Genomic DNA, 288,358 nt, shown 5'->3' with positions numbered 1-288,358 from the left:
GTTACTGCCAAATGATTGCCTGATTAGATACTTGCACTAATGAGCAGGTGTACAGGTGTACCTAATACAGTGTCCACTGAGTGTACATGTCTAGAGTATTCCGTAGTGCATTCGGTTGCAATAAGTGATCCCACATGCTTTTCCTCCATTCATTTTGAATCACTGTCATCAAATTCCATTTGTGGTATTCCCAGGCTGTGTTTATTTAAGCAGGTTATCTCCACTCTCCTATAGAGATTCTCTTACAATAAAGGCCAGTGTACATTTGCCTTTCCAACTGAATGCTGAACCTGCAAGTGAACTGTCTGTGATTTGTTTAGATGTAAGCCAAGACTCCTGAAATAACAACTTTCAATCTCCCACTATTGACAAAATACTTTTCCATTTTTCTGCCAAATTAGATGACTTCATAGTTTTCCACGTCTGCGGGTTACGTTCTTATCTATTTGTTTAGTCTGTCCATGTTTCCCTGTAGCTTCCAAGTTTCCCTATTATAATCAAACTGCCACCTAGCTCAGTAAACTTGAATAGATTACCTGATCCCTTCAGCCAGTCACTGGTACGGATTGTGAACAGTTGGGTCCCAGTGCCAGCCTCTGTGGTATTTGCAGGTCACTGCCTCACAACTGGAAAATAACTCATTTATTCCTACATCCAGTGTTTTATCTATTCCTATGTCTATGCCAGCACACTACCTCTTCAATAAGGTGCCACACAAGAGGTTATGAACAAGACTGTGCTATAATCTTGTTTTATTACCTCTTTAGTGGCATCTTATTGAAGGTCTTTTGAAAATCCAAATGCACCAATTAATTAGTATGTCACAAGATATTCTGCGAATTACAGCTGCAAAAATTTCCAAAAATCTCTTTCATAAGTCCAGGTTGACTCTGTCCAATCTTATTGCTATTTTCCAAATGTCCAGCTGCCACTTTCCAACAAGCACAGTTGTGTTTTCCCTCAAGATGATTTGCATTTTCCAGCATTTTTCCCCAATACTGTTTCCTCCTCCACGTTTGCTACCACCCAATCCACAACTTTAGAATCTGTTGAATTTTGGAAGATCGATGGTGCTTGATGGGGGACAGGTTAAATAATGCTGAATGCCCCGGCCTCCACTTCCTTAAGCAGCAGTACTTGCATCTCTCCAAGCGGAATAAACAAGGACAAATGTTTAAAGTGAAGGGAGATAATTGCTGGCAACAACGTCAGTGGCTGTATGATAACATTGAGATCATTCTGTTCCAGTGAAAAATACAATGTCCTAGAAACATAGAAACATAGAAAATAGGTGCAGGAGTAGGCCATTCGGCCCTTTGAGCCTGCACCGCCATTCAGTATGATCATGGCTGATCATCCAACTCAGAACCCTGTACCAGCCTTCGCTCCATACCCCCTGATCCCTTGAACCACAAGGGCCATATCTAACTCCCTCTTAAATATAGCCAATGAACTGGCCTCAACTGTTTCCTGTGGCAGAGAATTCCACAGATTCCCCACTCTCTGTGTGAAGAAGTTTTTCCTCATCTCGGTCCTAAAAGGCTTCCCCTTTATCCTCAAACTGTGACCCCTCGTTCTGGACTTCCCCAACATCGTGAACAATCTTCCTGCATCTAGCCTGTCCAATCCCTTTAGGATTTTATACGTTTCAATACGAACCCCCATCAATCTTCTAAATTCCAACGAGTATAAGCCTAGTTCATCCAGTCTTTCATCATATGAAAGTCCTGCCATCCCAGGAATCAATCTGGTGAACCTTCTTTGTACTGCCTCTATGGCAAGGATGTCTTTCCTCAGATTAGGGGACCAAAACTGCACACAGTACTCCAGGTGTGGTCTCACCAAGGCTTTGTACAACTGCAGTAGTACCTCCCTGCTCCTGTACTCGAATCCTCTTGCTATGAATGCCAGCATACCATTCGCCTTTTTCACCGCCTGCTGTACCTGCATGCCCACTTTCAATGACTGGTGTATAATGACACCCAGGTCTCGTTGCACCTCCCCTTTTCCTAATCGGCCACCATTCAGATAATAATCTGTTTTCCTGTTTTTGCCACCAAAGTGGATAACCTCACATTTAACCACATTAAATTGCATCTGCCATGTATTTGCCCACTCACCTAACCTATCCAAGTCACCCTGCATCCTCTTAGCATCCTTCTCACAGCTAACACTGCCGCCCAGCTTCGTGTCATCCGCAAACTTGGAGATGCTGCATTTAATTCCCTCATCCAAGTCATTAATATATATTGTAAATAACTGGGGTCCCAGCACTGAGCCTTGTGGTATCCCACTGGTCATTGCCTGCCATTCTGAAAAGGTCCCGTTTATTCCCACTCTTTGCTTCCTGTCTGCCAACCAATTCTCTATCCACGTCAAAACCTTACCCCCAATACCGTGTGCTTTAAGTTTGCACACTAATCTGCTGTGTGGGACCTTGTCAAAAGCCTTTCGAAAATCCAAATATACCACATCCACTGGTTCTCCCCTATCCACTCTACTAGTTACATTCTCAAAAAATTCTATGAGATTCGTGAGACATGATTTTCCTTTCACAAATCCATGCTGACTTTGTCCGATGATTTCACCGCTTTCCAAATGTGCTGTTATCACATCTTTGATAACGGACTCTAGCATTTTCCCCACCACCGATGTTAGGCTAACCGGTCTATAATTCCCCGGTTTCTCTCTCCCTCCTTTTTTAAAAAGTGGGGTTACATTAGCCACCCTCCAATCCTCAGGAACTAGTCCTGAATCTAACGAGTTTTGAAAAATTATCACTAATGCATCCACTATTTCTTGGGCTACTTCCTTAAGCACTCTGGGATGCAGACCATCTGGCCCTGGGGATTTATCTGCCTTTAATCCCTTCAATTCACCTAACACCACTTCCCTACTAACATGTATTTCCCTCAGTTCCTCCATCTCACTGGACCCTCTGTCCCCTACTATTTCCGGAAGATTATTTATGTCCTCCTTAGTGAAGACAGAACCAAAGTAATTATTCAATTGGTCCGCCATGTCCTTGCTCCCCATAATCAATTCACCTGTTTCTGTCTGTAGGGGACCTACATTTGTCTTAACCAATCTTTTTTCTTTTCACATATCTATAAAAGCTTTTACAGCCAGTTTTTATGTTCCCTGCCAGTTTTCTCTCATAATCTTTTTTCCCCTTCCTAATTAAGCCCTTTGTCCTCCTCTGCTGAACTCTGAATTTCTCCCAGTCCTCAGGTGAGCCACTTTTTCTGGCTAATCTGTATGCTTCTTCTTTGGAATTGATATTATCCCTAATTTCCCTTGTCAGCCATGGGTGCACTACCTTCCTTGATTTATTCTTTTGCCAAACTGGGATGAACAATTGTTGTAGTTCATCCATGCGATCTTTAAATGCTTGCCATTGCATATCCACCGTCAACCCTTTAAGTGTCATTTGCCAGTCTATCTTAGCTAATTCACGTCTCATACCTTCAAAGTTACCCTTCTTTAAGTTCAGAACCTTTGTTTCTGAATTAACTATGTCACTCTCCATCTTAATGAAGAATTCCACCATATTATGGTCACTCTTACCCAAGGGGCCTCTCATGACAAGATTGCTAATTAACCCTTCCTCATTGCTCAATACCCAGTCTAGAATAGTCTGCTCTCTAGTTGGTTCCTCGACATGTTGGTTCAAAAAACCATCCCGCATACATTCCAAGAAATCCTCTTCCTCAGCACCCTTACCAATTTGGTTTGCCCAATCTATATGTAGATTGAATTCACCCATTATAACTGTTGTTCCTTTATTGCACGCATTTCTAATTTCCTGTTTAATACCATCCCCAACCTCACTACTACTGTTAGGTGGCCTGTACACAACTCCCACCAGCGTTTTCTGCCCCTTAGTGTTATGCAGCTCTACCCATATCGATTCCACATCCTCCCGGCTAATGTCCTTCCTTTCTATTGCGTTAATCTCCTCTCTAACCAGCAATGCTACCCCACCTCCTTTTCTTTCATGTCTATACCTCCTGAATATTGAATATCCCTGAATGTTGAACTCCCATCCTTGGTCACCCTGGAGCCATGTCTCTGTGATTCCAACTATAACATATTCATTAATAACCATCTGCACTTTTAATTCATCCACCTTGTTAGGAATGCTCCTTGCATTAACACACAAAGCCTTCAGGCTCGCTTTTACAACTCTCTTAGCCCTTATACAATTATGTTGAAAAGTGGCCCTTTTTGATTTTTGCCCTGGATTTGCCGGCCTGCCACTTTTACTTTTCACCTTACTACTTTTTGCTTCTACCCTCATTTTACACCCCTCTGTCTCTCTGCACTGGTTCCCATACCCCTGTTGTGAACTAACTTCCTCTCTCCTTGTCTCTTTAATTTGATTCCCACCCCCCAACCATTCTAGTTTAAAGTCACCTCAGTAGCCCTCGCAAATCTCCCCACCAGGATATTGGTCCCCCTAGGACTCAAGTGTAACCCATCCTTTTTGTACAGGTCACGCCTGTGCCAAAAGAGGTCCCACTGATCCAAAAACTTGAATCCCTGCCCCCTGCTCCAATCCCTCAGCCACACATTTATCCTCCACCTCATTGCATTCCTTCTCTCACTGTCGCGTGACACAGGCAGTAATCCCGAGATTACTACCTTTGCAGTCCTTTTTCTCAACTTCCTTCCTAACTCCCTATATTCTCCTTTCAGAATCAGGGCCCAAAGTGCAGTATCAAAGAACATGAGTGGGCAAGTAGCAGGTCTAGCAGCCAATTACTTGTTCTGCAGTCAGAATACACCCTCTCTTTAATTGTATTCATCCCTACTTCGAGCAAATAAAATAGTGCAGGTTTGCCCAGCTGCATCATGCAAGTTGTATTTTGAACCCGAAGTCATGGAAATGATCTGAATTATAATCTAAAGGAATTGTTCTAGTTCCATTTTGTTACATGACAATAAAAATAAATTGTGTATATGGCAATAAATGTAATCTCTAAATCCAGATCAAATATTTTTCACCAGCAAGTAAGTACAGCATAGTGCATTCCTTGATAAATTCAGAAAATTGGTCTTTAATTGTCGCTTGTACTGAGGTGCAGTGAAAAACTTGCCCTGCCTACTGTTCACACAGAGCAATTCATTATAATAGTTCATTGAGGTAGTACATGGTAAAACGGTAAGTGGTTGTGGAATACAATGTTACAGAGTTATAGAGTCATACAGCACAGAAACAGCCCCTTTGCCCAATTGGTCCATACCAATCATGCCAGTCCCAGATGCCTGCATTCAGCCCATAACCCTGCAAGCCCTTCCCCTCCAAGTACCTATCCAAATTCTTCTTAAATGTTGCAGATGTACCCACCTCACACACTTCCTCTGGCAGTTCAAGCCAGGTACTCGTAACCCTCATGGAAAGAAGTTACCTTTAAGGTCTCTCTTAAATCTCTCCCCTCTTATCTTGTAACTATGCCCACAAGTTTTGGACTCCCCAAGACTATGACCATCCTCACCCCCCATCATTTTATAAACTTCTCTAAAGCCACCTTTAATCGTTCATGCTCCAAGGAATAAATAGTAAGAAATTTTACAGAGGAAGTACAGTGTAGGTAGACAATAAGGTGCAAGGCTATAACGAGATAGGTTGTGAAGTTGAGAGTCTATTGCATCTTATTGGGGGAACCTTTGGATAGAGTCTATCCTTGAGCCTGGTAGTAGGTGCTTTCAGGCAGATGTATCTTCGGCCCAGTGGAAGGGGAGAGAAGAGAGAATGTCCAGGTTGAGTGGGGTCTTTGATTGTGCCATTGGCTTCATTAAGGCAACAAGAACTGTAAACAGAGTCCATGGAAGAGAGGCTGCTTTCAGTGATGTACTGAACTGTGTCCTCAGCTCTCTGCAGTTTCTTGTGGTCACTTGCAGAGCTGTTGTTACACCAAGCCACGATGCATTAATAAAAATTATGTGAGGGTGAAATTTCTTCAGCTTCCTGAGGAGGTAGAGGCACTGGTGAACTTTCTTGGCTGTGGCATCTACTTGGTTCAGGATAGGCTATTGGTAATGTTCACCTCCAGCAAACGGAAGCTCGTAACCCCCTCAACCTTATCACCATTGATGCAAACAGGATCAGATGCACAGCCCCCCTTCCTGAAGTCAATGACCAGCTCTTTTGTTTTGCTGACAGTGAGTTTGTCATGGCACCATGTCACTTAGCTTTTTCTCTTCTTCCTGTACTCTGACTTATTGTTATTGGGTTACAGCCCACTATGGTGGCGATATCTTCAAACTTGTAGCTGAAGTTAGAGCAGAACCTGCCCATGCAGTCATGAGTATGTAAAGAGTTAGATATAGAGCTGAGAACACAATCAGGAAGAATAAGAAGCTATACCTTGGGGCAGAGGTGTTGCCACTTATCCTTGCCGATTGCAGTCAAGGATCCATTTGCAAAGACACGTGTTCAAAAGTTCAAAGGTCAAAGTAAATTTATTATCAAAGTAGATATACATATCCATATACAACCCTGAGATTTGGTGTCTTGCAGGCATACTCAATAAATCCAATAACGATAACAGAATCAATGAAAGAGCCACACCCAACAGGGTGGACAGCCAGTGTGCAAAAGACGACAAAATGTGGAACTACAAAAAGGAAAAATAATAACAAATAAATAAGCAATAAATATCAAGAATATGAGATGAAGAAAGTGGTCCATAGGATGTGTGAAGAGCTCAGAGATGGGGCAGGTGACATTGACTGAAGTTATCCCCACTGGTTCAAGAGCCTGATGGTTGAGAGGTAATTTCTGTTTCTGAACTTGGTGAGGTGAGTCCTGAGGCTCCTGAACCATCTTCCTGATGGCAGTAGCGAGAAGAGAGGATGACCTGGGGGGCAGGGGTCCCTAATGATGGATACTCTTTCTCTTTCCCTGCAACTACGCTTCATGTTGATGTGCTCAGTGGTGGGTAGGGCTTTACCAATGATGGAATGGGCTACAGGATTTTCCATTCAAGGACATTGGTGTTTCCATGCCAGGCTGTGATGCAGCCAGCCAATATATTCTCAACCACACATCTGTAGAAGTTTGACACGGTTTTAGATGTCATGCCAAATCTTCACAAACTTTTCAGGAAGTAGAGAAGCTGACATACTTTCTTTGTAGTAGTAGTAATAATAATAATAATAATAATAATAAGTACTTTATTGATCCCAGTGGGAAATTCTTTCACTACAGTAACAACATTTAAAAACGCACTTAGCAGTGTGCAGACTTTAACTAATAATAAAGTACAGGATAATAATATACAGAATAATAATGTAACAATGTGCAATAATAATGTAGAAAATAATAAAGCTGAGTATATTGTACTATGATGTGTGTTCTTCTGTTCCATAGAGATGAACTGTTGTGTATGCTTATTGCATTTGGTGGAAATATTTTCTGTAACGATCCTTGCGATAGCGGAGCTGAATGAATCTGTTTGAAAGCGTGCTCCGCTGATTTTTCAGTAGGTCATGGAGAGGATGTGCCAGATTGTCCATAATGGATAACAGTTCGTTTAGTGACCTCCTCTCCACCACCAACTCAAAAGAGTCTGGGTTGTAGCCAAGGACAGATCCAGCCTTTTTGATGAGTTTATTTAGTCTTTTTGCATTACCAGCACCGATGCTGCTCCCCCCTCACCATAAAGTAGCAAAGTAGACTGCACGTAATTGTATTCACATGATGGGCCCAGGTCTAAAAGTTTGGAAATGAGTTTCCTTGGAATTAAGGTCATAAAGAATTGGCCTTCATAAATCGAAGTATTGAGTACAGGAGATCTGATGTTATGTTGAAGTTGTATAAGACATTGGTGAAGCCAAATTTGGAGTACTGTGTGCAGTTTTGGTCACCTGCATACAGGAAAGATGTAAATAAGTTTGAAAGAGGACAGTGAAAACTTACAAGGATGTTGCTGGGTCTAGAGGTCCTGAGTTATAAGGAAAGATTGAATAGGTTAGGACTTCATTCCTTTGAATGTAGGAGATTGAGAGCAGATTTGATAGAGGTACACAGACTAAGGGGTATAGATAGGGTAAATGCAAACAGGCTTTTTGCACTGAGGTAGAGTGGGACTACAACCAGAGGTCATGGGATAAGGGTGAAAAGGGGAACATGAGGGTAAATATCTTCACTCAGAGGGTTGTGAGAGTGTAGAACGAGCTGACAACACAGGTGCTGCAAGCAAGCTTGATTTCAACATTTAAGAGAAATATGGATGGTAGGGGTATGGAGGGCTATGGTGTCAGTGCAGGTCGATGAGACTAAACAATTTAAATAGTTCAGCACTGACTTGATGGGCTGTGCTTGTCTCTACTGTACTTCACTATGTCTCTAATAACAGTATGGAAGGTGGATCTGTAGTTAATAAACAACAGTCTCACATAGGAGTGAGACTTTAGTGTCCAGATACTCTAGAAATGAGTGCAGGGACAGGGAGATGCAACCCATCATAGACCTGTTTCTGTGGTGGGTGAATTGCAGTGGGTCAGGGTTGTCTACGAGGATAGAATTAGTGCATGCTATGAGCAGCCTCTCAAAGCAGTTCATGATAGTAGATAGTCATTAGAGCATGTTACTTTGTTTTTCTTAAGAACCAGGATGATATTGGTCTTCTTAAAGCAGAGGATATCCTCAGACTGAAGTAGGGAGAGGTAAAAAATATCTCTAAATACCCGTGATGGATGACTTACACAGGATCATAAGACCATAACACATAGCAGCAGAATTAGGCCTTCTGGACCAACAAGTCTGCTCTGCCATTCAATCATGGCTGATCCTTTTTTCTTCTCCTCCTCAACCCCAGTTTCTGGGTCTCCCCCCGTAACCTTTGATGCCATGTTCAACCAAGAACCTATCAATCTCTGCCTTAAATACGCCCAACAACCTGGCCTCCACAGCTGCATGTGGCAACAAATTCCACAAATTTACCACTCTTTGGCTAAAGAAATTTCCTCTGTATCTCTGTTTTGAATGGACGCCCCTCTATCCTGAGGCTGTGCCCTCTTGCCCTAGACTGTCCCACCATGGGAAACATCCTTTCCACATCTACTCTGTCTAGGCCTTTCAACATTTGAAAGGTTTCAATGAGATTTCCCCTCATCCTTCTGAATTCCAGTGAGTACAGACACAGAACCATCAAGCATTCCTCATATGATAACCCTTTTATTCCTGAAATCATCCTTGAGAACCTCCTCTGGACCCTCTTCAATGCCAGCACATCTTTTCTAAGATGAGGGGCCCAAAACTGTCCACTATACTCAGAATGAGTGCCTTATAAAGCCTCAGCATGACATCCTTGCTCTTGTATTCTAGACCTCTTGAAATGAATGCTAACATGGCATTTGCCTTCCTCACCACCGACTCAACCTGCAAGTTAACCTTCAAGGTGTTCTGCACAAGGACTCCCAAGTCCCTCTGCATCTCAGATTCCTGGATTTTCTCCCCATTTAGAAAATACCCCACACATTTATTTCTACTACCAAAGTGCATGACCATGCATTTTCCAACATTGTATTTCATTTGCCACTTTCTTGCCTATTCTCCTAATGTGTCTAAGACATCCTGCATCCTACCTGTTTCCTCAACACTACCTGCCCCTCCACCATTCTTTGTATCATCTGCAAACTTGGCAACAAAGCCATCTATTCCAGCATCTAAATCATTTATATACAGTACAGTATAAGAAGAAGTGGTCCCAACACTGACTACTAGTCACTGACAGCCAACCAGAAAAGGATCCTTTTATTCCCACCCGCTGCCTCCTACCAATCAGCCAATGCTCTAACCATGTTAGTAACTTTCCAGTAATATTATAGACTCTTAAATTGGTAAGCTGCCTATTGTGGTACCTTGTCAAAGGCCTTCTGAAAGTCCAAATATACAACATCCACTGCATCCCCTTTATCCGTCCTATTTGTATTCTCCTCAAAGAATTCCAACAGGTTCGTCAGGCAGGATTTTCCCTGAAGGAAACCACGCTGACTTTGTACTATCTCGTCCTGTGTCACCAAGTACTCCATCACCTCATCCTAAACAATTGACTCCAACATCTTCCCAAACGCTGAGTTCAGGCTAGCTTTGACTTCCCTTGTCAGCCATGGTTGTATTATTTTACCATTTGAGTATTTCTTCATTTTTGGAATACATATGTCCTGCACCTTCTTCATTTTTCCCAGAAACACACGCCATTGCTGCTCTGCTGTCATCCCTGCCAGCAGCCCCTTCCAATTTACTTTGTCCAGCTCCTGTTTCATACCACTATAATTTCCCTTACTCCACTGAAATACTGCTACATCAGACTTTACTTTCTCCTTATCAAATTTCAAGTTGAACTCAATCATGTTGTGATCACTGGTTCCTAAGGGTTCTTTTACCTTAAGCTCCCTACCTGCCTCCAGTTCATTACATAACACCCAATCCAGTATAGCTGATCCCCTCGTAGGCTCAACAACAAACAGCTCTAAAAAGCCATCTCTTAGGCATTCAACAAACTCACTCTCTTAAGATCTATTACCAACCTGATTTTCCTAATCGACCTGCATGTTAAAATCTCCCATGACTACCATAACATTGCCCTTTTGATACGCCTTTTCTATTTCCTGTTGTAATCTGTGGTCCACCTCCCAGCCACTGTTGGGAGACGTGTATATAGCTGCCATCAATGTCTTTTTACCCTTGCAGTTTCTTAACTCAACCCACAAGGATTCAACATCTTCTGATCCTATGTCACATCTTTCTACTGATCTGATGCCATTCTTTACCAGTAGAGCCACACCACCCTCTCTGCCTACCTTCCTATCCTAACTACAACCATCCTTCAGCCACGATTCAGTCATGGCTACAACATCGCACCTGGCAATCTGTAATAGTGCAACAAGATCACCCACTTCATTTCTTATACTACGCACATTTAGATACAACACATTGAGCACCGTATTTGCTACCTTTCTGATTCTGCATTCCTAATGTTTGATTCCCAGCCTGATGCCTGCACCTAAGTCCCATCACCTGCCTGCCCTTCCTGACAGTCTGACTGCACGCAATCTTTACTTTTTTACCATCCGTCCTATCCTGAGTCCCTTCTCTCTGGTTCCCACCCCCCTGCCAAGTTAGTTTAAACCCTCCCCAACAGCTCTAACAAACCTGCCTGTGAGAATATTGGTCCCCCTTGGGTTCAGGTGCAACAAGTCACTTTTGAGCAGGTCATACCCCCCCCAGAAGAGATCCCAAATATCCAAGAACCTGAAGCCCTGCCCCCTGCACTAGCTTCTCAGCCATGCATTCATCTGCCAAATCATCCTGTTTCTACCCACACTGGCGCGTGGCACAGACAGCAATCCAGAAATTACTAGCCGGGAGGTCCTGCTTCTCAGCTTTCTACCTAGCTCTCTAAATTCTCTTTTCAGGACCTCTTTGCTCTTCCTTCCTATGTAATTGGTACCAATAAGTACCAAGACATCTGGCTGCTCTTCCTCCCTCTCTAAAATGTTGTGGACATGATCCGAGACATCCCTGACCCTGGAACCTGGGAGGCAACATACCATTCAGGTGTCCCGTTTGTGTCCACAGAATCTCCTGTCTGTTCCCCTCACTCTTGAGAGTCCCCTATCACTACCGCTGCCTTCTTCTCTCTCTTTCCCTTCTGCACCACGGACCCATGCTCAGTGCCTGTAACCCAGTCGCCATGGCATTCTCCTGGGGGGTTATCCCCCACAAAAGTATCCAAAGCGGCATACTTATTTTTGAGGGGAATGGCTACAGGTGTGCTCTGCTCGAACTGCCTATTTCCTTTCTCCTGATAGTCACCCAGCTACTTGCCTCCTACAACTTCCGGGTGACTACTTCCCTGTAGCTTTGATCAATTATCTCCTCACTCTCCAGTAAAAGCCGAAGGTCATCCGGTTGCTGCTCCAGATCCCTAACATGGTTTTCAAGGAGCTGCAGCCGGATGCACTTCACACCGATGTAGTTCCCCAGAAGACTCTGAGTCTCCCAGTTCTCCAACATCCGGCATGAAGAACACATCACAGTCATTTAAATGGTACAGTAAGAGAGAGAAAAAAACCAAAAAACAAAAAGGAAACCTTAGCAGACACTTCACACAGAGCTGACGCCTCTTCCACGCCGAAGCCTTTTTTGAGCTAAAGCCTGTCGCTTCTACTCTCGCCACTGGTCTACACCCGACAACCGCTAATCTCTTTTGTACTTTAATTTAGTTCGCAGAGCTCTGTTGACGCCACTGATAGGCCCCGTACAAGGATACCATCCAGGTCAGATGCTTTCCATGGGGTCAGGTGTGCGTGGCTACATTGCAACCTGCTTCTATTCGTCAAATCATGTCTGACAAATCCTATAGAATTTTTTGAGGATGTAACTAGTAGAGTGGATAGGGGAGAACCAGTGGATGTGGTATATTTGGATTTTCAAAAGGCTTTTGACAAGGTCCCACACAGGAGATTAGTGTGCAAACTTAAAGCACACGGTATTGGGGATAAGGTATTGATGTGGATAGAGAATTAGTTGGCAGACAGGAAGCAAAGAGTGGGAATAAATGGGACCTTTTCAGAATGGCAGGCAGTGACTAGTGGGGTACTGCAAGGCTCAGTTCTGGGACCCCGGTTGTTTACAATATATATAAATGATTTAGACGAGGGAATTAAATGCAGCATCTCCAAGTTTGCGGATGACACGAAGCTGGGCGGCAGTGTTAGCTGTGAGGAGGATGCTAAGAGGATGCAGGGTGACTTGGATAGGTTAGGTGAGTGGGCAAATTCATGGCAGATGCAATGTAATGTGGATAAATGTGAGGTTATCCACTTTGGTGGCAGGAACAGGAAAACAGATTATTATCTGAATGGTGGCCGATTAGGAAAAGGGGAGGTGCAACGAGACCTGGGTGTCATTGTACACCAGCCATTGAAAGTGGGCATGCAGGTACAGTAGGCGGTGAAAAAGGTGAATGGTATGTTAGCATTCATAGCAAGAGGATTCGAGTACAGGAGCAGGCAGGTTCTACTGCAGTTGTATAAGGCCTTGGTGAGACCACACCTGGAGTATTGTATGCAGTTTTGGTCCCCTAATCTGAGGAAAGACATTCTTGCCATAGAGGGAGTACAAAGAAGGTTCACCAGATTGATTCCTGGGATGGCAGGACTTTCATATGATGAAAGACTGGATCGACTAGGTTTATACTCGCCGGAATTTAGAAGATTGAGGGGGGAACTTATTGAAACGTATAAAATTCTAAAGGGATCAGACAGGCTAGATGCAGGAAGATTGTTCCCGATGTTGGGGACGTCCAGAACGAGGGGTCACAGTTTAAGGATAAAGGGGAAGCCTTTTAGGATCGAGATGAGGAAAAACTTTTTCACACAGAGAGTGGTGAATCTGTGGAATTCTCTGCCACAGGAAACAGTTGAGGCCAGTTCATTAGCTATATTTAAGAGGGAGTTAGATATGGCCCTTGTGGCTAAAGGGATCGGGGGTATGGAGGGAAGGCAGGTACAGGGTTCTGAGTTGGATGATCAGCCATGATCATACTGAATGGCGGTGCAGACTCGAAGGGCCGAATGGCCTACTCCTGCACCTATTTTCTATGTTTCTATGTTTCTATTCAGAATGTGCATGGAATGCATTCGGCTCATAGGGAAGGCATATGCTGTTGTTACTAATGCTGAGCGACTGTGTTTTGTAGCCTGTGATAGTATGTGATCCCAGCCCCAACTGACAGCTAGTCCGGGACTTGTGTCTTGGCATCTCTGATGGCTGTAGAGAAGTTGTATCTCATTCTTTTTGTATTGGTCAGGGTCACCTAGACTTTTGTAGGTGGTGTAACTCCCAGTTCATCTGCAGTTTGCAGTTTGGGAACAACCAAATTGTCCTCCTTTGTATGTTGTTCATTACACACTTGCTGATAAAATCTGAGGCAGTAGTGACATACTCATCTAGGCTTCCTGCTAAGTCTTTAAACGTGAGTTCAAAGCAGTAAAGGAGAAGCTCGTCTGTTTCCTCAGACCACCACTGAACAGCTTTGTACTGGACCCTCACATTTCAGCTTCTGTTTGTATGTAGGAATAAGGAGAACAACCTGATGGTCCGATTTACCAAAGTATCGGTAGGGATGGCTCTGTAGGTAGCTTTCAGAGCTGTGTAGCAATGGTCCTTAATTGGTTCCTTAAGGTGGTTATAGCCAGGGGTGGTAATGGAGACAGGCTCCCACTACCTATAAAATGCTCCTAATGATGTGCACCTCAAATGGCGGGAGGAGAGAGAACAGCGCGCCACGTGTGCGCAGCCCTCCGGTGAAAATAATACCCTATCCGTTAAATAGGGGCCGTGGACAATTCTGATTTGATGGAGACATACGGGAAAGCACAGAGGAACATCTGAAGAAATTTCTGAAACGCAGGGTTTCGCTGCTGTTGTTACTGCGCGATCGAGAAATCTTCCGAGGGAAGACCTCAAAATCCCCAGCTTTGCCTGCTGTTGGTGACCGAGATTGAGGTCGAATCATTCGGATAGAGATGGTGCTCGGTACTCGGTATTGGAGAGCTGATCAGAGGCTTGACGTTTTTCGGACGACTCAGAGTCGGATTGTGGTCGGTATGGCAGGGAGTGTTTTTCTTCCTTCTCCCGTCTGCATGAGATGTGGGACATTTCAGAGACTTTGAACTTTTTACTGTGCTCATGGACTGTTATTCATCAAGTGATGGTATTATTGCACTGTTGTAACTGTATGTTATAATTATGTGGTTTTGTTAGTTTTTTCAGTCTTGGTCTGTCCTGTGTTTTGTGATATCACACCGGAGGAAATATTGTATCATTTCTTAATGCATGCATTATTAAATGACAATAAAAGAGGACTACGTGTCTTCATAATCTAAATAGCCTCTGACAACCAGGTCCAGCTCCTGGCCTTCATGTGTGGCTTAGGTACTACGTCTGGTGGAACTGAGAGGAGAAGGGGCAAATGCGTATTACTGGCACCTAAAACCAGTCACTTTAGGCAGATGGAGCTCATCAGACATGGTTGGCAGCTCATCTAGGAGAAGGAAAACTCTGATCTCAAACCTCCACTGCCTTGCAGCTATACGCATTCATGGGGAAGGGTTTGGAAGTAAACCCCAAGGGAAACGTCTGGAGCTGGAGTCTCTAAGGCAGTCCTATGTTGAGTTCTACACTGACTGGCAGCTCCTGCAAAGTTGCTGCTGCCAAACTGTATTGGTCTCTGCCATTTCTTTGGGTTCATCAGATGCACAGAGAGAAGGAGCTTGCAACATGGGCAACAGCTTACTGTCCAGGCTTGAGTATCTAGACAGCAAGGATGCAACATCCATGTTTGACCCTTACCGACGGAGGCCTCACTCACTCAGTAGTGGTCAAGACTGCTTGGGTCCCTGCAGGGACAGGAGACAAGCTGGCAGTAATGTGTTACAATACTTTCAAAGATGGCCTGGCTGAAGTCACTGGCAATGATGAAGAGGGCCTCTGGGTAACCCGTTTCAAGGCTGTAGCTCATGGAGTATCACTGATTGAGTGCAGGCTTCACATCCACCTGGGGTGAGATATAGATTGCCGTCAAGCAAGCTGAAGTGAAATCTTGTGGCAGATAACACGCGCACAAAATGCAGGAGGATCTCAGCAGGCCAGGCAGCATCTATGGAAAAGAATAAACAGTCGACATTTTGAGCCGAGACCCTTCATCAGGACTGGGGAAAAAAAGATGAAAAGTTAGAGCAAGAAGGTGGGGGGAAGGGGAGGAAGAAGTACAAGATGGTAGGTGATGGGTGAAACCAGGAGAGGAGGAGGGGTGAAGTAAAGAGCTGGGGAAGTTGATTGGTGAAAGAGATAAAGGGCTGAGGAAGGGGTTATCTGATAGGAGACCATGGAAGAAAGGGAAGGGGGAGGAGTACCAGGGAGAGGTGATGGACAGGTAAGACAAGGTGAGAGAGGAAAAACAGGAATGGGGAATGGTGAAGGTGGGGGTGGGGCATTTACTGGAAGTTTGAGAGATTGGTGTTCATGCCATCAGGTTGGAACGATTACCAGCATCCGCAGGTAGTATGGGCAATACTTCACTATGAGATATGCCAAGCTGGGTGACTATCACTTCTCTGCCCAGGAACCTGAAGGTGCTCACCCATTCCACTACCGATCCCTCAAGGAGGATGGGTGTGTGTTCTCTTGACTTCTCCTTCCTGAAGTCCACTATCAATTCCCTGGTCCTGCTGACGTTGAGTGTGAGGTGGCTGCTGTAACACCACTCATCCAGATGAACTATCTAATTTCCGTATGCCTCTTCATTGCCATCTGAGACTCTGCCAACAACAGCAGTAATTTTCTCAATGGCCTGAACATTAGGTATAGCACTATGCTTAGGAGGGTTGACCTGAACTCAGGCTATTTCAGAATTACCTGCAGCCCAGGACTCGTACCAAACCTCTGAGGTGGTTCCTGGGAGTCCTGGAGTGGAGCCACCTGGAATGGAAGTGGCTGCTTAAGGACAAACCTGGAAGACCTAGAATGGATTTCTTTGGACTGGGAAGTTAAATGGGTGAATAGTTACTTTCACAGAGACTGAAAGGGTTCATTAATGTAGAGCCAACAAAGATAATACTAAGTAGCTACTGATCATTCGCCGCTCCCACCATACCCCCTACCTTGACCCCTCACTCAGCAGGGGGAACAGCAGCAAAACCCAAAAGAGCTGACCGACAAACTGCTGTTTTACTCCTAGATTTCTCATAGTACTGAATGCAGTCAAGTAGTTAGCTTTTATGGTCGGGGAGGGTGGCTTGTGGAGAGATGGTTTGTAAGATCAGTTGAATACAGAACTAGAAAGTATTCCAGTCCTTTGAGATTTGCAAATGTTTCACTCAAGTTCTATATTCATGCAAAAAAAGGAACAGATTTATTTTAATAAGCAAACTAATTTCCCGTCAAATTGCAAGAAGAAATTATAAAGCAAAGTATATTAATGGGATTTGTCCTCCTATTGGGTAGTTAGCAAGTAAGGGGGCCATACACTGCAAATCAGTAAAACAAAGCCACCATTAATTGTCACATGATAAAGTCACTGAGTGTGGGAGGAGTTTCGGTCAGGAACCGGAGCTTATCGTCAGTCAGTTGGATGTATGTGGTTCTTCCCTTCCCAGAGCAGACTCATACCTTTTATGTGCTTGAGTAATTTTAACAGCGAAGGGGATTTTATAGAACGCAGGTTATAGCCCATCAGATCCCAGTTTACATCTTCTTTATCTGTTCCGAAGTTTTCAACGTCACTGAAATGGAATTTAACAATAGGCAATCCATAGTATACTGAAAAGGATACTGGGAGGGGGGGGAGGGATTGGGGAATGGATACGGTTGAGTCTTGGTGAGTCAGAATCTTCACTCCCTGCTAGTTTATGTGAAAATTAAATGAGGTATTCCTTCATTCTCTCAACCAGTGCAGTCCTCCCCAATATGTTGGGGCAGAATTTTTCAAGTGCATAATCAGGTTTAAAGCCTTGCTTGTTGAGAATGTATTTATTTTCATGGCAGAGAAGTACAGTATTCCATCACACTATCTACCAGGGACTGAAGGTGACATTCCAGCATAAAATGAAAATCATCACCTTTCTTTGAGAGTATTCAAAAGGCTATGCATCCGAATCCAAGAAAAATACTCATCGAGCCTTGTGGGAATCAGAGACGTTGGGGGAATTCCCAGTTCTGGACCCCGTGGGCCTGCGGAGCGAAGTTTCTTCTTTCTCTGAGGATTATGAAACATTATGGAAGAGCATGAATGCTAAATCTTTACTGGATATTATGTCAGTGATACTGTCAGGATTTCTTGTCTGTGCATCACCGAGTGGTGATATCACAGTCCAAATATGGCCTCACCAAAACCATCAGATCTCAACATGTTACAACACAGCCAGCAAGAGGCTGCACTTAATATTCTACTTAGGTAACTTACAACCCAATGGTATGAATAATTAAATTAACAATTATAGCCATATGGTGCAGCCTCTTGTGTTCCCATTTCTCTTGCAAAAGATCACAGATATGACATTTTAACTTTTACTCTTTCCACAGATGCTGCCTGAACTGCTAAATGTTTTCAGCATTTTCCATTCAAGTTTATTTGATTCCCAGCCTCAGCATTTTTTTTTGATTTTCATTACAATCATGCCCACATTATCTTTCCTATCTTGAATCTGGATGATTATTGTTATAGAGATGGACACAGGATTGGTAGGCGGAAGGGAAGTTACGCACATTGAACTACGCACAGATATTAACATGATTATTATCTCTCTCACTGTGACGCCTTGCTTCTCTTGTTTGTGCTTTCCTGTTAAAGACTTATAGCTATGTTGCTGCATTATGTCACACGTTGACTGAGTTTATAATTATAACCATTTAGCCCTATCCTCTCTCTGCTGTGTAATATCACTTTAAAGCGTACTAGGGAAGCTTAACATATTAAATACCTCCCTTTAAGAACACAGAATTTATCTTAAGAAAAACCAGCAAGATTATGGACTAAAGACACAGAAAGTTTCAGGCAACTGTACTGAGATTACATATAAATGGATAAACACTTCATATTAGAAAACATGTCAAAACCAATGGATGTTGATTTGCCTTTGTGAATAGCAAAATCCAAAACATACTTCTTCCAGAGCAACACACACAAAATGCCAGAGGAACCTGGAGTCACATGTCTCCACACTGCTTTGAATCCCTGTAGGCCACACCCATAAGTTAACTCTCATGAAAGCAGATTCAGAATCAATTATTACATTACATCGCAACATACAGTGAAACGTGTGTCAATAACCAACACACCTAAGGATGTGCTCAGGGCAGCCTACAAGTGTCGCCACACATTCAGTGCTGTCCTGGTCCTGTCTGTCTGCACTTCAACAGACAGCCTTTTGTTGCAGATTTGATGATTATGTAGCTCCCCTGCCCAGCCTCAGGGTCGCTCAGCTCGCTGTTATCTAGGGAAACAGCCCTTGGCCCCGCCAAACTGGGTAATAGTTTCTGTGGACGCTGTGTAATGTACCCCACCCCACCCAAATAACAGACAATACACCAGATACGATTAAATGATTTACAGTTTATAGGTATTATTGGAACTATATAATTAATAGAGAATAAAATATAAAAGGAAAATAAAAGGCGCCACACTTACCAAAGTTCAATCTCTTCGTGCACAAACAGTTGGAGCTCAGGACCCTCCTTCTTCACCCTGCGACCCCTTGGACCACCTCAACCTGCCGCCTGGGACCAACAACGGTGGTCGACCATATGCTCCACACGAGTCCGTCTCCGTCTCCTCTCCTCACCGAACAACCTGGACCTCAGACTCCTGCTCAGGGTCTGACCCCGTTAGCGGACTCACAGCACCTGGGCCATCCTCTGTCTCTCTCTCTCTCCCGCCTTCTGCCCAAAAACCCGCGCATCACAATATCTTACAGACACACAGAAAGCACAACATCTATCCCAATTGGTTCATAACATCCTCTTATCAGTAACATAATCCAAACAAACTGCTAGCGGGAGGACTTTCTCAGCAGTTAACATAACAAAGAAGCCATTTCAATTATAACTTAACAAAGAAGCCATTTTAATTAGACTACGCAGTAACATAAAAGAAGAAACCCCTTACAATTAAATTTGTGGATATTTGGAGACAATGTTTTCACAGTTGAGGGGAGGATAATAGAGAAAGAGATTGTCAATGTTGTCAGGAATAATTCGTCAAACATCTGTGAATCAACACAAGAAAGTCAGCAGATGCTGGAAATCCAAAGCAACACACAAAAAATTCTGGAGGAACTCAGCAGGTCAGGCAGCATCTATAGAAATTAATAAACCTAGACCCTTCTTCAGGACTGGAAAAGAAGGGGGAAGAGTCCAGAATAAAAAGGTGGGGTGAAAGGAAGGAGGACAGACAGAAGGTATCTGGTGTCTTCCCCTTCCTTTCCTGTCCTGAAAAGTTAGTTCATTTCCATAGACGCTGCCTAATCTGCTGAGTTCCTCCAGCATTTTTCTGACTATAAAGTGACTCTGCATTCAGAACTTTGAACATAGAACTGAAAAGCACAGTACAGACCCTTCAGCCCACAATTCTGTGTCAATCTTTTAACCAACTCCAAGATCAATGAACCATTCTGTCCCATGTAGCCCTCCACTTTTATTTCATCCATATGCCTATTTAAGATTCTCTTAAATGGTCCTATGGCACCCATACAGATGTCAAATTCTGTTTAATTCTGTTACATCAATAAAGAAAATTATTTGTAGCTGCCTGAAATTTTCTGTGTCTATGGTCTGTGTCCTTGCTGATTTTGTAACTGACCCTGTCTAGAAGTAATTTTGCTTTACCAATGCACACCAGCGGCTGACTTGCTAAATGCTATTTTACTGACCAGTACTACCAGCAAAAGGTAAATGTTGTTATTGACTAAAGCAAACCAGAGGAAGAGGAGGAGTAAAGGGTCAGACAAAAAGCAATATCGGTAATGTGTACAGGTTGAATGCTCACCAAATGTGTGTTTCTGTTTTGTTTAAAATGTTAAAAAATAAAAACTTACCATTACAGATGAGCCAACAAACTATAACAATAAAAATAATGGTGAATAAAAATAAAATATATATAACTATTGAAAGCTCATTTTTACTTAGCACTGAAAATAACTTGCAAAAAGCACACAGATTGAAATTGGGTCGATTTACTTCAAGTGCTCGAGTTGACTCTTAGTTCCAGTCCTTCACTAAAATCCAGCAAGGCTCCAGGTTAATGATGTCAGAAAATGATGGAAGTACACAGCAAGTTACTCAGCCATCAGCGAGGAGAGAAACAGTTAACCATGCTGACTACAGCCTATTTTATCATGTACTTCCAAGTACCCCAAAGCGACATCCTTAACACTGGACTCCAACATCTTCCCAACCACAGAAGTCAGACTAACAGGCCTATAATTTCATTTCTTCTGCCTCTCTCTCTTCTTGAAGAGTGGAGTGACATTTGCAATTTTCTAGTCTTCCGGAACCATACCAGAATTCATTGATTCTTGAAAGATCTTTACTAATGTCTCTACAATCTTTTCAGCTCCCTCTTTCAGAACCCTGGAGGGTAGACCATCTGGTCCAGGTGACATATCTACCTTCAGACCTTTCAGTTTCCCAAGCACCTTCTCCCTAGTAATGGCAACTTCACATACTTTTACCCCCTGACATTCTCAAACTTCCAGCATACTGCTAGTGTCTTTCACAGTGAAGACAAATGCAAAATACTTAATCAGTTTGTCTGCCATTTCCTTGTCCCCTATTACTGCCTCTCCAGCATCTTTTTCCAGCGGTCCAATATCTACTTTTGCCTCTCTTTTACACTTTATGTATCTGAAGAAACATTTTGTATCCTCTTTAATGTTATCGCCTAGCTTACCTACATAGTCCATCTTTTCCTTTTTTGTGACTTTTTTAGTTGCCTTCTGTAGGTTTTTATAAGCTTCCCAATACTGTAACTTCCCACTAATTTTTTTCCTTTGGCTTTGACTTCTGTCAGGGACAATTGCATCATCCTGCCTTTAAAACATTTCTTCTTTGGGATATACCTATCCCGTGCCTTTTGAATTGCACCCGGAAATTCCATCCTTTGCTGCTGTGCCACCATAGCTGCTAACGTCCCCTTCCACAAACAGGAGAAAGTCTGCAAATGCTGGAAATCCAAGCAACACACACAAAATGCTGGAGGTACTTAGCAGGCCGGGTAGCATCTAGCGAAAGAGTACAGTCGACATTTTGGGTCAGGACGTCGACAGTGCTCTTTTGCTAGATGCTGCCTGGCCTGCTGGGTTCCTCCAGCATTTTGTGTTGAATGTCCCTTTCCAATCAATTTGGCCATCTCCTTTCTCATGCCTCTGTAATTCCCTTTACTCCACTGTAATACTGATACATTTGACTTTAGCTTCTCCTTCTCAACTTGCAGGGTGAATTCTATCATATCATGATCGCAAACACGAGGAATTCTGCAGATGCTGGAAATTCAAGCAACATATATCAAAGTTGCTGGTGAATGCAGCAGGCCGAGCAGCATCTCTAGGAAGAGGTACAGTCGACGTTTCGGGCCGAGACCCTTTGTCAGGACTAATTGAAGGAAGAGTTAGTAAGAGATTTGAAAGTGGGAGGGGGAGTGGGACATCCAAAATGATAGGAGAAGACAGGAGGGGGAGGGATGGAGCCAAGAGCTGGACAGGTGATTGGCAAAAGGGATATGAGGGGATCATGGGACAGGAGGCCCAGGGAGAAGGAAAAGGGGGAGGGGGGAAAAACCCAGAGGATGGGCAAGGGGTATAGTCAGAGGGCAGAGGGAGAAAAAGGAGAGAGAGAGAAAGAATGTGTGTATATAAATAAATAACGGATGGGGTACGAGGGGGAGGTGGGGCATTAGCGGAAGTTTGTGAAATCAATGTTCATGCCATCAGGTTGGAGGCTACCCAGACGGAATATAAGGTGCTGTTCCTCCAACCTGAGTGTGGCTTCATCTTTACAGTAGAGGAGGCTGTGGATAGACATATCAGAATGGGAATGGGACGTGGAATTAAAATGTGTGGCCATTGGGAGATCCTGCTTTCTCTGGCGGACAGAGCATAGGTGTTCAGCAAAACGATCTCCCAGTTTGCGTCGGGTCTCGCCAATATATAGAAGGCCACATCGGGAGCACCGGACGCAGTATATCACCCCAGCCGACTCACAGGTGAAGTGTCTCCTCACCTGGAAGGACTAAGGGAGGAAGTGTAAGGGCATGTGTAGCACTTGTTCCGCTTACAAGGATAAGTGCCAGGAGGGAGATCAGTGGGGAGGGATGGGGGGGACGAATGGACAAGGGAGTCGTATAGGGAGCGATCCCTGCGGAAAGAGAGAGAGGGGGGAGGGAAAGATGTGCTTAGTGGTAGGATCCCGTTGGAGGTGGCGGAAGTTACGGAGAATAATATGTTGGACCCGGAGGCTGGTGGGGTGGTAGGTGAGGACCAGGGGAACCCTATTCCTAGTGGGGTGGCGGGAGGATGGAGTGAGAGGAGATGTGTGTGAAATGGGGGAGATGCGTTTGAGAGCAGAGTTGATGGTGGAGGAAGGGAAGCCCCTTTCTTTAAAAATGGAGGACATCTCCCTCGTCCTGGAATGAAAAGCCTCATCCTGAGAGCAGATGCGGCGGAGACGGAGGAATTGCGAGAAGGGGATGGCATTTTTGCAAGAGACAGGGCGAGAAGAGGAATAGTCCAGATAGCTGTGAGAGTCAGTAGGCTTATAGTAGACATCAGTAGATAAGCTGTCTCCAGAGATAGAGACAGAAAGATCTAGAAAGGGGAGGGAGGTGTCGGAAATGGATTGAACAAGGGGGGATAAAACCGTGTCGAGGTATGCAGAAATGTGTTCAGTGGGGAAGGAGCAAGCTGAGACAATAGGTCTGCCAGGACAGGCAGGTTTGTGGATCTTGGTAGGAGGTAGAAACGGGAAGTGCGAGGTGTGGGAACTATAAAGTTGGTAGCAGTGGATGGGAGATCCCCTGAGTGGATAAACCCCGCTTTATATTATGATAACTGTTTCCTAAGGGTTCCTTTACCTTAGGCTTTCTAATCAATTGTGGTTCATTGCACAAAACCCAATCCAGTATAGCTGATCCCCTAATGGGCTGAACCACAAGCTGCTCTAAAAAGCCAAATTGCAGGCATTCTACAAATCCCCCTCTTGGAATCCTGCACCAATCTGATTTTCCCCATCTACCTACATATTGAAGACCCCCATGACTATTGTAACATTGTCTTTATGACATGCATTTTTCTGTATCCTGTTGTGGCTTGTGGACTATTAGGGGGTCTGTATATAACTCCTATCAGGATCTTTTTACCCTTGCAGTTTCTTAGCTCTATCCACAACTATTCTACACCTTCTGATCCTATGTCACCTCTTTCTAATGATTTTATTTTATTTTTAACCAAGAGCAATGCTATCCCCTCTGCCTACTTGCCTGTCCTTTCGATACATTGTGTATCCTTGGGCATGAAACTCCCAGCTATCACTTTCTTTCAGCCCTGATTTAGTGATGCCCATAACATCATACATTCCAATCTGTAACTGTGCTACAAGTTCATCTTCTTTATTCCATATACTGCATGTATTCAAATAGAATCCCTTCGGTCTTGTATTCACCCTTTTCGATTTTGTTCCCCTTTTACGTTGCAACTCATCCTATTGACTGTAATTTTGCCCTATCGTCAGCCTCCCCTTGCGAGCAGTCTCACTACACACTGCCTCTGTTTGTAAACCAACTACCTCATCCTCAGCATTATCATTCCGGTTTCCATCCACCTGCCAAATTAGTTTAAACTCTCCCGAACAACTCTAGCCAACCTGCCCACAAGGATGTTGGTCCCCATCGGGTTCAGGTGTAACCCCTCTCTTCTGAGCAGGCTGTACTTTCCTCCAAAGAGATCCTAATGATCCTGAAGTTTGAAGGCCTGCTTCCTGCAACAGTTCCTCAGCCATATATTCGTCTGCTTAATCATCCTATTCTTACCCACACTGTCATGTGGCATAGGCAGCAATCCAAAGATTGCTACCCTGGGGGTCCTGCATTTCAGTTTTCTACCTAGCTCCTTAAAACCTCTCTTCAGGGACTTCTCACCTTTCCTGCCTATGTCATTGGTGCCAACATGTTACCAATACTTCTGGCTGCTCTCCCACCCCCTTTAGAATGCTGTGGACACAATCCGAGACATCCCTGACCCTGGATGTAGCGGCTGAGTTTGTGGGTGGAAGTGTTGATCAGCCTTACTGCTTGGGGAAAGTAACTGTTTTTGAGTCTGGTTGTCCTGGCCTCCTCCCTAATGGGAGTGGAGCAAACAGTCCACGAGCAGGGTGGGTGAAATCTTTCATGATGTTACTGGCCCTTTGCTAACACCTTTCTGTATACACATCCTTGACGGTGGGTAGGCTGGTGCTGGTGAGGCGTTGGACAATCTGACTACCCATTGTAGACCCTTCCTCTCCACTGCAGCGCATTTTCTGTATCAAGCAGTGATACAGCTTGTCCAGATGCTCTCTACTGCACATGTGCAGATTGAGGTGAGCTAGGATGTACAAAGTCCAGCTCTCCTCTGACTCCTCAGAAAGTAGAGGCATTGGTGAACTTTCTTTGCTGTGTAGGTGTGCTCAGGGACCTTGTGTGTGATGTGCACTCCCAGGAGTTTGAAACCACTTGCCATTCCTATTGCTGTGCCACCAAAGTTATTTGCCTGGCACCAGGCGTCGAGCTATTCCACCTCCTCTCCATAGGCCGCCTCATCATTATTGGTGATGAGCCCCACCACTGTGGTGTCATGTGATTACTCGGGTGTTTGGCCGTGCAGCCATGTGTGAGCAGAGTGTACAGCAGTGGGCTCACCGCACAGCCCTGGGGTGCCTGCGTTGAGGTTGATGGGGAGAGAGGAGCAGTTGTGCATCCTGACTGTCTGAGGTCTGTTGGTCAGGAAGTCCAACACGCAGATGCACAGTGGTGTACTTAGACTGAGGAGTAGGAGTTTGTTCACCACGTCTGTGGGACAACAGTGTTGAATGCTGGATCAGCATTCTGATATAAGTGTCCTTGTTTCTGAAGTGATCAAGGCCAGGAGCAAGTCAGATGCTCTGCCTTCTGGTTTAGAACAGTTCTGTTGGTTAGCATATCAACGGGTGTCCAATATGGCAGGAATGGAGTTTTGATAGGTGCCATTATCAGCCATTTAAAGCACTTCATGATGATTGGAGTCAGTGCCATCGTCAGTAATTGTTTAATTGTGAAGGTGTAGAGTTCTTAGGTGCAGGGATGATGGTGGCTGATTTGAACCATGTGCAGACAGCAGCCTGAATGAGTGAAGCTTTGAAGATTTCCATGAAGATGTCAGTGAACTAGTGTGCACACTCCCTGAGTACTTGACCTGGGATGTTGTCTGGCCTGGCTACCTTACAGGGTGGGAGGGGGGTGTTGACCATCTGCAGAGACCTTCTCACATCTGCTGCTGTTACAGACAGTGTCTGCTCACCTGGGAGAGGGGTAACTTTCATGGCCGGTATTGTGTTGTATGCCTCAAAGCGTGCATAAAAGTTGTTTAGAGTGCCAGGGAGGGAGGCATCACTGGTACAGTCGATGGTACTTTTCCTGGTGTAGTTGATAATGCCTTTGATGTCCAGCTACTACGATGGGGATCGTTATCGGACAAGTGTTCTGAATATTTTGCGTGTAGGTGGCTTTTGCCCTTTTGATGCCTAGGATGAGGTTTCTTCTGGCTGCCCTGAGAATTGTTCTGTCTCTGGACTTAAGGGCAGTGTTTTGGCCTCTTAGCAGGGAACGCACCTCTGCATTCAGCTGAGGCTTTTGATTGGGCTGTGAAATAACCATTCTTGAAGCACCAACTTTGTCTACGCACTTAGTGATATAGTCGATGATAAATGAGGCATATTCCTCAAGTTGTGTGTCTACTCCTTTTGTGGCCGTCTCCTTTCAAAGCAGTCCTGAGGCATATAGATCGCCTCATTAGGCTATACAGGCTATATATCCTCTTGACTGGTTTCTCTATTTTCAGCAGTGGTCTGTTTGCTGGGATTAACATTACGGATATGCAGTCAGAGAGGCAAAGAAAGGTAAGGGTGTGGGATGGCTTTTCAAGTACCGTGTCTGTTTGTATAAATATGGTCCAGACTGTTTGTTCCTCTAGTGGCCATGGCGATGTGTTGGTGGAGTTTGGGTAAAACTTCTGCAGGTTAACATGATTGAAGTCTCCTGTAATTATGAAGAGACTGTCTGGATGCTTGCTTTCAGGGGGGGATGACAATCAGTGGTGACAAGCACAACAGTAAACTCCCTGAGCAGGTAATGTGGCCAGCATTTAATTGTAAGATGCTAAATTTCCCCAGAACAGTGACTGCTAACTACAAATGAGTTTGGGGCACCGACCCTTGTTAATGTACACACAGATCCCACCTCCTCTGGAATTCTTTGATAGGGAGGTCCCGTTTGCACGGAACAGAGTCATCCCATCAAGTTGAAATGCCAAAACGGTCACTTTGTTGTTTAGCCACGTTTTGGTGAAAACCAGGATGCAGCAGTTTCTCGTCTCTTTCTGAGTGTTCATTCTCAGTCTCAGTAAGTCCATTTTATCATCCAGCAAGTGGACATTGGCCAGAAAAAGTGATGGTACCACTGGTCTAGTCAGGTTAGCTCTCCTCCTAGCTAGCGCCCTAGCTCTCTTGCCACATTTCTGCTTCCTCTCACACTGCCTGCGCCTGCCGCTTCCTCGGCTGGGTCACTTTGGCCAGGTCGCTGTCACTGGGTCTGGTGTCCATGGAATCCCCAGTCTGTTGACCACCGCTATTAACTCCGCTGCCGGCAGACTAAATATAATTTTGTCCAAGAACTCAGCGCCACTGTATTCGCAGAGTTTTGGGTCAATTAAAATCTCTGACTAAAAAATTTGAAGCATTGTCTAAGAATTGAAAGCTGGCACCATTTTTGGAAGCCGCTGTGTCTCTGTGCACCGCCATCTTAATGAGATGAAGGTCAGAATGGGAGTGGGACATCTAACAATAACACCTTCACCACCAATGAGAAGTCGAGAGCAATGTTCAGAGCTGAGTTCTCTGCGCTGAAATTCTGAAAAAAGTTGACAAATCTAGTGAAGTTCTTAAGAGTTCAATCTCTATTGAATCTCTCCCCTCAATTACTCTGATCTCAATCATACTATTGCCACGACCAGCCTTGCATCACTCCCCTCTCTACCACCACTACATGACATCCCACTTCATCTCTTTACTCTGTTCTCATACACACAGGAGCCTCTAGAATCCACGCTAGGTAAGCAGTTAGGTTTTAACAGTATTTCAGTGGCTTTGTAATCACAATTACTGATGATTGGTTTTCATCCCAATGTGGATTTGGTTAATTGAATTTAACCGCTCCTGTTGGACTACCTATTTAGGCCACTAGATTGGTAGTTCAAAGGTTCAATTTGCTATCAAAGTACGTACATAGAATACAACTCTGAGATTCGTCTTCTCCAGATAGCCACAAAATATGAAATACAGAAAAACCATGGATGTTGTTGATAAAAAGGATATCAACACCCTCCTCACATGAAAAAGAAAAATAAATAAATCTTGTAAACCCCAACAAACAGATTGTCCACTCAGAAAACGGCAGTTAGAACATCATTCCCCTAATCCCCAACCCCCTTCTACACAAAAAAAGACAGCGATAACATCAAACCCCAAACCCCTCGTCCCGCAAACAAAAAACTAACAGATCGTCCACACGGAAAAACACCACCAAGAGCAACAGACTCCAAATCCCCAAGCCCTCCCTCGCACAAAACGCAACATATTGTTCACCTGGAAAACAGCAACAAGAAAGAAAACACAGAAAACTGAAAGAGACCACATAGACTACAGTCCACACCAATAATCACATCAGGCTCAGACTTTTGAGAACATCCTCCGTCAGCATTGAGGAGGGTGTCAGCTCAAACTCAACTCTTCCATGGAGAGTGACCGCTGACATGTGGCTTCCAACCACTGGCCTGATGCGGCCTCCCGACCTCTGGCCAACACGACTACTCTAGTAACATCCATATTGCTCCCAATCTCATATGGTTGTAGAGGAACTGCTGTGTTGGAACCACACCCCTCCCTATTTCTACATCGCGCAGCAAGCAGCAGCTGCATCTTGAGCTCTGTAATTGTGCCAGCGCAGGAAGAAGAGCTCTGTCTTCCTAACACTACAGTGTTCGTCTAACCCTAGGCCACACAGCTCAAAAACAGCATTAAAGGTTGTCAGCTAGAGGAGGTACTGTACTTCAAGTGTAGATCAACAGGCAAGTGTATAAACCCCAACCATCAGTTTGCTAAAATTACATAATCTCAGAATGTCCCAAAAAATGACCCACCCGTCCCCAAAGTACCCTAACTGGGTTTGACAATGACATTTAAAAACTATTATAATTGCAATAAATAATTAAAGAAGATCAATCTCTTAAAATAGAATTAACTAAAATAATGAGTAGTCTTATAATAAGTAAAAAGTAAATAATTTATTTAACCTTTTCCCTTCTAATCTCCAGGACAGATGCCCCTTGTCCTACTCCAAGTCTTACAGGCATTGGAGAAAAAGATGGAGTTGCCATCCCAGGGCGAGGGAATCCCTCTTTGTCTAGACTCATCTGTTGGAACGACACCTGGAGACCACTGGCAGAGAGAAAAACAAATGTAAGACCAGAAGACCATAAGGTATAGGAGCAGAATTAGGCCATTTGGCCCATCGAGTCTGCTCTGCCATTCCACCATGGCTGTTTGGTTGTCCCTGTCAACCCATTCTCTTGCCTTCACCCCGTAACTTTGTCTGCATACCATCAGTTGCTTAGCTTGTCCTGGTTTTATTGCATATTTACAATATTTCTTGGACATATTTGTGATATCTGAACACAGGCAGTTCCCTTCACAGCTGCTGGTCACAGACGGAAGGATCAGGTGAATGAAAGCACAACAAAACAATTCTAAAGTTGAATGCTATGAAAGAACTCATTCCATTATTGAACTGAGAAAAGTTGAGACGGGCTGTTCTGAATTGCTTCCTTCTGTGCCATCACAATCCTCTAATTGCTTTTGTTGATGCATAAAATACGGCATGGTCAAGAAAGGGTTAAAAGAGCTCAATGTAAAATGAAATGAACATTCTGCCCTACCCCACTGCCAAACACTGGCTTGCTGAAATGGTTGCTATGGACTACACCCTAACAACCATGATTTATTAATGTAGATGTAATTCCAAAACAGGTATGTCCAGTCTCACAACTTTTCTCAGCCCAGTCTCCCGCTAAGTCAGGTAAATAACAAAGTACAATTCTGAGTACGTGTGGCTGGTAAAAGTTCTCGGTGTACCTCTCAGTCAACATTCTTTCAACATCCCTTGAAGTCATAGGAGACAAATTACACCACTTTTTGAGTGTCACAATGGCCTGTAGGATTTCAAAATGCTACCCGTATAACTGCTCGCACACTTTCAGAGCACCACCAGCTAGGTGCCGTTGTCGCAAAGCAGTGAGCAATCTTGGACCAAAAGCCTGCAGAAAAGGCAAATCCAAAAGTCAGACAACATAATCTCCTCTTTCATTGCTACTCTGGAGGTCAAATCCCTCTCAGCCTCTGAGAGTCAATCAATGCTTGTCACCTGTGATTCAGTGGGCAATCTTCCTGTGTCATCACAGTTCTAGCCGCAGCCCAGATGGCTGACCAGAGAAACCTGAGCTGGCAGTACCGGGGAGGGGGTGGTGCTGCATTGCTTGAGATGCCACTTTTCAAGCATTATATTAAACATGCAAAAATCTGCAGAAGCTGGAGATCCAAAGCAGCACACACAACATGCTGGAGGAACTCAGCAGGCCAGGCAGCATCTACGGAAAAGTGTAAACAGTCGACGTTTCAGGTTGAGACCCAGAAGACTCTGGCCTGCTGAGCTGCTCCAGCATTTTGCATGCGTTGCATTACATTAAATGTATCTCCTGTCCCCCTCCTTGGGCTGACTCATGGCCAAACTGGTCATCTGACAGTTCTGGCAAAAGTCAGAGGAGTTGGTTCACTCAAGGGCCAGCGGACCAAAGTTAAATGAAACATGAATGTAATCAGCATCATGATAACAGCACTGGACCCTTGTTTTCATTTATTTTTACTGTATTCCTTCTAATATGCATGCATTATTTATGCTATGCTTTTATATCTTTCAACAAGATTTTCCCCATGTTTCTTATTGGATAGCATAAATGATGGGAAAACCTGAGTAAACCATTACTGGAAAACTCTGATCACACTACTATAAATATGGAAATAAACTGAAGAAGGACCTCAGCCGGAAATGTCAACTGTTTGGTCATTTCCATAAATGCTGCCTGACCTGCCGAGATTCTCCAGCATTTTGTGTGTGTTACTTTGGAAATAAACTGCACAGAAAATGAAAAGGGGTTGTTGAGAAATTCAGAGAAAATTAACAATATGCTTGCAAAAACAAAGCAGCTGCATATGCAAAAATAACTGAGTCAAAATAAGCCTTTTCCTTGGCCTAAAAAGAGAACAGATCCACTGAAGGAAAAGGCTCCAAAACACCAATTTTATGTAGGAATGAATAATAAAGAAGCCCAAACAAGAGGGGGAAAGAAATTTGGAAATTTTTGGATTAGGAAAAATAATGTATGCAAATTGAGCTCTGTTAAATTATTTTAATTGTTTGAAGTATAGAATGAGGAAAATGTATTATACAGAAGCCTATGTACTACAACATCATTAAAACAGTTGGATGAAAGTAAAGATTGTTAAACTATCCAGTTTTTTAAAAATTCAGCACATACGACATACAAGATAAATAGAGCATAGAAAAATAATTTGGCATGGAACTGATTAGTTGAATTTGGGTTGTTGTGTTTTAAAAGACAGGGCTGATGTTCAATCCCAGCCAGTTTAATGGGTGTACTGGAAAGATGCCTTGGCACAATTTAGAATGAAAAGAGTGAAAATAGTGGACTCTTGGACAAAAATTGTCCCTCAGTTACCATTTCTAAAACAAATAATGTCGTCATTATCATGTTGGTGAGAACCTGCTCAAACTGGCTACCTCCTTTCCTACATTATAACACCAAACATCCTACAGAAGTACCAAAGTGCTTTGACTTTCTGAAAATGGAATGAAAATATCATTAAAATGAATTCATTTCCTGGCAGCTGTCTGTTTACATTTTTTCAGGTTATCCGAGTCCCTTCCACTCCCTTCTTTCTCCTCCACATACTGCCAACAAGACCTTGGGTCCAATGTTACGAAAAGTTTGATGTTGCTCAGTTTCACCGTCCGCTATTGGTTGTGTGGCATAGTGAAACTCTGAATGATCTTCAGCAGTCACAATTACACCTTTGCTTTAGGTCGTGCTAACTGGCTTTAGGTGGCTTAGCTTTGTAATGATCAACACACACAAAATGCTGGAGGAACTCAGCAGCCCAGGCAGCATCTATGGAAAAGAGTACAATCGACGTCTTGGGCTGAGACCCTTCACCAGAACTGGAGGAAAAAAGATGAGGAGTAGATTTAAAAGGTGAGGGGATGGGAAGGAGAAACAACAGGTGATAGGTGAAATAGGGCAGAAGTAGAGTAAAGAGCTGGGAAGTTGATTGGTGAGAGAAATACAGGGCTGGGGAAGGGGGAATCTAATAGGAGAGGACAGAAGGTCATAGAAGAAAGAAAAAGGGGTGGGAGAGTAACAATGCTGTTAACTTTCCACCGTTTATCTTTCTATTGACAAATATTGCATTGCACACAATGACTACAGAAGAACAAAATATTAAATAAACATCACTTACTAATTTTACTATTTGCTTAAGCAATTATTTCAACAACAATTGATTCATTCCCTGGGATAGATTACAGGAATATTTACTGTTTTGGGAAACAGAAATATCACATTGGGAAATTGATTCCCCAATCTGGGATGAGAGCACACAAGCTACTTGTAGCAGCCATTGTCCGTGACAGCTCCGTCCAGAGCAATCCCATCTGTCTCATCCCCTTTCTTCTTATCCCCCAATTGCTCTGCAGCTTATTCTTGCTTACATCTCCATCAACTCTCCTTTGATTTTTTTACCACATACTTATACCAGGGCCAATTAGCAGGAGCAAATTAACCCACCAGCGTCCCTTTTGGCTCTCCTGACTCTGCAACTGGTGCAGTTGTGAAAATAACAAACCTTATAGGATGTGTTATGACCAGCAAGGGGGCCATATTGAAGGACAGTGTTGCTCTCCAATCCAAAATGAAGCTATGCCATTCCTCAATTTATCAAAGATATCCTGGAAAACATTTCATTAAGTGAATTTTCTACATCTAAAATGCTAGGTGAAGGGCATCATCAGTATTTTGAAATTCTACGTAGAAAGTGAAAACTCATTAACAGAATGTTCAATAGTTAAAGAACACCTGAATGTAATCGGTGCTGTTCAATATATCAGAGGGATTGGCACAACTTTATGCATCATTGTTGATACAGACAGTCAATGATCTGTGCATTTGTTCCCCAGAAGATGCAGCGAACATGAGAATGAACAAGCAGCCTGAGGCTCACATGCTGCTCATGTTACGTTGAAGGCAATGCCAATGTCCTCACTCATTTTTGATGGTTATCCTATATAGGTCCATTGGTCAGTAATGAAAATGAAATTAAGAGTGAGAAAACAGCACGTAATATCAAAAGAAATGGCAAAGACTTCTATGAATATATAAAAGATGGCTACAGTAATTGTGGGACACTGGTAAACACGACTTATTAATGGAAAACAAGGAAAAGACTGATCAGATAAATCAACACTTTATATCAGTCTTCATGGTGATAACCATTGCAGATTATTCAAGAGATATCTCATGGGCCAGTTCCAAATAATAGAAAGGAATTTGTAATAATTATTATGACAAGACACAATCTATTAGAAAAGCTAAGGAGACTAATGGCAGATAAGTCACTAGATCCCATTGGCTTGCACCCAAAGGTTTTAAAGGAAGTACTGTTTTATAATAAGCAGTATGTCCCAATGATCAGCTATTAGCCTGAAATTATTTACACTTAATAGTACTAAATTGGAGGAAGGGACAATGCAGAAGTTTGCAAATAACACAAAATTAAGTAGGAGTGCATGTGGAAATGACAATATTTGGACTCTGCAATAGAATCTGGATAGATTGAGTGAGTTAGTGAAAACTTGGCAAATGGAATTTAATATGGGAAGTGTGAGGTCATGCTCTTAGGTAAGAAAAATAAAAAGGCAGACTATTATCTGAACAGAAAAAGATAACAGATGAGTGAGGAGTGAGTGAAATACACAGGAATTCTCGCCCGTGAGGGAATAGAGGGAGTCAGAGTAGGAAGGCTTTGGCTCAACGCGGCCTCGCTGATAACGGGTCAAGGCAAGGTAAGTTGCTTGTGTAGAATACAGACTGGAAGAACATGTGTGAGGCTGGTGTTCTGTGCTTGGTGTCAGATGTGAGAAGTCCTGGAGACTCCCAGCCTCCTGGACGGCCACATCTGCGCCAGGTGCATCGAGCTGCACCTCCTTAGGGACCGTGTTAGGGACCTTCATCAGGTCAGGGAAAGTGAGGAGGTGATAGGCAGGTAGTCAACTAGGGCCTCGGGAGACAGATAAGTGGGTAACAGTCAGGAGAGGGAAGGGCAGGAGTCAGAGGCTAGAGAGTACCCCTGTGGCTGTACCCCTTAACAATAAGTACTCCTGCTTGAGTACTGTTGGGGTGGACAGCCTACCTGGGGAAACAACAAAAAGGTAGCGAAAGGAAGAGGAAGGCAGTAGTGATAGGAGACTCTATAGTTAGGGGGTCAGACAGCCGATTCTGTGGACGCAGGAAAGAAACGCGGAAGGTAGTTTGCCTCCCAGGTACCAGGGTGTGGGATATTTCTGATCGCGTCCATGATATCCTGAAGTAGGAAGGAGAACATCCAGAGGTTGTGGTACGTATAAGTACCAACAACATAGGCAGGAAAAGGGAGGAGGTCCTGAAAGCAGACTACAGGGAGTTAGGACGGAAGTTGAGAAGCAGGACCTCAAAGGTAGTAATCTCAGGATTACTGCCTGTGCCACGAGACAGTGAGGAATAGAGTGAGGTGGAGGATAAATGCGTGGCTGAGGGATTGGAGCAGGGGGCAGGGATACAGATTTCTTGATCATTGGGACCTCTTTTGGGGCAGGATTGACCTGTACGAAAAGGACAGGTTGCACTTGAATCCCAAGGGGCCTAATATCCTAGCGGGGAAGTTTGCTAAGGCTATTGGGGAGAGTTTAAACTAGGATTGCTGGGGGGTGGAAACCAAACTGAAGAGACGGAGGAAGAGGTGGTTGGCTCACAAACAGAGAAAGCTTGGAGACAGTGCGACAGGGAGGATAGGCAAGTGATAGAGAAGGGACACATTCAGACCGATGGTTTGAGATGCGTCTATTTAAATGCAAGGAGTATTATGAACAAAGCAGATGAGCTTAGAGCGTGGATCAGTACTTGGAGCTATGATGTTACAGAGACTTGAATGGCTCAGGGGCAGGAATGGTTACTTCGAGTGCCAGGCTTTAGATGTTTCAGAAAGGACAGGGAGGGAGGCAAAAAAGGTGGGGGTGTGGCACTGTTGATCAGAGATAGTGTCACAGCTGCAGAAAAGGTGGAAGACATGGAGGGATTGTCTATGGAGTCTCTGTGGGTGGAAGTTAGGAACAGGAAGGGGTCAATAATTCCACTGGGTGTTTTTTATAGACCACCCAATAGTAACAGGGACATCGAGGAGATGGAAAGGTGTAATAATAACAGGGTTGTCGTGGTGGGAGATTTTAATTTCCCAAATATTGATTGGCATCTCCCTAGAGCAAGGGGTTTAGATGGGGTGGAGTTTGTTAGGTGTGTTAGGGAAGGTTTCTTGACACAATATGTAGATAAGCCTACAAGAGGAGAAGCTGTACCTGATCTGGTATTGGGAAATGAACCTGGTCAGGAGTCAGATCTCTCAGTAGCAGAGCATTTTGGAGATAGTGATCACAGCTCTATCTCCTTTACCTTAGCATTGGAGAGGGATAGAAACAGACAAGTTAGGATAGCGTTTAATTGGAGTAACGGGAAATATGTGGCTGTCAGGCAGGAACTCGGAAGCATAAATTGGGAACGGATGGTCTCAGGGAAATGTACGGAAGAAATGTGGCAAATGTTCAGGGGATATTTGCATGGTGTTCTGCATAGGTATGTTCCAATGAGACGGGGAAAGGATGGTAGGGTACAGGAACCCTGGGTGTACAAAGGCTGTTGTAAATCTAGTCAAGAAGAAAAGAAGAGCTTACAGAAGGTTCAAAAATCTAGGTAATGATAGAGATCTAGAAGATAATAAGACTAGCAGGAAGGAGCTTAAGAAAGAAATTAGGAGAGCCAGAAGGGCTTATGAGGAGGCCTTGGCGGACAGGATTAAGGAAAACCCCAAGGCATTCTGCAAGTATGTGAGAGCAAGAGAATAATACGTGAGAGAATAGGGCCAATCAAGTGTGACAGTGGAAAAGTGTGTATGGAACTGGAGGAGATAGCAGAGGTACTTAATGAGTACTCTGCTTCAGTATTCACTACAGAAAAGGATCTTGGCAATCGTAGGGATGACTTACAGCGGACAGAAAAGCTTGAGCATGTAAGTACTAAGAAAGAGGATGTGCTGGAACTTTTGGAAAGCATCAAGTTGGATAAGTCACTGGGACCGGATGAGATGCACCCCAGGATACTGTGGGAGGCGAGGGAGAAGATTGCTGAACCTCTGGCAATGATCTTTGCATCATCAATGAGGACGGGAGAGGTTCCAGAGGATTGGAGGGTTGCGGATGTTGTTCCATTATTCAAGAAAGAGAGTAGAGATAGCCCAGGAAATTATAGGCCAGTGAGTCTTACTTCAGTGGTTGGTAAGTTGATGGAGAAGATCCTGAGAGGCAGGATTTATGAACATTTGGAGAGGCATAGTATGATTTGGAATAGTCAGGGTGGCTTTGTGAAAGGCAGGTCATGCCTTACAAGCCTGATTGAATTTTTTGAGGATGTGACTAAACACATTAATGAAGTTAGAGCAGTAGATGTAGTGTAAATGGATTTCAGCAAGGCATTTGACAAGGTACCCCATGCAAGGCTTATTGAGAAAGTAAGGAGGCATGGGATCCAAGGGGATATTACCTTGTGGAACCAGAACTGGCTTGCCCACAGAAGGCAAAGAGTGGTTGTAGACGGGTCATATTCTGCATGGAGGTTGGTCACCAGTAGTGTGTCTCAGGGATCTGTTCTGGGACCCCTACTCTTCGTGATTTTTATAAATGACCTAGATGAGGAAGTGGAGGGATGGGTTAGTAAATCTGCAGATGACACAAAGGTTGGGGGTGTTGTGGATAATGTGGAGGGCTGTCAGGGGTTACAGCAGGACATCGATAGGATGCAAAACTGGGCTGAGAAGTGGCAGATGGCGTTCAACCCTGATAAATGTGAGGTGGTTCATTTTGGTAGGTCAAATATGGCAGAATATAGTATTAATGGTAAGACTCTTGGCAGTGTGGAGGATCAGAGGGACCTTGGGGTCCGAGTCCATAGGACACTCAAAGCTGCTGTGCAGGTTGATTCTGTGGTTAAGAAGGCATACAGTGTATTGGCATCATCAATCGCGGGATTGAGCTTAGGAGCTGAGAGGTAATGTTGCAGCTATATAGGACTCTGGTCAGACCCCACTTGGAGTACTGTGCTCAGTTCTGGTCGCCTCACTATAGGAAGGATGTGGAAACTATAGAAAGGGTGCAGAGGAGATTTACAAGGATGTAGCCTGGATTGGGGAGCATGCCTTATGAGAATGGGTTGAGTGAACTCGGCCTTTTTTCCTTGGAGTGACGGAGGATGAAAGGTGACCTGATAGAGGTGTATAAGATGATGAGAGGCATTGATCGTGTGGATAGTCAGAGGCTTTTTCCCAGGGCTGAAATGGCTAACACGAAAGGGCACAGTTTTAAGGTGCTTGGAAGGAGATAAAGAGGAGATGTCAGGGGTAAGTTTTTTACGCAGAGAGTGGTGAGTGCGTGGAATGGGCTGCTGGCGCACATTGGTGGAGGCAGAAACGATAGGGTCTTTTAAGAGACTCCTGGGCAGGTACATGGAGCTAAGAAAAATAGAGGGCTATGGGTAACCCGAGGTAATTTCTAAGGTAAGGACATGTTCGGCACAGCTTTGTGGGCCGAAGGGACTGTATTATACTGTAGGTTTTCTATATTTCTATGTTTCTATGAATCTAGATGTTCTACTGCTCAAATCAGAAAAAGATAGCAGATGGGTGCAGCAAGTGCCTAAGAAGATAGTTCAAAATTCAAAGTAAATTTACTATGAAGGTATGTATATGTCACCATATACTACCTTTACAGGAAAATACAATAGTACTTCTGAAAAACTATTCATAAGACCGATGAACAAGCAATGTGCAACAGAAGACAAATCACACAAATAATAAAATAGTAGTTAAATAATGCCGAGAACAAGGGTTGCAGAATCCTTGAACAGCATTTTGCATAATTGCAGGACAGTATAACAAACAGCATATTCATCTTTATTGTGAGAGGCTGGTTTAGAAATTGATTATTCTGTGTTTGTACAAAGTCCTGATGCGTCCACAACTGGAATACTGTACACATTTTTAATCCACTTATTTAAGAAAGGATATACTATGCTGGAATTGTAGGCAGTCCAAAAGAGTCATAGTGCAAAGAAATGAGCCTTTTGGTCCAATTCATCCACGCCAACTGTGATACCTACTCCATTAATCCTATTTTCCTGCATTTGGCCCGTACTCCTCCGTTCCATTCCTATCCAAGAACATTCCAACTTCCTCCGGCAGTTTGTTCCATATAACCATTACCTTCTGGGGAAACAATTGCCCTTCAGATCTTCCTTAGATTTCTCCTCTTTCACCATAAACTGATGTACTCTGGTTCTAGATTTCTCTGCCCTGGGAAAGGATTCTGGCTCTTTCCTACCCAAGCCCTTCATAATTTTATAAACGTCTGAAAGATCACCTATGTTCCAATGAGAGTAAACCCACCCTATCCAATCTGTCCCTATATGTAAAGTTCTCCACTGCAGACAACATCCTCGTGAAGGCCATGTTTTTGCTTGGTCACTTTGAAGGCTCTTTGAATTCTCCTCACAAATCAGGGTCAATTCCAGTTTATTTTGCAAACTTTGAAATATTACATTCTGTTCCCTTATCCAAACCCTTGTGGATAGCTGATCCCTGCCACCCAGAAGAAGTCCGTTTATTCCTATCAGTTCCTACCTGTCAAACAATTGTCAATCCAAGGCAACGTATTGCCCCCAATACCATTGGCTTTAACTTTGCAAACTAACATTTCATGCAGGACTGTAACAGCCAACAGCACTGCTTAGATTTTTGTGTTCGAGTATCAGGAATGGAACTCGATCCCAAATCCCCGTGCCTGGGATTTGATCACAAAAACCCTAAGCAACACATGCAATCACTGAGCAGCAACTGAACTCGAGATAATAAACTCAGACATTTTCTGTTTTTATTTCAAATTTCCAAATAAACAATTCAGATTAAATGTGAGGTAATGCACAGTGTGGTAAACATTAGTCATTTCTTAGCTTAACTCACTTGCCAATTTCAGAATAAAATCAGAAATCAGAATCAGGTTTATTATCACCGGTATATGCCATGATATTTGTCAACTTATGGGGAAGATATACAATGCTATATCTTCATTGCACTTGATCAATTCAATATACATATACTGTAACTTATTTATTTATTTTCTTCTATATTATGTATTGCATTGAACTGCTGCTGCTAAGTTAACAAATTTCACAACACATGCCAGTGATAATAAACCTGATTCTGATTCTGAAAACTGTAAATTTGATGCTTAGTTGTACCAAACATGAAGTGTATAAAAGCTTACACATGCGATTAAGAATGTTTACACAAAAATAAATTAATTATCTAAAGTATGTTTCATTCTGTAACAGCACTGATAAGCAGGTTATAGATTGTATTGTTTGTTCACTAAACTTATCAGCCTAACAATATAAAGATATGCCACTGAGTCTCAATTTTGCTGGCAGTTCTACGATGAGAGGACTCACCATAAAACTACAGTGAACAGTAATACGATGAACTGCAAGGCTTTCGTGCCATTAAATTTTATTAAAAATGTGTAGTAGATGTCTGCTTTACACTTTACACAGTGCATATTTTGACAATGCTTGTTCAAAATTCTATTTTGAATATGAGGGCCTATGACTGAATTGTGCGCCATGGCAGATACAAATTACAGCACTGGTGCTTGCTTCAGTGATAGATAAGAAGTCCTACCTTACCTGCTATACTTCGGTGGAGGCATCTGCCATTTCCATGTGAGGTAAAGACTTATAAAGTCATAGCCAGCAAGTCATACAGCACAGAAGCATGCCGTTCGGCCCGACACATCCATGGTGACCATTTTGAGCACCTACACTAATCTCATATGCCTTATTTAAGTGTCTGTCTAAATGCCTCTTTAACATGATTATTTCTACCACCTCTTCTGACAATCACTCTGTTTAAACGCTTCCTCAGATTCCTTTTAACATTCCATCCAGTCACTTTGAACCCACGCCCTCTTGACATTGATACCCTTACCTTGGGAGAATTACTATGTTTGCTTAACTCTCATTTCCACTTATCTCCACCAGCAAAGCCAGCATCAGCATAATCACATCCAACCAGACACCAACCCTGGATACACATCCAACCTCCAGTCACAGGAGTCCGGAGGGAATGCGCGATTCAATGGAGCTCAAAAGAGAGGGGTTTCTACCAGAGATCTCCACGTTACTTGTAAAAACGCCATCCTCTTCTCTCAGTTCCTCTGTCTCTGCCACGTCTGCTCTCAGGATGAGGCTTTTCATTCCAGAACTAATGAGATGTCCTCCTTCCTCAATGAAAGGGCTTCCCTTCCTTCACCATCACTGCTGCCTCCAACTGCATCTCTTCCATTTTACGCACCACTGACCTAACCCCATTCTCCTGCCACCTCACCAGAGATAGGGTTCCTCTTGTCCTCACGTACCACCTAACTATCCTCTGCATCCAGCACGTAATTCTCTGTAACTTCTGCCATCTCCAATAGATCCCCCCACCAAGCACATCTTTCCCTCCCCTTCCCCCGCAGTTCCCACTTTCCCAGGGATCACTCCCCATGAGACTTCTTTGTCCATTTGTCCTTCCCCACAGATCTCCCTCCTGGTACTCATCCTTGCAAGGGGAACAAGTTCCACACCTGCCTTTACACCTCCCACTTCACTACCATTCAGGGCCCTAAGCAGTCTTTCCAGCTGAGGCAACACTTCACCTTGAGTCTTTTGGGGGCATCTACTGTATCCTGTGCTCCTGGTGTGGCCTCCTGTATATCGGTGAGACCTGACGCAGATTGGGAGACCGCTTCTCCGAGCACCTACTGCCATTGTGGATTCTCCTGATGGCCACTCATTTTAATTCTACTTCCCATTCCCATTTCAATATGTCAGTCCATGGCCTCCTCTGTTGCTGTGATGAGGCCACACTCAGGTTGGAGGAACAACACCTTTCTTTTCCATCTGGGTAGCCTCCAACATGATGGCATGAATATCAATTTCTCCAACTTCCAGTAATTGTCTCCCCTCCTTCACCATTCCCCCATTCCTGTTTCCCTCTCTCACCTTATCTCCTTACTTGCCCATCACGTCCCTCTGGTGCTCTTCGACCTTCTCCTGCCCTTGACCTCTTTCACCATTCAATTTCCCAGATCTCCCCCTCCCCTCGTTTCACCTATCACCTACCACCTTGTTCTTTTTCCTCCCCTTTCCCTACCTTCTTATCCTGTCCTGATGAAGGGTTTCAGCCCGAACGTCGACTGTTTACTCTATTCCATAGATGCTGCCTGGTCTGTTGAGTTCCACTAGCATCTTGAGTGTATTGCTTAGATTTCCAGCATCTGCAAATTTTCTTGTGACTTGATTTTTGGATCAATTTCCCATGTGGAATCCTGTCAAAGGGTTTACTAAAGTCCATTAACCACATCATCCACATATATAAACAACTTAGACAACTCCTCAGAAGGTTCCATGAAATTGGTCAGATAGGAGTTTCCTTTAATGAAGCTCTGCTGACTACAGTAGGCAGCCGCTGATCCCAGGGGATCATGGGTTTGCGCCTCTGGTGGACTGTGTCCTCTCCAGGGCGCAGAGCCTGCGCAGGAAGATTTGAAGAACCGGCTGTTGCCCATGCAGCGGGCTCCCCCTCTCCACGTCACTGATGTAGTCCAAGGGAAGGGCAAGTGCCAATACAGCTTGGCACCAGCGTCATCGCAGAGGCTGCCAGACTGAAATTGTAAACAACATCAAACTGTCTTAGGGACCCTGGCTCCAGATTTCTGCCTCGGGGTTTACTCCCGAAGCCTTTCACATGGGTGGGTATGGCCATGGTGTGTTTAAAGTCAGAGTTTTCCTTTTCCCAGACAGGCTGACAAGCCCCACCTGCCCAAAGCAACTGGTTTTGAGGGGCCAGTGGTCCACCTTTGCCCCTTCTCTTGTCAGTAAATACAGTTCCGCTGGGCCTAGAAACTAAGCTACACATGAAGGCCAAGAGTTAGACTTGGTTGTCAGATGCTGTTAAGAGTCGAACGCCATTTGGAGCACTTTATAGGTAGTGGGAGCTTATCTCCACTACCACCACCCCTGGCTATGACAACCTTACAACACTGAATGACAGAGGATTTAATTCATTCTCTCCACATCCACCCTGTGAGTCTTGCATGAGGACTCCAAAGTCCCTTTGCACCTCCGATATTTGAACCTTCTCCCCATTTAGATAATAGTCCTCACTATTCGATAGTTAGAGGTGCAGATCGGAGGTTCTGCAGTCATGACAGAGAATCCAGGATGGTTTGTTGCCTCCCGGGTGCCAGGGTCAAGGATGTCTCTGATCGATTGTATGACATTCTGAAGTGGGAGGGTGACCAGCCAGATGTCGTGGTGCATATTGGTATCAATGACATAGCAAGGAAGAGTGAGGAGGTCCTGGAGAGTGAGTATAGAGAGCTTGGTAGGAAGTTGAAAAGCAGGACCTCAAGGGTGGTAATCTCAGGATTGCTACCTGTGCTACGTGCCAGTGAGGGTAGGAATAGGATGCTCTGGAGGAGGAACAAGTGGCTAAGGAACTGGTGTAGGGGGCAGGGTTTCAGATTTTAGGATCATTGGGACCTCTTCTGGGGCAGGTGGGACCTGTACAAGAGAGACAGGTTACACTTGAACTACAGGGGGACCAATATCCTTTCAGGGAGGTTTGTTGGTGCTTTTGGGGAGGCTTTAAACTAGATTTGCAGGGGGATGGGAACCAGAGTGCCGGAGCTGACAGTGTGGCTGGGGTGAAAATAAATGATGTTGAAAGTTTAAGCAAATCCGCTGATAGAAAGGTTGTGAGTGGTGGTAAAAATCTTCTGAGGTGTATATATTTCAATGCTAGGAGTATTGCGGGGAAGGTGGATGAGTTGAGGGTGTGGATGGACACGTGGAATTATGATGTTATAGCAATTAGTGAAACTTGGCTACAGGAGGGGCAGGACTGGCAGCTTAATATTTCAGGGTTCTGATGTTTCAGATGTGATCGAGGTAGAGGAATGAAAGGTGGGGGAGTAGCTTTGCTTGTTAGGGAAAATATTACAGCAGTGCTCAGGCAGGACAGATTAGAGGGCTTGTCTACTGAGTCCTTATGGGTGGAGCTGAGAAACAGGAAAGGTATGGTCACATTAGTGGGATTGTATTACAGACCACTCAATAGTCAATGAGAATTGGAAGAGCAAATCTGCAGAGAGATAGTAGGCAACTGCAGGAAACATAAAGTTGTGGTGGTAGGGGATTTTAATTTTCCATACATTGATTGGGACTCCTACACTGTTAGGGGTCTAGATGCTTTAGAGTTTGTAAAATGTGTTCAGGAAAGTTTTCTAAATCAATATATAGAGGGACCAACTAGAGGGGATGCAATATTGGATCTCATGTTAGGAAACGAGTTAGGGCGAGTGACGGAAGTTTGTGTAGGGGAGCACTTTGGTTCCAGTGATCATAACACCATTAGTTTCAATTTGATCATGGACAAGGATAGATCTGGTCCTAGGGTTGAGGTTCTGAACTGGAAGAAGGCCAAATTTGAAGAAATGAGAAAGGATCTAAAAAGTGTGGATTGGGACAGGTTGTTCTCTGGCAAAGATGTGATTGGTAGGTGGGAGGCCTTCAAAGGGGAAATTTTGAGAGTGCAGAGTTTGTATGTTCCTGTCAGGATTAAAGGCAAATTGAATAGGAATAAGGAACCTTGGTTCTCAAGGGATATTGCAACTCTGATAAAGAAGAAGAGGGAGTTGTATGAAATGTATAGGAAACAGGGAGTAAATCAGGTGCTTGAGGAGTATAAGAAGTGCAAGAAAATACTTAAGGAAGAAATCAGGAGGGCTAAAAGAAGACATGAGGTTGCTTTGGCAGTCAAAGTGAAGGATAATCCAAAGAGCTTTTACAAGTATATTAAGAGCAAAAGGATTGTAAGGGATAAAATTGGTCCTCTTGAAGATCAGAGTGGTCGGCTATGTGCGGAACCAAAGGAAATGGGGGAGATCTTAAATAGGTTTTTTGCGTCTGTATTTACTAAGGAAACTGGAATGAAGTCTATGAAATTGAGGGAATCAAGTAGTGAGATCATGGAAACTGTACAGATTGAAAAGAAGGAGGTGCTTGCTGTCTTGAGGAAAATTAAAGTGAATAAATCCCTGGGACCTGACAGAGTGTTCCCTCGGACCTTGAAGGAGACTAGTGTTGAAATTGCGGGGGCCCTGGGAGAAATATTTAAAATGTCACTGTCTACGGGTGAGGTGCCGGAGGATTAGAGAGTGGCTCATGTTGTTCCGTTGTTTAAAAAAGGATCGAAAAGTAATCCGGGAAATTATAGGCCAGTGAGTTTAACGTCGGTAGTAGGTAAGTTATTGGAGGGAGTACTAAGAGACAGAATCTACAAGCATTTGGATAGACAGGGACTTATTAGGGAGAGTCAACATGGCTTTGTGCGTGGTAGGTCATGTTTGACCAATCTATTGGAGTTTTTTGAGGAGGTTACCAGGAAAGTGGATGAAGGGAAGGCAGTGGATATTGTCTACATGGACTTCAGTAAGGCCTTTGACAAGGTCCCGCATGGGAGGTTAGTTAGGAAAATTCAGTCGCTAGGTATACATGGAGAGGTGGTAAATTGGATTAGACATTGGCACAATGGAAGAAGCCAAAGAGTGGTGGTAGAGAATTGCTTCTCTGAGTGGAGCCCTGTGACTAGTGGTGTGCCACAAGGATCAGTGCTGGGTCCATTGTTATTTGTCATCTATATCAATGATCTGGATGATAATGTGGTAAATTGGATCAGCAAATTTGCTGATGATACAAAGATTGGAGGTGTAGTAGACAGTGAGGAAGGTTTTCAGAGCCCGCAGAAGGGGTTGGACCAGCTGGAAAAATGGGCTGAAAAATGGCAAATGGAGTTTAATACAGACAAGTGTGAGGTATTGCACGTTGGGAGGACAAACCAAGGTAGAACATACAGGGTTAATGGTAAGGCACTAAGGAGTGCAGTGGAACAGAGGGATCTGGGAATACAGATACAAAATTCCCTAAAAATGGCGTCACAAGTAGATAGTGTCGTAAAGAGAGCTTTTGGTACATTGGCCTTTTTTAATCAAAGTATTAAATATAAGAGCTGGAATGTTATGATGAGGTTGTATAAGGCATTGGTGAGGCCGAATCTGGAGTATTGTGTTCAGTTTTGGTCACCAAATTACAGGAAGGATATAAATAAGGTTGAAAGAGTGCAGAGAAGGTTTACAAGGATGTTGCCGGGACTTGAGAAACTCAGTTACAGAGAAAGGTTGAATAGGTTAGGACTTTATTCCCTGGTGCATAGAAGAATGAGGGGTGATTTGATAGAGGTATATAAAATTATGATGGGTATAGATAGAGTGAATGCAAGCAGGCTTTTTCCACTGAGGCAAGGGGAGAAAAAAACCAGAGGACATGGGTTAAGGGTGAGGGGGGAAAGGTTTAGAGGGAACATTAGGTGGGGCTTCTTCACACAGAGAGTGGTGGGAGTATGGAATGAGCTGCCAGATGAGGTGGTAAATGCAGGTTCTTTTTTAATATTTAAGAATAAATTGGACAGATACATGGATGGGAGGTGTATGGAGGGATATGGTCCGTGTGCAGGTCAGTGGGACTAGGCAGAAAATGGTTCGGCACAGCCAAGAAGGGCCATAAGGCCTGTTTCTGTGCTGTAGTTTCTATGGTTTCTATTGTTCCTTTTACCAAAATGCATTATCATACATTTCCCAACATTGTATTCCATCTCCCACTTTTTTGCCCAAACTCACCCAACCTCAGTGGAAAAAGCCTGCTTGCATTTACCCTATCAATATCTCTCATAATTTTGTATACCACTAACAAATCTCCCCGCATTCCCCTGCTATCCAGGGAAGAAAGTCGGAACCTATTCAACCTTTCCCTGTAACTCGGGTCCTCAAGTCCCAGCAACATCCTTGTAAATTTTCTCTGTCCTCTTTCTATCTTATTGATATCTTTCCTCTAGATGGGTGACCGGAACGGCACACGGTTTGGCCTCACCAAAGTTTTAAACAACTTCAACATAGCATCCCAGTTCTTGTGCTCAGTACTCTGATTTATGAAGGCCAATGTGCCAAAAGCTATCTTCATGACCATATCTACCTGTGATGCACTTTCAAGGAAATATTGATCAGCATTCCCAGATCCCTTTGTTCTACCACACTCCTCAGTGCCCTACTGTTCACTGTGTAAGTTCTACATTGGTTTGTCTTCCCAGAACGCAACATCATACACTTGTCTGCATTAAATTGTATCCGCTGTTCCTCAGCCCATTTTCCCAGCTTGTCCAAATCCCGCTGCAAGCTTTAAAAGTATTCTTCACTGTCTACTACACCCCAATCTTGGCAAATTTCCTGATCCAGCTTATCAATTATCATTGAGATTATTGAGATAGATGACAAACAACAACAAACCCAGCACTAATCCCTGTGGCACACTACCAACAGACCTCCAGTTGGAGAAGCAACCATCGAGTACCACTGTGCTACTTCATCCTGAATGCCAAGTGACCAAACTTTCTCGACCAACCTCCCATACAGGACTTCGTCAAAGGCCTTCCTAAGTCCATGTAGACAATATCCATTGCCCTTCCTTCATCAACTTTCCAGGCAACCTCCTGGAAAAACTCTATTGACAATCTCCCAGGCAGAAAGCTATGTTCACTATACTAACCAGGCCCTGTCTATCCAAATACTTATATATCCTGTCCCTTAGAATGCCTTTGATTAATTTACTCACCACTGACATCAAGCTTGCTATCCTATAATTTCCCAGTTTAGTCTAAGAGCCACTCTTGAACAACAGAACAACATTAGCTTTCTTCTGGTCACCTCGTTACAGGAAGGATGTGGATACTGTGGAGGGAGTGTAGGTGAGACGTAGAAGGAAGTTGCCTGGATTGGGGAGCATGCCTTAGGAGAATAGGTTGAGTGAACTTGGCCTTTTCTCCTTGGAGCAATGGAGGATGAGAGATGACCTGATAGAGGTGTATAAGATAATGAGAGGCATTGATCATGTGGATAGCCAGAGGCTTTTCTCAGGGCTGAAATGGCTAACATGAGGGGTATAGTTGTAAGGTGCTTGAAAGTATGTACAAGGGGATGTCAGAGGTAAGTTTTCCACACAGAGAGTGATGGGTGTGCGGAATGCACTGCCAGCAACGGTAGTGGAGGTGGATACAATACGGTCTTTTAAGAGACTCTTAGATAAGTACATGGAGCTTAGAAAAATAGAGGGCTATGCGGTAGGGAAATTCTAGGCAGTTTCTAGAGTAGGTTACATGGTCGGCACAACATTGTGGGCCAAAGGGCCTGTAATGTGCTGTAGTTTTTCTATGTTTCTGTTTCCATCTTCCAGCACTCACCTGTGGCTAAGGATATTTTATATACCTCTGCCAGGGTCCTTGCAAAGTCTCTCACTACTGCAGACAGCATCACTTAGTCTACTCTATCTAGCCATCAAACACCCCTCATACATTTACCCTTTCATTGATGCGATCACTCTCATAAACCCCCTTTGGACTGTCTTCAACGTCAGTACATCCTTCCTAGAAATGGAGCCTAAACCTGCTCACAGTACTCCAAATATGGTCTGACTAGAGCCTGATAAAGCCTCAGCATTACATTGTTGTTTTTATACTCTGACCCTCTTGAAATTAATGCTAACTTTGCATTTGCCTTCCTTACTACAGACTCAACCTACAAGTTAACCTTCAATAATCCTGCACTCCTCATTTAGAGAATACTCTAGGCCTTTATTTCTTTTACCAAAGTGCATGATCACACATTTCCCTGTGCTGTATTTTATCAGCCACTTCCTTGCCCATTCTCCTAATCTAAGTCCTTCTGTGGACTCCCTGCTTTCTATACATTACTTATCTTTGTATCATCCACAAAGCTATCAATTCTATCATCCAGATGATTAACATATAATGTGAAGAGTAATGAACCTAGCACCGACCATTGTGGAATATCACTGGTCACCAACAGCCAACCAGAAAATACCTTCTTTATTTCCACTTTTTGCCTTCTGCCAATCAGCCAATCTTTGGTCCACACCAGTACCTTTTCTGTAATAGCCACATAATAATGTGCAGTATCTTGTCAATGGTCCTTAGAAAATCCAAGTAAACAACATTCACTGACTTTCCTTTGTCTATTCTGCCTGTCATTTTTTCAAAGAATTCCAACAGACTTGTCAGGCAAGTTCTTCCCTTAAGGAAACCATGCTGACTTCAGCTTATTTTACCATGTGCCTCCAAGTACCTCAAAATCTCATCCTTAATAGTGGATTCTAACATCTTAACAACCACTGAAGTTAAGCTAACTAACCAATTCAATTAGTAATCAACTGGCCAATGAAACAAATCCCTTCTGCCTACACAATGTCCATATTCTTCCATTTTCCTCACATTCATGTGCCTGTCTGAACATCTGTTCAAAATCTCTAAACATATCTGCCTCTACCAGCACCCCATGCAGCACATTCTAGGCACCCACTACTCTCTGTGTAAAAAACTTGCCCCTCACATCTCCTTCGAACTTCCCTCCTCTCACCTTAAATCATCAGACGTTTCAACCCTGGGGAAAAGATACTGTCTTTTGCTCTGTCTATGCCTCTTATAAAACCAGCTGTTGGCGTAGTGGCATCAGCGAGTTTGAATCCAGCTGGCCCCCTTGCATGCTTTCCATCCGTGCTGGATTGAGCGTTGAGCTAGCAACTCGGCCTTGTAAAAATAAGAAAGCCTGCTAAAAAAACGCCGTCATGACAGCGTCCCGATGACTCCACTTGGAGTTAAGGGCTTTCTTCTTCTTCCTCTACTTATGCCTCTTATAGTCTTATAAACCTCTATCAGATCTCCACTCAACCTCCAGAGAAGGCAATCCAAGTTTGTCCAACCTCTTGTTATAGCATATGCTCTCTAATCCAGATATACATCACAAAAAGTAGAATAGGTCCCTGCAGAACACCACTAATCACTGACCACCAGCTAGAATGTCTTTTTGACCATTACCCTCTGTCTTCTATGGGCAAACCAGTTCTGAATCCAAACAGCCAATTCACCATGGATCTCATGCATCTTAATTCTCTGGATGAGCCTCCCATGAGGGACTTTGTCAAATGTCTTGCTAAAATGTCTTGGAGACAACATCCACAGCTCTGGTTTCATCAATCACCCTCAAAAAAATTCAGTCAAGTTATTAAGGTATGACTTACCATGCTCAGAGCTGTGCTGGCTCTTCCTAACTTGGTTTTCCAAATGCTCATTATTCCTATCCCTAAGAATTCTCCCTAGTAACCTCCCTACACATGTGAACTTCCCATGATTCAGGACATTTACAAAGTCAGGTATGAGAAAAGGGCCCAAAGGATCATAGGGGGCCTTAGGAGCTTAGGAGGGTTAATGGCACCTAACGGCGACTCCTTTGCTCGCATCCTTGGAAACAGCTCTATTTTCATCTTTAATATCTCTATTTTTCCCTTTCAGGGTTCTTTTGAAGACCCTGACCTGGAGTTGCACGCTGACTATGGTTCCTTGCAGGAATGGGACCGGCTCTCGGGGTTTCACAACTGGCCATTGTTGTTCGACACACCGGACTCGGCCTAAGAGTCGGGCTCAGATTCGAAAGCCTAGGATCTCGGGACTCCGGAGAAGAGCAGATTGAGTGTCGGTGTCATGACAGGAGACCCGTGTGCCATCGGGGAAGTCAGGATATCCGCGGCTGTGTGCCTAGTTTTTTGGGCTCACAGCGCAAAAAAAGTGACTTGATGGACTTTTAACATCGTAAACCAGTGAGTTGTTTGTTATTTCTCCCCGCTTGCTGGGAAAATGGAGACACCCCTTTCTCCCTTATTAGAGAGAGAGAGAACCTGTGGTATGTCGAATACCAGGTGAAACGCGAAGTATTTGGGGTAACTGCAAGTCTGTGTCTTTGCTGTTGCTTTGCTCATGCTTGGGTGCTCGATGGCGGTGCCGATGCACTTTTTGCCGGTGGGGGGAGGGGGGATTGTTGCTGGCTGCTGCTTACGTATGGGACAGGGGAGCTGGGGGGGAGTTTGGGATTCCTACATTTAACTGTCATTCAATCTTTGGGGCACCCTTCTGTTTTTGTGAATGGTTGCGAAGAAAAAGCATTTCAGAATGTATATTGTATACATTTCTCTGACATTAAATTGTACCTTTCAACCTTTGAGTCACCTCAATCACAATCTATTCCAGCTGCTACCAGCCAGGAAACGGTACCGCAACATAAAAGCCAGGACTAACAGGCTCCAGGACAGCTTCTTCCACCAGGCCATCAGACTGATTAACTCATGCTGATTTGAGTGTATTTCTATGTTACGTTGACTGTTCTATTTATTATAAATTACTATGATTACACATTGCACATTTAGACAGAGATGTAACATAAAGATTTTTACTCGTCATGTATGTGAAGGATGTAAAAAATAAAGCCAATTCAAACCACTGATATGAGACTTAGCGGTCTACAGTTTCCAGGATTATCCCTAGTTCCCTTCTTAAAGAGTGATTTTCCAGTCCTCTGAAACTATTCCTGACTCTAGTTATTTTTTAAAAAGTAATTATTAATGTCTCCATAATCTCTTTTGCTATCTTTTAGAACCCTGGGGTGCAGTCCAAGTAATATATCCTGACGAAGGGCCTTGGCCCGAAACGGCGACATAGATGCTGCCTGGCCTGCTGAGTTCTTCCATCATTTTGTGCATGTTGCTTAGATGTCCAGCATCTACAGATTTTCTCATGTTTGGAAATAATTTATCCACCTTCAGACCTTCAAGCTTCGCAAGGACCTTCTCCTTAGCAGTAGTGACTAAACTCACTCCTTCTCCCTGACTCTCACAAATTTCTGGCACGTTGTTGATATCTTCCATAGTGTGGACTGGCGAAAAATACCTATTCACTTCATCCACCATTTCTTCTATTTCTCCAACATCATTTTCCAACGATCCAATGCCACACAAGCTTTTCTTTTCTTTTACTCTTTGTATATCTGAAAAAAAACTTTAACTATCCTCTTTCACATTTCATATTTTTTCTCCATGTGGCTTTTTAAGTTACCTTCTGTGTTTTTTTAAGCTTCTCTGTTCTCTGGCTTCCTACTAACTTCTGCAATGTTGTACACCCAATCTTTTGTTTTTTTGCTCTCTGAATTCCCTTGACAGTCACCGTTGCCTCTTCCTCCCTAGAATGCTTCTTTGGGATGAAATGATCCTACATCTTTGAATTACCCTCAGGAACTCCAGCCACTGCTGCTCTTCCTATCAAGTTCAGCCAGCTCCTCTCTCTGCCTCTGTAGTTACCTGTACTCAATATAATACTGATACAATTGATTTTAGCTTTTCCCTCTCAGAATGCAGGGCAAATTCTATCATATTATGATCACTGCCCGGCTCAAGGGTTCCTTTATAAATCTGGTTCAATTATTTATTGTATAAATTATCAATAAAGCATATCTTTGAAATATGACAATTACGAGGCCTATAGTCTCTAGAACCCTTGCTTCTAACCCTTCATTTGATTATTCGTTAGTCCCTCCTCTTCGCCTTTGTACTTAAAAACCTTTCATTTTTGGCCGGACGTTTGACCGAAGGTCATCCGTCCGTCTGACCTGTAATTGTTTTGTAGAGAGAGAGAGAGAGAGAGAGAGAGAGAGGGAGAGGGAGAGGGAGAGGAAAAAAAAATCAAAGACGATCTGCTAAAGATTCCCAGCAATTTCTGATTTTATTTATTAATTAAAATTGTTGCCCCTCTATTTGTTTACAAAGTAATAACGAAAATCAATAAAAGCATAATATTACTGAATTGAAGTAAGTCTGTGCACCTAGTTAGTAAACATAATGTAATTCGAACACAGATCGTGTTTTGAGCCCCAAGGTGCTGAAATCTTGGTGATTCGGTATCATGTGCTTATCGACGTTTTCCACTTTCTGGGTGGGTTACGAGGGAAATTTAACATGTTCTTTGTTGTTGTTGTAAGCAGTCGCGGGTGATCACGCCCTGATCTTTCCAAAGAGGAAGAGACAAATATGGTGTGGACAGGCAGTGACTTGACGACCAATTGGTATCACCTAACAGAGAAAAAAACTCTTCCCAGTTTCACCAGGTAATAACCTGACGTCAGCTTCCCAAAGGTATAAATGCCGAGAGGAAGAGGAAATTGGTAGTCCAGGTTGGAACAAAGAAGGTAGAGTGAGTTCTGGTTGGGCTGGAATTGGAGCGCTGTTGATATCCTTTAAGATTTGAAAATCCGATTGGAGCCGTGACCTGCGAGCCGAGTGTTCAGTCTCTGTTAAAAAGGACCTGGTCTGAAGCGGGATTTGTTTGTGAGCGGGCGAGATGCGTGTGTTGGGCTTCTTGGTGTTGGCCTTGTGTTCGTTGGCCGCCTGGGCGCTGAATGACGGAGAGAAAGGTTCGTTCAGTAAAGATCTGCGCTTTGGTTACTTATTAACTCTTACAAATGTCGACTTTCGTTGTTGGAATTGGCTTGCTGTCTTTGACCCTTTCTCCTCGATCACTGATGTAACATAGAAAACTTGGAGAAAAGCGGCGTCCACGAGGGTGCGCTGGGGCGTTGGGTGCACGGGCAATTCCCACGGTCGACGCTGGGGGACGCTTGCGGGGTTGCGGGGCCGCCCGGTGTCCGCAAGGTGTGGCTGGCTTTGTCCTTTTCGGCACCCTGTGGCGCCAGGGCCGGAGGGTGGGCTTCGATTTGTGTATGAGTTCTCAATTATTTTTCCTCTACAGTCACGAATCTCTTTGGGTTTAAATTTTAATGTTTTTGATCCAGTGGATTGTTAGGCGGAGTTGTCAGATCTCCCAATTTTTAAGCTAGTTAAAATCCACTTTTTTAATAACAAACAAACACTAACCTGGTCAACATTTGCATATAAATGAGGGGCGGGTAGCATTTTGTAAATTCTACTAATATTCTGCAAGGATATGCTTGGCTTGGAGCTAGGGGTTCCCAACCCTTTCGGACCCCTACCATTAACCGAGGGGTCTGTGGAACCCCTGGTGGACATGATGTTAAAGCATGTAGTCATTTTTCTTTTTTTAAAAAAAACTACAACGTGAGAGCTTCGTTTTTGAAGGGAAATGGAAGTTTGAGCGGCTTACCCTGAAATTAGTGGTGTGAATGAATTTTCTTTGAAAATCCCCTCACTAAAACAGTTTGTTAAATCTCAAAGTTGCTGGTGAACGCAGCAGGCCAGGCAGCATCTCTAGGAAGGGGTACAGTACGTCCGTCCTGACAAAGGGTCTCTGCCTGAAATGTCGACTGTACCTCTTCCTAGAGATGCTGCCTGGCCTGCTGCGTTCACCAGCAACTTTGATGTGTGTTGCTTGAATTTCCAGCATCTGCAGAATTCCTTGTGTTTGAGTTTGATAAATCTATTCATTTAGCTTCCATTCTCTAGCCTCAGTGTTTAAATATGATGTTCTGTTTGTATTAATACTTTGTATATTTTTTCAGATTGTGAAATGTGCTTAACAAACCAATTTGCCAAATGCAGTGGATCTGAATGTAAATGTACATTGAAATTAGATCAGGATGTGACTCAACCAGTAGATTGCAAAAAACGTAAGTTTTGAATGGAAAGATCTATGTCGTGTGCAGCAAAGTAATGCACATACTTTTTATGAAAAGTTCTTTTGACAACTTTCTATTATCCCTTTATCATTATTTTGCTGCTCAAGTTATTACCAGGATGTTAGGCAATTATTGGGATGGAATTTAAAAGAATTGATAACATTGTTTATTTTGAAAGAAATGGGTGAGTTTTCCATTATTTAGACACCTGATTGAGGTATGAGTGCCTATCATAAAGGCCAATTAACCTTGTTCATGGGCAACACTTTGGGTAAAAAGTTCAATAGTTCCATTTAGTATCTGAATGAAAAATATATATTATAAAAATACAACCTGAAATTCTTACTGTTTCTTAATCCTTGAAACAGAAGAAAACTCCAAAGAATGAATGACAAAAACACAGGATCTCCAAAGCCCCCTGCCCCCTCCCACACAAGCAGCAACAAAAGCATTAACCCTCCCCCTCCCCCTCCCTCACTTATTCTAGCATAAAGCATCAGCATTCCCACCACCTTCCATGCAAGCAACAGTAAAGCCCCAAAGAGAGACCATGGTCTCCAGTACATCAAAAACTTAACTGTTCACTCCCACATTTCAACATTCCACAGGCTCTCTAATGAGGGGAAGACAGCTATTTCAAAGTTGGTCAGTATGAAGTGTTTTTTATTTTGAGTTCCCCAACTTGACAGCTGGCAACAAACTCTTTCCCCCCCACCATAGATTGATCCTGAGTGCAGAGCCCTCTGATGGCCACTCTCGCTGTCTTTGATGTTCCTGCTCCTGCTAAGCTTCAGTTCATGACATGGGTGAGAATTTGTGTCCACAGGACCATGCAAGGCCCCAAATTTACCTGCCTTCAGGCCGCACCTGATGTAATGAAATACTGCCGATCGACAAGTTCCAAGAATGGGAACGCACCAACGTGCAGAATGCAGTTTTGAGTGTCGCTCTAGATCAAAGATCGTGATAGGACCCCAGCCACCCTGTAAAGGAAAAGAGACATTACATAGAAAGAGTGTAACACTTTCACTGAGCTGAGAGAAGCCATCCTCTGGAGCTATCTTTGGCTCTGTCCATCAGTGACCTTGTGTTTCAAAACTGTTTCCTGTTTTTTAACTTGATCTGAAATATCTTGGGTTTGAGTTTGACAGCATTGTTCAATCTATAGTAATTTTAAATTTTGGTGTTATGTGAAATACTAGGAGCCAGAATGTAATAATAAAATGTCAAATAGAAAGACTTGCATTGAGTAAACCAGGATGTCCTTTAGTGTGTCTGGATATAACTGAACTATTTGAGTTTCTGTGGATGTTGCTTCCACTATTTGAGGGAGATGATAGAGGGGTATCAGGAACTATTTATGAACAAGAAAAAGGCTGCATTTCCTTTTGACATTGCTAATGAAATGTGGATCATTAGCCAATGTAAGATGGGAATTGAATCCTAGCATACTTGAGTAATTAATTGGTAGTCATTTGTTTGTCTGTCTTGACTGTTTTTCATGTGCAGGAACAGAAATGATGAATATTTGGCCACCATACCTTTTCAAATGTAACAAGGTTAAGACCATAGACCCAGGAGCAGAATTAGGCCATTTGGCCAATCAAGTCTGCTTTGCTGTTCTATCATGGCTGACTTGTTATCCCTCTCAACCCAATTCTTCTGCCTTCCCATAATTTGACTCCCTGATTAATCAAGAACCTATCAACCTTGGCCTTGAATGTACCCAATCACTTGGCCTGCACAGATTGACCACCCTTTGACTGAAGGAATTCTGTTCTAAATGATGTCACTCAATTCTAAGGCTATGCCCTCTGGTCCTAGACTCCCCCACTCTGTCCAGACCTTTCCATATTTGAATTTCAATAAGTCTTCCCATTCTCACCTCCCTCATCCTTCTGTACTCTGGCAAGTACAGGCCCAAAGCCATCAAATGCTCCTCATAAGTTAAGTCTATTTTAGACCAGGGGTAATTCTCATGAACCTCCTCTGGACTCTCTCCAGTGTCAGCACATAATTTTCTTTTAAATATTCTGAACATTTTTAGGCTTGTTGATCCCAAATGTGGTCTGACCAATGTCTTGCAAAGCCTCAGCATTGCATCCTCGCTTTTGCATGATAGTCCTCTGAAATTAATGTTAACATTGCATTTGCTTTCCTTGCCACTAACTCAACCTCCAAGTTGACCTTTAAGGAATCCTGCTGGAAGACTCTCAGTTAGTCCAACCAATGAAGTTGGACTAACTGGCCTGAAATTTCCTTCCTTCAGTCTCCCTCAAAGGATAGTGATTCTTGAAAGATCATTATTAATGTCTCCACAATCTCTTCAACTATCTCTTAAAGAACCCTGGGGTGTAGTCCATCTGGTCCAAGTGACTTGTGTACCTTCAGATCCTTCAGCTTCCTAAGCAACTCCTACGAAATGGCAACTACACTCATTACTGCCGCTGACACTCCTGAATTTCTGGCATACTGCTAATGTCTTCCACAGTGAAGACTGAAGCAAAATACTTGTTGGTTGTCCACCATTTCTTTATCCTCATTACTACCTCCCCAGTGATCAGATATCCATCCTTTATTTTTTTAACTTTTTGTATTATTGGCTTGCTTACCTTCATAATTAATCTTTTTTTAGTTGCCTTCTGTTGGTTTCAAAAGCTTCCCAATCTTCTACCTTCCCACTAGTTTTTGCTATATTATGTGCTTTTTTTTTCTTTTGTGTGCCTTTGACTACCCTTATCGGCCATGGTTACCTCATTCTCCCTTGTAGAATACTTTATCTTTGGGCTGTATTTTGCACTTCTTGAATTTCCCCCAAAAATACAGGCCATTCCTGTTCTGCTGTTATCCATACTAATGTCCCCTTCCAATCAACTTTGGCCAGCTTCCCCCTCGTGCCTTTGTAATTCCCTTTACTCCTTTGTAAATCTGACACATCTGAGTAACTTTTCAAATTGCAGGGTGAATTCTATCATTATGATTGTCTCCTAATGGTTCCTTTATCTTGAGCTTCCTAAGCAAATCTGGCTCATTACATCACCCAATCCAGAATTGCCATTCCCCTAGTGGGCTCAATCACATCCTACTCTAAAAAGCCATCTCATAGGCTCTCTTGGGATCCAGCAAATTGAGTGAAATGATTTTAAGGATTTCTAACAGACTATTAAGACTATGGTAACTATTTGCTGAATTGGTCACTATATTCCAACATTGATTTGGATAAACCAAACTTTACTCTTCACTCACTGCATTCTAGTGTTTAAATATTTCTGACCTGAGAATTGATCAAAGATGAATAATGCAACTAAAATGGTGCATGTGATCTTGGGGATAGAAGGCAACATTTGTGGGTATAAAATTTTTGAACTTGAATTAACACACCATTTGGCTCATTTTCTTTAGTAAAGAAAAGTGGGGAAAATTTGCCCTATATACACTTTGCTTTGGACATACTAGGTAGAAATTGATTTTGTGCATGTGACATGGAGTTGCTGTTTCTGGTTCAGTGTAACTCCTATTCAACTGGAGTTAGGATAATTTGTGGTGAAAATCATTCAATTTAATGAGCAAGTGTATTTCTGCCCTGCACCCATCCACTTGGAAGGACCAAACATTTGCTCAGTAGAATTAAATCATAAATCAAAAGTTTACTTTTCAAAGTAGAGCTGGCAAAACCTAATGATCTTCAAACATTTTAGTGACCCCCAAGTGTTGGATGATGAAGAATGAAATGTACAGAAAGAAGAATAATATTGGAACCCGCAGAAAGCCCACTGAGCATGCGATGTTGGATAATGATGGCATTTATGATCCTGACTGCGAGAATGATGGAAAATTCCATGCCAAGCAGTGCAATGGGACTGACACATGCTGGTGTGTTAACACGGCTGGTGTTCGGAGAACTGACAAAGGAGATAAAAATATTCAGTGCTCTGAGCTTGTGCACACTTTGTAAGTACTGTACACTGAAGTTTGAACTTGGGCTTGGTAGCAGGGAGGAAAAGTGTAAAAGGTCAATGCAAGTGGACCCATTTCTGGTCATAAAGACTGCAGACTAGTTTTATTTGGCGTAACTGGGGAGTAGGGTGGGTGGTAGGCAGAGGAACATGCTTGTGATGAACACAAGTGTCAACACTGACTTACTGACAATCAGTTGGGGGTGGGGGGGAGAGAAAAGAGTTCAATCCTTTTGTGGATTTCATATTGACCCAATGAAAAGGATCAGTAAGAGTTGTTTTTAAGGCTTCTTCTAAAAATATATTTAAGGACCAATTTGTATTAACCTATTTCTTCCCTTGCTTTACTCTTCATAGTTGGTTTCAAGTTCAGCTGAGACATAAACCCATGGATAAAGCAATCGATGAAGATAAACTTAAAGAGTAAGCACTCCCAAGTTTAATTAGTCAATATAATCTGTGCCCAGTAGTGTGCTCCCAATTCATGGATGTGTGCATGTAATTGTTTTGTTTGGTTCATTATGCTGCTGGCACTGTGCAGCTTTAAAACAGTGGATCTATGTTTATGATCCCCTTGTCTTAACCACTGCTGTACTGGATGCCAGAATAGTATGCTGTTCTAATATATTATCAGGTTTAATTGTACAAAGTTTTACTTCTGCATCGCTGTTATACAATGTATTTTCAGAAGCTGCTGGCTATGAAGCACTTTAGAAAGTCTAGGAAGGTGCTGTTCCAAGTGCAGATTTGTGGAACTTTGTTCTGGGCACTGGTCTTTGTATCACTGGCATTGATTTTAATATAAAACTGTTTTGCTAGATATGTCAGCCACTGAATGTAAATTACAATAGCTCAATGGCTAATGCTTGTGGCTTTTCTCTCAACAGTGCAATCAAAAAAATGTTTTCAGGCTACATGGTGGACTCGGGCTACATTGAGAAGGTTGAGGTAGGCAGATAATTGTTTCAGCATCCTGTCTAGAAAATTGGCTTTTGTTTGTGGAATGCTACTTGTATCAAAGCCATGTGAATGTTGAACATTAGGAATTTTCTCATTGAAAATGGTCAAACCAAGCGCCATATTTATAATCTATGTTAAAGTAATTGCAATGATGGTGAAATCATTTTATTTTCCCTTTACTGTTTTGAAGATCTTTGACTTGGCCTTTGTGTTGCCTATCTCTGCAAACTGATTCTTCCAAGTTTGCAGTTCCAATTTTTACGGCTTTAAACATTGTTTCATCTGTAAATCTTAGCAAGCTTCTTGAGCTTCCTTTCCGAAACAAAAGTTGCAGGGAATATTTTAATAAGTAGTCTGGAGCTTCCAGGTCCTGACAAATTTACCAAAATCTGGGGTTAATGGAGACAGAGATTTTCTCACATTCTGTATCTAAGCTATTAAAAGAAAATGGGTATTATAGGCACAGAAGTTGTATTTCTTACATGCCAACATTTTTATTTCAGTATTTTGAGGATGACCGTTATATCATAGTGGACCTGAAGCAAAATCTTACTGTGAGTTCGCCAACTGATCTTGCTACAGCAACATATTATCTAGAAAAGGATGTAAGTAGCATTCAATATCCTGATAAATAGCAATTAATAGCTGAACTTGCCTTGGTTCAGATGGATAGCAATTAATGGATTTGAGATGGTACTCATTAATTGCTGTCAACTAAAGCAACTGAGCGGGAGACTTTGGAAATCCTGGTTAATGGAAAGAGGACTTTGTTTGCAAATGCATTTTAATCTTTCATAGAACTTAAATGACTAGTCTGTGTACAATTCTGACCACAATATTAAAACTAAGTTTTTCCCTTCCATGCTAGATCAAGGGTAAGTCGTTGTTCTCCAACACGTATAATCGATCAGTTCAAGATGATGGTATGCCATATGATGGGACTAAACTTACTTTTGAACAAGCTTATGTATACTACATTGATTCAAAGAATCCAGAGTTCTCCATGAAGGGAATGACCCCTGGCATTATTGCAGTTGTCGTCGTAGTGTGTCTCGCAGTTGTGGCTGGACTCATTGTGCTTGTAAGTATTAAACATAACAGCTTTTATTGAAGCGTTTTTTTATAGGTTTAGTTTGGAATTCAGTTCTAAAGTCACAAATTTTCTTTAACTCAAATGAATTTATAGTCACTTTTGTTGCTTGACTAGTTGGAGATCTGCAGATTAGTTTGTCTTCAAACTTGTCTCCAGTAAATCATTCTGTAAAATATCAGATGCTGGTTTATTGGTGTATAAATTTGAATGGTGCAGGTAGTAAGCAGCTCCAACTCTGGTTCAGTCCTGATCTTGGGTCCTACTTGGGCTTACAAATGTTTTCCCCATCAGTTTCCTTGCATGGTTCATTTTTCTTCCATATAATGTTGTGGGTTAATTAGTCATTAAATGAAATCTCTTTCATGAAGGGAATGTGAGACTGGTCAGCGTAGTGACTGTTGAAGGATCTGTTTGGCTGAGTATATGAAGGGCAACAAATGCTAGAGCAGGGGTTCTTAACCTGGAGTCCATGGACCCCTTGCTTAATGGTATTGGTCTGTGGCATTTAATAAAAATAATATTGGGATCCTCTGCTAGAGGAACTTGGCAGGTCAGGCAGCATCTTTGGAAGGAAATGATGCTGCCTGATCTAAATTGGTTTACAATTCTAACACTTGGCAAGATGGTGAAAAGCTAGCATACTGTTTAAATCGATCAAATCATTGTTCAGTGCATTAAGGTATAGAACAGATTAAAAATGCAGAATAAAGTGCAGCAGTTATAGAGAAGGTGCAGTGCAGATGAAGATCATAATGAGGTGGATTGTCAGGTCAAGGTCATATTAAATTGTCCCTAATCCAATGGGGAACAATTTAATAGTGGGATAGAAGCTGTCCTTGGATAGAAGTGGTAAATACTTGCAGGCTTTTGTATCTTCGCCAATGGAAAGGAGGGGTGTGAAAGAATGCTTTGCGGATGAGATTATTGATTATACTAGCTGCTTTTGAGGGAGTGAAGATCCATAGGGGAAGGTTGGTTTTGGTCATTTGTTCAACTATCCACAATTTCCAGCAGTTTCTGAGCAGTGCCATGATATATCCAGATAGAATGCTTAGTGTGCATTGGGGTTGATGGGGACATGCCAAATTTCTTTAACCTTGAAGTCGAGGCATTGCTGAGACATGGCATCTGGATGGTTGGCTCAGGAGAGGTTAGTGATGTTCACTCCTAGGAGCTCAACATTCAGTAGAGCATTTATGCATCACCTCACTTCCTGAAGTCAATGACCAGCTCTTTTGATTTGCTGACAAAAATTGTCATGACAGTGTTACCAAGCTTTCTCATTCCTGTACTGACTCTGTAAGATGTACAAATCTCAATACACATTTGTCCTACTGTAGTGGTATCACCTGCAAATTCCCAGAGGAGTCGGTCACAAGCATATAGGCAGTAGAGTGAATGGTTAAGGACATGGCCAGTGTTTAGAATAATTGTGGTGGAGCTGTTGCTACCTATCCTTGCTGATTCAGATCTGCTTAAAGTAAAGGATCTAGTTGACAAGGGAAGCATTGACTCCTGGCATTGTGTTGCTCAATGGTTCCAGCATCTGCAGAATATCTTGCATCCAAGTATTGAAGTGTATAGTTTTAATACTGATTAGTTAAGTTCTACTAGACTAGAGCAACCTCTAGATCTTGCTTGATCAGCACTTCCCAATCCCCAAAAATGTCACCTAGAAGTTCAGACAACATACAACCTGAAAAACCAATTCCATTCACCTGCACCAACAGACTGCAGCAGCTTGGTCAGTGGTTCATCAGTAACTGAGGATGACCAATAGTGGCTTGTCAATAGTATGCCCATAAATTTAAAGCCAGAGGAAAAATGTTTTGTGGGCAGAATGACAATCTTGATAGAAAATTACTACTGATCAATAGATTCTTGATTTGTTTGCAACCCTATATTATGAAATTGCCATTGAAAATAAACTCAAACTACAGAATTGGCTTTCTAGACAGAACTTAATGTCTTGTTTGGTTCCTTTTTCCAGTTCTTTGCCCGAAGGAAGGCAGCCAAGTCACACATATATCAAAAAGCTGAGGTAAGTTTTTTTTCACCATTTGTAAACTAGTTTCTTAACTAAAAATGCTTCTAGTTTAATGTGTACATTTGTCTCTTTACAGGGAAGAGAACTGGATGAAATTCAGAAACAGCAGCTGACTACCTAATCCTAAAATGATGTGTTTGGGACCAATTGATGTCCTACAACCTGGGAATATTGAACCATTGAGCCAAAGCAAGTGGATAGTCATCTAACTTTGGATTATTTACAAGGTTGCTGTGCAGCTCTAACTTCCATTCCTTTAAGTGATTCCATCCTTTCTACTTGCATTTGGGAGATTTGCTTAATACAAAATGGTAAATGTTACTGGACTTTGCTCCCAAGGCTTTAGTTGCAAGTTCTCAAATGGTCTTATTGGATTGTAGTTTGTTTATAATTGTTTTTCATGAGTAATATTGGCATTTTAAACTAGCATTGCATATATTGGGATAATATTGAAAGAACTTTGAAAATAGTTAACTTTTTAACTGTTGTATAGTTGAAAGCTTGTTTTGGGTCAAGTTTAAACTTTAGCAATTCATTGGAGCTTGTGTACAAAATACTTTAAATTGTAATATGAGTTTTTTAATAAAGACTACAAATTTGTTGACTTGGTTAATGTAAATCTCAACTTTGTGGTTTGGCACTTCAACTCCTACTTTATCAACTGGCATGGAAGAAGGATTAAGCTTCCTATCCAGCTTCAATGCTGAAATATCTTAAAATAAATTGTCTGTTAAAATGGCATTCATTTGTTCTGACTGGGATTAGTAGAGAAGATGGTTTTCTTCCTCACCAGCCGTTAGCCAAGGAAGGTGGAACTGAGTAAGGGGATGAGAATTTGATCCAACTCCTACAGCTGGTGTGTACTGACAACTTGTTTGAAACAATTGTACACTCCATGTTTAGGATATGGGCCATAAAAGCAGTTAACTTGACAGTAACTTCAACACTGTAGTTTCACTACTATTATAGCCCAGAAACCATGGTTGGAACTGATTGTCTCAAAGGACAGATACTGGAAATGCAAGGAAGTTAATTGCAAAAAGTGATCTAGTCTAGCCTACCACCTGTGGGTCATTCTTGGATAAACCTAATATTTGTCTGTCTGTCTTGTTCCTTAGAATAAGTGAATGATCTTAAGATTGGGTTGTAGTGGACAATGACACCAAGATTGGGGAGTGTGCTAGAAAGCAGAGTTTATCAAAGCTTGCAGCTGGATCTGGACCAGCTGAAAAACAGCAGATGGAACTTAATGCTGTGAGGTGTTGCAGTTTAGGAGGACAAACTAGGGTGGGATTTAAATAGTGGGGGCGGGGGGGGGTCTTAGAATACTCTTATGTAAGACTAAAGAACTTTTGGCTCATTTGCTTTCACATATGAGAATAGAATATAGGAGTTGGTATGTTGAAATTATGAAACCATTTTGGGGCCAAGTTTGGAGTAATATATGCAGTGCTGGTCACCTACCTAACAGGAGGTAGGTTATTAGTAAGATTGAAAGATCAGATTAAATTTACAAGGCTGTTACTGGGACTTGGACTTGAGTTTTGGGAAAGATTAAATAGGTTAGCACTCCATTCTCTGGAGTAAAGAATGGAGGGATTTTTGATTAAGATGAGGACAAAATTGAGGGGTATAGATGAGGGCTTTTCACACTGAGGTTGGGTGAGACTAGAACTAGAGGTCTTGGGTTAGGGGAGAAGGGTGAAATATTTTGAGGGAAACCTGACAGGTAACTTCACTCAGGGTGGTGAGTAGAATGAACTGCTAGCAGAAGTGGTTAATACAGGTTTGATTTTAACATTTATTGAGACTGAGTGTGGAATAGAACCTACAAGCTGTGCCACACAGCTGCCTCTGATTTAACCTTAGCCTAATCATGGGACAATTTACAGTGACGAATAAACCTACTAACCAATATCTCTCCAGACTAGAGCACCTGCAGAAAACCCATGCATTCCACTGGGAGGGTGTACAGATGATGTCAGAATTGAATGGCAAACTCCAACATCCCAAGCTTTTAATGGCATCACACTAACTGCTGTGCTACTGTGACATGTTGTATAAGTACAGGGATGGCAAGGATATGATCCAGTTGCAGGTTGATGCAATAAGGCAGAATAACAGTTCAGCACAGACTAGATGGGCTTAAGGGCCTGTTTCTGTGTGTAGTGTTCTGACTCTAGATAGTTCTTCTTACCATGATTTTGACTTTGGCGGGGGTGGGAGGAGAGAGATCTGAAGTCCTTAGAGCAGCACAACTTTGAACTCCTAAATGATTATTAAAATGTGAATCAATATTCAAGTATAATCATGAAGATGACAAAATATAATACTTCACTAATCTTGTGTTACATAATTTTAAAAGATTACAATACTGTAGAACTTCAATGTTCTACCCTGCTTTAACCTTTGAATGGAGCTGCTGGTCTCTTACAAGATATTGTAAGAGCAGAAATGTACTGGTGAGGCCTCACCCTGAGTACTGTGAACAGTTTTGGGCCCCTCATCTTAGAAGAGATGTGCTGGCATTGGAGAGGGTCCAGAGGAGGTTCACAAGGGACGTATTCCAGGAATGAAAGGGTTATCATATGAGGAATGTTTGATGGCTCTGGCTCTGTACTCACTGGAATTTAGAAGGATGAGGGGGGGATCACATTGAAACCTTTCGAATGTTGGCTGGCCTAGACAGAGGTGATGTGGAAAGGATGTTTCCTGTGGTGGGAGAGTCTAGAACAAGACGGTACAGCCACAGGATAGAGGGGCATCCATTCAAAAGAGAGGCGGAGAAATTTCTTTAGACAGAGGGTGGTGAATTTGTTGCTACATACAGCTGTGGAGGCTAGGTCATTGGGTGTATTTAAGGCAGAAATTGATAGGTTTTTGATTGGACATGGCGTGAAAGGTTATGGGGAGAAGGCTGGGAAAAGGTGTTGAGGAGGAGGAGGAAAAAAAAGGATCAGCCATGATTGAATGGTGGAGCAGACTTGATGGGCCAAATGGCCTGATTTGCTCCTACATCTTATGGTCTTATATTTGTTCTCTAACTCTAGTTGATATTGGATGGAGCTGGTTGACACTGGTTACTTGGTTTATTCTGCCTCTGACTTCTTGCAAGATGTCCCTTACAAGGCTTCATCCTTTAACTACAACTGCTTGTCCAAGGACATTGTAATCCAAAGAATCACTGGGATTAGCAACATCTTGGCTGTACCATTTCTGTAGTTCTGTGTAGGACTATTTGATGCCTAACACAAGGTTTCCACTAATATTCACTCTTGTTGAGAACAGAGCCAGTTGTACTGCAGGCGTCTTGATCTGTTCTCATGATTTATTCCAGCCTGGTCTGTTGAAAGGTTCAGCTCTGCTCTTAGGTTCCACAACAATGGAGTAGGAAATGTAGTGAATCAAAAATTGACCCAAGACCAACAGCCAAAAACTGCCTTGGGCTTGTCCTTGACTCTATTTTATACCACACTATCTGTCACAGCCCCAGAATTACCCAAACCTGACAAGAGTTCAAAAAGAACATTCAAAAAATGGAGGAAGAAACTCCAGAGAGATATTAAAACTGGTGATGTATTGCCACCTCACCTACTGTTTAGGAAGCCAAAAGCATAGCGGAGAATTTATGAAGATCCCATCGTCATGACCAGCTTCAGGGAAAGAGATGAGTCCAGTTTACAAACGCAAAAAAAAACAGTTGTAACAACATTTAACTTGTCAACTAGAGTGAGTGTATTTAGCTTTCTCTCTTCAAAAGGTTGCTATCATCCTCCTATCTGCTGAGTGGGATTATTCCCTACATCTCAATAATCATTTCATTGAAGCTTCTTTACATTGCCCACAAGAGAAATATACCTAAACTTGAGTAAGAGAAAACAAATCGCAATACTCCTGGTGCCACCTCACCAAAGTCCTGTGCAGTTGTACTCTATCCCTGTCATTAAAGGACAACATTGCATGTGGCTGCATGTTGCTTGTCTACACCATTTAAGTATGATTCTTTTCCATTCTTGAAGTTCCAGGTTATAATCCATTTGTCATATTGTTTCCAACTCAGTCAATTTATTAACTAATTCTTTTGTAAGGTGTTAATTGGTTAAAAATACTGGGGCTAAACTGTTTAATTGGTTCCAGGTATACTCCTGACCCATCATCTTAGCTCCAATTTATTCAAGATTTGATTGCCATTAGCCTGTAGTAATTGACCATCAACAGCTTCCTGTCATTTGAAAGATTAAATCCAGATTTTCATCTATCTTCATCTAAAAATCACTCCATGATTTCACCATACCCTATCTCTGCATCCCTATTAGCTTTATCCTTATACTTCTAAAGCATTCTTCCTTTTGAGAGTGTCCCCAGTGCTGATTAGTCTTGGTCTTTAATGCTTCCCAAAACCTTGATTACATTTCTAACCAACTTCTGAAACTTAACCTGTATTGTGTCATAAACACAAGAGATTCTGTAGATGCTGGAAATCTTGAGCAACACACACAAAGTGCTGGAGGAACTCAACAAGTCAGGCAGCATCTATGAAGAGGAATAAATAGTCAACACTTCAGACCGAGACCCTTCCTGAGTTCTGATAAAAGATTTTAGCCCAAAACATCAACTGTTTATTCCCCGGCATATGTGCTGCCTGACTTACTGAATTCCTGCAATATTTTGTGTGTTGCTCTGTACCATGTCAGCCCACACTCACTGTCCAGAATCTGTTTGTAGCCCCCATTTTTGGGTGAGCCACGTATGGAGGGTCACCCTTACCAGCCTACCACACTGTCTAGGGTTGTGGCATAGTCCAGATAGTGAGTGGACATCAGGCAGTGTTAATGTACAGGCCCTATCCTGTAGAGTCCTGAGAGAAAGCAAAGTTGCACCTGCAGCTCTGACAGCATTTTCATTAATATTAAACATCTTTGACATTGAACCATTTAAGAACATCAACACCGAAGTTAATAAGTTAAATAATAATTAGATTCAATAAGAAACACCCAAAGTATTTTAAGTAAAGAAATACATTAGAGCAAAATAATAAAAAAAATTGCACGAAGATGGGAAAGTCTGCAGATGCTGCAAATCCAAGCAACGCACACAAAATGCTGGAGGAACTCAGGAGGCCAGGCAGTGTCTATGGAAATTGACGTTTCAGGCCAAGACCCTTCATCAAGACTGAAAAAATCTTGCCTTTCCCTAAATCCACAGGCTAAGAATCCCAACTGAAATCAGTTGGGTCCAATCCTACGGGATTTTCCCAACGTAATGTTGATACATCCCAACAAGACTGACCCAGTGAATGAGTTGGAGCAAACAGACATGTGGCACCATCTATAAGGATGGAGGTTGGAACTAGCCATGACGTTTGGTTAGCTGACCGTGCCATTACCATATGTGTTTTCTCAATATGCATGCAGTGTTTTACTCAATACATATGATGTGTTTTACTCTATATGTGTGCTGTGTTTCACTCTATAGATATGTTGTGTTTTACTCTATACATGTGCTGTATTTTAATCTATATGTGTGCTGTGTTTTAGTCTATACATCTGCTGTGTTTTACTCTACACGTGTGCTGTGTTTTACTCTACACGTGTGCTGTGTTTTACTCTATATGTATGCTGTGTTTTACTCTACATGTGTGTTGTATTTTACTCTATACATCTGCGGTGTTTTACTCAATACGTCTGCTGTGTTTCACTCTATACATATGTTGTGTTTTTCTCTATACATATGTTGTGTTTATTCAATACATTTGCCATGTTTTACTCTATATGTCTGCTGTTTTACTCAATACGTCTGCTGTGTTTTACTCTATACATATGTTGTTTATTTGGTACATATGCTGTGTTTTACTCTGTACATGTGCTGTTTTATTCTGTACGTGCCGTGTTTTACTCTATACATCTGCTGTTTTACTCTGTACATCTGCTGTTTTACTCTATATGTATGCTGTGTTTTACTCTATACGTATGCTGTGTTTTCACACTCCGATCTAGAGATCTGATCATACAAATCCAGATTGAAGATCTAGTAAAATAATGAGAATATATTTGCTTTCCCTCATAGAAGCTCTTGCGAGCTGGTGAAAAATACTATGGCAGCATTTTGAAACAGTGCAGGATAATTTTCCCTCGTATCCTATCCCTCAATCGACATCTTGAAAAGAAATTACTTGTTCATTGTCACATTGATGTTTGGGGAAAGCTGTTCGGCTCAAATTAGGTGCTGCACATTCAACACGAGTACAAAATGTTATTGACCATAAAGTGCTTCAAGATGTCCCAGTGAGGTAATAAAACATGAATACTGCCTGATTCCAGTGTTCTTATGTATGGTCCTACATAAATGCCCACACACGTACATCTGATTGGGTTGAAGGGCTTGCCAACGTATCTGCAGAACTTTTGTAACACAAAGTCAGCTAGGGTCAAAGTTCAAAGTAAATTTGTACTACTTTGAGATTCATTTCCTTGCAGACATTCACAGTAGAACAAAAAAAAAGTAATTGGCTAATGAAAACCTTCACACAAGCAAGTTAACCTTTAACTGCAGTACCAAGTGCAGTTCTGGCCACCACTACACCTGGCAGGCACTTGACACTTGCTAATAGTTAGGGAAAGTTGTCTTCAAATTGGCATGCAAATTGAACTATAAATTTACAAAATTGTCTTTTAAAAAAAAATGATTCTAGAATGATCTGAGTTATAGTGAAATTAAACTGAAGGTGTGTAGGATTTATATTGATGTGCTTAATATTTTCTGTTCTCAATGAAGCTAATGAAAAGTTGCTTATCGATGTTCTGTGCATGAAGACAGCATGCATTAAGAAGACACAGCTTCCTGACTGAAGTTGAAAATTAATTTGCAATAAAGTTAATAATTATTCTTACATTTTACCCTACTGATTAAATAGGATGTTCTGAGTGGTTTGAAGATTAATTCGTCTGGTGTGTGGAATAATTCTTGATAGTTTGCATTTAAACAGATAAGCTCTTGATCATTAACTCAAGAAAGGAATTTACAGGACACTGCATCTGAAAAGTTGACTTAAATATTGTGTGGTGAACATTCACCTCCACAGGAAACTGGAAGGCCAATTAAATCCTTAAAACGGCAGTACAATCATAAGTGAGGAGGATGGATAAAAGGGGTTGGGGGAATAAAGGGAGTGAACAAAAGATCCGAAGTCAGGAATGTTGACGTTGTTCACACAGGAGAATTAACTATGCTGCAGGTTGTTTTTTTTTTAGAAAAGTTGGAATGAAATTAAAACTGAATTTGAAATTTTTAGCTGACTGAAATAATGAAAATAAGGTAAATTAAATAAAGCAGGATTGAGTATAGGAAGCGTAAGCTTGCCGTAAGAAAATGAGAGGAATAAAAGCTATAAAAATCATTTAAAAAATCAAGAAATATGGCATCTAGGCTCTTGATCTGCCATTTCCCTTTCATAATGTGTTAGCTTCTCTCTTGTGAGTTTCTAATATTTGCTGCTCTTATTTTAGTTTCCCTTCCCTTGCTAACACCCCTCCACATTTTAAACTTACTCATTTAATTTGTTGGTATCACAGGAAGTAGGAGAAGGACATTTATGGCTTGACACTGTGTGAGAGACTCGACACCACATATGATCTCAGAAAAAAGATTCTAGTTCAATTGCTATGAGAAGCTGAGAATGGTCCAGATATTCTAACATGGAGCGAAAAAGACTGCTGCGTGTGGTGATGAAAAAGAGTAGGAACTTCTTCTCATTGAATCTCCAGAATTTTCTACCTCGGAGGGTTGTGGAGATTAGATCACTGGAGAGAAAGTAGATAAATGTTTCAAAAATCAGAGAAGTGAAAGCTCTGGGGAACTGGCAGAGATGAGGAGACAATACCTGGGGCAAGTCAGCCATAGTCATATTGAATGGTAGAGCCACCTTGAGGGGGCAAGTAGCTAATTCCTTCTTCTACTTTCTTATGAGGAATTGAAAAAGTGAGTGGTTTTGTAAAATGATTACATTTCTTGTAATAATTTATCACTGTGCTGTACTGTTCTATGTTCTGCACACATCAACATTTTACAACTGCTGTTCATTGTTGCATCTGGAGAGATTCCACTTTTCAAACAGGCCAAGTAGGAGTTCCCAGCTAAGTAGAAATGAAATGAAATAAATGTTCATAGAGGAACTTTCTGAAACTCACTACAACCTTTGTGCTGTGTGCAAATGATTTCTGGTTATGCTGTGTACCTCACCTCATCAACTTCCTCATGTTGATACAATAACTTTGTGGTTCCCATCAGGAACTTTCCTTTGGAGTTAGTCACCTCAAAGGGGAACAGTTCTGTTCTTTTCCTGTCACAGTCCCAACCCCTTAGCAATACTTGCTTTTATTCACAAACTGTTTTCATAACAGAAATACACACATTCCTTTTTAATGGAAACCTAATCGTTTTTTGAAACTTTTTTTTGGAAACTATTTTATTAGATGTAGTTGCCATTGGAATCCTGAATCTCTGTTCTTCCTGGACACCTCTATTCAGCAGTGCTATGGATACTTCATCTTCTTTAACTATTGATAAGGGAGATTCAGAACTTAGACCCACAAATGAAGGAATAGCAATCCTAAGTTAGAATAGCATGTGACTGGAAGAGGAATTTGGAAGTTTACCATTTTTGTGCACTTGCAACACTTGTCCTCATTGGCAGGAGTCACAGATCAGAGAGGTGTTGTTAGAGAAGCCTTGATACAATCTGTAGTGCATTTTGTAAAAAGTTCTACTCTAGCCTCAAGGAACTTCTAGTGGTAGATATGGTCCTTACCAGTTATTAGTCCATCCCCCTGTTGTTTAAATCTTGCTGCATGCAGACAAGGTGGCTTCCTTTTCAGTGGAATTAGAGTTGCCGCAAAGATATAGGCGCTCTGCTCCACTGTATCAGAGCCAACCAGTTTTTTGCCCATCTACATTAATCCCATTGCCCTGCCTCCAGACCACGAGTTGTGAATGAAATTGAAGGTCAACAGTAATCCTAATTTTGACTTTATGACAAAATAAATAAAGGTCATTAATACAGCAAGAGAAGATGATTAGGCCCTGATCGCTGCCCTGAGCAACTTGTTCGATGATGTCCTTGGGCTGGGATCATTAATCACAAAACACAATAAAACATGTTTCCCCATTACCTTCAGTTTTTTCAGGGTTTATTTGTCCTGCCAAGTGTGGCTAAGCATAAAGTAGAGGAACAGCACCTCATATTCTGCATGGGTAGTCTACAACCTGGTGCCATGAACACTGCATTCTCCAACTTCTAGTAAACTGCTGCCTTACTGTCCCTTTTCTACCTGATGCACCCAGAACCCTGTCTCTTGCTCTTTCCCTTTCTCCATCCTCTCCATCTGCCCATCCTCCCACTGGTTTCCCTCTCCCACTACTCCTACCTGGCCTCCCCGCTTCCTTGTTCCATTCTCCACCTTCCTCTCCTATCAGATTCAATCATCATCTTCAGCTTTGTTACTTCCACGTTATCACCTCCACGTTCAGGGCACTATCCCTCCTCAACCCGTTTCCCATCTGCCCCGATCACCCTGCCCCCCTTACACTATTGCTTTGCCTTTAACATTTGGCATCTTTGCTCATATTCAGAACAAGGTTGTAATGAGGTCTGCAGTCTAGTGGTCTTGGAAAGAAACCAATGTGTTTTACAATTGAGTCAAACTAACCATGAACACCCCAGTTCAATCCATGTTGAATAAATTACTTACAGCAAAATTCCAAGAATAGAGTACAGCAGTGGATAGACCAGTTGGCCCACTCTGTTGAACCAATCTTAATGCCAATTTATACCAAATGTCCTTCACCTTATTATCATTTTCTTCCATTCCCCATGCATCTATGTGTCTACTTCAAAGCCTCTTAAACTCTACCAGACTGCCAGCTACCACTACTGGTAACCTATTCCTGGCATCTACAATTCTCCCTGTAAAAAAAAACTTACCCCTCATGTCACCTTAAAATTCCCCACAAACTTGCTAATTCACCCATTTACACTTTCATCATATTCACTGACATATAACATACTTGTGGGACATCACTGGCCATAGACCTCCAGTCAGAACAACAGCCTTCCACTCCTTCTGTCTGTCTTCTATGGGCAAGGGAGTTCTCAATCCAAACTGGCAATTCACCCCTGGATCCCACACATCCTCATCTTCTGCATAAGAATCATAACATGAGAGATCATAACAAATCAAAATCAAAGTACATATATAGTCATAGTCATACTTTATTGATCCCGGGGGAAATTGGTTTTTGTTACAGTTGCACCATAAATAATAAATAGTAATAAAACCATAAATAGTTAAATAGTAATATGTAAATTATGCCAGGAAATAAGTCCAGAACCAGCCTATTGGCTCAGGGTGTCTGACCCTCCAGGGGAGCAGTTGTAAAGTTTGATGGCCACAGGCAGGAATGACTTCCTATGACGCTCTGTGTTGCATCTCGGTGGAATAAGTCTCTGGCTGAATGTACTCCTGTGCCCACCCAGTACATTATGTAGTGGATGGGAGACATTGTCCAAGATGGCATGCAACTTGGACAGCATCCTCTTTTCAGACACTACCGTGAGAGAGTCCAGTTCCATCCCCACAACATCACTAGTCTTACGAATGAGTTTGTTGATTCTGTTGGTGTCTGCTACCCTCAGCCTGCTGCCCCAGCACACAACAGAAAACATGATAGTACTGGCCACCACAGACTCGTAGAACATCCTCAGCATCGTCCGGCTACTGGCTACCTTATATGTCACCAAATGCTACCTTGAGATTCATTTTCTTGCAAGCAGTTACAGAAAAATAAAGAAATTCAATAGAATTGTGAAAAACTACTTAAATCAAAGACTGACAAACAACCCATGTGCAAAAGACAAACTGTGTAAATTAAATAATAATAATAATAATGAGAACAATGCTTGTAGAATCCTTGAAAGTGAGTCTGTATGTTGTGGACTCAGTTCAGAGTTTGTGATGAGTGGAGCCTGATGGTTGAGGAGTAATAACTGTTCCTGAAACTGATGGAGTGGGACCTAAAGTTCCTGTACCTCTTGCCCAATGGTAGTAGCAAGAAGAGAGAATGGCCTGGATGATGGCATCCTTGATGATAGATGCAGCTTTCTTGTGGCAGCCATCTTTCTAAATGTGCTGAATGGTGGAATAATTGCTTTAAGGTCCACGTAGATAATGTTCATCGCCTTACTCTCACCAAGCTTCCTTGTCACCTCCTTAAAAAACTGGATTAGGTTTGTAAGCCATTATCTGCCCCACACAAGGCCATGTTGCCTGTCTCTAAGCAAGCCATACTTTTCAGAATGTGTATAAATCCTATCCCTTAGTATCCTCTCCAATAGCTTCCCTACACTGACGTGAGGCTTACTGGCCTAAACACCTAGAAAATCCCCACTTTCTTTCTTGAACAAAAGGACTACATTTGCTAATCTCCAGTTCACTGGGACGTTGCCTGTTGCTGGTGAGGACAAAATGTTGTTTGTCAAAGTACTCACTTGCTACTTTCAATATTCTGGAACATATGCCATCAGTCCCTGGAAATTTATCCACCTAAATGCTTCTCAGAAGGCCAAGCACTACCTCTTCCTTAATGTCAAAATCTCCCAGCATATTGGCATACCCCATTCTGCCTTCACTATCATTCAAAACCTTTTCCTCAATAAATATCAACATAAATTACTAATTTAGAACCTCAGTCACTTGCTCTGACACTAAGCACAAATTCTCTCATCTATTCTATGGGTTATGGGTAACCCTAGGTAATTTCTAAAGTAAGGACATGTTCGGCACAGCATTATGAGCTGAAGAGCCTGTATTGTGCTGTAGTTTTTCTATGTTTCTTGAGTGGCCCTACCTTCTACTTACTTAATTCAAGTATAAAATGTCCTGAGATTCTCTTTGATCCTGCTCCATGATCCCTTTTGGCCTTCCTAATCACCTGCTTGAGCACTTACCTGTAATCATTATATTCCACAACCCCTTCTAATTTAAGCTTCTTAAAACTTACATATGACTCTCTTTTCTTCCTGACTCAATGTAGGATATCTCAGGTTTTCCAAGGTTCCCTTACCTTACCATTCTTGCTGGTCTTTAATTCTCCCAATCAATGCACCTGGCGCCTATTCTATCCTGTTGTAATTTGCCCTCCCCTAATTCAGTATGTTCCCAACAAAATCCAATTTTATCCTTACTCATAACTATCTTAAAATATAATGAATTCTGGTCCCTGTTCCCAAAATGTTCACCCACTAACAAGTCATTTCCAAAACCCAGGTCCAGTATGTTTTCTAGTTGGACTCTCCACATACTGTTTCAAGAACCACTCTTGGATGCACTGAAGAATTCTTGCCACATCTATGCTTCTTGTATTAAGGAAGTTCCAATCGATATTAGGGTAATTAAAGTCACCCGCTATAACTTTTGTTTCTGCACCTTTCCAAAATCTGTTACTATATCTGTTCCTCCACCTCTTGGTGGGTATACTATAATCCCATCAGCATAAATGCACCTGTTTTGTACTGGAGCTGCACCCAAATTGCCTTCTGTAAACAAACTCTTATCGTCACTGAGTTCTGCTGTCACATTCTCCCTTGTCAGTAGTGCAACCCTTCTACCTCTCACTCTCTCTTATCACATCTAAAGCAACAAAATCCAGGGGCATTGAGCTGCTAGTCCTCTCACTCATGCAACCAGGTTTCTGACGATAATTACCAGCCTGTCTCTTGTTGTCCTTTCTCTCGGTCTTATAGAAACATAGAAAATAGGTGCAGGAGTAGGCCATTCGGCCCTTCGAGCCTGCACCGCCATTTATTATGATCATGGCTGATCATCCAACTCAGAACCCCACCCCAGCCTTCCCTCCATACCCCCTGACCCAAATCAATGAGATCCCCCTCATTCTTCTGAATTCCAGTGAGTGCAGGCCCAGAGCCATCAAATAACTTCTCATGTGACAAGCCTTTCAATCCCAGTATCTTTCTCATGAACCTCCTTTGAACCCTCTCCAATGTAAGCAAATCCTTTTTTAGAAAAGGGGTCTAAAACGGCTTCCAGTATTCCAAGTGAGGCCTCACTAGTGCTTTATAATCCTTAACATTGCATTTGCCTTTGTCACTACCAACTCAACCTGCATATTAACATTCAGGGAATCCTGCATGAGGATTCCCAAGACCCTTTGCACTTCAGATTTTTGAAATTCCTCTCCATTTAGAAAATAGTCTATGCTTTTATTTCTTCTACCAAGCTGCATGACCATACACTTCCCAGCACTGTTTTCCATCTACCACTTCTTTGCCCATTCTCCGAATGTGTCTTAAGTCCTAACAGAGCCTTGCTGCTTCCTCAACACAACCTGTCTTCCACCCATCATCGTATCATCTGCAAGCCTGGCAATTCCTTCATCCAAATCATTGACGTATAATGTAAGAAGACTTTGTCCCAACACAGACCCCTGTGGAAAGTCACCAGTCACTGGCAGCTAACCGGAAAGGGTTCCCTTTATTCCAGCTCTTTGCCTCCAGCCAATCAGCCACTGCTTTATACATGCTAGAATCTTCCCTGTAATACCATGTGCTCTTAACTTAAGCATCCTCATGTATATCACCTTGTCAAAGACCTTTTGAAAGTCCAAGTATACAATGCTCACCGATTATCTTTTGTCTATCCTGCTTGTTATTTCTTCAAAGAATTCTAACAGATTTGTCATGCAAGATTTTCACTTAAGGAAACCATGCTGGCTTTGGCCTATTTTATCATGTGCCTAAATTCCCTGAAACCACATCTTTAGCAATTGATGCCAACATCTTTCTAGCCACTGTCAGACCAAGGTAATTACCTTTCTTCTGCCTCTCTCCCTTCTTGAAAAGTAGAGTGACATTTGCAATTTCCCCAGACCTCCGGAACCATGCCAGACTCAATTGATTCTTGAAAGATCATTATTAATACCTCCACAGTCTCTTCATCCACCTCTTTCAGAACTGTCTATCCACGACAGTCCCATTTGAGTGGATTTGGTTCATATTCCTCTAAACCCTTCTTGTCCATCTATAGGATAGGCCGAAGATAAGTGTTCCCCTGTACCTGCTACCTAGAGTATTGTTCTGGGTGCAGAAGGTAGGGTTTTGGGAGATGCTGTGAAAAAAGCCTTGAAGGTTTGTGTTCAGCTCATCTTCTGCCTACTGAAGCTATGTGGTGATGGAAAGAGTGAAGGTGTTGTCCAGTCCACTGCCTTGTCCTGGGTGTTACTACTACTAGACAGGTATACGGAGGAATTTAAAGTGGGAGGTTATATGGGAGGCAGGGTTGAAGGGTTGGCACAACATTGTGGGCCAAAGGGCCTGTACTGTACTATGTTCTACGTTCTATGTTGCCAAGGTTCTGGGCTGCACCTTACAGGTTGTGTAAAGGTTGTACAGAGTTAGATTCACTTGCCACTTACCCATGGTGGCTAAGTTATCAGAGAATATATGAGATGTTTTTGAATGAACTCATAAAGTTCCATCAAAATCATCTCGTACTTAGGACCACTTCGTTGAGCACCTGAGCTCTGTCCACCACAAAAGGTGGACTTTCCCAGTGGCCACCCATTTTAATTCCCACGTCCCGTTTCCATTCTGATATGTCAATCCATGGCCTCCTCTACTGCCATAATGCAGCCACTCTCAAATTGGAGAAGCAACACCTCAAATTCCATCTGGGTAGCCTCCAACCTGATGGCACGAACATTGATTTCTCTAGCTTCCGGTAATTTCTCCCTTCACCCCCCCCCCCCACTTTTGCTCTTTTACCATTCCCCATCCTAGCTTCACTCTTAACCCCTTCTCTTCTCCTCACCTGCCCATCGCCTCCCTCTGGTGCCCCTGCTCCTTCCCTTACCCCATGGTCCACTCTCTTGTCCTATCAGTTTCCTTCTTCTTCAGCCTTTGCCTCTCCCACCTATCACCTCCCAGCTTCTTAGTTCATTCCCCTTTCCCTGCCTACCTTCCTCATCACCTGATTTCACCTATCAGTTGCCAGTTTTTCTTTCTCCTCCCCCAACCTTCTTATTTTGTCTTCTGCCCTCTTCCTTTACAGTCCCAATGTCAACTGTTCATTCCTCCCCATTGAAGCTGCCTGACCTGTTGAATTCCTCCAGCATTTTGTCTTTGTTCCTCATGAGATCCAGTTATGAGAGGAAATTTACTTATTTATTTTACCTATACAGCACAGTCATACAATCTTTCTTGTCCTCCAACCTACCACCTATTGCCATGCTGCAATGCTAGTTTAAACCCATGCAAGTGATTTCTTTAGTTAAGAAGAAAGAACTTTCACTTATGTAGCACCTTTCCCAACCTCAGAACATTCAAGATTCTTTACAATCAATGAAACAAAGTTACATTGGTAATGTAGGAAATGCTCTGCTAATTCTTGCATAGACTTTCTGCACTCAGCAATGTGACAGTGATAAAATAATCTGTCTTTGTGACACCTGGCCCATACTGTTTTCAGGGATGATTATCCGATGTCAAGAGGCATAATAAGTTAACGTGCTTGTTGACTGGTGGCAAATAAACTATTGCTAAAAATACAGCCTTTTAATATTAAATACAAAAGAATCTGCAGTTGCTGGAAATCCAGTGTAAGATACACAAAATGTTGGAGGAACTCAGCAGGTTGGACAGCATCTATGGAAAGGAAAAAAAAGAGTCAGACCATGGGCCTAGACTGAGTACAGACCCACAGACATCAAAAGCCCTCATATGTTAATCCTTTCATTCCCAGAATATTCATGTGAACCTCCTCTATACCCTTTCCAATGCCAGCAAATCTTTTCTTAGATAAGAGGCCCAAAACTATTCACAATACTCCAAGTGCAGTCTGACCAATGCCTTATAAAGCTTCAGCATTACATCCTTGCATTACCGTCCTCTTGACACATTAGGATGCAGACTCAGTGCAGCATCTCCATTACAGGCTGGTAAATCAAAGCAAAAGTAAGTTTATTATCAGAGTATGTATATGTCACCATATGCTACAATGAGATTCATTTTCTTGCAGGCATTTACAGAAAAATAAAGAAATGCAATAGAATTTATTTTTTAAAAAACTATACATAAAGACAAATATACAATGTACAAAGGAAAACAGATTATGCAAAAATAAAATTAATAAATAAAACTGAGAATATGAGTAGCAGAGTCCTTGAAAGTGAGTCTACAAGTTGTGGAATAAATTCAGAGTTTGTGGTGACTGAAGTTATCCTCACTGGTTCAGAAGCCTGATGGTTAATGTAGGGTAATAACTATTCCTGAACCTGGTCGTGTTGTACCTAAGGCTCCAGTACCTCCTGCCCGATGGCAGTAGTGAGAGGAGAGCATGGCCTGGATGATGAGGATCTTCGATGATGAATGCTGCTTTCTTGTGGCAGCACTTATTGCTCAACGGCGAGGAAGACTTCGCCTGTTATGGATTGGGCTGTATCCACCTCTTTCTGTAGACTTTTCTGTTCCTGGGCATTGGTGTTTCCATACCAGGCCATTATGCAACCAGTCAGGATACTCTCCTCTATAGGCTGCCAAAACATTTCAGACACCATATACAAGCTCAGGAACAATTAATTGGTGTTGTAAAGTTTTTGGTGGTATGGAAAATGAAGTTCCATAAAATTAATTGGCTCAGATAATGGGAAGTTGATAAAGTTTAATGGAATGGGGGATCTCAGATTCCCGTAAACAATGGATTAAGTACTGACTATGTCTATGACTGCAGTGTGTTGGAATAATGTCTCACAGCTGCCTTCTTTGGAGCAAGATAAGGGTTAAAGTTTGCCCAGATCCACATAAGATGTCTCTGGGCTTTTCACACCTTTTGATTTTGACAAAAAGCAGTACCTGATGGAAATTAGACAGAATATTCCTTTCTTAATTAAAGCATAAATTTGATGGATGTTCTTATCTTTGTAATTAAGTTGTGGCTCCAGCAAACCATGTAGGACATTCCTTTCTTTAATTAAGGTGGCTGGCGTGTCTAACAAATTGATTGTACCTTTCTATCAATAGTCCATTGACTTGGCCGGAAAGATTATCAAACTGATTGTTCTTTTGTATCGGTGCCCTTATAACTTTTGACCATTCTGACATCAGGCAGTGAACTTGTAGAACTGCCGGGGAGATGAGAAAGGTTCTCTTCCTGATGTCGGTACAAGTTCACTCACCGGCTGAGCTCAAAGAAATAAACGGCTGAAAAGACAAGTAATGATCTTTTTGTGCTGTCGTTATTTGATCCATCAAAGTTACGTTTACAAAGGTCTTTCAGAAATGGCAGCCAAGACTGGAAGTAGCCTGTGATTTTAATGCAGAGTGTTGACGTGCTCTTCTTCCTTGGGACATCAAGACAATTCAACCACTCTCTTAGGTGGTACATTCCAGATACTTATCACAATCTCAATGAAGAAGATCCCCCCCCCCCATATCCACTCTAAATCTTTTCTCCTTTACTCTAAACTTATAAACCTTAAGCTTTATTTATCTATCTACAGTGCCTATAAAAAGTGTTCACCCCCTTGGACTTCTCATGTTTTATTGTTTTACAACATTGAAATACAGTGGATTTAATCTGGCTTTTTTGGAACTGATCAACAGAAAAGACATGTCAAAGTGAAAACAGATTTCTACAAGTTGGTCTAAATTTATTACAATCATTATACAGAAAATAATTAATTGCATAATTACTCATCCCTTTAATATGAAACACCACATCATCACTGGTGCGGCCAATTGGTTTTAGAAGTCACATATTTAGTTAAATGGAGATCAATGCAGTCAAGGTGTTTCAATTGATTGTAGTAAAAATACACTTGTATCTGAAAGGTCGATTTGCTGGTGAGTCAGTATCCTGGCAAAAACTACACTATGAAGACAAAAGAACACTCCAAGCAATTCCACAAAAAGGTTACTGAAAAGCCTAAGTCAGGAGATGGATACAAGTGCTTCACCAGTTGTACTGTAATTCAATGTTGGAAAACAATAAAACATGAAAACTTCGGGGGGTGGGGGTGAATACTTTTTATAGGCACTGAATACCCCTCTACGCTACCTGTGACACTAATAATTTTATATACCTCAATCATGTCCCCTCCACTTCAGGGAGAGAAGCATCTCCAATTTCTCTTCATAACTGAAATGCTTCATCCAAGGCAATACCTGGTGAATCTCCTCTACACCCTCCCCATTGCTATCACTTCCTTCATATACCTTGGTGAACAGAACTGTATGCAGAACGATAGCTGTGATCTGGCCAAGGTTTTATAAAGCTGAAATATAACTTCCCTCCTTCTATAATCAATGCACCAACTAATGGTAGCCAGTAGCCCATTTGCCTTCCTCTCAACGTTGTCTACTTATGTTCCCACCTTCAAGGATCGTCAGATTTGCACACCAAATCCCTCGGAGTGTAACATCAATCTTCAGCTTATATCAGAATCAGAATTAATATCGGTGGTATGTCTTGAAATTTGTTGTTATGCAGCAGTAGCATCGTTGCAATGTATAATGATAAAAATATTACTCATGGTAAGTATATATAAAAAAGAAAATTAAATAAGTAGTGCATTAAGAAAGAAAATATTACTGTGGTGGTATTCATGGGTTTATCTTCTATTTGTAAATCTGATGGCAGAGGGGAAGAAGTTGTTCCTGAAATGCTGAGTGTGCCTTCAGGTTCTCTACCTCCTCCTTGATGGTAGCAATCAGAAGCGAGTATGTCCTGGGTGATGGCATCCTTAACACACCCAACCTCACTGAGGGATCAGAAGTGGAGAGAATGAACAATTTCAAGCTCCTGGGTGTCAATATCTCAGAGAACCTAACATGGAGCCAACATATTGATGCAGCTATAAAGAAGGCAAGACAAAGCTTTCTGTCATTAGGAGTCTGAGGAGTTTCAGTATCTCGCCAAAAACACTCGTGAAGTTCTACTGATGCTCTGTGGAGAGCATTCTAACTGGTTACATCAATGTCTGGTATGGTGGCGGGGGGTGCAATTGCACAGGATCGAAGTAAGCTGCAAAATTGTGAAATTAGTCAGCTCCATCACGAGTACTAGGCTCCGTAGTATCCAGGGCATCTTCAAGCAGCAGTGACTCTAAAAGGTGGCATCCATCAGTAAGGATCCCCATCACCCAGGACATGCCCTCTTCTTATTGTTACCATCAGGAAGGAAGTTCAGAAGGCTGAAGGCTCACTCTCAAAAATCAGGAATAACTTCTTCCTGTGTGTGTGTCTCTCTCTCACACACATACATACACTCACTTACTGTACTTCAGTTTTTTTCTCTGTATTGTTATGTATTGCATTGTACTGTTGCTGGAAAGACAACAAATTTTACAATATATGCCAGTGATATTAAACCCAGTTCTGATTGTTGCCACCTTTTTGAGGCATCACCTTTTGAAGCTGTCCTGGATGCTGGGGGAGAATAGTGCGCATCATGGAGGTGGTAGAGTTTACAACTTTCTGCAGTTTTTTCCAGTCCTTTGCAGTGGCCTCTTCACACCAAATGGTGATGCAACCAGTTAGAATGCTCTTCATGACACATCTGTAGAAATTTGCGAGTGTCTTTGGTGACAGACTAATTCTTCTCATACTCCTACTGAAATAGAGCTGCTGTTGTGCCTTCTTTGTCATTGCATCAATATGTTGGGGCCAGGACAGATCCTCACAGATGTTGAGACCCAGGAACTTGAAACTGCTCACTCTTCCACTTCTGATTCCTCGATGAGGACTGGGTGCATGTTCCCACAACTTCCCCTTCTTCCCCGAGGAAGTCCATAATTCCTTGGTTTTACTAATGTTAAGTGTAAATTTGTTCCTGTGACACCACTCAACTACTGTCTATTTCACTCCTGTATGCCTCCTCATCACCATCTGAAATTATACCAACAGTTGTGTTGTCAGAAGATTTATAGATGATGTTTGAGCTCTGCCTAGAAACACAATAATAGCCGTAGAAAGAGAAGAGCAGTGGGCTAAGCACGTGGTCTGGGGATGCACCAGTATTGATTGTCAGAGGATGAGATGTTATTTCCAACTTGCAATTGACTGTGGTCTCCCAATAAGGAAGTTAAGAATCCATTTGCAGAGGTAGGTACAGAGGCCCAGGTTTTGGAGCTTGTTGATTAAAATTGAGGGTGTGATTGTGTTGAATGCTGAGCTGTAGTCTTCCACACTGGCAACAACTCTGCCAATCTTCATGGACATGGAGTCTCATGGGATGGTAAGGACAAGAGGAACACTTATCACCATTAAGACAGTGGGAAGACAAGGTGCGTCTGCAAGTCCAGAAAATGGAGGAGACGTGGGTGAGGGTGGCATCAATAGTGGAGGATGGGAAACCCTGTTCTTTAAACACTGGTTCTTTGATTCCTTCCTCTCCAGCCCTTCACCTTTCCTACCCACCCTCTAGCTATCCTCTTTCCCCTCCCCCCATTTTCTTATTCTGACTTCTTCCCTCTTCCTTTCCAATCTTGATACATGATATTATTAGCCTGAAACATCGATTGTTTATTCACTTTCACAGATGCTGCTTGACTTGCTGAGTTCCTCCAGCACCTGTTGCTGTGGATTTCCACCACACGCAGAATTTCTTGTTTATTACACTGGTATCCTTTGCGATCCTGCTTCCTCTTTTTTTTGCCAGCTTCTGTCAGTTGCCCAGCCGACTCTGCCTCTCAACTCCTGTCCTGCCCCTCCCCTACCTGGTGCAACCCTAAATGGTAGGGCTGCTTCTCTTCCCACATGCAGCCTAATCTACCAAGAACCTGCAAAACTGAGATCAACAGATTATCAGACACAACAGCAGTCAAAAGATGCACCGTGAAGTTTGAAAAAACGATCAAAACTACAGCACCGGCCATAATGGTTCTATTTTTAGTGCTCTGATAGATATCGAGTTCGCAACACATTAAATGAAAACCTCACGACAAACTTGCCAGTATAGTGTTTTGATCTCCAAATTAGCAATTTCAAGTAGCAGAAAAGGAAATTATACGAGAGGGAAATATTGTAAAGTGAGAACCAAATTGGGGGAAATGATTCTGTCACTAACATTTTCAGGATATTCAGCAGACAGTATTTCAGACAGCAATGCTTCAGGCCAGTGAAATGCTAACGTTTCGTGTTCTTTCTTCAGTCCTGGCAAAATAATAAGCGTCTTTAGCTTTAATCCAAATTTAACCTGACGGTTTTCAAAAGAAAATAATTCTACAGAATCTCTGCATAAAATTACTCGCAGCCTCACATGCAAGCACAATATTGGTTAACACTTGACTTCTATTCTTGTTCATGTCACTAAGTAGATGGAATGAGCAATAAATGATTTGAACTCCTGTGAATATGGATTTTTGGATAACTTACATGCAGAGAAGAAAGCGGAGTTTATTGAAGAAAGTCGTTTCTGCACAGCGCGAAGGCACCCCCCCCCCCCGCTTCCCAAAGCGAACACTCGCTCACTCTACCCTCAACCAGACGCTCCACCCACATTGATTATTCCCGCGCTGCAGCACCTCAGCCGTGTTCCATCTGCCCCCTTGCTGAATGGAGGGGCCGGTGCTGCTACGCCAACCACGCAGGTACGAGGCCCACTCCCTCCCGACTCGCACGTAAATCGAAACTCAGACCTCACCTCAAATCCCTCACTCCGAGGTCCCTTCCTAAACTGTCATTCCCATTGGCTGGCATGCTGAGGTTTCTTCTACTCTGATTGGTTGGTCGGAATTTCCTCCCGCCCCTCTATTCGGCTGTGTCGAGGCCCTTGACTCCTACTGGTTGACCGATCCAGGGACCTTCTCCTTCTGATTGGCTATCGAATCCAATTGGATGCCCTTCTCTTGGTTCCCTGTAGTTCCCCTCAGGGTCAGCAATTTAAGGCATTTGATGTCGATATTCACCTATTCCCATAAACTAGATATATTACAATTGTTTCCTCTGTACAGACCGCCTAACCCACCAAATATTTTCCGCATTTTCTCCGTTTAGCTATCACTTCCAGGGTCTCCCTTGGCTTTCCTCCCTTCCACCGGCCCCTCGGCCACGCCTCTGTCGGGTGACGTCGAATTGGCGCCTTCGGCGGCCTCCCCTCGCGCCTCATCTCCCGCGCTCGATCGCCTCGCGAGCTGCAACGGGTAAGATGGCTGTGCAGCCGCGCGACCGACTGAGCGGCGCTGACGGCGGGCAGGATGGCGGCGCCTTCGTGGCCTTTTACAGGGCCATGCCCGAGCAGCCTCCCACCACCTTCCGCGTCTTTGACCGGAGCGACTACTACACGGTGCACGGGAAAGACGCATTGTTCGCCGCCAAGGAGGTCTTCAAAACCAACGGTGTCATCAAGTCCCTGGGATCAGGTGAGCCTGAAGCTGAGGCTTCCTGGAGCTTACAGCTCGGCCGGGAGCAGTGTTGCTCGGGCTGCATCTCATTCGCTGCGGGAACCCTTGCGAGCTGGGCTGGTGGGTTCTGGCCTGATCTCAATCACTGTTCTACATGCACACAGGTATTTGCATTCCCTTCTCGAAGGGCAACAACTTTCAATCTGCGGCCGTTGCGATTGAATCGAGAATTATCCTTATGCAATCACTACTTTTGTATGGAAGTTAATCTGGAATCAGTTTATAATGCCCTGCTTTTCCCAATATAACCTGATAACAATTACAGCACGTAAACAGGCCATCTCGGCCCTTCTAGTCCGTGCCGAACTCTTAGTCTCACCTAGTCCTACCGACCTGCACTCGGCCCATAACCCCCAGTACATATAGTGACTGTATGTAGCTACTGTACTGTACAGCACTAAAATATGCAAGCCGGCCATGAGTATTTATCAGCGCTGATTTTCCCCCCGGCTCCGCCTTTACGTCATCATGTTTCAAATGCTCCTCTAAATACTCCTTAAACATCACCTCCACGCCGAGAGTTAGCGTTTTGCAGATTTCAACTGCCATATCGGTGAAAATAACAATTCTTATATTCTCTGTCCCCTTGAATCTACTGCTTTCTGATCAAAGGCAGCCTGGCTGATTATTCCCTGCTGTAAATAAACCAAATCCAGCTTCCTGTCTTGAATAAAGCACTATATCCCTGTGAATCTCCTTAACATTCCATCCTTCCTATACTGTGGTCAGCAGTATTAAAAGAGTTTTTGCTGTAGCCTAATATTTTATGTTAGTTATGCGAACCTGTGAACACTACCTCACTTTTTTACACATACTAGTCCTGTTTTGCACAAATTTTAATATATTCAATATTCATATACTGTAATTGATTTACTTATTTTTCTTCTATATTATGTATTGCATTGAACTGCTGCTGCTAAGTTGACAGATTTCATAACATGCTTGTAATAATAAACCTGAGCAACACACTCAAAATGCTGGTAGAACACAGCAGGCCAGGCAGCATCTATAGGAAGAAGTACAGTTGACGTTTCGGGCCAAGACCCTTCAGGGTCAGGACGAAGGGTCTTGGCCCGAAACATTGACTGTACTTCTTCCTATAGATGCTGCCTGGCCTGCTGCGGTCCACCAGCATTTTGTGTATGTTGCTTGAATTTCCAGCATCTGCAGATTTTCTCGTGTTTGTAATAATAAACCTGATTCTGGTTTGGTATATCACTATTGTCACACTTGATTATGGACTCATCCCCCATCCTTTCCAGTCCTGAAGAACGATTTTGGCCTAAAACGTCAATTATTTACTCATTTCCATAGATGCTGCCAAACCTATTTAGTTCCTTAAACATTTTGTGTGTGTTGCTTTGAATAATTACCTTTCCTCTTTGCAGGAAACAATAAGATTGAAAGTGTTGTGCTGAGCAAAATGAATTTTGAATCTGTGGTCAGGGATCTTCTATTGGTCCGACAATATCGTGTCGAGGTTTATAGAAACAAAGCAGCAGGTAAATCCTCAAAGGAGAATGATTGGTACTTGGCCTGTAAGGTAAGTGTTGGTAATTAATATAACCATCAGATTATGCTCCAAATCGGGCTAGAGATTTTAATATGTAATGTTAACTTGAGTAGTGGGTTGGAAAAATATATTGCAGATTGCATGGCAAGCTTTTTTGTACATCATTTTTTAAAGTAAGCAAGCATTTGTCCTGAAGTTAGGAAAACTCAATGTGTTAGGAGTTTACCTATGTAAAATTCAGAGATTGTCAATGGAAGAATAATGAGAAAGTTACATGTCAAAGTTGTGGGCATGATATTCGTGTTAGTAATGGAGGTAAAGAGCAGATTTTCAACAAGAAGGTGAATGTGAGCCAGGTGCTTTTGACCATAAGAATTAGGCCATTTGGCCCATCGAGTCTGCTCTGTCATTTCATCATGGCTGATCCAATTTTCCTCTCGGCTCCAATCTCCGGTCTTCTCCCTGTATTTCTTCATGCCCTGACAAATTGAGACTCTTCCTACCTCTGCCTTAAATATACTTTAAGACTTAGCCTCCACAGCTGTCTGTAGCAAAGAATTCCAGATTCAGCACTCAGGCTAAAGAAATTCCTCCTCATCTCTGTTCTACAAGGATGTCCCTCTATTCTGAGATTGTGTTCTTTAAGATGCATATCACAAATGTATGCAGTCCTCTTCTGAAAACGCTATTGTAATGAAACATACCTATTGAAAGTATTGTTCCCTGAACAAAGGAATAATTGTAATGCATCTGTAATTTGGAAATGTCTAAAAGTGTTGTTTGCTTAGTAAAAATCCAGTTCTCTTTCTTCTCTTCAGGCTTCTCCGGGTAACCTGACACAATTTGAAGAGATTCTGTTTGGCAACAATGATATGTCCACTGCAGCTGGTGTAGTGGGTGTTAAATTAGGCACTGGAGATGGGCAGAGGTTAGTTGGCGTTGGCTATGTTGATTCCACACTCCGGAAGATGGGTGTATGCGAGTTCCCGGACAACGATCAGTTTTCTAATCTGGAAGCTTTGCTGGTGCAAATTGGACCCAAGGAATGTGTGCTTTCAGGTGGTGAGAGTGCAGGAGATATCACTAAACTCAGACAGGTGAATCTATAGCTTTGGATTTTTTTGTATCTTGAATGCTAACTTTGTTCATTATTCAGATTTAGTAAACGTGGGCTGGATTGTGCTGGATCAGTCAGTCGTACTTGTCAAAAAAGGTCAAGTAAATTTATTATCAATGTATATGTTACCATATGCTATCTTAAGGTGTTTTCATGCATTTACAAGAAAATAAAGAAACACAATCAAATTTATGAAAAACTACACATAAAGACTCAGAAACAACCAGTGTGCAAAAGAAAATTTGTGCAAATTTCAAAAAATTAATAATACTGAGATCATGAGTTGTCCTTAAAAGTGAGTCATTAGGTTGTGGAATCAGTTCAGATATGAGATAAGTGAAGTTCAGGAGCATAATGGTTGTAGGGTTAACAGTTTTTGAAGCTGGTGGTGTGGGACCTAAAGGCTTCTGTTTCTCCTTCCTGAAGCTAGTAGTAAGAAAGTACAGCCAGGATGGTGGGCTGTCTTGATGATGGATGCTACTTTCTTGAGGCGGCAGTCATTGTGAGTATGTTCAATAGTGAAGGGTTTTGCCTGATGGACTGTGCTATACCTGCCACCTTCTGTAGACTTTTTCTTTCCTGGACATTTGGTGTTTTCATACTAGGCTATGATGCAACCAGTTAGGGTACCTCTGTAGAAGTTTTTCAAAGTTTTAGGTGACTTGCTGAATCTGCGTAAACTTCTAAGAAAGTAGAGGAGCTGTGGTGCCTTCTTTGTGATGATCCCAGGACAGATCCTCTGATATATTAATACCAAGAAATTTAAAGTTACTGACTCTCTCCACCTCTGATCCTCAAATGAAAACTGGCCCATGGAGCTTCAGTTTCTTCCTCTGTTCTTTGGTTTTGCCGACATTTAGTGAGAGGTTGTGACCCTGTTCAACCAGAATTTCAATCTCCCTTCTACATGTTGATCTGTGACTACCTTTGACTCAGCCAACAAATGTGGTGTCATCAGCAAAATTAAATGTGTGATTGGAGTTGCAGTTAACCACACAATCAGTAGAGCAAGGGGTTAAGCACACAGCTTTGTGGTGCACCTGTGCTGAAGGTGTTTGTGGAGGAGATGTTGCCAACTTTTATTGACTGCAGTTTGCAAGTGAAGAAATTGAGGATCTAGAGTTGCCCTGTTTTGTGCGTCAGATGGCATCCTGATCATTGCTGCGAATGTTCCATGTGGCAGAATGACTCTCACAGCTGCGGTGTCCTCAAGACCTGCTTGATGGTCTTTTAACGCCTTGTGCTGTCAGAAAGCCTTTTAGAATTTCTGCATGTTTTTAATCATTGTTCTATTTAGAAAGTGTGGGAAAACTGTGAATAATTAAAATTTGGTTATTAAAATTATGTAAATTAGGAGAATTAATGTTAGTTGCAATTTAAAAAAAATGTACTTATTGAATGTTGCCGACCCTGTTCATATATGTATCTCCTAGTGACTACCCATTTCAGATTGACTTCCCATTCCCATTCTGGCGTGTTGTCTATGATGAGGCCAGACTTGGGTTGGAGGAGCAACACTTCATTCAGTCTGTATATGAACATTAATTTCTCCATATTCCATTAATTTTTCCCTCCTCCCTTCTCCCTCCACTTTTTCTGGTTACCTTCTCACCTGCCAATCATCTCCCTCTGGCTCCCCTCTTCCTTTATTCCATGGTCCACTGTCCTTTCCTATCAGATTCCTCCGGTGCTTTATCTCTTCCACATATCTCCTCCCCCACCCACCCTCCTTTCTTCTCACCTGCCATCTTGTATTCCTTCCCCACCTTCTCATTCTAGCTTTTGTCCCCTTCCTTTCCTGTCCTGATGAAGGGTCAAAGCTCAGGCCATCAACTGCTTATTCCTCTCTCTAGATGCTGCCTGACCTGCTAAATTCCTCCAACATTTTGTGTGTGTTGCTTGTTCTCACAAGACTTGCTGTGTTGCTTCGTCCCTTTTGCAATACAAAGACACAATTGCACTCCTCAGCAGAACTTCTTCCCTGGCACTGCTTTTGTAAAGAACCATGAGCTCCTTCCTGAAAGCTGCATAGACCCAAGATAACAACACATTTTTTTTTCTGTTCTTACTCTCTTTACACAAATACATCCTTTAGCTGAGGATAAATTTGTAATCTGTGTCAAAAATGCTTTATCAAGGGCTTGGTATGTTGGATTTCTGCTACACATATGCGAATTATTACTGTTTTGGTTGAGAAGATTGAGTCATTTCATATTTGCATAGAATAGCAAAAAATAGTGATTGTGAGGAATGAATGCCACATTTGCATTACCGTGTATTAATAGACATAGAGATTGTTTGAAATAGCCTGTTCTTGTCTGAGCTAGTCTTTTTCTATTAATGTATGATACAGGTAGTACAACGAGGAGGCATTTTAATTACAGATAGGAAAAAAAGTGAATTTACAAATAAAGACATTGTACAGGACTTGAACCGACTGCTGAAAGGAAAAAAAGGAGAACAAGTATCAAGTGCTGCTCTGCCAGAGATGGAAAAGCAAGTAAGTTAGGAATCTCTCTTTGATTCTCACAAATTATGGGTCTTGTATTCTGGCTCCTCCTCTTACACACCTAAGGGAGACATCTGGATTTTGTGTTGCATTATTCTTGTGCTAATCATTCAAGTGCTAGAGAATGGAACACATTGATTACTCTGAAGTTAAGCGTGTCACTTCTCTACTCATCACATTTAATTTTAAGTTTTTGGGCAGTTTGTTTGCAGGCATCTTCTATTATTAAGCCTTTCTTATAGTCATCCCAAAAAGGGCTAGAAAGAAATGTGGCAGTGAAAAGTTGACTGTCTTTAGTCTTCTGGAAGGAGTTTCTTCTCCCCTGCCTTCCCTAGCACCCAATAGTAATAATGGGTTAGACCTTATGAGCACAAGTATCATCATCACATTTCTCTTCTGATGTTTCTAAGGACAGACCCACTTTGAATTCAATTGAAAAATCCCTGCAACAGTGCCCCAGGTTTAAGGCCATCCTGACTGAACAGACCTGTTTGAACTTTATCGGTTGTGTTTTCTGGGATGTATAAGGGGAGAATCCTCTCAATGTCAGACAAACATAAATTCTAACTGTATATAACTTGCGAGCTTGGAGACATGCATGGCTATGGCTATCTGTATATCAGATACCAAGTTGGCTTAATAGAAGGTGTAAGCCATTCAGCCCCTGGGATCTGATTCTCATTTCAATAAGATCAATCCTTTTACCTCAGTGCTACTTTCCCTGCACTAACCCCATAATGCTTGATTCCCTCACACAAAGATCTGTTATTCATTGATTAAAAATCTGAAAATCGTTGTTAGCACTGGGCTTTATTATTGTGGAAAAAGGCTCCAACTTGCACGCTGTTGTTAAGGTGCAAATAAAATACTCAAGAAATGATCTTGTAGATGTACGTTATTTTAATCTGGTCATCTGTAGAGCAAAAATGAACAGACAACAATTTCAGAATTCTTTATTTTTTTTTCCCTGAAGGTTGCCATGTCTTCTGTTTCTGCGGTCATTAAATATTTGGATCTCCTGTCAGACAGCACTAATTTTGGTCAATACGAGCTGACGGCCTTTGATCTGAACGAATACATGAGGCTGGACAATGCAGCAGTCAGTGCACTGAATCTTTTCCAGGTAAGATATGCAGCCTGACCCTGTCTGAAGACATCAGTGTCAGATTCAGGTTTATTATCACCAGCATGTGATGTGAAATTTGTTAACTTAGCAGCAGCAGTTCAATGCAATATATAATCTAACAGAGAGAGAAAAATAAATAAAACAAAACATAAATAAACAAGTAAATCAATTACATATATTGAATAGATTATTTTAAAAATTGTGCAAAAACAGAAATACTGTATATTAAAAAAAGTGAGGTAGTGTCCAAAGCTTCAAAGTCCATTTAGGAATCGGATGGCAGAGGGGAAGAAGCTGTTCCTGAATCGCTGAGTGTGTGCCTTCAGGCTTCTGTATTCTTATTTAGAGAGAGCAGAGAAGATCTCAGTCTGTAGTTGCTGTGGATCATGTCCCAAGTGCTGTAACAGCTTGAAATATGAGAGAAAGTTCTCTTCATAGTTCATGCTGTAGTGATTTAGTGAATAGTTCTAATCTTGCGGCGTGTGTGAGAATTAATGCATAGTGCTTTGTGCAATAAAGTATTTGAAAAGGGAAAGAAAGAATCCCAAACTGATTCAAAAAAATTCCTGGATGACCACTTGATGTGCTGTAACTTAGAAGTTATTATTAAGAACTGGCATACAAGGCTAGATTTTAATTTCAATTGATAAGCTCTTTTTGGCTTACCTATTGTCATATTTTGTCTGATATTCACCAAATCATGTTCTTTGAGTAAGATTTGCTGCAGTTAATTCAGAAATCTAATATGAGGCGTTTGGTCTTAAAGTTGCAATTGTTGAGAAATTTAATACAAGGTCAAAGAACATAATAAAACAATATCAATTTAGTTTTAAATGAATTTGCGTTGGAGCAAATTGCTCATGTCTACTTCAGCAATACGTCTATACATTGAAATGCAGATATGTTACCTTTTGGAACAAAAGGGACAGATATTGGAGTTAAATTCCAAAGAAAGTTGGGCAAAGACACTATTTTGTTTCTTTTTTTTATTTTACCTGTTCATCATATTGCATCTGATCCACATTTTTTAAAATGTTATACCGTTGCTGTTATTCAATTTGTATTCATATGACTGGCATATTTTTTAACCCAAGGGCTCATCAGAAGATTCTAGCAATACTCAGTCACTAGCTGGTTTATTGAACAAGTGCAAGACCTCTCAGGGACAACGCCTTGTCAATCAGTGGATCAAACAGCCACTGATGGACAAGAACAGGATTGAAGAGAGGTAAGCTCATTTTTATTTGATCCACACTTTTTTAAACTGTGGGTGCCTTTTGTTCTGTGTCAAGTCAGGTCAGCCAGTCAAGGCCCTAGAGAAACCTCATCGTTTTCTTAAGAAATGTTAAGTGCAGTTGCAGTGTGTGTTATCCTTGCAGAAAATTAACATGGTCATCAGTGAGCTCTACTCCAGCAAGGCTAGCTCATTAAAGTGTGTATACCCATAACCTATTACCCACAAAAGCACAATAGTAGATATTGTAAATACTGCAGTTTAGAAGAAAAATTAGGAAGAATGAATATCACAAAACATGGGATAATTGTTCTTATTCAGAGACTGGCTGTGTATTTGTTGTTTTGAAGTAAGCTTTTATTGCTGCTCCCATATTCTGTTGTTGCAGAGACTTGTAAGGGTTTTTGGAAATTTAATGGTCTACAATGAAAAATTGTTCCTGAACAAACTGCTGTTTACCAAATAAGCCTCCATTAAAACAAACTGCATCCTTGAAAGAACATATATTTTAATGCATCCATTATTACATTCATTCAGATATTTTTAGTATCTATCCAATTCATTTGGACACTCTGTTTCATCCATATAATATCTGTTCTTAATTTAAAAAAAAATTTGCAAATATATCGACTGGCTAAATATATTCTTGCAGGAAGTGCAATGACAGATAGAACATGTAAAATATGGAAAACTTGAGATGTTTTGTTTCAGTTGCTGAAGATTTACTGTGATCAAACAGTATGATGTATTTTATTTTGTGTGTGTTTAAATTCATTTCACTGAGTTAGTTTACCAGTGAGAAGGTTCCTGTAATCGTTTTGCTAAAAGCAGCATTGGCCTAAGGATCTCAGAGCACTGGATCTGAGAGGATAGAAGCATTCCAATTTAATCTGTCTGGCAGGCTTTAGCAGGAGAAATAGAGAGCACTTTCAAATTTGTGCAAGTAGGTTAGCAACTAGTTGACAAACTGGCAAGCTCCAGCACATTTTTGTTTTTAAGCATTCAGCTTGAGTTGGACTGGTTTATTATCAACCTGAAAATACAGTGTAAAAGCTTTGGTTACCTGCCATGCAGACAGGTTACATCATATGCAGGTACGTCAGGGTAGTATAAAGTAAAAGATAACAGAGAATATAGTGTTATAGCTGCAGAAAAAGTTCAGATTGCATAAAATGCAAGGGCAGTGACAAGGTGGATTAGCAGATCAAGAAATTATCTTTGACTATTTGCAGAATGCCTGCAAGATGGCTTTAGAAAAGAAGTTGTGGTTAAGCCCACTAGAGGATCAGCTATTTTGAATTGGGTGTTATATAATGAACCAGATTTGATTAGGGAGCTTCAGGTGAAGGAACCCTTCGAAGGCAGTGATCATAATATGATATAACAACCCTGCAATTTGAGAGGGAGAAGCTAAAGTCAAATGTGTCAATATTTATAGTGAAGGAAAGGGAATTAGAGAGGAGCTGACCAAACTTGATTGGTAGGGGACGCTACCAGGGGTGACGGCAGAGCAACAATGGCTGAAATTTCAGAAGGTGCATGATAGGTATATCCCACAGAAGTAGTAGTATTTTAAAGGTTCAAAGGTTTATTTTATTATCAAAGTATGCATATATAATACAACTCTGATATTTGTCTACTCCAGATAGTCATTAGATAGAGAAAGACCATAGGTGTTGATGAAAGGAAAGCCATCAACTCCGACCCCCCCAAAAAAAACCCAGGATAAAAAAAAAGAAACAAAGCTTGCTGACTCCAGAATCCACCCCCCCCGCCCACAACAAAAATCAGCTGCAATCAACGATCCTCCAAGCATAACAATCCCCAACCCCCTCATTCGCAGAAAAGACGAGCGACAGTAGCACCAAATCCCCAACTCCCCCTCTTAGGCCCGGAAGAATTAACAGATCTCTCATCTGTGGATCGACCACAAGGCATGTTGATCACTGAACACTAGGCCTCAAACTCTGGTCTCACTGATTCGCGAACCCGGCGGTCATTGGAGCTTGTTCCTTCTGCCTGCATGAATCACTGAGTCTGGAATCTACCAACAGCTCGCTGATCTGGGTGGCCCTCTGCAGTTCCAACATCCAACAACGGATGACTCACGTCCACATCACTGGTCTACAAGTGCAAAATGGAGACTTAGCCTCTGGCATGACCTCTAATTTCCCCACATCCCTGTTCCTAAACTGTAACCTGACCCCTAGCTCCTGTCTTATCACCAGAGCCATCCTTATGAACCTAAAAAATATTAAAAATAAAACAATTGAACAATTTTAAAAAAACAACTATTAAATCTCTGATCTGCAACTCAATAGAGGTCACAGCTTGGTACCGTCGTGAGTATTCTTGGACCAGGACAAACTTACACTTAAGAACTTGAAGTTCTCAACCATCCCCACCTCAGTACCATAGATATACATGGGGATGAATTCCATTTTGCCTTTTGAAGTCAGTGATCAGTTCCTTCATTTTGCTTATTGGCAGGTTGTTGTCTTGACACCATCCCACTATAGGCTTTTTATCTCATTGTATTCCATATCAAGGTAACTGCTGGATTTCAACTAGATGCTAATGTATCCATATTGTTTGAACCCCTCAGGATCTTGTTTTAAACAAATCTCCGTCTCCCTCCTCAATGACAGTAGATACAGGCATAGTCTACTTGACTTTATTCCAGTTATCACGTTAGTAAACCTTCACTGAACCATATTTGCATCTCTGAAGTAAGAGCACCAAGACTGGGCACAGGGCATTAGATATGGTCTCACCAATGCCTTACACAACTGGAGCACAATCTCACTAATTTTCTATTCAGTTCCCCAGCAATAAACATTAACATTCTGTTAATCTACATAGTGACTTGCACACTATTAGGTTGCCATTCACTATAACACCCTGATTCTTTTGTATCTTCAGAACTCTTCAATCACCCATTATTTAGAGACAGTAATATGTTTCCTTAGTTTTCCTATGAAAATGGGCATTTTTAATGTTTTTCCACATTATATTCCATTTACCAAATCTTTTTCTGTTATATTCCTTTGTAGCCTCCTTGGGTCAGCTTCACAACATGCTTCCTTTGTGTCATCAACAAATTTAGAATCATCCTTCATCTTTCATTTATAAAAAGTGTACAAAGTTGAGCCCCAACATTTTGCCAACCAGACAGATATATCTCTCATAGGGCACCAAAACAAGCCCTTTGGTCCATGCTGAGCAAGGTGCCCATCTAAGCTAGTTGAACCTGCTAACATTTAGCCCGTGTCCCCTTAAAACTTCCCTTTCCATATACCTGCTCCAAGAGCCTTTTAAATATTTTAATGTACAATACCTATCTCACCACTTCCTCTGGCAGCTCAGGGACATAACAGATCCTGTTAACAGGTTTCCCCCGCTATCCGGAAGTAGAGCGTTCCTATGAAACGTTTCGTAAGCCGAAATGGCGTAAAGCGAAGAAGCAATTACCATTCATTTATATGGGAAAATTTTTTGACCGTTCCCAGACCCAAGAAAATATCCTACCAAATCATGCCAAATAGCACATAAAACCTAAAATAACACTAACATATAGTAAAAGCAGGAATGACATGATAAATACACAGCCTATATAAAGTAGAAATAATGTAATACAGTGTAGTTTCACTTATCAGAATTGGGAAGATTGAGCCAAAACTGATTTGTAGAAAAAAAAAATCGGCATGTACACGCATGCGCACACACCTGCCTGCGCAAGGCTTCATCGTTGTGGTAGTCTTTCTTGGGGTAAACAGAAGTTTAAAGCGGGTGTCTTTTTTCGTAAAAGCGAAAATCCCCTTTCAGTTGGTGAAAACAGGTACTAAAAGCGAAATGTCGTAAAGCGAACACTGGGAAAGCAGGGGACACCTGTACTAGAATTCTTGAGCAACGTGCCCAAAAATACTGGCAGAACTCAGCAGGTCAGCCAGCATCTGTGGGAATTGGATAGTTGACATTTCAGAATGAGACATCAGGATACATCAGGAAAATGCTTGCCATAAAGTTAAATGAACACCTTTAGGTTTAAAACCAAAACAGGTTGTTCAATGAAAAGGAAACTCTAGAGTTGCTGAAGAAGGAGGAAAATCTTTGAAGAGGAGAGCTATTCAAAGGAAATTCAAGAGTCTAGAGCCCATTCAGCAAAGACTTGTACAGGTAACACTGTCTTTAGGCAAACTTAAACTAGGACATCACACCTGCATTTCCAGATGCCAAAAGTTTAGGCATGAAAGCTTCCTTCATGTATTGACAGTTTAATGGTTAAACAATAACTGTTTTAAACTAAAGTGCACTTCAGATCTGCTGTGGCTACTGTTTAATCTTGGAAGCTAGTTTGAATTGCCCACTTTCATTTTTTTTAAGACGTGAAAAATCTATGTGCATCAGAATTATTGGCCAGAAATGGCAAGATATCGCCAAAGTAATTTTCAAAGCTATTTTCAAAGATGCGCTGGAGCTAAGATGGTTTTACAAGCCTTAGGTGACTAAACCACCAATAGTGATTTGGGTTTGTGAAAGTCTTGCTGTTATGAAAATTATGCAGTCTGTGTAGAGTTCATGTATGTAGTTAACTGTAATCCAGTGAAGATAATGGTCAGTTCTTTTCTAAATTACTATATATTGTATTACCATGCCTCGCAAATCCATCTATTTTCTCTTTTTTCCCCATTGCACCCCTTTTGTGGGAACAGTAGTGCTTTGACTTAAATACTCAGAGGCTATAGGAATGCCTGCATTGTTTCAGATAGTTGCTTCTGTCATTTACACTTAGTATTGCCCTGCCTGACCTTTCTACTTATAAATTATCCATTTTTATGTTCTATACTATAGCAGTCTTTAGTTTATATCTAGATTATGTTTCTTGTGGCCAGCAGAATGGTTGTGGCTTACTGTGGAGAAATTGTTTCTTTATTTTGATAGAAACAGCACATATTTATCATTGTCTTTCCATAACACTTTCTTTGACATGGTAGCCAGTTTCACCTCTTGTCTCGTAAAATACTTTTTTTCTTCTGTAAAGGTAAATGTATTATATAAATGTTATGCATTAGTTCCTCACTCAGTTCTTTTGAAATGGAGAATACAGTAGCAAGAGTTTAATGTGGGTTTGGCTACCCCCTGCTGGCCTTTAAGGTAAATAACAGTCTCAGCTGAGTTCCTGGCATCTGTAATCTCTCCTGTCTCCTGATTAGGGAGTGTTGATAGCACAGCCATAGGTTCAAAAGCTATTTGTTTTGGCCAGAAAAATATAGACTATAATTATGTGAATCTTTGTATACTTTTGCTGATCTTATTAAATTTTCATATGCAGATTATGCTTTATCTGGGGAAGTAATGATATAAGTGTGGCATGTGCAAAAGGCAGGAAAATGTTATGCTAAAAATAATTGGGAGTTTAAGATACCTTTGTCAGAAATGCTGTTGTGCAGATCTTAATTGTGTTTCCTACAAAGTTCAATTGTCATTAGGCCAATTATGGAAAAAGAACAATCAGGCTATTGTGCTGAATAAAAATGGAGCAACTCAGTCGAATCCCATTTTACAGCATTATTCAGTATTTTACAAGTTATGGCTTTTCAAGTACACATTTTAAACAAGAGTTTCTCCCTCTTATCACTTTTTCAGGCAGTGGGTTCTTATTCATACCAACCTGTGGACGAAAAGTACTTTTCCAGTTCCCCTTTAGCACTTTTGCTTTAAGATGACACAACCTCAGAAAAGAGGGGTGTCCTTTCATAATGGAGTTGAGGAGGAATTTCTTTAGCCAGAAAGAGTCGAATCTGTGAAATTAGTTGCTACAGGTGGCTGTGGAAGCCAAGTTTATATGCATATTTAAGGCAGAGGTTAATAGATTCTGGATTGGTCAGGGCATGAAGGGTTATGGGGGGAAGACAGGAGATTACGGCTGAGGGAAAATGGATTAACTATAATAAAATAGCGGAGCATTCTCAGTGGGCTAAATGGCCTAATTCTGCTCCTATATCTTATAGTCTCAATCCATATACCAGATTTTTGACTCCTGCTGAAGGAAAATAATTATTTTCTATTTACTTGTTCCTAGTCTTCAAAATTTTATATACCTTAATTAATTCTCTTCTCATGTACCCCTGTTTTAAAGCAAACGACTTGAGCCTATCCATTCCTTCCTTGTGACTACAATTTTCCAGTCCTGACAAGTCTTTAATCTCTTCCACAGCCTCTCCATTACGATTACTTTTTCCTGTCATGTGAAGACCAAAACTATACATAAGCTATCTTGACTGTAGTAGTATCATATTGAAATATGTAGAGTTATACAGCATGGAAGCAGGTCTGTCAGTCCAATTCATCCATGCCAACTGAGATGTCTGTCTCAGCTGTCTTTTTCTGCCTACTTTGGGCCTATATCCCTCTTAAACCTTTTCTACACATGTACCCGTGTAAAAGTTTTTCAAACATTATAAATGTTGTAACCATTTGTAGAGGCAGATGCATTAGGGGCATTTAAGAAACTCTTAGAAAGGCACATGGAGGATAGAAAAATAGAGAGCTATGAAGGAGAGAAGGGTTAGATTGATCTTACAGCAGGTTAAAAGGTCGTCACGATATCATGGGCCAAAGGGCCTGTACTGTTGTGTTCTAAATGTACAAGCCTCCACTGCTTCTTCTGGCAGTTCGTTCCATATACACCACCTCAGTGTGGAAAAGATTTCCTATTACGTCCCTTTTAAATCCTTCCACACTCATCTTAAAACCCATGTCTTCCAGTTTTCGATTCCGCTACCCGGGACAAAGACTGTGAGCATTTACTTTATCTACACTCCTTGTGATTTTATATGTCACTCTAAAGTCAACCCTCCGCTGCCTGTGCTCCAGGAGTGAATATCATCTTGAACCTTTAATACAGGTTTCCCATAGACCTTAAGATATAGCAGAACTATGCCATTTTGCTCATCAAGTCTGTTTTGCCATTCCATCATGGCAGATTTATTATCCCTTTCAACCCATTCTGCTGCCTTCCCCCCCCCATAATCTTTAATGCCCTGACTAATCAACAACCTTTGAACGTCTGCTTTGAATATATCCAATAAATTCCACAGATTCACCACCCTCTGGCTCAAGAAATTCTTCCTCATCTCGGAGCAAGAAGGCTGCGAGTGAACGGCTGCTTTCCAGAGCAAAGGCACTTTTTTACTACTCGGGGTAAAAGAGGGGCAAGACTGCACAGGCGCGTGACGTCAGCCAGTAGAGCGCGAAAGATTTAAAAATACTGCCTTATCCATCTGGCAGCAGAGTGAGAGGCAGCAGAATGATTGACCCAGATAAGTGTGAAGTGGTTCATTTTGATAGGACAAATATGATGGCAGAATATAGTATTAATGGTAAGACCCTTGGCAGTGTGGAGGATCAGAGGGATCTTGGGGTCTGAGTCCATAGGATGCTCAAAGCAGCTGCGCAGATTGACTCTCTAGTTAAGAAGGTGTAGAGTGTTTTGGCCTTCATCAATTGTGGAATTGAATTTAGGAGCCGAGAGGTAATGTTGCAGCTATATAGGATCCTGGTCAGACCCCACTTGGAGTACTGTGCTCGGTTCTGGTCGCCTCACTACAGGAAGGATGTGGAAACCATAGTGTAATGCTAAGTTATATTGGCTCGTATATGTTTAGGGGAAATCCCGCCCAGCACCTATCTGAACGCTTCCCACTGAGTCGGTCGGTACACCACTGCCGCCCGAATCAATCCCAAATATCAATCATCAGCCAGCGCACACAGTACGTTTTACCAAGTACACTTTATAGATATTACTAAGTCTATGAAATTAATATAAATTCGATACAGAAAAGGAAGTAATGGGGGAAAAAAAAGGCGCCAGACTTATCAAAGTCCAAGTTCTTCTTGCACAACCGTTGGAGCTCAATAGATTCCTGACGACCACCCGGATCCTGTCAACTCATGGCTTGGGACCACCCGAAGTGATCGACTGGAGCCTTTCCGCACGTCCACCGTCCTCCCCGTCTCTCCTCCAACTCCCCCCAAAAACCCCCATCCTCCCCGTCTCTCCTCCGACTCCCCGTCAAAAACCCCTGTCCACCGTCTCTCCTCCGACTCCCCGTCAAAACCCCGTCCACCATCCTCCCCGTCTCTCCTCCGACTCCCCGCCAAAAACCCCCGTTCACCGTCCTCCCTGTCTCTCCTCCGACTCCCCGTCAAAAACCCCGTCCACCGTCCTCCCTGTCTCTCCTCTGACTCCCCGTCTGTCCTCCGACTCCCCGCCAAAAACCCTGTTCCCACTCATATGAGACAGCATGGTATCCGAAAACAAAACGATAAATGAACACCCATTGGCTAATAGCACCCTGCTGCCTGTACTAACCCAAGCAAATGTCTAGCTAGAGACTTTCTCAGCATTTCACATAACAAAGAAGCCATTTTAAATTTAACTTACAAAAAAAAAAGACCCCGTACAATAGAAAGGCTGCAGAGGAGATTTACAAGGAAGTTGCCTGGATTGGGGCGCATGCTTTATGAGAATAAGTTGAGTGAACTCGGCCTTTTCTCTTTGGAGCAACAGAGGGTGAGAGGCGACCTGATAGAGGTGTATAAGATGATGAGAAACATTGATCATGTGGATAGTCAGAGGCTTTTTCCCAGGGCTGAAATGGTTACCACAAGAGGACACAGGTTTAAAGTGCTGGGGAGTAGGTTCAAAGGAGATTTCAGGGGTAAGTTTTTTACTCAGAGTGGTGAGTGGGTGGAATTGGCTGCTGGCGGCGGTGGTGGAGGTGGATACAATAGGGTCTTTTAAGAGACTTTTGGATAGGTACATGGAGCTTAGAAAAATAGAGGGCTATAGGTAAACCTAGTAATTTCTAAGGTAGGGACATGTTCGGCATCACTTTGTGGGCCGAAGGGCCTGTATTGTGCTGTAGGTTTTCTATGTTTATATATCTGTTCTAAAGGGACATCCCTCTGTGCTGAGGCCGTGCTCTCTGGTCTAAACCCCCCCTCCCCCCCCAAATATTAGGCCAACCAATTTTCGATAGGTTTCAGTGAGATCCCCTCTCAGGCCCAGAGAGATCAAATAGTGCTCATACATGAACCCTTTCATTCCTGTAAGTTCCTCAAGAAGGCGCCAATAAGCAGTGACTCTTTGCATGCAGCTCGTTAGATATTCTCATTTATGACCACTACAGCTGACATCCACGAGCACTTTAGTCAGCAACATAATTTTAAACTTACTGATCTTCAAAATTGACTGACACAGGATGGCAGACCCAGAATCAGGTTTACTACCACCGGCATGTGACGTGGAATTTGTTAACTTAGCAGCAGCAGTTCAATGCAATACATAATCTAGCAGAGAAAAAAAATTAAATAAACAAGTAAATCAATTACGTATATTGAATAGATTACAAAAAGTGTAAAGGCAGAAATACTGTATATTTTTTAAAAAGAGGTGAGGTAGTGTCCAAAGATTCAATGTCCATTTAGGAATTGAATGGCAGAGGGGAACAAGCTGTTCTTGAATCACGAGTGTGTGCCTTCAGGCTTCCGTACCTCCTACCTGATGGTAACAGTGAGAGAAGGGCATGTCCTGGGTGCTGGAGGTCCTTAATAATGGATGCTGCCTTTTTGAGACACCACTCCCTAAAGATGTCCTGGGTACTTTGTAGGCTTGTATCCAAGATGGAGCTGACTAGATTTACAACCTTCTGCAGCTTCTTTCAGTCCTGTTCAGTAGCCCCTCCGTACCAGACAGTGATGCAGCCTGTTAGAATGCTCTTCACGGTACAACTATAAAAGTTTTTGAGTGTATTTGTTGACATACCAATACTCTTCAAACTCCTAATAAAGTATATAGCTGCTGTCTTGTCTTCTTTATAACTACATCGATATGTTGGGACCAGGTTAGATCCTCAGAGATCTTGACACCCAGATCACTCTCTCTACTTCTGATCCCTCTATGAGGATTGGTATATGTTCCTTCGTCTTACTTTTCCTGAAGTCCACAATCAGTTCTTTCATCTTACTGATGTAGAGTGCGATGTTGTTGCTGCGGTACCACTCCACTAGTTGGCATATCTCACTCCTGTACGCCCTCTTTTCACCACCCAAGATTCTACCAACAATAGTTGTATCGTCAGCAAATTTATAGATGGTATTTGAGCTATGCAGCCACACAGTCAAGTGTACATAGAGAGTAAAGCAGTGGGCTAAGCACACACCCCTGAGGTGCACCAGTGTTGATCATCAGCGAGGAGGATATGTTATCACCAATCCGCACAGATTGTGGTTTTCCGGTTAGGAAGTTGAGGATCCAATTACAGAGGGAGGTACAGAGGCCCAGGTTCTGCAACTTCTCAAAATCAGGATTGTGGGAATGATAGTATTAAATGCTGAGCTATAGTTGATGAACAGCATCCTGACGTAGGTGTCTGTGTTGTCCAGGTGGTCTAAAGCCGTGTGGAGAGCCATTGAGATTGCGTCTGCCGTTGACATATTGTGGCAATAGGCAAATTTCAGTGAGTCCAGGTCCTTGCTGAGGCAGGAGTTCAGTCTAGTCATGACCAACCTCTTAAAGCATTTCATCACTGTCAATGTGAGTGCTACCAGGCGATAATCATTAAGGCAGCCAACATTATTCTTCTTAGGCACCGGTGTAATTGTTGCCTTTTTGAAGCAAGTGGGAACTTCCACCCATAGCAGTGACAGGTTGAAAATGTCCTTGAATACTCCGGCTAGTTCCCTGTTAAGAAAATGGAAGTGGGGGAAGCTTGATGGGCTACAGGTAAGATTGAAACACAGAGGCCTTAGACACCTTCTGCCAACTATCCGGCTGGTGAATTTGCAGCCTCTGGAAAATAAAATTGAAGATCGCAGAGCAAGATTTCAGTACCACAGGGATGTTGGGGACTGCTGTGTATTTTGCTTCACAGAAGCATGGCTAATCCATGCTGTTTTCGATGTAGTGATGCACCAATGGCTTCACTATTCACCATAAAGACAAGTCATTTGAGTCATTTAAAGGTAAAGGAAGGAGAGAATGCTTCATGATTAACTCATCATGATGTACAGACATGACGGTTCTGTCTCACTCCTGCTTGCCTGACCTGGAACATCTAGTGGTCGACTGTCGTCCATTTTATGTGCCAAGGTAGTTTTCCACAATCATCCTGGTAGTGGTGCACATTTCACCTCGGGTTGACATCAGCAGGCACTAGAAGAGCTGAGCACCATAGATCAGCAGTCATGAAGCAGCCCACCCTGCTGCCTTCCTTATCATTGCTGGGGATTTCAATCAGGCCAGCGTTAAGTCTGTGAATAGTTACCACTAACATATCATCTGTGGAACCAGAGGAGACAACACACATGACTACTGTAATACCACCATCAAGAATGCTTACTGTATTGTCACATGCCCGCACTGTGGAAACTCCAATCACCCAGCTGTACTTCTACTCCATTGGTGAGGACCAAGGATGTATGGCGGAGGAGGGCTTAAGGACAGCTTTGAGTCAGTGGACTGGACAGTGTTCAGGAATTCCTCTTTGAATGTGAATGCACCACAGTTGTCACTGACTTCAAGATGTGTGGAGATTGTGTGCCTTTGAAAACATACTGGACATAGCTAAAAGCTATGGATGAACCAGGAGACTTGAAGTCTGCTGAGGACTAGATCTATAGCATTCAAGACTGGTGATCCAGAACTATGCAAGAAGTCCAGGTATGACCTGGAAGGCTTTTTTAAGAGCGAAAAACAAATGCACATCAGCTCTGGCAGTGTTCGCATGCATAAAAGGAGTTTATCTCATCTGGGAGTGAAGCATCACGGCCATTCATGCTTTTATGCAGACTAAGAAAGGGATAATAAAACTACACCTGTCTGAATACCTGCAGTATTAGTTACATTCGGACACGTCTCGTTAGCGTGGCAGCAGGATGGCTGCATTATGTATTCCAGGGACCAATTGATTACACTCATGCCCGCTGATTTAGCGAAAGAGCAGTGGACATACCGGCTAAAATCTGGAGGAAAAGACACAGAGGATGCAGAGGGGGATCAAAAAGACGAGGGAAGAGGACAGGGTCGAGACAACAGAGACTTTTGCAGAAAAGAAGTTATAAGCCGTGTCTCCCCTCTCTTATCATGGGAAATGTGAGATCACTGGGGAATAAAATGGACAAACTGACTGCGCTTGTCAGGAGTCAGAGAACATTTCGGGAGAGCAGTGTCATGTGCTTCACTGAGACGTGACTGCACAAGGACATACCCGATCAAACCGTTTCCATAGAGGGCTTCCAGACGGTTCGAGCTGACTGGAATTGCACTGAGAGCGGTAAGCGTAAAGGAGGGGGGCTGGCGGTTCTGGTAAATAACAGATGGTGCAATCCTGGGCATATTACGATCAAGGAACGGGTCTGTAGCCCAGATATTGAACTTTTTGCTGTTGGACTCCGGCCATATTATCTGCCAAGGGAAATCTCGCATGCAATTGTGGTTAATGTGTACATCCCTCCCTCTGCCAACCCGACATCGGTGTGTAACATCATTTACACCATCATAGCCAGACTACAAACCCAGCACCCGAGTGCCCTCATTACCATCTCGAGTGACTTCAACAAGGTTACCATGGCTAGAACACTGCCCAACTTCACGCAGTATGTGAGCTGTACAACCAGAGGGGAGAGGACTCTGGATTTGATATACACTAACGTTAAGGATGCATACAGCTCCTCTCCCCTCCCCCCACTGGGAAGGTCAGATCGCAACCTGGTGCATCTAAAACCCTGTTACGTGCCTCTGGTGAAGAGTAAACCTGCAACCTCGAGGACAGTGAGGAAATGGTTGGAGGAGGTTTATGAGGCGCTCCAGGGTTGTCTTGAGGTGACAGACTGGCAGGCACTCTGTGAGCCACATGGAGAGGATATTGATGGGCTCACAGAGTGCATCACTGATTACATCAACTTCTGTGTAGACTGCAATGTTCTGACAAGAATTGTCCTTTGTTATTCAAATAACAAGCCATGGGTGACAAAGGACATTAAGGACATCCTGAACACTAAAAAGAGGGTAAATTGGGAGGAGCTGAGGGCAATACAGAGTGACCTGAAAGCCAGGATCAGGCTAAAGACAGGTACAGGAGGAAGCTTGAGTAGAAACTCCAGCAGAACAACATGAGAGAGGTCTTGGGGGGTATGAGGACCATCACTGGGTTCCGGCAAACTAGCAACAGAGGAGCGGAAGGCAGTGTGGACAGGGCCAATGAACTTAACCTGTTCTTTAACAGATTTGACAGCTCTCATGACTATACCCGTTCCCTACACGAAACCACCACGGTGAGCTTCACGGCTGAACAGGTGAGAAGACAGCTGAAACGTCTCAACCCAAGCAAGGCTGCAGGACCGGATGGTGTCAGTACCAGGGTGCTCAAAGCCGGTGCCCCTCAGCTATGTGGAGTACTTCGCCATGTATTCAACCTGAGCCTGAGGCTCCGGAGGGTTCCTGTATTGTAGAAGACGTCCTGCCTCGTCCCTGTGCCGAAGACGCCGCGCCCCAGTGGCCTCAATGACTGCAGACTGGTGGCATTGACCTCCCACATCATGAAGACCCTGGAGAGACTTGTTCTGGAGCTGCTCCGGCCTATGGTCAGGCCACACTTAGATCCCCTCCAGTTCGCCTACCAGCCCCGACTAGGAGTTGAGGATGCCATTGTCTTCCTGCAGAACCGTATCTATGCCCACCTGGACAAGCCAGCGAGCACTGTGAGGGTCATGTTTTTTGACTTCTCCAGTGCGTTCAACACCATCCGCCCTGCTCTGCTGGGGGAGAAGCTGACAGTGATGCAGGTGGATGCTTCCCTGGTGTCATGGATTCTTGATTACCTGACTGGCAGACCACAGTACGTGTGCTTGCCACACTGTGTGTCCGACAGAGTGATCAGCAGCACTGGGGTTCCACAGAGGACTGTCTTGTCTCCCTTTCTCTTCACCAGTTACACCTCAGACTTCAACTACTGCACAGAGTCTTGTCATCTTCAGAAGTTTTCTGATGACTCTGCCATAGTTGGATGCATCAGCAAGGGAGATGAGGCTGAGTACAGGTCTACAGTAGGAAACTTTGTCACTTGGTGTGAGCAGAATTATCTGCAGCTTAATGTGAAAAAGACTAAGGAGCTGGTGGTAGTCCTGAGGAGAGCTAAGGTACCAGTGACCCCTGTTTCCATCCAGGGGGTCAGTGTGGACATGGTGGAGGATTGCAAATACCTGGGGATACGAATTGACAATAAACTGGACTGGTCAAAGAACACTGAGGCTGTCTACAAGAAGGATCAGAGCCGTCTCTATTTCCTGAGGAGACTGAGGTCCTTTAACGTCTGCCGGACGATACTGAAGATGTTCTACGAGTCTGTGGTGGCCAGTGCTATCATGTTTGCTGTTGTGTGTTGGGGCAGCAGGCTGAGGGTGGCAGACACCAACAGAATCAACAAACTCATTCGTAAGGCCAGTGATGTAGGGATGGAACTGGACTCTCTGACGGTGGTGTTTGAAAAGGGGATGCTGCCTAACTTGCATGCCATCTTGGTCAGTGTCTGCCATCCACTACATAATGTACTGGTTGGGCACAGGAGTACATTCAGCCAGAGACTCATTCCACCGAGATGCAGCACTGAGCGTCATAAGAAGTCATTCCTGCCTATGGCCATCAAACTTTACAACTCCTCCCTTGGTGGGTCAGACATCCTGAGCCAATAGGCTGGTCCTGGACTTATTTCATAATTTACTGGCGTAATTTACATATTACTATTTAACTATTTATGGTTCTATTACTATTTATTATTTATGGAGCAACTGTAACAAAAACCAATTTCCCCCAGGATTAATAAAGTATGACTATGGCTATGTATCTGGTGACCACTCTGTAATCTCTGTCTCAGATGCCTACATCAGAATATATTTCATGAGGGTGAACCCTTTCAAGGTGTCAAGATGTACCGATTAAAGCACCGAAAGCCTGTGTCAACCAACTGGCGCGGAGTGTTCAAGGTCAAAGTAGTTGGAGGTTTCAACCTGTTTCAAAAAGGTAACAGTTATACCAGTACCCAGGAAGTGCAGGGTGAGCTGCCTCAATGACTTTCATCTACTGTGATGAAGTGCTTTGAGATGTTGGTCATGGCCAGAATCAACTCCTGCCTTAACAAGGACCTGGATCTGCTGCAATTTTCCTGTCGCCATAGGAGGGCTACAGTGGATGCAATCTTACTGGTTCTCCACTCAGCCTTGGATCACCTGCACAATAGCAATACCTACACTTGGCTGTTCATTGATTACAGCTCAGCATTCAACTCCATCATAACCTCAGTACTTATCAGCAAGCTCCAAAACCTGGGACAATGTACCTGCCTCTACACTGGATCCTTGACTTCATCGGGAGACAACCATCAATGCAGATTGGAAATAACATCTCCAGCTGATAATCAATACAGGCACATCTCAGGGATGCGTGTTTAGCCCACTGCTCTACTTTCTCTACGTGTATACTAATGCTTAGCACACTTGAAAAGCCATCTATATATTTGACGATGACACAAACATTGATGAAATTTCACATGGTGACGAGCGAGTATACGGGAGTGAGACCGATCAGCTGGCTGAGTTGTGTCACAACAACAAACTTGCACTCAACGTCAGTATGACCAAGAAATTGATTGTGGACTTCAAGAAGGGGAAGTTGAGAGAACACACCAGTCCTCATTGAGGGATCAGAAGTGCAAAGGGTGAGCAGTTTCAAGTTTCTGAGTGTCAACATCTCTGAATATCTATCTTGGGACCAACATATTGATGCAATTACAAAGAAGGCACAATAACTGCTATATTTCATTAAGAGTTTGAGGAGATTTGGTATGTCGCCAAAGACCATCGCAAATTTCTACAAATGTACCATGGAGAACATTCTAACTGGTTGCATCACCGTCTGGTATGGAGAGGTCACTGCATAATTTTGGAAAAGCTGCAGAAAGTTGCAAGCTTAGCTCCATTATGGGCACTAATCTCCTTAGTATCAAGGACATCTTCAAAAGGCGATGGCTCAAAAAAGCAGCATCCATCATTAAGAACCACGTGACTCAGGACATGCCCTGTTATTGCTGCCATCAAGGAGGAGATACAGGAGCCTGAAGACATATACTCAATATTTCAGGAACTGCTTCTTCCCCACTGCCATCAGATTTCTGAAAGGACAGTAAACCCATTTACACTACCTTACTTTTATTTTTGCTCTCTTTTTGCGCTACTAAATTTATGTATATCATTACAGTAAGAAATATATATTGTAATTTATTCTTTTAATATGTATTGCAATATACTGCTGCTGCAAAACAACATATTTCACAATATCTGCCAGTGATATTAACCCTGATTCTGATTTTGAACTATTCTCCCCAACTTCCTTCCCAACCTCCTACAATGCCAACATATCTTTTAGATAAGTAGTCCAAAACTGCTGTCAATACTCTCAAGTGTGGTCCGACCAATGCTTTATAAAGCCTCAGTATTACATCATTTTCTATTAAAGTCCTCTCAAAGTGAATGGTAACATTGCATTTACATTCCTTAGCATCAACTCAACCTGCAAATTAACCTTTAGGAAATCCTGCATGCGGACTCCCAAGTCCCTCTGCACATCTTATTTTTGAATTTTTTCTACCTGCTAAGAAAATTATTTCTTCTACCAAAGGGCATGACTATACACTTACCTACACTATATTGCATCTGTTTTTTTTGTCCATTCCCGTAATCTGTCTCAGTCCTTCTGTTGTTCCCTATTTCCTCAACGTTACCTGCCTTTCCATCTATCTTTGACTTGGTCATTGACATATAACGTGAAAAGAAGTGGTCTCAACACCGACCCCTATGCAACATCATTAGTCACTGGCAGCCAACCAGACAAGGCTCCCTTTATTCCCACTTTGCCTCCCGCCAGTTAGCAAATCTTCTATCCATGCTAGTATCTTTCCTAAAATAACATGGGCTCTCAACTGTTAAGCCTCATTTTGCAGCACCATGTTAAAATCCTTTAGAAAATCCAAGTAAACAACATCCACTGACTCTAATTTGTCTAACCTGCTTACTATTTCATCAAAGAATTCCAGCACAGTTGTCAGGCAAGATTTCCCCTTAAGAAAACCATGCTGATTTATGCCTATTTTATCATGCCTGCAAAATCTCATCCTTAGTAATAGTCTCCAACATCTTCCCAATCACTGAAGTCAGGCTAACTCGCCTATAATTTCCTTTTTCTGCCTCTCTCTATTCTTAAAGAGTAGAGTGACATTTGCAATCCAGAACCATTCCAAAATCTAGTAATTCTTGAAAAACCACTACTAATTCCTCCACAATCTCTTCAGCCTCCTCTTTCAGAACTCTGGGGCGTACATCATATGGTTCAGGTGACTTATCTACCTTCAGATCTTTCAGCTTCCCAAGCACTTTCTCATCAATAGTAGCAACTAAACTCACTTCTACCCCTGAATTTCTGGCAAGGAGTCTTCCACAGTGAAGACTGAAGGAAAATTCTTATTAAGTTTGTCCCCTATTGCTATCTCTAGCATCATTTTCCAGTGGTCTGATATTCACCCTCGACTCTCTTTTACTCTTTATATACCTGGAAAAAAAACTTTTTGTATCCTCTTTTATATTACTGGCTAGTTTACCTTCATATTTTGTCTTTTCTGATGTTACTTTTCAGTTGTCTCTGGTTTTTAAAAGCTTCCCAATCCTCCAACTACAAACTAATTTTTGCTATGTTGTATGTCCTCTCTGACTTCCTATGTCAGCCACAGTTGCCTCATCCTCCCTTTAGAATACTACTACTACTTTGGAATGTATCTGTCCTACACCTTCCAAATTGTTTCCAGAAACTGCAGCCATTGTTGCTTTGCTGTCATCTCTGCTAGTGTCCCCTTCCAATCAACTTTGGCCATTCCTCTCTCACATCTCTGTAATTCCCTTTATTCCACTTTAATACTGATACTGATAAAATGTGTGGCCACTGGAAGATCCTGCTTTCTCTAGCGGACAGAGCGTAGGTGCATTCCTCAGGGATCGCTCCCTACGCGACTCCCTTGTCCATTCGTCCCCCCCATCCGTCCCCACTGATCTCCCTCCTGGCACTTATCCGTGTAAGCGGAACAAGTGCTACACATGCCCTTACACTTCCTCCCTTACCACCATTCAGGGCCCCAAACAGTCCTTCCAGGTGAGGCAACACTTCACCTGTGAGTCGGCTGGGGTCCGGTGCTCCCGATGTGGCCTTTTATATATTGGCGAGACCCGACGCAGACTGGGAGACCGCTTTGCCGAACACCTATGCTCTGTCTGCCAGAGAAAGCAGGATCTCCCAGTGGCCACACATTTTAATTCCACATCCCATTCCCATTCTGACATGTCTATCCACGGCCTCCTCTACTGTAAAGATGAAGCCACACTCAGGTTGGAGGAACAACACCTTATATTCCGTCTGGGTAGCCTCCAACCTGATGGCATGAACATCGACTTCTCTAACTTCCGCTAATGCCCCACCTCCCCCTCGTACCCCATCTGTTACTTATTTTTATACACACATTCTTTCTCTCACTCTCCTTTTTCTCCCTCTGTCCCTCTGAATATACCCCTTGCCCATCCTCTGGGTCCTCCCCCCCTTGTCTTTCTTCCCGGACCTCCTGTCCCATGATCCTCTCATATCCCTTTTGCCTATCACCTGTCCAGCTCTTGGCTCCATCCCTCCCCCTCCTGTCTTCTCCTATCATTTTGGATCTCTCCCTCCCCCTTCAACTTTCAAATCCCTTACTCACTCTTCCTTCAGTTAGTCCTGACGAAGGGTCTCGGCCTGAAACGTCGACTGCACCTCGTCCTAGAGATGCTGCCTGGCCTGCTGCGTTCACCAGCAACTTTTATGTGTGTTGCTTGTTATTCATGTGTACAAGGTTGTACATAAGTCAGGTACTCATAAGCTAGGAAAGACCTGTATGTTGAAATATCAGGAGCAGGAACTTTTATAATGTGCAAACACAGATTTAACATCCCTTCCCACTCTGACCTTTCTATCTGTGGTCACCTGCAAAGTTACAACAAACTTGAAGGACAATTTGCAGTCATACAGGCATAGTGCAGCCTACAAATATGCTATAAAATTTATCAACATTAACTCATTTGTTTTCCTTGTCTGTATTAGGGCTGGCAATTCCTGCTGGAAGCCATCCATCTGTGATACTGACTGTTTCTCTCCCCACTATTACAACCGGACTTGCTGTGCATGTTCCACAGCCCTGCTATTAGCAACACATAATGCAAACTGAAATCACACTTTAACTGTCTCATTAACCCATTTGACAGAATCTCACCCTTTGTGCTGTTTGTCCTTTCTACCATCTTCTCTGCAATGTACATGTGCAGTAATACTAAAGACGCTTTATGAATGTGGTGCATCACAAATAATCTTTCTCTTGGGGTAGCACTAGAAAATAATTTGGAGTTAGAATCCTGGTTTCTTGAAAAAGTATGTAGTACTTTCCCGGCATATATGACAAATAAACTCTTCTCTGGCTTCTAGGTATCGGTTATAATTGACATTTCAATGCCATCTTTAGGGATGATGCCTGGGCATGTCTAGTTATATCCCCGCAGTCCGTCCCTCATGATTGGTTAGTCATCCAATCAGTTTCCTGCTCTCCCACCTTGTTTACAATCCAGTTCTTATTTAGAGCGAGACCTTTGTCTTTGTTAAAATTCTTTTCCTCCAGTTTTATTTCAATCCCAACGTAGAGCAGTTCTCTCTGTTTGATTAACTGTGTGAAATCTATTTTGGATCCAGAGAGTCTCCTCAAGAAAATAAGACGATTATGCACAGCATTCCTACAGAATGGCTACAAGGTGAAAGAAATCGATCAGGCCCTTGAAAGGGCTGACAGAAAAACCAGGAAACCTAACAACGAGGAGGAGGCTGTTGCTACCGCCTGTTTCCACAGTTTCTAGAAAGATTGCCAGGATTCTGAAGAAAGGTTGGATTAATACCATCCAAAAACCCGTAAGGAAGCTCAAGCCCCAGTTCATGCGTGTCACAAATGAACTGGGGCTCAGAATGGCTGGTGTTTCCAGGCAGGACACATGGTGGAAACCCACATCAAGCAGCACAGGAAGGTGTATCCATTGAGTTACCTGGCAAAATCGGTGATAGCAGAACCTTACATTCACAATGGCCACAGGATTGACTTCAGCACGAAACTACTGTGCCGCGCTAATGGCTTTTGGGGTCACCTGGTAAAGGAAGCCACTGAAGTAAAATGAGAGGGAAAGCATTTTTTAAAAGACAAAGGTCTCACTGGAATTCGATTGTACACAAGGTGAGAGAGTAGAAACCTGATTGGTTAGTCCTCATCCAATCAAGAGGGACGGACCACAAGGGTGTAAATACCACCAGACTAGACATGCCCAGGCATCATCCCTGGAGAAGCTGGCAGAGTTTGTCATTGAAACATTGGTTATAATTGATAGCTGTACCTGGCTGGAAGCCTGAGAAGAGTTTATCCGTCCTGGTTTCTTGTTTTATCTGTAATCTGGACGTGAAGAAACTTGACATTAATAGGATATATTGCTGAGGTTAATTGTATCTTACGTACAAAGTTAACTTTTGCAGTCTAATAATGACCACATTTAAAAGTTGAGAGCATTGTTTGCACCTACTTCGTCCGGAGGTTGGAAAAATATCCTAGTTTGTGAACAGAAATTCAGAATGAAAGTGGTGCCTTTTTATTTAAATTGACCATCTTCAGGTTGAGGGATGAGGCATTTGTTCATTTTAAGTCTCCATTAATTTTGTCCTTCATCCACCTTTCATTCTTTCTTGGCCAGGAATGAAAGCTGTAAGCAGAGATGATGTGCAACCTATGAGCTCTCAGGTACCTACTGAATTTGATATAGTAAGGGTGATGTGTCAAGAGTTTCAAATCTTTCCAAATCCCACCTGGGTCAGACCTGTTTTCCAGGATTTGCTATTTTTGCATGAAGATGCAGATCAAATTGGAAAAATGGACACTATCTTGAGCTGGGCAGTAGTTCTTCCATGTGTCGCATTGCATGATGAGGATGAAAAGGGTATTTTCATTTTGTATTGTCCCCTCTGTGGGTTTCTGATTTGAAATTAACTTTGAATAATTCAGACTGATCCATTGGGACAAATACCTAATGATTTCCTATCATTTGCTTTGACAAGGCTTAACCTGGTGGAGGCTTTTGTGGAAGATACAGAGCTTCGACAGAATTTACAAGAGGATCTTCTTCGGCGTTTTCCTGACCTCAATCGCTTGGCGAAGAAGTTTCAGCGTCAGGCAGCGGTACTACAGGATTGCTATCGTATTTACCAGGCTGTCAATCATCTCCCAAATATGGTGCAGGTGTTGGAAAGATATCAAGGTAAGAAGTAACACATACAGTACTTGTATGGTCAACATAAAGAAAATGATATTCTGCATAGAACATTAAAAAAAAATTTGCAGATGCTGTAAATCTTCAAATCTTAGAGAAGCATAACAGTATCTATGAAAAGAGAATCTTTGAGTTACTGTTTCAGGTCAAAGATCATTTGTCAGATCTGGGAAAGAAAAAAATTAGTTTTAAGTTGCAGTGAAGGTAGGGGAGATACAAGACCTATGGAATAATTCTGATAGTGTGACACTGGCGGGAATGCACTTTAGATGATGTCACCTGTTGGAGAACAGTTAGGAAAAAGGATGTGAGCAAAGAAATACAAAACAAGGGCAGTTAGTGAAAGGGAGAACACAGACAGACAGACAAAGGTAAAAGCTGCAAAGTGTAGAACTAAGAAATGTTCAGTAGGTTAGCCCATGCTAATAGAGAGGAAAACTGAGTAAATTCTGTTCAATGGATAACTTAAAGCAGAACTAACCAGTTCTGATGCAAACTGGAAGTTATAGAATTTGATAGTGAGTGAAGGTGATCCAGTTGAGTATCCATTTTTATTCCAAGTCACTTGTTCCATTTAGATAAAGATAGTGGCAACATTGGGCTGAGCTTTAACAGTTTAGGAGACTTCAGACGGACAGATCAGAGTGGAACAGAGATTTTAAACTGACAGGCAAGAAGAAGCTTAGAGACATCCTTGCAGACTGACAGCAGTGCTCCGCAAAGCAGTTACCCAGTGCAGACGAAACAATGTTGTGTCCACAGAATGCAGTACACTGGATTGAAAGAAGTGCAAATGAAGTGCGCATTACCTCTAGAGCCTTTTGTCTTACAGTGTTTTAGAGTATTTCCACCAGGTGAACTACAGCAGCTCAAAAGAGCATGTTCTCAAGTACAATTGGGGATGAGCCGTAAATGCTGACCATAACAACGATGCTTGCACTTACAAATGACAAATACATAATAAAGAAGTCACGGTATTTCTTTGGTCCATTAAGTTTCTGGTCAAGCATGATCCCCAGGAAGTTTATGATTAGGTCTAAGTGGTAGTAATGACATTAAATTTCAAGAATAGGTGATTAGATTCTTTGTTGGAAATAGTGACATGAATGTTACCAGTTCTCATTCGGTGCCTATCTATACAGAGTTGAAACGAAAGTTGAACACTATGCCAACATCAGCAAACATTTTCATTTCTAACCTTATTGTTGAAGATAAGACATTACTGAAGCAGCTGAAGCTGTGTGAGTTCAGGGATTGCCTCAGGGAACTCCTGCATTAATGTACTAAGGCTGGCATAATTGATTCTAATGATTACGGAGTTCTGGAGCATGGTGAACAGTTGGAGTGCTTTATGTATTTTTGTAGTTTTTGTAATTGGCATTTACTGACCTGATCCATTGCTGAAGCTGGAAATATCCATGGAGGCTCCTCATTAAATATCCTTCAACAAATTGCATACAATAATAACTACAGAACTTCGATCTCATCCATTTGTTATGGGATTACATGGTCCTGTCTGTTGCATGCTGTTTTTGCTGTTCAGTACATGTGTACTGGTTGCAGCATTGTCAGGTTGACAGCTTGCTTTTAGGTACGCTTGGCCACTGTTTTCAAAGTTCTCCTGCACTCTTCATTGAACCATTGAGTCTTTCTCCTCTGGCTTGATAGTAATATGATGTGCTTTAGCTCCAAGGCTCCATTCTGTTGTACCTTTATACTGATGCCCATTTTAGAGCATCCAAATCTGTTCTATGTCTGTTCCATTCAGCATGATGGTGGTAGCAACAACATAATGAAGGCAGTCCATGGTAAAGTTGGGAGTTTGCATTGCAATCCGTACTTTCCCCTGCCAATACTATAAAGAAAATGAGTATCTGCAACCGAATAGTAAGGATGACATCTGGCAGATTAATTCTCGTGTGGGTTGACTCATCATTTGCTGCAAACCCAGTATGGCACTCTGCCTTTCTGAACTCTCTCAGCTCTGCCAGTTATGAGGCTGCTTTTTACCAACTTTAATGATCTTCATCGAAGTACATGTAATTATGTACAGTATTGTGCAAAATGTCTTGGGGAAATACACAACCCTGGGATTAATTTTCTTGTGGGCATATTCAATAAATCTGTAATAGAATAATAATTGTACGGGGTCTTTCTTTTGTTACATTTAAAATGGTGATTTTGTTGTGTTAATCTGGGGAATGCGGCTTTGTTGTGTTTTAACGCTGCAGAGAGTTTGCGCTAACAGTTTGTTTTACTTTAAAATGAGATAACAAGGTTCTATTAGCCAATGGGTGGTTATGTATCGTTTTGTTTTCGGATGCCATGCTGTATGATTTGACTGTGGACTGAGTTTTGGCGGGGAGTCGGAGGAGAGACGAGGAGGAACGCGGACGTGTGGAGAGGCTCCGGTCGATCACTCAGGGTGGTCCCGAGCCATGAGTCGACGGAATTCGGGTGGTCGTCTGACGTCGAATTGAGCTCCAACGGTAGCGCGCGAAGAACTTGGACTTTGATAAGTGTTGGCGCCTTTTTTTTCCATTACTTTCCTCTCTGTATCAAATGCATATTAATGTCATAGAATTAGTAATATCTATAAAGTGTATTTGTTAAAATTTACTGGGTATGCTGGCTGATGATTTTTTTTAATATAATTTTTATTGAGTTTTCAAAAAGAATACATGAAAAGATAAAATCTACCCTCTTCCCCCCCCCCATATATATATAGTCCTACCTAAAAAGAGAGAAAAAAGAAAAGAACCGCCTGGGTATTGGAAAGTTTCCACATGCTCCATGGGATTCAAAATAAATTTGGTGTAGTTATTCGTTACTTTCCTCAAGGGACCAAGGTCTTTATCGGAGCACTTAAATATGCCATCCTATCTTTTGTAAATAAGGGCGCCAAATATTCAAAAATGTTACATATTTCTCTCTTAAATTATAAGTAATTGTTTTGAGTGGAATAGAACTAGCCATTTCATTATTCCAATGATCCATACTTAAATACGAATCAGATTTCCAAGTAACTGCTATAGTCTTCTTAGCTACTGCCAATGCAATTTTTATAAATTCTTTCTGATATTTATTCAATTTAAGTTTCGGTTTTATCCCTTCAATATCACCTAATAGAAATAATACAGGGTTATGTGGAAGTTGAGTTCCAGTAATTTGTTCCAATAAGACTCTTAAATTTATCCAAAAGGGTTGAATTTTAAAACAAGACCAAGTAGAATGTAAAAAAGTACCAATTTCTTGATTACACCGAAAGCATTTATCAGATAGATTTGAATTTAATCTATTTATTTTTTGTGGTGTAATATATAATTGGTGTAAAAAATTATATTGTACTAATCTGTCGAACATTTGTATTTGTCATACTGTCAAGACAGAGTCTTGCCCAATTTGTTTCATCAATATTAATATTCAAATCTGTTTCCCATTTTTGCTTTGACTTATGGGTTCCTTGTTTAATTGTCTGTTCTTGAATCAAATTATACATACAAGAAATAAATTTTTAAATTTTCCCTTTTTGAATTAAAATTTCAATTTCATTAGGTTTTGGCAAAAACATTGTTTGACCCAGTTTACCTTTTAAGTAAGCCCTTAATTGAAAGTAACAAAAGAAAGTATTATTAGATATTTTATATTTATCCTTTAATTGTTCAAATGACATCAATATACCTTGTTCAAAACAATCTCCTATAAATTTAATCCCTTTTTGGTACCAATTATATAAAAGTTGATTGTCCATTGTAAAAGGAATAAGTCTGTTTTGAAACAAAGGTCTCCTTGCTAATAGAGATTTCTGTGTTTCCTTATCAACATTTATCTTATTCCATAGATCAATCAAGTGTGTTAATATAGGAGATTCTTTCTTTTCCCATATCCATTTAGATTCCCATTTATATATAAAATCTTCAGGTCTATTTTCTCCTATCTTATCTAGTTCTATTTTAATCCATGCTGGTTTTTGATCATCGAAGAAAGATGCAATAAATCTAAGTTGATTTGCTTTATAATAGTTTTTAAAGTTTGGAAGTTGTAACCCTCCTAACCTAAATTTACATGTCAATTTTTCCAATGGTATTCTTGACATTTTATCTTTCCAAAGAAATTTTCTCACACATTTATTTAACTCTTGAAAAAATTTCTGTGGCAATTGTATTGGTAATGTTTGAAACAAATACTGTAATCTAGGAAATATATTCATTTTTACAACATTGACTCTACCTACTAATGTTATTGGTAGTATCATCCATCTGTCAAAATCTTCTTGAATTTTTTTTCAACAGTGGTAAATAATTAAATTTATATAAATTCTTTACATCATTATCAAGTCTTATACCTAAATACTTTATACCATTTACCAGCCATCTAAATTGGGTTACTAATCGACATTGACTATAGTCTCCTTTAGTAAGAGGTAAAATTTCACTTTTATCCCAATTTATTTTGTAACCTGTTACCTTCCCATATTCATCCAATCTAGAAGATAGTTTATGTAACGAATGTTGTGGGTTTGTTAAATAGATCAAAACATCATCGGCAAAAAGATTAATTTTATATTCCTCCTGATTAACTCTAAAACCCATAATATCTGGATCAATTCTGATTAGTTCTGCTAATGGCTCTATCGCCAGTACAAATAAAGCAGGTGATAATGGACAACCTTGTCTAGTTGACCTTTTTAACTGGAATGGTGTTGAAATTTGAGAATTTGTCACTACTTTAGCTTTAGGGTTAGAATTTAAAATTTTAATCCAATTTATAAAAGATGTTCCTAACCCATATTTTTCTAATACTTTAAATAAAAAATCCCATTCTAATCTATCAAATGCTTTTTCTGCATCCAAAGCTACTACTACACTCATCCCTTTTTTGTGCCAAATGAATTATACTCAGTAGCCGGGTTACATTATCTGCCAATTGTCTATTTTTAATAAATCCTGTTTGATCCATATGTATTAATTTTGGTAAATATTTAGATAATCTATTTGATAAAATTTTTGCTATTATTTTATAATCCGTATTCAATAAAGAAGTAGGCCTGTATGATGTTGGTTTCATAGGGTCTCTGTCTTTTTTTGGCAATACTATTACAATCGCTGTTGAAAAAGGTTCTGGAAGTTTATGTATTTTTTCTGCTTGACGTATTAGTTCCATAAAAAGAGGAAATAATAAATCTTTAAATTTTTTATAAAATTCAGGTGAAAAACCATCTTCTGGAGATTTATTACTTTGGAGTGATCCTAAAGCTTCTTCAACTTCTTTTAATGTAAAAGGCATATCTAATCCCTTCTGTTCTTGCAAATTCAATTTTGGAAGAGAAATTTGTGATAAAAACCTTTCTATCTCATTAACATCATTTTGGGTTTCTGATTGATATAATTCAGAATAGAAATTTTTAAAAGTTTCATTTATTTCAAGAGGTTTATAAGATACTTTATTTGCCCTTGTTCTAATTGCATTTATTGTTTTGGAAGCTTGTTCTGTTTTCAACTGCCAGGCAAGAATTTTATGTGCTCTCTCACCTAACTCATAATACCTTTGTTTAGTTCTTATAATTGCTTTTTCCGTTCTATATGTCTGAAGCGTATTATATTGTAACTTCTTATTAACAAGTTGTCTTCGTTTTTCTTCTGACATATATCTTTGAGATTCTTTTTCTATTTTTGTAATCTCTTTTTCCTATTGATCTAGTTCTGCCATATATTCTTTCTTAATTTTAGACGTATAACTTATTATCTGGCCCCTAAGATATGCTTTCATCGCATCCCATAATATAAATTTACCATCCACTGAATGAAAATTTGTATCCAAAAAAAATTGAATCTGCTTTTTCATAAAATCACAGAAATCTTGACGTTTTAATAATGTTGAATTAAATCTCCATCTATAAGCCACTTCTTCCTTATCAGCCATTATTATTGTCATTAATAAAGGGGAATGATCTGATAATATTCTTGCTTTATATTCCATATTTTGCACTCTGTGTTGAATATGCATTAATAATAGAAACAAATCTATCCTTGAGTAAGTTTTATGTCTATGGGAGTAGAACGAATAGTCTCTTTCTTTAGGATTGATTCTTCTCCATATATCAATCAAATTTAAATCCTTCATCAATGATAAAGTTAAATTTACTACCTTCGATTTTATAACAGCCTTAGTTGATCTATCTAAGACTGGGTCTAAGCAAAAATTAAAGTCTCCTCCAATTAATATTTTTTCATGTGCATCCGCCAAATTCAGAAAAGCTTCTTGTATGAATTTTGCATCATTTTCGTTTGGTGCATAAATATTCATAAAAGTCCATAATTCAGAAAAAAGTTGATAATGTATAATCACATAGCTCCCCGCAGAATCAGTTATTACATTTTGTATTCTAATTGGTAACGTTTTATTGATCAAAATTGCTACTCCCCTCGCTTTTGAATTAAATGAAGCCGCAACAACACTTCCCACCCAATCTCTCTTTAGTTTCTGATGTTCTGTTTCTGTTAGGTGCGTTTCCTGTAAAAAAACTAAATCTATCTTCATTTTTTTAATATGTGTTAAGATTCTTTTTCTTTTCACTGGTCCATTAAGCCCATTAACATTAAAACTCAAAAAAATTCAATAAATTAGTCATTATTCTTAACAAAGTTACTCCAATCTAAAACATTACTTATCTTCTCAACTCTCATAGTTCCTTGGGGAATCTCTTTAAACTTCACCATGTTGCTATGTGTTTCTCTCCCAACCTTCCAGGCAAAAAGAAAAGAAAAGAAAAGATAGAAAGAATACAAAAAAAGAAAAAACAAAATACCCCCCCACTAATGTTGTGAATGAAAAGATACACAACACTAGCCCCTCCATTTTACGGGTCGTGGCAAAAGCCACGCTTGCACACATGATTAGCGTAGCAATCGATCAGTGCTTCTTCCAGCTCCCCCGCAACAAAAAAAAATTATATATAGGCAAAATTAATGTTACTATTCCCAACTAATATTCCTCCAGTTTTAACCTTTCTTACCCCCCTCGTATAATTAATGATATATTTATACATTCATCCAGCTTCAAAAATCCAACAAGTCCATTCTTTAACCCAATCTTCATCTTCAATCTATCTCGCTCCCCTGGATTTGTTCTTGTATCTGGTGAATATTCAGAGAATCTCGCACAAACTGCTCTGCTTTCTGGTAGTCATCAAAAAATCTTTTTTCTCCACCAGGCAAAAAAATCTTCAAGGTTGCAGGATAACGCAGTATAATTTGATAACCATGATCCCATAGGGTTTTTCTCACTGGATTAAATTTCTTCCTTCTCTTCAAAAGTTCATAACTTATATCAGGGTAGAAAAAAACTTTGTTCCCTTTAATTATCAATGGCCCTTTTCTATCCTTGGCAGCTTGAGCAGCTGCCTGTAGAATCCTTGCCTTGTCTTGAAATCTTAAGAATTTTATTAAAATCGATCGTGGATATTGGTCATCTTTTGGTTTTGGTCTTAGAGCTCTATGTGCCCGCTCAATTTCAATTGGTCGAACCTCCTCTTCCATTTGCAAAACATCCGGGATCCAGTTTTGAAAAAATTCTATTGGTTTTTCTCCCTCCGTACCTTCTTTAAGACCAACAATTTTAATATTATTACGTCTACTGAAACTTTCCAACATGTCCACTTTCTCCAAGAGTCGATTTCTTTCCGAATTCCAGACAAGCAAATCATTTCCTGTTTTTTCCGCTCTATCATTCATATGCCCCATTGCTCTTTCCATCTTTTGAAGCTTCTTATCCATTTTGTCTTGTCTTTCCATAACTTTATTATAGCACATCTTCGTATCTCTAAGCTCTTCTCTTACTTTTCTTAGTTCAGCCGTTAATTGCAATATAGCCTCTCTTATGTCTCTATCATCTCCTTTACTTCCAATCGCTTCCAATTCTTCCTCCTCTTCTTCATCTGTGTTCTCTGCAGAATCCAATTCTGACTCTGAGTCATTTTCAATTGCAGTGGCTGTCGGTTCTTGTAGTTTGCGTTGTGTCGATTTGCGCATGCGCATTTCCGGTGCCGCCTTCGAAGAAGCCGTTACCACCGCCATTGCTCCCTGTTCTACCGAAGGAGATCCAACCTGAGTCCGAGGCTCCATCGTTGCAGTAGGCCCTTTTTTCTTCCCGTCTCACGGCTGCTTCGCAACAGCAGACTTCTTTTGTTGCGGTTTAGGAGGCATATCGTAAAGTAGTCTTACAAAGTTTATAAATAGTTTTCAGAAAATATTTATTAACTTTGTTTTGTTTAAACGGTACTTTACTGATTTGTTGCGGGACAGCTGGATTCACACGTCTCAATCCCACGTCATCACGTGACGCCCCCGCTGGCTGATGATTGATGTTTGTGATTGATTCGGGCGGCGACTGACCCTGAGGGGAGTGTTGAAGCAGGTGCTGGGCGGGATTTCCCCTAGACATACACGAGCCAATATAACGGAACGTTACATAATCATAATAGAATCAATGAAAGACCACACCAGCGTGGGTGTTCACCCAGTGTGCAAAAGACACCAAACTGCAAGTACAAAAAAATAATAATAATAATAAATAAGTAACGAAAAGATGAGATGAGTCCTTGAAAGTGAGTCCATTGGTTCTGGGAATGATGGGGCAAATGAAGTTGAGTGAAGTTATTCCCTATGGTTCAAGAGCCTGATATTTCCTGAACCTGGTGGTGTGAGTCCTGATGCTCTTGTACTTTCTTCCTGATGGCAGCGACGAGAAGAGAGCATGACCTGGGTGGTGGACTCCCTGTTGATGGATGCTACTTTCTTGTGACACTCTGTGTAGATGTGCTTGATGATGGAGAAGGCTTTACCTTTAATGGACTAGGCTGTGTCCACTGCTTCTTGTAGATTTTTCTGTTCAAGGGCATTGGTGTTTCCATACCAGGCTGTGCTACAGCCAGCCAATATACTCTCCACCACACACCTATAGAAAGTTTGTCAAAATGTTGTATGTTGTGCTGAATCGTCACAAACTCCCAAGGATGTAGGGGAGCTGCTGTGCTTTCTTCATAATTGCACTTGTGTACTGGGTCACAACAGATCTCAGTGATGGGGCAAATGAGTGTAATTATCTCCTTTTATTCAAGAATCTGATGGTTGAGGGGTACTAACTGTTCTTGAACCTGGTGGTGCAGGTTTTGAGGCTCTTGCACCTTCTACATGATGGAAGCAATAAGAAAGGAACATGGCCTGGTTGGTGAGGGTCTCTAATGATGGATGCTGCTCCTATGACAGCATTTCATGTAGATGTGCTCAGCGGTTGAGAGGGCTTCACCCGTGATGTACTGGGCCGAATCCACTACCTTTTTCCCATTCAAAGGCATTGGCGCTTCCATACCAAGCTGTGATGCAGCCAGTCAATACACTCTCCACTAGACATCTATAGAAGTTTGTCAAAGTTTTAGATGTCATGCTGAATGTCGCAGACTCCTAAGGAAGTAGAGGTGCTGTCATGCTTTCTTTGCAATTGCACTTGCTTGCGGGGTCCAGGACACATCCTCTGAAATAGTAACACCCAGGAATTTAAAGTTGCTAATCCTCTTCACCTCTGATCCTCTGATGAGGACTGGCTCATGGACCTCTGGTTTCCCTCTTCTGAAATTGTGGAGGAAATATAGATTTCTGCATTTAGTTTCACATTTGCCTTCACCTGTTTTTGCTGTAGGAACAAGACCTAGATAACTGTGTTAACTGTTAAGAATACATACTGTACAAGTTACCACAGAAAGAATCTCAGGGTTGTATGTGGTAACATGTATGTACTCTGATAATAGCTTTTACTTTGAACTTTGTAATACAGATAACAGTTGTTAATTGTACAATGAATAGTCCATAATGTCATTCAGTGAAATGCTGAACTTAACTATTAGAATTTTCATTAATGTATTGTTAATTAAAATAGATCTTTCTTCTCTATGTTACTGCCTTAGTTTATCTAACGTAATTCCTGCTAATTGTTTCCACAGGAGCACACCAAATGTTACTGAAAGCTGTATTTATCTCCCCGTTGACTGACCTTATCTCTGATTTTGCCAAGTTTCAGGAGTTAATTGAGACCACATTGGATCTAAATCAGGTATGTGACATAGCTGAGGCAGCTGATATATAAAAATCTTACAGATGTAATCAAACTCTGGAAAGTGGAAGTAAGAGTTTAAAGTTCAAAGTAAATTTTATTATCAGGGTACCTACATGTCACCACACACAACCCTGAGATTCTTTTTCTGCAGGCATACCTAGCAAATTTTTAAAACAGTAACTGCAAAAAAAAAACCTGCAAATGCAGATATTAAATAAATAGCAATAAACGAGCATGAAATACAAAGATAAAAGACTCTTTAAATAAATATAGTTATTCCCTTTTGTCAAAAGCCTGATGCTTGAGGGATAGTAACTGTCCTTGAACATGGTGGTGTGAGTCCTCAGGCTCTTATGCCTTCTATCTGATGACAGCAGCAAGAAATCAGTGGGTGATGAGGATCTTTGGATGCTGCTTTTCTACAGCAACGTTTCATGTAGATGTGCTCAATGGTTGGGAGGGTTTTACCCGTGAAATACTGGGCTGAATCCACTACCTTTTGTAGGATTTTCCGCTCAAAGGCATTGATGTTCCCATACTAGGCTGTAATGCATCCAGTCAGCACACTTTCAACCACACATCTATAGAAGTTTGGCAAGGTTTTTGAAGACATGCTGAATCTCTGAAGACTCCTGAGGAAGTAGAGGTGCTGTTGTTCGTTCTTTGCAATTATATGAATATGATGGGTCCAGGACAGGTCCTCTGAGATAGTGCCACCCAGGAATTTAAAGTTACTGACTCTCTCCACCTCTGATCCTCCAATGATTACAGGCTCATGGACCTCTGGTTTTTCTCTCTTGAAGTGTACTATTAGTTCCATGGTCTTAATGATATTGAGTGAGAGTGTGTTGCTATTACTCCAGTCAGCCAAATTTTCAATCTCCCTCCTGGTTGCTGATACAGCCCACAACAGTGCTGTCATCAGTATTCTTGTGTATGGTGTTAGAGCTGTACTTAGCCACACAGTCATAGGTGTAAAGCAAGTAGAGCAGGGGCTAAGAACACATCCCTGTGGTGCTCCTGTGCTGTTGGAGATTGTGGAGGAGATGTTTTTGCCAATCCAAACTGACTGGGGTGAGGAAATCCAGGATCTTATTGTACAAAGGGGTATTCAGGCCAGGTCTTGGGGTTTACTGATTAGTTTAGAGTGGATGATGGTGTTAAATGCTGAGTGGTAATCGATAAAGAGCATCCTGTTGTATGTATCTTTACTGCCCAGATGTTTCAGGGTTGTGTGAAGAGCCAATGAGATAGCAACAGGTCTACAGCAGATGTTTCGTTAGATGAATTGGAGCAGATCCAAGTCGCCACTCAGACAGGAGCTGATATGCATCAAAACCAGCCCCTCAAAACACTTCATCACTGTGGATGTAAGTGCTACTGGGTGATAGTCGTTTTTACAGGTTACCACACTCTTGGGCACCAGTATGATTGAAGACTGCTTGAAGCAGGTGGATAACACATACTGCCGGAGCGAGAGCTTGAAGATGTATTTTGAATACACCAGCCAGTTGGTTGGCACAAGTCCTCAGTACTCGGCCAGGTACTCTGTCCAGACCGGATGCTTTCCTTGGATTCACTCTCTTGAAGGCGCATCATCTTCAGATACTGAGACCAAAGGATCATTGGCAGACCAAAGGATCAGTGAGCGATGGTTCCACCCTTTTCTGGTGATCAAAAAGCAAGCATAGAAGGCTCTGAGCTCACCTGGAAGCGAAGCTCTGCTGTCCACTATGTTGCAAGGTTTAGCTTTATAGGAGGTTGAGCCACAGCTGCTGAGCATCCCTCATTGATCCCAGTCTAGTCCGGAATCTCCACTTCACCTGAGAGATGGCTTTCCAGAGATCATACTTGCACCTCTTGTGGCATTCTAGTAGCGTTCTAAGAGTCTCTGTGTATTCAATAAAATTAGATTTGCTAATTATGCAGTGTCTTTCAATGAGTGTAAATAATTAATCCAGCCATTGTGGAGAGTAAAAAGAAGGAAATAATTCTCTAATAGCCTTTAAAGTGAGTAAATTAATTTATTTCTCAAATGTCTAAATGAAGTTTGGCAAGGCTAATTAAATTCCTCTCATTATATTGTAAAGTTGTATCATGGTTTGAGGGCAAAGCTCTAATATAAACATCAAAATAGTGCTTTGGGTGTGCAGTCAAATCCATATTGCATGCAATTCATGGAAATGCCTGTGATGATCAGAAGTTGCTTTAACTGCACTGCTAATATCTGTCTTGGAGCTGGTTTTATCTTAATGAGACTGTGCCAGCTTCTGAGTGTTTTGTTTTCCCTAAGGTGCTGTTGATTGGACTTGGGGATAGAAGTCTGCCTGGAGAGTGCTTGCTTGAACCTGTTGTGTAGGCGGTGCATTATTGTTGCCTTTTTTTTATTGTATCATGGTTCAGTGAACCCAATTCCCATTTGCAGAGGTGCTGTAGGATGAAGGGAAATGGCCTTCATTAGTCTGTGATAGGACATTGCACAATAATGTGCAAGAGGTGAGCATATGCTTCATTATTGGTGTTCCCAGTAAACTGCATTTGCTTTTCTTTTTCATGTTTGTAGGAAAGAACACTGGAATAATTCCCTGAATGTTGCCATTGTTTTTTTCCTTCTGTCTGAAAAGAGCCTTTTATTTTCATTCATCATCCAAAAACACCTCTCCCAGCTGTGCAATGGTACCTCTGCCTACACCATCTGCCCTTCTGCTACACACTGCTTCCACTGTGCCCCCTCCACCCCCACCCACCCATTTTCATCTGCCCACTCCTCCTCCCTTATTTAGTTCCATCATACTCCTTTTTCTACAGCTTTGTTACTTTCACCTAAATCCTCCCAGCCTTGTGGTTATTTCTATCCTTCCGTTCCATTTATTTCCTCCCCAGATTTAATGCCTGCCTACTCTTCCTCCACCTCTTCCCTTCATTGAATATAACTACTGTGCCTCCACTTCATCTTTCAGTTCAGATGATGTAACTCGACATGAAAAGTTGACTCTGCATTTCCCTTTATGTCTGCTGCCTGGTCTGCTTAGCTCTTCCAGCAGTTCTTTTTTGCTCCAGATTATAGCATCTGCATTTACTTGTGTCTCCAATTTTATTGTCTGTATTAGAGTCCAGTTCTGTTTTTTTATTATCTTGAGGTTATTGAGTTTTGATTCTGTTAATTTGTTTGATTTTCTTAGTTATTGAGTTATTTGTGGTTCTGGAGTCCTTTCATCTTCAATATCTTTCCTGAAAATGTGAAAATCTGCTCTCAAATCTTACTCCTCTAATTGAAAGAAAGAATTGTGATGGGTTACTGTTCTAGTGTATAATGACAAACATCTGAAATATTAATCATTCCATTTAAGATACAGAGAGATTTGTTCTTGCTTTTAGGAGCTTAGAAAAATAGAGGGCTATGGGTAAGCCAGGTAGTTCTAAGATGAGGACATATTCGGCATAGCTTTGTGGGCCAAGGGGCCTGTATTGTGCTGCAGGTTTTCCATGTTTCTACTTCTGCCTCGTAATCCATGTCAAGAGCTTTTTCAAGAAACAGAAAATACTGTAAATGCTTAGCAGATCAGGCATCTGTAGAGAGAGAAACAAAGTTAATATGATCAATTTCCTTTTCATCAGAAAGATCACCAACTTTATCTTCAGAGAAGCTGCTTAATCTGTAATTCCAATATATTTTTTCTCCCCCTTTCTCCCTTCCCAACCTCAGAAATAGTGCAAGAGCTTCTGTGTGCTAAATGTCCTTTGTGATGATAAATCAATTAGATAACTTTGTGATAGTTATCTCAACATTGAACATAATCACTTGATTTTAACAGGTGGAAAATCATGAGTTTCTGGTTAAGCCATCTTTTGATCCAAATCTAACTGAACTGAGGGAGAAGATGGATGACCTGGAGAAAAGTATGCAGTCAGCTCTCAACCAAGCAGCCAGAGAGTTAGGTACAAAATAGATTATTTTTGTTCATACAACAACACCAATGGCAATTTTTCTTTTGTAGCTTTAATAAAGGTTCCTAAGGTGTTTATCAATAGTAAGATAAAATAGACCACAGATGCCAGAATCTGGAGGGTGGGAAGGGGAACATTCCCAGGAGCACATCACCTTTGCCATCAACTTCCAGCCTGCTCTCAAATTCTTATGGACCATTTCTGACAATTCTCTCCATTTTGTAAATCTCACTGGCTCCAACTCAGGAGACAAAATATCCACGAGTACAGTACTTGTTATAAACTCACTGACTCCCCACAGGATGGCACTTTCTCCCATTCTGTCTCCTGGAAGGATGCCATTCCTTTCTCCTATTTTCTCTGTTTGCCACATCTGCTCGCAAGATGAGGTTTTGTGTCACATGATATCTGAAATTTTTTTTTTTGGCAATCATACTTTCCTTCTGCTGTGGTTGGTGGACTCCTACTCTTGTTTCTCATACTCATCTTCTCACCCTGTCTCCTCCCAGATAGACCAGAGTGAGTTCCCATTGTTCCTACTTTTCAGATCATGAGCTTCTGCATCCAACATACCATGAGTTGTCATTTCCACCAGCTACAACAAGATCCCACAATCACCCCTTTCTGCCTTCTGCAGGGTAAGTCCATGACTCCAAGTTCTGCTCATCCCTCCAAGCCCAAATCTCCCTAACCCTGGCACTTTCCAGAGGAGATGTAACCAAAGATTTGCCTCGTCTAGAAGGATTATTTAGGTCCCTTCCCAGCAACCCCTCCCCCTTCTCTTTCTCATCCTCTGGTCCTCCCATTTTTGCCCTCATTCCTCCTGCTGACTCCATCCACTCACTTCACATACCGGTTCCCCGCCACCCCCATCTAGTTCCAGCTGTCACATCTCCCTTCTCTTCACTTTACAGCAAGGTAGATTTAAATGGCTCTCAAGAAAAAACATGTTTCAGAGAAAAGCCACTCAAAGTTTGCCTAGGGTTTATGGGTAGGTTATGGAATGATTTCCATTCTCATCTTCTGTACTTATCTGAATCTATCTGTGACAATGTTTTGTGTTTTTTGCATTTTTGCATCTTAGTCCAGCAGCTGTCTTCCATCTTCACATTTCCCTCCCTCACCATTTTCACCCCCCCTTTTTCTCTCTCTCTGTCTGCCTCATCTATCATTCACATGCTAAAGCCTTCCAACTCTGCTCACCTACCCTACCTAGCTTCACCTGCCTGTAATCTTACATCCTTCCTTAGTGACAGTACTACTGTGAAACATTAGGTATGGAGTTGGGGGGTACTGTTTTACTGCTTTAATCTGCAGGTTGTTAATATTGAAAACTAGGATCTTGTCTGACATTAGTTGTTCCCAATATCATGTGGGGAGATTTGAGAACTGGCAAGGGACTTACTTATTGGTGTGGAAAATTGGGAGAGAAAATGGGCTGCAATTACTCTTATTGTTTCTAATACACTATAGTAGACAATATAAATTATCCCTCTTTTTTGAGATTAATTACATAATATAGTGGAAAGTGGCTTAAGCAAATGACAAAGAATGATATACACTCAGTAGCCACTTAGTTAGGTTTCTACTGTACCTAATAAAGTGACCACCAAGTGTATCATTGTAGTCTTCTGCTGCTGTGGCTCATGCACTTCAAAGTTCATTATGTTGTGCATTCAGAGCTGTTCCTCTGCACACCACTGTTGTAATGTGTGGTTGTTTGAGTTTACTGTTGCCATCCTGTCAGCTTGAACCAGTCTGGCCATTCTTCTCTGACCTCTCATTAACAAAGCATTTTTTGCCTATAGAACTGCCGTACACTGTATGTTTTTTGTTTTTCACACTATTTTCTGTAAACTCTAGAGACTGGTGTGTGTGAAAATCATAAATAATCAGTAGTTTCTGAGCTATTCATACCACCCTGTCTGTCACCAACAATTATTCCACAATCAAAGTCACTTGGATCACATTACTTTCCCATTCGGATGCTTGGTTTGAACAACAACTGAATCTCTTGACCATATTTGTATGTTTTATGCATTGAGTTGCTGCCACATGATCCGCTCTTTATATGTTTGTATTAACAAGGAGGTGTACAGATATACCTAATGAAGTGGTTACTGAGTGTATTCCACGTTGTAAGCAAGTTTATTCAAGGGATCAAAGTTACTGATAGGCATTAGCATTAGAAATGCAGTTGCACAAAGGCAGCGTATGTTATGAAATGAGGAAACCATGTAGTTTTACTGAGCGACTGTTTGTAATTATGGGATTCCCTAACCTAAACCAACCCTGTGAACTTTCACTCCACAGTAAGGCAGATTTAAGTGGCTTTCAAGAAAGAACATGTTTCAGTAAAAAGCCACTCAGTTTGCCTAGGGTTTACATGTAAGTTATGGAAAAAGGCTCAGAACCCTGGTGAAATGTGAGGGGTGAATAATTCCTTATCCTATTGAAGTAGAATACTTTCTGAAAGTAATATATTAAAAATAAAGCTCTTTTAATAATGTTTACCTAATCAATACTGATACTGGAGGAGATTTAGTTTTTAAGGGTTTTCCATGCTTCCTTCTTTGTCTGCTTCTGGATAAGAAATGAACCAGACTTCTTCCACAGTGCATCTTATAGTGGGAAGAGTTAAAATAAACTTGCACTGCATCTTTTCTGTTGCACTTTTTTTCTACACTGGAAGACACTTTATCAAAAGTTTTGTAATAAGCTTGTATAATGTGCTTTGTGGAAGCTAGGAGAGATTTCAATTGTTTTCTTTTTACCTCCCATAACTGGCAACTTGAAATCCAACTGCTTTATCTCTTTCTGCCCTACAAAGCTATTGTGGAGAGTAGATCAACTGAACTGCAAATAACACCAGAATTTTCTGTTGGCAGAACCACCAATCTTTGTAATTGATGTGATTTAGTAAATGAGATTTGTTTACCACAGTTTAAGATTGAGAAAGACTGTGTTGCGAGTGATGAAGAAAATTTAATTTTAAAATGAACATTTTGTAATTGGATACCTGTGGGACAGTTTTCTTTAATTGTCTCCTTAATTTTTATGTAGGTCTCGAAGCTGGAAAGACTGTGAAACTGGAGTCAAACGCTCAATTGGGATATTACTTCCGCGTCACCTGCAAGGAGGAAAAGGTCCTTCGTAACAATAAGAAATTTAATACTATAGATATTCAGAAGAATGGAGTCCGGTTCACGAATAGGTTAGAGTTGTATTTTGTTTGGTCCTTTGCTTTTATCATTGATAATTTGGATGAATTCCCAAAACAACCTTTGTGAATGTTGATTTCTTTGAAAGTTATATTGCATCAAGCTTGTCACTGTAGGCAAGTTGACGTTGAGCTATATGGATAGAATTTGAACTTGCTTCAAAAACATGGGTACACATTCCGGAATTGTGATTAAACATAGCTGGAGTAAACAAGGACTTTTTACTACTAACTTTTCAGTTCACAATGAAGCTGCCCGAGCAAGATAAATTGTTACAGTCACCGAAGTGTGTGATTTCAGTTGAAGAGCTCAGCTGTCCAGACCAGAAAGGTTTTTTTGGTCTGTTCTTTTGTTGGTGCTGCACATGCTGAACTAGGTTATATTGCAGCTTGCATACTGCATTTGATCTTGTCGCTTCTGCTTAATGGCAGTGTGGTTAGCGTGGACCTTGAAAGCAGGGTTAAGGGGAATGCTGGCCGAGCCACCCAGTATGGCATCCTGATTACTTTTCAGAGGGGCATGAATGAGTTCATTAGTTTAAAGGAAATGTAGCTGTGAATTTAAAATGGATTTCCCTCCATTTCTTTGTCTTCTTCTATGCCTTGATCCAATCTGGCAGTATGGTTCCATTGCTTCCTACCAAACTCTATCTGTCTGTGTGCTGTGCTGTACTGACATTCCATGTCTGCACGTAGCATGGGTGAATCTGCTTTGCATTCCTCTGCTTCTCTGACGCCTATGCATGGTGTTTTCATAGCACCTAGCTTCATCAGTTTGTGTTCACCCAAATGCTGCCGTGTAGGTCTGACATCACAGATGAGCCAGTTGCTCCCACCAGATCCTCAGACATAATTATGACATTTGCCCATTTGGTTGGTTTCTTGCATGCACATCATTTCAGTTATATCTTAACCCGCATTAAATCTTGTTTACCTTATCTCCTCTGTCTATGAAATATTCCTTTTAAAGTTATTCCCTTGCTCATCATTCTACCTCGACTGCCTCTTTCAGTCCAGGTTCTACCTATATTTTCGAGCACATAATGGAATTCACTGATATTGTCCCTTCAGCTTTCGTACTGCCTGTACTATTACAATTTTCCTTTTTCCCAAAAACGAATGATTGGTACTATTCGAATAGTATGGGTTGAAAATCCTAATTCAAAGATTCCGAGTACATATAGTACCAGTATGTATACAGAATACAGCCCTGAGATTCGTTTTCCCGCAGGCAGCCATGAAACAAAGAAACACTATGGATGCCGTTCAAAGAAAACATTTAAAACCCACTGCGTGAAAAGAAAGAAGGAATCATGTAAACATTAAAAAGCAAACGAATAACACACAGAATATTAAATATCAAACTGCTGAGTCCCCTATGGTCTAGGAATGTTCAGTTTTGTTTAGTGCTGTGCCATTCGTTGGCTGCAGGCCATAGACCCGTCTACACCAAAGTGCCTCGATCAAATTGCGCAAAGTAGCAATAAAAAAAGGATAACCAGAAACACATATAACATGAACCACAGAGTTCTCTTTTAAAAAGTCTACAGCCACAAGTCACACTGATAAAATCTTGCCTGAGACCCAAGATTCCTGTACCTTCCTCTGGCAGCAATGAATGAGAGGGAGAGGGAGAGGGATACTGGTCAAACGCAGGCAGCGCTGAACGCCTGCTCACCTTCCACTCTTCATCAGTTTCAATTTTGCTCGGCACTTTAATCAGCAAGGAGCAATGGAGCTGATCATGGGTTCCTGCTCTGCCATTAGGCCACACACTCCATTTTTAAGTTCATTGAATTCTCCAGAGACAGCAAAAGTGCCAGATTGCTCAAAATCAGCCCAAAAACACACAACAAAAATGTGAATTACAGGCTCCTGTTGCATGCAGTTTAGTAGTAGTAGAGACATATTTAAAAGAAGGAGAAGTAGCAGCAGTTTTGTGTACTGTCTGCAAGATGTTGCAGTTGGTTGCTGACACCATCTTGATACAGTCAACTTAACTGCTGTGGATGCCATTGTTACATCTGGTACAAGGGGCTGAACATTGGAGTCTGTCTTCAAGTATTGCTTCTTCATTATTAATGCTTCATTGGTCTACACAACAGTTTTAGTTTGGTAATAGATTTTGAGAAACAAATTACCCAGCACTAAGATGAGTTATGGAAAGAGCAAGTAATTTCAAGCAGGATTTCTGATGCAGGGTCTAAGATCAAAATGACAATGTGTTTGACAAAAGCACAATATTGCAAGTAGTGTTTAAATTGAGTAAAAATCTGATTCGAGTCTCCCTGTGCATTGACAGGTGCTGTTTGACCAACTGAGTTCCTTCAGTTGTTTTTTTTTGGTTCCAGATTCCAGTATCTGCTGTCTCTCTTGTGTCTCAGAGTTAACACTGAGGTTCATTTACTTTTCTTTTGAAAAGTCACTGACCTGAAACAACAGTCAGACCAGAATATTTCCAGCGTTTTCTGATTGTGTTCTTCTAACTAGTATCTAGGGCATATGTTTGTGCATTTGAATTTTTATCCAATTCCTTCTGAAGTTACGTACCAACTCTCTTTAAGTTTGATGTAACCAATTCCCACTATTGTCTCTTCCTTCTTTCCCCATGTTCAAATCATTCCAAAGGATCATCTGCTTTCATGTTTTGCTCGTCCAAGTGCAAAGATGCAGTGTCCTTAAAATGTACTGCTTAAGTCATTATAGGAATGTTCATCCCTTAAGTACTGAATTTGTGAAACTTGTTTTATGAACCCTTCTCTAGTAAGCTGAGCTCTTATAATGAGGACTACCTGAAGAGTAGAGAAGAGTATGAAGAAGCCCAGAATGCAATTGTTAAAGAAATCATCAATATCTCTGCAGGTAAGATGTTTTGGAAGAAATTTTACTGCATGTTTTAAAATTTCAAATAAGGCATTGAATGGAAGGCCAGCAGGTCTGTTCACTTGCATATAAGTGATGTGATTCATAATTTGAAAGACAAACCTCTTCTCCAGCTGTCTTGGCCAGAATTAATCTATCAAGAAAATATCTTGTACATTTAGTTCTGCAGCCATAATTTTTTAGATATCCACCAATTGGTTTGTTATACACTGCCTTTCGTGAAAAGTTTAACCAACAAGGGAAAATGCTGCCTCAGATCTGGTCCCGTGAAATGAGACATGTAAAATTAATAACCTTGTAGCTAGGGATCCTCTTGGAAATTGAATTTCCCTTACAAATGGAGGGTGCAGTAGCTAGATTTAAAACCAGTGTGTATCTGCATAAACAAGGGAGACCACAGCAGGAAGTGGGAGGAGCTGGCTAGCTTAAATTGAGTACAGGGTATGTAGTGGGACAGTTGAAGAACAGTGGAAGATTTGGAAAGTGATTTTTTTTATATACAGTGCTCAACAAAAGTATATTCCAGTTAAAAGCATTCCCTTGAGATCTATTACGAACCTGATTTTCCCAGTCTACTTCCATGTTAAAATTTTCCATGTCCATCATAATATTGCCCTTTTGACATGCCTTTTCTATTTCCTGTTGTAATCTGTAGCCTATGTACCAGCTACTGTTTGGAGGCCTGTATATAATTGCCATCAGGGTCCTCTTAACCTTGCAGTGTCTTAACTCAACCCACAGGGATTCAATATCTTCCAATCCTATGTATCATCTTTCTACTAATTTGATGCCAATTTTAAAAGCAGAGCCACGCCACCCCCTCTGCCTACCTTCCTATCCCTCCGATACAATATGTAACCTTAGACATTCAGCTCCCAACCACAGCCATTCTTCAGCCACGATTCAGTGATGGCCACAACATACCTGACAATCTGTAAAAGTGCAACAAGATCATCAACCTTATTTCTTATACTCTGTGCGTTGAGAGATAACACTTTGAGTACTGCATTCGCTACCCTTTTTGATTCTGCATCCCTAATGCATTGATACTCACCCTGCTGGCTGCAATCTTGTCCTATCATCTACCTGCCTTTCCTGACAGTCTGATTGCATACTATCTTCGTTTTTTTACCATCTGTCCTATCCTGAGTCCCTTGAGTCTGGTTCCCATCCCTCTGCCAAACTTAGTTTAAACTCTCCCCAGCGGTTCTAACAAACCTGCCCACAAGAATATTGGTCCCCCTCAGGATCAGGAACCCTCTAAATTTATGCAAAACAAATTCAAACGTTCAAAGGTCAAGTTTAATGTCAGAGAAATGTATACATTATACATCCTGAAATGCTTTTTCTTCGCAAAACATCCACGAAAACAGAGAAGTGCCCCAAAGAATGAACGACAGTTAAACGTGAGAACCCCAAAGTCCCACCCAGTACTCCCCTTCCGCGCGTAAGTGGCAGCGAGCAACGATTCCCCCTCCCCCACCAGCAAAATTCAATGCGCATAGGCACAATTACTGAGCCCAAGCGTGTGCTAAGTGATAGCAAAGACACAGACCTTGCAGTTACCCTAAAAGCTTCACATTTCATCTAAATTTGACAACCCAGAGGTTCTCTCTCTTCCTGACAAGGGAGAGGGAGGTGTCCTCTATTTTCACAGTGAGCAGGAGACGTAACATCCCGTTGGTTTATGATCTTAAAAGTCCATTTCGTCATTTTTTTCGAGCTCTGTCTGAAGATTGTGAAGACCTCGATCTTCGGGCCCACAGCAAAAGACATCGACCCTCGATCCGCCCGTCTCCAGAGCCCTGAGATCTTAGGTTTCCAAACACGATCAAGATTCTCAGGCCAAACCCTTGGCTTGTCGAATAGTGGCCAGTCGTGGAACCCCGAGAACAGGTCCCATTCCCGCAAAGAACCGAAGCCTGTGTGTAACTCCAGGTCAGGGTCTTCAAAAGAACCCTGAAAGGAAAAAATAAAGATATTATGGGTAGAAGTAGAGCTGTTTCCGAAGATGCAAGTAAAGGAGTCGCCGTTAGGCGCCATCATTCCTCCTAATCTCCACCCCCTTTAAACCCCGTAATTATTCTGATCATACAATAATCTCAAACCTCTTTTTTAAAAAAAGAAAATATTGAACTTCTGTTATAAGATCATTGCCATTCTGTAAACAGTTCAAATGTCATCTTATCTACGAATTGTTTAAAAATCATCCTACCAAAATTTTCAATGGCAGGTGCATTTAATCCAGGCAAATGTGATGTGTTGCAATTTGGGAGGTCAAGTGTACTGGCAGGGCACCAAAAAACACTAATGTACAGAGGGATCTTGGAGTCCAAGTTCATAGATTCCTGCAAATGGCAGTGAGTGTATACGGCAGTAAAGAAGGAGTATGGCATGTTTGCCTTAATTGGTTGGGGCATTTAAGTATTAAGAGTAAGGAAGTCGTATTGCCGCTATATAGAACTTGTTAGACTACAATTTAATTATTATGTTCATTCTGGACACCTCAATGCAGGGAGAATATGGAGGCTTTGCAGAGGAGAGATTGTATAGCTTTGAATTGTTTTCTTTTCTGGAGGTGAAGTTTATAAAATTGAAGTATAGATGGGGTAGACATAGTCCTTTTTTCCCCCGTGGTAGAAATGTGAAATGTAGGAGGGCAGGTCTTTAAAGTGTGAAGAGAAATGTTTAAGCGAGATGTACTTGTAAGTTCTGTTACACAGAATGGTCAGTGTCAGGAATAAACTGGCAGGGATGATGGTAGAAGCAGACATGATAGTGGCATTTACTGACACATGAAAGGAACGGAGGGAAATGGGTCCTGTGCAGGCAGATGGGATTAATTTCTTTTGACATCCTGTTTGGCAGAGACATCATGGGCCAAATAGCTATTCCTGTGCTGTCCTATACAATGTTCTGCTGAATTCTTGCTGAGTAACTTGGGTCATGATTCATCTTGGCCTATGTTAAATTGTTTCCCTTTTTGTAAAGAACTGGGGACGCGGTCAGGAGCAGTTGCTTGACTGTGTGTCCATACAGTGCTTGTAAGTCTGATATAATATGGATTAGTTCCAGAGCAAAGTTTCTGGACCAGTAATATACCATTGTCTGCTTTTGGCAGAGCACATCCTATTGGCCATTTAACACTTGCACCTCTTTCATCAAGCATGCTTCATGGTATTTCAAATGTCACAAGTGTTTAAATGGAACATTACCAGTCAAGGGTTATAATGTAACATAACAGCTTTAAGACTGCTGTAGTTTAATTTCACTGACAGTCTTGATACCTGTTGGAGTATACTTTCATGCTTTCAGTTTAGATTGAATTTGCATTGGGGTAAAAGATGTTTGTTAGACCCTCATTTGTTTAAAAACTGGATGTAGTTTCTAAAGAAAAAATGGTAGCCGATGGATTTCCTAACACGCAGATCTTTGTCTATTTTGAGCTATGGGATTTATACAATGATAGCCTTCTAATATGTGGAATAATTTTGTCTACGTTAATTATCCAATACTTTTCTATTCATGAATTTTTTTGTTGGAGATGGGAGTGGAGCGAATGTACACAAGTCCATTAATTTCATAAGGTTTCAATGTGCAATCCCTAAATCCCTCAGTTTTGCTCATTTCCATGATTGCTCAACAGTAATCAAGATTAGCCATTAATATCTCATCCTGGTAGTATATCCCAAAGTTGTGTTTCCAGTGGTAATAAGATTGAGAATTCAGATTCTAACTGTGCTGCTAGTTCTTGCTCAGGTCATATGGATGTAGTAAGTACTCTAAATGAATTCTTTGTGCTTTACTGAAATACGAGTAAACTTGCCTGTTGGATGCTATTAGAAAACTTGGTAACTTCAGTATTAACAGTCCCCACCTGGTTGGAGACAGATAATAGGGCTGGTAGTTTTAGGTGGCAGAGTGTCAGATAGAGCAGAATGGGTCATTAGGTATCAAATAAAGGCACAAAACGTGGGGAAAATCAGTAAGTCGGGAAACATTTTCAGAGACGGAAATAGAATTAAAAATTCAGATTGGTATATCATAAATTGGTTCAAAGTGTATTTTTGTTATGGGGTCAGGGTGCTCTGTCATACCTCACACAGGCCTCTTTTGCACTCCTCCCCATTATGGTAAGGCACTGGCTTTGCCTGTGGGCGGGGAGAGGTTGCTAGGCTTTCATGTTCTCAAAGTTTTAACATGTTCTGCATCTTTCTCCAGTTCCCCATATGATGTATGTTTCCATACCCTGATAAAGCAGTAAAACTGGAAATCTGAGGAAAAAGAAAATGCTGATAATACATAGTTGGTCTGGTAGCACCTGTGAAAGTGAAGCAATGTTTTGAGTCTATAATATCTCATGAGAACGAACGAAACTTTATTGACGTAAAACTTAACTGAATTTTTCTCTGCATATACACTATTTGACCTGTGGAATATTTACTGCATTTTTTTTTTAGTTTTATTCCAAATATCCACTGCATCTGTCCAGTAGTTATCCAAAATCGTTGCAAACCATGTATGTGTTTTACAATAAATCAAAAGATTAATGTACCCCTATTTTTTTTTCCAGGGTATGTAGAACCTCAGCAGACGCTAAATGATGTAATTGCACAACTGGATGCTGTGGTCAGCTTTGCGCATGTAGCTAACGGAGCACCCGTGCCTTATGTGCGGCCCGTGATCCTTCCAAAGGGTCAAGGTCGGATCATCCTGAAGGCTTCCAGGCATCCTTGCATTGAGGTCCAGGATGATGTGGCCTTTATACCCAACGATGTTACATTTGAGAAAGATAAACAGATGTTTCATATAATAACAGGTAATTGATGATTTTGTTAGATAAAATACTTGAGTGAAATGAAGTTAACTGTAGGCAACATAATTGGAACATTGTTCCCGTTATTCCTGCTCTGGTCACTGCACATGGCTTTTACTGGGTTCTATTGTGTGACTCATGGACACCCCCTGCAAACTAATGAGCTTCCATAATATGAAGTTCAAAGATTTGACATCCATACATGCATTCATTCCTACAAACAGAAATAGTTTCTTCTTCGCTTTTAGTAATTGTTCTTTCTTATCAGTCTATGTGCTCTCGATCCCATTCTTACATTACTGTGGTCACCATATCAAATGATTTTTGTATACTTACTAACTTATGGACAAAATCAACTTGTGGATACCCGTATAAACGGAACGCATTCATTACACAGACACTGCCCTTTCTGATCTTTATTGAGGAGTGATGGTTTATAAACTATGTTTATTGTATCTGAAGAATTGGCTGACCTAAATTACCATGTACGAAAACAGTCAATATAGTGTTGTATACACAGAGGTGATCCCTTGCCTTAAGTGGAATGTTTAACTCCTTGCAAATTTCTTATAGCAGGAACTAAAGGAAATGCTGCAAATACTGGAAACTGAAATAGAAAATAGAGCAACTGAAAATGCTAGAAACACTGACAGGTCAGATGGTATCTGTGATGAGAGAAGCAGTCAATGTTAAAGGCTAATGACATTTCATCAAAAGTAGTTTTGATGCTGTTAAATGTTTCCAGCATTTTCTATTTCAGGTTTCTGTTACTTGCAGTGTTTTGCTCTTGCAGCTGATGTGTCCATTGATCATATGATCTTCCTCTTTGTTTCATTTTCCTTCCCTCTTGTATATGAAGGAAACAGAATGCAATTTCACTATAGGACAGCAGCTAACTGTAAGTGTGGGTGATTCAGCTTGTTACCTTTCATCTGTACGTATGAGTTAAAGCATCATTACTGTCAGGGCACTGATAGCAGTAGAGAACCAGGACTCTGGGGCAGAAGTTAAAAGTGACAAAGTACTCTGAGGGTTCTTCAACACACACTGTAGATATCCTAAACCTGTATTAACTGATCGATTATAAGTGTTTTGGGATCTCGAATTTGTAAACTACCTTTTTTGATTTGCTTCTGTTTGTACCTTTAGGTCCGAATATGGGCGGTAAGTCAACATATATCCGGCAAACTGGTGTCGTAGTTCTGATGGCCCAGATTGGTTGTTTTGTACCCTGTGATTCTGCAGAGATAAGTATCGTTGACTGCATCCTTGCTCGGGTCGGTGCTGGTGACAGTCAGCTCAAAGGTGTTTCGACGTTCATGGCAGAAATGTTGGAAACTGCAGCCATCCTGAGGTAAGGACGCTCCTCCATAGCTATCTTGGTGCTCTATGTAAAAGTGAATGACTTTTTTTAAAAAAAAGGTTTAAATCTGTCAGCAACTACTCAATCTGTTTTAGCCTTTTAAGTTGTAAGTTCTGAAAATCTTTTCTATGGAAGAGCCAAAACAGAATAAAATGGAATTAATTACTTGGTGCAGCTGAGAGCCCCCTGTGCTGACAGGTAATCTAGAATCTCCCTAGTTGATGCTATACTTTTGGCTTTTCATTGATCCTTAAATCACTGTAATCAAATTCCCAGCATGTCTAGTTAAGACCTACGTATTTTGTTTCTTGGTTATAAAGCAATTGCTGATGGCTTAATTTATGCCAACCAGACCAGTGGGCCTAGAAATTTAATTGACAGGTTCTGAATAAATAAGAGCAGGTAAAATTATACAGCTCTTTTAGTCTGCTTAACTGGTCAATAAAGTTTAACGTCTTCTACAGAGCACCATGTATCTGCCTTAGAATCACAGAACAGTACCTCACAGTACGTGCCTTTCAGTCAACAATGTTATGCCATCATTTTAACCTATTGTAAGATCAATCTAACCCTTTCCTCCCACATAGCTCTCCATTTTTCTTTCATCCATGTGCTTATTTAAGAAGCTCCTCAATGTCCCTAATGTATCTGCTCTATCACCACGCCTGGCGGTGTGTTCCATGCATCTACCATACTCTGTATAAAAACAACTTACCTCTTACATTTTTCCCTTGCTTTCCTCCTATCACCTTAAAATTATGCCCCCTCGTATTAGCTATTTCTGCTCTAGCACTAGCCTAAAAGACTCTGCTGTCCGCTCAGTCTATGTTTCTTATCATCTTGTACACCTCTATCAATTTACTACGCTTCTTCCTTCACACCAAAGAGAAAAGCCCTAGCTCACCTGTCTTCATAGGATATGCTCTCCACTCCAGCTAAATCTCTTCTGCAAAGCTTCTCTAAAGTTTCCGTATCCTTACTATAATAAGATGACCAGAATTGAGCACTGGTTTTACCAGAGTTTTATGGGGTCGCAACATTACCTCAGGGCTCTTGGATGATAAAAGATCTAGATGGCAGTGCACCCAGTTGCAGCGACCATTCTGATCTCCAACTAATAATGTAATTGCTCATCCTTTACGTCTTATGATTGTAAGACTCTGCTGGATATTAAGAAAATCAAGTACTAACACTAAAATGTCTGCAGATGCTGGAAATCCAAAGCAACACACACTGGAAAAACTGAGTAGGTCAGGCATCATCTATCAAAAAGAGTAAACAGTCAACATTTTAGGCCAAGACCTTTCTTCAGGACTGAGAAGGAAGGGGGAAGATGTCAGAATAAAAAGGTGGGGATAGGGGAAAGAGGCTAGCTGGAAGGTGATGGGTGAAGCCAGGTCAAGGGCAGGAGGAGAAAGAATCTGATAGGAGGAGAGATTGGACTATAGGAGAAAAGGAAAGAGGAGGTGACCCATGGGGAAGTAATAGGCAGGTGAGAAGAAGTGAAAGGTCAGAGTGGGGAATAGAGGGGGTGGGGGCAATTTGTTCACTGGAAGGAGAAATTGATATTCATGCTGTTAGGTTAGAGGCGACCCAGATGGAATATAAGGTGCTGCTGCTCCTATTCCCTGTAAGTAGCTTCATCTTGGTACAAGAGGAGGCCATGGATCGACACATCAGAATAGGAATGGGATTCGGAATTAAAATGTTTGGCCTCCAGGAAATCCTGCTTATGGTGGATAGTGCAGAGGTGCTCCATGAAGTGGTTCCTCTAATTTACGATGGGTCTTATCAATGTAGAGGAGGCCACATCCGGAGCACCGTATTCAATAAACGACCCCAGCAGAGTTGCAGGTGAAACGTTGCCTCACCTGGAAGGTCCATTTGGGTCCCTGAATGGAGGTGAGGGAGAAGGTGGCTGAATGGAGATGAGGTGCTTTCCACTGGGATCGCTCCCTCCATGATCCCCTTGCATTGTTGTCATTCCCACTAGTCTCCCTCCAGGCACGTCCCTACAACCAGCCTAAGTGCTACACCTGTCCATACAAAATGCAGAAAGTTACCTTTTTCCAAATTTAATTGAATGCCACTATACAGTACAGTGCAAAAATTATAGGTATATAGTCAAAGTTGGCCAAAGTAAATTGGAAGGAGCTGCTGGCAGTGATGTCAGCAGAGCAGCAATGGCGTGCGTTTCTGGGAAAAATGAGGATGGTGCAAGACATATCTATTCCAAAAATGAAAAAAATACTCAAATGGTAAGATAGTACAATCATGGCTGACAAGGGAAGTCAAAGCTATTGTAAAAGCAAATGAAAGGGCATATAACAAAGCAAAAATTAGTGGGAAGATAGAGGATTGGGAAGTTTTTAAAAACCTACAGAGAGCAACTAAAAAATATCAGAAGAGAAAAGGTGAAATATGAAAGTAGGCTAGCAAATAATATCAAAGTGGATAGTGAAAGTTTTTTTCAAGTATGTTAAAAATAAAAGAAATGAGAGTGGATATAGGGCAGCAGGAGAAATAATAACAGGAAAAAGGAGAAGACAGGAGGGGGAGGGATGAAGCCAAGAGCTAGACAGGTGATATCACCTGTCCAGCTCTTGGCTCCATCCCTCCCTCCCCCTCCTGTCTTCTCCTATCATTTTGGATCTCCCCCTCCAACTTTCAAATCCCTTACTCACTCTTCCTTCAGTTAGTCCTGACGAAGGGTCTCGGCCTGAAACGTCGACCGTACCTCTTCCTAGAGATGCTGCTGGTCTGCTGCGTTCACCAGCAACTTTTATGTGTGTTGCTTGAATTTCCAGCATCTGCAGAATTCCTGTTGTTTACAGGAAAAAGGAGATGGCTGATGACCTAAATGAGTATTTTGTGTCAGTCTTCACTGTGGAAGACACTAGCATTATACCTGATGTTGCCGTGTATGAAAGAAGAGAAGTAGGTCAGTTACTGTTACCAGAGAGAAGGTGCTCGAAAAGCTGAAAGACCTAAAGCTATATGCGTCACCCGGACCAGATGAACTGCACCCTAGAGTTCTGAAAGAGGAAGTGTTACAGATTGTGGTGGCATTAGAAATGTTCTCTCAAAAATCATTGGATTCTGGCATGGTGTCAGAGGATTGGAAAATTGAAGATGCCACTGCACTCTTTAAGAAAGGAGGAAGGCAGCAGATAGGAAATTTTAGATCAATTAGCCTGACCTCAGTGGTTGGGAAGATATTGGAGTCAATTGTTAATGATGAGGTAATAGAGTACAAGATAGTACAAAGTCAGCATGGTTTCCTTCTGGGAAAATCCTACCTGATGAACCTGTTGGAATTCTTTGAGGAGATTACCAGTAGGATAGATGAAGGGGATGCAGTGGATGTTGTGTATATGGACTTTCAGAGGCCTTTGACAAGGTGCCACACATGAGGCTGCTTCCCAAGTTAAGAGCCCATGGTACTACAGGGAAGTTACTAACATGGTTAGAGCATTGGCTGATTGGTAGGAGGTAGCGAGGGGGGAATAAAAGGATCTATTTCTGGTTGGCTGCCAGTGACTAGTGGTGTTCCGCAGGGGTCAGTGTTGGGACCGCTTCATTTTATGCTGTACATAAATGATTTCGCTGATGGAATGGATGGCTTTGTTGCCAAGTTTGCAGATGATTTGCAGATTGGTGGAGGGGCAGGTAGTGTTGAGGATGCAGAAGGACTTAGACAGATTAGGAGAATGGGCAAGAAAGTGGCAAAAGAAGTACAATGTTGGAAAATACACGGTCATGCACTTCGGTAGTAGAAGTAAATGTGCGGATTGTTTTCTAAACGAGGAGAAAATCCAGAAATCGGAGATGCAGAGGGACTTGGGAGTCCTTGTGCAGAACACCGTGAAGGTTAACTTGCAGGTTGAGTCAGTGGTGAGGAAGGCAAATGCCATGTTAGCATTCATTTCAAGAGGCCCAGAATACAAGAGCAGGGATGTATTGCTGAGGCTTTTTAAGGCACTGGTGAGGCCTCACCTTGAGTATTGTGAACAGTTTTGGGCACCTCATCTTAGGAAAGATGTGCTGGCATTGGAGAAGGTCCAGAGGAGGTTCACAAGGATGATTCCAGGAATGAAAGAGTTATTGTAAAGGAACGTTGATGGCTCTGGGTCTGTACTCGCTGGAATTCAGAAGGATAAGGGGGGATCTCATTGAAACCTTTCAGATGTTGAAAGGCCTAGACTGAATAGATGTGGAAAGGATGTTTCCCGCCCTTCTAAATTCCAAACTTGCCAAACAATCCTCATATGTTAGCCCTTCCATTCCTGAAATCATCCTCATAAACATCCTCTGGATTCTTTCCAATGATAAATACATCCTTTCTGAGATGAGGGGCCCAAAACTGTTGACAGTACTCCAAGTGCAGCCTGACTAGTGTCTCATAAAGGCTCATCATTATTTCCAAATAAATGCCAATATTGCTTTTGTCTTCTTTACCACAGACTCAACCTGTGAATTAACCGTTTGGGAGTTTTGCACGAGGACCTTTCCAAGTTTCTTTGCATTTCTGATGTTTGAATTTTCTGCCCATTTAGGTAATAGACTGCACTATTGTTCCTTTTACCAAGATGCATTATCATACATTTCCCAACACTATTCCATCAGCCACTTTTTTGTCCATTCTTCCAATTTGTTTAATTCCTGCTGCAGTCACATTACTTCCTCAGCACTACCTACCCCCCCCACCTACCTTTGTATTATTTGCGAACTTTGCCACAAAGCCATCAATTCCATTATCTAAATCACTGACAAACAATGTGAAAAGTAGCGGTCCCAATATTGAGCCCTGAGGAACATCACTAGTCACTGGCAGCCAACCAGAAAAGGCCCCCTTAATTCCCACTCACTGCCTCCTGCCTGTCATCTATTCCTTTATCCATGCCAATATATTTCCTATAATGCCATAGAATTTTTTCTTGTTAAGCAGTCTCACGTGAGGCACCTTATCAAATGCCATATGACATCCACTGCCTCTCCTTTGTCCACCCTGCTTGTTACTCCTTGAAGAATTCTAACAGATTTGTCAGGCAAGATTTCCCTTTATTGAAACCATGCTGATTTTGAGTCTCTAAGTACTCTGAAACCTCACCCTTAATAATGGACCCCAACTCTTTCCTAACCACTGAGGTTAGGCTAACTGGCCTACGATTTCATCTCTTTTGCCTTCCTCAATTCTTAAAGAGTGGAGTGACATTTACAATCTTCCAGTCCTCCAGGACCATGCCAGAATCAAATGATTCTTGAAAGATCATGACCAATGCATCTGTTATCTCTTCAGCAACCTCTTTCAGGGCTCTGGGATGTCCATCTGGTCCAGGTGACATCCACCTAAGGACCTTTCAGTTTGCCTAGCACTTCTTCCTTTGTAATAACAATAGCACTTACTCATGTTTCCTGACACTCATAAACCTCTGGTACATTGCTAGTGTCTTCCACAGTGAAGACTGATGCAAACTACCCATTAAGTTCTTCTGCCATTTCTTTGTTCCCCCATTACTACCTCACCAACATCAATTTCCTGTGGTCCAATATCAGCTGTCAGTTCCCTTTACTCTTTATATAACTGAAAACACTTCAGTATCCTGTGAACATTTTGAAATAGAAGACGTTCATGTTAGTGATCCGTGTCTTTTGAAAGAGACATAATCTTCTAAATGTTAAAAACAATAAAGCCCACTTCTTGTTTTCTTATATGAAATGCAGCTCTGTAACTTAAAACAAAACATAGGTAAAAAGCAGCATGTTAGTGTGTTGAAATGGTAACGAAAAAGGGAATATTTGTCATTTACTCCAATTCTCCAATTTAAAGGGCTTTAACTTGTGGTGAAACAGGTGGTGGAGCTATGGTTCTGATCTTGAATACAAATAAATTAAAATTAGATCATGTAATCACATTTTGAATATATTGTAGTGTGTTACAGAGATTGCAGTGTGAATTATAGACCATGTAGAGAGATAAATTCAGCCTGGCGTAAGAGTGAGTTAGGAGGCCAACTATTAGAAAAGGAAAGGACAAACTTGTATAGTCCAGTAGAATGCAGCTGTTTAATGTTGGAGGAAAATTACTAACTGCATATAGATTTCTGCTAACCCCTGTGATCTTAGTTTTCACCTATTCTTTCTTTCCCAGATCAGCAACAGAACACTCTCTGATCATTATTGATGAATTGGGAAGGGGAACCTCCACTTATGATGGCTTTGGCTTGGCCTGGGCCATATCAGAATACATCTCCACCAAGATATGTGCATTTTGTATGTTTGCCACTCATTTTCATGAGTTGACTGCCTTGGCTGATCAAGTACCAACAGTGAACAATTTGCATGTGACTGCCCTCACCACTGATGAAACACTAACCATGTTGTACCGTGTCAAGAAAGGTAAGTATAGACATGAGTAGCAACAGTTTAATTTGAAATGTTATGTGCATAAAATTAATTAATAATACAAGTTGAATACCCCTTATCTGAATTCCAAAATCTGAAAACCTCCAAAATGTGAAATATTTTTGAGTGCTGGCATAATGTCACAAATGGAAAATTCCACAAGGCACTGTGAAGGTTCCCAGATAATGTGCAAGCTTTGGATACACTACATACAGTTCTGAGAAGTGACCTCAAATATATAATGAACAGAAGTTGATGAAAAATAGATAAACACTGCATAAAGCAAAACATTAAGATCTTGATCGTGTATTGAAAGAGTGGATTTGTCAATGTCAGAGTGAACATATGCATTGTAACATTATGTTGATCATGAAACAAGCAAAGATCCATCATGATGAACTTAAAATTGAAGGAAATTGTAAATATTAAGCAGGCGGGTTGGAGGAATTTAAGAAATGGCATGGCATTCATTTTTTAAAGGTTTTAACAAATTTTAAACATAAAAGCATCTGCTGATCACGAAGCTGCAGAGAAATTCATTGAGTTTGCGAAGGTTGTTGCTGATAAAAATCTGACAGAGTTGGAAATGATGGCAATCCTAAGCTATCTCGATATAGTCTACAGGTGTGCGCATATACGTCCGTAGTCCCGATCGGAGAACGTGACGTAGCGGACGTAACCAACCTCGTGTATCGTGCATCTCTTGAGTGTAGTAGCATTATCTCTCTTTAATTTTCTTTCGAAAATATTGCCATAAGGTGCATCATGGCTTCCAAATGCAGCAAAACCACTCCTAGTGATAGCAGCAGCAAGAGGCAAAGGAAAAGTATTGATTTGGAGTGAAAGAAAAGGTTATTAAACAATACGAAGGTGGAAAACCAGTGAATGCTATTGCTCGGGATTTAAGCACGTCGCGCTCAACAATCATGACAATCCTGAAAGACAAAGAAAAAATTCTCAAAGCTGTTAAAGGATCGGCTTCACTGAAAACTACAAGGCTCACAAAAATGCAAGAGGGGCCTATATCGGATATGGGGAAATTGCTAATGACATGGATTGAGGACCAAACACAAAAGAGAATCCCTCTCAGTACGTTGACTATCACTGCTAAGGCATGGAGCTTGTTCGAAATGCTTAAAGAAAAAGCAGGACCGGACTACGATATTGATAAATTGTGTGTGATATAGGCTAAGAAAGTGTTTACATAAAAGAAAAAGTGAAAAAAAAAAGTTTAAAACAAAATAAAAAACTATAGCGTATGTATTACAGTGTACAGTATACAGTTTTGGTGTAAGTTCTTGGCTATTTAGTCAATACAGGTACACTAGAGTACAACATATAGGTTTGCTAAGCATATAATATGGTGTTCGCACAACGTCCAAGTCACATAACATCCGATTTCACAGAACTATCGTGGACGTTAAGCGATGCATACACCCTATCCTCGTTGTATGCGAGTGATACGTTCCTCGAAGTTGACACATAATGTGAATAATTATTTAAATGGAGAAAATAGGGATGCGTTCCAGAGGGCTTCCCAAATATGTTTTATCTGTATCTTATTCACATTTTCATACGAATACGACACGAGAACAGTACTACAAGACGACATATGTATTATATTTAATCAATTTAAGGTAATATTCAATGTAATAAATCATAGAAAGTTAACATCCTCTGGTGTTCGCTCCGGGAGACGAATGGTTGTGGTGTCGGGCAGCTTTACACAGATAAGGTGGATGGTTGTGGTCATCAGGATCATATCAAGCACAGCAAGGGGTGAAGGAAGACTCACAGAACTCTTAGAACTGCCGGCAGCAGAAGATTACAGCAATTTGAATAAAGTGGTGAGGGTTTGCTTGGCAGCATTTTGTTTTTCAGCATAAATTTGCTTGTAGGGAAGAAGGGTTGACGGCAAGGAACGACTGAAATGCTGACTCCGTTCTAAACTTGGGTCCATGTCCATCCATCGCCATTTGTGCCAAGTGTTCCGATTTCCACCATTCTCTCACTGTTGGTAAACTCCCGGGATTTTCAAAATCATCTGTTGCTTGCAGCATCTGGGAGATAGTTCGCTGTAAAAAAAATATGTACACCTTGAATGTGGATCACACTGGTCGAGTGGTTGAATCAGCGATGTTGTGTTAGGCAGCAGGAAACGAACTGTTATGTTAGGATGAATGCTGTCTAAATGTTTAGGATGGGCTGGCACATTGTCGAGCAATAAAAGAACTTTAAAGGCACTATTCTGCTCCCGGCAGTAGCGTCCCAGAGCTGTGTTACCTTCAGCTGATGCCGCGCTGTTTATAATTTCCAACTTTTTTTCAAGTGTTAAAGCCGTTCTCTGCCGCTCGGCTGACGGCCCAAGACATGACATCGGACGCTTAAGGGGCATAGTTAAATATTTCAAGCACAAAATCACTGCACCATAGGTAAAACCAACAGAAGTTTAAGATCGCGCATCCACACCTTGCCAAAACCAACGCGAGAGTGGTGGGAGTGAAATTGTGAGGCGCGCGCACCTGACTTGTATTAGCGGGAAAGTGGTGCTTCTCATCCCAACAGAGAGACTGTGAAGCGTGCACACGTGACTTGTATTGGCGGGAAGGCAGTGCTCCTTGCATAACTGTGAATTTTGGACGCATATAACGAGACATTGGTAGAAATAGGTTCCTCGCATAACTGAATCCGCATAGTCTGAAGACGCATATAAGGAGGATAGGGTGTACCTGTATATTCAAAAATGTGAAAGAATTCCTGCCCCAAGCATTTCAGATGAGGAATACTCAACCTGTAATGGTACACATTCTGCAGTTTACTTGTTGACTGTATGCGAGTAGAGCAGATGCTTTTCATATATTTTTCAGGATGTGGTGTCTCTGGCAAGGCTAGCAGTTTTTTTAAAATCCCCTTATCCCCTCGGTAATGTAATGACGAGTTGTCTCTTTGAAATGCTTTCACCTTTTTGTTGCTTTTGGGGAGGGAGTGCCAGGATTTTCACAATGAAAGAATGATTTGAAGTGGTCGGCCTCTGTAGTTGAGAATGTACCCTAATGCCTACTGTCCTCTTTGTTGGTGGAGGCCATTGATCTGGGAGGTGCTTTCAGCATAGCAAGACACTGCTTTAGCTGATAGGAACAGTCAAGAATTAGAATATAATAAAGCAGAGAAAGAAAATAGGAGTTTTAAAGTTACACATTGACTATCTGTGAAAAATGTCACCATTTTCAGGAAAGCAATAAGTGCCGGTGGATTTGAAGTCTTGCAAATTTGTGTGGGCACTTCATTTCAAGCTTCTAATTAACATGTGGGGAGGGAGCATTTGTAACTGGAAATAAAATGTTGAGTTCACAATGTCTTTAAAGCTATATTACTTTAGAATCAGAGTCGGGTTTAATATCACTGACATCTGACTGTATATACATATATATCATTGTACATTATATATAAAATATGTACTGCAAAAAAATACTGAGGTAATGTACATGGATTCATTGTCCATTCAGAAATCAGATGGCGGTTGGAGGAAGCTGTTCCTAAAACGCTGAGTGCATATCTTTAGATCCCTGTACCACCACCTTGATGGTAGCAATGAGAAGAGGGCATGTTCTGAGTGATGGGGATCCTTAATGACAAGTGCCTTCTTTTTGGGGCTTTGCCATTTGAAATTGTCCTCGATGTTGGAAAGGCTATTGCCCATGATGGAGTTCACTGACTTTGCCTTTTCTAATCCTTGCAGTGGACACTTGATACCAGATGCAAGGTGATGCAACCAGTCAGAATGCTCTCCATGGTACACCTGTAGAAATTTGTGAGGGTCTTGGTGACACGCCAAGCCTCCTCAAACTCCTAATGAAATATAGCCACTGTCATGCCTACTTTGGAATTGCATCAATATTAGGCCCAGGATAGATCTTCAGAGATGTTGACACCCAGGATGCTTGTTAATACAATTGTACTATAAGAATTTGCTGCTACCTTTCTTCCTACTCTTTTTCAAAGTTGCTTCAGTTTGCTTAGTTTTGCTTCTTTCTTCCACTTTTTCAATAGTTTTCTATCCTCTTGCTCATGTTTTCAAAGGCCTACATTGGTGCTAGAAAGTTTGTGAACCCTGTAAAATTTTCTCTACTTCTGCATAAATATGACTTAAAATGTGGTCAGATCTTTATGCAAGTCCTAAAACTAGATAGAGAACCCAATAAATAAGTAACACAAAAAAAATTATTCATTATAATTTGTTCATTTATTTATTGAGAAAATCTGATCTTACGTGAAGATTTGATCACATTTTGGGTTTTATTTATGCAGAAATAGAGAAAATTCTATAGGGTTTACAAACTTTCTAGCACCACTGTAGCTGTCCTGTAGTTTGTTTTTGTGACCATTTATCTTGTGCATCAACCATGGATGAACTTGGCTAATGTAGCTGATTTTTCTTTTTCTTTAGCAATCTACCATATATTCCCAGGTTATGGCAGTACAACTTCTGATTGTGCTTTTAATGTCTTAACTTTTGTTGATACTACCTGAATGTGTGATCTAGTCAATGATACAGCGTATTATGTAGTTGATGCACTTGCATCTGACCTTGCTACAACCTGCTTTTATGTACTCTTGCATTATTTTAACTTGAAATTGTGCTCACTGTTAACGTTTTCCCACCATTTCTGTGAATCTATGTAGAATACAAACGTAGAACATAGAAATCTACAGCACATTACAGGCCCTTCGGCCCACAATGTTGTGCCAAAGACGTAACCTACTTGAGACTCTAAAATATTATTAAGTATTCTCTCATTTGCTTTCTTGAAAGTTCAGGAACCTTTTCCAATGATTACTTACTGCCCATTACACCACTGGTATTTAGGGCAGCAATAAAGGTCCTCCAGCTCTGTCTGTCCTTGGTTATCCTGGTGTAGAAGGATTCTTCATTGCTTTTTCCATGACAGTTTTGTTTGACCAGTCAGTGTTTTTAGCTCCGAGCTGACCTCTGAACATGGAGGAGTGGTGGAACACTCTTAGTCTGGCCTTTACCCTTTGACCTGTCTGACATGGGTGACCCAACCAACAGCCAAAGCATAAAGCCCTGGCTTCAGCCAACGTGGCTCTCTGGGTCATTGAGGCATGCAAGCCTCCAAACCACAAAAAAGTTGAGGTCCTCCAGGAGATTTTCCAGTGACTCCTTTCCTTTTCATGTTGCTTTTGTCAATAATATTTTGGACTGAATTTTTGCTGCCGTGGCCAGTACTGATTACAATATGTGGTATAGCTAGATGAGCATCATATGATTTAAGATCTGGGCTCCTATTATTTGTAGCTAACTTGTACTGTAATATCAGCATTCCTTTTGCTCTGCAATGATTGAACCTGCATTTTAATCTTGTTTATCTTGTGTTATTATCAGCAAAGACACATGAATTGTGACAGGTATTTATAAAATACGCAACTGCTTTCTAGAATTTCTTTTATTGCCTACCTGGAATTCAAAGCAACATGCAGAGTAGTTCACACACAATTCTGTTCTAAAGGGCTTTACTTTGGCCAAAGTATAAAGAAGCTTTATTACTAGATGTCACCATTCAGAAGTGACGCAGTAAAAATGAAAAAGTGGGTCCTGTACCATCTTAATGGGTCTTTGTTTCCCAGTTTTAGCTTCAGTTGCCTGTACCATTAGTGAACAAGAAAGAACCAATGACCCTCTTATTGCAGTTATGTATCACTGAGAAGCCAGAAGGAAACTTGTATATTTGTCTTGCATAAAAACTTCATTTCAGATGTGGCTAACCATAAACCTTTTGTGGTGTACAGCAAAGACAAGAGCAAGCAACTTGCATGGTGTACCACTATCAACAGAGGGTCTTATTACTTATTAGTTGGCTTTACATTAAGGCAGGATTTGGGAAACTCCACACCTCAATAGTCTCCCTTGGATCTGAGGCAACAAGATAGAAGATTTAGTCTACAGATTATTGTTTTTAAACATTTGATCACCTTTCATAATTTTATTTTAGTATTAATTATGCCAGTAAAATATGCATACGAGGTTGCTCGGTTTGAAAGATTTACATGTGCCAGGTGATTTCCCATTGAGCGAAAAAACCGAGATGAAGCATTTGGTTATCTGAGAATCATTTGCCTCATGGATAGAAAATTACCCAAATTTCTGTTTGCTGCCTCAGTAGCTAGCATCCCAATAATGGATTATGTTTGCAATCTTATTTCAGCCTGCATCTCCATTTTTTTTGGTATATATATTCATTCACTGCAAGAGAATGTTTATGAGAAAGAATTGCTGCTTATGTACATCAGTGTTCTGTTGCTAGGTCTCTGCAAAAATATCGTAAAATCAGGTTCCCAACCTGGGGTCCGTGGCATAAAAAACGGTTGGGAACTCTTGCTCAGAATGATGTACCAAAGAATCATTATCCTTCTAGTTTTGGGTGTGTTTTCAGTGGTGGATTGTCTTAAGGAAGAGGTCTCTATCTGTATAGCATTTTCTTATAACTTTCACCCAGGATTAAACTCAATAATAACAGCAATGAACGTGATATCTCTTGCTACAATTGAATGTTTCTCAAATAAAAGCAATTCAGTAATCAGATGTAGTTAATACTGCTTCATATGGAAAATACGGTTCACATGCACTCTTATACCTTCTCTCAAGCAGATAACTTGTCACATATGCAAATATGCACTGGACCTCTTGTGCTTCAGACAACACTCTCGATGTGATCAAAGTCATATTTACTTTTTATCTACCAATTTTGATTTGGTAGTTTTGTAAAGTATTCTGGGATTCCTCAGGTTTTAATATTGTCGATCCTAACACTTTCAAAAGTTGCAATATTACTTTGTGGGTAATAAGGAGAGTACTTGAACTCCCACAATTGATATTACTTCCCACCACAGTGCCTTTAGCACACAACAATCAGATGGAATTTAGGCTTTTAAAATTTTTTATAATTTTGTTTGCTCTTAGGGGTTTGTGATCAGAGTTTTGGGATCCATGTGGCTGAGCTTGCTCAGTTTCCCAGACATGTTATTCAAAATGCCAAGGACAAAGCCCTGGAGCTTGAGGAGTTCCAGAATATAGGGAAGACTGAAGATTCTGAGGAAGGACCATTGGCCAAGAAATCTCGTCAAGAAAAACAGGTTTGTGACTGTGTCCAACTAGTTTTGATCTAACAGAACAGGCTGTCTCAGAAATTTACATTAAACCTGACCTGAAGAGAACCTCTGTTGCAGTTAGTACTGTATTGTAATTTCATTCAGTGTGCTAATTAGCCTGGATTATTTTCTTTTCATCATTCTCTAGAGTACTAATTTAACTAAGCTTCAAAATCAGTAGAGAGAGATTTATATTATTATTTGCTTAATTTGCAGCAAATATTTCCTCTTGATCATAAATTATTTTGAATAAGGTGTACTCATCTTGCATCACCGAACCAGAAGTGAATAATTTTTGTTTATGGACTTATCCTTCTTTTGCCTCTAGGATTTTAAAATGGACAACCATTTCACACTGTAGGGCGTCAGAATATTTTTGATGTTATTTAATAGGATCATTAGAGTGCGAGATGTCTGTAGGCAGAGAGCAAAAACTGTCCAACTCATAAGCAAACTGACAACAAATAAAATACTTTCAATTAGAAATTGAAAAGTAGGAGAAATGTTTTGTATGCCAGTTTATAACAACTTTATCTTCAAATGTGAAAGTCAACACAAGATGCTTTAAACCATAAGACCAAAAGATAGGGAAGCAGAAGTAGGCCATTCGGCCCATTGAGTCTGCTCCGCCATTCAATCATGGGCTGATCCAATTCTTTCAGTCATCCCTACTCAGGTCAAGTCACTTTTTATTGTTATTTCAACCATAACTGCTGGTACAGTACACAGTAAAAACAAGACAACCTTTTTCAGGACCCTGGTGCTACATGAAATAATACAAAAACTACACTGAACTACGTAAAACAACACAAAAGCTACGCTAGACTACAGACCTACCCAGGACAGCATAAAGTGCACAAAACAGTGCAGGTATTACAATAAATAATAAACAAGGCAATAGGCTCAGTAGAGGGCAATAGGTTGGTGTCAGTCCAGGCTCTGGGTGTTTTTATATATATAATTTTTATTAAATTTTCAAAAAGAATACATGAAAAGATAAAATCTACCCCCCCCTTAACCCTCCCCCCCCCCCATATATAGTCCTACCTAAAAGGAAAAAAAAAAGAAGAAGAGCCGCCTGGGTATTGGAGGGTTTCCACACGCTCCATGGGATTCAAAATAAATTTGGTATAATTATTCGTTACTTTCCCCAAGTAACCAAATTCTTTGTCGGAGCACTTAAATATGACATCCTATCTTTTGTAAATAAGGGCGCCAAATATTCAAGAATGTTACATAATTATCTCTTAAATTATAAGTAATTTTTTCAAGTGGAATAGAACTAGCCATTTCATTATTCCAACGATCCATACTTAAATACGAATCAGATTTCCAAGTAACTGCTATAGTCTTCTCAGCTACTGCCAATGCAATTTTTATAAATTCTTTCTGATATTTATTCAATTTAAGTTTCGGTTTTATCCCTTCAATATCACCTAATAGAAATAATACAGGGTTATGTGGAAGTTGAATTCCAGTAATTTGTTCCAATAAGATTCTTAAATTTATCCAAAAGGATTGAATTTTAAAACAAGACCAAGTAGAATGTAGAAAAGTACCAATTTCTTGATTACACCGAAAACATTTATCAGATATATTTGAATTTAATCTGTTTATTTTTTGTGGTGTAATATATAAATGGTGTAAAAAATTATATTGTACTAATCTAAGTCGAACATTTATTGTATTTGTCATACTGTCCAGACAAAGTCTTGACCAATTTATTTCATCAATATTAATATTCAGATCTGTTTCCCATTTTTGCTTTGACTTATGGGTTCCTTGTTTAATTGTCTGTTCTTGAATCAAATTATACATACAAGAAACAAATTTTTTAATTTTTCCTTTTTGAATTAAAATTTCAATTTCATTAGGTTTTGGCAAAAACATTGTTTGACCCAGCTTACCTATTAAGTAAGCCCTTAACTGAAAGTAACAAAAGAAAGTATTATTAGATATTTTATATTTATCCTTTAATTGTTCAAATGACATCAATATACCTCGCTCAAAACAATCTCCTATAAATTTAATCCCTTTTTGGTACCAATTATATAAAAGTTGATTGTCCATTGTAAAAGGAATAAGTCTGTTTTGAAACAAAGGTCTCCTTGCTAATAGAGATTTCTGTGTTTCCTTATCAACATTTATCTTATTCCATAGATCAATCAAGTGTGTTAATATAGGAGATTCTTTCTTTTCCCGTATCCATTTAGATTCCCATTTATATATAAAATCTTCAGGTCTATTTTCTCCTATCTTATCTAGTTCTATTTTAATCCATGCTGGTTTTTGATCATCGAAAAAAGATGCAATAAATCTAAGTTGAAGGCTCTGGGTGTTGAGGAGTCTGATGGCTTGGGGGAAGAAACTGTTACATAGTCTGGTCGTGAGAGCCTGAATGCTTCGGTGCCTTTTGCCAGATGGCAGGAGGGAGAAGAGTTTGTATGAGGGGTGCGTGGGGTCCTTCATAATACTGTTTGCTTTACGGATACAGCGTGTGGTTTAAAAGTCTGTAATGGCGGGAAGAGAGACCCCAATGATCTTCTCAGCTGACCTCACTATCCGCTGCAGGGTCTTGCGATCCGAGGTGGCACAATTTCCAAACCAGGCAGTGATGCAGCTGCTCAGGATGCTCTCAATACAACCTCTGTAGAATGTGGTGAGGATGGGGGATGGGAGATGGACTTTTCTCAGCCTTCGCAGAAAGTAGAGACGCTGCTGGGCTTTCTCTGCTATGGAGCTAGTGTTGAGCGACCAGGTGAGATTCTCTGCCAGGTGAACACCAAGAAATTTGGTGCTGTTAACGATCTCTACGGAGGAGTCATCGATGTTCAGTGGAGAGTGGTCATTCCGTATCCTCCTGATGTTAACAACCATCTCTTTTGTTCGTGTTCACAGACAGGTTGTTGGCTCTGCAGCAGTCCGTTAGCCGCTGCACCTCCTCTCTGTATGCTGACTCATCGTTCTTGCTGATGAGACCCACCACAGTCATGTCATCGGCGAACTTGATGTGGTTCGAGCTGTGTGTCGCAGCACCGTCGTGGGTCAGCAGAGTGAACAGAAGTGGACTGAGCACACAGCCCTGGGGGGCCCCGTGCTCAGTGTGATGGTATTGGAGATGCTGCTTCCAATCCGGACTGACTGAGGTCTCCCAGTCAGGAAGTCTAGGATCCAGTTGCAGGGGGAGGTGTTCAAGCCCAGTAGGCTCAGCTTTCCAATCAGTTTCTGAGGAATGATTGTGTTGAATGCTGAACTGAAGTCTATGAACAGCATTCCAACATATGTGTCTTTCTTGTCCAGGTGGGTTAAGGCCAGGTGGAGGGTATTGGCAATGGCGTCATCTGTTGAACGGTTGGGACGGTACGTGAACTGCAGGGGATCCAGTGAGGGAGGACAGCAGGGTCTTGACGTGCCTCACGATGAGCCTCTCAAAACATTTCGTGATAATGGATGTGAGTGCAACGAGACGGTAGTCATTGAGGCAGGACACTGAAGACTTCTTCGGCATGGGTACGATGGTGGCAGCCTTGAAGCACGTAGGAACGACAGCGCTGCTCAGGGAGATGTTAAGGTGTCATTAAGAATCTGTGCTAGCTGGTCTGCACATCCTCTAAGCACTCTGCCAGGAATATTGTCTGGTCCAGTAGCCTTCCGTGGGTTGACCCTGCAGAGGGTTCTCCTCACATCGGCAACAGTGAGACACAGCACCTGGTCGTTTGGAGGAGGGGTGGTCTTCCTCGCCGCCATGTCATTTTCTGCCTCAAAACAAGCGTAAAAGTTGTTCAACACATCTGAGAGGGAGGCATCACCAGCACAGGCAGGTGGTGTTGTCTTGTAGTCGGTGGTGATATGAATGCCCTTCCACATGCACCGCGTGTCGCTGCTGTCCCAGAAATGGCTGTGGATTCGCTGGGCGTGTGTATGCGTTGCCTCTCTGATGGCTGGGACAGTTTGGCCCTCGCTGTTGTTAGGGCTGCCTTGTTGCCTGCTCTGAAGGTGGAGTCACGGGTCCTCAGCAGCGCACACACCTCCGCGATCATCCATGGCTTCTGGTTAGTGATGATCTTGGCCACAGTGATGTCATCGATGCACTTGCTGATGTAGCTAGTCACTGTTGCCGTGTAAGTTGGTGGAGTTGCCATCGGTTGCAGCCTTCCTGAACATGTGCCAGTCAGTGTGCTCAAAGCAGTCTTGAAGAGCAGAGATGGTTCCTGCTGGCCAGGTTTTCACCTGCTTCTGAACTGGTCTGGAGCGCCTGACAAGCGGTCTGTATGCTGGGATTAGTATAACAGAGATGTGGTCTGAGTAACCGAGGTGAGAGTGGGGCTCCTCCCAGTACGCGTCAGAAATGTTTGTGTAAACAAGGTCCAATGCGTTCTCCCCTCTCGTTGCATTGTCCACGTTCTGGGGAGCACTGACTTAAGCCTTCACCCCATACCCTTTGATGCCCTGGCTAATCGAGAACCTACCTATCTCTGCCTTAAATACACCCAATGACTTGGCCTCCATAGTCGCTTGTGCCAACAAATTCCACAGACTTGCCACCCTCTGACTAATGTAATTTCTCTGCATCTCAGTTCTAAATGGACGTCCTTCAGTCCTGAAGTCATGCCCTCTTGTCCTAGACTTCCCTACCATTGGAATTAACTTTGCTATATCTGTTCAGGCCTTTTAACATTTGGAACGTTTCTATGAGATCCCCCCCCAACCCCCAACAATTCTCCTGAACTCCAGGGAATACAGCCCAAGAGCTGCCAGACGTTCCTTAAGCAGTAACACTTCATTTCTGGAATCTTCTCTGAACCCCCTCCAATGTCAGTATATCCCTTCTAAAATAAGGAGCCCAAAACTGCACACAGTCCTCCAAGTGTGGTCTCACGAGTGCCTTAGAGAGCCTCAACATCACATCCCTGCTCTTATATTCTATACCTCTAGAAATGAATATCAACATTGCATTCGTTGTCTTCACAACTGACTCAACTTGGAGGTTAACCTTCAGGGTATCCTGTACGAGGACTCCCAAGTCCCTTTGCATCTCTGCATTTTGAATTCTCTCCCCACCTAAATAATAGTCTGCCCGTTTATTTCTTCCACCAAAGTGCATGACCATACACTTTCCAACATTGTATTTCATTTGCCACTGCTTTGCCCCTTCCTCTGAGCTATTTAAGTCTCTCTGCAGGCTCTGTTTCCTCAACACTACCCACTCCTCCACCTATCTTTGTATCATTAGCAAATTTAGCCACAAATCCATTAACCCCTTTAGTCCAAATCATTGACATGCGTCGTAAAAAGCAGCGGTCCCACCACCGACCCCTGTGGAACTCAACTAGTAACCGGCAGCCAGCCAGAATAGGATCCTTTTATTCCCACTCCCTGTGTTCTGCTGACAAGCCAATGCTCCACCCATGCTAGTAACTCCTCTGTAATTCCACGGGCTCTTATCTTGCTAAGCAGCCTCGTGTGGCACCTTGTCAAAGGCCTTCTGAAAATCCAAGCACACCATGTCTACTGCATCTCCTTTGTCTACCCTGCTTGTAATTTCCTCAAATAATTGCAGTAGGTTTGTCAGACAGGATTTTCCTTTCAGGAAACTATGCTGGCTTTGGCCTATCTTGTCATGTGCCTCCAGGTACTCCTTAATATCATCCCTAACAATAGATTCTAACAACTTTCCAAACACTGATGTCAGGCTAACAGGTCTGTAGCTTCCTTTCTGCTGCCTCCCACCCTTTTTAAATAGCGGAGTAACATTTACAATTTTCCAGTCACTTGGTACAATGCCAGGATCTATCGATTCTTGAAAGAGCATCATTAATGCCTCCATAATCTCTCCAGCTACTTCCTTGAGAACCCAAGGGTGCATTCCATCAGGTCCAGGAGATTTATCCACCCTCAGACCATTAAGCTTCCTGAGCACCTTCTCAGTCATAATTTTCACTGCACAAACATCACTTCCCTGACACTGTAGAATGTCTGGTATACTGCAGACGTCTTCCACTGTGAAGACTGATGAAAAATACGTATTCAGTTCCTCTGCCATCTCTGCATCTCTCATTACAATATGTCCAGCGTCATTTTGTATTGATCCTATATCTACCCTCAACTCTCTTTTACCCTTTATATATAGTTAAGAAAAGCTTTTAGTATCTTCTTTGATATTAGTCGCCAGCTTCTTTTCATAATTCAACTTTTCCTTCCTAATGATCTTCTTAGTTTCCTTCTGCAAGTTTTTAAAAGCTTCCCACTAGTTCTAGCTTCCTTGTATGCCCTCTCTTTTGCTTTTACTTTGGCTCTGACTTGTCAGCCACAGTAGTGTCCTTCTTCCCTTTGAAAATTTCTTATTTGGAATATATCTGTCTTCCCTCATTTTTCGCAGAAACTCCAGCCATTGCTGCGCCGCTGCCCTTCCTGCAAATGTCCCTTTCCAGTCAACTTTGGCCAGTTCCCCCCTCATGCCATTGTAATTTCCTTTATTCCACTGAAATACTGACACATTGGATTTTATATTTTCCCTCTCAAGGAGGAGAAGATGGCAGTGCGCGCGGCCTCTCCGGTGGTGAATATCTGTTATCTGTCAAGTAGGGGACCGTGCACAATTCTGATTTGATGGAGATGGACGTCAGAGTATGGAGAAACATCTGGAAAACTTCTGAAATGCCCGCTTCACTGCCGCTGCTACTGTGTGGTAACCAGAATCTCCGGAACAGAAGGCCCCAAATCCTCGGCTTTGCTTGCTTCAGTGGCCAGGGTTAGGTCGAAGGCGCTTGGCAGAGGATGGCGCTCAGGAGGCTGTATCGGAGGGGCTGGTCGGAGCTCGAAGTTTTCGGACGGATGGACTCAGTATTGGCTGTGGCCGGCTGCTTCCAAGGCATCAGCAAGTTGACGGTGCCTGGAGGTTTATGGCAGGGAGTTTCTCCCTTTTGCCGCCTGCTATCGGGGACGCGGGAGTCAGTCGACTCGGGAACTCTGAGACTTTTTTTTTTACCGTGCCCATGGTTTGTTCTTCATCAAATTATGGTATTGCTTTGCACTGCTGTAACTATATGTTATAATTATGTAGTTCTGTCAGTGTTAGTCTTTGGTTTGTCCTGTTTTCTGTGATATCACTCCGGAGAAACATTGTATCATTTCTTAATGCATGTATGCATTTCTAAATGACAATAAAAGAGGACTGAGTGTTCTCATAATCTAAAAAAAATTTGAATGTGAATTCAATCATATTGTGATCACTGTTCCCTAAGTCAGTGGTCCCCAACCACCGGGCTGTAAAGCATGTGAGGAAACAATATGATTTGGCGATATGAAACGATATGAGTCAGCTGCATCTTTCCTCATTCCCTGTCACGCCCACTGTTGAACTTGAACGCACATGAGGTCATCAGTCGGTCATTAACCTACAACTACTCTGAGTAAAAAACAAATGTCGCTTGAGAGTTTCTTTGGAAGAGGTGGTAGGGGACATAAAAGGCTTAACGATGATGAAAACGCAGAGACAGCTGAGGCCAAGACTGCAAAAAAAAAGAAAGCTTCCTTCAACAGAAAATACGACGAGTCATACATAAAATATGGCTTTATTGCGACCAGTGACTCGCACGCTCCAAGCCCCCTGTGTGTGATATGTGGAGACAAGCTGTCTAATGAGGCAATGAAGCCCTCAGAACTGCTTCGGCACCTTGAGTCCAAGCACCCTGCACTTAAAGACAAATCCGCTGAGTTTTTTGAGCTGAAAAAACGTGAGCAAGCGGGACAGAAGCAAGTACTGAGAGCCACCAGCTCCACAAATGCTGCTGCTCTGAGTGTGTCGTACTTAGTGGCTAGCCTTATTGCTAAAGCTAAGAAGCCTTTCACTGTTAGTGAATTGATTCTGCCTGCTGCTAAGGACATGTGCCATGAACTGTTGAGAGAAGCTGCAGCTAATAAGATGGCACAGGTTTCTCTTTCAGCAACCACAGTTTCAAGGAGAATCGATGACATAGCGGAGGACATCGAAACACAGCTCTTGGAACGGCTTAATGAGTCACCATGGTATGCTATCCAGTTTGACGAGTCTACCGATGTCGACAACAAGGCAATACTGCTGGTTTATGTGCGATATATATTTCAAGACGACGTGGACGAGGCTATGTTGTGTGCATTGCCACTGCCAACTAACACAACTGGTGCAAAACTATTCAAGTCTTTGAATGACTACATGTCAGGCAAACTGGACTGGTCCAGATGGGGCTGCAGCTATGACTGGACAGCTGTCTGGTTTCACTACCCGAGTCAGAGGTTGCTCCTGAAGGCCAGTCTACCCACTGTGTCATACGCAGGGAAATACTGGCTAGCCGGAAAATGTCACCTGATCTTAACAGCGTATTGAGTGACTTTGTTGAAGTTAACAATCACATCAAAGCAAAAGCCCTTAACTCACGTCTGTTTGAGCAGCTTTGCGAGGAAATGAATGCAGAGCACAAACGCCTTCTCTTAAACACTGAAGTCACGTGGCTATCAAGGGGGAGAGTCCTGGCCAGGGTTTTTGAGTTAAGAGAGCAGGTACAGAGATTTCTTTCAGGAATAAAGTCACCACTGGCAGCACTCTTCAGTGACGGAGAGTGGATAGCAAAACTCGCTTATCTGTGTGACATCTTCAACCTGCTTAATGAACTCAATTTGTCACTTCAGGGGAGAATGACAACTGTCTTCACGTTGGCAGATAAAGTGTCTGCTTTCAAAGCCAAACTGGAACTGAGGGGACGGTGAGTGGACAGAGGCATATTTGACATGTTCCCAACATTAGCTGGGATTTTGGGAGAGACTGACGCTGCACTGTCCTTCTCACAGCTGGTGCGCAATCACCTATCTTCGCTGTCGGCAGAATTCGAGCGTTACTTCCCAACCGCAAATGACCCAAGATGTGCAAAGGAATGGGTCCGTGACCCACTTGTGAATGTCCCCGGTGAATCATCCATGTCAGCGCGGGAAGAAGATCAACTCTTTGAGCTTGCAAATGACAGTGGGCATGTTTGACATGACTTTGATCCAGAATGCCGGAAGAAATGTTAAGGCTGAATATCCTGAGATAGCCATGAAAGCACTGAATACGTTGCTTCCATTTCCAACAACATATCTCTGCGAAGCGGGGTTTTCTGCAATGAGTGCAATGAAAACTAAATTGCGGAATAGTCTGGACATAAGGAACCCCCTTCGAGTACCACTGTCTCCCATCACACCTTGATGAGATTGTTTTGTTGCAGAGAAATGAAATTGACTGTATTAGCCACTTATAAGTGACTTACCACCTATATTCCAGCCATTGGACTTTCAGCTCCCAATGGCGGCCATACTTTAGCCAAGTTTCAGAGATGGCCACATCATCATATTTGCCAATCTGTAACTGAATTTCAAGATCTTCCATTTTATTCCTTATGCTGCGTGCATTTAAATATAACACTTTCAGTCCAGTATTTGTTGATTTCTGTTTAAACTGCTTCACACCTCTATTGCCCTGTAACTGATGCCACTGGCTGTGATTAAGCCTCATCTCCTGCCTGTTCTTTCTATAATCTCTGTTGCACACTTTGTTTGATTTATTTCTATTTTCCCCTTCCTCAACCCTATCATTCCAGTTCCCATCCCCCTGCCAGATTAGTTTAAACCCTCCCTAAGAGTTAGGATGTTGGACCCCTTTAGGTTCAGGTGTAACCCGTCCTTTTTGTACAGGTCGTATCTCTCCCAGAAGAGGCCCCAGTGATCCAAGAATCTGAAGCCCTGCCCCCTACAGTAGTCTCAGCCACACATTAATATGCCTGATCATGCCATTCTTGTGCTCATTAGCATGTGGCACAGTAATCCTGAGATTACTACCCTAGAGGTCCTGCTTTTCAGCTTCCTACCCAACTCCCTCTTAAGGATCTCCTCCTTTTTTCTGTCTATGTCATTGGTACCAACGTGTACCAAGACTTCTGGCTGCTCACCCTCTCCCTTCAGAATACTCTGCACGTACCCTGGCACCTGGGAGGCAACACACCATGCTGGTATCTCTATCAGGCTGACAGAACCTCCTGTCTGTTCCCCTCACTACGGAATCCCCTTTGACTACTGCATTCCTCATCTTCCTCTTTCCCTTCTGCACCACGGAACCAGGCTCAGTGCCAGAGACCCAATCACCGTGGTCGTTTTCTGTCAGGTTGCCCCCCCTCAAAAGCATCCAAAAAGAGCTAACGATTACTGAGGGGGATGACCACAGGGATGCTCTCTACTATCTGAGCTCTTCCCTTCGCTTCCCTGACAGTCACCCACTTAACCTAATTCCTAGGAAGAGATGCATTTGACGTTTCAGGCCGAGACCCTTCATCAGGACTAACTGAAGGAAGAGTGAGTAAGGGATTTGAAAGTTGGAGGGGGAGATCCAAAATGATAGGAGAAGACAGGAGGGGGAGGGATGGAGCCAAGAGCTGGACAGGTGATTGGCAAAAGGGATACGAGAGGATCATGGGACAGGAGGTCCGGGAAGAAAGACAAGGTGGGGGGGGACCCAGAGGATGGGCAAGGGGTATATTCAGAGGGACAGAGGGAGAAAAAGGAGAGTGAGAGAAAGAATGTGTATAAAAATAAGTAACAGATGGGGTACGAGGGGGAGGTGGGGCATTAGCGGAAGTTAGAGAAGTCGATGTTCATGCCATCAGGTTGGAGGCTACCCAGACGGAATATAAGGTGTTGTTCCTCCAACCTGAGTGTGGCTTCATCTTTACAGTAGAGGAGGCCGTGGATAGACATGTCAGAATGGGAATGGGATGTGGAATTAAAATGTGTGGCCACTGGGAGATCCTGCTTTCTCTGGCGGACAGAGCGTAGGTGCATTCCGCAGGGATCGCTCTCTACGTGACTCCCTTGTCCATTCGTCCCACTGATCTCCCTCCTGGCACTTATCCGTGCAAGCGGAACAAGTGCTACACATGCCCTTACACTTCCTCCCTTACCACCATTCAGGGCCCCAAACAGTCCTTCCAGGTGAGGCAACACTTCACCTGTGAGTCGGCTGGGGTGATATACTGCGTCCGGTGCTCCCGATGTGGCCTTTTATATATTGGCGAGACCCGACGCAGACTGGGAGACCGCTTTGCTGAACACCTACGCTCTGTCCGCCAGAGAAAGCAGGATCTCCCAGTGGCCACACATTTTAATTCCACATCCCATTCCCATTCTGACATGTCTATCCACGGCCTCCTCTACTGTAAAGATGAAGCCACACTCAGGTTGGAGGAACAGCACCTTATATTCCGTCTGGGTAGCCTCCAACCTGATGGCATGAACATCGACTTCTCTAACTTCCGCTAATGCCCCACCTCCCCCTCGTACCCCATCTGTTACTTATTTTTATACACACATTCTTTCTCTCACCTTTTTCTCACTCTGTCCCTCTGAATATACCCCTTGCCCATCCTCTGGGTCCCCCCCCCCCCGGTCTTCCTTCCCAGACCTCCTGTTCCATGATCCTCTCGTATCCCTTTTGCCTATCACCTGTCCAGCTCTTGGCTCCAACCCTCCCCCTCCTGTCTTCTCCTATCATTTTGGATCTCCCCCTCCCCCTCCAACTTTCAAATTCCTTACTCACTCTTCCTTCAGTTAGTCCTGACGAAGGGTCTCGGCCTGAAACGTCGACTGCACCTCTTCCTACAGATGCTGCTTGGCCTGCTGCGTTCACCAGCAACTTTTATGTGTGTTGCTTGAATTTCCAGCATCTGCAGAATTCCTGTTGTTAACCTAATTCCTGCAGCCTCAGGGTGACTAACTCCTTGTATCTCCTCTCTATCTCCTGTTCCCTCTCCCTAATAAGTTGTAGGTCATCGAACCACAGCTCAAGATCCCTAATACAGTCTCTCAGGAGCTGCATCTCGGTGCACCTGGTGCAGGTGTGGCCCACATCTAACACCCAGAGCAAAATACTAACGCTACTGACATACTCTCTATTCCTCAAAAAAATGCAAAGAAAACCAAAATCGAAAATCACCTACCCACTTACCTTGCTGAAGCCTGAATGAGCCAAAGCCTGTCGCTTCTGCTCTCGCCACTGGCCTACTCCCGACAATGTCGCTCCACTTATCCCTTCTGTATTTTTATTTAGTTTGTCGGGCTCAGTTGTCACCACTGATAGGCCCTGCACGATAGACTCAGCATTAGACACTCAGCCTTCATGTATGAAGGGAAAACTGTTCTAACATTTCATCCGAGAGCATACAACAGTTCGGATAGAGGACTTTGAACCCAAAATGTTCACTCTGTCTTCATGCATGCTGCCTGACTTACTGAATATCATAAAATCTTATGTTTTATCTTCTTGGAAAATCATGCTAATGTGGACTTCAGGCTCCACCTTTTCTCCCTTTTTAAAATCTGAAGGGTCCTCTATGATAATCGGTATAATATTAAGGTGTGCCCGTGTCTACAGTTTAAGAACGTCAAGTGGCATTTCTGCTAGGTATCAGAACATTTTCCATGTAAAATAATTTACTTGGAGCATTTAGTCTCTGGTCATTACTGAAGCTCTGAGATAGCATGAAAATGATGAGATGTTTACTGTAGCCATGGAGTAATATTTCCCCTTGCATTTCTGTAGGATGGTGAAAGAATCATTGCTGATTTTCTATCAAGCATCAAAGCATTGCCCATTTGTGACCTGTCTGAAAAACAGGTAAAGCAGAAGCTGATGATGTTGAAGTCCGAGGTGCTGGCACAGAATAACAGTTTCATCAATGAAATAGTTGCAAGATCTAAGGTGACGACTTTAAAGTAAACTTCAGAGTGAATGAATTTACGGATGGGATCCCTGGCAAGTAATATGGACAGTCAAGGGAAACTAAGCAGAAGCATTGAGCACAAGCTACTGTGCAAAATTGTACCTGAAGACAAAAGAATTGTTCTTGTCAATGGCTGTGTTAATCATTTTAACAGAGTTTGAGAGGTGCACTATCCACACAAGACACAAGTCCGCTTGGAGGGCTTTTCATGCTTTCTCTACTTCATTTATTCTGTATATTGCAATGTGAGTCACATTGCAGTTAATTTTGTTGTGATTTTTTTTTCAAAAAGATGACATTTACAATAAAATGATTAAAAATCCACTGCTGCTTATTTTTTGTGGTTTTTGTAACAACAAATTGCACCTGGCAGTGGGGAAAACGTCATGCACATTAAGTACTTTTTTTAAAAAATGCTTAATTTTGGAATTCTGAAAGAAAAATTCAATTTGTATTTATATATTGCCTCTAATGTGGATCTGTGTCTCAGATTCTTTCAGGAATATAATCCAAATGAAACTAAGTCAATTGAATAATTGTATGTGAAATCATTGAGTCCTTGTTCAGAGGCAGATTCATAAGGGGAGATATTAAGGTTTAATCAGGGAAGTTCAAATTGTAAACAAAAAGCAACATAAAATATGAATACACTTAGTTGTAGTGAAACATAGGAAAAAACCTACCGCTCAATGCAAGCCCTTTGGCCCACAATGCTGTGCTGAACACATGCGTATTTTAGAAATTACCTAGGGTTACCCATAGCCCTCTATTTTTCTAAGCTCCATGTACCTATCCAGGAGTCTCTTAAAAGACCCTATCATAGCCGCCTCCAGCACCGTTGCTGGCAGCCCATTCCATGCATTCACCACTCTGCATAAAAAAAACTTACCTCTGACATCTCCCCTGTATTTACTTCCAAGCACCTTAAAACTGTGACTTCTCGTGTTAGCCATTTCAGCCCTGGGAAAAAGCCTCTGACTATCCAATCAATGTCTCATTATCTTATACACCTCTATCATGTCATCTCTCATCCTCAGCCGCTCCAAGGAGGAAAGGCCAAGTTCACTCAACCTATTCTCATAAGGCATGCTCCCCAATCCAGGCAACATCCTTGTAAATCTCCTCTGCACTCTTTCTATAGTTTCCACATCCTTCCTGTAATGAGGTGACTAGAACTGAGCACAGTACTCCAAGTGGGTTCTGACCAGGGTTCTATATAGCTGTAACATTACCTCTCAGCTCTTAAACTCAATCCCATTGTTGATGATGGCCAATGCACCATATTCCACCTTAATCACAGAGCCAACCTATGCAGCAGCTTTGAGTGTCCAGAACAAATCCAGGAAATCTTAGCAACACACAAAATGCTGGAAGAACTCAGCAGGCAAGGCAGCATCTATGGAAAAAAGCACAGTTGACGTTTTCAGGTCGAAACCCTTCGGCAGGAAGGAGCTGAGGAGGATAGAAGTTGACCCTTAATGAAAATGAAGGTTTAGTGGAATTTAAATGAACTAGAATTATAAAACTGAGATTTTAGTTAATTCAAAATCATTGGACAAGAATCACACAGCCATGCATGCAAGTACTATGCCTCAGGAAGTCTTGTGCAGTTGAAAAATGTCCTGACGCTTGGATACTCACCTCTCTGACTGATCCACCACTGAACTGTGCATCTGAAGAAAGTCCATCCTGTCGGCTTTACAGCATGGAGAATTGCTGCTGGAACAATGGCCTTACATCTGGAAGGAGTTCTTAACTATGAGGAAAGAAATTAGTAAATTCATCTTGGGGTATCATCATGGTTGTCCCCTCTATATCCAGAAATACAGTGAGCAGAGCTGTGAGCTTGAGACTGTAGTAGGCAAGCTGTGGGATATCCCAGCTTAATGAACATCAGTGAACACACATCAAAGTTGCTGGTGAATGCAGCAGGCCAGGCAGTATCTCTAGATCTTCATCCTGACAAAGGGTCTCGGCCCGAAATGTCGACTGTACCTCTTCCTAGAGATGCTGCCTGGCCTGCTGCGTTCACCAGCAACTTTGATGTGTGTTGCTTGAATTTCCAGCATCTGCAGAATTCCTCGTGTGAACATCAGTGAATGGTTACAGATATGAGGTAATCTAGAATGAATTATACAAGTTTCAGATTAACTGAAGCTTGCAGACCATGGATGCAGCACTTTATGAGTCTGAGGAGATGTGGTTTGTCACAAAAGACTTACAAATTTCCAGAGACTTATGGTGGGAGCATTCTGACTGGTATGGAGTCTCCCATGCACAGGATCCAAGGAGCTGCAGAAGGTTCTAGACTCAATCAGCTCTATCATTGGCACCCTCCCCACCACTGACAACATATTCAAGAGGTGGTTCCTCAAGAAGAGAGCATCCATCATTAAAAGCCCAAATCATCTAGGACATGCCCTCTTCATTATTAGTGGTAGTGTGGTATAGACCCTGAAGACCCATACACATATTTAGGAAAAGTTTCTTCCCCTCTACCATCATATTTTTGAACAGTCTATGAACATCACTGAAGATGTGTCCAGAAGCATCAATAGATGTATGTACACAGTGAACACTTACGATCTTGTTTTTACTTTTTGAAACTATTTATTTTTATAAGTTATAGATTTTTGTTTTTGCGCTGTGTTGCTGCAACTAAACAACTTAATGTCATGTAAGTGACAATAGATCTGATTCTGAGCAGTGACCAGCAGAATTCTGGAATAGCCAAAGGTGGATTTCACCTGCAGAAGCTGAGATGGGTAGAGATTGGGCTATCTGATAAATAATAACTGTACTTCAAATAAGATAGCTAGAAGTATTCTGATAAGGAAGAGGAATTAAATGACTACAATCTTCGGAGAAAAAGATAATAAACCTGCCAAAAATACCAGAGGACAGGGGATCTAGAGAGAATGAAAAGTTGAAAGAGCTAAGTGTTAGGATTAAAATAAAGTGCACTCAGACCCCGCCTGGCACTTATTTGTTACAACTCAGTTATTCAATTAGAAACAGAAATCTACAACACATTACAGGCCATTCAGCCTACAATGTTGTGCCGACCACGTAACCTACTCTAGAAACTGCCTAGAATTTCCCTACCACATAGCCATCTATTTTTCTAAGCTCCATGTACCTATCTAAGAGTATCTTAAAAGACCCTATTGTATCTGTATCTGCCTCTACCACCTTCACTGGCTGTGCATACTACGCACCTACCACCCTCTATGTGAAAAACTTAGCTCTGACATCCCCCTTGTACGTACTTCCAAGCACCTTAAAACTGTGCCCCCTTGTGTTAGCCATTTCAGCCCTGGGGAAAAAGCCTCTGACTATCCACACGATCAATGCCTCTCATCATCATATACACCTCTATCGGGTCACCTCTCATCCTCCTTCACTCCAAGGAAAAAAGGCCAAGTTCACTCAAACTATTCTCATAAGACATACTCTCCAATTCAGGCAACATCCTTGTAAATCTCCTCTGCACTCTCTCTATAGTATTCACATCTTTCCTGTAATGAGGTGACCAGAGCTGAACTCCAAATGAGATCTAACTAAGGTCTTGTATAGCTATAACATTACCTCATGGCTCTTGAACTCAATCTTGAACATGCTTGAAGAAGGCCAACACGCCTTGGACCCCAAGATCTTGCTGATCCTCCACACTGCCTTACCATTAATATTATATTCTGTCTTCAAATTTGACCTACCAAAATTAACCACTTCACACTTAACTGGGTTGAACTCCATCTGCCACTTCTCAGCCCAGTTCTGCATCCTACCAATGTTGTGTCGTAACCTCTGATAGCCCTTCAAACTATCCACAACACCCCTAACTTACTAACCCACCCTTCTACTTCCTCATCCAGGTCATTTATAAAAATCACAAAGAGGAGGGGTCCCAGAACTGATCCCTGCGGAACACCACTGGTCACCGTCCTCCATGCAGAATACGAACCATCTATAACCACCCTTTGTTTCTGTGGCCAAGCCATTTCTGGATCCACAAAGCACAGTGTCCTTGGATTCCATGCCTCATTACTTTCTGAATGAGCATCGCATGGGGAATCTTACCTTTACTGACATTTTTAAAAATGACAAAAATTCATTCTAAACAACACTTGAGTTGTTTAGAATGAATTACAATGAACACAAGTTGAAGAGCGGCTGCCATTTCAGTAAACACTCTATCAGACAATGAGAGCACTTTACATACGCCCTGTGCCACTCACAGCTAACCACTTATTAGTTCACGTTCTGCCTCCCCAAGTGTGTAAATGTTCTTGCTCCCTCACCAATTCCTATTTTTTCACCCAGAATGTCTGGAAAATAGCCTGCAACTTCCAGTGAGGGTAGTACATCTAAAACATCTAGGAAAAGCATTAGCATGGATGTGAACCTGCAAGTGATACAGCGTTTGGAAGCTGGTGAGTGTCAGGTTGATGTTGGCACCTCTTTGAAATTGGCTACCTGGACAATCAGAATGACCCTGACTGGGAATGAAGCAATAAGGCAAAGAGAGGTGTTGTTGACATGATTTCCTGCTATGGAGACTTTCATGAGAGGAAGCTTAAGAAAAGGCAGTCAAATCTTGATGCTTACTTGAAGAAAAAGCCAAAGTTAGAGGACCCACAGCCTGGTCCCTCCTCTAATATGTACCACCACCCACCTCCCTCCGCTGCTGCAATGTGTTGCTGCTCCTAGGTTAGGCCTGTTTGCGTGTTTCTTACTCCATAAGAACATAAAATAATACATCATATCTCTCAGGTTTGATTTTTTAAAAATCAGGAACACATGTCTATTTACATAATGTTATAATGACCCTGCATAGCGCTGGTTTACATAGTGCTCCTTCTCCGTGGAACGCATTCTCAGCGTTAAGCAGGGTCTGAGTGTACTAGAAAAATCAGTGAAATTAAAAACTTATAAATTTAAAGTATCTGACATCTAAGCTCCAGAGATTTGAAAGAGATGGCTATCAAGGTGGTAAACACTGAACACGTTACAAATTTAATTCTCAAGTCTACCTTGCCATTCCCAAATGGTCTTGCTTATTTTGATAGGACAGTCCTCTCATCCCAGGTTCTACTGTAGGCTCTTGGGCAAGGGGGTCAAAACTGCAGTATTCCAGATTAGGTCTTGTCAATACCCTGTACAACTGTAACTAAGTCTCCCTGTCCTTTAACTCCAACCTTTCTGCAATAAAAGCCAAAATGTCATTTACCTTCTTAACCAGTTGTTGAATCTGCCTGCTAATGTTTTGTGATTCATGGACTAAAACATCTAGGTCTCAGAGCTTCACTCAGTTGTAGTCTCTCTCCATTTACAAGTACGCGATCTTATATTTTCCGCATTAAACTCTTTGCCACATCTTCACCCAGTCAATCTATCTCTCTGCTGAATCACAATGTCCTCATCACATTGTGCATTTTTGTATCATTGGCAAACTTTGCAACCTTACATTTCCTTCTTTCCTCCAGGTCTTCAATGTCAATTGTAAACAATTTACACCAAAGAACCATTATCCAGGATACGCCAGTGATTTAATTCCTCCACAAAGTTCTACAGATTCTGGTATTGTTTCCGTGGTCTTAAGAGTTGCAAATATAAACCTTTCTGTAAAAGAAAGGGGGGAAATGAGAACTGGGGATTTCTGTGGCCCTGACGTCAGAGATGCAGAAGAGTCTCATAAAGAATAATTGGATTGAGCAGAGTCAGTATGGACTTAAAAAAGGAAAAACAAATTTGATGAATGCACTTGAGTTCTTTGAGGACCTGACTAGTAGAATGAATAAGGTACCACCAGAGAACAGGTCAGGAGTAAAGAGGTCTTCAGTTAAATAGGGTTTTAGAGGGATCGATCGTACTTGTAGAATTGTGTACAGTCTTGGTCTCCTTCCCTAAAACATACCTGCCATAAAGGGAGTGCAGTGAAAATATAATAGACTAGTCTGGGAGATCACACATAAGCTGCTGGAGAAACTCAGCAGTTCTTCCAGCATCTACAGCCTCTTGCGTCTCTAGTTTGAGGGATGGTGGGTTAGAATGAAGAGAAATTGAATAAACTAGGTAATATTCTCTGAAGTTTAGAAGAAAGAGAGGGGCTCTTTCTGAATCAGATTGAATTCTTTCAGGGCTCAATAAGGAGGATGCTTCCTTTACCAGAGTATAGAATCAGGTCTAGAATAAGGAGGAGTCACATTCTCAGAAAAAGGATGGAGATTTAGGACAGGTGGTGGTGAATTTTTGGAATTCTCTACCTTGGAGGGCTGAGGAAGGTGGGTTATTGAGTTCATTTCAGAACAGAGATACTGTACAGGAAAATGGTGCCATGGTACCAAATCAGCTATGGTCTTGCAGAATAGCAGAGTGCAGTTGAAGGAGCAAGTTGAATGCTACTTCTGTTGCTACTTATTCTGAACATTTATTTTGGGAAGGAATGGCAGGATTGCCAAGGGTTGGGGGCTTGCGGCATTTCAAAGATGGCTTCACACTTTTCTGGAGCTGGAGGAAGTTGTGGCTAAGAGAATGGATGCCTATACAACCATCATAGCAATAAAGGAAACCAAAGCCATTCAGCAGCTGTAGGAAGGTTTTTATGACCTTTAAGATACACATCAATCACTGGAATTGCTGTTGTGACTGAAGTGTCAGTTTTAATTCCAGGTTAATTCAATTACTGTGCACTTTAGTTTGTCTCCCAACATTTTCATCTCCGAAATAATGTGCACAGATTCTCAATTCCTCATTATTAACTCAGCAGCAATGCAATGTAACTGTGACAAATAGCCTTGTGACATGCAATTGTTTGAACAATGATTTTAGGCACAATATCAGAAAATGCACTAAGCCATACTCCACTGCTACCCTGAATCTACAGGGACAAATACTGCTCTTAGTTTAGTTTTCTGCCTCTTGCATTAACTGCTCAGCAGGTCAGGTAGTACATGCAGTTAGGAAAATGACTTAACCATTTAGATGATTTGGACAGTGAAAAGAAGCACAATTACAAATGTGGGCTTTGGCAAGAAGATTTAAATGACAGGTTTGTGGAAAAGCTACACGGGGTTAGATCTAATTCAGGGCAAGTACAAAGTAATACATTCTGTGAAAACAACAAATAGGAGTAGCCACTCAATAGACAGAAGCTGAAAGGAGGGAGATGAACTGAGACTTGTGGAATAATGTATTTGAACCTTCAAATACTTTCAACAGGAGCCAGGACAATAAAATGGCAAATGACATCTTGAGCTTTATGAATAAAATGGTACAGTCTAATGAAGAGAAAATCTTATTGAATTTGTATAAATTGGTTGGAAAGCTTTGATCTACTATTGGTGTGGATGGAAACCCGGTTATAAGAGCGGATGAGATTGTGGGAATAGTACTGAATCAGAGGATTGCAACGTTTTTCAAACAATTGTGCCCAATGAGAGTGAATAGTCGAAGGATATTTTCTTTAGTTCGAGAATAGTTATTTAAAATCATCTATAATTGTGGAAGAAGGCTGGGAAACATTTCCTTGCACATAGAGGGTCGTTGAAGCATGCACTACTTTCCCAAAGGGTTTGTTTGGGCTAGGGACAATTGAAGGGAAACCTGCTGAACCTGTTGAAGATAATAGGGTGAAAGCAGATTGGGCACTATTTAGGGATTGATGCAGTAAAAGGTTGTGAAACATAGGCCTTTGCACTTTAAACATAAATGTTCTTAAATAAGCTAACCCCTTTGAATTTCAGGATATTTAGCTGATCATATGTGGGGCATATATTCAAATAATTAGAGGTTCAGCCCGCAGAAATTAGGCTGAGTTCTGAAATATAGTTCTCAAATTCTGATCACAGTACCTCAAAGGGAATTAGCCCACTGCTCTACTCTCTCTACACCCATGATTGTTGGCTAGGCACATTTCAAATGCTATCTATAAATTTTCTGACGTCGCAACTGTTGTTGACAGAATTTCAAATGGTGACGAGGAGGCGTACAGGAGGGAGATAGATCAGCTGGTTGAGTGGTGTCGCAGTGACAACCATGCACTCAACATCAGTAAGACAAAGGAATTAAATCAGTAAGGGGAAGCCAAAGGAACGCGCACCAGTCCTCAATTAGGGATCAGAAGTGAAAGGGTAAACAGTTTCAAGTACCTGTGTTAAAATCTCTGAGGATCTATCCTAGGACCAACATACTGATGCAATTAAAAAGAAAGCACAACAGTGGCTATATTTCATTAGGAGTTTGAGGAGAATTGATATGCTCCGAAGACACAGGTAAATTTCTGTAATTGTACCGTGGAGAGCATTCAAACTGGTTGCATCACCATCTGGTATGAAGGGACGACTGCACACGATCGAAAATAATCTGCAGAAAGTTGTAAACTCAGCTGTTTCCACCTAGAGCACTGGCTTCCCTGCAACCAGACACCTTTAAAAGACTGTGCCTCAAGAAGGCAGCATCTATCATTAAGGACCCCATCACCCTCCGCCTTTAGATTCCTGGGCAGATAGCAAACCCATGCACACTACCTCACTTTTACTCTCTTTTTGCGTTAGTTATTTTATATATATATAAAATCTGTAATGTATTGTTTTTTTATTATGTGACATACCAAATCTCCTCGTCACCACCTTAGTAGAAACGGGTATTAATTAGTTTAGATTAGACAAAGCCAGGTTATTTTTTTATGACTCTATTACTTCAATATGTCTCAGCTAACAACAGTTATAAATTTAAATGAGCACAAAAAAGAGGGAGGAGTATGCAGTTACAGATATCAGTGGAACTGAATATTAGATAAACATGCAAATAGCATTTTTTTGCTCTTATTAAAAGATTATTACTATTATTAAAGCCAATAATTTAAATATAAATTAGTGCTGGAATTTTTTACAGCTGTATTTACTAGTGCCTTTATTTCTGATGGCTAAAAATGAATTTTGTGTTATTCAAATATGATTAAATGTTAATTTAACTTCAAATAGTTATTGTTATTTTCATGGATTTTTATTATTTAAAATATATTTTGGGTGGTGGAGGAAAATTATATTTAAGGTATTAAAACAGTTGGAAACATCCCCCAGTTAAATCTGTAAGATTACACCATCCATTCCTTACCTCAAAATAGTGTAGTCCCAATGCCTCGTGGTGCAGTTCTTTTAACTGAACACCAGAGGGCAATGCAGAATCCAATTTCAATCACAAAGTATTGTCCCAATTAATTCAGATAATAATATTGCCACCTCCCTCAGTAACACATGGAAGGTTTGCTGCTTCTGATATGTGAGATTATACTCCGGGGGGGAAAAGAAGAGTTGTCCTTTCTGGATGACAATTGCACTTTGAATCTAATTCTGTGCTGTGGGTATAATGCAATTCTCAGGTCTGAGTATTTAGAAATAATTTATTATTATGGTGCACAAAATCAATGAAAAACATATACATCTCCTTGAAAAAGTATTCAGCCCCCAGAACTATTTTCACATCTTACTGCCTCATTTTCTAAATTTAAGATATATTGAAGTAGGAGTTTTGAGCTAATCTACAAAACATTGCGCATCATGTCAAATTAGAAGAAAAATTCCAAAATCTGTCAACAGTTTACTAAAAATTAAAAATCAAAATTGTGAAGCTGCCCCTCTAACATTAGTCACCAGAGAAGAACGGTACTTGTAAGAGAAGCTGCTGTGATGCCAACAGTCACTCTGAGTGAGCGAGCTGTAGAAGTCAATCATTGCAAATAGAGATTAAGTTCATGGTTCTCCAATCTCTGAGGCCTTGCACAAGAAGAGTATTTATGGAAGAGTGAGAAGGAAGAAGCCCAGGCTAAAAAAAAGGGCATATCCTTGCTGGTAAAGACTTTGCAAAGAGTCACACAGAAGATACAGACAAGATGTGGAAGGTCTTGAGGCCGGATGAGACTAAAGTGGAACCATTTGGGCCTCAACACCAAGTGGTACATGTGGCATAAACTAATACTGCGTATCAGGTGACACCGTTCCTACTGTAAAGCATGGAGAAGATAGCATCATGCTTTGGGGATGCTTTTTGACAGTAGGGACTGGAAACCTGGTCAGGTTTGATGGGAAGATGAAACCCAGAGAGATCCTGGATAAAAACCTGCTAGCCTCTGCCAGAAAGCTTAATCTGGGGAGGAAGTTCATCTTTCAGCAGGACAATGACCCAAAGCACACTGCCAGAGCAAGCATGGAGTGGCTTCAAATGAAGAAAGTTGATGTCCTTGAGTGGTCCAGTCAGAGTCCTGACCTTAACCCAATTGAACATCTCTGGCAAAGCCTCAAGATTGCTGTCCATCGCCACTCCACAACTAACCAGGCACAGTTTGAGCAATTTTGCAAGGAGGAATGGGCAAATCTTGCTCCATTGTATTCTGCCGAGCTAATAGAGACTTATCCAAAAAGACTACTGGCTGTAATAGCTGCCAGAGGTAGTTCAACTAAGTGCTGAGCAAAGGTGAACACTTTTGAACTGCTGTCATTTCAGTTTTTCATGTTTTACAATTTTCCCTGCTTTTTTGGGCTCTACTGTGAAAAAAATAAGCAAGTGATTGAAAATTAAGAATTTTCAGTTAAATTGGGCAAACTCCCAGGTTGTAATACTCACTTATATGATCAAGGGGTTGGAGGCACTGTAAATTAGAGCAGGAGAAGGCCATTCAGCCCCTCAACTGTTGCATCATTTACTCATGTCTGATCTGATTGTAACATCAACTCCGATTTCATGAGAAGTCACAGTATCCTTTCACCCTATTGCGTAATAAGTTTCTGTCTACCTCAATTAAAAAAATGTTTAAAGACTCTGCTTCCAGCACGATTTGAGGAAGAGTGTTCTAAAAGTTCACAAACATCTGAGAGAAATTTTTCGTCAGTTTCCGTTTTAAATGGGCAACCTCTTACTTTTAAACAGTGACTTAGATCTTGATTCATCCTCTCTATATTCACCAAGTCTAGACATTTGGGGCAAACAGTTCAGTGGTGGTGCTGTTGCTGCACAGTTCCAGCAAGGCAGAATCTAATCTCCGATGCTGTGTTCGTGGAGTTCGCATGGCCTATGTGGGTTTTCAGTGTGTGCTCTGATTTCGTACCATATTCCAAGCACATGTCATAGACTCGTAGAGAGGTACAGAACAGAAACAGGCCCTTCACCCACCTAGTCCATGCCAAAACCATTCAAACTGCCTACTCCCATTGACATACACCAGGACCATAGCCCTCCTTATCCCAACGATCCATGTACCTATCCAAACTTCTCTTAAATGTTGAAATTGAGCTTGTGCTGGCAGCTCATTCCACACTCTCATGACCTCCTGAGAGAAGAAATTTCCCCTGATGTTCTCCTTCAACTTCTCACCTTTCACCCTAACCCATAACCTCAGGGTTGCAGTCACATCCAACCTTAGTGGAAAAAGCAGACTTGTATTTACCCTATTTATACCCCTCATAATTTTATATACCTCTATCAAATCTTCTCTCAATCTTCTACATTCGTAAGAATACACTCCTAACCTATTCAATTTTTCCTTATAAATCAGGTCCTCCAGACCCGGCAACATCCTTGTAAATTTTCTCTGTGCTCTTTTAACCTTGTTTACATCTTTCCTGTAAGTAAGGTGACCAAAACTACACACAATACTCCAAATTAGGCCTCACCAACATCTTATACAACTTCAACATAACAGCCCAACTTCAAATACATTGACTTATGAAAGCCAATGTGCCAAAAGCTTTCTTTACAACCCTATCAACCTTTGACATCACTTTCAACAATTTAAGGACCTGTCTTCCCAGATCCCTTTGTTCTACCACACTCCTCAGTGCTCTATCGTTCACTGTGTAAGACTTACCCTGGTTGGTCCTACAAAGTGCAAAACGTTGCACTTGTCTGCATTAAATTCCATCCGCTATTTTTCAGCCCATTTTTCCACCTGATGCAAATTCCTTTGCAAGCCTTGAGTGGATCAGCACGAGCCCTATAGTTTTTTGTTTTGAGTAAGGGAGGGGGAATTCAGGAGTTCAAATGTCTATATGTGTAAATGTATACGTGTTTTTTGTTTTTCTTTATGTATGTCATGCACCCAACACAGCAGCAATAATTCTTACTCCTTTTCCTGGTATAATTGACATGTACTACATATGGAACAAACGAGCACTCAGAATATCTTTAATATAGAAGTCACAAGCTGGAATGTTTGTTAACCAAATTGAAACAGGTTATAAATAGGATCAAACAGCTTAAGTCCAAAATAATTTTTCTTCAAGAAACCCATCTGACAGTCTCAGATATTAAATCGGTATGGAATAGATGGCCTGGCCAAGTAATATATGCAACATACAACAACTATGCTAGAGGTGTACTTATTCTTATTCATAGAACGATACCATTTCAAATTATGAAAACAATCCAAGACTCAGCCGGAAGGTATGTTATTACGCAAGGTAATATCCTCTCTTTCACATTAAACCTAGTCAGTATATATGGCCCAAATGAGGATAATCCTAAATTTTTTGAAGATTTTTTTCCTTACTGTGTCCACTTTACGAGGCTTTTATATCACTGGAGGAGACTTTAATTGCACTTTAAACCCAGAAATGGATCGTTCTACAGGCTGTGATACCCATAAGGCACAAACTGGAAAATTACTAAAACAATACATTGGGGATATAAATTTGGTTGAAGTATGGAGAGAACAAAACCCTGGCAAAATAGAATACTCTTGTCATTCAAGTACATGTAAATCTCATTCCCATATTGATTATTTTCTTGTTTCAAGAGAGCTCTTATCAAAGATTAAAAGTTGCTGGTATGATAGCATAGTAATAAGCGGCCATGCTGCTATTTTGTTAAGTATTCATGTAGAGAAAGTTATTCACAGTCCCCCTAACTGGCGATTTCAGGTGAGATGGCTACAAAACCCAGACTTTGTTAAATTTGTGGGAACTAAAGTTATTTTGAGTTAAATACAGATCAAACTAGTGCCAGCAAGAGATGGAACGCGTTCAAGGCATATATTAGAGGAGAAATCATTAGTTATACAAGCTCCAAGGCCAAACAACAAAAAATAGAGATGGAACCTTGGAAAAACAAATTAAATCTTTAGAGATAGAACTAAATGAAAGGGATGATCCAACAAAACAAAGAGATCTGCTACTTTTGAGAGCCAAATATAATAAATTATCTGCTGATAAAGCTTCAAAAAGTTTAATGTGGCTGAAGCAATCTTATTACGATCAAGGAGAAAAAGCTGGGAAACTCTTGGCATGGAGAATTTAAAAAAATACAGTCTGATAGAGCAATTAACAGTACAATAACCTCTTCAGGAAGCCTAACAGTAGACCCATTGGAAATTAATAGCAGTTTTAGAGAATTTTATGAACATTTATATAGATTGGAATGCCCCCAAGCCTCTGAAGAACGGGACACATTTCTTGATCAGTTTCAATTCCAGACACTGACAGAAGATGCAAAAAATGAGTTAGACAGAGGTATAACAATTGAAGAGATATCACAGGCTATCCAAAATATTAACAGTGGTAAAGCACCAGGGCCTGATGGCCTACCAATTGAATTCTACAAAACATTTCAAGAAAAATTACTACTCCCACTCTTAAATATGTATAATGAATCTTATGGGAATGGAACTCTCCTACCCTTTTTAAGGCCGGCAATGATAACACTGATTTGAAACCAGGCAAACCGCCTACCTTTCCTCATTTAGACCGATAAGTCTAATTAGATCGGACACAAAAATACTTTGTAAAGCCTTAGCAAGAAGATTAGATTCTTATATCCCACAACTAGTTCATAATGATCAGAATGGTTTTGTGCAAAAACGCCAAGGATTCCGTAATATTAGAAGAGTTTTTGACATAATCCATGAAAAATTTGACGCTAAAGATACAGCAGTATTATCACTGGATGCTCTGCAGGCCTTCGATAGAATAGAAAGGCCATATTTATTTAACGTATTGCCTAGATTTGGATTTGGAAAGAACTTCCTTAAGTGGATTCAGATTTTATATACAAATCCGATAGCCAGTGTCTAAACAAATAGTACAGTTTCTAAACCAGTCATCTCGGAGAGATCTACTCACCAGGGATGTCCTTTGTCTCTGATGTTGTTTATACTGGCCATAGAACCCCTGGCTATGGCAATAAGAACGCAGACAGGCCTGTCGAGCATCCAGCTAGGAGAACAGGAACATAGAAAATCCTTACATGCTGACGACGTGATTCTTTTTTTTAACAAATTTATCCGTCAGTATTCCAAACTTAATGCAACAGATTGAATTGTTTAGGCAGTTCTCTGGCTATAACATTAACAACTCAAAATCAACAATACTATTTTTGAACGAAGAAGAAAGATTGAAACCAGTCATAAAAACCCCATTTATAAATGCAAGGGAAGGATTTACCCCCCTTGGTATCAAAATTGCCCCTGAAATTAAAACGATCATCCCAACAAACTATGATCCACTAGTGGGAGAAGTGAAGGAGATGTTGGATTGATGGATAACAATGCCCATATCAATGACTGGCCGTATAAACATGAACAAAATGAATATATTACCAAAATTTCTATACCTTTTTCAATCACTTCCTCTCCCACTACCAAAATCATTTTTTGATAAGCTTAATAGTATTTTCAGTAAATTCATTTGGAATGATAAAAAATCTAGACTGAGACTTAGGCTGCTATACCTGCCTTATGAAAGAGGAGGGCTACGGCTCCCAAACCTGAAATGGTATTATTGGAACACAAATCAAAGTTGCTGGTGAATGCAGCAGGCCAGGCAGCATCTCTAGGAAGAGGTACAGTCGACATTTCGGGCCGAGATCCTTCGTCAGGACTAACTGAAGGAAGAGCTGGTAAGATATTTGGAAGTGGGAGGGGGAGGGGGAGACCCCACTTTCAAATATCTTACTAGCTCTTCCTTCAGTTAGTCTTGACGAAGGATCTCGGCCCGAAACGTCGACTGTACCTCTTCCTAGAGATGCTGCCTGGCCTGCTGCGTTCACCAGTAACTTTGATGTGTATTGCTTGAATTTCCAGCATCTGCAGAATTCCTCGTGTTTCTGTTTCACTGTGTGTGGGACTGTCCAAAATTTTAAAAAAACTAGAAAACAGTTGTTCAGACTGTATCTGAGATTGTTGGGGTAAAGATGCCTCACCAAGCAAAAATGTGTGTACTAGGCATATATCCAAAGAACCTTACTGTTAGTTCAAAACAGTCAATTTTAATTGACGTTGGACTCCTGCAGGCCAGGAGGATGATAGCTTTATCTTGGAGAAAAATGGCTATACCTTCGATACATGTATGGGTGAAGGAGATGGCATCTTGTATTGTATTGGAGAGACTGACTTACATAACCAGAGGAAGGGTAGGAGAATTTGAAAATGTGTGGAAACCTTTATTGGAGTTTCTTGGACGTCAGGTGCACAGTCATTTTGAAATAGCTGTGTGTTGTTGAGTGCTTCTACTGTTTTTTTTCTGATGTGTTTTTATTTTATTTCTTTGTATGTGAAGTATGTGAAATTTTCTATTTCTTTTCCTTTGATGATTGTGAAAAGTATAAGGACGTTTCACTATTTAGTTTAATTATTATTATTGTTTATTTGTATATGTGAAAAATATGTAAAATTCAATAAAAAAATATTAAAATAATACGGACCTGGCACCGATTCCTGTGGAACACCACAGGCCTCCAGTCAGAGAGGCAACCCTCTACTACCACTCTCAGTCTTCTCCCACAAAGTTAATGTCTAATCCAATTTGTTACCTCTGAATGCAAGCAATGGGACCTTCTTGACCAGCCTCCCAGGTGGGACCTTTTCAAATGCCTCACTAAAGTCAACGTAGACAGCATCCACTGCCGTGCCTTCATCCACCTTCCTGGTAACTTCCTCGAAAATCTTTATAAGGTTAGTTAGATATGGCCTACCACACACAAAGCCATGCTGACTATCCTTAATCAGTCCATGTCTAGGTAACACAGTGTGGTAGAAAACACAGAAAATGAATGAGGGTCTTTTGTTTCTCTTCTCTTCCTTCCAAATTCAATGGATATGAACCCAGACTAATCAATCTTTCCGCCTATGTCAACTCATCCATCTAAAATATTAGTCTCATTGATATTTTAGTCTATTAATATATAAATTTATTTGTTCCGTTTACAATGTAACTAGTTTTTCTTGTATTGCATCGACCCATTATCTCAGTGTCCTGGTGTTTAAATGTGTTTTAATTATTTTATTTGCTTTTATAGTGCTGCTAAAATGAGTGCATTTCCATTCTCCTCACAACACTTCACAGATTTGAATTCCCAGCATAAAAATGCAATTGAAATGATTTCTTTTTGTTAGCCTGGAGAGCTTGAAGGTTAGTAATTTGATAATAGTTCTCTTTCCTATTACTTAAGAAGGCATACAATTTTTTAAAAAGGCTAATTTGTCCAGCTCAGTTTTCATACACTAAATACAATATTCACACAACTCATACATTGCACATGCTAATCATATGCCCAAATATATGATCTGGTCCACAACTCTTCTGACCCCACACCCTAATTCCCTCTATGCTTCAGTTTCCGTACCTCTGCCACCACTCCTAATTGTCTCACACAGGAGGTATTTACATTTTGAAGGAGCTCGGTGGAGAGAAATTATTCTCATCCGCATAAGGATCAGGAAACAGTGATCACACAAAATGCTGGAGGAACATAGCAGGCCAGGCAGCGTCAATGGAAAAAAGTGCAGTCGACGTTTCGGGCTGAAACCCTTCGGTATGCCTGGAGAAAAGAAGTTGAGGAGTAGATTAGAAAGATGGGGGGAGGGGAGAAAGAAATGCCAGGCCATAGGTGAAACTTGGAGGGGGAGGGATGAAACAAAGAGCTTGGAAGTTGATTAGTTAAAGAGAAGGCCATGGAAGAAAGAAAAAAGCGGGGGGGGGGTGCGGGAGGAGCACCAGAGGGAGGTGAGAGAGGGACAAGGGAACAGGGAATAGAGAGGAGGAGGGGGTGGGGTATAACTGGAAGTTTGATGTTCATGCCATCAGTTTGGAGGCTATCCAAACGGAATATAAGGTGTTGTTCCTCGAACCCAAGTGTGGCCTTATCCCAACAGTGGAGGAGGCCATGGATGGACATATTGGAATGGGAATGGGAAGTAGAGTTAAAATGGGTGGCCACTGGGAGATCCCACCTGTTCTGGTGGATGGAGCATAGATGCTCGGCGAAGTGGTCTCCCAATCTACTCTGGGTCTCACCAATATACAAGAGACCACACCGGGAGCACTGAACACAGTATACGACCCCACTAGACTCACAGGTGAAGTGTTGCCTCACTTGGAAAGTCTGTTTGGGGCCCTGAATACCATTAAAACTACCTGTGAGTCCGTTTGGGTAGCCTCCAACCTGATGGCATGAATATCGATTTCTCAAACTTCCAGTAACACCTACCCCCCCTTCACTATTTCCCATCCCCGTGTCCCTCTCTCATGTTATCTCCTTGCCCGCCCATCGCCTCCCTCTGGTAATCCTCCTCCCCCCCTTTTTCTTTCTTCCATGGCCTTCTGTCTCTTTCACCAATCAACTTCCTAACTCTTTGCTTCATCCCTCTCTTTCACCTATCCACTGGTGTTTCTCCCTCCCCTCCCCCCACCTTTCTAATCTACTCCTCAGCTTTTTTCCTCCAATCCTGCCGAAGGGTTTTGGCCCAAAATGTCGACGGTACTTTTTTCCTTTGATGCTGCCTTGCCTGCTGAGTTCCTCCTGCATTTTGTGTGTGTTGCTTCTGATCTTCTCTTGTTAATGATCACAGAATGAAGGTGCTGTCGGGAGAGTGAAGTACGACATGAAGACAAACAGTTCCATAAAATATGTGGTTAGGCCAGGGTAATGAGGGAAGTTTCCAAGGCATTGAAAATAGAACTGGTTAAGTTCTTAAAAGGGTGGGGGCTGAAGAGAGGGATTGCCTGAAATGCCCTTTCATAGAATAATTGTAAATTTAATTGGCTAACTGACCTTTCCCCATGGTGGAATTCTTCTGTAGTTCTAATATGATGTAAGAAATACTGCAGTGAGTTTGCATACATCAAGACCCATAAACAGTCATGTAATAACGACTTCTACCAATGAAGCATTTCTCAGTACCACATTCTATTTTCACTTTGATTCTCACAATTAAGCCTCCGTAGTGTAATTTGCAGTTCAAATAAATGCAGCAAAAATGGAGAGGATTTGAAGTGAAAACCTTGTAAATAAAAATAAAGGTCCAGAGAAATTAAGGAGACTAAAATCTGACAATTTCTCTGGGCCTAAACCTGAATCCCAAGAGTTTAAATGAGTATGCAGCAAAAACTGTGGATATATTAGTGATAATTTTCCAAAATTCTCTCTGTTCTGAAATAGTCTCAGTTGATTATGTGGTTAAAGATATAACAGAAAGATAGAAGAAACTATAGAACAGCTTTCTTGCTGGCTACTGAAATTGCACCCACTCAGATAATATTTCCAGAAAATCTACCAGGATAATCGATAATGCTGTATGTGGCAGATTTTCTTCACATTGTTCTTTATGACAATATTTCCATATATTTGGATACACATGTGAAAAATGACCTAGACATTCAACTGCATCATGACTAGGCCATGATGGATTGAGTTGATCTGTCACTATGTCATGCCAGAGAGCTATAGCACTGATTAATTTCTGCAGGTCTTGACACAATAAACCCTAATTCTGCACAGCGTATGTAGGTGATTGACCCATCTCTTCCATTAAATTAATTAAGTTGAGAGATGATTTAATTAAGATTATTAAAATAAAGAAGAGATTTGATAAAAAAGATACTGGCAATATTTTTCCAGGGATGGAATTGCAATAAGAGTGTTTAATCAATATACTGTCATGAAAGGGGTCAGAGGAAAATGGTTCAAGCGACAGGAAAGTGACAGTAACACAAATAATCACACATTACAACAGTGGTGTGCAAAAGAGCATCTCTGTATGCACAGCATGTTGAACCTTGAACTGGATGGGCTACAGCAGCAGAAGTCCGCAAACAAATACTTAATGGCCACTTTATGAGGTACAAACTGTACCTAGTAAAATGGTCGCCAAGTGTATATACAGACAGGTGCCAGCAATATCTTGTCAGAATCAGAATCAGGTTTAGTATCACTGGCATGTGTCATGAAATTTGTTAACTTAGCAGCAGCAGTACAGTGCAATACATGATAATAGAGAAAAAAATTAGTAAATCAATTGCAGTAAGTGTATATATGAATATTGAATAATTAGATTAAAATTGTGTAAAAACAGAAATAATGTTAAAATAAAGTGAGGTAGTGTTCATGGGCTCAATGCCCATTTAGGAATCAGATGGCAGAGGGGAAGAAGCTGTTCCTGAATTACTGAGTGTGCGCCTTCAGGCTTCTGTACCTCCTTCCAGGCAGTAACAATGAGAAGAGAGTATGTCCTGGGTGCTGGGGGTCCACAGTAATGGAAGCCACCTTTCTGAGGCACTGTTCCTTGAAGATGTCTTGGATACTATGGAGGCTAGGACCCAGGATGCAGCTGACTAAATTCACAACCTTCTGTAGCCTCTTTCAGTCCTGTGCAGTAGCCTCTCCATACCAGACAGTGATGCAGTCTGTCAGAATGCTCTTCATGGCACATCTATAGAAGTTTTTGAGTGTTTTAGGTGACAAAATCTCTTCGGACTCCTAATTAAATATGGCTGCTGTCTTTCCTTCTTTATAACTGCAGTGAAATGTTGGGACCATGTTAGATCCTCAGAGACCTTGACACCCAGGAGCTTGAAATTGCACACGATCCATCTATGAGGGTTGGTTTGTGTCCCCTCCTCTTACTCTTCCTGAAGTCCACAATCAGCTCTTTGGTCTTGCTGACGTTGAGTGCCACGTTGTTTCTGCAACACCACTCCACTAGTTAGCATATCTCGCTCCCGTACGCCCTCTTGTCGCCATCTGAGATTCTACCAACAATCAGCAAATTTATGGATGGAATTTGAGCTATGCCTAGCTACACAGTCATGGATATAGAGAGAGTAGAGCAGTGGACTAAGCACACACCCCTGAGGTGTACCGGTGTGGATTGTCAGTGAGGAGGATATATTATTGCCAATCCACACAGACCTCACCCACCACGCTGGCAGACTGTTTGTCCCACTCCCATCGGGGAAAAGGTTACACAGCATTCAAGCCAAGACCACCAGCCTCAAAAGCAGCTGTTTCCCCGAAGCCATCAGACTGATCAACAACTCCACTCATTAACTCACCTCACCATGTCTTATGTACAGATACTCCTGTACCTACTTCCTTTCACTTTACGTGCATTGAATCAGCCAATCCTAAGTATTTATTTTTATTGTGTGTGTTTATGCTGCGTCGGATCAGGAGTAACAATAATTTCATTCTCCTTTACATTTGTGTACTGAAGAATGACATTAAACAATCTTGAATCTATGTGGACGTTTCTTCAGAAAACACTTTTTTCATTATATAATAGTTGTAGAAATATGCAATTAAAGTAATAAGGAACGGAGGCAGAGACAAAACTGACATTTTTTTAAATGGTATTGATTAACTTGGGTTCATTTTGGATTGAAGGGAGTTAAATGAAATTGAGGCACTGAAGCAATCATGATCCAAGGAAATGTCACAAGAGCCTTGCGATACAACGGTCTGAATTGTCTACCCTTGTTCCTTATCATCATCCTGCCATATGTTCCCTTCAGAACGTTTGGTTAATCATAATTAAACAGATGACAGCATATGCCTCATTAATTGCATGTAGCTGAGTTAAAATTATTGAAGACTATTTTCTAAACGTAGAGATACAATGGGATTATGTATGGACTAACAAGCAACCCGCTGTAGGAACTCAGCAGGTCGCACAGCGTCTGTGGGAAGAAAGGAAATGTCGATTTTTCAGGTCAAAACCCTGCATTGATTCTTCTCCTCCCACAGATGCTGCTTGATCCAATGAGTTCCTCCAGCAGATTGTTTGTCGCTCTCGATCCCAGTACCTGCAGTCTCTTGTATCTTCAGGAATACGTCTGGTTTCAGGATAACATCTTGACTATAAGGCAGTATGCAGTATCTGTGAAGCAGTTCATCTTTTTGTTTCAGATTTTCAGTCTGTTTAGTACTTGGCTTTAGTGTTGTTTTCATATTTTGGAGAAGATTTTAACCATTAATGCTCCTCAGACATGAAAGCTCCACTTATGTTTGCAGAGTATTTATTCTCTGCACCTTGTTGTTGACCTTACTTATATATGAAACAGGTCTCTTTAGAATGTCCTCCCCCCATCAGTGTACCTAATTAGACATACCACTAGCTGAGATCAAATAGCTTAGCTCAGACTTTCCGGGTTGGAACACACAACATTCTGTAAAACATGAAGGATTCTTTAAAGGTTTAATTTTGAATGTTTTTTTTTTATTAACCAAAGTATCTGTTTGCTTCAGTACCTTGTACCAATATGAAAGGCATGTTACAGATTATTATTTTACAATGCTAAGCAGTGGGTGGATAATAATTGAGATTATTGAAACAGCACTGAGATTGGAGTGGGAGTACAGTAATTAACTGTAATGATTGGAATTTCAGTGGGTGGATAATATGCTTTGAAATAGTTTTCAGAATTGTATCAAAACCCTACTAATCTATGTATAGTTCAAAGACTGAAATGTTGCCAACCTATTCACTACCTCTTTTATCCACTGAGCATTTCCTTTTAAAATAGAATCCAGTGTATTAAGGAATTCTAATCTAAACAGCCCATAAAACTGTAGGATTCTGACTTATATTTTCAGACTTACCGGCAGTAGTTAAGTATGTCTGTCTGCTACAAACATCGTTCAACCATTTTGTTTCATAATCTTGATGAATTTGATGGAAAATATTAGATATTTTGTTCCTTGTAAGCGGAACAAGTGCTACACATGCCCTTACACTTCCTCCCTTACCACCATTCAGGGCCCCAGACAGTCCTTCCAGGTGAGGCGACACTTCACCTGTGAGTCGGCTGGGATGATATACTGCATCCGGTACTCCCGATGTGGCCTTCTATATATTGGTGAGACCCGACGCAGACTGGGAGACCGTTTCACTGAACACCTATGCTCTGTCCGCCAGAGAAAGCAGGATCTCCCAGTGGCTACACATTTTAATTCCACGTCCCGTTCCCATTCTGACATGTCTATCCACGGCCTCCTCTACTGTCAAGATGAAGTCACACTCAGGTTGGAGGAACAACACCTTATATTCCGTCTGGGTAGCCTCCAACCTGATGGCATGAACATTGACTTCTCTAACTTCCGTTAATGCCCCTCCTCCCCATCTTACCCCTTTCCTTATTTATTTATTTATTATTACTTTTTTTTCCCCTTTCTTTCTCTCTCTTTTTTCTCCCTCTGTCCCTCTCACGATATCTTCCTCTGATGCTTCCCTCCCCCCTTCTTTCTCCCTAGGCCTCCCGTACCATGATCCTCTCCCTTCTCCAGCCTTGTATCCCTTTTGCCAATCACCTGTCCAGCTTTTGGCTCCATCCCTCCCCCTCCTGTCTTCTTCTATCATTTTGGATCTCCCCCTCCCCCTCCCACTTTCAAATCTCTTACTAGCTCTTCTTTCAGTTAGTCCTGACGAAGGGTCTCAACCCGAAACGTCGACTGCACCTCTTCCTAGAGATGCTGCCTGGCCTGCTGCGTTCCACCAGCATTTTGTGTGTGTTGCTTGAATTTCCAGCATCAGCATATTTCCTCGTGTTTGAGGTATTTTGTTTCTCTGTTTTTAAGGGAAGGACCATATTGACCCTCATTTGGGTATCAAAACTTTTGTAGCTGTACTGTGGCTGTTCAGAAAAGGAGTGGTCAGAGGGACGTTTCAGTCTCACCAGGACTTCAGCTGTCTGCTTACAAAGTGGAGGAGGTACGGTATATAGGGAGCAGCTGCTGAAATGTCCACCCACCCACAGTGACCAGCAGGAACAGTCTGCCATTCGCAACATCCGAGCAAAGGCAATGAAGGTCATCAGCGACTTTAGCTTAACGCAGCGCCATTCCAGAGAATCACAAGCAGCCCAGCATTCGATCTATTGCACATGAAATAATTACAGACTTTTGCAAAGGTAAAGGTGGATTTATTTTTCCAAATGTGCAGCAATACAATTCAAATATCGGATGTGGATTCCGTTAGTGATAGCATCATTTATTGCCCACCCTAGCTCCTCCTGTGTAAGTGGCGGGGAGCCACCACAATTCACTAAGGGATATACAATGGGGAAATGATTTCTGAGACTTAGTCCCTGTTATGAAGAATGAGTAGCAGCAGGACAAAGCAGAATATTGTGTAGCTTGGAGTGGAACATGCTGGTGGCACTCTTCATATGTGGTAGCTGACTTTGGCCTTATAGGTCAAGGTACCCAAACACCTCATATGGGAGGATTTTCTTTTCCTGGTGGCCACACAGACTATTCATTGTGACCCAGTGATCTCTGTCTCAGAGGCTGATGTCAGGCTCTCTTTGAGGAAGATGGTAGGCTCTGATGTAGTACCTGGTAAGGCTTGTGTCAACCACTGGTGGGAGTACTCAAGGACATTTTCAGCCTCTCATTACTATGGTAGAAGTTCCTGCCTACTTCAAAAAAGCAACAATTATACCAGTGCCTAAGAAGACTAATGTGAGCTGCCTTAATGTCTATCGTCCAATAGCACTCTCATCTACAGTGAGGAAGTGCTTTGAGAGGTTGGTAAATGCTAGAATCAACTCCTGCCTCAGCAAGGATCTGGGCGCACTGCAATTTGCCTATCGCCACAATAGGTCTACAGAAAACGCAAACTCATTGGCTCTTCATACCACCTTAGATCACCTGGACAATACGAACACCTACAAATGAAAATCTGCAAATGCTGGAAACCCAAGCAGCACACACAAAATGCTGGAGGAACTCAGCAGGCCAGGCAGCATCAACGGAAAAAAGTACAGTCGACGTTTTGGACCGAAACCCTTCAGCAGGACTGAAGGGAATACAAACATCTATGTTAAGAAGCTGTTCATTGACAATAGCCTAGCATTTAACCCCATCATTCCCACTGTCTTGATCAATAAGCTACAGAACCTTGGCCTCTCCATCTTCCTCTGCAAATGGATCCTTGACTTTCTAACCAGAATACCACAGTCTGTGTGGATTGGTGATAATATCTCCTCCTCACTCATGAATAACACTGGTGCACCTCAGGGATGCGTGCTTAGCCCACTGCTCTACTCCCTCTACACCTATGATTGTGTGGCTAGGTATAGCTCAAATACCATCCATAAATTTGCTGATGTGTAACCATTGTTGGTAGAATCTGAGATGGAGGTGAGAGAGGATATAGGAGGGAGGTATATCAGCTAGTTGAATGGTGTCGCAGCAACAACCTAGCACTCAATGTCAGTAAGATGAAAGAGCTGATTGTGGACTTCAGGAAGGGTAAGTTGAGAGAACATGAACCAATCCTCATAGAGGGATCAGAAGTGGAGAGAGTGAGCAATTTCAAGTTTCTGGGTGTCAAGATCTCTGAGGATCTAATCTGGTCCCAACACATCAATGCAGCTATAAAGAAGGCAAGACAGCAGCTATATTTCATTAGGAGTTTGAAGAGATGTGGTTTGTCACCTAAAACATTCAAAAACTTCTATAGATTTATTGCGGAGAGCATTCTGACAGACTGCATCACTGTCTGGTATGCAGGGCTAGCTACCTCACAGGACTGAAAGAGGCTACAGGAAGATGTACAATTAGTCAACTCCATCTTGGGTACTAGCCTCTGTAGTATCCAATACATCTTCAAGGAGCAGTGTCTCAGAAAGGCAGTGTCCATTATTAAGAACCCCCATCACCCAGGACATGTCCTCTTCTCACTATTACCATTATGAAAGAGGTACAAAGCCCGAAGACACATACTCAGCAATTCAGGGACAGATTCTTCCCCTCTGTCATCCGATTTCTAAATTGATATTGAACCCATGAACACTACCTCACTTTTTTAATATATTATTTCTGCTTTGCACTAGTATTAATCTAACTATTTAATATACATATATACTTACTGTAATTGACTTAGTTTTTTTTCTATGTTATGTATTGCATTGTACTGCTGCTGCTAAGTTAACATGTTTCATGACATGTGCTGCTGATAATAAACTGGATTCTGATTCTGATTACTTCCATTTCCCATTCTGACAATATCGCCCCATGGCCTCCTCTACTCTCACAATGAGGCCATATTCAAGTTGGAGGAGCAACACCTCATATTCAGTCTGGGCAGCCTCCACCTTAATAGTATGAACATCAATTTCTCTAACATCTGGTAATTTCTTCCCCCTCTTCCTTCTCTCTTTTTCCATTCTCCAATCTGGCTCCACTTTGACCCTTTCTCTTCTCCTCAGTTGCCCATCTCCTCCTTCTGTTTCTGCCGTAGTCCACCATCCTCTCCTGTCAGATTTCTCCTTCAACTCCTTACCTCTTCAGCCTATCACCTGCCAGTTTTTACTTCATCCTCCTTACCCCACCCAACACCTTCCCCTTTATTTGGTTTCACCTATCACCTGCTACCAAATGCTCCTCATACATTAACCCTTTCATTCCCAGAACTATTCTCATGAATGTCCTCTGGGCCTCTTCAAAGGTGAGAAATTATCTACTGACCATGATGCCTTGGGCTTCAACTGCAGTAGAACATCAGATGCCCTTGGGTAGGTCAGTTCTGGAGTTTGGTGGGTAACAGCTTGAACATTCCTGTTTCAGTGAGTTGAAGTCAATGGTTTTGGAGTTGATGTCGAGGACATCAGGGAGTCATGGTGTCATAAAGCACAGAAACAAATCCAGTTGAAGGGTCTTGACCTAAAGTATCAACTGTCCATTCACTCTACAGATGCTGCCTGACGTGTTGAGTTCCTCCAACAATTTGTTTTCATTCCAGAAACGGGCACTTCAGCCCAGGGAGTTCATGTTGATTGTTACTAAATCTATATTGGTCCTATTTACTTACATTAGGCCCAGTATCTTCTGTACTTTGGTGATTCAAGTCCCTGTTCCGATGCTTATTAAACTTCTTCGAGCATCTGCTTCCACTACCTCCCGAAGCAGTGCATTCCAGATCCCAAGCCCTCTATGAAGAAAGACCTCCTTCATATCCCCACTGAGCCTCCTACTGTTCACAATAAGCCTGTTCTCTCCGAGACATCCCCAGCCTGGGAAAGCCTTCCAGTAAACACAGGAGGCATGTACCTCAGTCATGGTGTGCTGGTAGCAGGGGGAGAGAGAGAATGTGTATCATAATGCACACTGTGTCAATCAACAGGGCCTTTCTCTTAAAGGAAGCAGATTTTTTTTATTATTGTTGAAGTATTATAAATATGATCTTTGCTGGTTGAATCTTGTATGCTAACACAATATGTATTGACTGTAGGTTAATTAATTCAAGGAGCAGCCCAGGCAAGTAAGTGGCTAGTGCATCTGCTGTGGAGCTGCAAGAATTCAGAAATCCTGCAGCTAACATTGAGGGAGTTGCAAAACCTCTCTCTTGCTGGAAAAGGAACATCAAGCTTTTTAAAGGCAATATCTTCTGTCTTGTCAATTACTGTACGTGAATCAGAATCAGATTTAATGTCACCAGCATATGTCATGACATTTGTTAACTTTGTGAAGTCCGTATTATTGCATAACATTCAGGAATTATTACCTTTGTGATTTAGCACCTCCTGCTTTCTTTTCCACTGCTGGTCCCTTATTTACCCCTGTTGATGCACTCCAGTTTAGAGCTCCAGATTTCCCTCTTTCTAACTCTCTGCATTTACATTTTCCTCTCCTCTTGTTCACAAATTTTTTCGTGACCCACCTTAAGATGGTAGCAATCCTTTGGCTCAGCTATGTATTGTATTTTGTCATTCATTAATATAATAACACTGTATAAATGCAAGCTGATAATTGTTTGCTGTTTATTTTTCTATTAAGATAACACTGTCAGGAATCTCACAATTCAAAATTGTACACACTGTGTACTCTATCAGTAGGTTTTAAATTCCATGAAGTAGGTGATCCTCTTTTTAAACAATAAAGTGAGGATGATTTTTTTCCTAGCATCTTCATTAACCGTTCCTAGGGTGCTCCTTATGAAACTTGATATTACGTTGCCGAAAACGTTTATATATTTGGACAACACACATCAAAGTTGCTGGTGAACGCAGTAGGCCAGGCAGCATCTATAGGAAGAGGCGCAGTCGACGTTTCAGGCCGAGACCCTTCGTCAGGACTAACTGAAGGAAGAGTGAGTAAGGGATTTGAAAGCTGGAGGGGGAGGGGGAGATGCAAAATGATAGGAGAAGACAGGAGGGGGAGGGATAGAGCCGAGAACTGGACAGGTGATAGGCAAAAGGGGATACGAGAGGATCATGGGACAGGAGGTCCGGGAAGAAAGACGGGGGGGGGGGGTGACCCAGAGGATGGGCAAGACGTATATTCAGAGGGACAGAGGGAGAAAAAGGAGAGTGAGAGAAAGAATGTGTGCATAAAAATGAGTAACAGCTGGGGTACGAGGGGGAGGTGGGGCCTAGCGGAAGTTAGAGAAGTCAATGTTCATGCCATCAGGTTGGAGGCTACCCAGACGGAATATAAGGTGTTGTTCCTCCAACCTGAGTGTGGCTTCATCTTTACAGTAGAGGAGGCCGTGGATAGACATGTCAGAATGGGAATGGGATGTGGAATTAAAATGTGTGGCCACTGGGAGATCCTGCTTTCTCTGGCGGACAGAGCGTAGATGTTCAGCAAAGCGGTCTCCCAGTCTGCGTCGGGTCTCACCAATATATAAAAGGCCACATCGGGAGCACCGGACGCAGTATATCACCCCAGTTGACTCACAGGTGAAGTGATGCCTCACCTGGAAGGACTGTTTGGGGCCCTGAATGGTGGTAAGGGAGGAAGTGTAAGGGCATGTGTAGCACTTGTTCCGCTTACACGGATAAGTGCCAGGAGGGAGATCATATCCACTGATGTCTACTATAAGCCTACTGACTCTCACAGCTATCTGGACTATTCCTCTTCTCACCCTGTCTCTTGCAAAAACGTCATCCCCTTCTCGCAATTCCTCCGTCTCCGCCGCATCTGCTCTCAGGATGAGGCTTTTCATTCTAGGACGAGGGAGATGTCTTCATTTTTTAAAGAAAGGGGCTTCCCTTCCTCCACTATCAACTCTGCTCTTAAACGCATCTCCCCCATTTCACGTACATCTGCTCTCACTCCATCCTCCCACCACCCCATTAGGAATAGGGTTCCCCTGGTCCTCACCTACCACCCCACCAGCCTCCGGGTCCAACATATTATTCTCCGTAACTTCCGCCACCTCCAACGGGATCCCACCACTAAGCACATCTTTCCCTCCCCCCCTCTCTCTGCATTCCGCAGGGATCGCTCCCTACACAACTCCCTTGTCCATTCGTCCCCCCCATCCCTCCCCACTGATCTCCCTCCTGGCACTTATCCGTGTAAGCGGAACAAGTGCTACACATGCCCTTACACTTCCTCCCTTACCACCATTCAGGGCCCCAAACAGTCCTTCCAGGTGAGGCATCACTTCACCTGTGAGTCAACTGGGGTGATATACTGCGTCCGGTGCTCCCGATGTGGCCTTTTATATATTGGTGAGACCCGACGCAGACTGGGAGACCGCTTTGCTGAACATCTACGCTCTGTCCGCCAGAGAAAGCAGGATCTCCCAGTGGCCACACATTTTAATTCCACATCCCATTCCCATTCTGACATGTCTATCCACGGCCTCCTCTACTGTAAAGATGAAGCCACACTCAGGTTGGAGGAACAACACCTTATATTCCGTCTGGGTAGCCTCCAACCTGATGGCATGAACATTGACTTCTCTAACTTCCGCTAGGCCCCACCTCCCCCTCGTACCCCAGCTGTTACTCATTTTTATGCACACATTCTTTCTCTCACTCTCCTTTTTCTCCCTCTGTCCCTCTGAATATACGTCTTGCCCATCCTCTGGGTCACCCCCCCCCGTCTTTCTTCCCGGACCTCCTGTCCCATGATCCTCTCGTATCCCCTTTTGCCTATCACCTGTCCAGTTCTCGGCTCTATCCCTCCCCCTCCTGTCTTCTCCTATCATTTTGCATCTCCCCCTCCCCCTCCAGCTTTCAAATCCCTTACTCACTCTTCCTTCAGTTAGTCCTGACGAAGGGTCTCGGCCTGAAACGTCGACTGCGCCTCTTCCTATAGATGCTGCCTGGCCTGCTGCGTTCACCAGCAACTTTGATGTGTGTTGCTTGAATTTCCAGCATCTGCAGAATTCCTGTTGTATATATTTGGACTTCAGCCAAAGAGGAATCCATCAGAGATTTGTCAACTCAGAGAGCAAGAAAGAACAATTTGATCTGCAGAACTGGAGGTTAGAGGTAAAGTGTACCTCATGATTCTTTGACATATTCAATGCTGATTTTAATTAATATTGAATTAAGCACTTCAAGTATTCTCCATTGGATATTTTATCAGAATAATTTATCTAACACCTTCAACAGAGCTTAATCGTTTAAACTTGGCATTCAATCGCGTTATCATCACCAAGTATAAAACCCTTTATATTCTGGAGGTCTCCATTGACTAGAAACTCAGCTGGACCAGCCACATAAATACAATGGCTCCGCTAGGAGGTCAGAGGCTGGGTATACTGCAGCAAATGACTCACCACCCGATGCCCCAGGTCTTTCCATCATCTACCAGGCACAAGTCAAGAGCTTAAAAGAACTCTGTCAAATTACCTCAAATAGTGCCGTTCCAACAACCCTCCAGAAGTGTGACCCCATTCATGACAAGGCAGCCTACTCATCTGACCCTTCATTCATTCACTTCACCACTCATCTACAGTTGCTGTGGTGTGTCCTATCAATGAAATGTATTGTCTTACCTTGCCTTCGGTATTCTGGTAGCATCTTTTAAACCCATGACATTTGCCAGCAGGAAGTACTTGGGAACACTGTCACTTGCAGGTTTCCACCTAGGCTTTACAGCACAGGCAGCCTAGGTTCTATCCCTGCCGCTGCCTGTAAGGAGTTTGTACGCACTCCCTGTGACTGCGCGGGTTTCCTCTGGGTGCTCCGGTTTCCTCCCACAGTCTAAAGACGTACTGGTTAGTAGGTTAATAGCTCATTGTAAATTGCCCTATGATTAGAATGGGATTAAATTGAGGGTTTGCAGGGTGGCGTGATTCGTGGTACCTCAATAAAACAAAATAAATCAATAAATACAACTAGTATCAGTTACTGTTTTCAGAAAAATTGCAGAAAATCTGTGAGAAAATGATTAAAAACCATCATGTACTATTAAAGGGTATGATTCAATTAGAAAAGATTATCTTCATGTTGTTGCAATGTGTCTTTCTGCTATTCTAATAATACATTTCTGCTTTTATTTTGATTTGCTTTCTCATTAGAGGTTTTGCAGTTTTATTGTTGGATCTTTTCGTGGTAGCAATAAGATATTCCTCTCATGAAATAGGTTTTCTTGTTAACTACAGTAGGGGAGGCAGTGCTTATTATCAATAACACGCATCAGTACAGTCATCAGTTTGCAAGACTATTTACTGGCAAAATGCTGCAAAATGAGAAGTCGTAGCAGTTACCGTGACTAGTCTATCATTGAGCCCCTGCAGCAGCCGCTGAAGCAAAAGTCATTTCTCACTGCTTACAAACATCTTTCCACTAGAGTCCGACAGACTCAATCAATACAAGTTTTTTATTACCTTCCATTTTTTAGAAATAACTAGCACACAATTCATTAGATATTGTCATCTCCACCTTTAAAGATGAAATGATTAAAAAGGTTGTAGATGTCTAATTATAAGACCATAAGACCTAGGAGCAGATCTAGGCCCTTTGAGTCTGCTTCATCATGGCCTCTCAATCGCATTCTCCTGCCTTCTTTATGCCCTTACTAATCAAGAATCTATCAACCTCAGCTTTAAATGTTTTAACCACCACTGCTGTCTGTGGCAAAAATTCTACAGATTCATCACGCTCTGGCTAAAGAAATTCCTCCTTAATTTATGTTATAAAAGGATGTACTAATATTCTGAGGCTGTGCCCTCTGGTCCCAGACTCCCCCACTACAGGAAACATAATACAGTGAAAGAAAGTCCTCAATATTTCTAGGAGGTAACCATTAAAGATCTTGCTAGATGCTGCAACTTTAGAGTATTAAATTGAGAGAAACAAACTCCAAGTTATTGAAGACTAGAGAAAGGAAGATGATACTTTTAATTAATTAGAATTGGAAATCTCTGCCAAAACTGAGCAGTGAGTATGTGAGTGTGGAAGTGACTTACTGAGATCACATAGACCATATTTATGTTGATCCTGTGGCTGTATGTGTTTCCTCTCACATCCCAAAGACAATTATTGGCTGGAAGGTTTATTGGTCACTCTGAATTACTCCTCAGTCTAGGTTAATGGGAAAGAGAATCAAAGGGAGGTTTATATACAAAAATTGTTATGACGCGCATTCAACCATGCCAGCTCCGGGGTTTGGACACTCCAACTCTTCGGAATATGGATAGTTAGTGTAATTCCTTTAAAGATTCTGGCCCGCCCTGTTTTAGCGCCAGGATTTTAATACTTAAAGAGCACCTGAACTGAACTTTGATGCTCAGTCGTCAGCTTAACTCGTTTAGCGTCTAGTTTAGAACCCTGTTCTCATTTCAGTCCCGTATCTCATCTTGATCTTAGTCTTGGATACTCCAGCACTTGGGTCCAAAACCATCCTCTCCTGGGTCTCTCATCACAAGGATAAGTTGCAAGGGTACGGGGAAATAAGGAGTGAGGTTACCGCACTGGGTACTGCCTTGAACCTTGTGCATTGAATGGCCTCCTTCCCTGTTATAAAGAGTTGAGAGGCTTGGTTGCCTCAGGGGAGCTCTTCAAAGGTGGGAACAAAATGAATTCAGTGAGCTGAGTTTATAATCATGTGTACATAAATACCATTGAACATGTATGGCCTGGTGAGATCTGTTTGAGAAATCTTATAACATTCACCATCAAAACTCCAATTTGAACTTTATTGAATTATAAAAGTACAATCATTGGTATAAATGTGCAACTTGCAACAAGAATTCATTTTGCATACATTGGTGCAGCACGATGCAAGCACATTGCCCATTAGAAAATAACCAATTCACATATCTAAGTATCCCACACATCTCTCAGTCCACCTCAATTCATTTGTAAGTAGTAAAACTGATGCATCTTCCTGTAGCTTCATTTCTTGGAGAAAAATATGCACACTGCATGTTTCAATCCATTGCAATCAATGGAAATACATTTTGAAAATGCAAAAAAAAACAATGAAATGCGGGCATTAGCTGAGAAATTTTGCTTCCAAAAAAAGTTGCAATCTTTTGGCAACACAAAAGCTGGATCAGTGTACAAAGCTTGCCTGCTTGGCACCAGCTAATATTCTTGTCAAGTAGAGCAGAAGAAAAAAACATGTAAAACAATATACAATTCCTTGTTTGATTTTTAATAATTTACAAACACACTCAATTGCCCAGTGCAAAATGAGAGACATGGCATCTCAACCTGCTTACTTAATAGATTCTAATTTAGAAGGAGAAAAGGAATTTAAATAATTTACATCTTAAAAGTTATAAAGCCAAACATGCATCATTATACAGATGACAAAGTCCTCCTGAAATAAATGAGGCTTCAAACTTCAAAAGTAGCACGGATCCTATAGTTATTTTTCCTCCATTTGAAAATACCCAGGAAGTATTTAATCCCTTCTTTCATGGACATGACCATCAACTTGAATTTGTGCCTCCATGATGTGCCCACACCATTCCAACACCGACACATGCCTTAACTAAAATTGATCAGGCTGGTTATCGTTCACTATGTTGATGCAATGATTTAATTAGGTTATTATTTATAAATTTGGAGCAGAAATTATGAATAGGACAAAGGTATTTTGGTCTGCCTAACTGCTTTTTTAGACTTTGTTTGATTTAAATACTCCACACATTTTGGAATTTAGTTCAAAGTTGCATTGAGTAATTTTAGAGATGTACATCAGGCATCAGGCATACATCAGGATAATTGAAAACAAACAGTAGGAGCATGAAACAGCAAAACAACAGAACTATCCATGCCATTTACCCCTATTTATACACTCTGTAAGTGAAGTCAAACAGTTAGTAATAGGACATTTGGATACACAAAATGGATTATGAGAATGATAAGCAGTACACAACTACTCCATAAAGATGTAATTGACAGTTTGGATTTAACTACACAGGGATTACTCTAATGTTAAGAAAAGAATATCTTTCTTTTTAATCATTCACTTGTATAGATACTCCAAATGATAACCCTTAAATATGAGCAACACACATCAAAGTTGCTGGTGAACGCAGCAGGCCAGGCAGCATCTCCAGGAAGAGGTGCATGTCGACACTTCAGGCCGAGACCCTTCGTCAGGACGAAGAGTATGCCTGCCTTGCTTTGAATTTGCAGTGGGACATTCTGCACTCCTAGGAGGAAGTTGCCCTTGCAGAAAAGCATCTCCGAGCAGGCGCCCTCTTCACTCAGAAGTCACTTACAGCATTTCAGTAATGTGAATGTGCATTGTATGATTATATTATATATTTTCCCGTACACAATTATTAATCATCATTGCATTAAGTTTCATTGACATGATCTTTCTTCATTAGCGATAATATTTCATATGGGATACTATGAACCTTATTTACCAGTACTTGCTGAAATCTGAGATAAACATAATTGTTCTCTAACAAACTCGAAGCAGGATCACCTGGCCCAGGTGCTCTTTGATGCTGTGAGTGACACTATATATAATACTGATTATATATGTAAAATTATTATTTAATTGCAAAGGCAGAACATTTTGGTTGGACACTTCCAACTTGTATCTTCAGCACAGCTGGGCTCGGATAGAGTTAAGAGCTATCCTAGCTCACTGTAATATCATTAACGAGCAGTGGCTCAAGGAGGAGTACGTATGTATCAAGAATTCTTGCAATTGTTTCTGTGTTGGTCTCAACAGAAATGGACTGCCAGAGATGAGGGGCAGTATGAAGAAAACAATCTACATTTTGGATCCAAGAGAAACAAGTTCTAATATTTACTTCATGCCAAGTGATTAGAAATTAGAGGAGCAAAGCCACTTAAGTTTACAAATGATACCAACACTAATCATGGGTTCAAAATATACTTAAAACGCCTTATTCTCAAGTGGGCAGGAATGAAATATACTGAAGTTGAATTTGAGTTGAACAGGGATTCAGTCAGACTCCCATCTTGAATAATATATTCAGTTTGGGAAACTATATGTCAGTGCACATATGAGGATAGTAGTCTTGATGATATAGACTGAATTTATCAGGGCTTAAAACACGAAGGCAGAATGGGACAACCAGGTGCTATTTACTTGAGTTTCGAAAGTTGCAGGGTGATATAACTGGAGTTGTGTAGAACAATGTAGATTCAGAAAAAAGCATTTCCCTGATTGGAGATCTCCCAATACTTGCAATAACAGTTTATGTCCAAACTTTAGCAGTGCAGCTGTCACAGAATATGACAGCCATCAGCACTTAAAATAAATCGTCTTTTTTTAAACTGTACAAGTAATTGAGAGAGACAAAAATTTAAAGAATCAAAATTGAATTCTGTATCCAGAAGTGTACACAATTCACAAAGTACAGAAAAAAAAATCAAAAGGCTAATGGAGTGTCAGTCTAAAACCACTTCCAAATCAGGAACTAAAGAATGAAACTTTCAATGAGACCTTTCTGTGAATGTGGAGGCAGAAACTCTGAAATTGTGAGACAATGATTGGGAACTTTAATCATTACGCTATGACTCTCTTGGTAGCAGGAACATGCCATAAATTTACAAGCTGCTCCCAAAGGAAATCATTCCCACAAATTGCCTTCATTTACTCCAACGTAATAATTATAATACCTAGTAGATATTTAGAATTACAGAATCATTATTGCACAGCAAGAGGCCACCCAGACAGTCAAATGCATCTGGTGCTCTCTGGAGCAATGACACATAGTTCTTTATTATAGAGTGGGTTAGATTTTCAAATTGGACTGTTCTGCAAGGGTGACTTACATGAAACATTCAGTATTTTATTTTAACCAGAGGCTGATCATTTAAATCACATATAAAGTCACAAATCCCATCATTCGCGCAGCTCTTCCACAAAGTACTCCCTGCTCCATTTGTGAACCTGCTTTCTCCCTTGCACTTTGCTAACAACTTCAATACCTCCTGTGTGTTTTTTTCAATGTATTCAAGCCTTCCTCTTCTGATTGGCAAGATCAGCACAACACTGCAGGATTACTGCTGCTGTCACAGAGACCCAGTCTCCTGGGTCTGGTCCTGACTTCTACTGCTGTCTGTGTAGAGTTTGTATGTTCTCCCTGTCACCAGCTGGATTTCCTCTGGGTGTTCTGCTCTCCTCCCCTATCTCAAGCCATATTAGAAAGTTAATTGGCTCCTGTAAATCTCCCTCAGTGTAGGTGGGTGGTAGGAGGTGAAGGGGGAGCTGATGAGAGGGACACGTGAGAGGGAGTAGATTACAGAGAAATTTGTGTGGGAATAGGATTGATGAGAATGCTCTAAGAGCAGCCGTATACTCAACCGGTTGAATGGTTCTCTCCTAGATTGTAAGGAGATAATGAGGACAAAGGTTTGCACTTGATGGTCCAAGCAAAAGATTGACAATCACTAGTAGTACCCCTAAGGCAGGGCAGGTGGTTTGCAGCAGTTTCTTGATAGTCCTACCTCCTCCTGATTGGATCATTCAAAGAAAAAAATCCATTCTGTAACCAATCAGGATTGGAAAGTTGACACCACATGCATGTGATCCTCAATGAACTCAGGCCAGCAGCAGATCCGGCAGACACAGCCCTGGCAAGGTAGCATGGCAGCTGGTGCGATGATCTCAGGTGGGTGTCCAGAGTGGATAGAAGCTGACCTCATGGGGCTGAGGGTATGGTGACTCCCAGAGAGCAGCCCAGACCTGACTCTGTGCTGGGTGAGTCCCACAAGCTGTAGAGGAATCCAGTCAGTCCCATTTCGCCACCTATCTCCCACCAACACCACCACCCTTTCCCCATAGTTTTGTGAATCATTTTCCCTCAAATGCCCATCCAAACTCCTTTTGAATGTCCAGGTTAATATGGTTTCTATCATACTGTCAAACAGTAAATTCTGATTATACCGCTGTCTGTGTATCTAGCATTTGAACACCCCCTTTACCTTTTGTTATTCGCTTTAAATTTGTACTTCTGTAAGAGTACCACTATTAAATCTCTGGTTATTATAAACTGATGCAGAAATCTTCAAGAGTTGGGAGAATCCGGCAGAATCCTCACCTGTTTACTTTTCTGCTTTACCCCAATGTTTGAAATGAAGAGTTATAAATCAAAGCCAGGCATTGCATAACTATCTCTGCTTGATTGCTTGATCATTTCTTTTACCCTCTTCAATGTGGGCTTCTTAATACCTTCATATTGATGAAACTTCCCTTTCATTTGCTGCTTGGATGTAAGTAATGCAGACAAGACAGTTCCTGATTGCTTTGTAATGTTTGCTTGGATGGGCTTCCAAGTGATTGAACTACTGTACATATTGTTTACAACTTGCAGTGATCATTCAGTGTTCCATCCCATGAACACATTTCTTTCAGTATATGATCTATGTTGAATTCACTCAGGATTCCTGCTACGTGCAAATAGAAACAAGTTTAGAAAATGGATTAGAAACTAATGATCATGTCTTGCGTGTGAATGGCAGAAGATGAGCATGTCTTGAACTATTTATAATCATTTCCATTTGAACACATGCTTATTTGAAGGATTGGCCACATACAGCTGTGATTCATCCTAACACTGATATCATTTCCCCTGCATATTTCCTACATATGATGATGTCATTAGTATGTGTATCATCCATTAATTACTTATAAACAGAAATAAGATCACATGTTAGGACTTCCGATGTTGATAATTACCTCACAGTTTAACAAGGCATCCATCAGTCTGAAAGTAGTGAGTAATGCATAATTTAAATTAAGCACATGGGATATCATCGTACATGTTAAAAATCATCTTATTCGTATAGAAGTTTATTGCTGATGGTCCTCAGTACAAGTTGAATAATTGGTCCTGCAGTTCATAAATTCTTCGATGCAATTTATAGAATATTGCCACTGATCAGGGGGCCTTGAGATCCCACGTAGTCAGGCAATGCGATCAGCCTGCTCTATGTTCAGGAACCTCTTTCCGCAAAACCCATGTATGGTTATTCACCTCCCTTCACCCAGCCCACATTATTCCCTCCCACCCCCTCAGGCTGACTTCCCCTGTGCGGAAGCAACAGTGTGCTTTATAAAGCAAGGAACTTTAAATACCTATTTCCTAAAGCAGAAATGTCCCAATTTCACATTTCACAAATCTGTTCTGCAAGTCATGACATTAATTTCAAGCTCTCCTCAAAAACGTACAAATTCTTACTTGCTCAGGGTGTATACTTACCTTCTTCAAATGTTAGTCCAGTCTTGTGTTTGGAGAATTTTTTTTATCATTGCTTAGACCTGTGAAGCTGAATTATTAACATAGAGGTAATTACACAGGTAAGTAATAATAACAGGGTAAATAATGGTACCATGGTACCATGCATTATACTTTATCATCATTTCTCTTCCCAGCGAAAATTTTGTCTAGCATGTACACACAAGATGAAAATAGTCTCTTCAATATCCCTCCATCTGTTGGCCCAGGAATCCAGAGATGCAATCCAGCTGATAAAATGCTTTGTTACTGAGTATTTTTGAACCTTTAAACAGGAACGCCGCAGCTTTTCATCTTAACTGGCTGGTTACAGGGTGGAAAACGCCTTCACGGAATAGATGGATATTTAAGAGATCATTTTTTAATTTGGCATCATATTTTTTTCCTGAAAATCGGAAATGCTAAGTAAGTGATCAATAACCAAATACTACACCCAATGAACCTAGTTAATGCAGACACATGACAATTAAGCTGCAGAGATAAACAGGAGACAACACATTGCAATTTGATTCATTCCTATGGAAGTAACAATAGAGATTAAAGGGGACAACACCAGCAATGTCATATTTTGCTTATTTAGAAAACTGAATTAAATTTTATCCATTTCTGATCATGAATGATAACTGTCCATCAAACTGGCAGGTAGACTGGAATTTCCTCCACTCAGATTAAAACCATGTTTTAATATAATATTGCTTGACAGGAGCTGACTATTTGGTGAAGCTGATCATTTTCACCCTTGTCAAATCTCTAATAGACCACCTAATCACTGGGTAAAATGAACAATGAGATAATCATTTTTTAGAGTGAGATCACACCATCCCCTTTACCGGCAAGATAAACAACTAGGCCTTTGCATTCAAGCATTCAAAGGCCCACCAACTAAATTTTGGCCTGAACTTACTTGGGTGTGATTGATGAAACATAAAAATGGGTTTAGAAACCAAGCGGCACAAAGAAAACGGGCTAAAAAAAAAACAGAACTTGAAAGTAAGTTAACGCGCAATTGTAGAGCTGGCAACGTGATTTCGATTCACATTTTTTAATCTGACAAATTAAAAAAATGTCTTGGAAACTTTTGCAGTTAAAGCCACACTTCTGAGCCCAGGCATATATAACTTGGACAAAACCAAACAGAAAGGGATTTCAAGTATCTGATACAGGCACTGATAATATTAAATCCCTGCTTCATTGACAAGAAGTAAATTAGTAATTTAAAGATTTATCAAGTGGTTATTTTGTGAATCTTGCTGACCATGGCAAAGAGTGGAATCCTTTCATTTCATATGCTTCTAGGATGAATAATATTGTCAAAGCAGAGGACAAAAACAGAATCATTCAGAAGACAACTATACATGAATGCAAGAAGGTGTTCATTGACAGTAGAGAATCACAGTCTATTGCCCAGAGTAGAGACATCTAAAACTAAAGGGCTTAGGTTCAAGGTGAGAGAGGAAAGATTTAAAGAGCACCAGAAGGTGCATTTTTCACTCATACCGTCATGGGCGCATTGGAACGAACTACCAGAGGAGATGGTAGAGGCAGATTCGATTATGTTAAAAGACATTTTGACAGGTTTATTGCTAGGAGAGGTTTTGAGGGATATGGATCATGTGAACACGAATGGAACAAGTTCACGTATGTACCTTGCTAATCGTGACCCAGCTGTGCATAAGGGCTTGTTTCTGTTCTGTGTAGCTCTTTGACTCTATGATATATGCAATGTTGGTTTCCCTCAAATGATCAATGAATGACTAAGGTTAAAACATTTCTCAAAGATAATAATCTCTAGATTATTTGCAGTGCATTGTGCCACTAAGTGCAGAATGGGAAGATAATGGCATGGTATTTTGGAGCACACGACCATTTCTGGGAGAGGTGGGATCTGTAGAAGCTGCATGGTTTCTATCCCAGAGACCATGCTCATTTCCCCTTGGGAAGGTTTGCATGTGCTGCTGAGGAGAGTGTAAACTTCACTAACAAACAACAACCACTCTCCTCTCCTCTCAGATTCCCTTTCTCCTATGGTCCACTCTCCTCTCCTGTCAGATTCCTTCTTCTCCAGCCCTTGACCTTGCCCACCCACCGGGCTTCACCTATCATCTTCCAGCTAGCCTCCTTCCCATCCCCCCAGCATTTTATTCTGGCATCTTCCCCCTTCCTTCTCAGTCCTGAACAAGGGTCTCAGCTTGAAAAGTTGACTGTTTTATTTATTTCCATAGGACCTGCTGAGTTCCTCCAGCATTGTGTGTGTGTGTGTGTGTGTGTGTGTGTGTGTGTGTATTGCTTTGAATTTCCGGCATCTGCAGATTTCTCGTGTTCAGAACCTGAACCCACTTTTAGAAGATAAGAGATCAAGTTGCATCTTGAAGGACGGGGATTGATCAGGGAGTTTGGAAGGCTGTGAAAATAATGGCAAGAAAGAAAAAAATTGCTTAATGATTCAAAATTTAATGCAAATTTAAGGTAACAAAAAAAAGGTGGTCAACCAATAATGGTTAAGGACAGATGTTTAGCTGTTGGGGGGGGGCGAGGGGGTAATGATATACCGAGATCAACAAAAAGAATCCTGAATTAAGGGTCAACAAAGTAAAAATAGTACTGCTGGGAAGATGTAAAGTTTCTCGTTCAGAAGATGGTAGAAGAGAAAATCTCTGGACAATTTTCAACCAAGTACATTATTCAAAGGTCAATGACAGAGGAATCCAATAACTCCGACAGAAGTTGTGATAGAAACAGAGTGTAAAGAATTCCTGAATGTATTCAGGAAAACTTTACCCATCTGTATATAGAAAGCTGAGAACGATTGATTTTAAATTAGCGTTTTGTGTCTGTCTGTCTTCAGGGAAGAAGGGGAGAGGCATCAATATAGACATGGTCGTGAAAAGAGAGTGTAAAATAAATAGACGTCGACAAGAAATCTTAAGGAGTCCAGCAACTTTAAAATGGATAAAAAGACAAGTTTGGATAAATCAGGCTTATAAAAGAAGTGGGAGGAAATAGTAAAGGGTCAGAATGTGATTTACTAATCCCTCTGAGCTGCATGCGTGGTGCTGGAGGTTATAGGCCCACAGATATATTATCATTATCTAAAGAAAGGAAAGGATGTATTACTAGTAATTACTGGCTCTGAAACAGGTTTTACAGATTTACACTGCAGTCTGTGAAAGCTGACGTTATGTCTGTGCCAAAGAGGAAAAAGGATGACATAAACAAATAAGGAGTTGTATTCTTCACAATCCTCTATAAAATGATCACGCATATTTGAAATACTAATTACAGTGCGTATTGGGGAAGATATCTACTGCGGGGCCACTCGATGCTACTTTGTGAGGATGAAAATTACTGCGAATTTATTCAATGCGAAATCTGTATGTCTCTGCAGCACAGCCTTCGACATACGCCTGACCACTCGCCACTCAATTTGGGCAGACTACCAGCCATTTAATCGGACCCATTTATTGTGATAATTATGTAGTTCCTGCACTGACCACCAGTTCTTATCCTGGCATCATTCGGTTCCTTGTACACAGCAGAATTCCATTAAATGACTCTCATTAGTTGATGTGCTTACTGATAGTGGCTTCCAGGGAAGGGTTTGGGGAGTGGAGACGGTACTGAGGGAAGTGGTACTGGAAGGAGGGACAAAGATGGAGAAGAATTAGCAAAATGGAGCATGGGGAAGGGAGATGGTGAGGTGATGAGTCTGGAGCATGGAGGGGGAAGTGTGGAAAAGAGAGTGGACAACAGGATATGTTTTGTGCCTACATGAGTGTATCTGTGTGTGGTTAGTATGTGCTCAGATGTATATGTGCGTGCTAAGTCCAAGCAGCAGTTTGGATCTTCCGACTAATGGACTTAGGCCACAGTCTATTTAGATGGTGCACAACAGCCACAATAATAGTTACAAACAGGCAACTTCGTCTGATCAAAAACAAGTTATACTTGGCACCCAAGGGACTGCCTCAGAAGAACAGAAAACCTGTACGGCTATTTAAACCCAACACAGACAGAGATTAGAAACACCATTAGATCAAAAATAAAGAACAGGAACAGGAATAGGCCAATCAGCTCCCCAAGCCTGCTCTGCCATTTAACAGAGTTATGCCTGATCTGTCATTCTTTAAATCCTTTCTACAACCCTTAATCAGGACATCAACATGCTGTGTATATTAACAATTTTGGTAAAGAGCCATCAGCAAGAAGCAGACATAAGAGTCATTTAGACAAACACAGGAACTACCAACAGGGAGGAGGTACAGGAGCCTGAAGACCCATACTCAACGACTTAGGAACAGCTTCTTCATTTTCACATCAGATTTCTAAATTGTCCATGAACATCAATATTCTTTTTTTGGGATTTATTTGCTTATTTTTGTAATTTATAGATATTTCTGTCTTTGCATTGTACTGCTGTCGAATAACAACAAATTTCAAGTCAGTTGTAATGAATCTGATATGATCCTGCCCAGGCAGATAGGACCAGTTTCATCTGGCATCATGCTTGGCACAGACACCATGGGCTAAGGGGCTGCTTATGTGCTGTGCTGTTCTTTGTCCTTAATAATAATTGGATCAGGTTATACAAACAGATCAACTCTGCTGGAAAGAAAAGGAACTGAGAGAACTGAGGGCGGATTGATGAAGCATTTATATGAAGACATCATAACTATATTTAAACTCTGAAGCAATATAAAGATATGTTGAAGAATTCATATATGAACTCTCAAGGGTACCATGCTCACTTTCACTTAAAACCAAATGTCAAGCCAATTTTATCACTTAAATTGCTGAGGGGAGGAGTTCAACAAACTTTAACAATGTGTTAGTGTGAATGGCGCCAAGTGACTGGACAATGCGGATAAGAGAGCCCAACTCCGTAGAGATTATAGAGTGGTTCTTAACCAAGCTGTAGAGGATGAAAAATGCCCTTCTGAATCTGAATGCTGATTGAGTAGGGCCAAAGTCTTCATTTTGCAGGTCCTGACCCATGTCACTGTTAGCTTACCCTGGATATAAAGAGCAACGCCATCTGTCAATTAACACTCATACATGTCGTATTCTAAGACAACTTATGATGTAAAGTCACAATCAGTAGTAATATTTCAAGTGATCATGAATAAGATGCTACACGCAATCAGGAAGACTTCCTAATGGCCAGAGAAATGGATAATCTTTAGATAATGGAGAAGATGTTCAAAAGGCTCTATTAGAATAATGTCAATCCCCAAAAAAGCAAACACAACCTAATGCAGAAGGAAGTGACTTATTTGATCTGGAATATATGCCAGTTTAAAAAAAAAAGTTGTAGTTGGTGTAAAATGCAGAAAACCCTCAGTATTTGCTGAAATTCAGTCATTTTTAGGTACTGTTCAATATTATGCCAGGTTTCTGCACAACTTGGAAAAAGTACTGACATTGCTCATTAACAACTGATAAACCATAGCACATCCATAGGGGAAAGGGCCAGCAGAAAGTCTACAGTCTTTGTAAGGAGAACCTTAGCAGCAAATCCTCTTTGGTGAATTATAGCCTTTAAAAACAGGCTAGAACTTGTTGAAATGGATATTATCAGCACAGCCTCAAGCAATGGCCACCAGAGTATTAATGCTTGTTAAAATGAAGAAAGAAAGAAACAAATATATTTGGAATCTTGTGGCTTTAATAATTCTTGCCAGTGAGACCATTGACTGGGATTACTGACCATAATCCTTTTGTTGCCCATTCTTGGATCCAGATCCCTAATCACACAGTGTGAGCTCACAAATATCAAGGTGCTACATTCTGTCTCAACATGATTCTGACTTCAGATATAAGGAATATAAGCAAAATGATGTGGAGGGTGCTCTGCCTCATGTTGATGCATTACAGCAATGAAAATAGCAAGGGTGAAGTTTTGAAAGGAGTGTATCAGTGCACTATGGGCAGTTAAGTTAATGCCTTTCTAACACAAATCAGAACTGTATTATATGGGGTCAGAGTGATTACAACTAAAGGACTATAAAGCAGAATGACAGAAGCACCACATTCCAAACATTTAGTTACAGTGAATGTGAAGACATTATCTTGAGCTTTTGTCTTTTGGCATGGCATGACACAAGAATTTAGTAAAACTGGCTAGCAGAATGTACCATTGGCCTGGACTGCAGAGCACAACCAACAGCAGCATGTGTTAGAGCATGGAAGTTTCCAAGAGAGCTTATTCATGTAGTTTCTAATGTCCAAAGTGCAGGGAGGATGTTTTTGGTGCAGGTTGACAGATACTCAGATGGATTTAGGTAAGGATGTGAGTTCATGCCCATCTAGTCTGTTCAAAATCACAAAAACAGAACCCAGTTCCAGTTTTGTAACACGTGGCCTTCCTGAGGAAGTTGCATCAGATAATGGTTTAACTAATTCATGAAATGAAATTGAATAAAATGCCACTTTACTTCCCCTTACTATCTAACCTCAAATGGGGAAGCTGAATATCTATGTACCATAAGGAAGGCACTAAAGAAACAAGTCATGGAAGCTTCATGATGTATCAAATTGCTGTATTTCTTTTATCCTCCAGAATAATATAACGCTCCATTACAGGGTGCACTCCTGTGAAACACCAGTAACTTAAAACTTGTGATGCTTCAGATCTGGCTCAGTCAAATATGAAGGGAACATGGAAAAACATGGTAAATCATTAAAAAAAACTTAAACACAAGAGATCCCACAGAAATTGAAAATCCAAAGCAACACACGCAAAATGCTGGCGGAACTCAGTGGCCCAGGTAGCAACTATAGAAATGAATAAACAGTCAATGTTTTGGGCTGAGAATTTTCATAAGGACTGGAAGGGAAAGGCGAAGAGTGAGGAGGACCAGCTAGAAGGTGATAGGTGAAGCCAGGTGAGTGATGAAGTAAGAGGCTGGGGGGTGATAAGAGGAAGAGGCAAAGGGTTGGAGAAGAAAGAATCTGAAAGGAGAGTGCATCACGGGAGAAAGAAAAGAAGGAGGGGCACCAGGCAGAGGTGATTGGCAGGTGAGGATAAGAGGCCACGGTAGCCTAGTTGTTAGCGTGACACTATTACAGGTCAGGGTGTCCTGGAGTTTGGAATTCAGTTCCGGTGATGTTCTGTATGGAGTCTCTGTACATCCTCCCTGTGGAATGCATGGATTTTCTCCGGGTCCTCTGGTTTACTCCTGCAGTCCAAAGACATTATTGTTCCATGATTATGTTATGGTTAATTGGGTTTGTTGGGAGGTTGCTGGGGTGGTGTGGTTCAAAGGGCTGGAAGGGCCCACTCCACGGTTGTATCACTAAACAAACAAACAAATAAATAATAAAGTGAGAAGCCAGGATGGGGAATTGAAGAAGAGGGAAGGGAGAAGGGAAACATTATCACTAGTTGGAGAAATCGATGTTCATGCCAACAGGTTGGAGGCTACCTAGACCAAGTATGAGGTGTTGTTCCTCCAACTTGAGAGTGGCCTCATCATGGCAGAAGGGGAGGCTGTGGACCGACATGTCAAAACATGAATGAAAATAGGAATTGAAATGGTTGGCCACTGGGAAATTCTGCTTTTTGTGGATGGAGCTGAGGCACTCGACAAAGTGGTCCCCCAATCTAGGTCAGGTCTCACCATTGCACAGGAGGTCACACCGGCAGACCAGATACAGTGGGCGAGCCCAACAGATTCACATGTGAAGTGTTGCCTCACTTGGAAAGTCTGCTTGTGGCCTGAGTGGAGGGGAGAGGGGAGGAGAAAGGAACACCTCTGCCACTTGCAAGGATAAGTGCCAGGAGGGAGATTAGTGGGGAGGGACAAATAGACAAGGGAAGGACGGAGGGTGCAATCGGGTGTAGGCAGTAAGTGGGTGGGGGGAAGATAAAGGTGATTGGTCGTAGGGTCCGTTTGAAGATGGCAGAAGTTGCAGAGAATGAGGTATTGGATGTGGCGACTCTTGGAGACTTTAAGACTCCATCACTGTTAAGGTGGTGGGAAGATGGGGTGAGTGCAGGTGTCTGGAAAATGGAGAAGATGCAGGTGAAGAAAGAGGACATTTCTGATCTTGAAAGGAAAGACTCATCCTGGGAACAGATGCAGGGGAGATGAAGAAACTAGAAAAGGCAATGCCTGGGAAATGAAAGAGATGTGGGTGAAGGCAGCATCAATGGTGGAGGAGAGGAAACCCCATTTTTTGAAGGAGGCGGATATTTCTGATGTCCTGGAAAGGAAATCCTCATTTGGGGAACAGACATGGCAGAGATGAAAGAACGGAGAAAAAGGAATGAGCAAACATGCTGTATTGGGAGGAGATTCAATTTACATGAGAAATTTATGTGTACTGACTAGTTATGTCAGAAGGGAGAAGATGAGATATCAAGGTGACAATGGAGAGATACAACTCCAAGAGTTATTTTGTTGGTGAGAAATATTTAAGATGATCAGTTTGAATATCTGGTTGCAGTGAGTCCTACAGATGATGAAGAATCCAGAACATGACTAAGAAACATTAAGTTGATGCCTCAAGTCACAAAATGGATGCTATCAACATCAGTAAGCTCAGCACACCATTGTAACTACAAAACTCACAGTCAAAGCAAAGATAGGTGACTTGGTTAAAACTGCCAGATTTGTAAATATATTAAACCAGTTTAAATGTTACCTTTTTAACGAAGAAGAACTGTAGTGTGTGTAAATCTGTGTGACAATATTCATGTCATTTTCCATCATGTATATTGTGAGAAGAACCTTTGACTAAATTGGTCACACTGTATTTAAGCGCCTTCTGCTTCACAGCTTTCAGACTATATTCTCCACAGTGCACACTGTTGGGAGCTAAGAATCCACTGCAGACACATATCTTACATATGCCATTTGATAGTAGGTCAACAATCATAAGACCATTTGACATAGGAGCAGAATTATGCTATTCAGCCCACCAAGTCTGCTCCGCCATTCCATCATGACTGATCCCGGATCCCACTCAACTCCATACACGTGCCTTCTCACCATATTCTTTGATGTCCCGACCAATCAGAAAACGATCAACTTCTGCCTTAAGTAAACCCACAGACTTGGCTTCCACCACAGTCTGTAGCAGAGCAGAACATTCCACAGATTCACTACTCTCTGACCCAGAAGTATTCCTCCTTACCTCTGTTCTAAAAGGTTGCCCTTCAGTTTTGAGGCTGTGCCCTCTAGTACTGGATATACCAACCATAGGAAACATCCTCTCCTCATCCATTCTATCTAGTCCTTTCAACATTCAGTAGGTTTCAATGAGATCCCCCCGCATTCTTCTAAATTCCAGTGAGTACAGGCCCAAAGCTGCCAAACATTCCTCATATGTTAACCTCTTCAATCCCAGAATCTTCCTCGTGAAAGTCCTCTGGACTGTCTCCAATGACAACTCAGCCTGAGATATGGGGCCCAATCAAATTATAAAAAGCAGTAATAGGATGCAGAAATGGAATTAAGTTGTAGGTTAAAAAAAACACGTGAAAGGTATCACAGTTGATAGGTTTTCTTTAAAAACGCATGAAGGAAGAATGGTAAAGGACTTTCTCATTAAGAATTATAATTACATTAGATCTAAAAGCCTGTTTACGTGCTGCACTATTCTGTGATGGGTATTATGAAAATGGAAGACTTGTTACGTAAAGTCATCGTGTTCATTTTCACCGAAGGGTAGGGGATAACCTACCAAACATACAAGAAAATTTAAAAATATCAAAGAGAAAGAAGTGCACATTATAATTCTTAAAACAATAACGGAGAAACCGATTAAGTCAATGACATTTCTAAGGCCTGAAGGTTTCCCCTCAGCTCCCACCGGAAAATGATTTCTCAAACAGATTCTACTGAAAATTATTTTAAAACAGACTTTTAAGACATTGTGAAAGGTCAACTATGAGGGCCCGGCAGAAATACTTCATTGAAGGGAGGGTGTGATTGAAAATCAGTCTGACTTTTAATTCCCAGCTGATTAAAAAGAAGAGTCAGATTTCAAAACATCAGCAAAGTAACTACTGACTGTAGTTAATACATTTTGCATTCTGATGATTCCACACACTAAAATGAAAACATACAATATTTGTGGTTACTGTTATATATTTTTAAGTCACTAAAGTACATTGACCATATGGAATTAAACAGATGAATAAAGTCATATTGCACATAAAAATATTTCCACCATGCTCCATTTGACCATGTGAATAGCCGCATCTTTCTAAGATGCCAGAGATTAATTTTAATGACTGAGAATTATCTTTAGATGTACTAGCAATCAGAACATCTTGAGCTTCTAGATATTTGTGGCAAACTACTTGAAACAAATTACTTCAGTTTATTTTGAAGAAACATCATAGATATGATCCTGTCGGTTAATGTACGATTGTCAGAATCGACACATTTTGTGAATGTCACAGTGGCACAGCTCACTTCTCCAGCAACCCTGGTTCAATCTTGACTTTAGGAGCTGTAAGTGCGAAGGTTACGTGTTCTGCCTCTGATTTCATGGGTTCCTGGGTGCTCCAGTTTCCTCTCATATCCCGAAGTCATTGGCGTTGATTTAGTTAATTGGTCAAGGCAAGATGTCTAGTGGTAATTGAGTGATAGAACCTGGGGAGAGCCAAGAGAATCGAGGGAGCATAGGGGAATTTATTGAGGTTTGGAGGCTGTCCCGTGATTTGGCATTGACACGATGAGTTGAAATGGATCCTTCTTCATCTAATGGAAAAAATATCCAACTTTCTCAAGTTTCTTTTGATCCAGGTCAACTGAATTAAAAACTAGCGAGGTAGTGACTCACTATCACCTGCTTTACACTTTGCTCAAAGTGAAAAAAATATATATTTTATTTCTGTTTGCCACAGTGAAAGAACCATAGAACACAGGCTATATTCATAGTGCAATGTTTTATTAATAACTATATTCACATTTAGGTTGAGCGCATAAGATGTTGAAGGCATGGGGTGAAAGATACAAAATGCTTTTCTGAGATTTTCCGAGTGGTCCCTTGTGATTCAAGTTCATCTGTGTATTTTTACTACTTATTCCAAGTTGCTTGCTGGCTGAGGTAAAGCAACAGTGATTCACTGCAGACTTGCTGCTTATAACTTAGAAGACTTTTTGAGCTGCATTTCAAACTAACTCTGATTATATAGGCAGGTAACTAATAGGTTCATTTTTAACTATTAGTAAAAATAGTTAAAAACAAGTAAATTTTAGTCTGTCAGTCAGAAAATTCACAAAAATCACTCGATTTCATTGCTATACTTCCACTGTATTGTAATGGATGGCTTCAAAAGCATATAGGAATGGTTATTAAAAATGGGGAGAAGGGAAACCAGTTCCGCCATTCGTAGGAATACATTGGACTATTGAATTTAGAAATATTATAGGAGCTTCATTGTATGCAGGGATATCCATTTTGTCAGATATTCTTAATCCAAAGCCTTAATGTGCAATACTGCCATATATACTTTTCTTCAGTTTTTGGAGATACAATACTTCGTTAAGTAACGGCTAAATAAATTGTACAGGAATATATTCCGACCTAGAAATGCCAGCCTGTCGGGTGAGTGATAAATTGCTTTTCTAGACCACCGGGGAGCATTTTCTTATGCACCCACGTGTCTGAGAACAGGCAGTGTATCTGTGCTGTGTGAACCTCACAGTGCCATACCCACACCGACAAGCAATGGACACAAACTGCCTATGCTGTAGTTGCCGATTCGGGTGATGAGGTTTCACATACAGTGTAACCCGATGACCAACATGTTTCCTCTGCTCTGTGAAGATAATCAGATGGTATATTATTAGCACTTGGGTCTCCTTCATTCAGATACTTCAGTTGCATAGGTTCAACAATGAACTACTTTTATCAAACGAGAGTAATGGCACCGTACACAATGAAGAAAAAGTGATTACATACCAGCCTAACAAACATCTGTGAGCTTCCCATCCTATGCACTGCTAATTATGTCTTACACCGTCTTCTTCCTAAGACTCCTGGCGCATTCATTGGCTTGTTACTCAGGACAGGTTAGCCTTCAATCATAAGAGTAATAAAATAAAACTATGGCATTAAAAACAGAAATGCTTGAAATATTCAGTGTGTCAGACAGAATCCATGACAAGCAAAACAGTTACTGTTGCAGATTCATGATCTGTCATTACAGTCTGAGTTTGGATTCAAGACTATTGACCTGAGAGATTTACATTGTTTCTCTCTGTTCTAATGTCACATCACCTGCTAAATTGAAGCATTTCTATTCATATTTCAGATTTCTAGCAGCTGCATTATTTTGATATACTAATTATTTAAGGAATTTCATTGTCCGGGTTGTGCTTTTCTTACATTCTGTTCTCTGAAAGAGTCTCATTTCCTTATTAGGACTTGTCACCTGAAGCATTACATTCATTTCTTCCATTTGAGGTATTCAATTCACTTGTTAATGAAATACACAGAAAATAAATATTGATATGTGCCCTTCAAATGAACATTATCCAATGGTAATTCCCTTGCTTTATCATTTTTACATTGTAGGGCCTCATCCAATTTCCATCATGATTCTGGCATGCTGTTTGGGTTGTATAACCTAATAGGCTGTTCCACTTTGCCCAATGGACACCTTGAAATCTGACCCCAAAGTTTCAGCTTTGCTTTTCCAGCATATCACCTTAAGGTCCTGTAGTGGCTTGACCCTTTTTATTTTGCCCTTGTTTCACCAGTTCACTGACTGTGTCGATGCTGGAAAAGGTCGTGATGCATGGTGTTTTCTTTTGCCCATTGTTGCATTTAGTTATCATAAAAACATTGGATTAAAAACAGGCAAAATGCCTCAAACTCAACACTATTTGGCACTGCATTGGAAATCTCTGTACTGGAGAGCATGGGAAATGGAAATTTTCAGACTTACCACAGCAGGTGAGTGTTTCTAAGATTGTAGCTAAAACACGTTGAAAGGAAAGGCTTCTTCTACAGAAAACATCATAAAGACAAGTAGAACAAAACTGCATAACATTCATCTCACACCCTTCCTCCTCTCTAAAACCCTGTTTTTATTTGCTCAGGACCTCAGTAACCTCCATGCTCTGTTTTGTATTGGAGCAGCATTCTGCGATCTTCATTTCTGTCCAATCAAGGTATCCAGCTAGTTCTATTTAACACTACAATTGCTAACTGACACTTTTGGAATTTACTTCAAGTAGGCGCAGTTGGAAAAATAATCTTACTAACAGAAAGTGGTGCAACGAAGAACTGAAATAAATTAACTTCGGACTCTTGTTTATACTGTACACCTGTGTAGGTCAAATCCGCTAAACATGTCCATCTAACAATATTCAATGTGAACAAAATGAATGTGAAATGGTTGTGCAGTGTGTCCACATGTACAATGCGACAACCATCTCTAGCAGCTCCATGATGGGGGGAGGGGAGGGCATTAGGGTGTCGAATAGATTTTTGAATAGCAGGGCAATTCATGGTTATGGTGAAAAACTGGTTTAGGTAGAGCTGAGCCCACAGTCAGATCCACAATGATCTTATTTAATGGTGCAGCTGGCTCAAAGGGCCAGATCCTGCTGCTATTTCTTATAGAAACATAGAAACATAGAAAATAGGTGCAGGAGTAGGCCATTCGGCCCTTCGAGCCTGCACCGCCATTCAGTATGATCATGGCTGATTATCCAACTCAGAACCCTGTACCAGCCTTCCCTCCATACCCCCAATCCCTTTAGCCACAAGGGCCATATCTAACTCCCTTTTAAATATTGCCAATGAACTGGCCTCAACTGTTTCCTGTGGCAGAGAATTCCACAGATTCACCACTCTCTGTGTGAAGAAGTTTTTCCTAATCTCGGTCCTAAAAGGCTTCCCCTTTATCCTCAAACTGTGATCTTGAAGTTGGGGAAGAGAGGTGTGGGTGGATGCAGTCCTTTGGCGGACCTCAGGTACAGTTTGCAATGATCCTATTGAATATCAAGCACACTCAAATGATGTGTATTGCGGTCTCCTGTATTTTAAGGCCTTTGGACAGTCGCTTCTCCAGAATACTCTGTTGCATGGAGCGTCTACTCAACTGGCCAGATAACAGAAGATGTTCCACACATTTGCATTTCAATGTTGCAGTTTTTGGGCATAAAATGGTGTAGGATTTTAATGAACATATTTATAAAACCTCTTGCTCAAATCAGTGGAAGTGATGCCTGCACATTATAATCTTTCATCAAGTCTGTGTTGGATGTCTGAGTAGGACAGAAGTTCCTTGCCTCCTAAATTTTCCGCAGATAAGTTGCAAGTGAGCATCAACTTAAAAATCACACAGTTGTGTCTACTCAGACATGACCAAATCTGTCATTTGTTTTTCAAGTATTGTCTGACAAAAGCCTTAAACGTCTCTTCTGTGCAGGATGAAAATCTCCTTTTATTCATTAGCGGGATGTGGGTGTCATTTATTACCTAACCCTAAATGCCCCCGCTCTGAGAAGTTGCTTGGCCACATGGTCCACATGGAACGAAGGAGGATGAGAGGTGACTTCATAGAGGTGAACAATATGATAAGAAGTTTAAATCAAGTAGACTTTTTCCCAGGGTGGAAATGGCGAACACAAAGGGACATAATTTTAAGGTGGGAGGAAAATATAGGGTGGATGTCAGAGTTAACTTTTTTTACCCAGAGAGTGGTGGTTGTGTGGGATGTGTTGCCAGGGATGGTGGTAGAGGCCAATACAGCAGGGACATTTAAGATACTCTTTAGTAAAGTGTAGACCTATGTGGGAGGCAACGTTTAGATTGACCTCAGAGTAGTTAAAAGTTGGCACAACATCGTTGCCTGAAGGGCCTGTACTGTGCTGTATATGCAGATCGACCAGTTACTCACAGATCCCTGGCACACTTTGTATTTGGATTGCACTTAATTTTAGGCAGTTTTGCCAAAGACTGAAAGAGACAATAATCAATGGTTTGAAATGAATTATTCCAGTTGGAGGAATATGAAGGGGTAATTACACAACTGTGGCCCAGTGGAAAATCTGGTCAGAATCTGAAATGATTGTTTAATCAGTTCCATTTATCTTCCTGTGAGCCCTGATTGTTTCCTTGTCCTGTTTATTGAGATGTAGAATAATTTTTATTCTGCTGACTACAAACAACAATATTTTCTGCTATTTGATTTCCCATTCATTGGCAAAATTAATATTTGAAAGCTATGTCATTTCCAATACAACCAGGGCATTGCATTGTCAGGTTTCAAATAAAACAAGTCCAGCCCTTTCTGTGGCATGTGTGTGAGAACCAGAGACCAGAATCTACAGGCATTCACTGTGTGTTTCATCTTACTTTAAATACGAAGGAGAGTTTCCCCATCAGGCACATTTCTTTAAAAATGAAAAAGTCAGATGTTGAAGATTCAGAGAACCTTTGGAACAAGCTGATCCCGTATTGGTTGAATTGACAATTATCACCTTTTGGAGGAAAACGTTTTATCCTTCCAGGAAGTACTGCAAGCAACAAAAAAGGCAATTAGGAAGAGGATATACCCCATAAATTGGGACTGAAACTCTGATGTAGCCTCCGACGATGGAGCGTATGTGGACTGAGTTGTAATGATTCTCATAAAGCTGTGCTGTAGTAGACACCAGGATGAGTAGCTGCTGATATAGTTGTTGAATTAAGTCCAGCCACCTTGTTTGCTGGTGAGGCCTTTCACATATTACCTGCTTTCACTGGTTTCTGCTAACCTGTTATTCATGATGGCTAACGCTCCCACCCCTCCCGAGAAACCGTTCTGCCTTGTGTTGACACAGACTGTCCGGGGGTAACCATTGGCCGTTTCCGACAGCTGCTTCTGCAGGATGGCAAGTGACACCTTGTTGGATGCAGTCAAGTCTCTCATGGAGATCATTTCCCCAGAAAGCCTCCTGCCCTCCGCATCACTTTCACACGGCCCATCTGTTTCTGACAGGACATGGCTCCTACGGATTCGAGACTGTCCTGGCGTGATCGCGTTGCGGCGCCCGGTGCGTTTCTTTCCTCTCTGGCACCTCGGGCAGCAACTACACTCTAGTTTCTTCAGTAGCCAGTTGAGGAACTGCTTGATCACAATGGAGATAACATTGAAGAGGGAGTAGATGCAACACACCCCAAGTAGTATGAATACAAAATTACCAAATCTGTACAATCCCTGATTTGTATAGGCCGCATTCTGGCTGCTGACAAGATCCCCAAAACCAATAGTACTGAACGTGACAAAACAGAAGTACAGTGAGTCGGTGTAATTCCATCCTTCTACTGGTGTATACATAGCTGAAGCACAGCAGGAGATTATAACGGCAGCAATCCCAAGGATTAGCATGACGTAGTACACAGATGGCTTCCATCCAGTCAGCCCGGCTGCATCCATGAGGGTGGATTGGCGGCCAATGATGGGAGGCAGAAGACCTTTATTCTGCAGCTGTCTCTGGTAACACGCCTTCATGATGAAAGCCAGCAGGGTGATGATGCGCTCGAGAAAGAGGTTGAAAAACAGGATGGTTCCTGCACATCCGAGAAGGCCATAGAATATCAGGAACACTTTTCCTGCCACAGTCGCTGGAGTTGTCATGCCAAAACCTACAACAACAAAGAAAAAGGGTGGAATTTATGGTTTTCCCATTCACACCTACAATCCTTTTCACAAGTAGTGCAAATTGTTTACCAGATATTCTAGCTCAGTAACCCTACACACCAAATACACCCATGCAGGCATGCTCTGCATTTATAATGATATTTCTACTTACTAAATAAATGGTGAGAGCCACGGTCATGATGAGTAGCTGGTCAGTCTTGAGGGTTTCTGAAATGCTGGGATTGCCCTGCACCCACCACTTGTGCTGGCAGCTCATTCCACATTCTCACCACCCTCAGAGTGAAGAGGCTCCCCCTCATGTTCCCCTAAAATATTTCACCTTTCACCCTTAACCATGACCTCTAGTTCTCGTCTCTCCCAACTTCAGTGGAGAAAACCTGCTTGCATATACCCTATCGAAACCACTCATAATTTTGTATAAAATTGTCAAATTTCCCCTCATTCTCCTACAGTTCAGGGAATAAACTCCTAACTTTTCCCTATAAATTAGGTCCTCGAGTCCTGAAAAGAGTGGATGTAGTGGTCACTCCAGATCCAATCAAAGGTGTATTTGTTTGTCTTGTATGTCTTTATTATGATCACAAGTCACTGCTGGATACAAAGAACATAAAGTACTGTGGGACTATCTCAACAGTGAGCTGCTCGATTGTGATGGAGTTGGACTTACTGCATACTGTTGTTGGGTTGTTGCCTGGACTTGCCATGTACCATTGTGCCAAGATGGCGCATGGTTCAAAAAAAAGGTGCGAGTAATTGTCTTGGATGTTTTGCTGACCGCAAGGCCCTGTTGGACATTGAGACATAGAATACTGCAAGTCTGGTTCATTGGTGAAACCAACAACGGGGGTGCTGCAATGCCTTGGTTATGGCAAGGACCAAGCCCAAGCCGTGGGCTCACCTGTGCCAGCCGACCAGAAGAGGAGACGTGGGGGCGGTATGAGAGAGCCTCTGTGGGGCGCTCCAGAATCCGACATTGGGCTGGGGGCTAGTCCCTCCTAAATGGTGCTGTCCTCTAGTGTTCACTCAGTGCTGCCCTCCAGTGTTCGCTCAGTGCTGCCTTGCAGTGTTCACTCAGTAGAATAACTTACCACCAATTCTACGATAATGCCACTCAGGGACCTAAGCTACATTATATTTTTTCTTTCAAACTGTAAGTTTTTCTGAAATGTGCCCTATGTGCTATTTATGCTATGCGTTATGTGCAAGGTGCTGTGTGCTGTTGGTAATGTGTTTTGCATTTTGCACCTTGAGGAATAAAGGAATACTGTCTCTTTTGGCTATACTCAGGTATCATACAGAAAATGCTGGAGGAACTCAGCAGATCAGGCAGCATTTGTGGAAAGGAATAAGCAGTTGATGTTTCAGGCCTAGACCCTTCACTGACTGAAAAGGAAGTGGGAAGAGGTCAGAATAGTCAAGTATGGTTGAATAATAATTAAACCTGAACTTGAACATCCTTGTAAATTTCCTCCGCACTCTTTCAATCTAATTGATACCTTTCTTGTAGTTAGATGACGAGAAATGCACGTAAAACTCCAAACTAGGCCTCACCAATGTCTTATAGAAATAAATAAAACCATCTTTGGATTTGGAAGAAATGACCTAGCTTGAGTGTTGTAATTCTACGATGAACACTAACTCCTCAAATCTATTACAGGCTGTCCCTGAGTTCTGGAATGCCTGACTAATGGACATCTGAATGGTAGAACTAGTTTCATGTCTCTTTGCACTTTCAGCAATTGTTCTTTCTAGTCAATCTGATGTGCTTTTGATCACATTTAATACAATACTGTGGAGCTGTGGTTATCATATTGAGATATTTTGTTTATTTTCCAATATATTGACAGCTATAAAATAGAACCCATTTGATACACAGTGAGAACCCATTATATCTTACATTTCATAGAGACAAAAACATAACCACCCGAATAACTACATTAGGAATTCACACAACAAACAGCAGAGAGTAAGATGCAAAGCCATGCAGCTCAAATCAATTCTTCTAGACTCCGGTGCAGACAGAAGGAAACCACAGGAAACCTCTATCAAACACTGACACTTGTATTACATTGCTCGTTCTCATGTTGATGCATAGTTCACACTTCCTGATCACCCAGAACTGGCCTCATTTATTGAAAGCATCCAGCATTGCTCTGGGATTAAGATGACTGTGGGAGCCCTTGACAGACCATTTCTTCACTGTCATTTATCTACATAGTCATTGATCTTGTTTTCTTTGAAGAAATCAGTGGCTGGCTAGAATAGAGGTCAGAAAAGGTCACGAAGGCATGTCACAGATTTGACGAGTTATGGATAGTTATAAACAGGAGTAAGTTTACCAGGTTCTATCAGTGGAATTGCTGAATAGTTTTCAGTAAAGGTGTTAACTGGTTCAATGCAAAGAGTTTAGTGAGTCTATTGGAACATCATGGCCTATTGAATTTAGAAACAGCAGCATAATTTAGATTACTGGCTCGTTGAAAAGGAACAGACACACGAAGGCATTTTTAAGAATATTCACTGTAATATAAAAGAAACATGCATCCAATTTGTGCATAGCAAGCTCCCATATGCAGCAGCGTGTTAATGACAAAAAATCTGATTTTTTTACTGATCAGTAAGGAATAATATAAACCAAGTCACAAGGATAACTTAGGAACTCCCCTGATGCATCCTTTTGACATTGGGGAGAATGGAAGGCAGATCAAAGATCCCCAGGAAGTCCCTGACACATTCCTTTTTGATGTTATGGAGAGTAAAGGCAGAGATCTCCATGTTCTCATAGAATTTCTGGGACTTGGTTGAAATGTGATAGAATCATGGACCTATTGCCAGCATTCTGGCTTTTCTCACAGCTGCTTATTTATAGGATTCATTTGAAAGTCGTCACCAATATTAGCATTTACTGCCTATTCCTAATAGTCCTTCAGTAGATCTGCTTTCATGAACCACTGGTGATGATATTCACATGAGCTCCAAGTATGAGGTAGGAGCATCCTCTCACTGATATTTCCAAGGGCCTGCTCTTGTACCTTGTAGGCTATTGAGTTCATGGGTTTGTACAGGCAGTCTCCAGGTTATAATAGGGTTCCCTTTATTTAATTGGAAACATCTTCAAGAGTCAGTGCCCCAAGAAGACGGAATCTATCACTAAGGACCCTCACCATCTGAGATATTCCCTCTTCTTGTCATTAGCATCAGAAAGGAAGTACAGCAGCCTGAAGACCCAAACTCAGTGATTTAGATTCTGCTCACTCATCATCAGATTTCTGTATGGTCCATGGATCCTTGAAAACTCCCTCATTATTCTTTTTTTAGTACTATTTATTTTGTATTTTGTGGCATTTTTGTCCTTTAACGAGACTTCTTCTTCTTCTTAAACCCACCACCCCTACTGGGCCATGGGCTGCCAACAGCAGCTCACCAGAGCCGCCTGTCCTGGGCTGATAGAAGGTTGATCAGCCCTGTGGCTTCCACTTTCACCACACGACGATTTCATACGTCTACTTGGCCTTCCTCTCTGAGGGATGAGGTCTTTGGAACTTCTGTTGGCCTTTCTGTAGCTCTGGGTTTTTACGGGATGGGCTTGCCGGTCGCATGCCCAACCTGCTCCTTTTGCAGCCGGGCTTGGGACCGTCCATGGCCGAGTTTTGCACTGGACCACTGCCACAAAGTGACACATTTTATGATACATGCCTGTGATAATAAACTTGATTCTGATTCTGAATAGTTTGGGAATGCTTATGACCCAATTTTATGAGCTGTTCTTGACCCAGACTGTCAGACATGAGCAACGCAGTGTCAGGGAGAAGGTCACAGAAACAGGTGCGGAGGGCGAGAGTGTAAGCGTGGGAAGACGGGTCGCCATCTGGTGCCCGTGCCCCAGTGAGTGAGCGAATGTGTCTGCTCAACACTCCCAGCTCTGCTCGGCTCGAGCCAGGCCCTGGCCACTACTGCTCATGAGCGCGTGGTGGGTGGTTGTGTAGACACAATACACAGAAATGCCCCTTTCCCACCTGGCAGATGATGCTTACAGCCCATCAGCAATCAGCAGACCTATCTCCATCCATCCCACCGGTCTCCCAGTAACCTGAATGTACGGACCGTCCATTTGTAGAAGAAGCTGTACAAAACTCATGAAAGAGCCTTTACCAACTGCTTCAGTACATTTTGTAATTGATGGCCCCTCCAGTTAAGGAGAATGTTTAACTTGATTAATGCAATGAGTTGCCTTTAAGGTGACAGACTTTGCTCTGGAGAGCAGCAAGCTTTTTCCACAATGGAAGTTTCAATGAAAAAGATGCTCCATGCACTGAACTGAATTTCAGAACGTGTATTATGCCAAATAACTGCAGCACAGAATCACCATCTCCTTTTGTTCGGCACAGCTTTGTGGGCTGAAGGGCCTGTATTGTGCTGTAGGGTTTCTATGTTTCTTTTGCCTCTGATCTTCCAACATGCTTTGTCTCTTCTGACTTTCCATTTCTTGTCTTGCCTCTGCACTCTTATTACTCTCCACTGTTTCTCCTTTCTAGGCAAGGTGAATTTGGCAATCTGAGATCTTTTTAAAATAAGGCCACTGTCAATTGCTGGTTTGAATTGCTGGAAGAAATGGCCTTCAGCAAATCATGTCCCAATCCTTCCCTTATCATTCAAATTGTTCTCCCTCCTTCTGTCATGTTGATTTCCTCATGGTCCACTGGCCATTCTTCTTCCTACCAATCCCTCACTTTCAGGTGATGCCTACCTCTTCCTCCCACCCTCCTTATTCCCCTATTTAGTCTTGTCACTCCATCGGTCTGTCTTTCTCCTTTCTCTCTCTTCTTCCCTCTTTCCCTCCTCTGGAGGGTACCTACCTAAATATTGAAGGGTTCATCATTTGTAACTACAATTTAATATCTTCCTCTCAGAGCTTTATCAGTTTCTCTTCACCCTTGTCTTATAGGGAGTTAAAAATTAGAAACTGGTTGAAAACCAAACTAAAATAGAATGAAGAAAACAGGCTTCCCTTATCTCATCATCCCTCCATTTTTAATTTTAAAACAATTTTGAAAAATTATTGAACATAAAACATCAATAGATGTGTATTCAGAATACTTGCTTCTTCTGCACTGAAAAGGAGATACAAATTGGTTCTTATTGTTAAAAGAAAATATCAAGTTCAAGTCACAAACACGAGGAAATCTGCAGATGCTGGAATTTCAAGCAACACACATCAAAGTTGCTGGTGAACGCAGCAGGCCAGGCAGCATCTCTAGGAAGAGGTGCAGTCGACGTTTTGGGCCGAGACCCTTCGTCAGGACTAACTGAAAGAAGAGCTAGTAAGAGATTTGAAATCAATCTCTTTCAAATCTCTTACTATCTCTTCTTTCAGTTAGCCCTGACGAAGGGTCTCGGCCCGAAACGTCGACTGCACCTCTTCCTAGAGATGCTGCCTGGCCTGCTGCGTTCACCAGCAACTCTTATGTGTGTTGATCAAGTTCAAGTCTATTGTCATTCAACTGTGTACTATACAGGTATACTGACAAAGGAAACTATGTTCCTTCAGACCAACGTGCACAACGCAGTACAGTAACTCACACATGCCTTATATAAAGTAATATTACAATAAATAAATTAACGCATAATAAGTTATATTCCAAAAGACTGACGTTCAGTATTTATGACACAAGTCAAAAAGTAAACAGTATAACACTACTAGTGCTTCATAAGTGATGAGAGCTGGGTAGTGGCAGGGAGTTCAGTAGTCTTACAGTCTGGGGAAAGAAGCTGTCTGCCATCCAAACAGTCCTTGTCCTAATGCTGCGGTACCTCCACCCTAATGGTAGGGGGTCAAAGAGACTGTGGAATGGATCAGAGGGATCATTGATAATATTAAGGGCCTTGTGTATACAGCGTTCCTGATAAATATGGCGGCGGCGACGCAGCTCGCAGCGGCCACTCCGATGGTGATGTCCGTTATTTGTCAAGTAGGGTGCCATGCACAATCCTGATTTGATGGAGAGCATGGAGGAACATCTGATGAAACTTCTGAAATGCCTGCTTCACTGCTGCTGCTACTGTGTGGTCTGAAATCTCCAGAGAGGAAGGCCCTGAGTCCTTGGCTTTGCTTGTTGCTCGGTGGCCGGGACGGTGTCGAAGTGCTCGGCAGAGGATGGTGCTCGGAGAGGCTGTGTCGGAGGGGCTGCTCAGAGGCTCAGACAGACTCAGAGTCCGCTGCGGTCGGGTGCTTCCATTGGTGCTGCATTGGCAAGTTGGCAGTGCTTAGTGGTTCATCACATGGAGAGTTTCTCCCTTCTGCCGTCTGTGTGAGATGATGAGACTATCGGGACTTTGAGACTATTTTTTTACCGTGCCCGTGGTCTGCTCTTTATCAAATTATGGTATTGCTTTGCACTGTTGTAACTATATGTTATAATTATGTGGTTTTGTCAGTTTTAGTCTTGGTTTGTCCTGTGTTTTCTTGTGATATCATACTGGAGGAATGCCGAGGACTGAGTGTCCTCATAATGTAAAAAAAATCCCATATGGGTGGAAGAAAGACCCGATGACCCTCTCAGCAGAGCTCTCAATCCTTCGTAAGGTCTTGCAGTCAGATGCCTTGCAATTCCTGTAACAGACGGTGATACAGCTGGTAAGGACATTCAGAATGGTGAGGGAGGAGGGACTACCTTGCTCACCTCAAACTCCTCAGGAAGTAGAAATGCTGTTGTGCCAAATATGACTCCAATTCTACTTCAGTAAAGCTTCTGAAATATACACTTGTTTCTCAAAACTCTTTGAACATAAAATACTTCACAAAAAGTGCAAGGATGTAAAGTGGAATATTTCATCAGTACAGTAAATTAGGCACACTGTAGCTACTCAGATTGCATAACTCAATTTAGATTAGATACTTGGCCCAAGGCAGAAGGGAGTAAATCAACTAATCTTCTTGCATGTCATTAGTCTTAGTTTGCTTGGAAGTTGATTTAACTACATTGCAACGGGGTTAATGATGATTCAGGGATCTTGCCTGTGGTGCAGTAAATAGATTAAGTGGGTGGTAAGAATGCCATTTGTTAACCCAGTCAAATATCAATAGCAAAAAGTTGCATTCTGATAAAAACTGTTGAAAGTGACGAGGCTAGTCTAGCATTCTGTGCCTCTGCCAGTCTTTTCTGCCTACTCCCGTTTCCAGCATCAGCACATCCTCCTTCCCACAGATCTGTCCGGAAAAGGGCAGCAGTTTGCAAGAGTGGCGTCCTGTCGGACATGTCGATGACGCAAAGCAGAGAAGAGAGCGTGCATTAAGAATGGTGTTTCTAACGTGGGCATCATGGCGGTGCTGCAATGATAGAGCATCTCTTTATAACGCCAGCAACCAGGTTCAGTTCCCGCTGCTGTCTGTAAGGAGTTTGTACATTCTCCCCATGTCCGCGGGGATTTCCTCCGGGTGCTCCAGTTTCGGGTTAGTAGGTTAACTGGTCACATGGGTATAACTGGGCAGCACAGGCTTACTGGGCCAGAAGGGCCTGTCAGCGTGCTGTATCTCAAAATTAAAATTAACTTAAACTTCAGGTAATTTCTCCCCCTTCCCCCTTCTCTCTTTTTTCATTCCCCATTCTGAATCCACTCTTATGCTTTCCTTCTCCTCACCTGCCCATCACCTCCCTCTGGTGCTCTTCCTCCTTCCCTTTCTCTCACGGTCCACTCTCTTTTGCTATCAGATTCCTTCTTATAGTCATAGTCATAGCCATACATTATTGATCCCGGGGGAGATTGGTTTTCATTACAGTTGCACCATAAATAATTAAATAGTAATAAAACCATAAATAATTAAACAGTAATATGTAAATTATGCCAGGAAATAAGTCCGGGACCAGCCTACCGAATAATTCTTATTCAGTCCTTTACCTCTTCCACCTATCACCTCCTACCAGCTTGTTCAAACAGTTCAATTTAATATTAGAGAAAATATACAGTATACAACCTGAAATTTTTACACCTCACAAACATCCATGAAACAAGAAAATGCATAGAACGAATGAGAGAAACATCAAAGCCCCAAACCCCTTCCTTCCCCCCGCCATGCACGAGCAGCAGAAGCACCGACCCTCCTCCCACGAGCTAGCAGAAGCACTAACCTCCCCACCACACCACACCATGCAGGCAAAAGCAGAAGCACCCTCCCCTTACACCCCCAAAGAGAAATTGATTTCCGTCAAAAACTACAGTCCATAACCCAGCAACCTGGTATCTCAGATAGGCTTGCTCTGCTTATTGAATGAGAGAGAGAGATCACTTGTACTCCTTTTTCTCCCCCCATCTTCTTATTCTTGCATCTTCCCCTTTCCTCTAAGCCCTTATAAAGGGTGTCAACCCAAAACATCAATTGTCTATTCCTCTCTCTGGACGCTGCCTCACCTGCTAAGCCCTTCCAAGATTTTGTGTGTGTTCCTCAAGTTTCCCAGCATCTGCAGAATTGCGCATTAAGATTGGTGCCCTGTGTCAGGAGTTGAAAGCAGCCTTTCTTGTCCCCAAGGATGATGTAACAGGTAAACAATATGCACAGGAATGAACCAGAACGGTCAAAATTCTAAGCCTTCACCTCCTTCATTCCCACTTACTCAATTCAATAGGAGGTAGATTCTGCTTTCAGGTTTGCCAGTAGCACTGTGTAGAGTGACAATTCCCTCCATGATGGGCTCAAGCAATGGCTCTTTTGGTCTTTGGACCCTATACATAGAGCAGGGGAGTAATTAGTGATTGGGTCACTCCAATTATTTTGCCTCCTTGATGTGTAGATGGAGGCCAGGGTGAGTTTCAGGCATTGACAATGAAGCAGAAAAATAGAGAGCAATTTTTAGACTGTAAGCCTCATTGGTTCTTTTGTTATCTTGAGGATTTCATGTATCATGCTGGAATCAAGTCACGGGAATAATTCTTTCTTTAACTCAAGTTGAGTCTGTGAGAGAGTACAAGCTCAGGAGTCATGGAAGTGTTAGCCACAATGAGAGTCTCATCCAGGATATCAGTAATCTGGTACAAATGTGCAAAGCGATTACGACCATGTGAAAAATGACATAACATTGAACACAGAACAGAACACAGGGTACAGGCCCTGCAGGCAATAATGTGCCAACCTAATTAAGATATTACATCCAATTAAACTAATCTTTTATGTCTGTATATGGTCTATATCCCTCCATTTGTTGCATTTTCGTGTATCTCTCCAATTCTTGGATGTCTCTATCGTATTTGCCTCCACTACCACCCCTGATAGTGTATTCCAGACAACACAGACAAAATACTGGAGGAGTCAGCAGCTCACACAGAATCTAAATCGCCAATTCATATGGATCCCGTGCACCTTAATCTTCAGGATGAAGGACTGTGCCAATCGCCTTACCAACATTCAAGTAAACATCTACTGCTCCAGCCTCATCTATCATTTTCACCAACTCATCAAAAAATTGAAGCAAGCCATTACCTGCCAAGTTGGACTGTTCCTAATTAGGTTGGACTTTGCCAAATGCTTATAAATCCTATCACTAAGAATGCTCTCCTATAGCTTCCCTACTGATGTGAGATTACTGCTCTGTAATTCCCAGGATTATCCCTATTTCCAAATGAACAACTTTAGCTACTCCCTAGTCCCCCAGGACTCACCTGTAGCTAACGATGGCAGAAGGATCTTGGTCAAGGTCCCAACAATTTCAGCTCTTGCCTCTCAATAAACTGGGATATATCCCAGCAGCCCTAGAGACTTATTGAACTTAACATTCTTCAGGAGACCCAACACTACCTTTTTCTTTATCTCAAAATGCATATTAGCATGCTCCACACTTATCTTTCTATCCACCATTTCCTTCTCCTTGGTGAGTATCAACACAAAGTATTTATTTGGACTTCATCTTCATACACACTTTCTTCATCAGCAAACGATCTGTGGGAAGAATTCAATGGGTTGAGCAGCACCTGTAGGAGAAAAAGAATTGTCCACATTTTTGGGCAAAATCCTGCAACAGGACCTAATCATGTGTCCTCATGCAAGGTTTGAGCTGAAACTTTAACATTTCCTTTCCTCCCATGGATGCTGCCCAACCTAACAAGTTCTACATGCAGAATGTTTGTTGCTCCAGATTCCAGCATCTGCAGTCTCCTGTGTTCCCTTCTTCATCCTTAAGCAGTCCTACCATCTCTCAAATTATCCTCTTGGTCTTGATGTATGTGTAGAATGTCTTGGGTCACATATGTCACATCAATTGCTAGATTAGCTTTATTTGTCACATGTATTTCAAAACATCAAAATATACTTTTTCCACTGAGGCAAGGGGAGAAAAAAAACAGAGGACATGGGTTAAGGGTGAAGGGGGAAAAGTTTAAAGGGAACATTGGGGGGGCTTCTACACGCAGAGAGTGGTGGGAGTGTGGAATGAGCTGCCAGACGAGGTGGTAAATGCAGGTTCTTTTTTAACATTTAAGAATAAATTGGACAGATACATGGATGGAAGGTGTATGGAGGGATATAGTCCGTGTGCAGGTCAGTGGGACTAGGCAGAAAATGGTTCGGCACAGCCAAGAAGGGCCAAAAGGCCTGTTTCTCTGCTGTAGTTTTTCTATGGTTTCTATATACAATGAAATGCGGCACACGTGCACCAATAACCAAAACAGTCCGGGTTGAGCTGGACTCCAACTTGATACATTATTAACTCCAAACACGTGAAACTTCAAAAACATATGTGCCTGGGAGCAATGCTCTTTCACCAAAGTGGCAACGTCTGCTTCTGCGAGCTTCACCAGCTGTTCACATGTACACCCTGTCTGAATGCTCTGCGTCACAGACACACAATCTCATTCTGCATTGGTCACTTTCTATCTTTCGTCGCTGCTGTTTCACGTACATATTTATACTGCTGCCCTTTTTATTGTACAGTAATAGTGCCAGTGGCATGATACTGTCTTTTATAAACATGTACCTCTCTCCTTTCTCTTTATGCCAACTTGCCAATCTTCAGGCTATGCCATTCAGAGACTTGTGCAAATATTATTTTGTGACTGTATGTAATGGACTGCAAGTATACGTGCTCTGTGACTCTATGTAGTACTGCTTTTGCACCTTGGCCCCAGAGGAACAATAGTTTTGTTCAGCTGTATACATATACATTCAGCTGTATCAATAAACTTAAACTTGAAGTTGAAATTGTAATGAGGTCTAGTCTCAATGAAGTGACTAATTCCAATCAACACTTTGGAAGTCAATCAGTTAGAAGCCTGGTTGCAATTGGTGATACCCACAATAGACATCAATCCTGCTGCTGCACACCGATCCTGCAGTGTGAGTTTATCACATGGTGTTACCTCCATCATCGAAGGAAAACCTTTACCCCAAATTAATTAATCTCAATGACTGTGGAAGCAAAAAAAACTGCATGGTTTCATTGGTCTTGGAGGAGTTCCTGCTTCCAATTACTATCTGGAGGCACGATCAGAAAAGTCTATATATGAGAAGCTAATGTGTGAACATGATTGATTTTAGCTGGTCTAGCCCTATGGTAAAGTCGCATTCTAAACTTCGTGTTGTGTGTTCCCCAGGAAGATTATCACAAAAGATTAAGTGAGGAACCCCTGGGTGGATGTGGGTGGGTAAAGGATTAGAATATGGAAAAAAGGTTCAAATCAGTCAATTTGATATATTATGCAATTCCTGTTTCAGGATTCAATTTGATTATTAAAATAAAAAAAAAACCTTTACTCCCCTCACCCTCTCATCTCACACTCAACTAAACCAGAAACTAAAATTAGACCTTCTAATTCACTTGTGAATGCCTTGGCTTCATCAGTAGTTTCTGTATTCAGTGTCAACCTGTGCTATATATCAGTGATACTAATCAAGTTTCAGTTATTCCTTCAGGCCATCTCTAAGTTTTATTGATGCATATCAATAAAAAATATTCTCTGTGTAATTTTATAATGGAGAGTTACATAATCATAACAATGCATTGAAATAACTTTATTAAAATTATATATTATTATCCAATGGCAGGCACTTCAACTTGTCACTTTGCAATAACTGATTTACATCTGTGAAACAACGCTTCAAGCATTTTGCACAGATGTGAATTTTTAGCATCCTTATTAATGTGTGTTTCATTATAGTCTTTAATATTTCAAATGTATTTGGAAGCTAAAAGCCTGACATTAGATACACAATATGAAGGCCACACATGTGGGACCCTAAATACTGAGTGAATATGGAGGTCAGTGGAAGGTCAGAGAAGCAAAAAGAAGCAAGTCCCTTCTCCCATTGGTATCTCAGGAGCATTTGGCTGAGGCAAAGTCAAGGAGCGATCCAGAAACACCTCAAAGACCAGCCATATTGCAGTCAGTTGTGATGCAGACAGCTACAGCCTAAAAGCAGGCTTCAATGTTAAGGTTCGAGTGCAGTGGGGAGCCACTTTAAACTAACCTGCAGGTACATTTCTCTGTTGTACAAAAGTACAGGCCTCCTACATTTCTCTGTAGGCTTTGCGGAGGTATATCATTGCTACATTTTCCCAGCTTGGGGGTTTAAGTTATTTATGCAAGCAAGATGGCAACTACAAAGTATACTTCACACTTCCTTTCACCTTACACCAACCTACTCTTCACTCCAGTGCTATTCGCCAGGCTTACTGAGATGTTATATTTCAACAGTGTGCTCCCCATGTCCACGAGCGTGCTCTCCGCCCTCTTGAGCATCCACTACTTTCCACTTTTGCTTACATTCACACTCTTCTCCCACCCGTCACTCATACTCCTCTCCTCCCTCTGCACCAGAGTTGAGGCACAGTAGCCTGGGATCTAGGGCAGGCATGTAGTAGACCAGGCCTGTGTGGATGGATGTGGAGTGGGATCAGGATGAGGGATGGAGAGGGATCAGTAATAATGGATGGACTGGGATCAGGAACGAGGGATGGACTGGGATCAGGAACAAGGGATGGGCTGGAATCAGGAATGAGGGTTGGACTGGGATCAGGAACGAGGGATAGCCTGGGATCAGGAACGAAGGATGGACTGGGATCAGGAACAAGGGTTGGACTGGAATCAGGAATGAGGGTTGGACTGGGATCAGGAACGAGGGTTGGACTGGGATCAGGAACAAGGGATGGACTGGGATCAGTAACGAGGGGTGGACTGGGATCAGTTTTGAGGGATGGACTGGGATCAGTAACGAGGAATGAATATGACTGGGATCAGTAACGAGAGAGGGATATGGGATGGGATCAGTTTTGAGGAATGGACTGGGATCAGTAATAATGGATGGACTAGGATCAATAATTATGGGAAGTCTGGGACCATTTATGGGGGATGAACTGGGCTCAGTAATGAGAGATGGACATAGGATGGGATTGGTAATGAAAGATGGATGTGGACTGGGATCACTAATTAGGAATGGACTGGGAAAAATAATGAAGAATGGATTGGGCTCAGTATTGAAGAATGAATCAGTGGTGGGGAGATGTAGTGCTGATTTTCATCCTGTGACTCCAAAATGTTAATTATGGAAACAAATTACTGAGCTTTTGTGTGTACAGTTTGGGCAGGGATGGATAACAGTGTGGGCTCTGGACTGTGCTTGACGTCCTTTGGAAAGGATTAATAAAAGATTTGCCTTCTGGCTTTGCCTGCTCGGTCTCCCGCTGGTGCTTTTATGTTTGGTCAGCAGCAACAGCACTTTGAGAGGAAGCCAAGAATGGCATTAACAAATTGATTCACAGCAATCAACAGCTCAGCACAGTCAGACCTCATATACACCACCTCAGCCCACGGTCCTGCGGTCCCTTCAATCCATTAACAGGCACAACTGGAACTTTTCACAGCCAGCTATTTGATGCTTAGATTTTCTGAAACGGGACTGAGAGGAGAGCATAAAAGCTGCAATAAATAAATAAACAAACACCAAATAGAAATGCATGAATTTGTGTTGGCTGTTCAAGTATTGATTACAAGATGGTCATTTGTTTATATGGGAAGCTATACTGAGAGATCACACAAATTAGGTGAAAATGTACATTTAATATCTGAAACAAGTTATACCAGAGAATGGAGGTGTCAAATTTAAATGAAAACATCCAAACCAAATGCTGTTAAAACACAGGAAAGTCTACAAATGCTGGAAATCCAAAGCAACACACACAAAATGCTGGAGGAAGTCAGCAGGTCAGGCAAGGCCGAGAGGCTATTTTTAACTCTTTTTGCTTTTGTGGTAGTCTATAGTGTGAATATTTTTCAGGACCAGTTTGTTAAGTGAAATATTTCTGAAACTAGCTGCTCTAAAACTCTCCAGCAATAATAGTTAAGGTATTATGTTTAAAGAAGTAACTGATTATGCTTTATGATTCTTATACAATCATAAATTTATAAGGTATCTCTTGTATTTTACCTAGTGGTGCATCACAAACGGAACCAGGGAAAGAAAGGGTTAAAGAAGGGGAGATTAAGAGTTACTGAAAATTTAGCTAAAGCAAGGATTGTCTGTGAAGGTTAGTAAAGAGATGGGGGAGAAGGGAAAAGATGGAGGAAGAGAAAATTTGTTTTATAGAAGCTGTTTTAATTTGAAGATTCAGTGAACATGTCTAACAGGAAATGCCGTGATTGCCATCTTGGAAAGAGATTTGCATGCATGCATTTTGTGTTTAATAGCATGTGAGGAGCTAAAAAACTTGATGCCAATCAATTAATGGTACTGATTCAACACCGGCAGCTTTAAACATCAAGTATTCCTGTCCTCATGCAGATGAACACATATTCAACCCATGAAAGGCCCTATCCCCATTCTGCCTGTGTTAATGAAATTATCACAGGCTGATGCAGGATATTTGATGAGATTAGATTAGATTATGTGGACACGCAGTCCTCTTTTATTGTCATTTAGTAATACATGCATTAAGAAATGATGCAATAATAAATGATGCATTATTTCTTCTAGTTATGGTGCAACCCTATGTGATTACAGAGGTTTCTTATTGTTATCTAAAATTTGAATCTACTACAGAGAACAGCCTGGTTAATAGGTTCGGAGGATACCAGTCCTCTTCACTGTGTCTGTAATCTGCCAATTGCCGCAACCTTCAAGCAAGGCAAAGGCTGCAGTGCGCATGGATTACAAAGTAAGTATGAATGCATGTGCCTCTGGATACACTCTGAGTGTGGCTGAAGATGGGACTATGTGCGTCTGGATACACTCTGAGTGTGGCTGAAGGTGGGAATATGTGTCTCTGGATACACTCTGAGTGTGGCTGAAGATGGGAATATGTGCCTCTGGATACACTCTGAGTGTGGCTGAAGGTGGGAATATGTGCCTCTGGATACACTCTGAGTGTGGCTGAAGATGGGAATATGTGTCCCTGGATACACTCTGACTGTGGCTGAAGGTGGGAATATGTGCCTCTGGATACACTCTGACTGTGGCTGAAGATGGGAATATGTGTCTCTGGATACACTCTGAGTGTGGCTGAAGGTGGGAATATGTGCCTCTGGATACACTCTGACTGTGGCTGAAGGTGGGAATATGTGTCTCTGGATACACTCTGAGTGTGGCTGAAGGTGGGAATATGTGCCTCTGGATACACTCTGAGTGTGGCTGAAGGTGGGAATATGTGCCTCTGGATACACTCTGACTGTGGCTGAAGGTGGGACTATGTGCCTCTGGATACACTCTGACTGTGGCTGAAGATGGGAATATGTGTCTCTGGATACACTCTGACTGTGGCTGAAGGTGGGAATATGTGCCTCTGGATACACTCTGAGTGTGGCTGAAGATGGGAATATGTGTCTCTGGATACACTCTGACTGTGGCTGAAGATGGGAATATGTGCCTCTGGATACAGTCTGAGTGTGGCTGAAGATGGGACTATGTGTCTCTGGATACACTCTGAGTGTGGCTGAAGATGGGAATATGTGTCTCTGGATACAGTCTGAGTGTGGCTGAAGGTGGGACTATGTGTCTCTGGATACACTCTGAGTGTGGCTGAAGATGGGAATATGTGTCTCTGGATACACTCTGAGTGTGGCTGAAGGTGGGAATATGTGCCTCTGGATACACTCTGAGTGTGGCTGAAGGTGGGAATATGTGCCTCTGGATACACTCTGACTGTGGCTGAAGATGGGAATATGTGTCTCTGGATACACTCTGACTGTGGCTGAAGGTGGGAATATGTGCCTCTGGATACAGTCTGAGTGTGGCTGAAAGTGGGAATATGTGCCTCTGGATACACCCTGACTGTGGCTGAAGATGGGAATATGTGTCTCTGGATACACTCTGACTGTGGCTGAAGGTGGGAATATGTGCCTCTGGATACAGTCTGAGTGTGGCTGAAGATGGGAATATGTGTCTCTGGATACACTCTGACTGTGGCTGAAGGTATGAATATGTGCTTCTGGATACACTCTGACTGTGGCTGAAGATAGGAATATGTGCCTCTGGATACACTCTGAGTGTGGCTGAAGGTGGGACTATGTGCCTCTGGATACACTCTGAGTGTGGCTGAAGATGGGAATATGTGTCTCTGGATACACTCTGGCTGTGGCTGAAGATGGGAATATGTGCCTCTGGATACAGTCTGAGTGTGGCTGAAGGTGGGAATATGTGCCTCTGGATACAGTCTGAGTGTGGCTGAAGATGGGAATATGTGTCTCTGGATACACTCTGAGTGTGGCTGAAGATGGGAATATGTGTCTCTGGATACACTCTGACTGTGGCTGAAGATGGGAATATGTGCCTCTGGATACACTCTGACTGTGGCTGAAGATGGGAATATGTGTCTCTGGATACAGTCTGAGTGTGGCTGAAGATGGGAATATGTGTCTCTGGATACACTCTGACTGTGGCTGAAGATGGGAATATGTGCCTCTGGATACAGTCTGAGTGTGGCTGAAGGTGGGACTATGTGTCTCTGGATACACTCTGAGTGTGGCTGAAGATGGGAATATGTGTCTCTGGATACACTCTGACTGTGGCTGAAGATGGGAATGTGTGTCTCTGGATACATTACACTGGGGCAAAAGTGGGATGACTGAGGCTCCCCCTGCTTCACCTCCTTCTGTCTCACCAGGGATTTGCTCAGGTTGTGGCTTTTCCGTGTGTACATCTCATTCACTTGAACTCTGCCATTTCCCAAAATCAAAATAGACCCTGCTCCCTGGTCAATCTGGGTAAAGTATATGGGAAATTCATCTCAATGAAGGCAAACTGAAGCAAACTCATTTGATCATTAAACCCTCCATTTACCTTCGCCTGAAACATGGCCGGCTCTCAGCTGAAAGACAATAATTTCAGCACTTACTTCATGGTGTTAGAGGCATTCCCACAAGGATATTATTCTCTTAAGGTTCCTTAAGCTTGTTACAGCTGGGGGAGGAGTGTAGTGGGGATAAGCTCCCACTACCTATTAAATGCGGCCAATGGAGTGTATCTCAAACAGCCTCTGACAATCAAGTTCAGCTCTTGGCCTTCGTATGTGGCTTAGCTACTGAGCCTGGCAGAGCCATTTCTCCTGCCAGAAGTAACCGCATGCTACTGGCAACTTAAAACCAGTCGCTTTGGGCAGAAGGGGCTTGTCAGCCGTGGTTGGCAGCTGACCTAGGAGAAGAAGGAGTCTGGTCTCGAATCTCCACTGCCTTGTGGCTACACCCACTCATGGGGAAGGCTTCTGGAGAGGAGGAGCCTGCTGCATGGGCAACAGATTGCCCTCCTCTCCATATCGGACTGCCCTGGCTTCCATTTTGCATTGACAACATCCTCAACCGAGGCCTTAATTATTTCAGGGAAGAGATCCATCTAAAGGCATCCGTTAGTCTTGCGAGACCATGGATCTGTACCTGGAAAGTCTTCACTCTCCAGGGCGCAGGCCTGGGCAAGGTTGTATGGAAGACCAGCAGTTGCCCATGCTGCAAGTCTCCCCTCTCCACGACACCAATGTTGTCCAAGGGAAGGGCATTAGGACCCATACAGCTTGGCACCAGTGTCGTCGCAGAGCAATGTGTGATTAAGTGCCTTGCTCAAGGACACAACACATTGCCTCGGCTGGGGCTCGAACTCACGACTTTCAGGTCACTAGTCCAATGCCTTAACCACTTGGCCATGTGCCCGCACGAGATCCATCTACTGCCATTGAACCTGGCCATGACCTCATACAAGTTAATTGTCTATTCCTCCTTAATTAATTTTATTGGAACGCATCATCAACTGGAAAACATTTTTTTGAAAATACCCCCTCAAACTGTATAAAGGTCAATCAGATTGGCCCTACATCTAGGACACAAGAGATTCTGCAGATACGGGAAATCTTCTGCAGCACACACAAAATGCTGGGGGACACAGCAAGTCAAGTAGCATCTACGGAGCGGAATAAACAGTCCATGCTTCAGGCTAAGAGTTTTGGCCCAAAATGTCAAACTCTTTATTCCCCTCCATAGGTGCTGCCTGACTTGCTGAGTTCCTCCAGCGTTCTGTCTGTGTCCTCAAATCTTACTGCTGTAAAGTAAAGAGATTGAGCCTCTTATAGTCTGTCTTGAAAATTAGGATGCCTTATAACGGGTCTGGTAACCATCACCTTTAATATCACCACCCATGTGGGGGCACTAAAGCAGAACATGGTTTTTCCAAATAGGACTCTTATCAAAGTACATTAAAAGGATAAAGTAGTATTTCACTGTGAATACATTGCAATGTACTTTGCACTTTGACACCATACATTGCTCATGTTCCTTTGGAGAATCACACCAGAAGGTTCAGATTTTTCTTTTTCCACCTTCTCACTGAGCTGGACATAGATCCTCTCAATATGAATTGCACTACACTCTCCCAAATTACACATCATTTATCAGTCATAAGCTGAATCTCAGCAAGACAGCTTGAGTCTGAAATCACTGAACGTCACCTATAACCTTAGCAAAGTAACAGAACACAATAAGATCTACTGAGCACATAATTATTTGCAGAGATGTCTATGAAACGTTCATAGAGTAACAGAGCAAGACAGCAGAGAAACAACATGCCCTTTGGCTCAACTCATCTATGCCAACCAAGGTGCCCACATAAACTAGCCTGTTTGTTGGCATCTGGCCTGCATTCCTCTAAACCTCTGCTATCTATATACTTATCCACGTGACTTTTAAATGTCATTATTACACTTGCCTCAACTATTTCCTCTGGATCTTCATTTACTTATTTGTCTCAGTTAACGATAACACTCTAGAGGTAATACACTGGAAGATTAAGGCCACTTGCTTAATCACAGTGGCAGGGTGTAAAATCAGGAATACTCCAGTAATACTTTAGTTTTCTGCCATTCTCCCTGTACTGTACCCTGATTCTGACCCGCTGAGGTGAACTGGATATGACCACTGACTGAAGAAGTCTGCAGGCAGGGAGATTCAATTGCATTGTAGCACTACGCATAACACACCTCATTTTGTAGCTAATTTTAGACAGGTGTGTGGAGGGAAAATGAGAAAGGGGCAGGATTTTTAGTTCAGATAATGGTGTACATGCTTGGATGGAAGGAAATCAATTACAGACCAATTAACGGTATGCTATTAATACTCTCTGAATCAAACAACAGCTGGAGGCTCTCTCCATTGCTGTCAACTAGTGTTGAATCAATAAGCAATCAAAAAGATAACTAACTTGACAATCACATATCTGAAAATGTTGTCGGGATATTTTTTGATCGGGTGGGAATAACTCATTCTTGGAACGAATATGAATTTTCCATTAAAGTTCCAATTTCTTTCTATGGCTCCTAATCTACTGAGGAGGTGTTGAAGGCATATTCCATTCCGTGAATCAACATCTTCCAAAGACCCAAAGGAATTGATGCTTTAGTGTAGCTACAATCTGGAATAACAAGTAATTATTTTGACAAACTGTATGCGGATGATAACCAACTAAAGACTCAAAGCAAATCTAAATGACAGTCTGCAGAGCTGGTTTCGTTATGAGGAATTCCCAATACTCTCTCCCTGGAGTTATGAGTGGATAAGTACACCCCAGCCCTGCTTGTGGCAATTTTCATCATCCAAAGCTGTGAAATTTTATCTTGCAGATTCTCCTGTACTATTTTTTTCCAGTTTTTCTGGAAAGTATTTCTCTATTTTTGCATGTTTCCGCTTGCTAAGTTGTTGCTCTAGACTTTAAAAGTAAACGGAAGATTGTTGACTATATCTTTCCTCCTGCTAAGATCTGCTCATCTGAACAAAAGCAAAGTCAGGAGATCAGGAGATTTTAGCTGCAGCAGGGAGGAACTGGGAGTCAGCTCCCCTCCCTCCTCCCCCCATCCCCCACCTTGCATGCTGCTTGCATCTCCCTGCCTGCAGATATAGGTGGACTAATACAGTCGTTTTTCCTCATGAAGTCATTGCAGTGTTGCGGCAGCTGGTACACAATGATAGGCATGCCTCACGACAAAGACTTCCTCTGACTAACATCCATGGCAGCGGCAAAATTACTAAGCAGCCACAACACCAGATTAGTTGTTCGTTGACATCACACTTCCCTGCATAACTTCCACTCGCAGCTAATTTTGCAATTCCTTTAAATCCAGCATATTTCCACCCTCGTCATGTCCCAGCATGACCAAAACATTTCTCTGATAGCAAACCATCTTAAAGTCACGGGCAATGCTGTTTGGGCAGCAATAATTGAATATTCCTAATTACCCCAAATAAACTGACTTGTGTTATTTCAGTGGGAAAGAAAGCCCCTTCCACTTTCCTGTGGGGCTAGAGTCATTAATAAACCAGAGTAGTAAAGATAGCATTAAGGACAAAAGTAACAACCTGATAACTTCATGGTCACAATTACTGAAAGTAGCTTTTTATTGAGATCCATTTAATTACCTGAATTTAAATTGCATAGCTACCCTGGAGGATGGGAGCTCATATAAAACTCAGTGGCCACTTTATTAGATAACTCTGGTACCTAATAAAGTGGCCACTGAGCATATGTTTATGATTTTCTGCTGCTGTAGCCCATCTCCTTCAAGATTCAATGTGTTATGCATTTAGAGTTGCTCTTCTGCACATCAATGTTGTAATGTGTGGTTATTTGAGTTACTGTCACCTTCCTGTCAGCTTGAAGCAGTCTGGACATTCTCCTCTGACCTCTCTCATTAACAAAGCTTTTTTTGCCCACAGAACTGCAGCTCACTACATGAAGTTTTTTGTTTTTCACACCATTCTCTGTACACTCTATAAGCTGATGTGCATTAAAATCCGATGAAATCAGTAGTCTCTGAGATACTCAGACCACCCCGTCTGGGACACACAATCATTCCACTGTCAAAGTCACCTAGATCACATTCCTTCCCCATTCTGATGTTTGGTCTGAACAACAAATGAACCTCTTGACCACGTTTGCATGCTTTTATGTAGAATTGCTGCCACACAATTGGCTGATTAGATATTTACATTAACGAGAAGTAGTGTACTTAATAAAATGGCCACTAAGTGTACGTGGATTAATAGTCCAGCCCTCTGGATATTTTGGACATTTGATAACTATGTTGTTGTGACCTTTGCTGGTTCCTGTGTGTCACTTTAGATCTTCCTGTCACTTCTTGCTGAAAGAACTCACTGGTTCTATGGAGTTAGAGATTTCAGTGTGTGGCAGCAGAGCTGGGTTAACGATTGAGCTGATACATTAAAAAGAAACTTTGTATGAAACGTGTGTAAGCAGTTGAACCCCTGTGCAATTGTCTCCAGTCTATAGAACAGTAGAACAGTGCAGGACTGTTTCATTGCATCAAAGGGGCAACACTTGAATGGTTGGAGTCATACCTTGCATAATGGAAGAGGATTGTGGTTGGTAGTTGGAGGACAATCTCTTCTGCCCCAGGACACTATTGCTGGAGTTTTTCAGGTTGATGTCCTAGACCCAACCATCTTCGGCAGTTTCATCATTGAAAAGGTCAGACGTGGAGATGCTCACCCGTGATTGTGTTTCGTTTAATTTCAATCACAATTCCTTAGCAAAAGGAATAGTCCATACCTGCACCTAAATAATACTCAGGCACTGGCTGATAAGTGCCAAGCAACATTAATGCCACTAAAATGCTGGGCAATAGCACAAGAGAATCTAACTGGCTCTCCTCTACTTATTTATTACCCCCATCACTGCACCGTAGACACTTTAAACCACTTTTTATAATGATGTTTACGGTGTAAATACATGCTGATACTTAATTATGCACACTTATCCATCCTTTAACTTCTAATTTTATTAACTTTTTATTTATATATAATTCATATCTTTATATAATATTTTATAAATTTTATAAATTCTTTATAACCATTGAATGTCTATTGACGCATGTCACACCCTGACCAACACATCACAGTAAATTCATAATGCATGTAAATGTAAATGGAGAATAAAGTTGACCTTGATCCTTGAATTTGATAGGATTATCACCTTCAAGTCCCTCACCATCAACATCCCAAGTGTCACCACTCACCAGAAGCTCAGCTACACCACCTACACAAGTACTTCGACCACTATAGTAGTAAGTAACTGAACACCTTCCCACTACCCACAAGGCACAAATCAGGAGCATTTCCTCAGACTACATCTCCCCAGGTGAGTGAAGCTTCAAACATTCTCAAAAAGCTCTACACCATCCGGGACAAAGGAGCTCACTTGACTATCACCCCATAGCCACTCAAACCATTCATTCCCTCCGGTCCTGTTACACAGAGGCTGCAATATGTTCCAGTTACAAACTGCACTGTGATTACTCACCCAGCCCACTACAATGGTGACCTCAGGCACTGAGGAGGGTGTGAATAGCAGATGCATGGGATTATCACTGCCTCCAGGATCGCCTCCAAGCCACATGCCATCCTGATTTGGAATTACAGAGCCGTTTCTTCAATGTGGCTGGATCTAAATCCTGCAAAGTTCCTCTCCAACAGTGATGTGAGAACATCTTCACCATAGAAACCTCAGGGGTCAAATTGTCAATTCAACATGATTTTGAGGGCAATTAAGGATGGGAAATAAGTGCCAGACTTATCAGTAATAAAGGAATTAAATTCTCTGATGAGTTTGCTGCATGTCTATGAAAGATGATTATTAGACTTGTAGAGCACAGGAGCACAGGGGAGCAGCACAGCCCAAAGTCAGCAAGACAGGGCTGTGTCCTGGAACCACAAAGTCAAAGTGATACCTTTCGTGTAAGCACACTGCAAACTTCCATAGACTTGAGCTGAACTTAGCACTAGCCGTGCCTTGTGTTTCTTGGCCTAGGTTAGTTGCAAGTATACCAAACCAAGGAGATTCAAAACCACTATGTCATTGGCTCTTAGTTAAATATTCCAGTGGAGAACTGATAGACATATCATGGGAAGGATACATAATTCCATCGTCTAGTCATTCCACAGGCATGATTAGACTTGATGGCAGCTAACAAAGTTATTTTCTTCTCTGTTGGTATAAATTCAATAAAATTGGTGAGATACATTGTTCACTTGGACAGCTGTTGAATATAATTGCTACTGTAAACCTTCTTGAAATACTTGACTCTTAATATTCTTCAAGACACAAAATACCCTAAACTTCATTAATAACCTTAAGTCAAAGAAGAAGGATCAGTGAGGACTAAAATGTGTCAATGCCACTTGACTTCCAAGACTGAATTTCAGTTTGTGACCCTCCGAAAACTGCCCTGTATAAAAGTGATGCATTGGCCCTACAGCCTTTACTTGCTCAGGCATATGGTATATGGGTGCAGCGATTGAAGTCTACTAACCCAGAGGTCTGGACTAAACATCCAAGTAGATGCATGGCCATGTCAGTTGTGAATTTCAAATTGTATTAGCAATCTTCAATTTTTAAAAAATAGCCATAGTAACAATGACTGTCTGGCTCATTGAGCCCTTTAAAATCCTTAATTGTAAAGTCTTTCGGGCTATATATGACTCCACATCAGCAGCAATAAGATCGATTCTGAAAAGACCAGTTTTACCTCAAAGCAGAAAAAGAATAAAATAAAATAGACCACTCAGCATCAATCTTGTCACCAAATTTTGAAACTTCAAAATTTCTCCAACTCTGACCAACTCTGCCACACCCTAAATATAAACACTGGGGTCCTAATGCCTAACTAGGAGAGTTGTCCCAAATACAAATCAAGCATCGGCCTGGGTTAATGACATGTCAGACTTGCAGGTCATGTGCCAGGTTCTGCCATCATGATCCCCGGAAAATGTCCTGAACCACTGGCAGGACTGACTCACCAGAGGGCACGGCACAGAATGTGTACAGGGGTAAGAACATTGCCCTCAACATCCTCTCACACTGACAAGGAAACGACATCCTGATGACCACTTACTGTCCTCCCACAAACGCTGAGTCAGTGCTCTTGCGTTGCGAACAGCACGTGGAAGAAGCAATGTAGTTCGCAAAGCAGAGAAGTGCTCGATTTGGGGGCATTTCACTCTACATTAACGTTAATGTCAATGACTTGGTAGCACTATCGTTGGATTGAGTTAGTTTGCCGAAGGTGGAGAATGACCCAACACAAGGGATGAACTTGATTTCAATCTTACTAGTCTTCCTGTGGTAATTTCTTCTGCCTGTAATAGAACTACTAGAGGCGACTACAGCACAGTACTTGTGAAGATAAAATATCACCTTCACTTCAAGCCACCATCCATTGTATTACATGATATCAGGATAGTTTAAAATGTAATAGATACAGAAAGGATCTCGGAGCACCAAACTGAAACCTGTGAGGTGCTATGCATGACCAGGTGCAGCAGAAGGGTAAGCCTTCTCAATCTGTAACCTTGTGGGCTAGCATATCCCTCAATCTACCATCGCTAACAAGCCAGGGTCAATCCTAGCTCATTGAGCACTGCGGAAAGGAACACTGGGAGCAGTTCTACTATGAATCCCGGAATGCCATACACCTTGATGTTGAATTGTAACAAATGGTGTCATGGCCTGGGTTTCACTGAGGGCTAGAAGGGGCCCTGTCAGCAGCTGACTCCGTTTCTCTAGAAGATTATGTACATGTCAGCTTGTTCTCCAGTTGCACACTGTCATATGGACTCCCGAAACATGTTGTTCAGCACATCTGACTTCCTTCCTCGTCCCCAGACTCAGCACGGAGACCCACACACACTGTAAGTTGTTGTGCCAAGGAACGAGTACAGGAACAGGAATATGCCATAGCTGGCATGTTTGTCTTAGCCCATTCATCGAAAGGCATTAATTCCATGAGCTTTGTGTTTAGTTTTATTATATTAATGTTGATGATTTTTAATTTATATGGTTTAAATGATATTTTTCAATTAATTTTTTAAAAAATGTTTAAATATTTTGATGGTTTCTGATCATCTGTGACATTTGATCTGTAGAGCCATTTGGAAGCAATGGGAAAGGCCTATTGACTGCTGTCAGGACGGATCAGGGGCAGAGCCTTAATTTCCACTACCTGTTGGCCACTTGCCACCCACTGCCCACTCTACCTCTAGAGCGAATGCAGCAGCAATAGCAAGGGAACTGCAAAAGGTTAATTTGACTGCGGTGATAGTGCCTTGACAGGTGATTGCAAGTTACAGGGTTGCCGTGATCTGACCCAGTTTCAAGGTTCTCTCTACAAATAGAGAGAGGTAACAGTTAAATGGCTACTGAATTATATTACACTGCAACCCATCCCTTAGCTTTGCTTCTTGTGAAAATTATACTCGGCTTGTGATTGACCGGTAGGCATTTAATCCAATAAATATTTAGGGAAATTCATTAAAAAGAAGGTATTGGACGTCCTAATGAGCTAAATGTGGTTAAATCTCCAGGGTCTGATAAGATGCAGGCAGATCTGCTAGTCAAGGGAGGAGATTGTTGGGGCTCTGAAAGAGATTTTTAAATCTTCACTGGCCATAGGCGAGATGCTGAATGTTTGGAGGATGGCAAATAGTTATTCAAGAGGGGCAGCAGGGATAAGCCAGTTAACATCAAGCCTGTAAATTTAATGTCAATGATATTTAAGGTGATAGTTCAAGTACCAGTAAATGGGATTAGTATACATTGGTACTTGATGGTCAGCATGGAAATGATGAGTCGGGGGGGGGGGGCCTATTTCTGTCTGCATGACTCTATGATTTTTGATCGAATAGATTAGCTAATTTACTGCTGAAGAATTTACAAGTCTCACCACTTATGACCACAGTGAAATGTGGAACTGAAAGTGTACTGCTTAAATCTGATGGCATCTACAATGTGATGAAAATTTTTTTGGGAGCTTCTTTATAACTTAGTGCAATATAGTTGCTAATTCATATAGAATTTATTCACTTTATGAGGAACATTGCTGGGTGATCTTAGTCAGACTGACTTTTATTAAAACTAATGAAAATGTCATTTGTGGTCTGTTTGTCTCTCCTCAGTGATCACACCAACGCCCAAGAGAACAGGCCACAGGCTCAGTCTTTGAAAATAAACACAATTACCTCCAGACAAGTAATTAAGAAATCATTAACAGGAGAAAAATCATGAAATCTTTCACCTACTCTATTATTGCTTGTTATTTTCAAAGCAAAGCAGATTCTGGTCTGTAAATGGTGGTTTTCTAAAAAAACATAAATAACATCAGCCCAGATCACGGCTGCACTATCTCCACATTATAGCTATCTGCTCTAATCCTGTTATTCTGTTCTAAGAAGGCTTATGATAGTCTGACTGGCCGGGAACAAATTGTTCAATCCTTATTTCGTTATTACCACATCAGCAGTCTTCCAGTCCTTCAGCACCACATCTATGGCCAATAATGACTGAAAACTGTCAGAACTATTGCCAGGAATGCAGGGATACATCCTTAGCTGGATCTGGTGACTGTTGTATATTTAATATACTGTATCAGTAATCATCCTTAGAAAGCTTGGCTGCATGCAGAAATTCACTACACTCAACGGCCTGCTCCACGATGGCATGACAGGAGAAGTGTTCTCAGATGGTTCCCCATCTGAGACTTTCAACATCTCAAATGGCGTGAAGCAAGGATGCGTTCTAGCACCAGTGCTCTTCAACCACTTCTTTACCCAGATGCTGTTAAGGACCTAGACCTGGGTATTTACATAAGATATTGCCTAGACGGATCGATGTTTGACCTGAGACACCTTGCTGCAAAGACCAAAACGTTGAGGAGGCTCATCACTGAAGCCCTGTTTGCTGATGACTGTGCCCTCATGGCCCACCAGGAGAACCACCTGCAGACGATTGTCGACAAGTTCTCCGCAGCCTCAAAGCTGTGCAGCCTGACAATCAGCCTCGGTAAGACAGAAGTTCTCCTACAACCTGCACCAAACAGTCACCCTCCTCAGCCATGCATCACCATCAATGGCATTGTCCTGAAGAATGTGGAGAGCTTCAAGTATCTCGGAAGCACCACCTCCAGTGATGGATCCCTTGACAAAGAGATCATAGCAAGGATCCAGAAAGCCAGCCAGGCACTCGGGAAACTCCGTGTCAAAGTTCTGGAGCACAAGGACATTCAGCTTTCAACCAAGCTCAGGGTGTACAAGGCTGTGGTCCTCACCTCTCTCCTGTACGGCTGCGAAACCTGGACCCTGTACCGCAGGCACATCAAACAGCTGGAGCAGTTCCACATGTGCTCTCTGCGGCCGATCATAAGGATTCGATGGCAGGACCGAATCACCAACCAGAAAGTCCTTGACAAAGCCAACAGCACAAGCACTGAGGCAAGGATCCTCCAGGCCCAGCTACGCTGGACTAGCCATGTAATCTGTATGGGTGAAACAAGAATCCCCAGGCAGCTGCTCTATGGTGAGCTTCAGCATGGCAGTCGTAATCAGGGCCGCCCCAAAAAAAGATTCAAAGACAATCTGAAATCGTACATCAAATGGGCAGACCTCCAGCCTCGACAACTTGAGGAGTCTGCAGCTGACAGGGCTGCGTGGCGCGCCCTGACCAGAAAAGCTGCATCTGACTTTGAGGATGACCGAAATCAGCGCCTTGCAGCAGCACGAGACCGACGACACAAAGCTGTGTATGCACCTGTTCTAACAACCGCCATTCCATGTCCAACCTGCAACCGCATGTGTGCTTTGGCCTTCGGCCTCCAAAGTCACATGCGTATCCACAGATGACTGCACAATGTTTAGTCTTCCTCGGACCCTGAGAAAAAACCACCACCAATATTTGTGTAATATTGTAAATATATCATTTGATTAAACATTCTTATTTGTTTAAATAATTCATTACCGATTGTATGTAAAAGTAGGTAAATGGCATACATCATCACGCTACCACATCATGCGTGCATATCTCACTTAAAAGTAAAAATGAAGTTAGACTCACATTCTTGACTCTCTATGCTTTCCTTCCAATTAGTTTTATATTTTGGAGTTACAAGACAGAACAGTACTGATGAGTAAGTTTTAAACAAACCTGAGATGACTACCTACCTGTTAAAGCACAACAAGACATTTGAGTTAAATAAAGAGCACAGCCAAATTGGTGAGTGAAAAAACAGCGCAGCTCATATCTCATTGGGAAAGAATAAAGACTGTTGAGTTAAAAAAGGCAGAAATTAGATGAGTTCACAGCTTCACAGTGAGTACCAGGTGATAATAATCATAAAAAAGGAGCAGAAATGGCTGGCCACATCGAAAGATAAATGCATCTGATTGGTCAATGGAACAACTGACTCATGTATACTGAGCTAATTGAGCAGTATTTTGAAGCAAATGAAAGAGCCAATGAGAAGAGAGTGCCAGTTTTGCAGAGTGCATTGGGCTTAAAGGTATATACTTTGCTTAGAAACTTAACTGCTTCAACCAAACCAGCTGAAATGAGCTTTGCTGCTATCATGAAAATGGTGCAGAAACATTTGGAACCTAAACCACTGTTGATTGCAGAACACTTTAGGTTTCATAAGCAAAATCAAAATCTCAGCGTACAAGTTTGAATTGAAGAAGTTCAATGAGCATTGACAATTCAATAATGGGCTTAATAATGTACCGAGAGGTCATTTAGCTTGTGGAATCTTACAAGAAAGCATTCAAAAATGACACCTAACTGAAGCATAACCTACATTTAAAAGAGTAGTTGAAGTAGCTGTATCAATGGAAACAGCAGACAGACACACATCTGAGTTGCAGTCAGGATTGAAAGTGAGCACATACAAAACTGCAGCGTCCAAACAGAAACCAGCCTGGCTGAACAAATTGTGTTATCGTTTTAGCAGGGGCTCACATACACCAGACCAATGCAGATTTAAAGACGAAATTTGCAAAAGGCAACAAAGTAGGACACATACAAAGAGCATGCTTGCAGACAAAAATAAATGGAAGAGAAAATTATAGAAGGTAAATTTGCAGTTTCAGAAACAGCACTAATCTGCATGCTGTTGATAAAAAAAATCTGATAATTATGAGAGTGAAACAGGACTAAGTAGCCTTAAAATTTAAAATGTGAAAACTAAAAACAGACAAGCAATATGGCTTGCACCAGAAGTGAATGGAAAATTAATTAAAATGGAATTGGACACTGGTTCAGCTGCTTCAGTCATTCCACAAAATGAGTCTGAACTGCATTTCAAAGATACTGAACTGAAGCCTGCAGATATCCAACTAAGAACTTATAATGGAGAAAAGATAACTCTTGCATGCAACATACCTTGCAATGGAGACAACTGAAAGTGAATTGAGAAAGCTACTTGATGATATCACAACAGTTTCCATGTTGTACACCATGAACCATTGCCCAACAGGGGATAACCAGGTGTTGTTGCCAATCTCTCTGTCTCTGGTTGGAAAGCATATTAGACAAAGGTATTGGGAAGGTCATGACAGCAGTGGTCCAATTGCAACAGTGATTGTAGGTGAAATATCTGAGAAAGCTTCTGATATGTTAATCAGGCAACTACTTGCAAAACGCGGCTTCGATTTAAGCGGTGAGAGAGTTCAAGGAGCTTCAGGAAAGTTGCAAGCATTTGGTTTTCTGAGTATAAAGAAGAAGAATATAATCTGCATGCATTAAGGTCATTGCAAGAATTCAAGTGGGAGACGAAAAGCTGCTTCTAAAAGTAGATGCAAAGACCAAAGCCCAGCTGGATGAATGGAAAGCTAAAAGGAAAGCGGTCGTCAGTGGAGATCCGAAAACAGAGGATTCATCAGATGATGTTATGGATGAGGAAACCATTAGAAGAGATTAGACTGTAAAAGGAGCAATAAAAGGAATTGTTAATGGAATCTACCAATGAACTAAATGCATCTTCCCAAGATCAAGATGCACATCCCAGACAGAAGAAAAAGGAAAAGGGAGGGGATGATGACATAAATGCTATGGAAATGGAAGAGGATAAACGAGAAATTAGCATATTCAGAAATACTCAGAAGAAACTAGAAGAAGAAATAGGATGGCAAGAATAAAAAAGGCAGGAAGTTGAAAAGCAGAGGAGATAGAGAGAAAAGCCGAGAGAAGGAGCAGAAAGATGTCTAGAGCTATCAGAACCACTTCCGGCAGTCTCACAGTCAACTCCTACAATCACCACTGAGGAGGCCCCAGAACCTGACATTGTTGTCACAGCCACAAGTCTCACCTCCAACAAGAGTAAGAACGCCTCCACAGCAATTAAATCTTTAGGCTGAATGGGACAATTTAAAATTTACTACACTGTGGATGTCTATGTAGTATTTGTATTATATAGTATACTGTATACATTATACATGTTGTGATGCATTCTATATTGAGTTGGAGTTTATAGCTAAGCAGGGGGGTGTGTATGTGCATGTCCTGCTTAACAGTAAAAACAAAGTTAGACTCTCTGTGCTTTCTATCCAATTAGTTTTGTTTTGTAGTTACAAAACATAAGTGACCTATGCACTTTAAAAGAAACAAGACTACTAGATCTTTAAAATTCTATCTCTCATATCTATCTAAAATGTTTCAGTCTTTCTGACCACAAAGCCTGTTCCACTCTCTGTGAAGACAAACGTAATATATTCATGTACAACCACACTCATACCTTCAGCTTCATACAGATTTTTTAAATTTTTTAATAGATTCTATTTTTTCCTTTGTAATCTCTTCCCCTTTATGGATTTTCCCTTAACGGTTTTCATCGATTTTTACCTGGTGGTATTTTTTTCAATGCGTTCCATTTGTTTTCTTACTTTTGTTTTCAAGTACCTCTTCCTTCTCAGCATTCTATTTTCCATAATTTCTCCTCAGTGGCACAGAATCACTGCAGAATTTTTAAACTTAATAAACTTGCAAGCAAATTGCTTTAAGTTCCATTCATTTCCCTTTTCCAATTGCCATGAAAGGAAGCTGCCTACACCATGTAATTTAAAAATACTACGCATTCTGGTTAATAGGGCCATCGGTTAATTGGGACAGCCACTTATTTGGGACAACTCTTAAAGCACAAGCCACCAGCAGACTTGTTCACCTTAGCCTCTGAAAGGCAACTGAAAGTTGATCTGGGCAAGCAATTAAAGTTCCCTAACTTCATTTGCTTTATCATCCCTAAGGCCTAACATAATCATTCTGTCAAAAATCTCAAAGCAGTCCATTATCTGCATTAGATGTTTATGTTAATTTTGCTCATTTACAATCAATCAAAAGAACATGGCAGATGAATTCCTCTGTCAATAACTATTAGGAACTAATACACAGTATGATAGTATTGTACAGGTGTTGGTAGTGTTTTATTTTGTTCTGTATTTCATTTAAACACATACATTTAACTCAGTTAAATGGCCATTTGTCTTTTTATACCTTTTAGCCATTTCCCTGAAATTTCAGCTAATTGGGGCAGCCGCTTAATTGTGCCAAAATATACTTGTCCTGATGTGTCCCAATTAACCGCAATATTCATTGTATTTGGCACTATCATTTCTTGTGGAACAGAGATAGTGTTCAGTAGTAAACAGATAATTTCCCTCCAAAATCACCTGCTGAAAACTCTAGGATACCAAATATTTAATATGCATAATTTCTTCATGATAACTTACCCACTGACTACTAAAGGATACCAAACATTTAATATGCATGATTTCATCACGATAACTTACCCACTGAATACTAAAGGATATCAAACATTTAATATGCATAATTTCATCATGACAGCTTCATTTCCATTTGGCCTTCCTTCTACAGCACCATCATCATCAACGTCAACAGCATCTATTTATTTAGCATTTTAATATTGTAGGTAATCAGGTTAAAAAAGAACTAACACAGCCCAAGGAGTGTTCAGTACCGCCTGTCTGCGTCTGACTGATTTCCCTTTGCCTCTTGCTCGCTGCTGTCAGAGGAAGGTGCAGGAGTCTTGGGTCTTGGGCAAGATTTGATTGACGTGGTTTGAGATTTGGACAGATTTTTAGAGAACTCAGAAGTTCATGTTACATGTGTTTCTGGTTATTCTTTTTTTTACTGCTAATATTTCAGTACTTAGGGCCGAAAGAGCAGAAGGCAGTGTTGACAATAGTCCGAAGAGGGAAGAAAAGGATGGATATGAGGCAACTGGAAAGCGAAGTTCCCATAGGTTTGTAAGGCAGATGAGGTTATGGTGACAGGGAGAAATGAAGCTGTGGGATGACTTGAATTTCAGTGTATGGTTTTAATAATAAGGCATTCCTGGACTAGGTGCAAGCGCTGAGATGATAGGTGAATGCAAATCTGTCTGTAATTTAAAACTAATGTGTTTTGTCTTTTTCCAAGTTCTGTTGAATGGTCTTTACCCTGAAATATTAACTCAGTTTTTTTCTCTTTCCCGAGACACTGGCTGACCTGCTGAGTGTTACAGCATTTCCTCTTTCTATTATAGTTATAGATTATCTGTTGTGTATAGGTGATGGGAGAGCAAATGAATTACTGGAGGTGAAATTTGGCAAATGAAGACCCCATGACCATTGTGCTGCTGATAGAGGGAAATATTACAGAGATGGCAACTTTTGCTTTATTATGTATGCATGGGCTTCAGGGGGAGCTAGTGAGGTGGCTTCAGAACTGGCTTAATGATAGATAGCAGCGGGTGATGATCGAGGTGGACTCTCTGTCTGGAGGCCTGTGACTAGTGGGATGCCCCAGTGGTGAGCACTGAGACCTCTGTTATTCATTATTTATGTAAATGATTTGGATATAAACATACGTGCCTGGCACAATTAGTGAGTTTGCTGATGATACTAAATTAAGGGGCTCTGTTGATAGTGAAGCAGGTTGTCTTTATTTATTTATTTAGTGATACGGTGTGGAGTAGGCCTGTCTGGCCTTTCGAGCCATGCCACCACAGCAACCCCCAACAAACCTGGTTAACCCTATCCTAATCACAGGACAATTTACAATTTAACCTACCAGGTATGTCTTTGGACTGGGAGGAAACCAGAGCAACTGGGGACAAGCTGGGCATTCCATATGGAGGACATACAGACTCCTTACAGGAGGGTGCCAGAGTTGAATTCCAAACTCCGGAATGCCCCAAGCTATAATAGTGTCATTACCATGGCACCCAATAATGAATTACCATGACATCATGATCCATTAGGGACTTGGGCTGAGGAATGGAAATAATTTTCAACTTGGGTAAGCATGGGGTGATTAATTTTGTATATTCAAGCTATGGCAAGATCTATACAGTGAGAGACAGGGCACTGATAAGTGTTGTGGAACAGAGAGGCATAGGAGTACAAGTGTACAGTTCTTTGAAAGCAGCCGCACAGGTAGAGAGTGTGGTTAAGATGGCATCTAGCATGTTGATCTTCATCAGAGTATGTTATGTTTTGTAGCTTCAAAACCATTAAACTAATTCAAAGGAAGACATGGGAGTCCAAAATGTGAGTCTGACTTCGTGTTTGCTTTAAGTGAGGAGCACAGGTATCACATGGTAGCGTGATGACATATGCAATTCATGTATTTTTACATACATCCTGTAATGAATGATTTAAACAAACAAGAATGCTTAATCAGACAATACATACACAATATTACTCAAATATTACTGAAATATCAATTACACAACACTCCTCTCTGCTTAGCAATAAACTCCAATGCAATATAGAATGCATCTCAACTGTATACACAGTATACTATATAATACAACTACTATATACAGACATCCACAGCATAGTAAATTTTTAAACTGCTCCATTCAGGCCTAAAGATTTAATCGCTGTTGTGGGATAACGTCTCTCTTGACAAGGGGGATCACTCTGCTTGGTAGGTGAGACTAGTGGCTGTGAAACAATCTCCGGTTCTGGGGCCTGATTGTAGTGACTTGACTCTGAGACTGCAGGAAGTGGTTTTGACAGTGGTAGCCACCGTTCTTCTTCTTATCGCTTGTGCATCTTCATCTTGGGAAGGTGCATTTAGTTCACTGGAGTATTCTCTTATTAATCTTTCTATTGCTCCCTTTACAATCTGATCTCTTCTCTTGATTTCCTCTTCCACAACATCCTCTGACAATTCAACAGGAATTCTGCAGATGCTGGAAATTCAAGCAACATTCATCAAAGTTGCTGGTGAACGCAGCAGGCCAAGCAGCATCTACAGGAAGAGGCGCAGTCGACGTTTCAGGCCGAGACCCTTCGTCAGGACGAAGTCTTGACGAAGGGTCTCGGCCTGAAACGTCGACTGCGCCTCTTCCTATAGATGCTGCTTGGCCTGCTGCGTTCACCAGCAACTTTGATGTATGTTCCTCTGACAAATCGTCTGCTTTCATATCTCAATTGACCCCTTTCCTTTGGTCTTCCCAGCTTTTGTCTCCCACTTGAATTTCATGCAATAACCTTAATACATGCAGATTCTGGTTCTTTATAGTCACAAAAGCCAAATGTTTGCAACTTTCCTGAGCTCCTTGAACTCTCTTTCAGCTTGAAACATAGTCATAGTCATACTTTACTGATCCCAGGGGGAAATTGGTAAACTAAGCCACATTTCTCAAGTTTCACATTTCAGAAGGTTTCTCAGATATGTTGCTTACAAAAGCTGTTGTAGTTGGATCACTGCTTTCATAACTTTCACACTTCCACTGAGCAGCATAGTCTTTCCTTTCCAACCAGAGGCACAGGGGTTGGCAGCAGAGCCTGTTTGTCTTTTGTTGGGCCATGGTTCATGGTGTTCACCACGAAGAGTTGCGGCATCATCTAGCACCTTTTAAAATTCAATTTCAGTTGACTTTAATGTAGAGGGTATGGCATGCAAATGGTGGATGGATCTTCAATCAAGTTGTAGTTGTCTCAGCCAATCACATCCCCACAATGCCGGTCCTCCTGATTTTACCACATACAAGCTTAAAGCAGCTTGGTTGTTGTATTTCACTATCACAAATGTCATTCCAACAGAAGTTATATTTTCTCCAGTCTAAATTCTTAGTTGCATATCTGCAGGCTTCAGATTGCTATCTTTTAAATGTCATTCAAACTCATTTTCTGAAATGACTGAAACAGCTGAGCCAGTGTCCAACTTTATTTTAATTAATTTGCCGTTCACTGTGTAAGCCATATTGCTCGTCTATTGTTAGTTGTCATGTTGTAAATCTCAAGGCTACTCAGTCCTGTGTCACTCTCATCATTATCAGAATTTTCATCAACAGCATGCAGATAGTGCTCTTTTTGAAACTGCAACTTGACCTTTTATCTTTTTGTCTTCTCTGTGAAGTCCATTTAATTTTATCAGACATGCTCTTTGAATGTGTCCTACCTTGCTGCATTTTCTGCAAGTTTCAACCTTAAATCTGAATTGATCTGGTGTATATGAGCCCCTGCCATAATGGTAACACAATTTGTTCAGCCAGGTCGGTTCCTCTTTAGATATTGCAACTTGTTCACATTTATTTTTCATTCCTGACTGCAACTCAATTGCGTTTCTGAATGCAGTTTCCATTGATACAGCAATTTCAACTGCTCTTTTAAATGTAAGTTATGCTTCAGTTAGGAGCTGTTTTTAATGCTTTATTGTAAGATTCTACAAACTGAATATCAGTCCATCATTAAGTCCATCATTGTCAAATGCTTAGACAATCTCTTCAATTCAGCCACATAAGCTGAAAAGGACTCCCCTTCTTTTTGATTCTGTTAGTGAAACCTAAGGGATTTCACTATTAACAATGGTTTCAGTTCTAAATATTCCTGCATCACTTTCATTGCATCAGTAAAGCTCATTTTGGATGTTCTGATTGGAGCAGTTAATATTCGAAACAAACCTTATACCTTTAAACGCAATGCACTCACTTGTTTCTCATTGACTATTTAATTTACTTCAAAATACTGTTCAATTAGTTCACTATACATGAGCCAGTTATCTCTTGTTGAATCAAATGCCCCAAACTTTCCAATATAGCCAGCCATTTCTGCTTTTTTTGTGATTACTATCTCCTGGAAATCACTCTTTATGAACCCATGAATTGCTCCGTTTACAGCATTTTTAAAAAACTTGACAGTTTCTGCACAAGCTGGGCTACGTTTTTTACCTGCCGTTCCTCACTGCGTTTTCTTTAGTTTGAACATCTCAATGCACTTCAACAGGTCAATAGCCATCTAGGAGGTTTGTCTTAAAATTAACCCAACTCCACTGTTATGTTTTGTAACTTCAAAACATTAAACTATTTCAAAGGAAGACACGGGGGTCTGAAATGTAAGTCTAACTTCGTGTTTGCTTTAAGCGAGGTGTACACATATCATGTGGTAGGAGATGATGGATGCAATTCCTGTGAAATTGCACTTGGAAAATTGTGTACAAGTTTGGTCACCCTGTTATAGAAAAGGCATGGTCAAGTTGAAGAGAATTACAAGGATTACAAAGTTTGGAGGATTATGGACTAAGAATGGGCAATTAAGAGGGGGCAGCATGCTATGGTCAGTAAGGACTGGTCAGGTGAAGGGCCTGTTTCTGTGCTCTATGACACTGTACATGTGAAGCAACTATTCTAGAGCAGCTAATACACTGATATCTACCCAGCAATATGGAAAATTGTCCAGTTATGTATTGTCCACAGAGAAGGACAGATCCAACGTCGCCAATTAGTAGCCTATTAGTCCATTTTCAATGGTCAGTGGTAATGGCAGGGATAAACAAAAGTATCAATAATCAATAGCAATAACGTGCTCCCAGATGCTCAGATTGGGCTCTGCCAATGTCACTCTGCTTCTGACTTCATCGCAGCCTTTGTTCAAACATGGATGAAAGAGGTGAATTCCAGAGCTGGTGAGAGTAACTGCCCTTGACATTAAGGCAGTGTTTGAATCAGGAGAACATCTTTGCATGCAATCCTCACCATTGTATCATAAGCCCAACTATCTTCAGCTGCTTCATCATTGATTTTCCATCAAGTTGCTCTCTGAGCCACATACCATCCTGACTTGGAAGTACAGTATGTTACTATTCCTTCAGTGTCACTAGGTTAAAATTCTGGAACTATCTCCTTAACAGCAGCCCTCAAGGACAGTAATTGTACAAGAAGGCAGCACACCACCACCTTTTCAAGGGCAACTCCTGAAGGGCAATTAAATGCTGGCATGGCCTTTAAGGCCCTTATCACATGAATTCATGTAAAAAAGGATGTTTTACTCTGGAAAAGTTGCCACGTAAATTAAAATCATTACCGTTTATTGGTGATGATGATGATAATGATGCGTTAGTCAAATTGGAAAGAAACTGTGATATATTGGATAATGAAGAGAGAGTAAAGAGGGTGGCTAACAAGACAAGGGGTTGGGAGTGTTAGTGATGAGGCCAAGCTATCCTTGTCAAAATTCATTTGCCCCTGACTTGTTAATAATCTTGTCAATAATCAGAATATTACTTGAATCCACAGGTAAAAAGTAGAGGTTTTGAAGAATATTCTATCATCACTGGCACATCTCAAGGATGTGTGCTCTACCCTCTCTACACCCATGACCGTGTGGCTAGGCACAGTGCAAATGTCATCCATAAATTTGCCGACAATGCAATTATTGTTGAAGACCTTTAGATGGTGATGAGGAAGATCAGCTGGTTCTATAAGCTTGCACTCAACGTCAGTTAGACCAAAGAATTGATTGTGGGCTTCAGGAAGAGTAAGACAAGGGAACATACACCTGTCTTCATCAAGAAATCAGAAAAGGAAAGGGTGAGCAGTTTCAAGTTCCTGGCTGCCAACATCTATCTTGGGCCCAACATATTGATGCAATTACAAAGAAGGTTTGATAGCGGCTATATTTCATTAGGAGTTTTAAGAGGATTGGTATTTCAGGGGAGCTGCTGGAGGACTGGACAATGGCAAATGTAGTTCCCTTGTTTAAAAAAGGTAATAGAGAGAATTCTTGGAACTGTAGATCGGTGAGTCTTACGTTGGTGGTCTGCAAACTATTGGAAATGATTCTTAAGAATACGATCTACGAGCACTTGGAGAAGTACAGTCTACTCAAGGATAGTCAACATGGCTTTGTGAAGGGAAGGTCGTGCCTCACGAGCCTAATTGAGTTTCTTGAAGAGGTTACAAAAGAAATTGATGAGGGTAGGGCAGTAGATGTGGTCTACATGGATTTTAGCAAGGCATTTGACAAGGTCCCCCACGAGAGACTCATCCAGAAAGTCATGAGGTATGGGATCAGTGGAACATTGGCTGTTTGGATAAAAAAAATTGGCTTAAAGGAAGAAAGCAGAGGGTAGTAGTGGAAGGAAAGTATTCCGCCTGGAAGTCGGTGACGAGTGGAGTGCCACAAGGCTCTGTCCTGGGACCCCTGCTCTTCGTAATTTTTATAAATGACCTGGATGAAGAGGCGGAAGGATGGGTGAGTAAGTTTGCAGATGACACGAAGATTGGAGGAGTTGTGGATGGAGCTGTAGGTTGTCGAAGGTTACAAGAGGATATAGACAGGATGCAGAGTTGGGCAGAAAAGTGGCAGATGGAGTTCAATCCGGATAAGTGTGAGGTGATGCATTTTAGAAGGACAAATCAGAAGGCTGAGTACAGGGTTAATGGTCGGTTACTTAACAGAGTGGATGAACAGAGGGGCCTTGGGGTTCAAATCCATACATCCCTCAAGGTCGCTGCACAGGTTGATAGGATAGTTAAGAAGGCCTATGGGATGCCAGGCTTCATTAATAGGGGGATGGAGTTCAAGAGTAGAGAGGTCATGTTGCAACTCTACAAATCTCTGGTGAGACCACGCTTAGAGTATTGTGTTCAGTTCTGGTCACCTCATTATAGGAAGGGTGTGGAAGCTATGGAGAGGGTGCAGAGGAGAATTACCAGGATGTTGCCTGGACTGGAAAACAAGTCTTATGAGGCAAGGTTAGCAGAGCTGGGACTTTTCTCTTTGGAGCGTAGAAGGATGAGAGCCGACTTGATAGAGGTCTACAAGATAATGAGAGGCATAGATAGGGTGGATAGCCAGTACCTGTTTCCCAGGGCATGAATAGCAAACACCAGAGGGCATATGTACAAAGTTAAGGGAGGGAAGTTTAGGGGAGACATCAGTGGTAAGTTTTTTGCACAGAGGGTTGTGGGTGCCTGGAATGACTTGCCAGGGATGGTGGTGGAGGCTAAAACATTAGGGGTATTTAAGAGCCTCTTGGACAGGCACATGGATGAAAGAAAAATAGCGGATTACAGGGTAGTGTGGGTTTAGTACGTTTTTTTAAAGGCATATATGGGTCGGCACAACATCAAGGGCCGAACAGCCTGTACTGTGCTGTAGTATTCTAGTGTCTAGTATCTAGTATGGCACCAAAGATACTCGCAATTTTCTACAGATGTAGAAAATTAGTGCTAAAGTCAAGTATTCACACCATCTATCCACCTCTGTACTTCAAAGCTCTATTTCAGTTTTGTCTCAGCAGGTCAAGTTTAGTGTCATTTCTCATAACTGAATGTTGCAACATTCATAATCAACTCTGTCACTCCTGTCTGGAACTCACCTCAATGGATCAAAGTTGTTTTGAAAGGGGAAGAAAAAGCTAAATGTCCAAAAATGGAAGGCAATAAATTATTTGAACCTTTGTCTTAAATTGGAGATATGAGATCATTGAGTCTATGTTTTGTGAGGCAGCAATAATAACCAACTTAAAAGAGCCCACTATTCCACTGAAAGGCCTCAGAATCATTAACACTGTTTCACTTGATGTTGATGCTGTTGCCATTGTTTTTTTCCCTACAAGAAGCTAAGCAGGAAAGTTGGCAAAGTATCACAAGCAACTAAATCTATGTAACAAATAAGGATTCCAAATTAAAGGGAAATTTTGAAGATTGCAGCCAGGTCAATGGCACTGTAGATAGCTTTGAGGCTCAGCAGGGATGGGTGAAGTCAGGTAGAGTAATAGTGATAGGAGACTCAATAGTTATGAGGAGAGGCAGGAGATTCCGCCGCTCAAAAGAGATGCCATGTTAGTGTGTTGTCTCCAGGGTGCTAGGGTTGAAGATGTCTCAGAGAGACTGCAGACACTGCCCCCTCTAAGGTGTGCACGTGCTCAATCTTTTGCTGCTGGTGCACAAAGGAGTTTAAACTGCGCACAAAAGGTTGTCACCCTCTACCTCACAGGCATATTTCGTATATTTCATGATCATATACAATCACATTTTCTTTTCTGGTTTCTGATGAGGATTGTGTTGGCAATGAGTTTGCAATGATCTGGCTGCAAATTTCAGAACTGGCTTATTGATACTGCTTTTATTGAAGAAATTATTGATTCACTATGTCAAATTTCAAAGAAGCAAAAGGCGTGAAGCACAGAAGAATTGCTGGTTCATTTAAAGTGGAATGGCTTAATGAAACAATAGAAACTGCTACACCGAAAACTCATGAGGTCAGGAATTTTATCAGTATGTAATTTGATAGGTCTTGTTTGATCATTTCAAACAACTTTAATAACATTTGAGAAGATTGATATTATTACATGTATAGCATATGAGAAATACGACTCATTGATGTGTACTATTTTATTTCTTTCAAACAGTGAACAACAAACTGGACTTGGTCATTTACTAACCTTAGAATAGCTTCAGGTTTACTTCCACATAAAAATTCAGTATGCACATGTTGTTGTCACTGGGCAATAAATTGCTCAGCACAAGATTTTTGTGTACACTGATCATTACAAGTTAGGTGAAACATTGACTAGAACATTATCAAGGGGTAGAGTAAGCAGCCAGAGGTCGTGGTGCACATTTGCACCAATTGCATAGTTAGAAAGTGAGAAGACTCCTGTGCAGTGAGTATGGAGAGTTAGGAAAGAGGACAGAAAGGAGGACTTCAAAGGTTAAACAGTAATCTCTGGATCACTCCCAGGGCCACTTGATAGAACAGATGAATGAGTGACTGCGAGACTGGAATTTGGTTATATAAAACATAGAAATCTACAGCATATTACAGGCCCTTTGGCCCACAATGTTGTGCCAACCATTTAACCTACTCTAGAAACTGCCTAGAATTTCCCGAGCGCATAGCCCTCCATTTTTCTAAGCTCCATGTACCTTCTAAGAGGCTCTTAAAAGATCCTATTGTATCCGCTTCCACCATCACCACAGGCAGTGCATTCCACGCACCCACCACTATCTGTGTGAAAAACTTACCCTTGACATCACCTCGATATCTACTTCCAAGCACCTTACAACTGCTCCCCCTTGTGATAGCCATCTCAGCCCTGGGAAAAAGCCTCTGGCTATCCACACAATCAATGCCTCTCATCATCTTATATACCTCTATCAGGTGACCTCTCATCCTCTGTTGCTCCAAGGAGAAAAGTCCAAGTTCACTCAACCCTATTCTCATAATGTACACTCTCCAATCAGGCAACATCCTTGTAAATCTCCTCTACACTCTCTCTATAGTATCCACATCCTTCCTGTAGTGAGGTGACCAGAACTGAACACAGTACTCCAAGTGGGGTCAGACCAAGGTCCTATATAGCTGTAACATTACCTCACGGCTCTTAAACTCAATCCCACACACTCAATGCCAACATACCATATGCTTTCCTAACAACATTGTCAACCTGTGCAGCAGCTTTGAGTGTCCGAGGGACACAGACCCCAGGATCTCTCAGATCCTCCACACTGCCAAGAGTCTTACCATTAATATTATATTCTGTCTTCAAATTTGACCTACCAGAATGAACCACTTCACACTTATCTGGGTTGAAGTCCATCTGCCACTTCTCAACCCAGTTCTGCATCCTATCAATGTCCCGCTGTAACCTCCGACAACCCTCCAGACTATCCACAACACCCCCAACATTTGTGTCATCAGCAAACATACTAACCCACTCTTCTTCATGCAGGTCATTTATAAAAACCACAAAGAGGAGGGGTCCCAGAACAGATCCCTGCAGAACACCACTGTGACCGAATTCCATGCAGAATACGAACCATCTACAACCACCCTTTGCCTTCTGTGGACAAGCCAATTCTGGATCCACAAAGCAAGGTCTCCTTGCACCCCATGCCTCCTTACTTCCTTGCATGGGGAACCTTATCAAATGTCTTACTGAAATCCATACGCACTACATCCACTGCTCTACCTTCATCAATGTGTTTTGTTACATCCTCAAAAAATTCAATCAGGCTCGTAAGGCACGACCTGCCTTTGACAAAGCCATGCTGACTATCCCTAATCCAATTATATCTCTCCAAATGCTCATAAATCCTGCCTCTCAGGATCTTCTTCAACAAGTTGCCCATCATTGAAGTCAGACTCACAAAAAAGAAATGAATGTCCTCTCTACACTATAAATCTTCCTTACCAACAAAAGGAGCATTGTGCAAAAGATTTGGAGAGCATTTTCATGGAAAAATCAAGCAGCAGTCTGTGAAAGACTGAAACGTAGAGGAAACCCATGTAGTCATAGGGAGAACGTACAAACCTCTTACAGGCAGTGGTGGGAATTGAACCTTGTGCTAACCACTATGTTACAGTAACAGTATATATTACTTTATATTTTATTGAGATACAGCAGGGAATAGGCACTTCCGGCTCTTTGATTTGCGCCCCCGTTTTAATCCTAGCCTAATCACGGGACAATTTATAACAACCAATTAACCTACCAAGCGGTACATCTTTGTACACCATGGCAAAGAACAAACAACCTCTTTATAGGCAGTGCCAGGAATTGAACCGGCTCTCCTGTACTGTAAACCATTGTGCTAACCATTATACTACCATGCCACCTTGGTTCTAGGATCATTCTGAGGCATGGGTGACTTGTAGACCTTAAATGAAGGGGAATCAATATCATCGTGGGGAAAGTTTAAACTAGTTTGGCAGGGGAATGGAAGCTAGGGCTCCAAGTCAGGAAATGGAAAGACTAAGAGGAAGGTAAATGTCATGGGCAGCCAGAACAAGCATGAACAGAGTATTAGACACAATGGGACAGCAGGATTGAAGTGTGTCTATTTTAATGCTAGGAGTATTATGGTTGAGTGTGATGAACTTAGTGCATGGATCAATAAATGAAACTACAATGTTTTGGCATAACAAAAATAGGGAAGGTGCAATCACTCTGATGGGATTCTGTCAAAGATCCTTAATTGTTTCTTGTGCCCATTTTATATTGACCCAACTCTTACTTGATGAAAATGGGGAAGAATGCAACATTTTCCACTAATGCACAGATCACAATTTAAGGTGATTGATGTAACCAATAAAACTCACTCTCAACTTCCAGATTATTCCCTTATTCCGAGAATTTTGCAAATTCTACAGGTTAATAAAACTAACTGTGTGAAATAGCATGCAGTTGATTAATTATTCATATAATGGCAAGCACTTCAAAAATGAATTTATTTAGTATTACCTCCCTTATATACAGTTTTTTTTGAGGATATGGAAGTTAATTTTACTTCTTGTTTTAAGTCCATTTTAATTCCATTACCCATTCCCATTCCGGTATGTCAATCCATCGCTTCAGCTGCAGTCGCAATGAGGCCACACTCAGGTTGGAGGAGTAATACTTTATATTCCATCTGCGTAACAGCCTCCAACCACTTGGCATGAATATTGACTCCTCTAACTTCCGGTGATTCCCCCCCCCTTCCCTCTCACTTTACCTCCTTACCTGCCCATCACCTCCCTTTGGTGCTCTGCTCCCTTTCCTTTCTTCCATGGCCTTCTGTCTTCTTCTCTCAGATTCCCCCCTTCTCCAGCGCTTTATCTCTTTCACCAATCAACCTCCTCCCTCCCCCTTTTACCTATCACATTGTGTTTCTTCCTCCCCTCACCCCACCTAACTCTGACTCCTCATCTCTTTTTTTTCTTCAGTCCTAATGAAGGGTCTCGGTCCAAAACGTTTTCCATAGATGCTGACTGCTCTGCAGATTTCCTCCAGCATTTTGTGTGTGTTGCCTTTATTTCTTGTTTTCTCTTTTCACCTTTCTACCTCTCCTATTTCTGCATTTTACTTCTTTAATGCCAGTTCTCTGTCACTTCTGTTCTCTCCCCCCCAAATCTTAAATTTCATTGGTATTTTTCCATTAACTAAGATCTCAAATAACCGACTGTCTGTCTAATTTTCCGCAATTTGCAAACAAAGATATTTTGAGCTAACAGTGTATGAAAATCCAAAGGATATAAGATGCTCCAGCCTGTCTCTAATCCCAACTCCCTACCGCAAAATTTAGACTCTTAATTAGCTTGAGCAGTCATCCCTGGTAAAAGCATTATAGTTTTGGAACACTTTATTCTGCTTTTGAGTCTCGCTCCCAACTTAATCATTTTAACGTGATATTTTAAATTTTTGTATAACATAGTTTTGCTTCTGGAGGCATTGGGCTTTATTTATTTCAAGGTAACAAAGTAATTATTTATTGATTTAGTTTTTCCAATTTATTTCTGTGGTCATAGACTCATAGTTATACAGATCATATTGTTTTAGATTCCCCTATCCAACCACTTCTATAAGATCAAACCCCCCACCCCCTGCTCCTTCATGCCAGGGAAAACAGTCCCAACCTATGCCGTCACTCTTTATAACTCAAGTCCCGGCAATATTCTCTTGAATCTCTACTGAGCCCTCTCAGACATCATGTTGCACCTGTCTGGGTTAAATTCTATTTGCCACTCCTTTGCCCACCTTCCCAGTTGATCTAGAACCTGTAAAAAGTTTAGATTATCTTCTTCACTCTCCACTAAACATCAATTAAAGTGTTACCCGTAGACTTATTTACCATGCCACCTCCATTATCACCCAAGTTTTTAATAAAGATGACAAAGAACAGGGGAACCAGCACTAATCCCTACAGCACACCACACATCACATACCTCCAATCTGAAAAAATGAGCCTTCACTACCATATTTGAACCCTTCCACCAAGCAAGCCGTGTATCCATTTGGCAAGCTTATCCTAGATCCAATGTGATCTCGCTTTCTGGACCGGCACCCTGTTAAAGACCATGAAGGCAAAATCTACCGTCCTTCCTCCATCTATCCTTGTGGTGGCCTCTTCAAAAAGTTCCATCAAATTCATGAGACATGATTTCACAAGCACAAAGCCATGCACGGAGTGGCAGGTTCTCTAATCCTGCCTGCTTTACCCTCCACCCTAGCAGAAACATGTTGGCCCCAAACTCACCTTATTTTATTTTTAAAAGCTTCTTACTTGCCAGACATCCCTTTACCTGCTCAGCCTCTCCCTAATCAACATTTGCAAGCTGCTGTGTAATGTCATCAAAATTAGCCTTCCCCCAATTTTGAACTTAAACTTGTAGATTTGTCCTATTGTTTTCCACAACTGTTTTGCAACTAATATAATTATTATCATTGTATACACACAGTTATGATATTGTATGTGGTGCAGAATCTCAGTGAGCACATAGCCCATTAGAATATGTGAAATATAATTCCAAAGTGAATATTATATAGCCAGTATAAATTTCTTTGATGAGAAAATTTGTATTTCTTATTGTAAGAAAGTAATCAGATTTAAAAGTGCTTTGTTTTTACTGAAAGTGAAGCAGATTCTTCATCTAGAATTATAATTTCCTAGTTAGGAATTTGGTGTTCAAAACTGCACTGTGATTAGAAAACTATGTGCATTCATACCAATCATTTATACAATAAAAAGGTCAACAAGCTTATTAACCTCACCTTGCTGAGACACAATGTAGGCTTGCATACTGCTCAAGAAATACAAAATATTATGGTGGATCTTGCATTAATTGGTGTTAGGGGAACCTGCCAGATGTTGTAATTGGCCCTCTTTAGAGGAAGATTAATCTGAAGTCCTTTCGCAGCAAACTCAGATCTCTGGGCCAGAACCCATTTGGTGCCATTCAGAATGCCATACTGACTGGACTAGGGTATCTGCTGTATTCAGTACAGTATTGCAGGGTGTAGAGATGAACCCTCCTTCCCCCTGCTGTCTGTAAGGAGTATGTATGTTCTCCCCGTGATTGTGTAGGTTTTTCTTCGTGTGCTCCGGGTTTCCTCTTACAGTCCAAAGATTGTACTGGTTGGTAGTTAATTGGTTATTCTAAATTGTACCGTGATTAGGCTAGAGTTAAACCAGAGGTTGCTGGCGGGGGGCGGCTGGAAGGGCTGGAAGAGCCTTCTCCACGATGTACTGTAATAATACATAAATAAACTCAAAGCAAAGGGAAATTTATTTATTGTTGCCATCCCAATATCTCAGCGTCAATGGGACAGATTGAACTTTTTCTAACTTGGCCACAAGTGGGGTTCCTCTGAATTATTTTCTAAGTAGAGACCAGGTAACATGAGACATCCTGCCTTTGCTAGTTACTACCAGCAAGCCTGAAGGAAATACAAATATATATCTTGAATTCAGAAGACAGAACACACCAGATGTAGGATAGGATATTTAGTATGCTCAGCAGAATGAGTTTTCCCAAGTGTCAGCTATGTTTGCCTACAGTGCCAAACCACGAAATTTTACAAGATTCGTCAGCATTTATTGTCTATCTCTAACTGCGCTGAAGAAGAAGGTAGAGGTGAACCAACTTCTTGAATCAGTGCAGAGTGAGGTATTGCAGTTCCACAATTTAGAACCAGCAACCATGAACGAGAAAGGAATTATCAATTTGTACAGCAGAGCTGCTAAAGTTACCCTATTCCATTGGGGTAAGGCATGCTCCAGATATTTTTAATATGGTCTTTTGCTGCTGTTAATGGACCAGGAATCAGGACAGCATTTCAAATCTATTCCAGTGGGTCATCTTTAAGGAATATGTTTCTTTTAGAATAAACTGTCTATCATAATTTCACAATTTCCATGAGTACAAAGTGACAAGAAGGAGGTTTGATTTCTGCTGTTATACCACTGATACATTGCTGCTAGATGTTTACCCACATTGTGATCCAGATGCTATGTTGGCTGCTCTTCACAGAAATCTAACAATTATCTTCTGCCTACAGCGCTCTCACTAAGTATATCCAAGTGCAGATTCAAATGGTCACTTTTCAGCTTTGTGAACACTCCATATTATTTAACACCAGTAAGAGAGAGATTTAAGGAAATATTCCCATGGCAACTTCCAGCAGCAGTATAGTTAATAAATAACAAGAAATCTAAACTTCATTCCCTATCTCCATGGCACCAGGCATTAGTATTCGAATTGTTGTACTCTATGGGATAGATCATTTAAACATCAGAAGATGTATCTGGGTTGAATTCTCAACAGTAAATGTGATATTCTCAGTGAAATGCTCATCACCAGACCTGAGATTAGAAGAAGGGAAAAAAAGAGACTGCAAGAGAAAAGGGGAATCCAGAGAAAGTAATTCATACAGTTTCATTTGACAGCCACCCATGCAACAACTGTTACAGGGAGGGTGTGCAACAGGAACCCCAGGGATGCACTAAATGCTGTGGGCCCGAATTCTCCTATCCATTACCGTACTCCCCTTCTGTGTTCACCTCCACTTACCTAAAGCCTCTAATTGATTAGGGGTAGCATTGGAGAGAGGACATACTATCTTCTCTGACTTCACCAAATTCATCATTTCTTGCACGAAAACCCTGAATATTTTCAAAATATTTAAATAAAACAGGCATTAAAGCCAACAACTAAGGAACTTGTGGGGTGTGGAGAATGGTGTTGGCATTAAGACTGTAAGATATAAGCAGACATCCCACCCTGCAAAAACTGATTTCAGGGAGGTAGCACCATCAATTTGCTGGAGACTCCCGGAACTTCTGGAAGAGGTGGGATGTCAGCACTATAGCTCCTTAGCAGCTAGCCAGCTAGTTTAAATAATGTTAGCTATGCTAATAGAAACATAGAAACATAGAAAATAGGTGCAGGAGTAGGCCATTCGGCCCTTCGAGCCTGCACCGCCATTTATTATGATCATGGCTGATCATCCAACTCAGAACCCAGCCTTCCCTCCATACCCCCTGACCCCTGTAGCCACAAGGGCCATATCTAACTCCCTCTTAAACATAGCCAATGAACTGGCCTCAACAGTTTGCTGTGGCAGAGAATTCCACAGATTCACCACTCTCTGTGTGAAGAAGTTTTTCCTAATCTCGGTCCTAAAAGGCTTCCCCTCTATCTTCAAACTGTGACCCCTCATTCTGGACCTCCCCAACATCGGGAACAATCTTCCCGCATCTAGCCTGTCCAATCCCTTTAGGATCTTATACGTTTCAATCAGATCCCCCCTCAATCTTCTAAATTCCAACGAGTACAAGCCCAGTTCATCCAGTCTTTCTTCATATGAAAGACCTGCCATCCCAGGAATCAATCTGGTATGAATGAATGACACCTGTTAAACTCACCTCAACATGTCTTTTACATTTTAACCCACCTTGGGCAGTAGAAAAGTCACTGTTGCAAACAGCGCAGCGAGCAACACTGTCATTATTTTTGACCCCTATTAGGCAGGGGTATACTTTAGGGTAGTCTGGGGTGACGTACGTTTTATATTTTCTTTTTTTGGAACACTCTGCCATGGCGCGTGCTCTTTCTCTCTCTCTCGCTCTCTCGTGGTCGCTCTCACACTCTCTCTCGCGCTCTCGCGCTCTCTCGCTCTCCCTCTCATTCGCTCTCAAAAAATTGATTTGCGGGATATTGTATATAATTTGCGGGCATCAGGGAGCCGCTATTAATATGCGGGAGACTCCCGGAACTTCGGGAGAGGTGGGATGTCTGTATAAGAGCAGAATTAGGCCATTTGGCCTTTTGAGTCTGCTTCATCATTTCATTATGGTTGATCCAATTTTCCTCCCCATTTTCTTCTTCATTATGGTTGATCCAATCTCCTGTTTTCTCCCCATATCCCTTCATGCCTTGATCAATCAATGATCTATCTACCTCTGCCTTAAATTTACATAAAGACTTGGCCTCCACAGCTGCCTGTGGCAAAGAACACCACTCTCTGGCTAAAGAAATTCCTCCCCATCTCTGTTTTAAAAGGACACTCCCCTCTATTCTAAGGCTGTGTCCTCTGGTCTTAGACTTTCCCACCATAGAAAACATCCTCTCCATATCCACTCTATCAAGGCCTTTCATGATTCAATGGGTCACCCTTCATTCTTCTAAATTCCAGTGAATACAGGCCCAGACACTCTTTATATGACAAGCCATTCAATCCCAGAATCATTTTCCTGAATCTCCTTTGAACCCTCTCCAGTTTCAGCACACCCTTTGGAAGGGGCCCAAGCCAGCTCACAATATTCCAAATGAGGCCTCACCAGTGCTTTATAAAATTTCAACATTACATCCTTGCTTTTATATTCTAGTACTCTTGAAATGAATGCTAATATTGCATTTGCCTTCCTCACCACAGACTCAATCTACAAATTAACCTTTAGAGACTTCTGCACAAGGACTCCCAAGTCACTTTGCACCTCAGTTTTTTGCATTTTCTCTCCATTTAGAACCCTTTCATTCCTTCTTCCAAAGCGCATGACCATACTCTTCCCATCACTGTATTCCATCTGCCACTTCTTTGCCCATTCTCCAAATTTGTCTAGGTCCTTCTGTAGCCTCTCTACTTCCTCAAAACTACCTGCCCTTCCACCTAGCTTCATATTGTCTGCAAACTTTGCAAAAAGCCATCAATCCCATCATCCAAATCATTGACATACAGTATAATGTAAAAAGAAGCGGTCCCAACACAAAGCCCTGTGGAGCACCACTAGTCACTGGCAGCCAGTCAGAAAAGGCTGCCTTTATTCCCACTCTTCACCTCCTGCCAATCAGCCACTGCTTTAACCATCCTAGAATCTTTCCTGTAATATCATGGGCTCTTAGCTTGTTAAGCAGCCTCATGTGTGGCACCATGTCAAGGGCCTTCAGATAACCCAAGTACACAACATCAACTGATTCTCCATTGTCTGTCCTGCTTGCTACTTCTTCAAAGAATTCCAGCAGATTTATCAGGCAAGATTTTCCCTTGAGGAAATCCTGCTGACTACATCCTAGTACCCTGAGACCACATCCTTAATAATCAACTCCAATATCTTCCCAACCTCTGAAGTCAAACTAACTGGCCCATAGTTTCCTTTCTTCTGTCTCTCTCCCATCATGAAGAGCGGAGTGACATTTGCGAATTCTCCCAGCTATAATCTTTCAGCCATGATTCAGTGATGCTAACAACATCATAGCTGCCAATCTGAAAATGTACTGCTAGTTCATCTACCTTATTCCGTATACTGCACACATTCAAATACAATACCTTCAGTCCTGTATTCATCCTTTTCGATTTTGTCTGCCTTTTATGTTGCAACTTATTCTGTTGACTTTAATTTTGCTCGATCAAAAGCCTCTCCTTACTACACATTGCCTCTGTTTGTAAATCAGCTACCTTATCTTCAGTACTATTATCTGATTTTCTGACGATACTTCTTGTATTAATATACAGGCAGCTCAGAATGCAGTCGCACCATGCTCAATCTTTTGATTCCTAACCTTGTCTGAAGTCTTAACAATATCTGCCTCTGCAACCTTCCCACTAACTGTTCTGGTACTCTGATTCCCATCCCCCTGCAACTCTAGTTTAAACCCCACCGTACAGTGCTAGCAAACCTTCCCACTATTAACCTCCTTCCAGTTCACATGTAAACTGTCTCTTCGGTGCAGGTCCCACCTTCCCTGGAAGAGAGCCCAATGATCCAAAAATCTTATGCCCTCCCTCCTACACCAACTTCTTAACCACATATTAAACTGTATAATCTTCCTAGTTCTGACCTCACTAGCACATTGCACATGTAGCAATCCTGAGATCACAACCCTGGAGGTCCTGCCCTTTAACTTAGCACCAAACTCCCCGAACTCCCTTTGCACAACTTCGCCTCTCATCCTACCCATGTAATTGGTACCTATATAGATCATGACTTCGGCTGTTTACCCTCCCACTTAAGAATGCTGAGGACTCAATCTGAGACATCCCGGACCCTGGCACCTGGAAGGCAACATACCAATCTGGAATCTCATTCTTGCCCACAGAAACTCCTGTCCATTCCTCTAACTAATGAATTTTCAATCACTGCAGTGTGCCTCTTCTCCCCCCTTTCCCTTCTGAGTCACAGGGACAGACTCAGTGCCAGAGACCCAACCACTGTGACTTTCCTCTGTTCGGTCACACTATCCTCCCCCTCCCCTGACAGTATCCAAAGTGATATTTCTGATGTTGAGGGGATTGACCACAAGGTTACTCTGCACTGGCTCCTTAACCCCTTTCCCTATCCTGACTATCACCCAGTTTCCTGTGTCCTGGTTGTAACTACCTCTGTATATGTCCTATCTACCAACCGTTCAGCCTCCCGAATGATTCAGATTTAATCCAGTTCCAGCTCGAATTCCTTAACACGGACTGCTAGAAGCTGCAGCTGGGTGCACTTCTCGTATTCGTAGTCGCCAGGGACACTGGAGGTCTCCCTGCCATCCCACATCCCGCAAGAGCAGCATTTCACTGTCCTGCCTGTCATCCCTACTGTCCGAGCTGAGCAGATATAAAGAAGAGAAGGAAAAAAATGAGCCTTTCTTTCCTTTCTCTGAGTGAAGCCTCAAAGAGCTGAAGCCTTAAGATCACCACTCTGACCATGTCCACTCAGACGACAGCTGCTGCACTTGCCCCTGCCTTCCTTTAATTTGCTCTTACTCGTCAATCCCCAATGTCGGTCACTTTCCAACAGGATTCACTGGAGGTTAATTCAAATCCTTTTAACCTCTCACTCTTTAACCTCGCACACTCATGATGAATCTATTACCCCAAACCTTGGCAACCTTGCTGAGAAAGGCATTTCCACACAATTGTTTGATAGTAATGCCAGGGTGCAGACTGTTGAAGGTATGGTAATATACCTATTTTGCTAAAAGATTCCATCAAATTGGCCAAACCATGGACTGCGTGACCAGATTCTGCTCCAACTCCAATTATATCTGCAGATGATGTTGAAGCCTTGTGGGTTGAGTTAAAAACTGTAAGGGTAAAAGGACCCTCTTGGCAGTTGTATGCAGACCTCCCAACAGTAACTGGGATGTGGACCACAGATTACAACAGGAAATAGAAAACGCATGTCAAAAGGACAACATTATAACAGCTTTTTAGGGTAGTTTGTTGTTGAGCCTAATAGGGGATCAGATATGCTGGACTGGGTGTTAAGTAATGAACTGGGGGTGCATAGGGATTTAAGCTAAAAGAATCCTTAGGAGGCAGTGATCACAATATGATTGAGTTCAATTTGAAATTTGATAGAGAGAAAGTAAAGTCTGATGTAGCAGTATTTCAGTGGTGTAAAGGAAATTACAGTGGTATGAGAGAGGAGTTGGCCAAAGTAAATTGGAAGGCAATGTTGGCAGGGATGACAGCAGAGCAGCAACGGCATGCGTTTCTGGGAAAAATCAGGGAGGTGAAGGATAGTTGTATTCCAAAAACAAAGAAATACTCAAATGGCAAACTAGGACAGTCATGGCTGGCAAGCTAATGTAAAAGCAAAGGAGAGGGCATACAACAAAGCAAGAATGAGTGGGAAGACAGAGGATTGGGAAGCTTTTAAACCCCTACAGAGAGCAACTAAAAGGAAGTTATTAGGAAGGAAAAGAAGAAATATGAAAGCAAGCTAGGAAGCAATATGCAAGTGGATAATAAAAGCTTTTTTAAGTATGTAAAAAATAAAAGAGAGATGAGAGTGGGTATAGGACCACTAGAAAATGAGGCTGGAGAAATAACAACGGGGGCCAAGGAGATGGTTGATGAACTAAAATGAGTATTTTGCATCAGTCTTCACTGTGGAAGACACTAATAGTGTGCCAGATGTCGAAGGGTGTGAGGGTAGAGAAGTGGGTGCAGTTACTATTACAAGGGAGAAGGTGATCAAAAAGCTGAAAAACCTAAGGGCGCATGGAACAGATGAACTGCACTCTAGGGTTCTGAAAGAGGTAGCAATAGAGATCGTGGAAGCATTGGTAGTGATCTTTCAAAAATCATTGGACTCTGGCATGGTGCCAGAGGACTGGAAAATTGCAAATGTCACGGCACTCTTTAAGAAAGGGGGAAGGCAGCAGAGAGGAAATTATAGACCAGTTAGCCTGACCTCAGTGTTGGGAATATGTTGGAGTCAACTGTTAAGGATGAAGTTATGGAGTCTTGGTGACACAGGACAAGATAGGATAAAGTCAGCATGGTTCCCTTAAGAGAAAATCTTGCCTGACAAACCTGTTGGAATTCTTTGAGGAGATTACAAGGAGGATAGATAAAGGGGATGTAGTGGATGTTGTATATTTGGACTTTCAGAAGGCCTTTGACAAGGTGCCACACGTGAGGCTGCTTACCAAGTTAAGAGCCCATGGTATTATGGGAAAGTTACTGGCATGGTTAGAGCATTGGCTGATTGGTGGTGGGCCTTGAGTGGGAATAAAAGGATTCTTTGCTGGTTGGCTGCCAATGACTAGTGGTGTTCCGCAGGGATCAGTGTTGGGACCACTTTTTTTATGCTGTATGTCAATGATTTAGATTATGGAGTAAATGGCTTTGTTGCCAACTTTGCCGATGATATGAAGATTGGTGGAGGGGCAGGTAGTGTTGAGGAAACAGGTAGGCTGCAGAAGGACTTAGACAGATTAGGAGAATGGGAAAGGGAAGGGTAAATGAAATACAATGTTGGAAAATGCATGGCCATGCACTTTGGTAGTAGAAATAAATGTGAAGTCTATTTTCTAAACAGGGAGAAAATCCAAAAATCTGAGATGCAAAGGGACTTGGAAGTCCCTGTACAGAACAACCTAAAGGTTAACTTTGCAGGTAGTGAGGAAGACAAATGCAATATTAGCATTCATTTCAAGAGATCTAGAATACAAGAACAGAGATGTGATGCTGAGGCTCTATAAAGCACTGGTAAGGCCTCACATTGAGTATTGTGAACAGTTTTGGGCTCCTCATCTAAGAAAAGATGTGCTGGCATTGGAGAGGGTCCAGAGGAAGTTGACAAGGATGATTCCAGGAACGAAAGGGTTATCATAGAACGAACGTTTGATGACTCTGCATCTGTACTCACTGGAAATTAAAAGGATGGGGGAGGGGGGAATCTCACTGAAGCCTTTCTAAAACTGAAAGGTCCAGACAGAATAGATGTGGAAAGGATGTCTCCCATGGTGGAGGAGACTAGGGCAAGAGGGCACAGCCCCAGGATAGAAGGGTGTCCACTTAAAAGAGAAATTTCTGGCTAAATTTCTTTAGCCAGAGGGTGGTGAATTTGTGGAATTTATTACCACAGGCAGCTGTGGAGGCCAGGTCGTTGGGTGTATTTAAGGCGGAAATTGATCAGTTCTTGATTGTACATGGCATCATAGATTATGGGGAGAAGGCCGGGGAGAAGGCCAGGGAGTGGGGCTGAGGAGAGGAAAACAGGATCAGCCATGACTGAATGGCGGAGCTGACAATGGGCCAAATTATCTAATTCTGCTCCTGTGTCTTACGGTCATGTTTTTTAACTTCTAAACATCAAACTAATTCAAAGAAAGACATGGGAGTCTGGGAATGCGGGTCTAACTTCAAGTTTACTGTTAGGGAGGCGCACGTGTATCACATGGTAGCGTGATGACAAATGTAATTCACGTATATTTACATATAATCTGTAAATAATTATTAAAATGAACATGAATGAATCAAACAATATATATATATACAAGATTACTTAAATATTACTGTAATATTAAATACACAACACTCCTCCCTGCTTAGCTATAAACTTCAACTCAATATAGGATATATCTCAACTTTATACACAGTACCCTATATTATACAATACAACATAGACATCCACAGCAAAGCACATTTTAGATTGTTCTATTCAGACCTAAAGGTCTCGTTGCTGTGGAAGCTTTCTTTCTCTTCTGGGATAACATCTTTCCTAACAAGGGGGACCACTCTGCTTGGCAGTGTGGTCTTGTGGCTGTGAAACAATATCAGGTTCTGGGGCCTCCTCCATGGTGCTTGTAGGACCTGACTCTGAGACTGCAGGAAGTAGTTCTGACAGCTCTGGACACCTTTCTTCTTCTCCTTTTTCTTCTTCTAGTTTGCTCATCTTGATCTTGGAAAGGTGTACTTAGTTCACTGCAGTACTATCTTATTAATCCTTCTGTTGTCCTCTTTATGATCTGATCTCTCCTCTTGGTTTGCAGATCGAAAACATCACCTGACCAATCCTCTGTTTCCATATCTCCATTTGGCTCCTTTCATTTTGGCCTTCCATACATCCAGCTATGCTTTGGTCTTTGATTCTACTTTTACATGCAGTTTTTTTCTCCCACTTGAATTTCATGCAATAACCTTAATGCACACAGAATAGATTCTGGTTTATATTCACAAATGCTGAATGTTTGCAACTTTCCTGAACTCCTTGAACTCTTTTTCAGTTTAAAACCAAGCCACATTTTGTAAATAACTGCCTGATAAACATACCAGAAGCTTTATTGCCTACAAAAACTTCTGTAGTTGGACCAATGCTTTTGTCACTTTCCAACCAGAGGCACAGAAGTTGGCAACAACACCTCTTTGTCCTCTGTTGAGCAACAATTCCTGGTGTACAGAGTTCAGTACCTTTCTCAATTCACTTTCAGTAGATTCTATTGCAGGGGATGTGGCATGCAAATGGTGGATGGATCTCCAATCAAGTTGTAGTTGTCTCAGCCAATCATGTCCACATAATGCTGGTCCTCCTGTTTTACCACACACAAGCTCAATATGGTTTGTAGGTTGTTCGTATTTCACTGTAACGAATGTAATTCCCACAGGCGTTATCTTTTCTCCAGTAAAAATTCTTAGTTGGATATCTACAGACTTCAGTTTAGTATCTTTAAAATGCCGTTCAAACTCATTTTGTGGAATGATTAACCAACGTTGAATTTCATTTTAATTAATTTGTTGTTCACTTTTGCCATAACCCATATTGCTTGTCTCTTGCTAATTTTCACACTGTAGATCTCAAGTCTACACAGTTCTGTGTCACTCTCATCATTATCAGATTGTTCATCAACAGCTTGCAGATCAGTGTTCTTTTTGAAACTGCAACTTGCCACTTTAGATTTTTCTCTTCTCTAAGGTATTTATTTTTGTCTGCCTGACATGGCCTTTCCATCTGTCCTACTTTGTTGTATTTTCTGCAAGTTTTGCCTTTAAATCTGAATTTGTTTGGTGTACTTGAGCCACTGCCACTACAGTAACACAATTTGTTCAGCCAGATTTGTTTCTGTTTAGACACTACAATTTTGTTCATGCTCACCTTCAATCCTGACTGCAACTCAATTGTGTCTCTGTTTCCATTGAAGCAGCAATTACAACTGCTCTTTTAAAAGTAATTTGTGCTTCAGTTAGGAACCATTTGTGAATGCTTTCTTAAGATACCAAAAACTCAACAATCTCTCAGTGCATCATGAAGACAATTGCCAAACTGACAATGCTCATACAACTTCTTCAATTCAGCCGTGTCTGCTGAAATGGACTCGCCTTCCTTTTGATTCCGCTTATGAAATCTAAAGCATTCTGCAATCAGCAATAGCTTTGGTTCCAAATGTTCCTGCATTACTTTGACAACAGCAGCAAAGCTCATTTCTGCTGGCTTGTTTGGAGTAGTTAAACTTCAAAGCAAACTCTATGCCTTTAAATCCAATGCACTTAGCAAAGTTGGTTCTTGTTTCTCATTCGTTATTCCATTTGCATCAAAATATTGTTGAATTAACTCAGTGTACATATTACAGTTTTTTTGTGCAATCAAACATGTCTATATTTCCAATGTGGCCAACCATTTTTGCTTTATTGTTATTACCATCACCTGGCACTCACTGTTTATGAACCCATGAATTCATCCATTTTCTTTCTTCTTTAAAAAACTCAATCATGTCTTCCCTTCTGAAGAACATGTGCTCCACTACATTTCTTTAACTTGACAGTCTCTGCAAGTGCTGGGTTTTTTCTTTTAAAAAATTGACCATTATTCGCTGCGTTTTTAAAATCTTGAACATCTTGCTGCAATTTAACAGATGCTGGTGGCCATCTCAGATTCATTTTAAAAACACCTCATTGTCAATGTTGTATTTTGTAACTTCAAAACATTAGACTAATTCAAAGGAATACACGGGAGTCCAGGAATGTGGGTCTAACTTCACTTTAAGGGAGGCGTGCATGTACCATGTGGTAGCATGATGACGTATGCAATTCACATATTTTTATTTATAACCTGTAATTAAATATTTAAATGAACAAGCGTCCTTAATCGAAATATATATATACATACACACACACACAAGATTAGTCAAATACTATTGAAATATTAAATACGTAACAAAACCAGGCTGTATCTCAAATAAGAATGAGTTGGTGTACATGAAGGAGATAGAGTGCCTAGTGACGTGGTGTCATGACAACAACCTCTGCCTCAACGTCAGCAAAACAGAAGAGTTTTAGGAAGGGGACGCCGTGCACATGCTCTTGTAGTGAGGCCAAAAGGATTGAGATCTTTAAGTTCTTGGGAGTGAACATCGCCAATAGCCTGTCCTGGTCTAACCACATGGATACAACAACCGAAATAGCTCATCAGCGCCTTTACTCTCTCAGGAGGCAGAATAAAGTTGGCATGTCCGCTTTGACCCTCGCTAATTTTTATTGATGCATCATAGAAAGCGTCCTATCCAGATGCATCACAGTTTGATAAGCCATTTCTCAGTCTGTAACCACAACACTTCCCTCAATGGACTTTGTCGACACTTCTTGGTGTCTTGGAAAAGCTGCAGCAGAATCAAGACCTCACCATCCATAGGCATTCTCTCTTCTCCCCCCTTCCACTGGGCAGAAAATACAAAAGTCTCAAGCAAGTATCACCAGGCTCAAGGACAGCTTCCATCCAGTTGTTATAAGACTATGGAAAGATTGTGTAGCTACAGTACAATAAAGTTTGACTCTTGACATCACAATTTACCTCTTTTGACCTTGCACCTTATTGTCTCCCTGCACTGCATTTTCTCTGTAACTGTAACACAGTATCCTACACTCTGTACTGTCTTACCTTGCACTACCTCAATGCACTGTTGCTGTATTGAATTTGATCTGTATGAACAGAATGTAAGATAGGGTTTTTGCTGTACCTCATCACACGTGACAATAATAAAACAGGTTATCAATTCAGTTTAGCAATTTACCATTCATTTTAATTTTCCATACATTGATTGGGACTCCCATACTGTTAGGGGTCTAGATGGTTTAGAGTTTGTAAAATGTGTTCAGGAAAGTTTTCTAAATCAGTATATAGAGGGACCAACTAGAGGGGATGCAATATTGGATCTCCTGTTAGGAAACGAATTAGGGGAAGTGACAGATGTCTGTGTAGGGGAGCACTTTGGTTCCAGTGATCATAACACCATTAGTTTCAATTTGATCATGGACAAGGATAGATCTGGTCCTAGGGTTGAGGTTCTGAACTGGAAGAAGGCCAAATTTGAAGAAATGAGGAAGGATCTAAAAAGCATGGATTGGGACAGGTTGTTCTCTGGCAAAGATGTGATTGGTAGGTGGGAAGCCTTCAAAGGGGAAATTTTGAGAGTGCAGAGTTTGCATGTTCCTGTCAGGATTAAAGGCAAATTGAATAGGAATAAGGAACCTTGGTTCTCAAGGGATATTGCAACTCTGATAAAGAAGAAGAGGGAGTTGTATGAAATGTATAGGAAACAGGGGGTAAATCAGGTGCTTGAGGAGTATAAGAAGTGCAAGAAAATACTTAAGAAAGAAATCAGGAGGGCAAAAAGAAGACATGAGGTTGCCTTAGCAGTCAAAGTGAAGGATAATCCAAAGAGCTTTTACAAGTATATTAAAAGCAAAAGGATTGTAAGGGATAAAATTGGTCCTCTTGAAGATCAGAGTGGTCGGCTTTGTGCGGAACCAAAGGAAATGGGGGAGATCTTAAATAGGTTTTTTGCGTCTGTATTTACTAAGGAAGCTGGCATGAAATCTATGGAATTGAGGGAATCAAGTAGTGAGACCATGGAAACTGTACAGATTGAAAAGGAGGAGGTGCTTGCTGTCTTGAGGAAAATTAAAGTGGATAAATCCCCGGGACCTGACAGAGTGTTCCCTCGGACCTTGAAGGAGACTAGTGTTGAAATTGCGGGGGCCCTGGCAGAAATATTTAAAATGTCGCTGTCTACGGGTGAAGTGCCGGAGGATTGGAGAGTGGCTCATGTTGTTCCGTTGTTTAAAAAAGGATTGAAAAGTAATCCGGGAAATTATAGGCCGGTGAGTTTAACGTCAGTAGTAGGTAAGTTATTGGAGGGAGTACTAAGAGACAGAATCTACAAGCATTTGCATAGACAGGGGCTTATTAGGGAGAGTCAACATGGCTTTGTGCGTGGTAGGTCATGTTTGACTAATCTGTTGGAGTTTTTCGAGGAGGTTACCAGGAAAGTGGATGAAGGTAAGGCAGTGGATATTGTCTACATGGACTTCAGTAAGGCCTTTGACAAGGTCCCGCATGGGAGGTTAGTTAGGAAAATTCAGTCGCTAGGTATACATGGAGAGGTGGTAAATTGGATTAGACATTGGCTCGATGGAAGAAGCCAGAGAGTGGTGGTAGACAATTGCTTCTCTGAGTGGAGGCCTGTGACTAGTGGTGTGCCACAGGGATCAGTGCTGGGTCCATTGTTATTTGTCATCTATATCAATGATCTGGATGATAATGTGGTAAATTGGATCAGCAAGTTTGCTGATGATACAAAGATTGGAGGTTTAGTAGACAGTGAGGAAGGTTTTCAGAGCCTGCAGAGGGACTTGGACCAGCTGGAAAAATGGGCTGAAAAATGGCAGATGGAGTTTAATACAGACAAGTGTGAGGTATTGCACGTTGGAAGGACAAACCAACGTAGAACATACAGGTAAGGCACTGAGGAGTGCAGTGGAACAGAGGGATCTGGGAATACAGATACAAAATTCCCTAAAAGTGTCGTCACAGGTAGATAGGGTCGTAAAGAGAGCTTTTGGTACATTGGCCTTTATTAATCAAAGTATTGAGTATAAGAGCTGGAATGTTATGATGAGGTTGTATAAGGCATTGGTGAGGCCAAATCTGGAGTATTGTGTTCAGTTTTGGTCACCAAATTACAGGAAGGATATAAATAAGGTTGAAAGAGTGCAGAGAAGTTTTACAAAGATGTTGCCGGGACTTGAGAAACTCAGTTACAGAGAAAGTTTGAATAGGTTAGGACTTTATTCCCTGGAGCGTAGAAGAATGATGGGCGATTTGATAGAGGTATATAAAATTATGATGGGTATAGATAGAGTGAATGCAAGCAGGCTTTTTCCACTGAGGCAAGGGGAGAAAAAAACCAGAGGACATGGGTTAGGGGTGAGGGGGGAAAAGTTTAAGGGGAACATTAGGGGGGGCTTCTTCACACAGAGTGTGGTGGGAGTATGGAATGAGCTGCCAGACGAGGTGGTAAATGCGGGTTCTTTTTTAACATTTAAGAATAAATTGGACAGATACATGGATGGGAGGTATATGGAGGGATATGGTCCGTGTGCAGGTTAGGCAGAAAATGGTTCGGCACAGCCAAGAAGGGCCAAAGGGCCTGTTTCTGTGCTGTAGTTTCTATGGTTCTATGGTTTTCTATAAATCCGTGTTGACTTTACTATGTTCCAATTTTGATGTTATCACATTATTAGTAATAAATTCCAGCATTTTCTGTACTTCTACTATCAAGCTAATTGGTCTATAGTTCCCGCTCTTTTCTCTGTCTCCTTTCAGAATAAAATGGGTCACATTTGTCACCTTCCAATCAGTTCCAAGTGGGACTTAATGGAAACCATGCTTGATATCTTGTATATAGATCATAGACATCGATATTCTCAAATCCTCTTCCTAATGCTGTTATGAATGCATCATCAGCACATGGTTCATTGAATTGAATTGACTTTATTTCTTACATCCTTCACATATATTGACTGTTCTATTTATTGTAAATTATTATAAATTACTATGATTGCACATTTAGATGGAGACGTAACGTAAAGATTTTTACTCCTCATGTATGTAAAGGATGTAAGAAATAAAGTCAATTCAATTCAATGAAATCAGCATGAGTTCATCATTCTGATGGCCTGGTGGCAGAAGCTGTCCTGCAGCCTGCTGGTCCTGGCTTTTATGCTGCGGTAACGCTTCCCGGATAGTAGCAGCTGGAATAGATTGTGGTTGGGGAGACTTGGTTCCCCAATGATCCTACAAGCTCTTTTTACACACCTGTCCTTGTAAATGTCCTGAATCATGGGAAGTTTACAACAGATGCGCTAGGCTGTCTGCACCACTCTCTGCAGAGCCCTGAAATTAAGGGAGGTACAGTTCCCATACCAGGCAGTGATGCAGCCAGTCAGGATGCTCTCAATTGTGCCCCTGCAGAAAGTTCTTAGGATATGGGGGTCCATACCAAACTTCCTGAACCGTCTGAGGTGAAAGAGGAGCTGTTGTGCCTTTGTCACCACACACCTGGTGTGTACAGACCACGTGAGGTCCTCGGTGATGTGGTTGCCGAGGAACTTGAAACTGTTTCCCCTCTCAACCCCAGATCCATTGATGTCAACAGGGGTTAGCCCGTCTCCATTCCTCCAGTAATCCACAACCAGCTCCTTTGTTTTTGCGACATTGAGGGATAGGTTGTTTTCTTGACACCATCATGTCAAAGAGATGACTTCTTCCCTGTCGGCCACCTACAAGCCTTTTCAGGATAATCTAACACCATTGCCCAAATCCAGAGATCAAATGTTAAAAAGATTTACACAAGCATTTTGCCTCATCTCTATCTTAATTATTTTGAAACAATGATCCTAGGTTCGAGGTTCTTCCACAAGAGGAACACCCTCTCAACATCTCCTCAGTGTATTCCATGTTTCAATTATCACCCACCTCAATCTTCTGAACTCCAGAAGGTACATGTGTGGCCTAGCCAGTCCACTAAGAGGACAACTCACCTATTCTATCAGGTATTGAACAGTAATCCATCTCTGGACTGCTTCCAGTGTATTAATCTCTTTCTTTAAATAAGGAGACTGACACTGTACACAATAATCCAGATGTTATTTTCCAATTTAATGGAGCCTTCTTGGAATCGAGTGATTTAAAAAAAATTAAAGCCAACGCATCAAATATCTCACTACATCATTAGGACCCAGAGACTTCTCAACCCACATATCTACTCAGTATCACCCAGTGGCTAATTCCTCCCACTTTCTTGATTCCTAATTTTAAACAATTTCTGGAATGTTATCCTCTATAGTAATGAATTATGTAAATTCATTATAATTCATCTGCTAGCTCCCTGTTTTCCACTACAAGTTCCTCACATTTGCTCTCTGCAGGACCAGTATGTACTATGCTAACACTTGTTAAAAATATCGACAGAAAGTCTGATGAAGGGTCTCGGCCCAAAATGTTGACTGTATTCTCCTTGATAGATGCCACCCGGTCTGCTGAGCTCCTCCAACATTTTGTGTGTTGCTACAGAAACTCTTTCAATTTGTATTGATATTCCTGGCTGGCTTTACATTTGATTTTATTAATTTCCTGCTGTATTTTTAAAATCCCATCCAATCTCTGACTTGCCCCTGTCTTTTTCTTTTAGTTTCATAGTATCTTTAACAGCTTAAGTTAATTCCTGGTGTTGGAGGTCTGGAGTTGTTCTTTTTCTTTTAGGCACATGCCCACTTTGCATATTCTGAAACATCCCCTTCAATGTTTGCCATTGCCTCTCAACTGATTATTCCCTTCACCTAATTTGTTAGTTCATTTTAGACATCTCTGTTTTCGTGCTCTTGTGGGCTGCCCCCAGCATGTCCTTATACTATAATTATGTTGGTCTTTGACACAAGTACTGTAACACAAACATGAGAAAATCCAAATCAACACACACAAAATGCTGGAGGAACTCAGCAGCTATGGAAAAGAGAACACAGTCAACATTTACTTCATCAGGGAGGGTCTCGGCCCCAAACATTGGCTGTGTATTCTTTTCATTCGATGCTGCCTGCCCTGCTGAGTTCCTCCAGCATTTTGTGTATGTTGCTCACTGTGTGTATCAATGTTTCGATGTACATATAACAAATAAAGCTAATCTTTATCTTATGTTTAGATATTAGTGCTGGACCCATCTTTTTCTCCCTCAAACTGAATGTAAAATTCAGTCAGATTATGGTCACTAGTACCTTCAGATGACTTCATGATCAGGTCAATATTAATCCAGTCTCATTACATAATAGTTTTTTGTTTGGCTCAAAAACAATTATCATAAAAACACTCCAGTAACCTCACCTGGGCTACCTCGCCGTAACTTTCTGACAGACTCCCACTATATCTTAATTTATATTCTGTCCTATTGTGCAGTTACTGTTCAAAACAGGAACCCATACACCACTCCCATAGGTAAATTCTTGTCTAGGGAACTGAGGCTATGTGAAATTGACACAGAAAAGACATTGAGGTTTAGAGCAGGTCAGCCATTGGATGGCTGGGCAGGTCTGAGAGGCCAGCTGGCAAACTTTTGCTCCTATTCTGTTCTCATTTGTACACTTGTTCTTTCTCATTTCCACCCAAACCACTGGCTTCCTGAACTTACATCATCAGTCTGAATTGCATTCAGACCATTAATAACACTGGATAACAAAGATTTTGCTTCCTGAATATTTTTGGGTGTCTCTCAAGGACCTTTGGCTGCATGTCATGAAAATCACCATGAAATTTCCTCATCCCGCACCATATTTTTGAAATTGCCTGTATTTGTTATTTCCATTCATAACTCAAGTCAGAATAACCGATGCCAAGATTAAGGAAGGCATTTTTGATGGTCCACAAATCCAACAGGTCATCAATAACAATTAATTTGAAGAACTTCTAGTGGGACTGGAGAAAATCGCATGGAAGGCATTCAAGGATGTTGTTGAAAAATTTCTTGGCAACTACAGAGCACCAAACTATGCCCAACAAGTTGACAACATGCTTCAAACATTCAAAACCATGAAGTGCAACATGTCACTAAAAATTTATTTTCTGCACTCCCATTTAGACAATTCCCTGCAAATTTTGGCATTGTCCGTGATGAGCTTGGTGAAAGGTTTCACCAGGACATTGAGGTCATGGAGAAAGGGTATCAGGGCAACCAGAATCTATCAATGCTGTCTGATTATTGTTGGACACTTAAGTGACAAGCCTCAGACACTGAGTACAAATGAAAATCATCAACAAAACATTTTTAGCTTAGCTGAACGTCAGCGTCAAAAAGATTTGATCAGAGCAAAGCGTCAGTGCCATTATGCAATTAAACACATTATATTCAATAAAAGCTAATTGCTTGTTTCTCCAAATTTCCTATGTAATACAAATAGTCTGAAATTATATTTGTGTTCAGCTTCAAGTGGCCTATCATAACCACAAAAAAACCTCTGAGGAAACAACGCTTTTGAAAAAATTGTGGTCCAGTGCAATATAACAGAGTAACTCTCTACCTTTTCCTAGTTTCCTGCCCTTCATAAGTGGCTCACACCTTCAATATGCCTGAGCTCGGTGGCCCTGACTGTATCTGTTTACAATCCATTCATTGATTTTATTTCACGTTATGGGCACTCAGCTGCAAAACCTTTAGTTTTGTCCTTTTTTATCGTTACATCTAGCTTTTTCTATTGATTCACTTCCTCAATCCCTTCCTATCAGTGTCTTCGTCCATTCTTATATTCATACTTTTCTCCTGAGCCTGGTCTCTATGCTCCGATATAGCTCATGATTTAGTCTGAAATTTCCTCATTATACTGCCTAATAGAAAGCTGATCCCTTCATGGTTCAGTTATCGTGTCCAGCTCCCATTTTCCCTGACACAAGTGCCAGATCTCCACAAACCGGAGCCCATTTCTACATAATAATATCTAATCAACAAATCTGAATCGAACACTTGGTGACATTCCGTACACTTTGCTAGTTTTCATGGACAGAGGAAACGAGCAGTTAGTGAGTTTGTTTTTGCCCAAGTAACTGCTCACATCCATCTATATGATGCATACCATTTCAATATACATATGCATAAAGATTCTTTTGCACTCTGCAACACTAATTCCAAATACAAGCAACTAAATGGTTGACGTACACAGACACAGGATCCACCATCATGCACTGAACTCTCAGAATCCACTAAATATCTTCATGCATCTGGCACAGAAACTGACCATTCAGCCCAACCAGTCTATCCCACCATTATGCCAAATTGCAGCTATTCATTTCAATCATTTGGAATACCCCTTTACCCCTCCACTCCAAATTGTTTAAACAACTTCTCTTGAAGTGCACGTCTACCTTTGGCTTTGTACTATAAGGTGCACATTTTACCGCTCTAAGAGAAAAGGAGCTTCTTAATTCTCTTTTGGATCTCTGGATGACCGGATGATCCCAATTTTGCCCATTCCCACGAATGGGAAAAAGATCTATATCTACTCAACCGGTCTCTTTACAATTTTAATTAACTCATGCCCCAGTCCTTTTCCTTTCACAAAAGACACAGTTTGCCCACTCACACGCTTAAATGCCACGAATATTCCTCCTCACATTGTGCAATTTACACCCGGCCACTTTCCCCACTGGATTCGCACATCCTCTCACCCCACCGCCCAGTTCGGGTGCAGAACCTGCAGATCTCCCGCAGCCTCCCTCTCCCATTCACTGGCCACTGGCCACTCGTCGCTCGCGGCCGGGAGGGAGTTCCTTACCGATGGTGGACACCACGGTGCCCACGAAGTAAAAGGCTCCGGTGAAGTCCCACCTGGGTCTCAGGGTGTCGGCGTGGATCCCTGCAGCGATGGCCGCTTCGTAGTCCCTCAGGAAGGCGCTCAGCTCGCCGCCGGCGATGTCGAACTTGGCGGCGAAGTTGCGCAGGGTTCGGTTCCACCTGGACCGAGCCTCCAGCTCGGTCGGCCGCTCGATGGCCGAGAAGACGGCGGCGCCGCACAGCAGGTAAGCCACGATGAGCAAGGCGAGCAGCACGAAGCGTCCGTTGTCTTCGTTAAGGTGCAGGAGAGCGCAGCCCCGGGCGCTGCTGCTGCCCATTATCCGGCGATCCGCAGCTCCAGCGCACTCCCTCTGCCAGGGGCCCCAGCACTCATCAACCAAACTTCCCCGGGGGAGGGGGGGCGAGTTGCTCCCACCCTGCACCACCCCGCTATCAGGCTACCTGGAAGGATGGAGGGCTTTCAGCTGATTTCTCCACAGCACTTTTCCAACATTTCCTCTGCTCAGCTGTTCGGGGGTTTGCTGCGTGTGAAATTTCGCGCTGCAGTATCCGCGTTCCCACACCAGCGATTGGTTTCCGAAGACGGATTTATAAATCTCTCGGTCGGTTTTCCTCGCCAGGAGACAGCTTTCGCAAGTCCGGAAACCGTCTTGTTTTTGAGTTAGCGAAGTGTCATATTCCCAGTATCATAGTATGGGTGCTCCGAAGGCAGGAGGTTGGGACGCACTGTATGGGTGCGGGGCGCTGCCATTCCCATATGGAACAGGCGCCGACTTCCCTCGGGAATGCGATTACCCTAATAGAGAGAAAAGAGAGAGAGAAAGACAGCGAGAGAGAGAGAGAGAGAGAGAGAGAAAGAGAGAGAGAAAGCGAGAGAGAGAGAGAGAGACGGAGAGAGAGGGATGAAGAGAGAAAAGTGAAGGGAACTCCCTCTCCAACATCAACCTTCACTTAAGCACCATGGACGGAGCTCCTATCTGCAGCAACGATTTAGCCTTTGGCCTTTCAGCAGCACCCTGACCTCTCCCGAGTCCCAATTACTTCCTCACACGCACACTCTCCAATTTTGCAGAAGTGCCGCTGGTACCATCCACCTCCTCCCCGCCCCCCACCAGCCGATGTCCCGACTTGCCTTGTCCCGAGCGGTCGCACGCCCATCCCAGACAGCACTGCGTATTTCTGGGAATCCTCGGCGCTCTCCTCGCGCAATATGGACTAGTTCACCCAGCACCGCGCACGCCACAAAGTGCCATTCTTTTTTAAAGGGCGTTTTCTAATATGAATGTTTAACCAAGCTATAAAAATTCGCTTCCTCTGAGGCGCGATTGCCAAGGTTGATAACTTGTACCCTGGGGCGAGAGTAGATCTGGTCTACAGTTTCTTCAGGGTGAGCGTGCAGCAGCAAAGTCGCTGTGAATTACTTCCCGCATTCGCGTCAATGTTCATTTGTTTTGAATGTTCTGCCAAGCTCTCGCTTCCTTTTACAGTAGAACAAGACCAGGGAGCAAAAATCCCTTGTTTCTCTCCCCACCCCCACACCACTATTTCATTGAATAAAGTTAAACCCCCGAATGAGTTATATGTGCTTCAAAAGCTCCATTAAATATTAACTCGGAGAGGAACATGGTGTTGCGTCTCCACTGAATGGCGTTGCTGGGAGATTCTCGCCCGTTTTCATACCAGGGGTCGTCAATCCGTTACCGCGGGGGAAACACATGGC

At 41.7% G+C, this 288,358-nt stretch overlaps 3 protein-coding genes across 6 annotated transcripts; 2 read left to right on the top strand and 1 right to left on the bottom strand.

Moving 5' to 3' along the window:
- The first annotated feature begins 52,513 nt into the window (after window positions 1–52,513).
- epcam (epithelial cell adhesion molecule) lies at window positions 52,514–62,709 on the top strand. The gene is made up of 9 exons (XM_063055639.1): window positions 52,514–52,796; window positions 53,859–53,966; window positions 57,674–57,926; window positions 58,289–58,354; window positions 58,819–58,879; window positions 59,395–59,496; window positions 59,760–59,972; window positions 61,975–62,025; window positions 62,108–62,709. The coding sequence occupies exons 1-9, from the start codon at window positions 52,724–52,726 to the stop codon at window positions 62,150–62,152; spliced, it is 972 nt and encodes a 323-aa protein (XP_062911709.1). The 5' UTR covers window positions 52,514–52,723; the 3' UTR covers window positions 62,153–62,709.
- Window positions 62,710–83,952: 21,243 nt separating this feature from the next.
- LOC134350442 (DNA mismatch repair protein Msh2-like) lies at window positions 83,953–166,489 on the top strand. Its single transcript, XM_063055637.1, has 16 exons — window positions 83,953–84,456; window positions 85,887–86,041; window positions 86,830–87,108; window positions 89,482–89,628; window positions 90,611–90,760; window positions 91,858–91,991; window positions 113,266–113,465; window positions 123,475–123,584; window positions 127,403–127,526; window positions 130,599–130,749; window positions 133,520–133,617; window positions 138,212–138,457; window positions 139,604–139,808; window positions 145,969–146,216; window positions 153,202–153,374; window positions 165,991–166,489. Exons 1-16 carry the CDS (start codon window positions 84,243–84,245, stop codon window positions 166,165–166,167), a joined length of 2,811 nt encoding a protein of 936 aa, XP_062911707.1. The 5' UTR covers window positions 83,953–84,242; the 3' UTR covers window positions 166,168–166,489.
- Window positions 166,490–214,221: 47,732 nt separating this feature from the next.
- On the bottom strand, window positions 214,222–287,731 carry LOC134350440 (potassium channel subfamily K member 12-like). Of its 4 annotated transcripts, none has more exons than XR_010018889.1 (4): window positions 286,619–287,731; window positions 216,763–220,454; window positions 215,775–215,890; window positions 214,222–215,631 (listed from the first exon to the last, which is right to left on the bottom strand). XR_010018889.1 is itself a non-coding variant. In XM_063055636.1 (2 exons), the coding sequence occupies exons 1-2, from the start codon at window positions 286,953–286,955 to the stop codon at window positions 219,556–219,558; spliced, it is 1,236 nt and encodes a 411-aa protein (XP_062911706.1). In that variant the 5' UTR covers window positions 286,956–287,731; the 3' UTR covers window positions 215,659–219,555. The 4 variants fall into 4 exon arrangements, 1 of the variants encoding a protein (XP_062911706.1); XR_010018890.1 differs by having other exon boundaries at window positions 219,183–220,454; XR_010018888.1 differs by having other exon boundaries at window positions 215,775–220,454.
- Window positions 287,732–288,358: the final 627 nt, after the last annotated feature.

This window comes from Mobula hypostoma, chromosome 8, assembly GCF_963921235.1.
Source record: "Mobula hypostoma chromosome 8, sMobHyp1.1, whole genome shotgun sequence".
Lineage (NCBI taxonomy): Eukaryota > Metazoa > Chordata > Chondrichthyes > Myliobatiformes > Myliobatidae > Mobula > Mobula hypostoma.
This window is presented reverse-complemented; position numbering and strand designations above follow the sequence as displayed.

Bases quoted from the DNA above. Each gene is read 5' to 3' on its own strand.
- epcam (XM_063055639.1), top strand. From the start codon at position 52,724: ATGCGTGTGTTGGGCTTCTTGGTGTTGGCCTTGTGTTCGTTGGCCGCC. The intron at 58,355-58,818 runs GTAAGCACTCCC...TTCTCTCAACAG, and splicing joins GATGAAGATAAACTTAAAGA to TGCAATCAAAAAAATGTTTT. The intron at 59,973-61,974 runs GTAAGTATTAAA...TCCTTTTTCCAG, and splicing joins TGGCTGGACTCATTGTGCTT to TTCTTTGCCCGAAGGAAGGC.
- LOC134350442 (XM_063055637.1), top strand. From the start codon at position 84,243: ATGGCTGTGCAGCCGCGCGACCGACTGAGCGGCGCTGACGGCGGGCAG. The intron at 133,618-138,211 runs GTAAGATGTTTT...TTTTTTTTCCAG, and splicing joins AATCATCAATATCTCTGCAG to GGTATGTAGAACCTCAGCAG. The intron at 138,458-139,603 runs GTAATTGATGAT...TTGTACCTTTAG, and splicing joins GATGTTTCATATAATAACAG to GTCCGAATATGGGCGGTAAG.
- LOC134350440 (XM_063055636.1), bottom strand. From the start codon at position 286,955: ATGGGCAGCAGCAGCGCCCGGGGCTGCGCTCTCCTGCACCTTAACGAA. The intron at 220,455-286,618 runs GTAAGGAACTCC...TTGTTGTTGTAG, and splicing joins CACCGTGGTGTCCACCATCG to GTTTTGGCATGACAACTCCA.